The 288,358-nt window shown below is 43.3% G+C and overlaps 2 protein-coding genes and 1 pseudogene across 4 annotated transcripts; 2 read left to right on the top strand and 1 right to left on the bottom strand.

Annotated features, from left to right (window-relative positions):
* Positions 1-6,511: 6,511 nt before the first annotated feature.
* Positions 6,512-185,641, top strand: PTPN14 (protein tyrosine phosphatase non-receptor type 14). Of its 3 annotated transcripts, none has more exons than XM_072733279.1 (19): positions 6,512-6,768; positions 76,088-76,415; positions 90,220-90,389; positions 129,377-129,474; positions 132,320-132,387; positions 138,683-138,753; positions 139,634-139,721; positions 143,401-143,489; positions 146,328-146,415; positions 147,184-147,266; positions 149,917-149,974; positions 153,668-153,746; positions 155,784-157,261; positions 161,712-161,855; positions 162,852-163,070; positions 166,134-166,262; positions 168,296-168,530; positions 172,400-172,563; positions 177,840-185,641. In XM_072733279.1, exons 2-19 carry the CDS (start codon positions 76,242-76,244, stop codon positions 177,966-177,968), a joined length of 3,564 nt encoding a protein of 1,187 aa, XP_072589380.1. In that variant the 5' UTR covers positions 6,512-6,768; positions 76,088-76,241; the 3' UTR covers positions 177,969-185,641. The 3 variants fall into 3 exon arrangements, with proteins under 3 accessions (XP_072589380.1, XP_025856899.2, XP_072589379.1); XM_026001114.2 differs by lacking the exon at positions 6,512-6,768 and adding an exon at positions 35,194-35,679; XM_072733278.1 differs by lacking the exon at positions 6,512-6,768 and adding an exon at positions 67,083-67,228.
* Positions 185,642-189,645: 4,004 nt separating this feature from the next.
* Positions 189,646-238,687, bottom strand: SMYD2 (SET and MYND domain containing 2). The gene is made up of 12 exons (XM_026001113.2): positions 238,359-238,687; positions 217,592-217,655; positions 208,736-208,846; positions 206,109-206,169; positions 205,278-205,402; positions 201,444-201,511; positions 198,774-198,876; positions 196,091-196,201; positions 195,312-195,432; positions 194,140-194,314; positions 192,077-192,185; positions 189,646-190,065 (listed from the first exon to the last, which is right to left on the bottom strand). Exons 1-12 carry the CDS (start codon positions 238,529-238,531, stop codon positions 189,985-189,987), a joined length of 1,302 nt encoding a protein of 433 aa, XP_025856898.1. The 5' UTR covers positions 238,532-238,687; the 3' UTR covers positions 189,646-189,984.
* Positions 231,294-232,388, top strand: LOC140595001 (glyceraldehyde-3-phosphate dehydrogenase pseudogene; annotated as a pseudogene).
* Positions 238,688-288,358: the final 49,671 nt, after the last annotated feature.

Consider the following 288,358-nt stretch of genomic DNA (forward strand, 5'->3'; position numbering starts at 1 on the left):
CACAGCAGTCTGTTCCTTCTCCAAGACTCTTGGTTGACAACTCAAGCCACGTTCTTTCTCTTAAGCATTTCGATTTGAGATTTAATCCCTGCTGAAGGGGAGAAAACCAGTCTGCAGAGCTGGAATGGGGTTGATGATGATAATATTGATAGGTAATATACTAAGAGCTCTGTGTGTATCAGGTACTGTTCTAATTTAATCATTACTACAACTCTACAAAGTAGACATGTTCATTATTTCCCCCTTTCTTTTTTACATCATTCTCCTTTTTTGAGGAAATTCAGGTGAGAGTTATTCGCCCAGGGCTACATAGTTTTTAAGCCTGGATACCTGCAAAGGTGGAGGATAGTATCAGACAGGGGAGAGTAGCAGAGTACCCTCATGGTTCTTTGGTCCCACCCTTCTTTCTCAGGATTCCAAGACATGTTTCAGTATCCTGCCAATATATTCCTTTTTGGCTTGGACAATCTGAAGTGGGTTTTTGTTCTTACACTGAAGGAACTTATACTGAGGTAGTTGACCTTGCCTACCAGGTCTGTTAGATTCAACATGAGAGTAACATGAGAGTTTTACCACATGTAAATGACTATGGAAAATGTAAAAACATTTTTAAATGACTCTATTCTTTCATAAAGTTTAAAATTGTTTAAATCAAAATGAAGAAGCTCTCCTAGATTACAAGAGCAGTAAGATCCTCCTTTTCCAGATAACATGATTTTAGGCAATAAGGATTGGGTCAGCTCATTAGCAGTGCGCCGAGCAGAGAATGCAGAGATTTGATGCGTGTGTACATATTCCCAGTGTGTAGGGAGATAAGCTGTGTGGTTCCCATCAGGCCTGGAAAAGCTAGAAGGCAGTATTAGGGTTGGGGGAAGTGGGGAAAGTCAGCAAGCTGAGCCATGTGGATATGAACAGGAAGCTGTGCCATTAAAATATGATTCAAAGAGTGTTTGCAACCCAAGGTGAAATTTAGTAGAGAAGTGAATACACTGAAATTGGTAAGATCCTGAATAGTGCCTAGGTTTTCTTTTAAATCTTTCTGAAAGTACAAATTATGCATGTGAATTACTCTTTCTAGAATGTACTTGATAATATATACGGCTGCTGTATAGACTTTTTAAAGAGTAACTAACTGACTGAATCTTGTGCGTTTTCATTGGAAAAACTATTGATCTGCCTAGAGTGAATGTCCAGAGAGCTAACTGATATCATGGCCCATGTGGTCAACTGTAGTTGCCAGAGGAGCTGGTAAAGCATCTCAGGAGGATATAGTCATCTTTCTCCTCCCAGCCTGAATAAAATACAACATAAAAATGTTTGACATTCTTTCCAGAAGGAAGTAACAAGGAAATAATTCACTTGTGGCTTAGGTTGACAGGCATGGAAATCGGGGCCCTTTCTCCGTTGGCTCAGGTCAGGGAGTAGTCAGTCCCTTTGGGAGGCAGAGAGCCTTCTGCTGAGAAGTGGGTAGAGGAAAGAGAAATAAAATGGAGAGGAAATGACCACAAGGCTCAGTGACCAGAGAGGAGGGCACAACTAGAATGAGAGCGTGAGATATTAGAACAGATGAACCAGAGATGGTATGTGACATACACACTATGGAGAGCCTCCAAAAGAGCCTGGAGAGCAAATCCAAGCAAACGTCCTGCACGTTCATCTATTTTTTTTTTTTTAGATTTTACTTATTTATTCGAGAGACAGAGAGAGAGAGAGAGAGAGAGAAAGAGAAAGAGGCAGAGACACAGGCAGAGGGAGAAGCAGGCTCCATGCAAGGAGCCCGATGTAGGACTCGATCCCAGGTCTCCAGGATCCTGCCCTGGGCCGAAGGCGGTGCTATACCACTGAGCTGCTCCAAACGTTCATCTAATCTATGCCTCCACAAAAGTCTCTCATTATTTTACCAATATTTGAGCAGAATGTGACTTACTGGCTTAGTCAACGTGGGGAGAGGCTGCGATGGGGTCCCTTCTCCCTGCCAAATGAAAAGCCTCAAAGATGCAAGAGGAGGGAAGTCAGAAATGATTCTTCCAAAGCAGGTACCATGAAACTATTTCTAAAGGGAGAACTCCTAATACCACGGTCACCACATTGTACAACTCCAGAGGATGCCATTCACACTCCAGATGATTTTAGCACATGGAGTGGCATTGTGTACTTGTATGTGGCCATACACAATAGCTCTGCAGAATCATGTAGCTTGAAAAAAATCACTAGATAACAAGAAGTTCCTATAGTGGTCAATTTACTTATTTGTTTTTCATCATAAGGAGCTCTGAATGCGTACTACCATAAAAACACTCTTAAACGCGGATCTTCCAAAGTGTTCTCTTCCTTTCCTTCTCTGCTTACTATATTTTTGTGGTTACTAATGATCTAGGCTTATTTTATTACATTTTTGCTGTTAAGTCAGTGGTTCTGAATTGGAGGGAGTCAGTATAACAAAATTATTTGGGAAATGTTTTCAAAATATACCTGCCCAGTACATCAACAGAAGAATGGAGAGCAAAATCTGATATGTACGCACACACACACACACACACTCTGTAATTCCATTTATATGAAGTTTGAGAATTAGCAAAACTACACCATGGTGGAGAGCTGATATGGACTTAAAAGTCACAGGAAGGAAATTTTTATGCTGATGGACATTTTCTGTATTTTAAACTGGGTGGTGGTCATATGGATGCGTGTATATGAAAAAAAATCAAGTTCTGTGTACATTTAAGACTGTGCTTTTGATTAATGTGAATTATGTGTCGATAAAATACTGTCTAAAAACATGACAGATAGATGCATAGATACACCAACCCAAGCCTCCACCCTAGACTGAGGGAATAAGATAAATAAGATAGAGAGCAGGGGATACAGAGACCATGTGTATTTTTAAAAAGCTGCACATTATTCTTTCCCATGATTACTGTAAGCTTCCAAATATTCCTTTGGGAATTGGAATTAGACTCAGGATAAAAACAAATACATAATATATATGACTTTAACATTTGGAGAAGGTCCCTTGAGATCATCAGTTTTCCTAAAAGTCTCTTTCCAGTTTGCTTTGATTGGGGATCTTGTTTTTGTTTTCCTTTCAAGTGACTTCTGAAGGTATAATATTAATAAATTAATGTGAGGAATATATTGAAGGTGGGAGGAATTCATGAAGGCCCATGAGATCCTGTCTGTATTTATAGTTTGAATCAGGCTTAGAACAGGTTGAAATATTTTGGGAGATATCTAATACTGACAAGTTCCTAAAACTGCAAAGTTTTAAAGTGAATCTGTAGTGACATATGTGTTTGGGACCTGGGTCATCAACCTCCTGTTGTTCACTCTGATGCATATTAAGGAGACTTGAGTGTGATGTAGACTTAGGGCTTTTTTTTTTTTTTTTTGAAAGTAGCTTGTGACTACTAGCTTTTACGTATTTATTTAGAGAATGAAAGGCTTTTTTCACTTCACATCCAACGTCTTATTTAAAAAATACTTGTAGCATGACTTTTTTGTGGTATCTTCTAAGAAAGAGAAATGTATCTGGTCAGATGTACTTTATGGGCTTTTAAACTGATAACGTGTGTGGTTTTTTAAAAGTTAGAAGTAGAATTATTTAAATTAAAACGAGGCCACAGACTTAGTGCTAAGTCTTGGGGTGTGTGTTTTGTTTGGGCCATGGACTGCTCAGCAACATTCCCAACATTCATTTTGATTCCAAAGGCAGCGTGAAAACAGTCCTCACCCCAAGACATCCTGGCCTTATCACTTAGCTTCCTTCACAGGCAGGCCATCTGCCTGGAGGAGTATACACATTCATTCAAGTTCAGACCCGGGAAAGACCTCAGAGATGAAGTAACTCAACCAAACTCTGACCTCCATGTCACACTCCACTTAAAAAATAAACTTAGGCCTAGGGGTGAAGTGGCTTGTTCAGGGTCACATGGCTGGTCAGAGGCAGAACCAGAATTGTATGTCTACGTGCAACCTTTGCTCTTCTATACCACAACTGTCACGGCATGCTGTGCTCACAGTTTGGCATCACAGAGCGACAATACACAAATGCCTGCATCTTTTCCTCCAAGACCCCATGCGGCCCCCTCATCTGTATTCCTTTGAAAGCCGGCAGGTATTTCCTTCTTTATAATTTTAATCCTACTTTGGTCAAATTTTGATGAATGTAAGAGCCTGAGTTCTGGGGCCAGACTAGGGTCCATCATCACGTTTTACGAGTTGTGGGGACCCTTGGTGAGACAGGTGAATTTTTCACTCCTCACTTTTCTCACCTAGGAAATGGGGGAATAATGCAGGTGCACATAAAAAAAAAAAGTGCTTTTTGTGCTTCCTGGAGCCAGTAAAGCATTCGGAAACTTTCTTTGGAAATCCAGCAAGTTCATAGTGAAGCTATCCAGCTATGTCCCTGAAAGTTTGAGAATCGAATTTTCAATTCTCTGCAGTCTTTTCCTTCCATCCCTGTGGGGGCCTTCTCGACTTCTTTATTGTTCTGGAGGTTTGCAAATGCTCCGAGAAGTCAAGAGTCACACAAATTGGTCCACGAAGGGCACAACAGGTTTTGCTTTTTGGTGTTTCCAGTTCTCTTCCCCAAGAAATCCGGGTTTTTTTTTTTTTTTTCTTTTCTTTTTTTAAATGAGTTGTGGGGCACTGACAACTTGGGATATCTTCTGTGACAACGACTTCAAGGATCTTTTTCAGGCTAAGAAAGGTTGAAAGAACTGGGTTGCGAGTCTTCGTTAAGATGACAGATCCCCAAGACCTGATTTTGGCAACGCAAAGGACCACGGAGAAATGGAAACTACTCGGGAAATGATTTTACAGCTGCAGAAGGCAAGGCTTCCAGGAGCTGGGATACCCCCTCGGTCACCCCTTGGGTCACAGGCACGGCGGGTCCTAAACCCAGGTTCCCTCTCCGGGGCCGCGTGCTTTCTCTGGCAAGCAGCTGTGTCGCCCCAAAACCCAGCTCTGAAAGTGCTAAGGAAGCCCCCCCCCCCCCCCCCCCCGGCGCCCACCCAGGCAGGGGAGACGACCTCTTCCAGGTCCCAGCTCTAAGAAACTGCTCCTGCGATCGCGGGCGCTGCGGGGGCGGGGGGAGGGGGGCTCGAGGCACCGGATCCAGGACGCAGAGACTCCTGGTGTCCTGGACGGAGAGCCTGGGAATCCCTGCTCCGTGTCCCGGTCTGCCCCCCCCCAGCCCCCTGCAGCGGCGGCCCGGGGACGTCCAGCTCGGAGGGTTCCCCCCAATGGGACGCACTGTCCTTGCTCACGGTCGGAGCGCGCAAGCCGCGGCCTCTGCCCCGCCCCTGCGGTTCTGGATGGTCTAAGGGGGATTTTTTTTTTTTTTTTCCTTCCCTTCCCTTCCCGCCCCCGTCCCGGTCCGGGTCCCGGTCCCCGCCCCCGCCCCCGCCCCCGCCGGGAGCGGCGCTAGGCAGTGCCGGCCGCGGGCGCTTCTCCTCCTCCGCTCCCGCGTCCCGGGCTCCCGGGCGTGTCCCGTCCTCCCTCCCCAGCCGTCACCTTTCAACAGTTTCCCCAAAGCCACCGCACCGCCGGCGCGCGGCTGCTCCCGGGCCTGCTCGGGGAGCTCCTGCCGCCCGGCATTCCTCGGATTCCAGCGCCGTGACGTCCCCGCGGCCGCCGCGCCTGCAGCCGGGAGCCGGGCTCCGAGTTTCGGCGCTGCCCCGCGCCCCCCGCCCCGCGCCCCGCCGCGCGCGCCTCCCGGGCGCATTCCTGCCCGCGCGCCCCCCCGCGCCCCCGCCCCCGCCCCCGCCCCGCCTGCGCCGCCCGGCCCGGCCCGGCCCGGCCCCGGGTGGGGGGAGCCGCGGCCGCCGGCGCCTGCTCCGTCCCCTCCCACCGCACGGCCCCTTCCTCCCTCCCCTCCCGGCCGCTCGCATTTCCTGCCGCCCGGGCTCCCGCGGCCCCGGAAAGTTCTGCCCAACTTTCTCTCCCCCGGACCAGCGCGCGCCGCGGGGCGCGGGCCGGGCCAGGTTGTCGCGCTCGCCCTCGCTCGGCCCGGCGGGGTCCCCGGGGAGCCGCCGAGTCCCGGGCGGCGGCGAGCGGCCCTCCCCGCCCACCTCACCCCTCCTCCCGGCCCCCCCCCCGCCCACCTCACCCCTCCTCCCAACCCCCCCGGCCCACCTCACCCCTCCTCCCGGCTCCCCCCCGCCCACCTCACCCCTCCTCCCGCCCACCTCACCCCTCCTCCCAACCCCCCCGGCCCACCTCACCCCCCCCCGGCCCACCTCACCCCTCCTCCCGCCCACCTCACCCCTCCTCCCGGCCCCCCCGCCCACTTCACCCCTCCTCCCAACCCCCCCGGCCCACCTCACCCCTCCTCCCGCCCACCTCACCCCTCCTCCCAACCCCCCCGGCCCACCTCACCCCCCCCCCGGCCCACCTCACCCCTCCTCCCGGCCCACCTCACCCCTCCTCCCGGCCCCCCCGCCCACCTCACCCCTCCTCCCACCCCCCCCACCTCACCCCTCCTCCCGGCCCCCCCCGCCCACCTCCCCCCTCCTCCCGGCCCCCGCCCCCTCCGCCGGGACAACCCGGGCTAGGGCTCTCCTCTCCGGGTCGGTGCGCCGGGATCGCGGCGGAAACCTCCCTCCCCTTTCGCCTGCTCCGGCCCCGGCCCCGGCCCCGGCCCGGCTCCTTCCCCCCGCCCCTCCTCCGCGGCCGCAGGAATCAGTTCCTTAGGGAGTCGGGGCGCCGCCGCCGCGGGGACAGGCTTTCCGCGCGGGACCCCGGGTCGCGACGGGGCCATGTGAGCAGGTAGGCGCCGTCTGCGGCGGGGGAGCCTCCTCGAGCCCGGGCGCCTGGCCGAGGACCGGGGCCAGCCTGCGACCGGCGGCCCGGGAGGCTGGCGGGGCAGCGGGGGCGCGGGGCGGCCGGGCCGCGGGGCCCGGGGTCGCGGCGGGGGCGGCCCGACGCGCGGCGCTCGCCGGGTCGGGGGTGGGGGCGGCGGGGGGCGCTGCGGGCGGCGTTGCCCGGCCCCCTCCTCCCGGCCCCCTCCTGCTCTTTGGGAAGCGAGCGCGGGCCTGGAAAGGGCAGCGGGACGGAGCCGGGCGGCGAGGGCAGGAGGCAGGGAGGAGGACGAGGTCGCTGCGGCTCCCGCGGGACCGGGACGCGGCTCCCCGAGGCCCCATTCCCACCGCCTCCTGGGGGGGTCTCATGCGCTCCCACTAGGCCCCAGCCGCGCCCCCGGACTCCTGGGCTCCTTGGGTGGTCGGGCTGGCTGCGGGGAAAGCCTGTGGCCGCATCACTTCGCAGCGGATCCGCGCCTCAAACTTTTCAAAGTTCTGAGTATTCCCCAGTTCCGAGGGGCTGTTGGTGCGCCCGCCTCTCTTTTCTCCCTGGCGTGATCCCTAAACCTGAGTGTTTGAGTACTTCAGTGGATTTTACACCTTGGGGAGGGAGTAGTCTCAGGTACTGGTGCCATCTCCTTAGCATCCCCTTCCGCTTCCTTTGGTTCCTGCCACCCCCCCACCCCACCCCAACCCCAACCCCAACCCCAACCCCAACCCCACCTACAAATCAAGGAGATTGTGGGGTTTGCGCTTCAGCCCGTGCTGGGACTGGGTGTTGCAGGCTCTTTGTGAAGATGTGCGGAATCTCTCGACTGCAGGCGGAACACAGGGTCGCAGGGGGTCCACCGACCTGTTAATTTCTTAAACTGGATTAGTTCACCCATTCACCCAGCAAACCTGGTGTTGCGCCTCTACTCTGCTGGGAAAACAGGATGCTGAGACACTTAGACAAGCTGTAACTGCAGCCTCCCGGAGGAAACCCACAGGCTGATGAAGAATTGCAGTAGTGAGCGAGCGAGAGGTGCTGGAAGAGGCCAGGGGAGGCTCGGTTTTGGAGACGAGGGGTACGGTGTGCCCTGGGTTTATAGGGTTAAGGGAGTGTTTACCTTGCAGGAGTGATCCGGAGAGAGTGCATTCCAGGTGGAAGAAACAGCTTGTGCAAAATGAAGAGTCACCCAAGAAAAATGAGTTCAAAAAGCTCGCTATGTGACCCAGCTATTTGGGATACGATAGATATCAGAAATGAAACTAGAAGCGTTTTATCCCCTTACGGGAACCAAGTAGTTTCCAGAGGCGCCTGAGTCTCTCTCTTCGGACACACCTCCTTGTCTGATGCTGTTTCCCTACAAACAGCAGTTGTGTGACCATCTAAATTTTAATTGGCACTAATTGGCCCATGCCTGTTTTCATTAGAATGGCACTTGATTCCCTTTTAAAGAGCCACTTGACAGCAGTGGGTGATAATACTGCAGCATCACAGAACCTTGCATTAAAGTTGCTTATCTTTTGGGGTTGGGGTTAAAAGCTCGTGTGGTGGAAATGAGTGGGAGCTGCGCAGCATGACGCTGTTTTTGCCTGATCTGAATGGGTGGCCACAGATGCGCAGAATGAGCCCATGGACGGGTGTCCCTGTGTTTGTCATGGTTTTCTCTACATGTAAATGTCATCAAATGTTGCTTTAGCACACTTGTAAGGTAACTTTTCCTTCCTCTGAAACTTTATAAGATCGAATTCTGTTCCATCGGGTTTTGTAGCCTGATGGTCCAGGATTGGGCAGATCTTGCCTAGGAAGGTTCCTTATAGGACGGAAGCACAACGTGGGTTGCCCTTCAGGGGTGCCTCTTCACTGGGCTGAAGTGGAGTCCTAGTAGTATTCACCGTGGCTGAGGTCCAGCCAGTACATCGGAGGAGCAGAAAAAGAACAACTTGGGGGTGTTTGGCTAGGCCCCTCCACAAACACTTTCTCTTATCTCAAGAACAGCCCCTTGACAGGAGTTTTATTGGAGGTATAGGGCCTGCGTGAGAGACATGGCTGAAGGGAAGCTCTTTCTCGCTAATCCCGGTGCTCGCCCGGCTTCCATCATTGGCTTAGACACAGTTATTATTCACACTTTAGTTATTCAGCTTTGTGCACATGTGTGGGCCGGACAGCTGTAATGGAAAGAGAACAGTTAGACTATTTTAATATGGAAGAACCTAAAGAATTTCAGAAAAAAATCAGAATTTTTTAGGAGAATTGCTATTTGTCCTGAATGACTGGGCCAGGGGTCAAAAACTATGAGTTTTTTTTGTTTCCTAATGCCCTCCCTCCTTATTAAGGGTTTATGTTTTTTTTTGCTCCAGGGAAGCAAACATAAACCCTTTGATTGCACAGTGAACCCCACCTGGATTCCATATTCTTATTCTTTTTCACCTGCTATGCTGCATTTGAACTTCTAGACTTCGTCACCAATGGTCGTGTAGAATCTGAACTCATTCTGAGCCTCAGAGCTATGCTGTGCACTTCGTTAAAGAGAGAAGGCAAGGGAAAGAGATAAGATGAAATAGTTCATTAGCCAATTAAATCATTACTTGCTTGAGCTGATTAAAAAAGAACGAGAGAAACCAAGTTTTGGTACAGAGGGGATTAAAAATAATGTTAGAAATAAGACTTTGGGATCTCCCCTCACTGATTTAATTTACCTTCCCCTGTCAGAGCCCCATGGAGTGGTTCCTGAGCAGTCCAAGGGGTGTGTAGCAAGTTCTGCAGCTTTCCAGTTACTGTGCTGGAGCAGGGGATCCAGCTTTGGAAGTTTGAAATGTAGTTATGTTTGAATCCCAGCTGCACCACTTTTTAATTTTTATTTTATTCATTTATTCATAAGAGACACAGAAAAGCAAGGACACAGGCAGAGGGAGAAGCAGGCTCCATGCAGGGGGCCCAACATGGGACTCGATCCTGGGACTCCAGGATCACGCCCTGGGCGGAAGGCGGGTGCCAAATCACTGAGCCACCTAGGGATCCCCTCAGCTCCACCGCTTCTTAGCTGTGTAATGTTGGATGCACTCTTCAGTCCTTTGGAATCTCAATTCTTTCATCTATAATGTGGGGTCGGTAGTATGTAACTTGCCAGGATATTTGTGGAGAATTCAGTGTAATGCTGTATGTCACCCTCCTCATATTGTGCCTCGTACAGAGTAGGTGTTGGATCAAGGCTATTTATATGTTTGAGGAGTTATACGTGGCCATGAATGTGCTCTTTATGTGGGTCATTTTTTCCCCCAGCAGTATGAATTCACGTGCATGCCAACATACACATAAAGCTTTGTCTTTGACCTTTTTTTTTTTTTTTTTGGTCTTTTGGCTCAAAGCAAATGTGTTGGCTGGCAGTTTTCATGTGGCCCCTCTATAGGAGGAGGTTGAGAATTACATGATCAGACAGTGGGGAAGCTTGGGGGAGGAAAGGCCACTTAAGAGAAGGGGAGAGAAAAGGATCCTTTTCCCTGGACACCACTTACTGTCACAAGGGTCCGGTGCTAATGGAAGGATCCTTGTATTTCTAATGTTGGGATCCAGTTAATTAGAGAATGTGAAGAATGAATCTGCCTGCTTTTAGCAAGAATGCAGGAGCTGGCCAGTCTTCACAAAGGAGTGTCTTTGCAGCCTTGATTTCTTTCCTTCTTTGAAGCCCAAATATAGTGTGTACTGCAACACCTCTAGTGTAATGCCAGCTCAGGTCTCTTGAACTTTACTGTTACCTTTCATCTGAGAAGCCTAAAGTATTTGACAAACATTAACTCATTGATCTTCATATCAGCCTCTCAACAGGAGGGATTGTTAGAAGAAGGGAAAACGTCAGTAGAGCAGGTTTGTAGTATGTAATACGTATTCTTGAAGCAGAATGGGTTGTTACAGCCAAGAATTTCCAGTGTGGATTGCATGCAGGCCAGGAGGTCATGAGAGTGAGTACCCCTTCGAGAGGTTGGGGGGAGAAAGCCTAGGAAAGTTGAAGATCTGGCTGCAGTTTTTGCCCTGGGAGGAGGAGAGGAAGTCCATGTTCCCCAGACCGGCTATGCCTTTGCCATATATTCTTTGCACACTGATTATGAAAATAGTCTCTGAATTATTTATAATTCTGAATGAAAGGATATGAGGCAATGCTTGGAGACGAGGACTTAGAGTAGCTGGGGATAAAAGGTAATAATAATGACTCCTTGTGGGGTGGTTATACGTCTAAGTTGGATTATAAATGGCAATTAACATTGTTTTAATTTTCTTTATCGTTTTCTTGTTGGTTCTGTAGTTCTTGGCTTGGTTTTGTATTTCTTTCCTTCAAGCTTTTGTTTGACTTCTTTCATGGTTCTTGCTACCGGAAAAAAACTTGTGGACATTCTTAGATCAATCTCGTGTGTAAAGTTTGATACTAGATTTAGCTTCGTTCCTTAGGGACTGTATTAGGCCCAGCTCGAGGGTTGCATCCTGAGCCTGGTCAATTAGCTTGACCCAGAGGCCTATCGCGTATCCTGAGATCCTGTAACCCTAGGTGGCCATGCCCATAAATGCTTGATGTTGGGAGGTGTCTGATGAGAAAATGAGAAAGAGATTGGCCGGCGGTATGGCATCCTCTGACGTGCGGAATATCTTCTTCACATTTGTGATGTTTGAAATCTTAGCACTGAACCGTATTCCTAAATTAGGAAGCTCTACTGCATGGGCCACTGACTCGATCTAATTTGCCTTACAGATTTTTAGCTCACAGGGAGAACTCCCTCATGTTAAAATTAGTAACAGGTCCCAATGCTTTTTCCTTTACCTACCCTCTACTTTCTTAATTTCCTCAGGTCTTTGGAAATCCATCTCCTGGGAATTCTTTTTTTCTCATACTTCTTTGCGTTCAAGTAATGGAGGCAGTGGCTAAGGCAGGGGCTTTGAGACTCTAGTGGGCGTCAGAATCACCTGGAGGGCTTGTTAAAACACAGAGTGCTGTTCTCCGTGCTCACTCCAGCCTCTGAGTCAGTAGGTCTGGGGTTGGATTCGAGAATTTGAGTTTCTGAGGACCTTCGAGATGATGCTAATAGTCTGGTCCTTGACCAACTGCATTTTGAGAGTCACAGAGCTAAGGAGTCTGTCCATCTCTGTCCTCAGGCTCTTATGGTAGTCTCTGAAGGTTTTTGCTACACTGGCTTGAATGACCCTGTTCCTGGTAGTTGTAGAGCCCTGGAGAGGCCGGGAGTCACTTAGCCCTCATCAGGCCCATGAGTGCATGACTTGTTTCCATTTCAGTGGATCTGCTTGGTTAGCATCACCAATCCAGACTTCTCCACCTGGTTCCAAACAGTTTGGTTTATCTGGTATTTCTGTCCGCCTGGGTATCCAAATTCCACCTGTCTCAAACCGAACTCACTAATTTCTTGCCACAAAATGTGCTGTCTCTGTATTTCCTGTCTTAGGCAGTGACCTGTTGAGTTAGCTGTTGAAACCAGGCACTTGGAGTTCCCGTCAGCATGTCACTCTTAGCAGCCCCCAACTTCTACCTGCCAGTAACAAACCCTATCAGTCTTTAGACGGCCTAAAATATCTTTAGTTTGCCCCTTGTCTGCATCCCCCCTGCCCCTTGGGATTGTTCGAGAGTTTCTGGGGCTGCCTGTCATATATTCTTCATCCACTCTTTCCTCTCTCAAAGAGTTTTTACTTTAAAACAGTTTTTAATACTATTTAAATTCTTTTGATTCTTATTATGTGTATGACAAAGCTTCTTACCCCTGACTCTCTTGGGGTCATCTGCTGTTCTTTCTCTCTCTGCTAGTGCCCTAACATCTGGTGACGGTTAATTTCCCTCTTTCTTATACTCCCACCCAGAGGGACCTCTCCCCTTTGCTACCTGCCTAGCTCCTATGCATTCAACTAAAGCTTCACCTTCCCTGACGTTCCTTCTCACCACCAGTTAGGCTTCCCTTTCGTCATGGTCCCAAAGCACTTTGCACTTACTTGTGTTGGTGAGTTGTGTCTCCTTTTGTCACATATATTTCTCTCTTTGTCTCCTCTACTAAGTTATAAGCCTCCCCACCAGTAATTACATTTGCTTGGAATTAGAATTTGGAATTAGAATTTCTACCTGATACAGATATTGGATAGCAGTAGCCACGGCTTATAGGTACCGCTGCTGACTCTATAATTCCAGTGTTCATAGCACTCAGAATGATTTTATTAAATTTTTCAATGACACTTTGAAGTAGGTACAATTACTATTTCTATTTTTCAAAGAATAGAATGGAGTTCTTATTATTTATTCTCTAATAGGTTCAGTGCTCTGGGAAAATTACATCATATTAAGGACTCTATGACTTTTGTAATTACACAGGTACCAGTGCTGTTTCTTATACACATTTCATTTGTTCACTTAAGGAGATGAGTCATATCCCTAAGCAGTTTTCTGAAGTTACTGATGCTCTGGTTCTTAGTGTTATTTTGCTTTACTTGGAAACTTTTAAAAAATGTGCTCATTTTTTTTCCCTCATTTTTCAAACCTAGGGAACCTTGCAGATCAAGGGAGTGTACATATCTCAGAGGGATTAATAAGCAGGAACATTTGGAGGACAAGGCATCAAACAAAATTGTTTTTGTAGGTTTAGGTACATTGATTAGAATATGCTTGACTTCCTGTCCATACATTTTGCACCCTTATATTAAAGAGCAAGAGACAGAATTTCTCATTATTCAAACTGAGTCACTAGTTTTTAAACTGAGAGAGACCCTCTGTGACACTGTCCCAGCCGCTTTCCCAGTCTGCCCTTAACCAAGACTGCCTGTTCTGCATCTAGGACTATGATAAGCAGCAGTAGTATCACTGGCATTATCCCCCAAATCACAAGATTGGCTGTTGCCATTATTTTAGTTCCCAAGTAAAAGGGATTAAGGCAGATTTCATGGTCACGAAAGCGAATTTATTATGAATTCCATATACACACTGTATACACTTCATCTTGATAGTTCAGCCTCTCTGCAAATAACCCCCCAAATGGCCCTCTGCTTTCTTCAGATTTATGTTCCCCACGGTTCTGCCAAGGTGCAGCTGTTTCCCGAATGGGCCCAATAATTTTTTCCACCTCTCCCCAGGAATCCTCCCGCTCAGCATTGCTTGTCAAAACTGTCCCTTGAGGGGTACCTGGGTGGCCTGCGGTGTGATCCCGGGGTCCTGGGATCGGGTCCCACATCGGGCTCCCTGCAAGGAGCCTGCTTCTCCCTCTGCCTGTGTCTCTGCCTCTCTCTCTGTGTCTCTCATGAATAAATAGATAGAATCTTAAAAACAGACAACTGTCCCTCGAGACCCCCCCTCCGTAAGTCCCAACTCTCTGGGCAGCCTTCCCGGGTCATGCCCTGGTCAGGTTGTCCTGCCCATTTGTTCCTGGTGTTTACCAGGTTGTACTTTTGTGTCCTGGCTCATCAGCCTGGATCCTCTCATCAGTGTTAGCCGGGGCCTGCCACCTGTCCCACTTCTGTCCACATCCTGCCTCGGGGCTCACTACAAACTGTCCCTTCTCTTTTGCTGCCTGTGCACCTGTGATGGGACCTTCAGCTCCACCTCCTCCTTGGCCCAGGAATGCCCTCCGCCGCTGAGGCTGCCCCTTCTCTCTCCATCATGACGGTCCTTCACTGATGACAGCTCCCTTGACAGCTCTTTCTCACCTGCCCCACTGCCCCTAGTGTGGAGGCCAGTCTCTCCTCTGTACTACAGAGTCTTGTTTTCTTTTCTTTTTTAAGATTTTATTTATTTATGAAACACACAGAGAGGCAGAAACTTAGGCAGAGGGAGAAGCAGGCTTCCCACAGGGAGCCCCATGAGGGACTCGATAGGATCCCAGGATCATGACCCGAGCCAAAGGCAGATAGATGCTCAACCACTGAGCCACCCAGGAGTCCCCAGAATCTTGTTTTCAACACATCTGATATTTTCTCTCTCCTGCTTGCAATCTGTCCTGCTGCCTTACTTATATTATTTGGAAATGCCTGTGTCTGTAGTAAAAGCGTAAGGAAATGCCAGAAGGATAAACACCAAATACAGGGGATGGATGAGAGGAGGTAATGGTGAGGGCTGAGATGTGACGTGGTATTGCTTTTTCCCCCAGGCTGAGTGGTGGGAACATGTATATTTACTACATTCTCCTGTAAAATACCTAATTTAGGGGCTCCTGGGTGGCTCAGTTGGTTAAGCATCTGCCTTTGGCTCAGGTCCATGCTCCCAGAGTCCTGGGATCGAGGCCCACATCAGGCTGCCTGCTCAGCAGAGAGAGAAGCAGGCTCCCTGTGGGGAGCCCGATGTGGGACTCGATCCCAGGACCCTGGGATCACGACCTGAGCCACCCAGGTGCCCCAATAAATAAAATCTTCAAAAAATAAAATACCTAATTTAAAAAACACCCGCAATCGCCCACGTTTAAACGCAGATTCCCTAGCAGAGCATTCAGGAGTCGCCTGCCCTTGTTCCTACCTAACCTGATCCGGAGCTCCTACGTCTCTTGGCTCCCCATCACCCTTCTGCAAACATTTCTCGCAGTTGAAATCTTGTGGCTTTGACTCCTGCTGTTACTTTTCCCTTAAATTCTTTTTCACACCTGGTCACATAATCATCTCCACCTCTGTTTTTTAATGTCTAGTATGATTTTGATGTCTTTGTAGATGTTTTGTCTGACGTTTCCTTGTTATCATTAGGAGAGTTCATTGTCACTTGATCTGCCTTCCGGTCGTATTTCACCCATTCTTTACTGATAAGCCTCATATTGTATCTATGCACTTGTTTCTCTACCTCCCCAAAGTTGAGAACTTTGAGGGTGTGTTTTGTGATTTATTTATCTTTGGCCTCTTGGCACCTGCTACAAAGTAACAGGTTGGGGGAATTGTTGAATAGTACAGGTATGTTTTTAATTGAAGTCATGTTTTCTTTCTTTCTTTCTTTCTTTCTTTCTTTCTTTTTTTCTTTTCTTTTCTTTTCTTTTCTTTTCTTTTCTTTTCTTTTCTTTTCTTTTCTTTCTTTTCCTTTCCTTTCCTTTCCTTTCCTTTCCTTTCCTTTTCTTTTCTTTTCTTTTTTCTTTTCTTTTCTTTTCTTTTCTTTCTTTTCTTTTCTTTCCTTTCCTTTCCTTTCCTTTCCTTTCCTTTCCTTTCCTTTCCTTTCCTTTTCCTTTTCCTTTCCTTTCCTTTCTTTTCTTTTCTTTTCTTTTCTTTTCTTTTCTTTCTTTTCTTTCTTTTTTCTTTCTTTCTTTCTTTCTTTCTTTCTTTCTTTCTTTCTTTCTTTCTTTCTTTCTTTTCTTCTTCTTCTTTCTTTTTGATTTCAAAACAAAGCCCCCCAAAAAACTTCAAAGCAAATTAAAGGGACTATCTGTTGGGCTCAATATCTGAAACGTGGGCTGTACATTTGAATGGCTTTACACATGGATTTCCTAAATCAAACCCAGTTGTAGAAAGTTTCTTCTGCTTTTCCCATTTGCCTTCTGGTGGTGGGTGATGCTTGGCTTCTTTGGGTTTGTTTCCATGTTTCAGCCCTTGGCCCCCTCCCCCTCCACCATGGAGCACGTTGGTGGTTTCTGTAATGGTGTCGCAGGGTGAGTGTGTGAGTCTGGGTTTGGAAGTAGATCTGGGCTGTGAAGTGGTACCACTTGTTGGAAGGTGACTACTGCCGTCAACACTTACTTGCTCTGGGATGGAGAAGTGACACGTCCATTTAGAGAAGAGGCAGCGGAGTTTATTTTTGTGGCAGACGTGTCCCACTGCAGAGCTATAATAACCGTAATGAAGGAGGATTATGCTGTATTAGGTTTATGAAGGGTGTACTAGTCTGTTACCAGGGTCAGTGGTGACAGCTCAAGCCAGCAATTAGGTTTCATTAAAGACTCCAGCCGGCAATTAGCATTCACTTCTGCCCATGAAATCCTCTGATCTATTAAGCATATTCTTCTTCATGATACATTTTGCAAAACGTGCTTTAGATGATAAAGGTACATATTTTTTTAGACATGCACAAGTCTCCAAATGATCATTTGAAAAATGGGGCTGACTTTTGGACTCCCTATGCTTACATCCGTGAGTTACCCTGACATTCTGGGTAGACTGTACTGTTTTTAGAATCTGTACATTTTTAAAAGATCATATAAATACTTTTCTTCAAAGGCAAGGAATTTGTTATGGACTGTGATATCATTATGTGATTTAGGAGGGAAAAATGTGTGACTGATAGGAAACGAATTAAAACGGGAAAATAATGAGATGACACCTACAGATCTTAATGATATTCTTTAGAAAATTATTGTTTTGCTTAAGAGGCATCTAAAAATAAAGCCTGGGAAGGATGAATTGTGCTGTGCTTCTGCTGAGCAGCTGTTTGGTTGTTTTGAAAATGAGGCTTATTTTTCCAAGCGCTAGGTTAGGTACAAGCATGTATTTCATGTCTCTTTATCCTGATGAAAGCGTTTAGGCATTTTAGCTTCGCGGCGAATATGAAGTGATGTTTACACTAAGCTATTCAAAGAAATTTCTCCCCTCCTTCCTCCTCTGCTCCTTTCTCTTCCCTTCTTTCTCCCTCCCTTTATAATAAATTGTTTTCCTTTGGAGGCTTCTGATGGCTTAATTACTATATATATGTATTCAAGATTGATACTTATCAGAGATCATAAAAGGAAGAAATGCACAGCGCACAGCACATCAGGCCAGTGCAAAGATCTGTGAAGAATGCCTATTGCCCTGGTATAATTAAACTCTGTCATTTGATTCTCAATTCATATTATTATTTTTCTCATTCATAGACTGGTAAAATGGTGATAATGGCTAAACATAGCAGTTTGAAATCTGTGTACATGAGTGTATTTTAAAGACTCCAAGAAGTCTTGCAGTAAACAAAAGTGTGTCATAGCTGAATTCATTTTAGTAGGACCTTTATTTTTTATTTTTTATTTATTTTAAAGATGTTATTTATTTATTCATGAGAGACACACAGAGAGAGAGGCAGAGACACAGGCAGAGGGAGAAGCAGGCTCCTCACAGGGAGCCCGATGTGGGACTCGATCCCGGGACTCCAGGATCACACCCTGGGCTGAAGGCAGAGCATAGCTGCTGAGCCACCCAGGCATTCCCCCCGTCCCCCTCGCTTTTTTTTTTTTTAGATTTGATTTCATGGGACGTGTGTAATCTCAAGGGACACTGATACTCTGTGAAATACTTTCTAGAAAAAGTTTGGTTTAGGAGGTCTTTGGAATAGAGAGATGTCATGTTTATTGTCTTTAAGAAAGTCAACATAAATTAGAGAGTATAGTGACTTGGATTATTAAGATGGGTAAATATTTAAAATCTCTATTTGTAGACCAGACTCACTTTTTAAAAAAATTAATTGGATTTTTCTTGGAGGGGTGGGGAGCACATAAGAAGAGGAAGTTTAAGGGGCGCCTGGGTGACTCGGTTAAGAACCTGCCTTCTGCTCAGGTCATGATCTCAGGTCCTGGGATCTAGGCCTGCATTGAGCTCCCTGCTCAGCAGGGGAGTCGGCTTCTCCCTCTCCCTCTGCCCCTTCCCCTGCTTATGCTCCATCTCCCACTGGCTTGCTCCCTCTCTCAAAACATAAATAAAATCTTAAAAAAAGAAAATATTTAAAAAAAGCAAGTTTAAAACAAAATATCAGGAATCTTCACAAAACCTTCAGGGAATGTTTTAGGGACAGTAAACAGTTCATCTAACTTTATGTATTTATATAGTAAAGAGTAATATTTCAGATTACATTTGTGGCACTGCAGAAACCTCATTGTTGAAAGAGATTTAGGCATAGTGAGGAGCCCCATCTTATCGAGGCCAGAAGCTGTGGTTAAGGCACTACTGAAAAATCGTGGTTCTCCGGATTCTGGCAATCGGCCCTCCCCCCTCCTCCCCTTTGCCCACGATACTGCCAAGAGGAAAGCAGGCAGGCTAACGAGGTAGAAAACCATTGAGGGCTTTAGAAAGGTCATTGCAATTATTTTATTAATAGCTGCCACTGTTTAACTTCTTTTGTGTAACCGGGCATTTTTAACAAAGGCATTGTGACTATAACACGAACGGTTTTCTCTCCACCATGGCCCCTTTATTACCTCAAGCTAATTTGCCCCGTATCCCCTTCATCAGTTTTTCCTACCCCCCATTTCTGACCTTTCACAAAGCAGAGCTTTATATATGGGAACGGCTTTCCCCTCTACAACCTTTAAACTCCTAACAATCTTATGAAAGAGATGTTATTTTTATCCATAGCTTATCCCCCAGAAATGAGAGAGTTGAAGAGGTTATTGGTGAAAGTCTTGCAGCGAGTCAGTGGAGGAAGTGGGGTTTGAACCTGTTCTCTCCAACCCCACAGCTCAATTAGTCTTAATGCGACAGACACATCTGTGTCTGTGCTGGTCCAGAACATCTCCTCTCCTCTTCCTTCCTTCCTTTCTTTTCTTTTCTTTTCTTTTCTTTTCTTTCTTTCTTTCTTTCAAGATTTTATCTTTGCAGTCATCAAACTGGTTTCAGGGACAAAACAAATCCTTGTGAGATACAGCTTGGCAAAACAACTTAGAGAAAACCTTGCTCTTTTTAGCAGCACATTCTCCCATAGAAAGGGACTCACTTTGTTGAAAAGATGCTGGCCTGCCTTCCTAGGCATTAGGATCACTTGAGGTCTTCGACTAAGAGATTCAGAAGAAAGCTACATTTCTTTCTTTCTTTTTTTTAATTTAAAGATTTTATTTATTTATTCATGAGAGATACAGAGAGAGAGGTAGAGACACAGGCAGAGGGAGAAGCAGGCTCCATGCAGGGAGCCCTATGCGGGACTCGATGCCAGGACCCCCGGATCACGACCTGAGCCAAAGGCAGACGCCCAACCACTGACGCCCACCAGGCGTCCCTCCTTCTTTCTTTCCTTTTGTCCATCCATCAGTTTCTTTTAAAATGGCTTTTGATGTTTTTGAAGAAGGGGATGTCTTTCTGCGGTCATAATCTTTAAAATAACAAGCAACTAATAATGTAGCTACTGGCCACATGACCATTTGGCATCTGAAATGTGCCTCATTTGAGTTCACACGTGCTGTCGGTATCAAATACATATCAGACTTTGCAGACTTGGTATAAAAAAGAATGTAATATTTTTAAAATTGATTACATGTTGAAATGATATTTTGGATATGTTGAGTTGAATAAAATCTATTATTAAAATCAGTTTCTTCAGTTTTGCTTTTTAATGTGACCAGGAGAAAATTAAAAATTACCTGCATGGCTTGCATTGTGGTCCACGTTGCATTTCTGTTGGAGCAGCACTGTTACAGATGGTTATCAGACTATTCCTGGGAGCCCTGGTTCAGAATGATGCCTCAGGATTGGGGACCAGTGGATAGAGACAGAAAACAGCAATAGTTAGTGATGGTAAGAGGTAAGCTTGATGACACCTTAGATGACCACCAGACAGAGACTAATATTAGCTGGCATTTATTTACTACTTAGGGTGTGCAAGTACTTTGTCGAGCACTTTAAGTGGATTATCATTTTGATCCTTACAACAGCTCTGAAGTAAGTACTCTCACAGACTTATTTTGTAGATGAGAAAACCAGGGCTTAGAAAGGCTAAGGCACAAGATCCTGCAACTAGTAAATACTAGTTTACTGTGTAACACCATTGGCATGCAAATACTAGTAAATGATGGAGCTCAGTGTCAAATCTGGGCACGAATCCAGAATGTGTACTTGTAACCACTCTGCATCACTGCCTCCCAAAGGCAAAAGAGAAAACATTACCTAGAATGATCCATAGCAGTGCTTTATTTATTGAGTGTCTATGGGTGGGGGGCAGGCACACAGTCTCCTCCTCGGTACTGGCAGACAGCATCTCTGTGAGGGAATATAGTACAAAGGTGATGTTCCTGAGAATGACCTTAAGTTAGCAAGAAATGATGAAATTATGCTTGATATATGTCATTTACTAGTCCAAGGTTGCCTTAACTAGGAAGATTTTTTTAAATCAGAAATTGATTTTAGCAACTTCAGGAATGTCTGGGTGGCTCAGTCCGTGAAGTGTCTGACTCCTGATTTCTGCTCAGGTCATGATCTCAGGGTCCTGAGATCGAACCCTGTGTCAAGCTCTGCGCTGAGTGTGGAGCCTGCTCGAGATTCTCTCTGTGGGCACCCCCGCCCCACTCAGGCTCATGTCCTCACTCAAAAAAAAAAATTAAGCTCATTTAAAATTGCAAGCTTTTTAACTGAGAGGCAAGGATATTTTGCAAATATAAGCATTAAATCTCTCCCCCTTCAGAATAACAACTTGAAAAAACATGGCAAAAGTCTACCCACAGGTCTATTTCCAGCTAGTTAAAAATTTTTTTCACATTATTCTTATCTTTGTTCCTAAATAGATGTATTTTTATAGTATTATGTACTCCTTCATATATATACATGCTTTTCATACTTATTGGTTAATAATATTTAGCATATCTACATAGTATTGATATATTGTAATTAGCTTTATCATTTTTTATTACAGAAAATACATACACTTAATGTTTCTTGCTATCCCATAAAAGATGATAGTGAGGATCTTCACATTCATAGCTTATTTTTGTTGAATTTATTTTAGGATAAATGTCTGTGAGATTATCATGGACATTTTTTGTGATACCTGAATCATACAAACAGAATTTCAAGCATAGCTCATGAAGACTAATTGAAAGGTGACACAACTTTATTTTCAGATGCTGATACTCTTTTAGATCTTGCTTTTTTTGTACAATGTTTGATGCCTAGGAAGTGGATTATCCCAACAAATAAGTCTTGCCTTTGTCTGTGTGGTTTTTCTTATCGTTCCCTTTGTTATAGTTTGACAAAAGGATTTAACGAGCCCTAAATCGATACATTCAAAGGCTGAATAATAACCCTTACACTAGATTCACTTTTGGCATAAGTGCTCACTAATCCTTACATCATTTAATGCCGAAAAAAATATGTTGGAATTATTGTTGGATATGATATGTATACTATACATATATATGGATATGGTATGTTTAGAATTATTGAAAATATGTTTACATAAGAGATAGCATTTAAAAGGGAATTAAAGATATATATGTATACATGCTTCATTGATAGAAATAATTATAAACTATTACATTATTCTAAATTAATTTCTGGTGCCTGTTGGCCTGCCTTATTTTATCTAGATGTCATCAGTATCTGCTTCTTATTCTTGTCTTTTACTTTTTACCAAGCTTTTTTCAAATATGTTTTCCTATAATTTGCCATATTTTGATGACTATTGTATTTTCATAGTTCTTGCTATGGTAACAATAGGGTTCCAACAACTTAGTGGCTTTAAAAAGCAAGTGTTTGTTGCTTGTCCATGTTATGTGAGTGCTGTGGATGTGCCACGGCTCTTAGTGGCTTGACTGGGTGTGGTGGTGCTCCATTGTCTTCTCACTCAGAAACCCAGGCCAACGGACAGCCCCCATCTGGGACATGCTGTGCTCATGGCTAAGCGCAGGAATATAGTGAGAAGCATGCAGTCCCATTTAAAGCAGCTGCATGAGAGGTGGCAAATATGTTGTCTCCTCATGTCCAATTTGCCAAAGTATATTATCACATGGCCAAGCCAAAAACCCAATGATTTAGGGACCTACACTCACCCCACAGGATTCCCAGGCGAGTCCCTGGGATGTGAAGGGGTACATTACAAGAAGGGAGCAAAGGGTTGGCATCAGTAATCCCATCTTTTATTCCATCATTGATTTAACCATTTCCTTATGGTATTTGGATTGTTTTTTTGGATTTGGATTGTTTCCAGTTGTAACAATGGTAAATAGCATTGTTCTAAAACACTATTGAATAAATTACCTTTATTTATTTGGAGATTATTTTCTTGGGATGTAGTTTCCAAAGTAGGTTATCTGAGTCAGGGAGCATGAATTGCTTGTAGATATTGTTACATGCAGCCAGATTGCTCTCTAGAAAGCCTATCAGTTTATCATGCCATCATTAATATTTAAGTATTTCCTTATATTCTGCTAGTGCTGGGTTTTGAAATTTTCATTTTGTTGGTGTTCTCGACTAAAGGTGGTATTTTAAAACAAAAACTTTTAGAACAGATTTTGTTATTCATCTAGTTAGCTGAGTAAAACAATAAAACAATCTATAATTTTCTTTCCCAGTTTCTGAAAGACATTGTAAAAAAAAAAGTGCTCATTTTCATGCCTTCTGTTTCCTTGGACTCATATTTTTCTGAGTAGACTGTGTCTTAAATACATCTTATGTTAAAACAGTGATTGAAAAGAATACACATTTGATTTGAGGTTTTATCACTGTTATTTTTGAATCAAATCATAGTAATAGCTACTATGGAACTGGGTAAATGGCTGAACCTACTTATATTGCTGAATTTTGTTGCATATTATAAAGTCTTAGGAGAGAGGATTTATTATTATCCTGTTGCCTAACATTGGATAGGTTTAATTCCATGGTTTTCAGATGCCCCTATTACTGTATGGTTTATATAGCAGAAAATACCAGTTGAAACCTAAGAACCAGCCCTTCCTGTAGTTTCCCCCCTCAAACTGTAAAATAAAACTTTTTATTACCAACTGTATCCTCTCACTTGGTTTACTTTACAAGTGCCATGTTGCCTGCTGGGTATGCTTGTCCTTGGCTTCTGCTTGGAAATAGCGGTATCTAGGCCTACCCATAAATATCCTTGGTTATATTTCTTCGTGAAAAGCTCTGAGATCTCACAGCAAAAGCAAGAAGACTTACAGGGCAGATAAGAGAAATCCTTAGGCCACTCAACCCAGAGTCTATAGACAGAATAGACGGAGACAGAGACAGTGTTGGGATGGGAAGTGGTGCTGGGATTTGGGGATGATAGCCGGATTTTGCAACTACTACTGGAGTGCAAATGCCTCCCACCCCATTTAGCAGAGGAATGTCAAAAATCCCCTGAACTGAGAAACCCATTCTCTGTGTTTTGAGGCACAGCCTGGTAAAGCTTGTAAGAAATATTACAGCTCAGTGGGAAACAAGCCCGAGTGTGGGAGAAGCAAGATATGTGAAGCAGACATCCGTGTGTGAAGTAGAGTTTATTTGAACAGTAGTAGTTGCTGACTGCAGAATGTTAAAAGTATTTAGGATGTTAATAGTGTGAATTAAGACTCAGATTAGTTGTTGAAGACATAGGAATTTGAATAGATTAGTCTTTGAGTTTCTGTTCCTGAAATGATTTCTTATTTCAATTTAAGTTCTTTGTGTAAGTCTTCTGGGAATTCTTGGCAAATTTTTTTGGAAGACGAGGACTCATTGGCTTACGAAGTTTTGATTTTGTAATAAGCAATACGCTTGGGAAAACTGGATTCTGAGGCTCAAAGTAAGTGAGAATCAGGGTGTTTTATGTTAATACAAAAGAAGCCAAGTAATTACAGAGACTTTTAAAAATCAATGCAGTAGGGGCACCTGGGTAGCTCAGTGGTTGAGTGTCTGCCTTTGGCTCAAATTGTGATCCCGGGGTCCTGGGATCAAGTCCTGCACCATGCTCCCCACAGGGAGCCTGCTTCTCCCTCTGCCTCTCTCTGTGTCTCTCATGAATAAATAAAATCTTCAAAAAAAAAAAATCAGTGCAGTGAAACAGGATGCTGGTTTGTACGGAATCATTACATACCTAGGTTGAATTGATAAAAAGGTTACTACTGAGCTCTTCCTGAAGGTTGTCATGCTCATGGTAAATGTTTTCTTAAGCTGCTTAGAATTTTGAAGAGAAAAGGAGTGCTTGCACCTGCTGTGTGTTCTGCTTCACTCAATTTTGTGTTTGGGAGAATTGAGGCTAAGGGTGTAAAATGCATTATACGTGTATATGGCTTTTAAGTCTGGTTTGATGGTCCCACCTCTGGGGCCCATATCAGTTAGAGTTACTCTGTTCCACCCCCTAGTACTTTTTTCCTCCTCTTCCATTTTACTTCCCTCCAAGCCTGAAGGTTGGCCTACCAGTGGGATCCACTTAACTTGGTGCTGGGATCTGCTCCCACACCCCCAATTCGTATGTGGCTTTGGGGAGGTGATTAGGTCATGAGCGTGGGGCTCTCATGAATGAGATTAGTGCACTTATAAGAGAGACTTCAGAGAGTTCCGTGGTCCCTTCTGCCATTTGAGGATACAGCAAGAAGTTTGTGATCTGGAAAAGGGCCCCCACCAGACCATGCTGCTATCCTAATCTCAGACTTCTAGCTACCAGATCTGTGAGCGATAAATTTCTGTTGTTTATAAACTACCCAGTCTGTGGTATTTGCGTTGTATCAGCTGAATGGACTGACAATGTGGCTTAACCTGATGAGTTAGGGTCAGGCAAAAGGTTGTGGTTATTTACCGAGGGAGGCCGATGACTGCAGACTGTATTAACATACCTGCGTCCATCTGACTTTGTCTTTAACCAACACTGAATGTTCAGTGCAGCCCACAACTTTTGTGGACATAGGCCAAATTTGTGGTTCTTCTAATCTGTTATTTATCACATAGTAATTAGTGAATGTTTGCTGATGTCCACGAGTTATTTGAGGTTGTTTGTAAGGAGGGAAGTGGCAAAACCCAAGTTCATTTCCCTCATGTCTCCTTGCTGCAGATCCCCCAAGGAAAGTGTAGGCCTTATACACTGACTTGCTTGTGCGCTCACTTGTCAAATACGAGTGCATTTTTTTGCGTAGCCATCTCGTGAGTGACCCATCATTGTCCCCTCTTCTTTGCTCTCTTGAGAACTTTGGTCTCATAACTTCATACTTTGCTTGTGATGAGATATCCATGACATAAGGATTAGTACCCATAATTCTTGACTTTAACGTGTGTGGATATCACACTGAAGCCCATTTTTTAAAACAACCATGCTTTGGTTTTTGAAATGTCTCAATAAACTTGGCACTAATGATCCTACCACTTAAGCATAGCCACTGTATTATATATTCTTTTTAAACTTTCTGCTAACTATATAACTATAATCATGTTCTATGTATAGAAGAATATTCAAATAGAATAATGTGTTGAGAGAATACTTTTTTCTCTTCTTTTCCCCCACGTATATTTATACTTTTCTTGTTTCTATACAGTCCTCATGTATATATAAATTTAACAGCTGTATGATTAATTCACTGAGTTAATATATTAGCAATTTCTATTTCTTGATTATTTGAGTTGTTTCCGGAGTTTTTGGTTATTATAAGTAAAATGCTATTAACATTTTTGTCATGTAGTGTCCTTCATCTTTTGGAGTATTCTTTTAGGTTGAATTCCCAGGAGAAACAGTAGTGCATCACAGGAAATAATGCACACGTTTTTATGTTTTTTGTTGGCAAAACCACCTTTCCAAGATTTGCCCAATCTGCTACCATATTTTATGATTTATGAAGTTCATATTTAGTCATTGTTTTGTTTTATGGATTAATACTAAGTATCACTAGCATATTATTGACTTGATGTCAGAGTCTTTTATTCCATGATTGGTCCTCAGAAGTTGCTCAGTAAATTAAGTTCTTGAGCTTTAGGAAGAAGTGCTTATCAGTGTTAGCATTTCCAGTATATAACCATTCCTCTTTGTATGCACTTTATTTATTTTTATATATATTTTTACAGGGCTTTTTTGGGGGGGGGAAGCTATGAAGAGAAAAAAAAATTAAAAACCACTAGATTGCATTTGGCCCAAAGATTGCAATCGCTGCTTAACTGCTTTTCCCATCTACCTATTAGATTTTTCTGCTTGATTGTGATTGGTTAGGTGTATCTCGGCATGCTTTTCTGTGTTGCTGTAAAATCCAGTCCATTTTTAAAGTACATGACTATTCAGAATCATGGACATAACTGCTAGAAGGAAATATGATTGTGCTGATAGGAGTGTGTAGCAGTGAACGCTAAAGAGGAGGAATTTAATGTGTAATTTCTGTTTAATGGACACCCTGAACAGGCAACAGAAGTGTCAATTGTGAATAGGCTAGCCTTGTCCTATTACAATAGGTAGAGTGATTTAATTCCCTTTATTCAGAATTTTTGAGTATTAAACTCATTTGCCCAGACATTGGACCTTTTGGGTTGAGAATGAGCTGAGTCCCCTTGACAGTTAGGCTTCTCAGTATAATTTCTCAATTGGTATTGGTTGCTCCTGATTGAACTCCTGAAATCAAGTTCCTCGATGGGCAGAAAAGTAAAAGACCAGACCTGATATGTAGACAGAAGCCGCTGTTTGCACCCAGACAGAAATCTCCAGATGTCCTGAAAACCTATTCTGATTCTCGTGTCTTGACTGAAGCTTTCCTCCCCTGATGACAGGGCCTTTCCTGCTGTCCTCTTGGATAAAGTGCACCATTTTGCCTTCCCCGTTTACATCCCCTGCTCTCTGCTACTTCATTAACTTTCTTTTCTTCTGATGTTCTACTCCCCCATCATTTCTTCCACATATCCTAGGAATAAAATAAATAAAATAAAATAAAATAAAATAAAATAAAATAAAATAAAATAAAATAAAATAAAATAAAATAAAATAAAATAATAAAATAAAATAAAATAAAATAAAATAAAATAAATAAAATAAAATAAAATAAATAGAATAAATAAAATAAATAAAATAAAAAATAAAATTCCCCTGGATTTTCTAACTTTCTGTCAGTCACAGTTCCACTTCTTCTCTGCTGTGTCTGACTCAGTCAGTGGTGAGGCATAGTCTTGGGTCCTCTCATTGCTGTATTTTGTTTCTGGGAGCAGTGCTCAAAGAACTCTACTAAAGCTAGCTGTCTCTATTTCTTTCTTTTAGTATTTGGGGACCTGACATCCTTAACTAAACAGATTCTTTGTTTTTTAATTTAAATTCAATTAGTTAACATATATTACTAGTTTCAGAGGTAGAGGTCAGCGATTCAACAGTCTTATGTAACACCCAGTGCTCATTACATCACATGACCCCCCCCTTAACATCCATCACCCAGGGACCCCATTTCCCCACTCCCCTCCCCTCCAATGACCCTCAGTTTGTTTCCTATGATTAAGAGTCTTAACGGTTGGTCTCCCTAATTTTGTCTTGTTTTACTTTTTCCTTTCTGAATAGATTTTAAAGGTAGTCTCCTTATCGTGGCCTATTTTTTTTTTTTTAAAGATTTTAAATTTATTTATTCATGGAAGACACAGAGAGAGAGAGAGGCAGAGACCCAGGCAGAGGGAGAAGCAGGCTCCACACAGGGAGCCCGACATGGGATTCGATCCCGGGCCTCTAGGATCATACCCTGGGCTGAAGGCGGTGCTAAACTGGTGAGCCACCAGGGCTGCCCTATCGTGGCTTTTTTTTTTTTTACTGGTAATGGATTCATTAAATAAATTTTACTGGCAAATGGATCCATTAAAATATCCACCGTATGGATATTTTTTCCGTAAATTACGATTTGACCTAGAAAGCCAAACAGTGACTTCTTTGAATGGTATTTGGATTATTGTTGGTATGTGTACACTTGAATTCCAACTTGATTTTAATCACTTTGATCACACATAGGTCTAAAAAAAAGAAAAAGCCATTATGCATTAAAAAAAGGCAGCACCATTATGAAGTGACTCTAGCTTGTTACATGAGAGTCCCCTTAGGCCATGTAAGATGAAACCACTCTGGGCAGATGTGTAATGGGCCACGTCCATTTTGAATTTTTGCAAGCTCTCCAGCCATCCCCCATGACCCCCCACGTGGTACAGTGGAAAGGGCACAACTGTGGAATTTCAGAAACCTGAGTCCCTCCTTCTGCTACTAATTAGCTATTTTGGTGTTAGGCAAGTTACTTAGCCGCTCATGACTCAGTTTCCTTGTCTTCTTCATGAGTTAGTTGGTCTAATAGACTCTGATTCCTTAGGTTCCTAAACGCCACACTTCTCTGAAAATTCAGGAGTTCTAGAAAACTTTTTGTTTCAGCCCTGCGGTTGAATTTGTGGTCAGAGCAAAGAAGGAAGCCTCTGTGCTGTTTCTCTTCTCAGAAGAAACTGCTGGTTGTCTGATGCATTTTTGTACAGGAATAGACTCAAGGCGCCTATTTAAATCTTAGATTTAACATACTTTTTTTTTGGTAGTGATAGTTCATTTCCATGTTTCTGTGGCATTTACCTCTGAGCGTCCCTGTGAAAAATGGGGTTGTAATGTATGTAATATACTTGTTATAACATTCATTTAAATTAATGCTGATCTTGTTGGGATGTATTTTCAGAGCTTCACTGGGGTGGTGGAGGTAACTTTAGGGCGTATCAGGTGTTGCCCTGTCAGAGAGGCAAGGACTGGGGTGAGGTGACTTGGGTAAACAGCAGAAGTCTCCATCCTGTGGAAAAGGATACGTATCCTTCTGTCCATCCATTGCCCTCTGCAAAACATTACATTCATGACTGTGTGGCATGACTTTCAGATCTCTTGGCAGAGACTTAATGATATTGCTGTTTACTGTGTTCATCTTGAAAGAGTTCGTAGGTTGTTGTATGTCACATATGTGCCTCTTTGGCTTCTGCTGAGCTGTGATTTGCATCCTTTTGAGAATTGTAACATCATCTCCAGGGTTTTGGGTTTCTTGACACCGTACACTGCAGATTTCTTTATAGCAAATGCTTATTACATTGATTTGTTTTGAGAATTTCATAACTTATTTTGAAATACTTTGAGACACTCAGGGGTGTTTCAGATTCTAGGCTGGAAATCTCCAGTCTAGAAAGCTGTGCATGATGGACGAGAGAGAAAACAAGATTGAGAGATGGGTCCTTGATATCCAAATAGGGAGAATGTTCTTATATACAGGTTGCCGGATGGGAGCATACAGTAGTCCTCCTTTATCTGAAGTCACAGTCATCCACGGTCTGGAAGCAGATGATCCTCCTTCTGACTCATCCTCAGAAGGTTAGTAGTAGGCTAACCCTACATCACAAAGGCCATGTCGTTCACCTGACTTCATCTCAGACATTTTGTCATCTCGTATCACAAGAAGAAGAAGGGTAAGCATGATCTAAAAGGATATTTGGAGAGACAGACCACATTCACATAACTTTTATTGCAGTGTATTATAATTGCTCTGTTTTATTATTATTGTGTTAATCTCTTACTGTTTCTAATTTATAAATTAAACTTTATCACAGGTATGTATGTATAGGAAAAAAACATGGTATATATAGAGTTCAGTGCTATCTGGAGGTTTCAGACATCCCCTGAAGATCTTGGAAGGTATCCCCCACAGTGAGGGAAGGACTCCTGTTTTCTGGAAAAAAAAAAAAAAAAGATTTTTGTAGTATATTTGGTATCTTTCCTTCGATCCTATTATATTTTGAATCCTTTTGTATTTTTATTTAAAGATGTTATTTATTTATTTATTTGAGATGGGGAGGGGGAAAGGCAGAAGCAATTTCCCCTGCTGATCAGAGAGACTGACTTAGGGTTTGATTCCAGAATGTTGGGATCATGACCTGAGCCAAAGGCAGATGCTTAACTGAGCCCCTGAGACACCCCTCCTTTCATATTTTTAAAAGCATACCTTGCCTACTCTCCACTTTAACTGGATTTTAATTTAACCAAAAATCTGTATTTTTTTTTGTTCTAGACACACAGATGAAAACAGACACACAGCGCAGTTTGTTTTTATTGATGCAAATTGCTCTTTTTTGCTTTTACTGCCTTGAAACACACATACTGTTTCCACTTCTAGTCTCCTTTTATCCAGGAATGGTACAGAAGTTTGTGAGTCAATTCTCCTGGAACCAGAAATTGATTTTCCTATAGAAACCATGCCTAAGTTCTCAGCTAGCTGGTGAAAGCCCATTTCCCTTAGGTAGCATACTATGGAATAAAGCTACTCTTTTTAAATAGTATTTCAGTGCAAAAAGAGATCCCCAGCTCTATGCCTAGTGACCAGAGTTTGAGGCAAGAGACTCAGCAAGAGGAAGGGCTCCAGGCTTTATCGTGGTGGCCAGTGTTCCTGGGGCCAGCTGCTTAGGAAATGCCACTGGACACCTGGGCTCCCATCCCGCTGGAGGCCTCTCGGAAACTGCCCACAGGGTCCTTAGCTGTCAAATCCACGGATTCAGTTACAGTGATTGCCCTTGGGTTCATTCTTGTTTAGGAAAGACTACCAATAAGATATGCGTGAGGAAAATGGGAATTTAGGGGAGGCGGAGTAGGGAAACAGATGTGTTCCTATGAAAGATTATGTTGACCTTTGGATGCGAGGTCCAAGGTCCCTGCCTCTATAAAAATGGATCATACCAGTCCCTGTAGATCCTATATTGTGCAAATGCCAGAATCACCCAAGGATTATAGTTTATTAGTCTTCTATATGCTTAGAGGCCTCATACATATGATTGAATCTTAAAAAGCAGAATTAATTTTCATTACTTTGGAACATAGTTGCCTCCTGATCACCATTGCAATTAAAAAAAAAACTTAGGTTGGTGTTTCCCTGCTTTTTTTTTTTTTTTTTAAGATTTTTTAAAGAGAGAATGTGTGTGAGGGAGTACATGCGGGCTTGGGGGAGGGGTAAAGGCAGAGAGAGAGAGAACTTAAGCGACTCTGTGCTGAGGCAGAGTGTGACCCAGGGCTTGATCTCCTTACCCTGAGATCATGACCTGAGCTGAAACCTGGAGTCAGACGCTTACCCGACTTTGCCATCCAGGTGCCCCTCCCTGCTTCTTATTGGACCTACTGGCTGCTTCCTTTTCCCTCTTGGCCTTGTCTTGGCAGCATTTAAAATGTAATTGATATCACCTGCAGTTTTATTAAGTGTTAAACCTAAAGTTGCACAGTGAATCACTAAAAGCGCCGTGACGTTTATTTTCACAATTGGTGATCTTTTGTTTACAAGTAAAGTTTTTGCAGCTTTCTCATCATTCCTCCTCCCCCTTCCTCTTCTTTTTTCCTTTTTGGTCGTCTTCGTATACACTTTCCATGTTCTTTATTTAAAACAGCCTAGAATCCAGTATCCGCACTTAGCACTATTTGGTACAGGATTCAGGAATCTTAACTATTTTTTTTTTTATGCTGTTCTAAGACAAATGTAATTAGGAAAGCAAATTTGTTTCAGAACCTGATATAAAGCATGTGTTATATATGTATTCTTTAGTTACATTCTACTGGTCTAGATGTTTGTATTCTCAACATAGTTATTTGAGGGGCACCTGAGTGGCTCAGCATTTGAGCATCTGCCTTTGGCTCAGGTTGTGATCCTGGCGTCCTGGGATCGAGTTCCACATCGGACTCCTCGCAGGAAGCCTGCTTCTCCCTCTGCCTATGTCTCTGCCTCTCTCTCTGTGTCTCTCATGAATAAATAGATAAAATCTAAAATAATAATTATTATTCGAGTCTGTTGATTTAGCTGTTGATCGATCATTTTGCAAGTTACCCTTTTTGAAAAGGAGACACTTGTTTAATCTAAAGCTTGCCTTAGTAATGATCGTACCAACCCCCAAATCGGTATTTCATAAAAGCTAGTTTTGAATCTTAGTTGCTATATTACTGATATGAAATCTCTCAAACTTGTGAAAAAAAAAATCCTCTAAGCTCTCAATTTATTTATGTTTTTTTTTTGCAAATTAAATATAAAGAAGACAAATCTTACGAAACATGGTCTTTAGGTGCCTCTGAGAAATCGGGGGAACACATGCTAGATCACTGTTGCCCATACTTCTGTTTATTTTACCACCTTTAAAAGATTTTCCTCCTGGGATGCCTGGGTGGCTGAGTGGTTGAGTGCCTGCCTTCCGCCTAGGGCGTGATCCTGGAGTCCTGGGATTGAGTTCCACATCCGTCTCCCTGCAGGGAGCCCACTTCTCTCTCTTGCTGTGTTTCTCATGAGTGAGTAAATAAAACCTTAAAAAAAAAAAAAATGAAAAAAAAAAAAGATTTTCATACTGAACTTTTCTTATTCTCTTTTGTTCCTATTTATTTAACCGTCATGTAGTTATTAGTATTTATACATGCTTTTTTTTTTTAAAAGATTTACTTATTTATTTATTTATGATAGAGAGAGAGGCAGAGACACAGGAGGAGGGAGAAGCAGGCTCCATGCCAGGAGCCTGACGTGGGACTTGATCCCGGGACTCCAGGATTGTGCCCTGGGCCAAAGGCAGGTGCTAAACCGCTGAGCCACCCAGGGATCCCTATATATATGCTTTTTATAGAAGTTAGGGATCTGCTCTTTTAGTTGTACTTGTCTCTTCAAAAAGTTCTTTCCTGTGGCAGAGCTAAATTAGGGGACTAAGAAGTCCTTTTTTTGCTGCTAATTAAGGGATTATTAAATAGTTTATGAAAGCAGCTTACATACATACAATCTATTGACACTATTAACAAGCCATGTATACCATGAACTTTGCACTGATTGATGCCTTTAATGCCTTTTTTTTTTTTTTTTTTTTTTGAGAGAGACAGAGACAGAGAACATGAGCAGGGGAAGGGCAGTCAGAGGTGAGAGAGAATTTTAACCAGGCTCCATGCTTAGCACAGAGCCAGACAGCAGGTTCGATCTCATGACCTGAGATCATGAGCTGAGCTGAAATCAAGAGCCAGACACTTAACTTACTGAGCCACCCAGGCACCCTTGATTAATGCCTTTTCAGCAAAACTATGTTTTAAATTGCACCTAGCTACATTTTTTTCTCTTTTTTTCAACTGCCACTTTCAAAGATAAACTTCACTCTCAAGTTAGGAAAACAGATGACTCTTTTTCCCCCCTAAAATTCCTCTCTGAAATGACATGTGGACCTGGTAGCCGTTGTGAATCTGCTTTATTTTCCCCGCTGTGTTATAAAAAGCAAGGCAGGCATTTTAGTGCCCTTTCAAGAGATGCTAGCCTGGGGTAAATAACAATTTAGTTCAGGTGGGTAGAAAAGAATGCTGATGACATTCTTTTCATCAGCTCCATGTGTAACCTCCAAGCAGGAGGTCAGGCAGTAAAACATTTGAGTGAACTGGTGAAATGTTTTGTATTTATTTACAGGCCTCTGAATCACAAGACCGATCCCAATAAACTCAACAAGTCAGAGTGATGGAGGAAAGTCTATGAGGCATGCAGAACAGTAAAAGTGGGCAGTGGAAGGGACCTGTAGAGTACATTTAGCCTGCTCTTCTGTTCCCGCCGTGGAAGGATGACCATGAGGATCTCTGGTGCGGTGGACGTGGGTGGATGTGATGAGGAATGGGATTGTACTCCTGTTCTTCCCACTGGCTGCTGAACTGCCTGCCATTTTGCTTTCAGATTCCCGCCATCCTGAAGTCTTAGAATTCTGTTTTGCTGAAAATTCTCAATTCTTTTTCTTGAACCTTTCCTACCCAAACCTTCTCTTGCATCATTCTTAAGGCATTCTGTATCTTCTCTTGTACTAGACTTGATGACTTGATGTCATTGCCTACCACAGTTGGGTTTAAAGTCGGGGGCATTCTGAAACCTTAGTGTTGCCATTTTTAGTGTTACCGTACTTAAAGAATGATTGAGGTGTAGCTTGTAGAGAATTTTTTAAAAGGGAAGAGAACAGGGCCTTTGGGTAGGAAGTCCATAATATTTTCTGACACATGGTGAGCCTTGGGGTCCATAGACACTCATTTCCTCATCTCCTTCCCTGAAGCCTTGCTGTTCACCTTCCCGTCGCATGTCCACCAAACTGTGGGCCGACCTCTAATTCCTACCTGACTGCTCTGCCTTTTTATATCTCAAATAAAAGATTTCATGGGGTAGGAGGGTTAAACTCTTTGTGTGAATATTAATAACCCAAGTTAATTTGGAAGAGCTTTTGTTTTATATACTACTAGAAAAATTGTTTTTATAAGCAATTATCTCTGTGACCTAGCAGAAGTCAAGGCAGAGTAGATTCAGTGAGTAAGAATAATTTAGTGTTAGCCTATTGTACAAATAAGAATGCTTTAGAATCTAAAATAAGATTTTCTTAAAAAAAAAAAGAAGATTTTCTTATTACTTGAATGTCTCTCTTTTTCAGACTGTTGCTGGACCTTATTAAAATATGTTAGGAAGTTACTTCTCGTTATTACAGACCAGCAATCATTATTGAGAATTTACTCTGCTGCTAGGTGAAGTGGAAGTGGTAGGTTAGGAGTTATGAAAAGATACCAAAGCATGGTTCCTTCTTTAAAGGAATTGTATTATAAATTCTTTATATGTTAAGTCCCCTTTTTAGAAGACTTTATTATTATAAACTTTATATTTTTAAGCCTTTTCTTTCCTGCCCTCCTCTTCCTGCTTCCAACCCCCCCCCACCCCCTTTCATCTCAAGAGCAAGATATGTTTTGCTTTGCTCCTGTGTTCTTGCCTCTTTTCATTTATGGCTCCTGGTGAGTGCTGTGATAAGATTTTTGGGTGTGGGTGGCTAAGTGATATTTCTTTCTTTAGCTATTTCAGCTGTGTTATCCTCATTAAATTTGGTGAGTTGACCCAGCAGCAGGATCTTCAAGCTGCTTCTTTAGATGCGATGGATGGACTGACTTTGTCTTCGACTAGTCTTAACCTCGACAGGCCGTGTTTCGATGGGCTATCCTTTGAGGGAGGGCTCGCCCTCCATTTAGGTTCCTTAAAGTTTTGGCACAATAATGGTTTCAGAGAGGAAGAAACATTGTGCATTTTGTAATGCATACATAAAGTCTGCTTTTTTTGGGAAAAGCATTTTAGTGCACCTACCGGGCTTTCACAGAATGGAGAAGGCAGTGCTACTGAGGCAGAGGGAAGTATATATGTAGGGTTGATGACTGCTCTATAAATGATTTTGAATAAAATATTGCAAAGGCAGGACTTACTGCATTTGCCTGGATGGTATGAAGCGTGTTAGCAGAAGAGGAAGTATCTGAGTCTGGAAGGATGAACAGGACCTCCAGGAAGAAAGAATGTCTCCAGAAGGAGAGAGGTATCATGGGCTTTGAGAGTGGTGGATATGCAGGGCATACTGAGGAGGCTAGGAGTCCAGTATGCCTTGTGCTTGGGGTCTGCGGGGGTGGTGGGAGGTGGGCAGAGGTGGTGGTAAAGAATGAGAATTCCTTTTAAGCCGGGATATGATGGTAACAAAGGAATGTGTGTGACTTTCCTATTTGGAAAGATTAGAATTTTTCTAGATGGGATCCTTAGTATCTGCCTGTCTCACTGAGGTTTTTTTTTTTTTTTTTCCTTGTATCAAAGTTAATCCAGTGTTTTCAAACCTACATGGCTTTTCTGTTTCCATTTGACTCTGTCCTCAAAGAAAATACATATTTATAGGACTGGTAGCAATATGGATTACCTGGGTAAGCATTTAGGGACACAGGTAACTTTAAACACTCTTTACCAAGCCATATTCTGTCTTTGTTTTGCTCTGGTGCTGATATGGCAAAAATGGTGTCCAGCAGGAAAGTCAACATATCTTAATAAGCCATTTGTTGTACAGGAATGCTGGGGTTTTGGCAAATGTAGTATCTGCCTGGCATACATTTTGCAGTGATGACTCTTTTAAACTTGTTCCAACGGGGGCAGCAGCCTATTTCATTGGTCACTGTCAGTCTTGCAAGTAAGGGAGAGTCTGACAGGCTTTGAATTACTTTTCACTTTGTATACATACCTCAGCCTCTTAGACTGTCACCATGAAAAACAAAACAAAACAAACATCATACAGAAATCATTTCTACCTATTTAGTACTATGCCTTTAACTGTCAGAAGTGGGTGGGAAGAGTGAAAAAACTGAAGAGGCAATTCATCTGTTCTTATTTTGTGACTGGGCTTAACACCACATGCATGTGCCAATACAGGGAGAGTTTTCTTGAGAACCTGGAGGTGGGAAGTGGAGTGGGTGGGGGAAGCCTAACTCCTCTGGGGAGAGGTAGAGGTGTACTTTCTGTTTTTATTGTTTGGCAGGAGGGGTTCAGGAGAATTATACCCAGATAATAAGAGCTTCTTTGGAAGTTGGGCACAGCCCTCTTTATCACCTATAGGACAAGGCCTACATGAGAAAATTGGCCCAATGTCATTTTGGCCAAGAAAGTTGTCTTTTCCCAAATGTTACTTTTCCCAGGGCAATGATACAGCAGGACATTTCTGAGAGAAGGAAATAAAATGTGTTTTATGGGATTAAAATTGCAATGAAGATGCTGAACTGAGTTTTAAAAAAACTCAGTCACATAACAGGTAAATTCTTCATTGTCTTTTATTCTGAGACAAGTCTTTCTGTGCTTATGGAAGGATCTTTCTGTGCAGTTTTTGATATCTGACTGGCCAAAAGGCGTTGATTGAAAAAATGCCATTCCCTGGATCATGTGTCTATTTTATTAAGTTTGAAGATACACTGGGAGGAGGGATTTCTTTTTTTGCAGTGTGTTCTGCTCCTTGGTCATGGCCATGGATGGGGCAGGAGGCAGATGCTTGATTATTATTGACCATAGAGCAAGGGCACTGCCAGGACTCTGAACATTAGGCCCAAGAGGGTTTCTGCTGAGCATGTGACTTTACACTGTTGCCTCGAGTGCCTGTTCCGGTGCTCACATCCTCCGTTATATGAGGGTCCCGAGGGCACACAGCACATCTCTTTTGGAGACACAAGTGTGTGGTATTCACACAGTGGGGTAGCACCGTGCAGCAGTTGGTTGGAGCTGGGGTGAGGGAGACAAGGCTGGGTATGAGGTTGGAGGTGTGGGGACACTTAGGCATCTTGGCCAGCCCTAGCTCCGCCTTCCAGGGAGCTCAGGAAAGGTGGGGTTCCTGCAAGGGACTCCACACAAGGTGAATCACACTCTCTAGTGGTGGAGCCTTGGAGTCTGCATTTTAACACATTCCCTGAGTAGCTTTTCAGTTGGAAGACCACTGGTTCATGCTTTGCTCCTGCAGATGACTGCTCTCAGCCCATTTTGCAATATTGAAAAACCTTTCCTCAGATGGTCTGGCTGTGGGCTGGTGGGTGAGGAGCCTGGAGCATTTCTCATGCACTAGCAGGGGCTCTAGTGTGTAGCACGCCTTAAAATCATGATATCTCAGCAGAGAGCTTGAGAGTCTATAACAAGTATGAGGTTTGTTGTTTTTTTAAAAAATGGGTTGTTTTCTTCTGTTCAGAGACAAGCTCAGATTATTAATTTTGCTCTCTGGGGTTATATGCTGAATATGCTTGCTGCTCTGGAAATTGTGGTTGGGGGAACGTCCAGATGGTAAAAGACTACCTGGAGTTCCTAAGTCAACTCTTCAAATTATTCTAGATGGGGGGAAAAAAAAGAACACAAAAGGAAAACTGTTGAGGGCCAGGAGTGAAGGAGGGAATCTTTCACAATTGGGTAAGTCCTGGAATTCCTTCCATATTTGTTTTTCTTGCAGTAATAATGATGATGATGATGGTGAAAATGAAAGTGAAAATATGGCAACAAATAAAAAGAATAGCAAAGATTTTATGAGGACTTGCTCTATGCCTTTGCATACATCGCCTCATTTAATTTTTGTCACAACCCTATGAAATAGGTGCTGTTATTTTTTGTTAAGATTTATTTTTTATTTATGATAGACATAGAGAGAGAGAGGCAGAGACACAGGAGGAGGGAGAAGCAGGCTCCATGCCAGGAGCCTGAAGTGGGACTCAATCTCGGGACTCCAGGATTACGCCGTGGGCCAAAGGCAGGCGCTAAACCGCTGAGCCACCCAGGGATCCCAATAGGTGCCATTATTGTCACCCCATCTTACAGATGAGGAAATGGAGGTAGGCAGTTTCACACAAGTCAAATAGCTAATAGTGGCAGATGTGGAATTCAAACTTTGAACCTGAGCACAAAATCCAGTGCAGATTCAAGATTCAAATGCCCCTCCAGCTACGCAGGAAGAATACATGAATGAAGCAGGCCTGTAGTCACACCAGAGTGGTTCATTGTCAGTGGGTACTCACTTCAATCCCAGCTTCTTGTTGCTAGGCTAAAATTCAGGCCAGTGCAATCAGATCTTATTTTTTTTTTTAAGAGCAAATGGAAATCTATATTTATGCGAAACATTTCAATTTTTTTAATAGTGGCAACACATTCAGATTTTAAAACTATCTGGGCCGAGCAAACCATGAGAACGTAAGCAAGGCTTTTAATCTGCTTACTGCTATATGCCCAGCACCCAGAACAGCGCCTGGCCTATGGCTGGTGCTCAGGGGATGCTTGTTGAACAGATGAACGAATGAATGGCTGTGGGCCGCATTATTGCACTCGGAGGCTGTCAGTTTCTCACCTCTGTTCTGTGGGTTTCCCCAACTACCTTTTAGGTTTTTTTGCTGCTTCCGGTCCCAGACCAAGTCATTTTTTAGCTAAATATATCAATCAGCTGTACTTCAAAGGTTAAAATCCCTTTAGTTTGAGTTGGTGTCCAGACGACCAGCATTCCTTGTGTTTTTCTTAGTTTTTGTTTTTAAAAATTTCTTTTTGGGGCGCCTGGGTAGCTCGGTCAGTTGAGCATTTGACTCTTGGTTTTGGCTCAGGTCATAATCTTGGGGTCATGAGATGGACCCTGGCACTGTGCTCAGTGCTCAGTGCTCAGTGTGGAGTCTGCTGGAGTTTCTTCCCCCCGCCCCCTCTCTCTCTGCTTCTCCCCCTCTATTCCGCTCCTACCCCTCACATTTTCAAATAAATAAATAAATAAATAAATAAATAAATAAATAAATAAATAAAATCTTTAAAAAGAATAAAAACTGTAGGGCGCCTGGGTGGCTCATTTGGTTAAGCATCTGCCTTGGGCTCAGGTCATGGTCCTGCGATGGAGCCCCACTCAGCGGGGAGCCTGCTTCTCCTTCTTCCTCTGCAACTCTCTCGCTCACTTGCTTGGTCTCTCTCTTTCAAATAAATAAAAATCTTATAAATAAATAATTCTTTTTAAAAAAAATTCTGGTAAAAAAAAACTTCATAAGAGATCATGGTTACCATTTTAACCATCTTTGCAGTATATAATTCAGTAGTGTCAGGGTACACACACTATTGTCTAACAGATATCCAGAGCTTTTTCATTTTGCAAAACTAAAAGCTCTGTACCCACCAGGACAGCTCTTCCTCCTCTAGCCCCTGGTAGCCACTGTTCCATTTCTACAAATTTGACTACTTTAGGTACCTTACATAAGTGGAATCATACAGTATTTGTCTTTTTGTGACCGGCTTGTTTTCACTTAGCATAATGTCCTCAAAGTTCACCTGTGTTGTAGCATTATTAGAAGTTCCTTGTCTTCTAAGGCTGCATTGCATTCCGTTGTGAGTATAGACCACATTTTGTTTCTCCATTCATCTGTCAGTGCATACTGGGGTTGCTTTTTCTCTTGGCTATTGTGAACAGTGCTGCTATCAACGTGGGTGCACAAATACCTGAGATTCTGCTTTCAATTCTTTTGGATATTAACCCAGAAGGGGGATTACCGAATCATATGGCAGTTCTATTTTTAATTTTGGGGGGAACCCCATACTCTTTTCTATAGTGACTCTACCATTTTACATTCCTATCAACAGTGCATGAAAGTTCTGATTTCTTCCCATCCTTGTCAACTCTTGTTATTTTCTAGGGTTTTTGTTATTATTTGTTTGTTTGTTTTTGTTTTGTTTTTGGATTGCAGCTATCCTGATGGAGAGGAGGTCATATCTCATTGTGGTTTTTGGCTTTCATTTTTCCAGTGACTGGTGATGTTGCACATCTTTTCATGTGCTTGCTGATCATCGTTTTGTATTTCACTTTTTATTAGCTATTTTTTTTAAAGGGTTTATTTATTCAGGAGAGACACACACAGAGAGACAGCACACAGGCAGAGGGAGAGGCAGGCTCCCTGCAGGGAGCCCAATGCAGCCACTCTATCCCCAGACCTGGGATCTCACCCTGAACCAAAGGCAGATTCTCAACTGCTGAACCACTCAGGCACTCCTCTTTGGTAGCTTTCAATCTATGAGCTTTCAAGGGCTGTAAAAGTATATTTCCTATTATTGGCGTGGTGTAACATAGAAGAGTCTTTTCAGTATGATTGTGTTCTCTTCTGCACAAAGATGCAAAAGTTCATCCAACCAGCCTAGCTTGAGGAACCATTCAAGGATCAGAAACTAAAGTCAGGAACCCTGGCGTCTGGCTCTAACTGCTTAGGACCATAATACTTATTTCCAGAAGACCTACTATGTTCTGTTAGGTTTAACCAGAAAAAGTACAAACTGAGCAATCTTTAGTCTATCAAAAAGGGGGCCACCTTTCATCCTGAGAACACTGTTCTGTGGAATATGATTAAAACTTTTGGAGTCGAGGTGGTGAAGGGTAGGGGAGATGAGGGTTGAAGTGACTCACTCCTTTTTCAGACAGTGAACCATCTCCTAGTGACAAGCTTAGTGTACTTAGAAAGGATTGACAAACGAGAGTGGCCATATAAGACAAGTAACTAAATGATCTTTCCCCCCACTGTATCATTAGTTGGTGCTGATTAGAACAAAAGAAAATTGGTTGTAATCAATCTGGTGAAAATAATGCTAGGGTCAAAACCCCCTAAATCCCAGAGAAGAGGAAATTTCACTCTGTGACAGCTAACTTGTAGTTTTAGGGTTAAAACGTGTTATATACACCTCTTAAAATTTAAAATTAAAAAATTTTAAATTTAAAATTCTAGAACTCACTATGCTAGAGTGGACCCCTTGTGACTCAGGATTAATCGAAAAAAGGTACACATGTCGAGGTCTTGACTTCTGAGATGTCCTTTACTGATAGGGCATTGATGTGGGATTGAACATAATCTGCAGCCTTCCAAACAGGAGGCATTCCTGACTTTTCATTGTGTGGTTTGCGGACCTGGAGGGCTGGGAAGAATTGTGGGGGCTATTGTTAGCCGGTAGGTTAATGGTTAACTCCTGCAACAGGCCAGAGGGAACACCTAATAATCTCTGATGAGACCCACTGCTCAGAATGAGTAATAGTTAACCATTCCTTACCTTTGACTAAGACCATATACCTTCCATAGTTTATTCTCCTGAGTGTGTGAGACTGCAAGGGTTTTGTTTTTTTTTTAATTTTCCTCTTGCAAATAAAATGTACATGGCACAGAAGTTTTATGACTCATTCCTTGCAAAGAAAGCAGGTGGTATCCATGAATAGTTTGCCCTTTTCAGGGACAAGTGGAATGATTGTTACCGAATCTTCACTTAACTCAATTGCAGTTGTGTAGAGACCCATATAAAATGGTCTTGTCAAAAAAAAAAAAAAAAAAAAAAAAAAATGGTCTTGTCTTCAGTGTTACAACAACAGCATTACCCTTAGCAAATGTGCCCTTTTAGTCTGCTGTGCTGCATGTGACAGTGAGATTTTCTCATTTGTGGGGACCAGTCATCTACGGTTGGAAAAGATAAAAGAGTTTTCAAAAAGGGGGAGCAAAGAAAAACAGGAGGTCCCCCTCTCTTCACCTGGGCTGCTTCATGCTTCAGGCTGGTTGCATGCCAGGCTCTGAGGAGTCAGATGCCTCATTCCTGGTTAATGCGTGGTAGTCATCTGGTAAAATGCCACCACCATGAAGGTGTAGTTTCAGATGTTCCATTTATTATGTCCAACTGAAGCTTTTGGTGCTCATGCCCACTTAAGAACATCCTAGAAACATTAGAAATAGCCTTTATATTAAAAAAACACAACACTTTGGCTGAGAATTTTGTGCCTGATATGTTCATGGTTCTAAGCTCATTATCAGGGTCCTAGTGTTTTCTCTTAAAAACCTCTCCAGTGTTGTTTCCTTTCTTCCTCGTAGTCTATCTGCTATCTCTAATTTGAGGATGCATGGCTGACATGGCCAGTGTCTCTCTGGCTTCGGTTTACCTTTGAGAATTCATTGTAAATCTATTCTGAACCAAGAGTTTGGTCTGTGTTGGAGTATTTCCTGCTTATTATAAACTCTTTATTTGAAAAAAAATTTTTTAAGGAATTCATTTATTTATTTGACAGAAAGCAGGTGGAGCAGCAGGCAGAGGCAGAGGGAGAGGGAGAAACAGGGAGCCGAATGCAGGACTCGATCCCAGGACCCTGGAATCATGACCTGAGCCAAAGATAGACACTTAAACCCACTGAGCCACCCAGGTACCCCATAAACTCCTTACATTAAACAAAGAAACAAAAAAAGACTGGTCTCTTTGCTTGGTAGCTAAGGCATTTGAGGGAGTTTCTGAGGGTTGACTGCATCTCATGTTCGGGCTTGGGCTCCATGTTCTTGGCTGATGGCACCATCTCTCCCTGGATACTGCATTTGCCAAGGGGCCAGACATCTCATAATGATGTAATTCTCAGCCTCTATCGTGTTTGACTTTCCTTTGAAATTCAACATTGAACACAGCCTCCTCTTTGAAGCATTACCTTCTTGGGTCTCCTTGATGTTCCTTCTCCTACCCTGGGTATTCTTTGTCACTGTCCTTTGAAGATTCTCCTCCACTGATTCACCTGTTGAATGTATGTGTGGTCTGGCATCTATTTTCACAGGCATATCCAAGACTTCTACTCTAAGCTCCTCTGTAACTCATATCCCTCTCTCTTTGGGGCCCCCACATTCCAGCTGCCTACTAGATTACCCATGGAGATTGACTGCAGAGATCTTAAACTCAGAACGGCACAAACAGAATTCATTGGCTTCCTCCTCAAACTTGTTCCTTTCTTCTATGTTTCTTACTTTGGAGATGGTGTAAGAGTTAAACCAAGCACTTGAGTCAACCTAAGAGCCTCATTCTCCTTCACCCTCTATCTGCCATAATTGCCAAAACCTCTTCCTGACTCTACTGTAGCTACTTTTTTCCTAATCCTAGGTAATCCTAATTTCCTAATCCTAGTCCTTCCGATTCAGTACGTACCTTACCTTCTACAGGAAGATTCCCCGAATTGCAGACCTGACCCTCCTCCTGGGGTATGCTTTACCTGTTTCCCTTGGGCGTCTGTCTGTGATTGAGTTTGGCCTCGGCAGGGACCATGCCTCCTCCACCATAGTTTCCTACTCACCAAGGTGGAATGGTACTTTGGAAATCTGTCATTTAGTGGAAGTGTCTGAGTACTATTCCCTGGCTGATGGGTTTCTACCCTTTACATTAACAGATGGGGCTGGGACTTCAATCTGTGGACTTTCTGGTCCTAAAGGTCCTATTTCTGTGGTGCCTGTTCCCTGTTTGCTTGCTTCAAGCTGGATATGACCTCTATGGGAAGGTGATGGAGGGCAGGAGGCAGTTTGGGTGCATTGAGAAGAACAGACTTGCAGCACTTTGCTCTAAGGACTAGGGAAGAAGCTCCTGATGAGTAGCTAGTTCTCAGTAATGGGATGTTTGGGGCAGCAACCCATTGCTAGGGGCTGGGCTGGATGCTTGCATGCAGCAGTGATAAGGTTCCCTGTTTGGCTAAATAGTGATTGGCTGAGGTCACCTCTTCACTGTTTTATGGCTCCTGGGGTGCAGTGTGAAGGTCTTCTCAGGGCTGGGGATCAGAGGGAGGCAGAAGCAATTACTTTACATTTGTAATCTACTTTGGAAGACTTTTCTTTAGTCTTGGGTTGGCTTTCCCACGTCCCATAACATGTGGGGAGGAACTGGGACATGGCGACATCACTGGCCGTATCTTGCCAGTCTCCTGATCCGGCAGTTTGGGGAAGGTACCAGGTTCCCAGCTACATCTCACACCTGTCAATAACAAGAAAGCTCTGAGATCAAAATGATTACAGGCCGAGGAAACATGTCCTTACTATGAAAGCTCAGAGACTCACACCCGTGAGCTAAAGTAAATGCGTAAAAAGACAGGAGGCAAACATTGGAGGAGGGGAAGTCAGGTATGTTTGCTGCTGAACAGATGGAAATGTTTTATATGCAAATAAAAGACAACGACTCCCAATAATTGTTGACATTAGGCTGTGCTCTTCCGGCAGCTGAACACGTTGTGTGATTTTTCCCTCCTTGCCCTGCCTGGTTGCTCACAGGCGACCACTGCAAAAGTGGGATGACAAGATTGCATATTGGGCACCTGGGTGGCTCAGTGGTTGAGCGTCTTGCCTTTGGCTCAGGGTATGATCCCAGGGGCCTGGGATCGAGTCCTGCATCAGGCTCCCCGAAGGGAGCCTGCTTCTCCCTCTGCCTGTGTCTCTGCCTCTCTCTGTGTGTCTCTCATGAATAAACAAATAAAATCTTAAAAAAAACATTTTAAAAAACCAAGACTGCTTATGAATGTGCTGCTCTTCACTTTTCAGAGATGGGACAGTCCTGAACTGAGAGATGTGAAGTGACATTGGAGTGCTGGTTTTGATTTTTCTGTTTCTTACACTCTTTTTTGTTTGTTTGCTTGTTTAAAGTTGATCTTGTCCTGCAAATACACACCTGCCTACTGGAGATAAGAATGGAAGAGGCAGCTGCCGATCAGCTTATGTCTATGTGTGAATAAGGTGCAGGCCTGCCGATTACTGAGCTGTGTCCAAGACCAGATCCGGAATGTCTTTCCTCACCCCAACCACACGCGTTTAGCCAAACACACGTTTCTATTATGTCACTGGAGATTATTTTGAAGATTGAACAAGTTAGGTCTTAATAGAGTACTTGAGATAGTGCCTGTCACAGTAAACACCGTATAGGGCTTGCCATTTTATTGGTGTCATTACTTGCTTTTAACGAAGTTGTGCTTCAGTTTTACTCTCAGTGACATGTGTCTCCAAATATAAATTAACAGTGTGATTTTCACAGTTTGAATTTAAAGCTCAGAATCCCTCCCTTACTTGGATTTTGTCCTTTTGGTTGGAATTTTCTTTTGAGATATTTCGTCTGCTTTTGTTGGGGTAGGCTGCTGCTGTTGATGCTCAATAATCTACTCCGATTAGCTTTTAAAATTGCAAATTTTGACAACTTCCCATGTTTCTGTCCTGTTAAAAAACTTTGAAGGAAATCTGGTTATACCCTATACAAATAGCTGCTGTGAGAACAATGGCGTGGTTTCATTTGTATTTTCCACATGGATAGTTTCTGTGATATTGTTATTTCTGACATTACCATGCTATGTTTTATTAGGGAACTATTTTGCATGATCAAATCACTCTGCCTTTTTTTTTTTTTTTTTTTTGATAATTTCTTTTCAGTTCCTTGACAGATGCTATGTTTGCCCCAATGCTTAAATAACAATGTCTGTTATTTTAACTTAGCTTTTAAATTATAGAAAGGTTGGAACGTCTGGATGGCTTAGTGGTTGAGTGTCTGCCTTTGGCTGAGGTCCTGATCCTGGGATCCAGGATCAAGTCCCACATCAGTCTCCTTGTGGGGAACCTGCTTCTCCCTCTGCCTGTGTCTCTGCCTCTCTCTCTGTGTCTTTCATGAATAAATAAATAAAATCTTAAAAAAAATACATTATAGAAATGTTTAATATTACATATACTTTTCAGGGATTATGATGTGTTGGGCACTATTTGCATCTGTTTTTCGTGGTTGAACCTTGCCACCGAGTGAGCTGGATTTCAGGAAAATGAGATGTGTTTTGCACCTGGGAAAACAGGCCTGAAAAAAATGCACATCACACACACACACAAATGCACATCACTTGCTAGGCTAGTAAGGGGCAGAACTGGATTGAACCCACATCTCTCTCTCTCTAAAGTCCAAGCTCTTCACTACCACCATAAAAAATTTTCACAATCACTCTTGGAATCATGTGTATGGCATGAAAAAATGGATTTCAGTTAGTTTTCCTCTATATCCACCTGGTGGTCCCAATTCATTGCCTTAGCAGCTATTTATTGGACTCTTGCTATGTTCCTGGTACAGTGCTGGGTAGCAGTTCAACCAACAGGCATAGGGTCACCTCTTAAAGAGTTGATAGCTGCTCGTGCATAGGATTCTTACTATGTTTTCATTGATGAAGTTTTCTGTGTTTTGCCAGCTCTCATATGGCTTCTGGAACTATAATGTTATTATAATCACAATGTAATATTACTAAAGTATTAATAGAGGAGCTTAGCATTTTTGCCTCATTCTGCCTTTTGCATTTCACTATTTGCCATATTTTCCCTTGAATTTTGGTATTGACTTGAACCTGCACAACATATCAATCAGAATATATTTTCGTCTTTATTTAGTTACCTCAAACTTTTTTTTTTTTGTTTAGTTTTATTCATTCATGAGAGACACAGAGAGAGAGGCAGAGACACAGGCAGAGGGAGAAGCAGGCTCCCTGCAAGGAGTCCAATGCGAGACTCGATCCCAGGACCCTGGGGTCACACCCTGAGCCAAAGGCAGACGCTCAACCGCTCAGCCACCCAGGCATCCCGAGTTACCTCAGACTTACTCTGGAGCATGGTGAGTGTGTTTTAACAGTGATGAATGATTACCACCTCCCAGGCGTCTTTTTTAATCTTTGCTGTAGTGTTGCACAACCATCCTCCAGAATGGGTCTGTGTTTTCTTCCTGTTATTGATTCAGGGACCTGAGACACCACAGGCTCCGCAGACATAATTCCGGAGTAGGTCTCTGCTGGCTTCAAGTTTCTTTTAGTCTTTCTCATGAATACCATACACAGGCTGTAACAAATTATCCCCTTATCCCCTTCTGGGTTAGCTAAGGTTCACGTAGTCATTGAAATCTGGTGAGACTCGATGATTGAACATTTCTTTCTGTCTGCTTCTCATTGATTCTGACACCTTAGAACGTTGTTGTTCTCCAGATTTCCGCACCTTATCCAGTTAATCCGGTGGTCTTAGAACCTCTTGTATCAGGAACCAAAAAAGAGTTGTTGTGTACTGATTCCCAGGGGAGGGTATTGGTGACTTCCTTGTGTTGCTCAAAGGGTGGCACTGATTTATAAGAAGCCTCTCATGTAGACAGCACTCAGGAAAGGTGAAGCCACGTCCTGTGGAGGAGTCTGGGAAGTTGGGGGAAGGGGTTTAAACAACATTTAAATTGACTTGGGGTTGTCACAGAGATTGAAGACTTGGCTAGGAACAGGAAGACTTGGGCAGGAACAGGGTATGGCTCCTTCTAATTAGGAATCTGGGACCCGAGTCCATCTCTTGTCCCAGGCTGCTAAGAGCACTTTTCAGGTATCTTTCCTAATTGCCACAGATAGGTCAACAACATGAACACGTGTGGGTTTGTGTTACTTGTCTGGGAGAATGTTCTGCTGAGAACGCTTGGTCTTGAGCACATCCTCATTATGTGTTAGAATGAAGTATAAAGCCAAAGTGCCATAAACTGGAATTTTAGTTCATGGCTTAGAATGAGAGAGTATCACACACGAGTTGCTGGCAGAAACACAGGTAGTACTGTGTGCCCTTTCCCCTCCTCAAGAGCCTGGTCCAGAAGTGTCACCAGGAGCAAGAGTTCCTGTAGGAAATGTAATGGCGTTTGAAGTTGAGTTTCCTGTAACATGAAGAGTGTTTCTGTGTTCAGAGACATCAAACAAAATGGAGTATTACTTTCTTTTTCGGAATGGTCTCATAGGCACGTTTAGAAAAATTTAAACTTCAGTTGGAAATAATATAACAACGTTACAGAGAGTTTGAGAGATCAGCCCTTTAAAAAGTTGCAGTTACTTGGATTTTGGCAGACTTTCTGAGTTCACATAAAGGGCTAATTTTGCTGTATAAGGTATTGGCGTTGAAGTTTTCCTAGAGGAAAGAGATAAATGCATTATATTTAAACTCTAAGTTATATTTATTTTTGTTCGAATGGGTGAAAAAAATAAGGCAAAATCTTAAAAATATAAAAGGTGATGCAGTAATAAGTCTTTATTCCGCTCTGTTTCCTGGTCTCAGTTCCCCTCCTAGAGGTCATAGTTTTTAATATGTTTATATGTTTATATGTTATAATAATATATTTCCTGGTCCCAGTTCCCCTCCTAGAGGTCATAGTTTTTAATATGGTTTTCCAGAGGTATGTTGTATACATATAAACATACATACATCTCCCTGTCCCCCTTTTCCCACACCGCTAGCACACTGCCCTGCTCCTGTTGTGTACCACGAATTGTCTCTCATCCTGGAAGCCATTCATTTCAGTGTTTGAAGGACCCCTTGATTCATTTTTCCCTTATTTGGACACACCATAATTTAGGCTGTCTTCTGTGATGGACTTTTTAGGTTGTTTCCAGATTTTGCAATTTCAAAGAATTTTTCACACATGTATGAGTCTTAGGATAAATTTCTAGAAGTGGAATTGCTGAGTCAAAGTCATTTGTAATTTAAATAGATAATTGCCAAATTGTTTGCCATGGGAGTTATACCACCAGCCATATAAAGGAGTACCTTGTGGAGTATGGACTTTGAAATATTGAGTTTGAGAATCTGAAGATATGCGTATTTATTTTCTAAAAATATATATATTTATTTGACAGAGAGCACACAGCAGCAGAGGGAGAGAAGCAGGCTCCCAGCTGTTTTTAAAGATTTATTAATTTGAGAGAGAAAGCAAAAGGAAGGGCAGAGGGGAAGGGAGAGAGAGAGAATCTTAAGCAGACTTTGTACCTACAGAGCGCAGAGCCCAATGTTGGGCTCTATCCCGTGACCCTGACATTGACCTGAGTGAAAACCAAGAAGTCAGTGGCTTAACTGACTGAGCCACCCAGGCGCCCCTGATGTGATTATATATTTTCCCTTTTCTTTTTTTTTTTTAAATTTTTTTTATTTGTTTATGATAGAGAGAGAGGGAGAGGCAGAGACACAGGCAGAGGGAGAAGCAGGCTCCATGCACCGGGAGCCCGACGTGGGACTCCATCCCATCCCGGGTCTCCAGGATCGCGCCCTGGACCAAAGGCAGGTGCCAAACCGCTGCACCACCCAGGGATCCCCATATTTTCCTTTTTCACCCCTGCAGCTCCTGTTTAGGATATACCCTTCCAGAACTTTTCCTTTGCACATACACAGGTAATTTGAAATGTAAAGAAAGTTTTTGAAAACAAATTAAAGGCAAAACTATACCATGCATGATGCTGAACTTGCTTTTGCTGTTCAGACATACATAGTCAGGCCCTTCTTATGTACCAGTCCTAAGTCTCCTAAGCATTTGCACCATGTTCCATACAACATTCTAATGTATTCAGTTTTCCCTATTATAAATAATGCTGAGATGAATGTTTTTGTAAATTTTTTTAAAAGATTTTATTTATTTAATAAAGAGAGCACATGCCGTAGAGCACAAGCAGGGGGAACGGGAGAAGCAGGCTTCCCACTGAGCAGGGAGCCCAATGACGTGGGGCTCTATCCCAGGACCCTGGGATCATTACCTGAGCCAAAGGCAGATGCTTAACCAACTGAGCCACCCAGACGCCCTGAACATTTTTTCTTTCAATAGATGCATGTAGAATCTTGTGGGCAGATTCCTAGAAGTGAGAATACTGGTGAAAGGTCATACACACTTAAGTTTTTACAGGTAATGCCAGATTTCCCTTTAAAAAGTCTTACCGGGATCCCTGGGTGGCGCAGTGGTTTGGTGCCTGCCTTTGGCCCAGGGCGCGATCCTGGAGACCCGGGATGGGATCAAGTCCCACGTCGGGCTCCCGGTGCATGGAGCCTGCTTCTCCCTCTGCCTATGTCTCTGCCTCTCTCTCTCTCTCTCTGTGTGACTATCATAAATAAATTAAAAAATTTATAAAAAAAAAAGTCTTACCATGTATATTCCAATAAATAATACTTCTGTATTGTCAGCACTGAACATGATCAGTCTCTAATTTTTGGTGTTTTTTTGCAGCTTGAGAAATTTTTTTAAGTGACCTCTTCTGCATGTTTAATTTACTTTTTCCTGATAGTGAGATCGAATGTCTTCATATGCTTCTTAGCTCTGTTGCTTTCAGCTATAAATGGTCAGTTTTTCTAGTTTCTTACTGGTTATTAGCATTCCTTTGACACTAATTTTTGTGTGTTACATATGTTGCAAGATTTTTCTCCCAGGTAGTTATCTTGTCACCTGCTGTACATCATCTTTAGCCAGACAGCACTTTTAAATTATGTAACAAAATCTGATATGGCTTCCGAGTTTGAGATCCTAGGAAAGACTTCCATAGTTTCACATTTATGTATTTACTTGTGGCACTTTTATAATTTTGTTTTCTTGCATTTAGACTCAGCTAGGTTGACTGAATGGGTGAAGTCTGTTCCTTTCCCTCTGCAGTTTAATCATGGAAATTGGCATATTTTTGAATAGGATTTTTATGACTGAACAGAGCAATTCTGTCCCAATAATAAATCAAGTTAAAATTGAATGATGGAAAAAAAAAATTGAATGATGGAAACTTAAATTTTCCAGGTAATTTTTTTTTCTTGAGGATTTACAAATCTTTCTCCAGCTCTCATTTAGGTTTTTTTTTTTTTTTTTCCAAATAGTATTTCCTGGTCCCAGGACTTGGGATTGGGGTCGGGGGTGTCACAGAGGATGTACAGGTGTCAGCAGGCCAGTTCTGGTTTTATCTGTAATGTTTGCTTAAAAAAAAAAAAAAAAGGAAAGAAACAGAAAACTAATGCTTTGCTAATCTATTTGAAGTTTGGGGAGCTGGGTGAGTAATAGTAACTCATTTTCCCTGAGGGGCTCCAGCCTGTTGGTGTTGGTCATGCGTGCGGTTAGTGTGCCTGGAGAAGAATTCCTTGCAGTGAGGGGCTGGGCTGGCCTGAGCCTCCTGTGTTTCCAGCCCTATCCTGTTACAGTTATAAAGTATGTTCCGTGGTTTGACCTTCTGCTCTAGAACACTTTGCCCGCTATTATTCCACATTTCCTCTTGGATACCTTTCTCATCTGTACACCGGGGATCTCGTTATGCAGGAGCAATAAATACTTCAGAGCGTAAATATTTTTGTTAAGAACTGAAGTACTTTTCTCAATCTGTGAGCACAAAAGTAAAATGGAAAGTTACTGAGTACAGTATAAGCTCAGGACCAAGAATGCCAGGAGCGTTTTATTTTTGTGTTTAGAAAAGAAACATGAAGTGTTGCTTATCTGTGGGTGTGAAAAATATATTAAAATAGCAAATGGTGACTATTTCAAAAGGGTTTTTTTTTTCTCTGCCCCATCTCAATTTGCCAACTGCAGCTTTGTCCAGATGCATTTTTTTTTTTTCTTGGAGTGGATTAATGGCACATTATTTCTTATTTGGACTCCCTGGAGGTACTGCAGATTCTTTTGACCATTCAATTCTTATTCCTCACCTCTAGTTTGTTTTTCAGAAGGTATCAGATTAATTTTAGCTCGTTGTATACCCTTTCAAATCTTTTTATTTCTTGAGGTTTTTTTCTTTCTTTTAGCACCTTTCTTCTAATTGTAATAGCTATAATAATAAATAACTTATTAGGTATTTCGTTGTGGCCAGATACTCTGGTAACTGCTTTACATGCATGACCTCATTTAATCCTACCCATAACCCTGTGATGTGTAGTGACTATTACAGTTGACCCCCGGGCCATGTGGTTGACCTCCTCCCCCGACACACAGTTGAAAATACACATCTGACTTCTGACTGCCCCTAAACTTAACTATTCATAGCCTACTGTTGACCAGAAGCCTTTGTGATAACATAAGCAGCCTATTAACACATAGTTTGCATGTTATGTGTATTCGATACAGCATTCTCATAGTGAGATTCTAGAGAAAAGAAAAGGTTGGGTCACCCGGGTAGCTCAGTGGTTGAGCACCTGCTTTTGGCTCAAGTCATGATCCCTGGGTACCGGGATCGAGTCCCACATTGGGCTCCTTGCAGGGAGCCTGCTTCTCCCTTTGCCTATGTCTCTGCCTCTCTCTGTGTGTCTCTCATGAATAAATTAGTAAACTCTTAAAAAAGAAAAAAGAAAAAAGGTTAAGGAAATCCTAAGGAAGAGGAAATACATCGACAGTATTGTATTATAAGAACTCCACATGGAGATGGACCTGTGCAGTTCAAACCCATATCATTCAAGGGCTTTTCTTATTTTCATCTTACAGGTGAAGAAACTGAGGCTCAGAGAAGCTAAATAGTTTGCCCAAGATTTTACAGTTAGCTGAAACTCAAGCCTAGTATTCCAAGTTTACAACACTCACTTCAGACCTCAAGCTCTTAACTATTATGATGTCTTCAGACATCACCTTAGAGCATAAGTGGATGTGTCCCCATCTCCTTCCAGGATGAGGCTAAGAAGAGAATACACCTCAGCACAGTGGCTGGTCCCAAGTCTCAGATGGTTGCTGCTTGATCCAAGGAGAATGACAAAGTCATCTCCAAGACTTGTTTAGTTTCATGAGTCAAACAAGAGGAATCCCACATCTTGCAGGCATCTCTGCCTTAAGTTCACTTGCAGTGAAGATGACTTGTGGTCAGCGTTGCTACTTAGACTTTCCTCCCTCTTTTACTTGAATCTTGTCCAGGAGCAGAACCCCCTCCCTCATTCCCGCTCTTCCATTCAGTAACACAGGGGTGACTCTTGGCATCGGAAATGTCATGGGGGGGCCACACTTCCTTTGACTCCTGAGTAGTTTGTTAGCTTTGGTTCTCTCTGCTTCGCTCATGGAAGAACTTCTGCTGTATGGGCAGTTTCTTAGCATCTTTTCTTTCCACTTTCAGAAGAAAAAAAAAAAAAGAGCAGCTCTAACTTGTTACGGTTAGCTAACAATGACACACAACAGAGCATGCACTTTAAGTCACTTAACTCAGCGGGTAAAGAGAAGTGTATCCAGGGCTTGCTCCTGTTTTGGCCAGAAAGCATTAAAGCGTATGTCTGTATAGCAGGAATCTCCAACCTCCGTGATGTTGGGGGGTGCTAGGCTATTAGGAGGGCTGACAGGACCACTGACATCATGTGTAAGGGAAGGAAGGAGAGACACTAGGGATGGGGGGAGCAGACACCAGTGGGCTGTCCCAACAATTTACCTCATTGTCTCTATGGAAATTAAGTACCACTCAAGTTGAGAAATTGTTGTTTCCTCCAATAGATGCCAACAGGACTACGTTCTGTAAAAGATCCTCCTGGTGTAATCATTCTGCCCCTATTTCAGATTTGAGGAGCTTTTGGTCCTGTATAGGTGACCCCATATGAATATAAAGTGTGTCTGGTGTGGGCCAGCATATGAGCTTGTATCATCTTCATTGATTCCACTGTGCCTCTGAATAGATTAAAATTATGTAGAAAAGGTCAAGTTCTGGTTTAATATTCTGAGTTTTTAGACTAGGTGCTAGTGTAGTAAATTATTCTTTTTTAGAGGGCGAGACATAAAAGAAAAATGAAACATGAAAGGGAAAAGGATGTTTGCTGTGGTCAGTTACACAGATGAGCTTAACTCTGGGGGAAATCCTTGTGCCCTCCACTTCAATCTATAGCCCCTTTCCAAAACCAACTTTATGGGAATCCCTGGGTGGCTCAGTGGTTTGGGGTCTGCCTTTGGCCCAGGGTGTGATCCTAGGGAATCCCGGATCGAGTCCCATGTCAGGATTCCTGCATGGAGCCTGCTTCTCCCTCTGCCTGTGTCTCTGCCTCTCTCTGTGTGTGTGAATAATGAAATAAATAAATAAAATATTTCATGAATAAATAAAATATTTTAAAAAATTAAAAAAAAAAAACTTTATGACTTCCAAAGTTTTCATTATAAGCCTGGAGGGGGGGCACAGTTGTGCTTTTATCAAGACTGTTGAATAAAAATTGGGATATTCCAGCAGCATTGGCAGCTCTTACGTTGTAGTTTTATCTATGAAATAATATGACATTGCAACACCATGAAAGCATGTCAGGTGAGGCTTGATTTTAGAGTTTTTCTGGACCATTCTTAGTTCTACATAATTATTACAATGAGATCTTTAGATTTTAAAAACCTGTTAAAGAAAATGTAATTTTTTAAAGAAAATGTAATTTTAAAAACAAATCATGCCTAAGCCACTGAATATGGAATAAAACCATTTGAAGTAAATTGTATTTTTCAAAGTAGCATAAATAGAACTATGAATTCTGACATTTTTCATGGTGCTGTCATGTATATATACAAAATGCGAAACACTTCTGTTATCTAATTTATGACCAGGGATATTTTGATGAATATGGCATAAAATGACTAGGGTTTTAAATCATGACGTCGTGATGCACGTGATACTATTACTAATAGTGCTTTGTCAAAGGCAAATGTTATACAAGCAATTCTATTATTCTGAGCTAGGTTATCAGTTACCACGGAAATGTTTAGGAGGGAAGGTTAAATTCAAGGTTAAATTCAAGGTTTTCCTTTAAAAAAAAAAGATTTTATTTATTTATTCATGAGAGACACAGAGAAAGAGAGAGGCAGAGACACAGGCAGAGGGCAAAGCAGGCTTCATGCAGGAAGCCTGACATGGGGTGGGACTCGATCCCGGGTCTCCAGAATCAGGCCCCAGGCTGAAGGCGGCACTAAACCGCTAAGCCACCCGGGCTGCCCCAAGGTTTTCCATTTTTATGGAAAAACCTAAATGACTCATTTTTAAAAAGATTTTATTACTTGTGAGAGAAAAGGATGAGCAGGGGGAGGGACAGAGGAACAAAGAGTCTTTGCCCTGAGCTGGGAACCCGACGCAGGGCCCAGTCCCAGGACACTGAGACCATGATCTGAGTTGAAACCAAGAGCTGGCCGCCCAACCAACTGAGCCATCCAGGTGCCCCAACCTAAATGATCTTTAAATGTTTAGGTATGGAAGGGACGTGGATTGGGTGTGGAAATGAACTTTCTACCTCCCAGCCACATCATGAGAAGAGTGACTTTATATCTGTTCACAGCCTTGAGGTTGGAGGGGAGAGTAAAGCAGACCATTGGGGGTAAAGTTCTTTGTTATTAGAGGGCTGGGTTTTTACTGTACTTTACTACTAATAGCTAACATTTATTGAGCACGTACTGTGTGCCACTTACTGAGCTAAGTTGCTAAATCAAAACCCTGAGGACAGCCTCTTGTGCTAGGTGCTCCTTGACAGCCTTCATTTTATGGATGAGACACTGAGGCTTAGAAAGGTAAGTAAATTGGTCAAATTGGTGAGAAATGGAGTCAAGACTTGAACTCAGGTATTTTTTTAAATTTTTTTTTTAATTTATTTATGATAGTCACACAGAGAGAGAGAGAGAGAGAGAGAGAGGCAGAGACACAGGCAGAGGGAGAAGCAGAGGGAGAAGCAGGCTCCATGCACCGGGAACCCGACGTGGGATTCGATCCCGGGTCTCCAGGATCGCGCCCTGGGCCAAAGGCAGGCGCTAAACCACTGCGCCACCCAGGGATCCCCGTTTTAGAGACCATCCTGGAATGAGCCCCTTAGTCTCAATTCACTTTCCTCCTTCATTTGTTCCACCAACCAACACAGTTCTTTTGATGCCCGCTATGCGTCTCACTGGGCTGTGGAGCTGCAGAGCTGGACGTGAAATGGCCCGTGGCCTTGAGCAGCTCATGTCTGAGTGACGCAGTGGGAGAGCGCTGTGAGGGAGGGGGTCCATACCCAGGGTGGAGCCCATCCAGACAGGAGGCATCAGACTTAAAGAGGGGCACCAAGAGAGGTTTCCTGGAAAGGTGACTCCAAGTGAGTTCTGAAAGACAAGCAGGAGACAACTGGATGCAGACTGGAAAGTAGGGTCTCCCAGAGAGAATAGTACTGAAAGGCAAGGAGAGTAGAAATGCCACCACTGCAGGTATTTGGTGCACGTGAGGCAAGGGTGGCTGAGGGAGGCCATGGTATGATGGGTAAGTGGTTGGGCTTGGCTTTGCCACGTCCTGGCTTTGTGTTCCTGAGCCAGATCTCTTCAGTCCTCTGTTTCCTAATCTGTACAATGGTGATAAATAAATGCGGGTCTTGTAGGGCTGTTAAAATCACACTGCTTGATGCATACTAAATGCTCAGTACATTGAAGATACAGTTATTGGGGCACCTGGGTGGCTCAGTGGTTGAGCGTCTGCCTTGGGCTCAGGTCGTGATCCAGGGGTCCTGGGATCGAGTCCCAAATCAGCCTCCCTGCCTCTCCCTCTGCCTATTTCTCTGTGTCTCTTGTGAATAAATAAATAAAATCTTTTTAAAAAGATACAGTTATTAATCACCATTGTCATTGTCAGCATCCTTTTCCTCCTCATTATTTAGGTAGGCCAGGAACAGATCTAATAGGATCTTCCTCATACTATTGTATTTAATCTCTAGGAGCTGCCTTAGCCACAGCATAAAATAGGGAAAATTCTGATGTCTTTGAGTGCCGCAGTGGAAGGGTAGAGCGAATTTCATGTTTTGAGAAGTGGCAGCAAGCTCATTTCAATGAAATGCATTTCAACACAGCAGAGAGGTCAAGAGCCCATTCTGACATTTCATGGTTGTTATATGGACATTTGTAAGGCGAAAGAGGCAATAATACTACTTTGTGTCAGTTTTGCAAAAAATTTTAAAAAGTTAAAAAAAACTTTTTAAACACAGCTGTCAAACTTCTTTCCGGAGTATGCCATTTGCCCTCTAATTCTTAAGAATTCATCCTCATTAGTTCGTGAACCTCTGAAGACAAGAACCATATTGTATCTGCAGTGTCTGACACTTGGTAATTGCTCAGAAGAAACGAGTTGAATGAGTGCAAGTTGGTGGTTTTCCTCAATGTTCTGGTGTTTGATAGTTTAAGGAAGGCACATATCGTTCAGAAAGAAGAGAAGACTTGTGCCAGTGTGTTACTCGGTGATTTTTTTTTTTTTTTAATATGCTCAGCAATAAGACCGCCCTGCTTAGACTTCAGTGCCTTGCTGCGCCTGTGCACACAGTTGTTTTAGAGACACTTAAGGTATCTTATGGTGTGAGGACAGCACAGCTGGGTTTCTCTTAAATAGTTTTATCCCTACTGCCTAGCCTGGTGCCTGGCACAGATAAATATCCGCCGCAATGAATTTCCTTTAAAAAAGTGCATTAGGCCATTGTCCTGAAATACAATCTTAATCTAACAAGGGCAAACCAATTTGACTTTAGCTTACTTTTCTTGGCCCATAAGTAGGATTGCTTGCGGTCAGCACAAAATTCTAGATTCTAGTTTGGGTGGAAAGGCTCTTCTGCTTAGAAGGCTGGCGTGTGTACCGGCTGGTGTACCTAGAGCTGTTGGTTCCTCCGCCTGTGTCCTTGGTTAGCGTCAGATGGAAAGGGCCAGGCCTTTGCGCTGGGTGGGTACAGCGGCGTGTTAGGGCATGGACATTAGGTCCCAGGTCCGTGCCATGTCCATGCGGCCCGGTTACCGTGACGGGGCTGTGGGAGCTGTGCCGTGGGAGGGCAGGAAGCCTTGCCATCACGCTTTGCCCCCTCCCTCAGATGCATCCAGCTCTGCGGCCTAGAGACCCTATTGCCAGCATCTGCCTCCTCTTTCCCAGCCTGTTAGAGACGGCCTCCCTCCAGCCCGCTGCCTTCTCTTGAAGTCGCTGTGAGCTTGTTACCTTGCCACAAGATGATTTCAGACTCTCTCTCTCTCTCTCTCTCTTTTTTTTTTTTTTTAAATATTTTATTTATTTATTCGTGAGAGAGGCAGAGACACAGGCCGAGGGAGAAGCAGGCTCCACGCAGGGAGCCCGATGTGGGACTCGATCCCAGGACTCCAGGATCACGCCCTGGGCCGAAGGCAGGCGCTCAACCGCCACCGAGCCACCCAGGCTTCCCGCTTTCAGACTCTTTCACACATTATTTGCAAAGCACAGGTTGGTTAAGCTCTTTTCCCTTGTTGCTCTTACAATGGGTTGAATAATCTCGGATTCACTCTCCTAATTCCAGCCTGGCTGGTTTCTGAGGCCGTCAGGAAGTTGTTCCCTGCCTCCCCTCCTTCCTTTCCTTTCTCTAGTCCTACGTGCGTGAACTGTCCACGAATGGGTGACTTGACCTGAATTCGTTTTCATACTGGAACTGGCTTGTGAGGAGCATGTGCCACATGGTTTGTGGTCGCATCTGCACTTACCCATGAAAGGAGAAAAGCATATCAGGGTGTTATTTTTTTTTCTGGTATTTATTCTATTAATTTTTAAACATTTTTCAGCTTTTTTGGAGTAGAGGTGCATATAAAATTGTAAGATAGGGGATCCCTGGGTGGCTCAGTGGTTTAGCGCCTGCCTTTGGCCCAGGGAGTGATCCTGGAGTCCCCGGATGGAGTCCCATATCTGGCTCCTTGCATGGAGCCTGCTTCTCCCTCTGCCTGTGTCTCTGCACCTCTCTCTCTTTCTTTCTGTGTCTCTCATGAATAAATAAATAAAATCTTTTTAAAAAAAATAAAATAAAATTGTAAGATATGTAAAGTGAATGTCATGATATGAAATACATATCTATTGTGAAAAAAGTCACCCCCCCAATCTAGTTAATCCACACATTTATTGCCTCACACGTTTATCTGGTATTTATTATTCTGTTGGTAGAATGAAAAGATGCTTTGGAGAATTTGACCAGAGTGTACAAATTAATACGAATAGGTAAACGCTTGGTGCCTCTGGGTGACAGTGGGTCAGCTTTTCCAGATTTCCTGAGAAGTGCCATAGTTAAAGCTTGGGATATGCCGGTTTGTCATGTAAATATCTGAGACCTTTCCCACATTCCAGTTTATTTTATTTTATTTTCTAGCACTACAGTATCAACATTGGCCTTTGTTCACTTTGGGGAGGAATGAGGATCTATGGGATGTTGTTTTTGTTTTTGACACAGAAGAGGAGTAATAGGGTAAATGCCAGACCTGTATTTAGAGTAAATACCAGGCACATGTTGGGTGAAGACTGGGACACCTCCCTTTCCACTCCGTCTAATCTCAATTCTTGCTTTTTCTTCTGACCCAGGGGTCATTTAGCAACTTCATGCCCATTGTCCTAACCCTAGGCACTGGAGTATTTTTTTTCGAACACAGTAAACTAGTTGTACACAACACTATCAGTAGGTCACAAGCTCTAAGTTAGATTTCCATTGGCAGAGATTGACTTCCCTGTAACCCTCCAGACTCTGTAGGGAAGTCATAACAAATCCTCCTTTAAGATGTTAGGGAAGATGGGAGACTATATAACCTAACTGAGACTATGAATTCCATCACTAGCTGGTATGTCATCTTAGGTGAGGTAAACTCTGTAAGCTACAGTAGTTGACTCATCTGTAAAATGGGTATAATGTCTTCCGTAGGGTTGATGGTGTGAATACTAGAAATAATATATGTACAGAGTTTAGTACGGAGGAAATGCTCCAGAAATGCTAACTATAATTTCTGGTAAAATTAGGGCATGGCTTTGGTCACGAACACATAGTGACCATAACATTGACACACTCTCAGTAATATCATTCTTAATAGTGCCAGCGTCTATGGATGTCTGCGCTCAGGGCATCACCATGTACATTTAAAAAAAAAAAAGAAAGAAAGAAAGAAAGAAAGAAAGAAAGAAAGAAAGAAAGAAAGAAAGAAAGAAAGAAAGAAAAAGAAAGAAAGAAAGAAAAAAGGAAAAAAAGAAAGAAAGAAAGTCTTCAACCCTAGCTCTTCACAGGTTTAGGCTCAGTACAAAGCTGTCTGTGCTTGCATTGAGATGGACCGTCTGTATGATTTCGGTGGTGGGGGTGGGGAGGTCTAGGTCAGGTATTTTAGATTTCTCTTCAGGTCCACTCACCCCAGCTCAGTGTCCACTGGCTCTTCCTTATTCATCTATTCTTGTCTAATGAGGACTTACTTCTGGCAGTTACCATAGACTTCCTGAAGTTGGGCGGGATGCTTCCCTTCTCTTGCTGAAGGAATTCCAAAGGCTGACAGCAGGGCATTCAAAGGGGGCTTTCCTTGCTAGAGAAATCTCCCTCTTTCCTCAATCTGAGGCTTCATGATGTCTTTTGTTTTGTGGTAAGACTCCCTGGGAGAGACACAAGGCCCGCTTACAAATGCTCAGTAGGACAAATATAAAAGATGGTGAGTCCTCTGTAATGTTAGCCAGGAGGATGGTGGTGGCAGTGGCAGCAGCAGGGAAGGACTTTAGCTCATTTTATACATCATCTTCCTTGCCACCATTACTCCAGAATCGTTGCACTGATATTCTGGTTAGATTCAGTTTAGTCCTTTCTGTTCAGCATAAATAGGCAAGTCAATGTTTACAGCTTAGCCAAGTGTGGTGTTTAGATTGGGTTTTCTTTCTTGAACATATTTTGTTTTTTTCTTGAGTTTGTTGTAAATGCTTCACCTTTGCATTTGCTTGGTTTTCTTTCAACATCTGACTAAGCCATCCCACACACCTCCAACTGCTTTAAGGAACTCCTCTTACACAACTTTCCATGTGAGCCGGTCTTGTCAGAGTATTTCACCCCACCCCCTGCTTTCTTTCCTCCTGGAGCCCTCTGACTTCCTGTGCCATCTGGACTGGGAGGAGTAACACGTCCTTATAAAGACATTAAACAATCCCCCTACTTTCAAATCCTTCCCTACTGACAACCTACACAGTTCACAAAAACAAAACGATGTACCCACCTCACAAAACAAAAACCGACAACTGGTACCTTGTGCCTCTCAAAGTTAGGCTTCCAGACAGCCTGTCTAGCTTACTCTCCCAGGCTTTCCCTTTCTGTATTTGTATTTCTTTAGTGTGGGGTTTCTGAAATCTCCCTTGTTTCATCAAACATGAAGCTTGTAGCATGTGTGCCGTGTTCCCCTTCACGATTTGAAGTGATTTTTCAACTGAGGAAACATTTTTGTTTTGTCACTTAAACCTGGTTATCTCCCAACTTCCAGCTCTAACTTTCTAATTATCGACTGGATGCAAGTAACCAGACAGAGCAAGGGGTTAAGCCTAGATATTCCAGACCCACTTGGTACTTTCTTTTTTCTTTGTCACATTCTTCATTATCTGACACAAATGAGAGCATGGTTAGATTTTCTTTTGGCGTCTTCTTCAGTGAGAGATCTTTTTGTTTAAGTGACAATTTCATGGGCAAATCCAACATATGTGTTCTTTGTTTTCTGTTGCATAGTAAGGCCATCTCCATGAATTAGGTTGTAAAGATAACTTGCCTCATTTTAGTTCTGCAACGAAGAGAAAACGAGAAGGCTTAAGAGTAAATGAGGAACCACAGAGATGATTACAGGGCAATGAACTCGTACCTCAAAAGAGAAGGCAAGCAAGGTAGGAATATTTATGTTGGAGAATCTGAGGTGGTAAGTGTTGTATTAAGAGTGTTAAATATATGAAAACATGATATGGAAATGTTGGTTCCCAGTTGCCCTTTTCAGGGTGAAAGACTTCAAGGAGGAAATAGATAAAATTATCAGTGGAGATTTCTGTATAATTTACAAAGAAGAAATTTCACTATGGTTGAAGGATTGTTACTAGAATGAGCCGTCTTGAATAATTTTGCTTTGCTGTGTTTCTTTTTTTTTAATAGATTTTATTTATTTATTAGAGCATGTATGAGCAAGGGGAAAGGCAGAGACCGAGAATCTCAAACAGATTCTGTGCTGAGCATTGGGCCCAACATGGAGGTTGATCTCATCACCCTGAGATCATGACCTGGGCCAAAACCAAGAGTTGGACGCTCAACTGACTGAGCCACCTGAGTGCCCCTCTTTGATGTGTTTCTAAAAGTTCTAACTTTTAGTAGAGAAGTGAGTCCCTGCCATTACTTTTTATTTTTCCAAATTACTTCAGTCTTCTTTGAGAAGGTCCAAGCACAGGTAGTAGAATGAAATCTTCAGTCTTCTCTACTTGCCTGTTCTAATTGCTAGATCAGAATCTTCGTTTACCAGTCTGACTTACATGCTCCGAGCTCTTGAGGACCATTGACTATGGCTCCAGTGTTGGTTCAATGGAACAGTTAAAAAAAAAAACACACACACACACGTACTAGTAAGATGAATAGAATATTTTAATTTTTATTCTTGCCTTGTGCTGAATTTGCTCGGGCTCCCCATTGCTTTGGCTTCAAATACTGTACTTATATAGAATAAAATGAGCTTCGACATAATCTTCAGTAAAAATCTGTCCACACTGGATGCTCTTCTTTTTATTTCTTGAGCCATTTGCCTTTGCCATCTGCTCTTCTGCCTTTTATAGATTATCCTGAACCAGAGGGCAGCCTCTGGGTGGTTGGTGTGCATTTTCACCCACTCCTTGTTTCTTGCTCATCCTCGCCTATGTCTAGGCTCATCTCTTCCCAGCTGCCCAGCCTATGTGCTGTTCTGTTTTTATCCTTACCTAGCATTTCCTACTACTTGGTAGGCAGAGAGGGTGTCTTTACTTGTTCTTTGGGATTTCCCACAATCAGTAGTCTGTGCTGAGTGAATAATAGTTTTTGAGGAAATGATATATACATATAAGGAAGTACAGTCATTTGATGTGCAGGCCAAGTGATTTCCATAGTTACCACTTGATGGAGGACACTACATTGTGTTTCTCAAAAGCTGTCATCAGAGCTGCTGCTTCTGAAGTTATGATGCTGTGACCTAGCTCTGTAGCTAATGAGAGAAGGGATCCCCTATTTATTGCAGGCTGGCTTTGGAGACACAGTCTGTTGCCCAGACCTACTCTCACATTAGGACTTTGATATATCCTCTTTGGGTTGAAATTTTCCTTTCCTAAAGCCTTGGTGAGGAGCCATGCTTAAGGTAACCCAAAAAGAAAACACTATTATTGAGAAACCAATTGAGAAAACACTATTATTTCAATCATCTTACAGGTAAAGAAATGGAAATCATAGCAATTTATCTGCATTTGACAGTCCTTTGGGAATCAGTTGAGGAATATGCAATAAGAAACTTCTAAAAACATACAGCATTTGATTTAACTCTCTTCCTTAAGAATCTGCCCTAAATGGGCACCTGGCTGGCTCACCTGGTTAAGAGGCTACCTTCTGCTCAAGTCATGATCTCCTCCAGGATTGGGATCTAGTCCTGCTTCAAACTTCCCTGCTCTGCCGGGAGTCTGGTTCTCTGTCTGCCCCTCTCCCTGCTCATTCTCTCTCTTTCTCCTCTCTCTCTCTCTCTAACAAACAAATAAATAAATAAAATCTTAAAACAATCTACCCTAGAGAAAGAATCAGAGGTATAGGCAAATTGTTTTGAGCAATAGCAAAATATCAAAACCGATGTAACATTTCAACAAATAAATGTTGATCTGCACTGTAGAATATTATGCAACAGTTTAAACTTGCTTTTGAAAAGTCAGTTTTACTTACTGAACTTATGTTCAGTAAGTTTTTCAAAAACAGTAATATAGGAAAATAGATAGTAATCAGAAAGAATGAAAGGTATCAGACGATGAAGTACGATCCCAACTATGTCAACAAATTTAAGATATACTTTTTTACAAGAATGGGATAAAGTATGCAAAATTTAGAAATTGATCCTCTTTGAGTGGTGACATTGGGGCGATTTTTGTTTTTCTCTCACAGTTTTCTATAATATTCAATTTTTTATAGTGAATTGATCATCAGGAAGGATTAAAGATGATTACAATTTTTAGTTAAAGTAGAAAAGGAAAGGCCTGCCTAGGCCCAAGAGAATGAAAACTCATTGAAATCCCAGGATTTAAGTGGTTTTAATGCCAATTGTGAAAAGGAATGCTTGAGCCCAAGTGATTTTTTTCAGTTTTGCTTTTGCTCCTAAGTAGTCAAGGTATGGTTTATATGGTGCTAAAAGCCATGTAGTTAATGAGATTGTGTTCCAAGTATTGTTATGTGTGAAAGGGGCATATATGGTCAATGTGCATCTTACTGCACGTGTAATCGATAGTAAATAGTCTTTCAATAGTAAAGACTGAGCTTTGGAGCCAGTCTCTGCCACCTGCTAGCTTTGGAATTTTGGCCAGGTTATGTAGTCTCAGTTTCCTTATCTGTAAGCTGGGATTGTGAGGGTCAGATGATACAGTCAGTGCATGTGAAAGACTAGCTCAATTCTGATACATGGTAATCACTCAGATGATATTATAGCTGACATGGTAAATGGTGGCTGATAGAATAATACTCCTGAAGGAAGACTTCTCCCCATTTTTTTTTTTTATAGTATTTCGGAGAGACAGTATTTATTTATTTATTTTTAAAGATTTTCTTTACTTGAGAGAGCAAAAGAGCATGAGCAGAGAGAGGGACAGAGGGAGAAGAAGCAGCTGACTCCCCAACTGAGCAGGGAGCCCAATGAGGGCTCAATCCCAGGACCCTGAGATCAGGACTTGAGCCAAAGGCAGACATTTAATCGACTGAGCCATCCATGTACCCCGGAAGAGGCAATATTTAAAATATTGGGTTTTTTTTGTTGTTTAACACATTAATACTCCAAAGATTATAAAGACAAAGTAGATGTTCTGTTTCCCCTTTTATCCCTCTGAGGATGGACATGTCCCACCCCTTACTCCAACCTTGTGTAAGCATAAACACAAGATGACTAGCTTTGCTGTTTCTGCCTTATGTATTACCCTGTAACTTTTCCAACAAGCCAGTGGTTATAGAATTTTCGATGGGTGTTGCTCTGAGTTTGTAGATGCAGATTTAACTAATTTTTAATAACTGCATAACACCCTAAATAAGGTGGCTATGCCAGAGTTTGTACATAACTCTATTATAGATATTCAGGTTGTATTTAGTCTCCCACCATCTACTACAGATGACGTTTACTGCACCATCCTTGTACATAATCCTTAAGATCCATTGCTTTTATTTCCCCAAAGTGGCATTGCTGAGTTAGAGTATGTGCTAATTATAGTGCAGAGGGATTTGAGGTTCTAAAAGCTGTAGAAAGCGTTGTTGGTTCCTGGCCTCGCACAATCTAGTTGAAGGATAGATTTGCCTTTCTTTTCCCAGGAAATTTTTGCTGATATACAAAGATTTCAGTAGACAGGGTTTATTTCCAGGGAGAGTTGAAATCCTTAACATTCTGAAACATACATATAAATCAGTAGAGCAAAGGGAGTCTCTTCTTTTTTTTTTTTTAAATTAAGATTTTATTTATGAGAGACAGAGAGAGAGAGGAAGAGACACAGGCAGAGGGAGAAGCAGGCCCCATGCAGGAAGCCTGATGTGTGGGACTCGATCCCGGGTCTCCAGGATCGCCCTGGGCCAAAGGCAGGCGCTAAACCGCTGAGCCATCCAGGTGTCCCAAGGGAGCCTCTTGAATTAGGTTTACTCTATAGTATTTAAGGTATTTATCAGATCTGAATTTGTTAGAAATTGTACATATTTAAGTTTCTCAGTCTTTAAGAGCTAAGAGTCCAACCTGAGAACTGAAGCCCTAGACAGTTGCCCTCCTGTCCCCCACCCAGGGGGAGAGCCATCCCTGCAGATAGCATCTTGTCTCCAGAGGCACAGGCTTCCTCAGCACTGATGCAGTCAGCAAAGTCCATTTTCAGTTTTGAGGTCACCAGTGGTAACAGGAATGTCAGTGTGCTAACGACTTGTTTTTGTAACAGCAAAGTTACTGTGCTCGAAACAGGTGCCTTTTCTTTGCAATGTTGCTGAGAGCTGCTTAGTACAACGTTAATGTTTTTCCAAGTACTCACTTAGGTCGTGTGTGTGTGTGTGTCTAATAGGGGACAGAGAGCAGAAAGGACGGTTAGGATGGGCTTTCTGTGCGTGTGTGTGCATGTGTGCATGTCGTCTACCTATTATGTAGATGCCAACCTGTAGCATGACCATCTCTGTTTAGAAGCTTTGTTTTCTCCCATTCGTAATTAACGTTGGGTTACATCAGTTGGGATTATGCAACTCTGCTACAGCTGACACTAGTTCATACCTGTTTCCATTCTTTTCTCCCCTCTGATTCAACTTCTTGGCTCTGGAGAAGTGATTGCATTGTAACATTTTAGAACCCTCTTGGTTGTATTCCTTCTCACTGAAGTGGTCACTCTATTCTGGAACCCACTGGGCAGCATCCTGTCATGGTTCCCAGTCAGGGGGACCTGCAGTTGCTGGTTTTGCATTCACGGTTTGTCTCCTTGTGATAAATAGCCTTACCTCTAAAACTTCGATAACCATTGGCTTGTTGGAAAGCAGTTCTTACTCTTGTGACACTTGGCAGTCTGTGTTTCCTTGGGTTTCCTGCGGTATTCAATGACAGGAACAGTAAGGACAGTGACTGTGGACAGATGACTAGCGCTCACCGTGTGCCAGGCACTGGGCCAGGACTTGATGTATTGCTAACGGGTGCAGTCCAGCAGCTCTGCGGGGTGGGCACTGTTACCACCCCATAGTACAGTCGCAGAAAGTGAGGTTATACGGCCTGAGGGTGGCCCGTGCAGGGAAATCACTCCACATCTGGACAAGGTTCACCGGTGGGGCTGGAGCAACCAAGGAACGTGGCGATGCAGCCAGGGCAGCTGGGCGCTGGGTGCACACCGACCCACTTGGAGAGAGAGTTGGCAGAGAGGCGTGGCCGCCGCATATGTTTGGATAGGAAGTGACATGGGTGAGTCCTCCCATCCGAAAGCCCTGGACATGTGAAGGGAGTTGAGGGAACTCAGGCACAGGCAGGAAGGAAACGGGAGAGGGAGGTGTGGAAAACTTTGCTAAGGGAGGTCACTTGCCATAGCCTCTGGCGAAGAGCCCCTGTCTCGATCAGCTCCGTCCCTTCGGGGTGCACATCCCAGAGGAGGGTGAAGCAAGTTGGAGGTATGTTTACCTTCAGCGAGTTTCTTTTGTTTTGATGAGTGAGTCATACGAACAGGCTGGAAAAATCTCTTCGTTTGCTCCTGTGATTGTGTTTTTCAAAGTGGTTTTTGAAGAGGTGGTATGGGATGGGCTAGGATTATCCCTCTCTGCAGTGCAGACTGCAACTGTAGAAGCCAAGTTGTCTAGGTAAGAGGCACTGGGTTTGGAAGGTGGGGGAGGAGGAGTGGGAGGCAGTGACAGAGCCAGGACCCCGATCCTGCTGCCATGCCCTCTGGATAGGCCATCCTAGGACTCAGGACCATTTCCACCATATTGGAATAGAGTCCACTCTGGGTGAGCATAGATGGACTGCAGATGGCATGTGGAAGCCTTCCTTATAAAATGTTGGCTATTGTCATGATGATTTTTATATCACCAGGTCGTTTCCTGTCTCCTTTCTGGGCCTTTTTAGCATGGTTCATTGAGTAAGAGCCCAGGGTCAGCTAGTGGCATTAGTAACTGTGTGATCTTGGGCAGGGTCATAACCTCTCCAGCCTTGGTGCCCTAGTCTCAGAAAGGGGGTGTCAGGAATAGCCATCTCATAGGGCCATTGGAGATAATGCTTAGCAGAATGCCTCCATCATCGTATCTGCTTTAAGAATTACTGTCTTCGGGATCCCTGGGTGGCACAGCGGTTTGGCGCCTGCCTTTGGCCCAGGGCGCGATCCTGGAGACTCCGGATCGAATCCCGCATCGGGCTCCCGGTGCATGGAGCCTGTTTCTCCCTCTGCCTGTGTCTCTGCCTCTCTCTCTCTCTGTGACTATCATAAATAAATAATAATAAAAAAAAAAATTAAAAAAAAAAAAAAAAAAGAATTACTGTCTTCTTAGTGTTCTGACACTCGCAGGACCCTCCCCTGTTTTGCTTCCTCGCTGTGATTAGCTGTGACATTCCAGGACGCACATCACCATGGGTGTAGACACTGACGGCAAAAAGAACTGGATTTGGAGAGCTGCAGATTCTACAGTCTCTCAAAGAAGGGTGGAGTCTCGTAGACAAAGCATTCCTGGCGTGAATAGACAGAGAAAGCTCCTCAGAGAAGTAAGCCAGCGTCAGGTGTTCTGATACAGTTGATGAAGCAAGTTGCACGGGGCAAAATCCCTTATCCTCCGCCTGATTGTTCTTTGCATTTTATTCAGCTTGTCAACTTTAACTTGCAAAAAAGAATTTTTCTTGCCCTCTTTTAAAAATGGAATGAAAAATCATTACTGTCAGTTTCATCTGGTAAAAGGCAAGTTTCGTTTTGGAAGGGCAAGAGGGGTTTGCATGGCAGGAGACTTCTGACCCCTTTTTCCTGTAGCAAACCCCCACGAAGTGGGCACTGTTTTCTATTTTACCAGATTACTTTATAAAGTGCCATTTAGGGGCACCTGGTTGGCTCAGCGGTTGAGCGTCTGCCTTTGGCTCAGGGCGTGATCCTGGGGTCCCGGGATTGAGTCCCGCATCGGGCTCCCCGCAGGGAGTCTGCATCTCCCTCTGCCTGTGTCTCTGCCTCTCTGGGAATAAGTAAAATCTTTATTTTAAAAAATGGCACCTTTTTTTTTAAAAGAAGATTTTATTTATTTATTCATGAGAGACACAGAGAGAGAGGCAGACACAGGCAGAGGGAAGCAGGCTCCCTGCGGAGAGCCCGATGTGGGACTCGATCCCAGGACCCCAGGATCATGCCCTGAGCCAAAGGCAGACGCTCAACCGCTGAGCCACCCAGGTGCCCCAAGAGCTATTTTTTTGGGTTGTTTTTAACCACCATGCATGGGACTGTTTACAAGTATACTTATTTACTGCCATCTTAACCAAAGTATGCTGGATGTTACCCATTCATCCCTATTTACTACAGGGTGCTTTCAACACCGTCTTCCATGCTGTGGAATGCTTATTTTTATAGTTTACCTCCCTCATTGCCATTTTATTCCCTGCCCACAGACTTTTCTTTATCTATTTTAAATCTGCTAAGGGCTAAGAAGCAAAGTATGTAAAGGTATATAAAGTTGGAGTAAATGAACTGTGAGGGTGGTTTTTTTTTTTTGTTTGTTTCTGGAGCAAAGCGTATGTTGTTGAAATTAAGGACTTTGTGATATTCGATGGTTTAAAGGATGTTTTGGTTCCATTTCCTGGTTTTCAGCAATATTCTACATGTATGTAGTTGCCCACATAGCCACCTTTCGTGGAGGTGAGGTGCTACTCTAATGGTGCTAGGGCAGGAATCTTTTTTCTAACTTCAGCTCCACATTTGGACAAATTTCTCTCCCTCCCATCACTGGATGTTTAAAAGTGAGTTAGCTGGAAGGAGAGAAAGGAATTGAAAAATGTGACCATTCTGTTTTTGTTGTTCTAATTATTTAGCAACCAACAGTTATTTGGCTTGTGTTTTAAACCTTGCACCAAATTTTACTCAGCTTCAAAAAATTCAATATATGGCTGTAACCTGGGCACTCTGTAGCACTAAAACTTACAGACAGTGTGATTTTCACCGAACACAACTACGTTCCTCTCTGCTCTTCTGTAAGTGGGAACCAAAGAAGGATTTTCCATAGTCCTTTTTGCCCCGTACCCTCCTACCCCTTTTTAAAACTCTACCTAGAAAAATGACATAGTACTTTTCAAAACTGAGCTGTGCCTTATGCAGGTTTATACACAGGATGGACTAATTGCATCATTTTTTCCTTTCTCACACCCAGACTAGGGTTACATAGTTCTGTGAGGTGTGCTTGGGAGTTGTAATAATGTGGAATGCTGGAAAAGTTCCAGAGACTGTTAGTAAATACAGAATGCAGCTGAACAGCAGTTACCTTCTGTTCGTGATTTCAGAACTTACCCTTAGGAAAAAACAACAACAAGGCAAGTCTGTATAACATGGCATGGGAAATAAAAGGATGACCGTGTTAAAAATTTGGATTTTAGTTTTTCCCTTTCCCTTAAAGACTGTATGGGTAATTCGAGAAAGAGGAGTAAGATGTATTTGGTTGATATCATGAAAAGTCTCTCCACATCTTACCTATCATATTTAAAATTTTTTAGATCAGCCAACTAGTGCTCGCTTCGGCAGCACATATACTAAAATTTAGATCAGCCAAGTGACTTTTTTTATATGAGAAACCTGGCTTTGCTTTGTGTTTTTATCATGGCAGGTGTTTTGTTGTTATGTTTAGAGGGGAGAAAAGAAAATAGAAGGTGCTAGAAAATCGAAGGTGCTAGAAAATCTGCAGCTGATCGTTAAAAAGATGAAAACTTACATATTAGGTCTTTTTTAGGAGACTGGTCAGGAATGAGTTTTAGAAGTGACTTTGAAGCTTTTCTGTATGTTCTCTCCTACTGTATGTAGCCTATTCTATTGAAGGCCTTTAGTGTAGTGTTTACAGAGCAAATATCCCTACAAATTGCTTTCAGCAATCACGGGCACACTGGAATTCTTTATCACATCAGTAATTCCATTGTAGTTTCTGCAAAGAACCTCCATGGGATGTGGCATCTCTCTGGTCTTTGAGACCACCCCCAGTCTAAGACACATCAAGGGCTGGAAAAGGCAACCTTGGGTGGTAGGAATGTTATTTTGGAAATCTGGGTTCAATTTTTTTTTTCTTCCAAAGAGCACCAGTGAGCCGAATTAACTTCTCATCCCTCTTCTCCACCGTTTAGCCTCTCTTAAGCCCCTACAAGTCAGACCTCTCCCATGCTCCAGATTCTTCAGGTGGCACTTGAGGTCACTTGAAGGCCCCTGCCCTAGCTTAGCCTCAAAAACTCGACTATTTCAGGATTCATTCTTTGATTCATCATAATGACAAATATTTATTTAGCTTTCTGCTATGTCCAAAGGAAGACTACAAATCTGAATCTGACACAGATCTTTCCCTTTGAAATTCTATTTAGGGAGCTAAAACGCATCCAGGGGTTTCTCTGGGGTGAGGGAGACTGTGATGTGCCATCAGCTATAGAGACACACCATATGGATTATAAGACCAATGACCATAAATTGCAATCAACTTCCATTGGGGGGAAAAAAACAGTTGTTTAACACAACACACTATATACCTTTTGTTGACGAAGATAAGAAAAAGGCCATGGCCTTCCTACCCATGTAGGATGGACTGTTTATGGGAGCATTTCTTCTAATGGTTGGCTCCTTTTTGCTCCAGCATTTGGGGGATTACAAAGTAGAGTGCTGAGAGAATACGTGGGTCAAGTTTTATACTTGGTCAGTTTCCCCAGGACTTGTCATACCTTCTTGTTCAACTCCATGTTGTTTGCTTTGCCTTTTTTTTTTTTTTAAGACTGTAGGTGATAAGATACCCAAGTCCTTCTTTTCATAGCTGCTCTACTATCTTTTGAGCAAACGGGGCTTCCTGTCCTGGGGGGCATGGGAAAGGGACATGTTTCTACCTGTTGAGTTCTTCACAGAAGCATTTTCTCACTGACTTCTCACAAACAGGTGGGGAGGGTATTATTTTCACAGATGAGTAAACTGAGGCTGGGACAGGTTACGTCACTTGGCATTCACCCAGGCCAGTTCTTGCAGGAAAGTTTGCACATGTTCCCTTTGTTTCCAGAGTAAAACTCTGGTCCTTAGAGAGGACCTCCCTGCTCCACTGTACTTCACGCCTTCTGCATGTGGGTGTCCTTCCTCCAGGCAGCCTTCCAAACACGCTTCCCAGTTGCTTCAAGGAATGGACCCCAGAGCCTGAGAGGTCAGAGAGTTGGTGGCACTTTCCCTGTGATTTTTTTTTTTTTTTCACATTTGCTTCTTATCCCCGTGATTCTAGTCACTTGAAGGGTTAGGGTCTAATTCTCTTATCCGATGCTATCTTTCTCACTCTGGTATATCTTTGAAAAAGAGGATCAACAGATGATGTTTTGAAGTTAGAGTATGTTACTGTTTGTCCTGAGAAAAAATCATGGTCAGCACTGTTGGTTTCACTATTTATACTAACAACAACAACAAAAAGTCCCTTCCATTAAAGTTCCATGAATGGGTCTCAGCAACATTTGCAGCCTGGTTTTATTTACTGGGTATGTTCTTATAGATAAATAAGACTCTAGACTTTTATTTGTAAAGAAAAAAATGACTTTATTTGTAAAGGAAAAAAATGTAAATTTTTTCCATTAAAAAAAATCTTATGGTAAACAGAATTGACGACCCCCTAATTAACCTCTTTTGAAAAGCCAATTTCATCAGAAAATCTAAAGAGTCATAAACATGTGACCTTTTTATGAGAATATGGCACTTAGTTCTAGGTTTTATAATGTTGTTCATGTGCTAAAGTAAATATGATGGGGCCCCTGAGAACCACTCGAGGAAAGTCATGAGAGTGCCAGGAGCCAGACTAATTAACGGAGAGGACTTGCTTGTAATGGATCTCACAGGCAAGTCTACTGTCTGTGGCGTATCTTCGTCCCTGCTCCCTCTGGTCGTCAAGGACAAAGCAGAAGAATTAGGCTTAAAATACAGAGGGTGCTGGGTTACGTATAACGTCGAACTCTGTGCCTATAAATGGTTAAAAGATGGACTCGTGATACATGTGCTATGGATTCCTTGAGAGCTAGACATGGCGGATAATTCATGGGCTATTAAAACGTTCAAACTGAAAGGGACTAAGAGGTCATCTTTTCTAATCCTATCGTTACAGATGAGTGTCACATAGATTGTTTACTTGAAATCATTTAGGTGGAACCCATCCTAGAGGTGAGGGGTGGCTTCAATGAGCATCTGAAAGCTCTTTCTTCCAGAAGGACGGCTCTACGGCCACACAGGTTCTGGGTGTGAAGGCCATGAACTTTTAATTTAGGTGAAAGATCTGGGTGTGAAAGAGAGAAAAAACATGTCTCTAGCTCCAGAGGCGTTTAGAGTCAAATGTGCTAATACTTTAAACACAAGTTTGATGAGTATGTTAAAGTAAGCAGAAATGATGTGGGAGTTCAGACAAAGAAAGAAGACTTTGATGGGAGGGATCAGAGAAAACTATTGAAAGAGGCAGCTACGTTTCAACTGAGCGATAAGGACTATGTTTAGTACTGGCATTGAGGGTTGCCTTTTTTTTTTTTCTTAATCTTTTGACTATGAACATTTTTAGGTAGACAGAAAAGCTGAAAGAACAGTAGAGTTAATATCTCTACACTCACCATCTAGATTCAACAGCTGTTAATGTTTTGTCATATTTCTTCAACTCTTGATTTGTCTAGGTATATATTGCTTTTTAAAGCCATTTTTGAATAAATTACAGGTATTATGGCATCTTTACTGTTAGATGTATCCACTGGCATCTCTTGAAGCATTCTGTTAGACAAGCACAATTCCACTGTCAAAAACAGAAGAAAATTATCAGCAATACATTAATATCATCTAACGTCGAGGGTCTATTTCAAATTTCCCTTGTTGCCGCATGTCTTTTATAGCTATTTTTTAAAACCTGGATTTGATTAAAGTTCACACATTGCATTTTGTTTTTATAGGTCCTAAATCTATTTCACTCTAGAGCCCCCGCCTCTCCGCTCGCTCGCCTGCCTCATTCAGTTTTTGTTTTTGTTTTTTTTCCACAACATTGACTTTTCAGACCAGTTTTCTTATAACTTTTTTCTTGATACCTTACCTGGCAAGTTTCTTGCAAACTGAATATTTTAAAAATCTTTAAAATCGTCAGGCATTTTTTAGGAGATATATTGCCAGATTTGTCAGTTGTTGCTTCTGATATACCATTTTTGGTAGCTAATGTATTTTAAGCTAATCTGTATTTGCAAAAATAATATAAGGCGACTATAAAATGTTACGACAGTTCAGAGATGTATAAAATAGACTTCTATATAAAACCACCTCTGTGTAGCCCTATTAATCCTTTTAGTGAACGTACATTCTTTCCCATTACATTGTGTTTTTTTGTTTAGTATAAAAATTGCAATCATCTCTATATTTTGTGTATGTTTACTCTTTATTTCACTAACTGTGCATTATGGATGGCATTCTGTAAAACATACAGCACAGATTGTTTTTAATAGTGGCTGGGATGAACGTGTACCTAGCCAGCCACATTCTTTCATAGGTGTTTAAGGTGAGACACACCCAAATGTAAAGTGCCTGGCCCAGGATTAGAAATGTGGCCTATGCCCACAGAGCAAATATTTTTCTCTGTGTGAAGCTCCCTGGTTTATATATGAGTTAAATCTTAGTGTCTGCTCTCCTGTGCTTCAACAAGTGAAGGAATGTGTGAGTAGTCAACTCTTAAGGGCTCTGTATTTGAATTCCGGCTCTCTCTTTTTTGCTTTTTTGGGTGGATCCCTACATAGTCTTTTCTACAGATATCAGATCACCGGGTTGGCCTACCTTAGAGGTAAACAGGACACTGTGCCAACACAAAGTGATTTAGAAACGTTAATAGATTTCACCAAGCCACAGTCTCTAGAATGTGTATTTTAAGCCATCATAAAACATATACCTGTCATGCTAAGGAATGTGCTGGAGGGCAGGCACATCAAAGACTGGCCGAGGGAGTCTGGGAAGTATGTTTTGCTGTGTTGTAGGGTTGTGCCCTGACAACCTCAGTGAGGCCTGGGGTACTGACAGGGAGTGGTTTCTAAATAGTAAAGCCATTTTATTTATTAATTCAGGAATTGCTGTTAGTAGTTATTTTCATTTGCCCATCTAAGTGTCCGGGAGCTCATAGGTAATTCTGTGGATGAAGGGTGTGAAGACAGACCGAATCTGCTTGAGTTAGGGAATCAACAGAACAGTCATAGGAGCAAGTGATGGTCTTTTGAGCTTAACGGAGAAGGAAGAGTTGAGCAGAGAGGCTGCCTGGGCATTTCTGGCTTCTTTGGAAGATACGCTTAATGAGCTCCCAGTGGGAGTGTTGGTTGGCTCAGGGTGGAACAGTAAGGCCACTTTTATTGTTGTTGTTTTATTCTGTGTTCTCCATGACAACACATCATCACTTGACTTTCATGGGACATCAGGATGTCCATATATCCCATTACTAGTAAGTTAAATTATCTATAATTTGGTGACAGGGCTTTTGCATCAAGCATTTTGTAAAAGAACAAAATGACGGGCGACTCCCCCACATCTAACTGTTCAACTCTTTGGTAAAGAAAAACGCAGAGAATCATGATCTTAAATCCACAAAAGGATTCATATATTTAAAACTTTTTCAAACGTACGATGTTATTGACTGTAAAATGTGTATTCCTTCCATTTTCTGTCATCCATTCTAAGTGTAGAAGTAAGAAAGTAAAGTAAATAAAATAAGTATTAAAATTAAAGACAAATGTTAATGAAAAAGAGAGAGGCAGTGTTGCAAAGAGGAACAAGGAACGAGAGAAGAGTCTATGTTGGGGATCAACGAGTCACTTAGATCATTAAAGCTCCCTTCTTCTGTTGAAGGGGATCCTAAAATCTACACCATCTGGTGGGGTTAATGAGATCGAAATGAGATAATCTATTTAGAAGGTAAGCAGGGCTCAGATTCCACTCCTGCTGCTTTCTTGAGTGGATAGGATGATGCACGAAAGAAAAGCGCGTGAACTTCAGTTGCACAGCCGTGGGTTTGAATTCTGGCTCTGCCCTTCACTCTGTGCATCCTTGGATGAGTTCCTTTCATCTCTCCAACCCTCCGTGTCCTCAGCTGTCCAGTAGATTTGATCAGATCTGCCCCCTCGTAAGATAAGTAAAGAGCCTGGGCTCCGCCAAGACCTCAGAAGCCGCAGAGCTTGCAGGATCTCGAGTGGGGATGTTCAGCCGTCGGGGGCCGTGGGCTCACGTGCACGGAATGTGGGAATGTGCCGCAGCGTCCAAAGCTCCCTCGGGGCTCATGACCTTGCTGCTTTTCCCTTTGCAGCGCCCCTGGGGAGTGCCGCACCGGGCATGGCCACCTTTCCCGGCATCTGGAGGAGCACGTGTGCGAGTGTCCTCACCCAGTCACGAAGCTGCTGAGGCCGTCGCAGGGCCGTGGGCGCCAGGAGAGGAAGGCGGCGTCCGAGGGCCGCATAGCCATGCCTTTCGGCCTGAAGCTCCGCCGGACGCGGCGCTACAACGTCCTGAGCAAGAACTGCTTTGTCACGCGGATCCGCCTGCTGGACAGCAATGTCATCGAGTGCACGCTGTCGGTGGAGAGCACGGGGCAGGAGTGCCTGGAGGCCGTGGCCCAGAGGCTGGAGTTGCGGGAGGTAAGAGCGGGTGTGCGGGAAGGTGTCCGAGCCAGAACTCGCCCGGGGACCGGCCACCTGCCCCAGCCTCGCGTCTGGAAGGATCCTGCTGTCCTTGGCCCGGGCTCGACCTTGCAGCCTCCGTGCATCAGGAGGCCTGCTCCGGGGCCGTGCGGAGCAAGGACCCGGCCCGGAGCCTTGCACGGGGTGGTGGCTTCCCCTTTGTCCCCGCCGGTGAGGAGGTTGGGGGGCAGCATCTAAAGTCATCGTCTGTCTCTAAAACCGTTGAGTGGGTGGCCGGGGTCTCGGCAGCCAGCTGCACATCTGGGAGGAGACGCCCACTTAGGGGCTGGATGCAGCTGCTTTTTGTGTTTGTTTGTTTGTTTCTATATTTTCCTCTTCAAAGAGGGGGGAGAAAATGGAAAAAGTGTTTAAAACAAGCCAGACCACTGAGGCTCTTTATGGGCGCTTGTAGAACGGGCGTTTTGTTCCCTTCAAGATTCCTCACGACCCTGCTTTTCTTCGGGCCGCCCGTGAGGCTCCTCTGGGTTTTAGGCAGAGCCGGGGTTGGCCGTGAAGGCTGCCCCGCTATCCCCGTCCCCAGTGAGACTGCCAGGCGCTGTGGCCCGGTGACGGCAGGCGAGCCCTGCTCTTCCCAGTCTTCAGACGTTCGGGCTCCGGGGAGAAGCCCACACACGCCCGCGTGTCCTCTGCCCAGGGCAGCCAGGCCAGGGCGAAGGTTGGTGTGGTCGAATGGGTGCCAGTGCTGGGGTGACTCCACCCCTGAGATCTGAGGACCAGGAAGAGCTCCGTGGTGGGCCCCCTAGGCCCTGGGAGCGCGTTGCCCCCACCTCAGGGCGGGGTGCAGGAGGGGATGGTGCTGCTGGAAGCGATGGAGGTTGCTGTCTCTCCCCACACCCTCGTTCATGATCCACCTTCTCACCACATACACAAAGGAATTGGGGTCAGGGAACGTCTTCTGCCCCCTTGGCGTCCTCCACAGGCCGACTGCCGTCCCCGGGGGGACTGTTTCACCTGAGCACTGCTGTCTCCTGCCAGTCTTCGTGTTTGTACTTGGGTTTCTGTGATCAGGGCTTCCTCTGACGTGTATTTTCCTGTAACGGAGACTCTCCTGTCCAACAGCTACATGGAGCTTGAGAGCTGGTCCCTTTTTGCTTCTTGGTAGCACCTTTGGGTGTGCATATGTAAATATATGCGTGGGCATAAAGGAAAAACCTTAATAGTGAAGATTGGTCGGTTAGACGACTGGTCTAAAAGCTTTAAAAGATCGTTTAAAAAGATATGCAGTTAGTTCCACTTTTGAGTAATCTCGGTAACTCACGTTAAAGTAACTATCCTTTGCATGCATCAGGGGGCACTATCGCATGTGCTTATTAAGTAGTCACAGGCTCAGTCTTCTGTGTCTGGGAATTGGGTTTAAATTATCATTCTGTCACTTAGTAGGTGTGCTTGGAAAAGTCACTGCCCTTCTCCGGGCATCAGTTTTCTCACGTGTAAAATGGGAATAATGGTACTCACCTTACTTGTCTTATGGAGCTGTTGTAAATAGTGTGGAAAATGCCTAGTGCTGCATCGAATAATTTGTAATTGTCCCAGTTTTAGTGTCTTAAAAGATTTTTGATTGAAGAAAATCTTGGGCGACCGCAGCGTGCCAGGGTACTATGTTAGGACTTGATGAATGAAGATAAATAGGGTATAATTTTGTCTTCAAGAGATGCACAGGTGAGTAAGGGAATCCGGCATTTAAATAAGCAGTTCAGATTGAATGCTATCCATGCTAACCTGCAGTGCAGGGGCAGGCCTGAATCAAGGCAACAGCTCTTCTTAGAGTTGTGCAGTACACAGTCTGCACCGCCAACCACTGCGGCCCTGGGAAGGGGAGAGGGTGTTCGGTGAAAGATGAACAGAGCCTTCACTCTCTGCATGGGGACTTGAAGGATGCATAGGACTTCAGCAGGTGGAAAAGAAAGCAAGGCCATCCAGGGCATGGGGAATTGGATTTTTGAAAATCCAAGGACTCAAAAGGGCAGGCGCCCTTTTGGGGGTGGAGAAGGCATCTCTGTGAATCCCCAGGTAGAGCTAGAGTCTAAGGTGCAAGCGGAGGCGGTTTGGAGAAGTATAGGGCAATAATTACTCTCTGCAGACTATTGTTTCTCTCAGGAAGAGGGCAAAGGTCAAACCCGGATTAGCTCACAACTGTGTTGTCACAAAGGATAAAGCAGTGAAGTCCAGATTCTACTGTCAAGTGTGTGTTGCAGGGTGATTGATCTTCTAATGCTAAGGTGGGGTTGACATTTAACGCTGGCTTTATTTTGACATGCTCTAAATGGGCGCATCCACATTAGAGCCAGTCACTTTCTTTTTTTAATTGTATGCTTTTGTTCTGTGACAGATGACATTGAAGGTACGGCCTTTTGTGAAACAATACTATAGCTACTTTCAAACTAAAGGAGGAGATCAAGCAATCTTCTCCTCTGTTCTTCACTTGCACATTCACACCTCAAGGAGGAATGCATTCTCCCAGAAGCAGGAGGAGGAGGGGATCTACATGGGTCTGCTCTACTCACTTGACTTTCTTTGTATTCAGGTCATTTTCCAAATAGAGCTGATGGAGCTTGAGAAAGGAAAGTGAAAATCCGTCTAAACTATAGCAAAATGTTTAGTCTGTCTTAAAGCTTGGAAACCAGATAATTGTGGATATCTGGCTTCGCCATGAGAGGTGTTCTGGAGGCTAGATTTATCTTAGACTCTAGAAGAGCTTTATATTAGGAAAGGAAAATTAATTTTGATTTAATTTTTGATCTACATTAATTATCATTTGTGTTTTGCCACTTCGTTTGATCATTTTAGACTTTGGTTTTCTTTCTTTTCTTTTCTTTTCTTTTCTTTTTTTTTTTTTTTTTTTAAAGATTTTACTTATTTGTTCATGAGAGACACACAGAGAGAGAGGCTGAGACACAGGCAGAGGGAGAAGCAGGCTCCATGCTGGGAGCCCAACGTGGAACTCAAACTCGATCCTGGGTCTCCAGGATCATGCCCTGGGCTGAAGGCAGGAGCTCAACTGCTGAGCCACCCAGGCGTCCCTTTGGTTTTATTTCTTAAAGCAGTTTTAGCTTTATAGCACAACTGAATGGAAAGCAGAGAGTTACACACACCTCCTGCTCCCCACTCCCACGTCCTCCCCTACACCAGCGCAGAACATTTGTTACAATTGATGAACCCGCATTAACACATCATTATCACCCAGATCCATAGTTTACGTTAAGGTTCACTCTTGGTGTTGTACATTCTGTGGGTTCTGACAAATGTGTAATGACATGTATCCATATGGTAGACTTTTTGGGAGTCACGTTTGGTTTTGTTGCTGTTGTTGTTGTTTTAAGATTTTATTTATTTATTCATGTGAGACACAGAAAGAGAGGCAGAGACACAGGCAGAAGGAGAAGGAGGCTCCCTGCAGGGAGCCCGATGCGGGACTCGATCCTGGGACCCCAGGACCACGACCTGAGCCAAAGGCAGACGCTCAACCGCTGACCCACCCAGGCGCCCCTCACGTTTGGTTTTGAACGTCCTGATGTACTGACATTTTGAATGGCATCTAGAGAACCCAGGCCCTGGCTCATAGGGTCAGCAAATACAGTCGTCCCTGAGGGAAGCTGAATAGGAGAGGGTCCCTGCTCCCAGAGACTCTGGAATTTAGAGAATAGGACAAACAAGAAACAAAGCAAAGGGAATAGCCCATGCTGAGGTAAAGAAACAGGACAGCCCATGGAATTTTCAGGGATGGGCAGAGTTCATTTTGCACTGATCTTGTTGTGTGTGTGTGTGTGTGTATGTGTGTGTGTGTATATGTGGAGGGGTCATGGCAGGGAGGGTAGGAGTGTAGAAAGGCAGGCGGGAGTCTGCTTTTGAAGGGTTTGATGTCTCTGGCTAGGGAGTTTCAACTGGATTCTGTTTCTAAACTGTGTCACAAAAATAATTAAAATAACCCCTACCTTTTAATGCACCACGTATTGTGCTGAGCACCCTCCCTTTATCAATTCATCTAATTCTCTTAGCTCTGTGAGATGGCTCCTCTAGCTGTCTCCATGCTACAGACGGGGATACCACAGCACAGGGTGACCTGCTGGCCGTGACTGGGCTGGCTCCCACCTAGGCAGCCTGACTCTACTGTTCGAATTCCCAGGGGTGCATGTGTAGTGGCAGAAAAGGAGCTGTGGTAAAATGCTTTGGGAAACACCCTCATAAATGCTACTTTTTAAAAAGGTGTTGAACTCCGTGTTTCACAATTATTTTAGCCTTCTGTTAAATCCTCTTTGAATTGCCTGGAGAATAAAATGCTGCCATGAGATGGGAATACATCTAAGGGTTTCAAGGTGGAGCGTGACCATGAACACCTTGCATTTTAGGAAAAGTACCAAATTGCAGAAAGAGAATGAGGATTGGGGTAACAGGAGGGACAGAGGTGCTAGCCGGCTGGACCTAGCAATAGTGCTGGCAAGAAGAAATCAAATGGACTCCTTAGGGAAAACAAATTTTTAAAAATTGTTTTAAGTTCAGAAAAACAAAGTAGGCATGAATTTCTGGCTAGGAACTCTTTTTTCTTTTTTAGATTTTATTTATTTATTTATTTATTTATTTATTTATTTATTTATTTATTTATTTATTTATTTATGAGAGCACAAGCCAGGGGAGAGGGAGAAGCCAGACTCCCCAATGAGCAGGGAGCCCAGTGCAGGGCTTGATCCCAGGACCCTGGAATTATGACCTGAGCTGAAGGCAGACGCTTAACTGACTGAGCTACCCAGGTGCCCCAGGAATTCTTATTGAGGAAGACACTTAAAATGTAGAGGCTCAGAAAATTAGAATTCTGATAATATTTCTTCCTCACTGCTGCCTGTGGAGTTGGCAGCCATCTGTTACTAGGCATCATGGCCTCCCTCAGACCTCTGGTGGACCCCAAGATCATTAAAGAGGACCAAGAAGTTCATCTGGCACCAGTCAGAATGATGTGTCAAAATTAAGCGCAACTGGCAGAAACCCAGAGACATTGACAGTAGGGTGCACAGAAGATTCAAGGGCCAGATCTTGATGCTCAACATGGGTTAGGGGAGCAACAAGAAAACAGAGCACATGGTGCCCAGGGGCTTCTGGAAGTTCCTCATTCACAATGTCAAGGAGCTTGAAGTGCTGCTGATGTGCAATGAATCTGACTGTGCAGAGAGGGCTCACAATGTATCCTCCAAGAACCCAAAGCCGCTGTGGAAAGAGCAGCCCAGCTGGCCATCAGAGTCACCAATCCCATGTCAGGCTGCTCAGGGAAGAAAATGAATAGACAGCTTATGTGCGTGTCGTATTTGTCTTAATAAAATCATAAAACTACAAAAAAAAAAAGAATTCTGGTAATAGTTAAAACATGTTTGGATTAATGGATGTCACCCTTCTCTTCAAATGAGATCCTAGGTGGAACTTCAATCTATAAAATGGAGCTATTGTGTTTGCAGAGGGGTTGGATGTCTGGAACCCCATCTCCTTGTACCCTTCCTATCTTCCAATACAGTTTGAGAATCACTGACCTAAGTTAAGAGAGAAATAGTTAAAACAGCGTGTCTTGTGACTAATTCTCATATGTAAAAAACAAATGCCTGGAGAAGCACCAGGGTTTATGGCTATGAATGTGAGCCCAGACCAAGCTGCTTGAATTGGAGTCCTGCCTCTGCCACTTATTACCTATGTAATCTTGGATAGTTACTTAAATGCTCTGTGCCTCAGTGTCCTCATCTATAAATAAATGGAAATGGTAATAGTAACCTTCAGGACTTACTGGGAGGATTAAAAGAGTTAGTTTTTGCAAAGTTGCCACTGTTACATAGAACTTGGCACATAGGAAGCACTCAATATGGCAGTCCCCTTGGTGAGGCACCATGTGCTCTAGATCCTGCCGCATACTTCCAAAAAGTGGGCTCTTACCACTTTATAAGTTTGCCTGTTTCATTTTTAGATGGCTTGAATTGTTAGAAACTGTGATCATGCATTGAGCCAAAATCTTTCAGTTCCTTAAAGAGTTAAGATTGTATTCTCCAATACGATAGCCACTGGCCACATGTGGCCACAAAACACTTGAAATGTGGCTACTTTGAACTGAGAACTAACTTTGCAGTTAGTATAAACACATATCAGATTTCAAAGATGTAGTATGAAAAAAGTTAAAATATCTCATGAGTCACTTTTGTATTAGTTACATGTTGAAACCATGCGATTTCGAATATATTTTATTTGTTTGTTTGTTTATTTATTTATTTAAAGGTTTTATTTATTTATTCATGAAAGACACAGAGAGAGACAGAGAGAGGCAGAGACACAGGCAGAGGGAGAAGCAGGCTCCATGCAAGGAGCCCGATGTGGGACTTGATCCCAGGACCCCAGGATCACGCCCTGTGCCGAAGGCAGGCGCTAAACCGCTGAGCCACTCCGGGATTCCCCTTGAATGTTATTTTTAATAAAATTTATTAAAATTAATTTCACTTTCCTGTACTTTTTTAATGTACCTGTTAGAAAATTTAAAATTAAATATGTGACTTACATTATATTTCTAGTAACAGTACTCTTCTTAGAAAGGTAAGAAGGCCATGTTAATAGTAATAAGGAATGTTAAGAACTTTATTGGAATATGAAGAATTCCAGTAAAATGTAGAAATAGGCTAGATTATTTCCTTTAGGGATACTCCTGACTCTACTTTTAATTAAAAGATAATAAATGGAGGAGGGATAAAAAATTTCCACAAAGGTACCTTCGTGGCTAAACTTTATTCAAGACAGAGAACCATTGCTTTATTAGAAAATTGGACATCCACATGCAGAAGAATGAAACCAGACCACTCTCTTGCACCATACACAAAGATAAACTCAAAATGGATGAAAGATCTAAATGTGAGACAAGATTCCATCAAAATCCTAGAGGAGAACACAGGCAACACCCTTTTTGAACTCGGCCACAGTAACTTCTTGCAAGATACATCCACGAAGGCAAAAGAAACAAAAGCAAAAATGAACTATTGGGACTTCATCAAGATAAGAAGCTTTTGCACAGCAAAGGATACAGTCAACAAAACTAAGAGACAACCTACAGGATGGGAGAGGATATTTGCAAATGACATATCAGATAAAGGGCTAGTTTCCAAAATCTATAAAGAACTTATTAAACTCAACACCAAAGAAACAAACAATCCAATCATGAAATGGGCAAAAGACATGAACAGAAATCTCACAGAGGAAGACATAGACATGGCCAACACGCACATGAGAAAATGCTCAGCATCACTTGCCATCAGGGAAATACAAATCAAAACCACAATGAGATACCACCTCTCACCAGTGAGAATGGGGAACATTAACAAGGCAGGAAACCACAAATGTTGGAGAGGATGCGGAGAAAAGGGAACCCTCTTACACTGTTGGTGGGAATGTGAACTGGTGCAGCCACTCTGGAAAACTGTGTGGAGGTTCCTCAAAGAGTTAAAAATAGACCTGCCCTACGACCCAGCAATTGCACTGCTGGGGATTTACCCCAAAGATACAGATGCAGTGAAACGCCGGGACACCTGCACCCCAATGTTTCTATCAGCAATGGCCACAGTAGCCAAACTGTGGAAGGAGCCTCAGTGTCCATCGAAAGATGAATGGATAAAGAAGATCTGGTTTATGTATACAATGGAATATTACTCAGCCATTAGAAATGACAAATACCCACCATTTGCTTCAACGTGGATGGAACTGGAGGGTATTATGCTGAGTGAAGTAAGTCACTCGGAGAAGGACAAACATTATATGGTCTCGTTCATTTAAGATCAAATAGTGAAAGGGAATAGAAGGGAAGGGAGAAGAAATGGGTAGGAAATATCAGAAAGGGAGACAGAACATGAAGACTCCTAACTCTGGGAAATGAACTAGGGGTGGTGGAAGGGGAAGAGGGCGGGGGGTGGGGGTGAATGGGTGACGGGCACTGAGGGGGGCACTTGACGGGATGAGCCCTGGGTGTTATTCTGTATTTGGCATATTGAACACCCATAAAAAATAAATTTATTATTAAAAAAAAGAAGAAGAAAATCTACTCTTGGGAATGGTGAATTTGATAATTCTCAGACCTCTCCTAAGTCTAGGCTAAAAGAGCCCTGGTTTCTAAAGGAGGCTTAAAAAAAAATCCCTAACCATTCCAGAGGGTGGGTGATGATCCTCAGATTTATCCCCTTTTTCTTTTGCAAATTTGTATTTTTGTTTTAACTGAAAGGTGATTTATCACAGGCTATGGGCTACAGTAGAAATGTCCTGCATTTTGCTGTTTTCATAATGGCTAGAGTTTATAAAGGTACCGAATCTTAACTAGCTTAAGCTAACTTACATTAAAGATATTTCTGTGGTTTGATTTTATGCTAATCTTCTGGGCATTGGTAACATACCATGCTATTAGGAGAGGAATTAGACAGGGAAACTACTCCTATGGAAATGCCATAGGTTAACTCATAGGTTAGATGGAATACCTTGTTTCCTGGCCTGTCTGATAATAGTGGAATTTGCTGTATTTGAGAGCAAGAGCCTCACCATATCCATCTGTGTTTGTATCTGCACAGGACTAAAATCACCACTAAGAATCAGCTGAAGAGTAGACTGCTGGGAGATCTCTGGTCTTTGAATGTTCTATTGCTTTTTTGTCTTTGTAAAGATTATGACTTGAGACCTTGTTAGCATAATGTCAGTTCTGTGAGGCAAACTGGCACCAGTGTCTGTTTTCTACATAGATTGTAGGTGAAATAATTTCCCCTACAGTCTTCATCTTTCTGGATATTTTGAGTGAGCTGTATAACCTCAGAAGAGCGAGCCCCCCCAACCCCCCCGTCTATGAGGTTTGCTTCTTGGGTCTGTGTTACTCTACAATTTCTTTTCCGATACTTTTATGAAAGATAGGCTAGGGAAATGAAGATGGGGCAGTTGTTAATTATAGACGTGTCAGTTATGGAAATCCCAGAACTGCCCAGAGTAGAGGTGGATCGCACACAAGTTGTTCATTACGATCGTCCAACTCATGTAGAGTGGTTTATTTTCCAAAGCCATTGGAATGAAATGGCATGAAGTGCTGTTTCAGAGTCTGCTTATAGTCATCTTTTGAAGCATTTTCCATGCCTCAGTGAAAGTTTTAATGCTTGCATGTAATTCCCGTCTATTTTATGTGGAGGCATACCAACTCTCTGTTCCTTAATTTACAACCTAAGCACTGGCTATGACAGGCAACCTATTACAACATAATGCAAGATATTTTAAACTTTTGCTTCTGGATGATTAACTCTTCAAAATGCTTGAGATAAGATCGTGGCTTTAATCCCTGGTAATTGCCAAGGCTGCATCTGTAACCCTTGCGAATAGCATTAAAGCTGTGCCAGTGGTCGCAAAACTGGAAAAACAAAATCCTCAAAAAAATCTTTCCCCATTAATAATAGCTCATGTGGGGGATACCACCAACTTTACAGGTAAATGAACAAACAAACCACAACTCAAACTATCTTTAAAGGCCCTTTTCACTAGAATCTTTTTCTAAGGTCCCTCAAGAGGGACCTTATTTTGGCACTAAAGTATTCACACACCAATCTGCCGCTGAAGAAACTAGCATATTTTTGAGTGCATGCATACATTTCTGCTTCCTCCGTTAAAATGAAAAACTCCAATTAGACCGGGAAACTACTCCTATGGAAATGTCATGTTAGGGTGTCTCTCCTTACACTGTTTCTCACTAGTGCATTTTTTGTCACTGATTCAGAGATGTGGTTCCTTTCCCTGGGAACTGGTTCTTCTGTCTTCTTTTTTCATTGCAGTGAGCTCATTGCAGAACTCAAAGCACCAGACCTGCCTGTTTTCTAGAGAAAACTAGAGAAATGAAGTGGGATTTATAGCTCACTCATAGGTATTATGAGGATTAGCTGGACCTGGCTTATGTTTAGAGCTGCAGGGAGAAATAAAAAGTGCCTGGAGTATTTACCTGGGCAGTACGATGGGATCTTTTTGGTTAGGGAGGAGACAGCTTCTATTTGGAATCACCCTACCACATTCTCCTGAACCATGTGGCAATGGTTAACAGGGGAGCTCAGCTTTCAGGATTCAGCAGGAGTTTAAATTGGCAAGTCAATTATGAACCAGCCTTGTGTGGTCTCTGCTGGGCCTGATGGCATTAGTGGTCCCGTGGCTAATACAGAGGAAGTTGATTGGTGCACATGTTAGCTTAAGTGAGGGGTTAGTTGCTGATGCCATTTCTTGGGAGCCACGGTGGAGACCTGGCAAGATAAACTCATGCTGCATCAGAAACTTGAAGGATGGGGTCTTTCTCCTCTGTTGAATACTCCAGGGTAGGGATATAGCTAGCCAGCAGAAGAATGGTGGGAGTTGTAGGGTGGAAAAGGAGGAAGTTAACTTTGGGCGTAGCTTCACAATGTGGTGTGGGCGTGGGCATCTCATAAGTGGATTTTATTTCCCACTAGGTAACCGAATTCGGCATCTCTAATATTAGGTTATTCTGGCCATATAGGTAGGAACTGGGTCTTCCAGGTTATCTGCCTCTCAATTCTGCCTCGTGCTGGACACCCCATTTCTTGAGGAGGAGTGTAATTATTGCATTGTTTTTATTTTATTTTTTTTTAAGATTTATTTATTCATGAGAGACACACACACACACACACAGAGAGAGAGAGAGAGAGAGAGAGAGAGGCAGAGACACAGGCAGAGGGAGAAGCAGGCTCCATTCAGGAAGCCTGATGTGGGACTCAATTCCAGGTCTCCAGGACCATGCCCCGCGCTGAAGGCAGGCGCTAAACCACTGAACCACCCAGGGATCCCTACTGCATTATTTTTAAATGCATAGTGGGTCACTAGGATATTGTGTCTTCTGGAAAATGCCGTATAGTAGCAACAAAAACATCTTACGCCATGCATTAGGTTTTTGCAGTAGAAGAGGTTTATGTGGTTGTTCCCAGCTCTGTACTATTGATTATGGTTCAAGACGATTTTTTTTTTTAAGATTTCATTTATTTATTCATGAGAGACACAGAGGCAGAGACACAGGCAGAGGAAGAAGCAGGCTCCCCACGGGGAACCTGATGTAGGACTCCATCCCAGGACCCCAGGATCATGACCTGAACCAAGGCAGACACTCAACCACTCAGGCATTCCTTGGCTCAAGACTATTACCTTGATTTCTCTTGTATCTCTTTCTCCTGTTCACTATACACATGCTTGTATCTGTGTACCCCATAGAACATTCCTTCTCAGGGTGTTTTTTTGGGGGAAGATCAGGTCTGATTTAATGATCGGGTAGGTGGGAATGAGAGGAGGAAATTTAAAATACTAGCCTTCAAAGCACAGGCTAGTAAAATTTTAAAAACCCTTTTTGGGGGGCAGAGTTGATCGTAGAATGGTGATGCAGTTAAGGTGGACCCGTTCTACGAGTGTTGCTGAATCAAGTGAATGTTGTAATTTGAATGAAGTATGGATCATAAAGTTATACCCCCAAATGTCAGGACTGCTTTTAGTGAAAGGTAATAAATCATGGTTGGCCTGTTTAAGCAGCTGCAAAGCTTCTCCTCCCTTTCTCCACCCAGGCTTTTTATAAAAGGGCGCTTTTCCAATGAAAATAAGTATTACATAGCATGTTACTGTTTACATATATTACCTCATTTATTCTATGCAAACTCACTCCCAGCTACCCAAAATGCTGTGCTCCATACAGGAATTCAGTAGAATGCAGAGCTGCCTTGTACCCTTTTCAGACAGTTAATTAAGTCCCAAATTACCTCATTTTAAGGTTAGCTTAAGCCTGCCTCATAGATCCCTTAGGACACGATCGGGGTGATGTTCCAATGTCCCATAAATACCAGTAAGCCTCTAAAGAAAATCTTAGGGGAGGCACTGTTTTGTAAATTTTTTTTCCTTAAACCTTTTAGGTTTTTATATTATTTCTAGGCCTCCCAGCTTCCACTTTTGCCTGCTTTTTCTCATTTATTTCCAGATAACCTCTGTTTTCTAATTCTATGGTTCATAGATATGCCAGGAGTGCTGGCGAAAACGATTCTTGCCTGCTTTCATTTACTGATGACGATGGTAATGACGGTGATGATGATGATGATGATGATGACAGTAGCAGCGACAGAAAGTACCATGACTGAAGTAGTTACTTAACATGCGTCGTGTGCACGGTTCGAGACATGATCTCATTTATGCCCCTTGCAGCCTGTGGGCGATGGCCGTAAGCATCACCCCATCTTACAGATGAGAAAGCTCTGACACTCTGGAGGCTCAGCAACTTGTCTGGAGTTATTAAGGCAGTGAGTGCAAGCACTGGGAGATGCACAGACTTTCGCAGCCTATTTTCTTTCTCTTCAGCCACGTCTCATTTCCCCTACATCATCCATCACATTGGAACAACTAACAGACTCACCGCAGCTGGAAAGTGAACCATAGGGTCAGAATTCACTCAAGCAGTTCGTCCAAGTTGATGGAAATAGAACCTTGGCTCTGTTTGTTGGCATTTTGCTGCTCAAGAAATGCCTAGGTTCCTCCCGTGAACTTGCCCCTTAGAACATCATGGAGCAAAGCTGACAAAGACATTGTTGTCATCTGAAAGCACATGCACTTGAAAATACCCTGCAGAGTATGTGGGTCGGTAGCTTTAAGTCGGCAAGGCTATGTCTGGTTTCCTAGTGAAGTCAGAGTCAAAACTTTTATAATAGCTTTTGGTAGAGTTGTGGCAGGGATTGATGTGCGGTATCGTTGAGGAGACAGCCAGCTGGAGTGCCAACACGGACACAAGAATGCCTTTGGAAATTAAACATTGTAATGAAAACATTCTTTTGAAGGCAGGTTTCCAGGTGTGCTGTAAACCGTTCTAAGCTATAATTGAAATATAAAAGAATATTTCAAAAGCAGTGATTTATTTTTTGGCGATTGTTGTGCTAATCCTGAAATCCTAGCACGAATTAATATAAAGACAGGATTGGATGCATAAAAGTACCTGTTTTAATCATTTAGCACGTTGTTCAAAACTAAACTGGTTGAGGCTTCAAGTCTAAGGGTGAAAATCTCACTTTCATCTATCAAATCCCACCATAATCTGCCAAGAACAGCCACCAGGGGCTCCTGTGGCAGCTGTGAAGACATCCTTCCATTCTCAGAGCTTGATGTGGGGGAGAGATTTGCTGCAGTTCATGTATAATGAAGTGGTGGAGGCCGATGTTTTTGAAAGTACTTCATTAAAACTCAAAAAGAGTGAATCAGTTTTCTGTTGAAATCTGGTACTGTATGGAAATATTCTACAATGTGGAGGCTTTCAGCTGGCAGAAGGTTTTGTCTTAGGAGTTGAGTCATAACTTACTTTGCAGCAGGTGCAAGAACTGTGTTTGCCGCTGCCAGCATGTTCCACGTGAGATGGTGAGGCATTCAGAAGGCACGGGAAAGCCAGCCTTGGGAGCCTAGGAAAACAGACAACATTGTCCCCACCTTGCACCCACCCCCTTGCCAAACATAGGTGCGTCGGTACCCACATGTACCCAGTAACCATGGGTATGAATACCGCGTCGGACACTCAGTGTAGATTGTGTGCATGTGGTTTCCTTTAGCTTGTCCCAAAGTTAGAAAGCAAAAGCTGGATCATCGTGTATGAGCTGGGAAACCAAAAATGACATAAGGTGCTGGAGTCTTGTATTCCCTTGCAGTCTTGTGGGTACCCCTTACAAAGCATACACTGATGTTACTTTACCCTTTTATCTAGACGCACTACTTTGGCCTTTGGTTTCTCAGCAAGAGCCAGCAAGCACGATGGGTGGAGCTGGAGAAACCTCTGAAGAAACATCTGGACAAATTTGCTAATGAGCCTCTGCTTTTCTTCGGAGTCATGTTCTATGTGCCAAATGTGTCATGGCTTCAGCAAGAGGCCACAAGGTAAGTGCATTTTTTTCCTGTGTTCCGTATAAGGGTGTGGATTAACTGTGAGGCTTCAGATGAAGTAGATGAGCAGGTTGATTTAGGGATGTGTATGTGTAGGTGTGTGTAGTGGGGGAGAGGGTGGAGTAGCTGCGGATTGTTTACCAGGTGCTTTTGTAGCTTTAAAATTGAAGTTTGAATGCATGGTGCTAATAACTCCAGTGGTTCCCTATGATGCTAGTAAGGTAGCAGTGATCCTGAGGCAGTAAAATATGGTGTCTAGCAGCATGGAAGTATAAGTTGGAGACCCTGGGTAAATAGATGTGCTAGAATTTAATAAAGAATTAACCACCTAATACTTGTTTGGCCTACTTTTCCCCTTAAAAAGCTCCCAAGCGAAATGTAGCATCAGAATTTGGATTTTGAGGATTGAGAAGGTAGCTAAAGATGGGAGCAGAATTGAGGAGGACATTGAGAAGGGAGAGTATTGCTCATCCTCAGTTACATAAGAAAAGACAGGAAGAGAGGAGACCTGGGATTGACCCTACCCTCTTGCTCATTGGCTGTATGCTTGGAAGAAAGCACCTACCGTCTTTGAAATGATGCTTTTCCCTTATCTGTAAAGTTAGGGGTTTGCAAATGTTTCTAAAGTTCTGCAGTTCCGTGAATGAAAAAGTTGGTGTTGGTTGGTATTATTACTGGTAAGAGTTTTCCATTAAAATATGAATTTTCCATCCACATCAAATGGTTCTTTATGGTAATAAAGGGAATTATATTAACCCTCTGTTTTTTTAGCTTTTACTTGAATGATGGCATTCAAAGTACTTGGGAAGCAATGCTAGTGACACACTGAGAAAGGGGAGCAGTATTGTACTTGATTATTGCACGCCTAGTTTCTTAGATTTAAAATGTTTAAAGTAAGAATGCACTTAAACATTTTTGTATGCATTTGAAGGTGATGGTGTCCATCTTCTTTTTTTAAAAATCAAAAATTATTGTGAAATAGGTGGTATTTCTCTCAGCAGAGGCCATGAAATAGCTCACAGCCTGACCCAGAAAATTTCAGGTGTCGCTCATTTGAAGCACTTGGGTGGATGTTATACACCATTTTCAAGTCTTTTCACTTAATGTAGGTTCCTTTCTGGGTAAGAAGTTATTAACTCCTCAAAATGGAACAGTTTTCACTGGCTCCTGAGATCTCCTTGAGTATTTTACACAGTGTCAGGAACTCAGCGTTAGATTAATAAGTACTTGCTGATTTGTGGTTCTCAGACTATGAAATGCAAGGCAGTGGGTAACGAGGATGAAACATGGACTATAAATTAATGCATACTGGGCAAAGTTCAGTCTGTAAGAAAAAACGAAGTGGTGTTAACTCTGGACAGACTTCTTCTGTAAGGTCTATTGTTGAGGAAGAGCAGTTGAAGTAAATGGTGAGGGCTCAGAAATTGTGCTTTATGAAGTTAAAAAAGATTGGTTAAGCTTAGAAAAATGAAGACTTGCAAGAGTGCAGTAGCTGCCTCTGGATAGTTGAAGACTCTTGCGGGGAGGGAATTCTGTGTTAGCTCTGGAGCACAGAATTTGGGCCAGTAATAAAAGAAGTGCAAGGAGTTGAAAGACTTTGGTTATTTGATTCAACACAGGAACACTGTTTCTAATAATTAAAGCCATAAAAAGGTAGAACAGCAGACTTATAAAAGGGTGAGTGCTCTGGTTTATGGAAGTGCTGTGGCACTGAGTGGATAGTCAGGGTGGTATTTGGGAGAGGAGACCGCAATATTGGGTAGGATGTTGAACTAGATCAATAGTTCTCAAAGAGACCAGGGCTTGCTATATCATAATTATGTGGAGCGTTTACTGTAAATGTGATTCCAGGGCTGCAACAAAAGTCTGAATTGGAATGTCTGGGGCTGGGAATCAGGAGAATATATTGTTTAAAATAAACAGTATTCTTCAGGCGGTTCTGATATTATCCAGGCTGGGTAATTAGCAAATTAATTAACCTCTAACGCTCTTTACAGTTTTAGATTTGCCAGGTAAGTAAACTTCATGCCAGATTATTCACTGTCGATATTTGCATTCATAAGCTGAAATGGAAAGTGTTGAAATCTCAAAAATGGAGTTATAGAGTAAGAATTATGATGGTAGGGGTTATTGAGACTGGAGATCAGGAAGGACTTCTTTCCTTTTTCTTTAGAATTTCTTTTTTGCAGGACGCCTGGGTGGCTCAGTGGTTGGGTGTCTGCCTTTGGCTCAGGGCGTGGTCCCTGGGTCCTGGGATCGAGTCCCATTTTGGGCTTCCCTCGAGGAGCCTGTTTCTCCCTCTGCCCGTGTCTCTACCTGTCTCTCTCCCTCTCAGGAATAAATAAATAAAATCTTTAAAAAGAAAAAAGAAGAATTTCTCTTTTACTCAGTTAGCTTGGTTCATTTCAGATGAGTTTTGATAAGGAGTGAATGAAATCTTTTCCAACCCAGGATTTTGAAACAAACTCTGTTACTGTCATTTGATCAGAAAAACTAACAAAGAAATGAAAACTTGAAGGATATTTTTACACTTAAACATGGAACCAAACTGTATAGATGTAAGGTACAGCCCTCTCTTTGTGGCAAAGGATATTTAAAGGTAGGAGCTATGTTAGGGTGAGGAATTGTGAGTTTTTATTTTTTATTTTTCCCCCCAGTGTTGCAGAAGTTTTTGTTGCTTGCTCCAGAAGGGCCCTAAAAGTGGAATGTGCCAAAGGATGTCAGAGCAAGTGAATGAGGGGAGATGAGAAAATAAGAGAAAAGTATTGTAAAAGTACAGAAAGGAAAATTGATGGAGAACGAAGAGAGAATGGCATATACTTGGGAAGTGACCCAGGTGTGTGATTCACGAGATGTACCACAGGTTATGGGCGAATGGACTAGATAGGGTACAAAGGAGATCTGGTTTGGATGGAATACCGTTGTAAAATGCGCAGGGTTTGGTGTTAGAGACCAGTAAATGAGCTGCACTCAAGGTGAAGAATGCTACTGATGGTCATCAGGAGCCTTTGAGAATCTGAGCCTTCTCGGGAGGTTTCAGAAGCTTTGGGGTCCGAACCGAACACTGAAACTGTCTTCCAGGCAGAGCAGCCAAAGAAGAAGCAGTGGTGGTAGGGCAGGATTCCAGAGGAATGTTTCACAGAAGGCCCCAGCAGCATTCATTAGGAGCGGGTCAGTGACTAACTCCTCAGCCATTCGCTGTTATCCAAGTTACCAGGCATCTCAGGTGGAGATGTGCTTTGGCATCTCCGAGAGCACCTGGGATCTGCACCTCTGACACAAAACAGTTAGTCTTTGTGATGCCCTGCAGAGTGAGATATTTGCATAGATTAGAAATAGGAATCTGTCTTTCATTGTGGGCAGCCCTTTGGAGGAGGCAACCATTCAACCATCTGTGCTTAAAAAATAAGCCTTTGTCTAGAGCCAACCAAACTTGTTTTCACCCAACACATGTTTGTAATGGTTCGGCTACTTCTGTTTGGGAATAAAACAGGTTCTATAACATGAGCAGGGCCCAGCCATTTCTTCTTTCTGAGTAAGGACAAAGAGTTTAGAATTAGTGGTCTGGTTGTTTTGAGGGTGTATGTGAACCCACATATATCAAGACACATAGCAGTGGGAAGGAGGATATATTTAAAAGTTGTGTATTTCCTTTTTTGTCCTCAGTGCCATTCTTGAAAACTTGCAGTTTAATAGAATACTGGGAACAACACAACAAAAATTTGAGGATGATGTTGATTGTCAACTATCTCAGAAAAGTGATTGACTTTATTAAAATTATCAGCTCCAGATTTTTTTAATTAGAAAACTGAGCAGCTCTGTTCTTTTTTGACATTAATTTTGACATGCTGTGTCTCATCTCATCTCCTGGATATGATTTTTTTGAAGAACAAACCTCTTTGTAAGAGAAGGATGTCTGCCAAAATACTCTGATTGCATTGGAGGAGAAATGGACAATTCAGGCCCTACCTTTAAGTGATAATTGAACAAGAAGACAAAAGATACCAAAAGGAGGACACTCACAGGAGAACACAAACATGGGGGGGGAAAATCTCTGGATATTCTTACAGAAGTGCGAAAAAGCTGATACAAAGAACACACTAGTAGACAGATGGAAGATGAGTCATGAAACCATAGGAATTAAAGAGATTAAGACCAGGGTTGGTTAACCCCACTCCAAAATGTAAGATACATTACCTTGGGGCTTTAAAAATGTTAGTTTTCCCACTTTGGTTAAAATGACTCAGGGGATGGGACCACCATAATTTTTTCCACTTTGTTTTGCTTCTCCTGTTCTTTTGGGCCAGCTCCTCTGTTCAGCAAAGGGACTCTTGCTAGCGATTCCTCTTTTCCCGTTATGTTCTCCTCCTGACTCAAAGGAAAGATTTTTGTAATGTGTTTTAATGATTTGCGTAGCAACAGGCTCAGTATAAACACAGGGTTTTCAGATTTGTCTGGACACAGAAGGAAAAAAGATGGTTTGTGAGAAGTGGAGAAATTCTTCGTCAAACAGAAGGATACTTAATAATAGCAAGGGGAAGCCAGAAAACTGCTGGCCAAGGTTCCTGCTTTTAGTTGAGGTCTGGGGTTTTTTCCAAGTCTTTCTCCAGTATGGAAGTGCCTCTTTAGGTTTTTTTTTTTTTTTCAATATGAATGAGAAAACTTTTAAAAAAGCAATTTGTTTTTTCAGGGTGAATTTTGGTTTCAGAGTATAAGTCACCGACCAATGCCCTGGTTTCTAAAATGTTTAATTCTCATTTTCTTGTTAACCAGAATATGTTTGTCTTTGCATTACTCCCTGCTGAGTGGGATGTTTGCCCCATGCAGAGGAGCTTTTGATTGTCCCCATGAAGTCAGATCACCTTTCAGAGTCTCTTCCTGGACAGGTCCAGAGCCTGCCAGTTGAGGTGGGGCTATCTGCCCTCCTATGGTGAGTGCTGTGGAGAGGCAAAGCCACTACTGCCACCAGCACGAGGTGCTTACCTTGACCAGGACAGTCTTAGCACATCTGGTACATCTGGTGGCCACTCCAGAGCTGTGGGACCTGTTACAAGCTCCCTCCATCAAGTGGGTGCTTCCTCTGTGTTTGCTGCACCTCTCGGCCTCCATGGGTATCCCCACTTTTCAGGCTCACAGTTCTTCTATATATTTCCCACTGTGTCTTAGGCACCTGATAATGAGACTGAATTCTAGCCTATTAGGTACACCCACCAGGAATTAACAAAAAGACTTAAAAAGTACTTAATCTTTGCTTGGGCCCATAGAGGGCATTCTTCTGTGTGTGTGTGTGTGTGTGTGTGTGTGTGTGTGTGTGTGTGTGTGTTTAAGAGAGAGAGAGAGATAGATTGGGAGAGCAGAGGGGGAGGAGAAGCAGACTTCCCACTGAGCAAGGAGCCTGATGCAGGACTTGAGCCCAAGACCCCAAGATCATGACCTGAGTCAAAGGCAAATGCTTAACCATCTGAGCCACCCAGGTGCCCCACATTCTTCTATGTTAAATGAAGTTCTTTATCTGGGAAGAACTTACTGGGCAAGGGTGTCATTCCACTCTCTGGGAATAAATGCCCAAATTGAAAAGCACACGGTTCAGGTATCCTAGAGAGGGTCAGGGCATTTTTTTTTGTGACTGTGCGTGACAAAGAGGTTAGGTGATTCCATGTGTAGACTCTGATGGGGCTCGTTCCCTCCAGTTATGGATTTGGGTCTGTGGCATAGTGATGGCAAAGCCAGATCAGATGACTCCTTACATCCCCATCAAGGTCCAAATGGTATTTGGATTTTTGGTTCGGTTTGGTTTGGTTTTGAAACTAGGTTTCAGGAAGTATTTCCAGTGACCTTACAAAAGCTTTCTTCACCTTTCCTGTCCTTAAATACCCATGCTTTCCCGGGGGAGCCTCTCTCTCTCTCTCTCTCTCTCTCTCTCTCTCTCTCTCTCTGAGTGCCCTGAGTGCTATTGTAAACAAGTCAGCCCTTAACCAATGTTTAAAGTGTCTCTTTTAAACGCTCTAATTATGGTAATGTTTCCATTTCCTTTTACAACACCATTTATTTTGTTCCTCCGGTTCTTTGAGTTCTTTTATTATTTTGAAATGTCATTTTTAATGGCTAAAGTTTACCCATGGGCTGGGAAATAGGGACTCCCTTCAAGTCAGACTTAAGATCCAGCAGGAAAAAAAAAAAAAAAAAAAAAAAAAAAGATCCAGCAGGAGTCCCCCATAGATAATATAATTGCTGAGAATGGCAGATCTTCCTCCCGGCCAGCTCCAGCTGGTGAATGGGAACTTGTTTCCCTCTCTCTCTCCACCCCCCCCTCCTCTCTCCTCTTCCTCCTCCCCACCCTTCATCCCCCCTTCCTTTCCCCCCTCCCTTCCTCTCTGTGTGTGTTGATGGTTGAGAACGGAGCTGTTTCTGCCAGATATTTTAGATATTTTAAGATGCTGTTGTTACTAGGATTTAACCTTAAACATTATTCTCTGTGGGTCATGTATCATTTGATGAGAGGAGAAAACTAGAGAGGACGACAAACTGACAAACCGTGAGAGACTCTCCACTCTGGGAAGCAAACAAAGGGTTGTGGAAGGGGAGGAGGGTGGGGGGATGGGGTGATAGGGTGACAGGCACTAAGGAGGGCGCTTGATAGGATGAGCACTGTTATACTATATGTTGGCAAATTGAATTTAAATAAAGATGATTTTTAAATTACTATATAGCATTAACTCTTAATGCAAGAAGAGCATTTCTGGAAATTAAGACAAATAAAAGATGATGTGACCTGGCCAAAGGAAAAAAAAATGACTGTCTCTAAGGAGCATCCTCGAAGCTCTTTGAAAGGAAGAGCTGCTTCCCAAAAGAAGATTAATTGATGACAATGTCAGTTGCTATTTGCATTATTTTACATTTCAGCCATATTAAGGACCTATGCTGTGTCAGGGTTTTACTAGTCAGAGACTGGAAGAAGGAACAGATCGTCACAATCCTTTTCTGCAAAGAACTAGGGTCTCCAGGCACTTTTTATTTCATTTCCATGTATTTTATCTATTGGGTCTATCCTTAAAGCTTACGCTGCTGACCCTACTGGCTTTCTGGAGAAGACTTTCTCACTGTTTTGGTGAAACCCAGAGAGCCTGGCATGTGTCTCCCACTGGCCAGCTTCATGGGCCTGTGACCTGTGCAGTACGTTGCACAGTCCTGAGCTCAGAAAGGCCCTGCACTTGGTTTAATGCTCTGCTGTAGCCCCTGTTGAAATTTATAATAATTTTTGAAACACCAACTCTACATTTTTTATTTTTCACTGGACTCTGAATTATGTTGCCTGGGAGAGCCTATTTCCATCTCTGTTCATTTTCTTCTTCTTGTTTTGATGTTACCTTATGATTTGTTCTCAGTTATGGGTGGATCTGAGTCTACTCTGATGACCGTGATCAAAGAGAAAAAGTAAGAAAACAAAAAACAAAAAACCCTGCCATGGAACAAAAATAACATTTTCACTATCTATGCAAATATGAAAATAGAAACGTGGCCCTGGTAACCATTCCTCCTCCTGGACCTGACCACTGGAAAATCCTGCAGAGTCTGGGAGACTGTTATAATATCAATTTAATTTCCTTTATGGAAGGTGTTTGATTAGTGTATCTCATCCCTCAACTAGGATTTCTTCATGTTTTGCTGGGAAGGTGTCTCTGCAAAGTTTCTATGTTTCTTGATTAAATCAAGGGTGCACCTTAGTCCCTGCTTAACTGTTCATGTCTGCCAAATGCATAGGGCTGGTTCTTGCCCAACTTCTAACTCTCCTGCTCCTACTGTTTGTAAGACATGCAAGGAGGTTGGTAGCTATATTAGCAACCTACTGCCATTAGAACAACAAAGTATAGACAAAGTGAAGTTAACCCTTAAACATAATTAGTATGGGTTTTTTTTTTTTTAAATATTCTTTGCCTTTAGGGGAGAGAAGACAAATAGTAATACAACTTCAGCATATTTTAATAATATCACTTAACATTATTATTCATTGTAAGTGTCCTATAATGCATGGAAAATGAGAATTTCTTTTTTTTAAGATTTTATTTGAGAAAGAGAGTAGGAGAGAGGTGGGGGGAGGGGCAGAAGGAGAGGGAGACTGGCTCTGGGCTCAACCCCAGGATCCCTGGATCATGACCTCAGCTGAAGGCAGATGCTTAACCCACTGAGCCACCCAGTGCCCCCCAAAACGAGAATTTAGCATCATTTATATTTCAAAAGAAGCTCTGACATTTGCATTTTACCCTTTGTAAAGTGAGGTATACTTACATATGTCTTAATCATGAGTAAAGCAAAGTTTCCTCAAAATAGGTGAAGTAGTATACCTCAAAAAGCCTTTGCTTTTAAAGTGTTAAAATTACCTTATTTGTAATCCTATGGTTGACGTATGTTTACCAGTAGTTGATGATCTAGCCTGAACTTTTCAAAAGCAAACAAATATCATTTCTAGTAAGCCATTTTGAAAATAACTTAATTTCTGAAGCAAGGGTTATATTTCCAGTCTTCATGTATTTCTTGATTTCCAAAGATAGATTTATTCATTTGTCCATTCGCTCAGTCATTGATTCCAAATAGTTCTTTATCAGAATTACATTGCAGAAGACTGAGAAAGATTCCACATTTGACCCAGGGAATAACACAGATTTGTAATAGAGTGTGGACTAAAATTTTAGCATATTCTATTTTTTCAAAAGCTGAGTAGAACATGATGATCCCGCACAGCACTGTTTACCTTCAGCTGAGGGGTGGAGAGAGGGGAAAACAAACAAAAGCTATGTATGGGAAGAGGTGTTTGGTCATGTCAAAGCATGCCAGCTATGCTTTATGAATTTTTTAAAGACATCCACTTCCTTATGAAGAATTCTTAGGATTTGTAGGGGTATCATTATAATGGGTGGGATTGCCAATAGTGTGTTAGTTTCAAAATGGGTTTTTGAGAATCTTAGGAGGAGAGGGAAGCACAGAGAGTAAACACTTTTGAGTCCTCTGCTCTACCTTTTTCCTGGAATCTCAGGGCTGGGATCTTAGGTTGGGGTTGAAGGGGTGCAGAAAGAGGAGAGAAGTGACAGATGCAGTATTCTCATACATCACAGAGACCCACGGTGCCTGAGCAGCAGCAGGATCTGGAAAGCTCAGAATCCTTCACTGTGCTTTATGGTATAGCTGCTGTCTGCCCCAATACCAGACTTCCAAATCTCCTCTGTGGAGTTCTGTGCAAGAAAGTAGTTTACATTCCATCACCTGATATAATTTAATAATAGTAATAATGACAGTGGCTAGCATTTATGTTCAAGGCGCTATGCTAAATATCTTCAGTGATCATCTTTTTCAGTCCTCACCAGAACCTACGAATGGGCATTCTTTACTATCCTCTGAAAAAGATTGTTTTTCTAACAGAAGTTTTATTACCCACAAGTAGAGATTTCATCCATCAAATAAACTGAATCTTTTAGGTTCCATTGCCAGAGAAATACATATGTCCATATGTCCCCCTACTTCCCAGCTTTACCAGAGTAACAGGGAGGTTTAATTTCTACTGAAGTGTCAACAAAGAAATCCAGACAGCTAACATTCCTGTGAGGTCAAAGGTGGTAAACTGGTACCATGAGGGTGGATTCTGGTTGCCCGGTAGGTTTTGTTGCACCTGGACCATTTTTTTTAAAAAACTGAATTTGGATGCCTTATGTATAGGCATATGCCAAGCAATCTGTGCCACTTCCTGCCCTGCCCACGGTGTTACAACATTTACTCCTGTCTGTAACCTGTTGGTCCTGTAGGCATTTAGACAGCCCTTGATTCGTGTACTGTCCATACAACCTGAAGTCCTTCTGGGTACTTGGGTCAACCAATACCTTTGCATTGGCCCACTTGGTTTTATGCCACTCAGCATCTAACTGTCTTAATACTGTGGCCACCTATCAGAGAGACTGTAGCTGGATCTGGGAATATCATTTCCCTCGAGCCCGCATTTGAGAACTGTTTCTGGGGACGCCTGGGTGGCTCAGTGGTTGAGTGTCTGCCTTCGTCTCAGGTCGTGATTCCAGATGGAGTCCCACATCAGGCTCTCTACATGGAGCCTGCTTCTCCCTCTGCCGCTGTCTCAGTGTCTCTCATGAATAAATAAATAAAAAATCTTAAAAAACAAACAAACAAACAAACAAACAAGAAAACTATGTTTCTGTGTCAAATTACTCTGGGGTGCTAGATTCCATGGTCCTCTGCAGATATAGCTCAGGTCTTTCAGATTTCCTCTTCTTATTGCTTTTTAGTATCTGCATCATTCTGATTACCCATCAACGGTTGTTCCATCCAGAAGACAGGCACTAAATGTTCTGTAGGCAATAAAAAAAAAAAAAAAAGTCACTAAAATCTTAAGCAAACATAGTCTATTTGAGAAAGTATAGTTTGCCTTCTATCAAGACAGATCAAGCTTTACTAGAACCACAGTCACATCTAAATACAGCACATCACACATGCCGATGGAGAAACGGAACCAAGGACATTAAAGGGACTTCGCCCATTGTCACTCTCTGTCCCTTGACAGACGCCCGACTCTTGGCGAGGTGCTGAGCCGATTTTAGGTGAACCGAGCAGGCAGGCATGGCATAGCCCACGGATAAGATTCATGTAAACTTCCAGAAAGCCCCTGCCCGTCTCCCCCTCCCTGGCCCTGCTGCAGCGAAGACACTGCCACTGGCAGAGATGAGTTCTGTCAAAGGGAAGGAAGTAGTCCAGACAGAAGAAACAAAGTGTAGAGGAAAACAGACACTTCTTTGAATGGAGTCATTTAAATAGTGCGCTTTATGTAGAGCTTGGAACTAAGATGGGTTTTATTTAATGTTTTTATCAGTCATCTGCAGCCCTGGGCACCGAGGGAAAGTGCCAAGCTTTCAGATGACACTCAGCCCTTTGGAAGAGTGGAAAATTGAGACTTTGGAAATAAACAGCAGAAAGGTGTCAGCGAGTGTCGAGTTACCAGGTGCGACCATGAAATAACGAGCCTGCTTTCAGGTGCAGTTTGGGAGCGCCAAGCAGAGGAGGCGTAATCTGGAGGGACGTGTTGCAACATGTTTCATTTTACCCCATCCGAACTCTCTGTCAAGGTCAGCCCTTCAATCTTAGCCTGCAGCTGGGGAGAGAGCATCGATGGGCCTGCCAGGGGAAAAATGTTTCCTGCCAGCGTAAAAATGTGTTACTGTTATTCAGACCAAAGCCCAGCACATTTTACGTAAGTTGACCTAAAAGCAAGTCAGACACATGATACTTTAATAGAAACTCGCCGAGATAAAGCAATGTGAGAAACACATGTTTTTGACCGGGACAGATGTTTTGAAGGGGGTAGTCAAGACATTGATGGTGGTGACTAAAGAAAGAAACCTGTAGATCTGAGGAAAACTGGAAGAGTTCAGATGATTTGGATCCTCCAAATAAATGACCAACTGCGGATCCTGATGGAAAAATTTGAAGGCCAGTTATGGATCTGCCAGACTGTGTTGTATATTTAGAATGATTGACGGAATCAGCAAAGAACTGGTATTTGGCCTAATCTTAAAAAAAGAAAGCTGAGAATAAAATGTCGTGCAAAACCAAAACTACCTCCGTGTAGCAGCTCAGACCTGAAGTCAGAGGACCTAACTCCCGGGTATTTGTTTCTAGGCTGGTCCTGTAAATTCCCCTAAACTCACCTTCTGTGTTTATAGTCAATCAGGAAATGATATTTAGCACAGCTTCAGAAAGCACCTATCAGTATGTTCAGTACGTAGTAGGTATCCAAATCCTGTTTGTTTTTTAAATAAAAAAGATCTGTTAGAAGATAGTGACAAGGAGCACCTGGGTGGCTCAGTGATTGAGCATCTGCCTTTGGCTCCGGTCATGATCCGGGAGTCCTGGGATCAAGTCCTGCATCAGGCTCCCTGCATGGAGCCAGCTTCTGCCTCTGCCTATGTCTCTACCTCTCTCTTTCTATCTCTCATGAATAAATAAAATCTTTATTAAAAAAAAAAAAAAAGAAAGAAAGAAGGTAGTGACAAATTGCTGCATCCCCCAGGAATCCCTGGAATAAAGAGTCCTGCCCCATACTACCTGGAAGCGCACAGGGAGATGCATTCTGGGAAATGTAGTTCAGCCTAGCCAAGTTGAAACATTACAGTGCCACTGAGGGACGGAGTACATAATTGATGATTAGCAGGGTCCAGATCGCTGTTAAAGGCTATTAAATCCAAAGTTGGTACTGACTCATGAGTTCCAGAAAACAAAATTATTCTCAAAAGGTAAAAGTTTTAATGTAGTTGAAGAGAATTTAAAATCTGTACCTTAGTCTCTTGGACACTTCCCAAGGATGGAGTTGCAAAAACTCATTTAAACAAAAACTATATTGTTATCATAAATACAGCTTTCCCAAGGAGGTTCTCCATCCTCACCCCACTCCCATCCAAGGGGACAGATCTAATCCAGAGGGCCCAGGCTGGTCCTGCTCACTCTGCTGAGGTTATCAGATGAGCATGAGGAAAGAGGATAAGGCAGGCCTGGCCTTGAAGCTTCACAGATGGTCAGAGCAGCTGTTCAGGGTCTTGAAGCCAGGTTGGCTGCAGCAGGAGGGACCAGGCTGACCTGATGCTAATCTCGCAGTACTTGTAACTTGAAGAGGGTGTAGTCTGAAGAAGATAAACAGATTACAATTAAAGATTAGTTAAAGAGATGATAGACTCTTGGTAAGTGATGATTATTTTAAAAAAACAAAACAAAACAAAACAAAGCAAAACAGAAATTGGGAACCTGTTGACTCTTTAAATGTGGTCCTTAGCAGAATTTCCCTGTGGCATTTTTTAAAAATGCAGACTTCTGACCACTCCTGACTTCCTGAGTCGGAATCTGTTTTTATTTAGTGCTATAGATTATTTTTACACTTAAGGTTTGGTTAAATGGAATGCAACTATATACCTTAATATTCTTTCCGCAATAGCTGGTGTTTTATGTTAGTATATGGATGTTAGAAACACTCTGGGTGGATTTCAAGGAACTGGGAAAGAGAGAAAGAGTTGCAAAGTCTGGAATATCTGGTTTAGGCTGAAGAGTTTTTACAGGATGGATGGCATGGGCTTATTTGTAGAATAACTGTGGGCATCTTCATGGCTCTTGGAATAAACAACATGAGAACCTAAGATTCTACAGAAATTTTAGTCAGTTTGTATTTCCTCTACTTCAAAATGTAATATTTTAACCTTTTAATTAAACTTTGATAATGCATAATAGATTATACATAGTATAATGTATGATGTACATTATAGGGGGAATACCATGTAAGGATTCAGTGTTCTGTGCATCTGTAATAAAAGCTGTAATAACCACTTGCCGGAATTATACTACATTAGTACTCTAAAACCTTAAATGAGACCTTTTCCACTATTTCCCCAGATTTTGAAATTGTAGACTTAATTTAAGAATGAGAATTTTTCAAAATTGAGAATTCTGTTCATGGATTTCAGTAATTCTCTTGCCATTCTCTGCTTTTTTTTATTTCTACTGTATTTAGGTAAATAAAAGATGAAACAATAGGTAGATTGTGGTAAATTGGGAAAATTTCAGATAAAAGTCTAAAGTTGTGAAAACGTTAAAATATCTTTTCATGATCCGCTTCTAAAAATATATATATTTTTTTCTAGACTGGTTATTGAGTCCTTGATTCCAGTTATCAATGAGAAACACAATATATTTAAGTAAAAAAAATTTTTTTAATAGAAAGGCTCTGTTCCAGATAGCATTTATCTTAATTTTCCAAACTTTTGTGACCACCTCCTTACTATACATGGAGAGATTTGTGTTGCTTATATGCGCACTACCCCCCACCCCATGATTTTGTGATGCGTTCCCTCTTGTTATGAGTAGTGAACGAGATAGCTAATATTCTGACAGTCTTTCACAAAAAAATTACATGTTTATTTTTAAAAAAGAGGCTTGGAAATATTTTATCCACAGGAAGTTGGAAAATACCAGAGATAGGGAAACTGTATTCTTTCTACCTGGTTCATGTTCAAAAGGGTGTCACAAATTATTTAACCATTATTCCCAAAGTAGGCATTTTTCCTTTCTCATTTGTTGTGATTATTTGCTAATTTGTAACTAATTATAACTACAATGCAATTAGAATGCATTTAGAGTTTTGAACATCTGTAGGAGAAGAATATTGAATTGAATTGCAGAGATTCTTATCTGTTGCTTTTTGATACTTGCATTTTACCTGAAATCACATACACAAAACAAATCTCAAACATTTGACCCCTCTTTAGCCTTTACTCAATCTATAAGTAATTACATTAGAGAGCAATCAAATAAAAGAGAGAATCAATCTAGCTTTTTGGCCATGGGGAGCGAAATATATCTATTTAATTGTCTAGAGTAGTGTTCGCAGAAAAGATGCAGGAGGCTCATTTGGGCATTGTACAGATTCTCTTCTTATGATTTTCATTTAAGAAACACAATCTTGTAATGGTAAAGGACATTACAGATCATCAGATCTGACTCCTTAGGAAACCAACCTGATCAGAGCCTGCCCAAGCATTTGCTTCCAGAATGGTGTGCCGTGCCTGTGTCCTGTGCTTGACACTGTCCAGCCACTGATGAACCCCTTCCAGCCCCACCCCTTCCAAGGATGGAGTTTCAGCTCTTAGCAAGAAAGTCAGTCCTTCTGCCTTTTTCCTTGATTCTCAGTGCTTTGCCCAGGCTCACTCCCATTTCCAATAATTTTCAAATATTTTAAGTATCTGCTTCTCATAGATTCCTTACCTTCTGTTTCAACCATTTTTTTTTCTCAATCGCAAAAATTAACCACAAAATATTTACACTTGTATATAGTTATATGCCCTTATATGTCTTAATTCTTAGAGAATATCTCTCTTACCTTTGGATGTCTGGTTTTTTGCTTGTTTTCTGTGTATTGACCTGCTGCCACTATCATTTTGTGCTTATCTGTTCCTTTTGAGTCCTTGAAAAATTATGTTTGTTATCAGTTTTGCTCACATTGGCACATTCGCCTCTTGAAGATTCTCAGAGGACACCCCCACTTCTGAAGCAGTGGCCTTTTCTTGCTCCTGTTCTCTTCCCTAATGGATGACACTAGACATGGGAACCCACTCCTTGAAATTCTCCTCCTCCTTGGTTCCTGGTGCGTTTTACCTCATCCAGTCTCGAGCCTACTGCTTTTCATCTTCTGATCTCCAGTTTGCCAAAACTCTGCCCTTCTAAGGGTTTTTATATATGCTCTGGAGTAGACTTTAGTTATCTTCAGCCTTTAGACGTAGTTCCTGACAGCTGTGTCTTCATTTTGTACCAGCTACCTCTTACTGATTTCCTGCTGACAGGACAGTCTTTCAATCATTCATTCATTTACTCATTCATTCATTCATATATTGAATATCTACTGTGTGCAAGTCACCAGAAGTATACTTAAAATACAACCCTTTTCTCCAGGAGCATGCATTCACGTCAGCCCCTCTGCTCTGTGTTGCATTCTTGCTTCACACTCTTTGGGTGATGATGACCACTACCATTTATCCATCATCTCTACACAGGATACTTTGCTCATTCTACCTCAACCAGTCCTCCTAGGAACTAGAAAGATTGATACCAATGAACTGTTTTCCTCCTGTTACTTACTCTTGACCTTAAATTGTTCCCCAAATACCTCATTTTTCTCTAAATGACTCTGATACTTTTGCTATCACAAACTGGAGATTAGAGTCACCTGGGTGCTCCTTCCTTCCTTCTATTATTTGTTATACTGGGCCTGACCATTCATTCAAGCTCTGGTAGACATTTCTCTTGGAGTCATGTTGTCCCCTTCTATTATTAGCAAGTCATTTCTTTAGGTAAACTGTTGAGGTTGAACAGACAGCTGAGTACAGATATCAAAGTATACAGCTCAATGAATCTATGCAAAGCAAATACATCTCTGTAACCAGTCCCTAGTTCAAGAATTGAAACATCAACATCACCTCAGAATCCTTCTTTGTATTCCCTCTCAACCTCTGTCCCCCAAGAGTAACCACTATCCTGACTTCTAACAACATAAATTGGTTTTGCTTTGATTGTTTTTGGGTGGGATAAGATAGCATGTGCTCTTTGGTGTTTTACATCTTTGATCAACATTTTTTGAGAGTCATCTGTATTGTCGAGTTTGGTTAGAGATTGGTTATTCCCAATGCTGCCTAATATTCCAGCACAGGAATATACTATATTTTTAAAAATTGACGTGTTGCTTATGTACAATATTCTGTTTCAGGTGTACATCATAGTGATTTCAATATTTTTATAGATTATGAAATGCTCCCCATGATAACTTTAGTTACTGTCTGTCACTGTACAAAGTTATTACTGTATTATTGACTGTGTTCCCTATGCTGTATGTTACATTCCCATGACTTTTTAATTTTATAACTAGAAATTTGTATTCCACATTTTACTCATCTTACTGTTGAAGGGCATTGGATTGTTTCCTGTTTGGACCTTTTGTGAACTGTGCTGCTGTTTACATCTCTAGTATGTGTGTATTAAGGGCATCCAAGTGCACATCCTATGGACATTCTTACATGTAGCATGTACTTATTTATGCTGAGTATGTATGTGCAAGTTTTACCCAATAGTTCTCCAAAATTTTTATTACTACCAGCAAAATAAAAAGCACAAAATAAAAAGCAAAATAAAAAGCATATATTTTTTTAAATAAAAATTTTTATTACTACCAGCAAAATAAAAAGCCTTACTTTTTACAAAATAAAAAGTAAGGCTGAAAAATTTTAGATACTTGACCTCGCTTCCCTTTTAAACTCTATATTGAATTCATCATTAATTAAATATTTATTGAGTTTCTACTATGTTTGAGGCCCTTAGTCTACACCAGTAAACATAAAAACAAGTACTCTGGCACTTAGTTGCAGATCAATAGGATTAGTGATCTTTCTTAACAGTAACATTAATGATGACCACTAATGTGTATTGAGTATGTACTTTGTAGCAGGGCACAATTCTCAACTCTATATGCGTGTAGTCATTTAGTTCTTACAACAACTTTTAGAGTTAGCACTATTATTATTCTAATTTTACAGAATAGGAAACCAAGGCACAGAGAGGTTGTATAACTTACCAGCATCACAATATGTGTGACAGAGTTGTGATCTGAACCTACACTGCGTAGCCCCCAGAATCCACATTTCCCACTATTACACACATACCTCATTTAAATCCATTCCAGTCTACTTAGCCCCTACCTTATGTTTTCTTACTTCTGGCCTGAAATAGAAAGAAATAAGGAAAAGCACAGGCGTTTGTTTGTTTGTTTGTTTGTTTGTTTGTTTTAAAGCACAGGCTTTTGAATCAAAGAGGCTTGGATTTGAATCCTGGCTCAGTTGCTTACTCTTTGTGTGCCCTTGCGTGAGTGATTGGTCCTTTCTGAGATTCAGTTTCTTCATGAACAGAAGGATCCTGCAAGGATTGAACTGGTTATAGTAAGTGGAAAAGCACACTCTATAGTGCTTGACCACCATTCCCATTATTATTTGGCCCTTTGTGCCAAATGCAGTGTACACACCAGGGGCACTTGGGTGGCCCAGTCGATTAAACATCCGACTCTTGTTTTTGGCTCAGGTCATGATCTCAGGATCGTAGGACAGGGTCCACACTCTGAGGAGCCTGGTTTTGAGGATTCTCTCCCCTTCTCCCTCTGCCCCTCCTCTTTCTCTCTTTTTCTTTCTTTAAAATAAATAAATAAAACTTAAAAAATATGATGTGCACACCAACTCTGTGCATACTCCTTAAAGTCTGTTGTTTTCATCATTTCCTTCTCTTATCAAAATTACTTCATGACTTACCATTGCTTGGCAGATAAAGACAAACATACAAAGGCTTTGGAAGCTTTGCAAGACTACATCCTTCTTATTGCCCTCTATTTCCTTCCACAAACTCTTCTTACTTGTCTGACTGGTCTATTCAGTATTTGACACCCTGGGCTTCTCAGTCCTTCCTTGGGTCTTTGCCAGTCACTGAGGTATGGGAAGTGGAGGCCTGGGAAGCCTCCTCTGTCTTCTGGACTCATCTCTGGGCATTCATGTATACATGAGTAGAATGTATAAAGTATACTAAGTATGAGTATGCATTCTAAGTGTAAAGCACTCTGTAAAATGCAAAGTGGCACAGGATATCACTCCTGTCCTGAATGGGTTTTCCAGTCTATGAGGGAAGATTAGATGGTCACATAAAAATACCTACTCTTACAGGGTGTACTATATGATATGTACCAACTGGGGGGATCCTTCATGGGTGGAGTGATAAGGGGAAACTTTGGCAAAGTATCTTAGGGTTTTCTAGAGAAGCAGACCCAACAGGAAAACTATATCTATATATACACAGAGATTGATTTATTTTAAGAAATTGACTCACATGATTATGGAAACTGGCAATTCCAAAATCCACGATGTAGTTTTGCATCCTAGAGACCCAGAGACCCCAGGTTGAGTCAAAGGGTAGCCTGCTAGCAGAATTCCTTCTTCTTTGGGGGATGTCACTCTTTTTCTTAATGCTGTCAACTAATTAGATGGGGCCCACCCACATTATGGAGGGTCATCTGCTTTACTCAGTCTACTGATTTAAATGTTTATCTTATCTAAAAATTACCTTCACAGACACATCTAGAATAATCTTTGACCAAACATCTGGGTAATATGGCATAATCAAGATGATACAAAAAATTAACCATCATAGGAAGTATCTGTTGAACTGGGCTTTGAAGAAGACATTGGATTTTGATAAGTGAATCAAGACTATTGGAAGGGAAGACAAGTCAGGCCAGGGTCCATAAGCCTGTTTTCTCCCTAGCATACCCAAAGGGTAAGACGGATGGGTGAAGGTGGGAGGTGTGAAAGAAGAACATTCTGAGGAGAGGAAAATTGAAATGTAAACACCTCATGGGTGTTGTAGAATGTGGTGGGAAGGAGCCAAATGTAGCAGACAGAGCCCTGAATTTATATTTTGGCTTCATTCCTTCACTCCTTGCATAACTGTACAAACTGACTACCGTCCATGAGCCTATTTTCATATCTATAAAATAGAGATGGTTAGGTTTATTCCTTCCTTCTGCCAACACAGGCATATCCATTTGTCCAATTACTTTCAATCAGTGTGGTTGCAGCCAGAAATAGAGAAGACCAGGGGCCAGCAATTTTGCATTGCTTTTGGTGCCCCCTGTTAACTTTCTGTGTGACCTTGGGGAAACCAGCTAGCTTCTCTGTTATCTCCTTAGTCTGGTAAATATCTTCTTTACCACAGCAGAATTTGGAAATTTCCATCTTATAGAAATAATTAAATCACTTTGCATAAGGTTTTGATTTTGTGGAAGAGTTTTTTGAAGGACATGATTTTCCTGTTATTATTGGGTCACATATTCCTGGTATGAAGTCGTGTTCTGTGTCTTGGAACTAAATTATGTAATTTCTTCTTTAGAGTTTTAAATTGGTGATTCATTAAGGAAAAATACTACCTTCCACGTCTAGAGTACCCAATATTTCATTATAAAGGGACCGCTCTTCTTCTTTTTACTTTTTCTTCTCGTTATAAAACCCTGTTTTGAGATTATTTATTTGTTTTAGAGAAAGAGAGAGTGAGCAGGGGGAGGGGCAGAGGGAGAGGGCAAATCCAGAAGCAGACTCCCTGCTGAGTGCCAAGCCAGACTTGGGGCTCCATCTAAGGACTCTGAGATCATGACCTGAGCCGAAACCAAGAGTCAACCACATAACCAACTGAGCCACCCAGGTGCCCCCAAGCCCTATGTTTTGAAAAACTTTTCTACCATTAGTACTTTCTATCAATATTTTATTATTAAATATTACATATTTATCCTTAACATGAAATAATTAATATAATTTACTATGATTTTGCATTATCAATATTTTAGTTAACTTGGTGTATATACATTCAATAAGTATTCATTGAGCGTCTGTTGTGTGTTAGAAATCTTCCAGGTACTGGAGATACGGCAGTGAACAAAATAGACAAAATCTCTGCCCTCATGAAGATCACATTTTTGAAATGTTTATAGTAGCTGATGAATGGCTCCTTCCATTTTCATAAAATTCTGGTTGGGAATTATAAGAACATATGGTACTCTAGTTACTTGAATGATCAAAATTAGATACTGAACTATATTCTCTAAAAAAGAGTGTGAAACAATGTTGTTCTGTTCCCAGAGAATGGTTTATGTTCATGTGCTAATTATTACAGATCCCCTCCATAGAGAAGGTGATCAACATAAAGAAGAGTTTATACAAACACATATAAATGATAAACTATAGAAGAGTCCACTACAAGATGTTTTCCTTTGTCTATGCTTTTTTTTAAAAGATTTATTTATTTATTTATTTATTTATTTATTTATTTATTTATTTATTTTTGAGAAAGAGCGTGAGCGAGGGGAGGAGCAGAGAGAGAGGGACAAACAGATTCTGTACTGAGCGCAGTTCTGATGAAGGGCTTATTCCCATGACCCTGAGATCATGACCTGATCAAAAATCAAGAGTCGGACCCTTAACCGACTGAGCCCTCCCCCAATCACTCCTTCCAGTGTAAAGGTGATAGTGGCTGTAAATGAGTTTTCATAAAAATAATAAAATTCTAAATAACAAAATGTATGGGCTTCTAACTATTAATTACACAAACTTGTTTCTCTTCTCTAATTTTTTTAGGGCATGTTTTGTGGTTAAGTTGTACTGCAAAGACCATTTTTAGTGTTATTATTCTTAATTTGATGAATGATACTGGTTGTGTTGTTTTTTTTTTTTTTTAAGTATGACAGTTTTATAATGAGGATCAAGTAGGAAGTGGCTGTGATTTGACCTTTCCAGAGAGTTTTGCCAAAGATGGAGTGAAAGTAATGCTTCATTTCCCATTTTGTACCACTTAACCTTTGCCCATTTCACACTTACTACACATCTCCTTATCGTTCTTGGTCTGCATGGAAAATTCATGTCATAGAAAACAAGTAGAAATATCTGAGTTTCATTCTGTAAAATTATTTCTTTTTTTTTTTTTTTAAGATTTTATTTATTTATCTGGCAGAGAGAGACCACAAGCAGGGAGAGGGGCAAAGGGAGAAGGAGAAGCTGACTCCTCACAGAGCAAGGATTCTGATGCAGGGCTGGATCCTAGGACCCCAGGATCATGACCTGGGCCAAAGGCGGACGCTTCACCAACTGAGCCACCCAGGTGTCCTGTAAAGCTATTTCTCATACAGAAATATGAAGCAGAGGATTTAAGGAACAAGGAAGAGAAAAAGAATGATTAAAAAAAAAAAAGAGGAAATCAATTGCTATATCAAAAAGAGTCCCCCCCCTCCCTCCACAACTTAAAAAAAATATGAAATCAAATGTTTGAATGAAGTGGTTTGATGAACTTATAAGTTTTAGTGAAAGATAATCTGGGTACAATTTTTTTAAAGCAATAGTTAAGTCTATTTTCCCCACATTTAAGAAGCAGTCTGTCAGTTCTCCAAAAAGGAGGAGGAGTCTTCATCTAAAATTTTTATTTTCGAGGTACCCAGGTGGCTCAGTGGTTGAGCGTCTGCCTTTGGCTCAGGTTGTGATCCCAGAGTCCTGGGATCGAGTCCCTCATCAGGCTCCTCCCAGGGAGCCTGCTTCTCCCTCTGCCTGTGTCTCTGCCTCTCTCTCTCTGTGTCTCATGAATAAATGAATGAAATCTTAAAAAAAAAAAAAAAAAAGTATTTTCATGCCTCCAGCCAGAACTCTTGCAAGCACCCAGCCCACATCTAACCTTCAGAACATGCCCAGAGTCTGACCACCTCCTCACATATCTGCTGCTACTTTTCCAGCTCGTCCACTGTCCCTTCTCCTGACTTCCATCCTGATTTCCACCCTTGCCCCTCATAGACCAATGTCTATGCAACAACCACTGCCTTTCTTTTCAGTGTGCTAGGTTATATGGCTTCTTTCCTTCTCCTGCTTTGCCATCTTACACAGAATAGTCCAGAACCTTCCATCACAGTTTGCCTCTGTGACGCTTCCCCCTTCCTTCCCTACCATTTGTCCTCTTGCTCACTTCTCGCTTCAAGGTCTTCCTTGCTGTTTTTGAACACATGACTACACCAGTTCCTATAAGCCCTTGTATCTGCTGAACCAGAACATCCTTCCCTCAAATACTGATAAGGCTAGCTATTCATTTCTTTCAGATTGCTGCTCATAGTTCACCTTATCAGGGAGACCTTTCTTGACCACCTCCCACTTTACTACTCTCCATAACTTTTATCTGATTTTATCTTTGTCAACTTATTTATTTCCTTAATTGTTGCTTGTTGTCCTCATTGGTAAGTTCCTTGAAGGAGAGCAGAGACTGAGATTTTTCATTTGCTGCCATATCCTTGGTGCTGAGGACGATTCCTGGCATGCAGTGTGTGCTCATTGAGTTTTGTCAGATGGATGAATAAATAATTGAACATATTTACTAGTACATTTCTAATATTTTGCCAGTAGATTGGGTCTAATTTGGTGTCATTTTTAAATAAAAGTGTGCAAGAGGCTAAGAAATCATGATAGTTATGGGATTTGACAGCTTTTAAATGATTTGTAACCAATAGATTTCAGGCTGGTTTCATGGGCACATTTAAATATAGGAGACCAGGGATCCCTGGGTGGCACAGCGGTTTGGCGCCTGCCTTTGGCCCAGGGCGCGGTCCTGGAGACCCGGGATCGAATCCCACGTCGGGCTCCCGATGCATGGAGCCTGCTTCTCCCTCTGCCTGTGTCTCTTCCTCTCTCTCTCTCTCTCTCTCTGTGACTATCATAAATAAATAAAAAAAATAAAAATAAATAAATAAAAAAAAATAAATATAGGAGACCATATATTTTCTGCAGGCTTAATTTTTAGGAGAAGCCTACTGAGCTTTGTGTTAAGGGGGAATTTGAATACCTACTTAGTACTTCTGTAGGACTCCTGTCCTCTAAACCTGGAGTTATATACCCACCGTGGGTGCCCAGTTTAGCCACTGGATGTCCAGAACTGGCACCCTTTCTTAGATTTATGCCCCAGTGAATTCTTGGTTCCTAAAAAGACTTTTGATGTGCTGCTATACCGAGTTAGTTTTAAATTCTTAAACTTAGAATGAAAAGGCGGAGTGTATTTATAGCACCCTTCTCCATGAAATGGAAGAAACAAATTTTCTCTGATGTGCCAATTACAGTTCTTGGCTAGACAATCCCCCGTCTTTGTCCTCATACCTAAACAAAGGGCTTCTTTCCACCTGTATGTAGTCTGTTGTCTCTGTAGATCATCATTTTCTTTTCTAGGAAATGACATTTTCTACCTTTAAGTTTACAATGTGTTTGGGGAGTAGGGTGTTAAAGATTGCCTTTAAAAGGGACTGGGGCAGTTAGAAAACCATACTCTAAAAGAAGAAAGGGCATCCAGAAGTATTTCTTAAATTGCATCCAACAAAAGGAGTATCTCTATCTAGTCCTTTAATCCTAGAGCCCTAGATGAGGGTTGAAAGGAAGAATTGTAGACAGACATTTCCATGCCTGAAAATGTCAAGCACAATTTTGGCAGACATAACAGCATAGGAAGATGCTAGATTCTTGGGCAGTGAGATGTTTGCTGGTTTGGTATTTTATCTTTGGCAGTTGCTGCTACATTTGATACCCTCAGCTGCTTTTGAAGATTCTGCAGAAGAAGAGCATTCATTTCCAGCTGCAAAAATTCAGTAAATGGTCCCTGGTCCCTGGATTCATGTTGTCTTGTGTTTACAACTTTCTGTAGTTTTTTTTTTTCATCCTTCCAATGTTTCCTTTCACATTCATACTCCAGATCTACAGAAATGACAGACCATGCCAGTTGACTACACAGGCACAGCATTGTAATAAAAGGGCACTTGCCTATAAAATTAGAAGACCTGGCAAGTCACCTTGCCTCTCTGAGCTTGCATTTCCTCATGGGTAAATGCAAAACATGTGACCATCTTTGAGAGTTTCTGTGAATATGAAATGACATGAACTACTGCACCTAAGAACACTTGGAAAACAGTGTTGTGAATCTAAGCCACCATTATAATGAAGGATCATTTGAATCTTCTGATTTAACATCTAGAGAAATTGATTATGATTTCAGTTGTGGAGAGTTCAAGGCTCTAAAGCTTTTAATAGACATGTGGGATATTTTTATTTTTATTATTTCTTTCAGAGTATAACCTAGCAACAATGTAGAGTTTCTTTCAGCCATTCTGTAATTAGTTGGCTTTGAAGGAAGGCCACGTCACATATAGGTGTCCTCCTGTCTTGCTCCGATGTAAACGTACAGTGAAGACCTACTGTATGCTAGATGTTGAGGGCAAATACAAAGAGAAACAAAACAAGCTTTTAAAATAGCCAAGGAAAGTAGATATTCATAATTAAACAAATTGCCTAATCAAACTATGTTAGTTACAAAATCCAGTGGGAACAAAGAAGATAGAATGAAATATTCTAGTTCAGTGGCTGGGGAAAAGCTTTATATTGTGCAATACCTGGAGTTTAGGTGATTTGGGGTTTTTGTTTTGCTGCTGAGTCCAATATTGTTTTATGCCAACTATGTGGGTGGCTCGCTTCCAAAGAAGCATTCTTTTTACCCATTGCGCTTCTCTGAGTCAGTAAATGATCGTAATGCTTTTTGCACAGGTTCCTGAGTCTCAAATCATCTACTGTATCTGTGAATTATTAAACAAAGAGGGGTGGTTACTGACTTCAGGGTTACTTATGGGCTCAGTGGAGAGGGGTGAGCCTGTCATCATTAGCAATATATAAAATCTGGGACACTGAAGAGCTGTGGTTCATGAGAGGTTGAACATGAATCTTATTGGCCAGATTCAAAGTGGGATGGGCTGGGCAGTTGTCTCAGAGTAGGGTACATAATGTGGAAATAAATGTCATCCAGTAGGATCTCAAGGGATCTCCTGTATTTCTGACTTCTTGGTAGAAGTAGCTCTTTTGCTATTTCTGATGAATTTCCCATCTAGCTTGTATATGTATGTGTGTTTCTCTGTCAGTGTTTTTAAATATACTTTAATATGGGTCACTCTTTTAGTACTCAGACGTTTTTAAGCCATGACTATGAGAAAATGTGCATGAAGTGACTAAGAGAGCCCATGGGTACCTGCAGAGTTGAAGTACAGAAACCTAAAAGCCCAATGATTAGATGCATTTAAAATTTCAGTTAGGGGCAGCCCAGGTGGCTCAGTGGTTTAGTGCTGCCTTCAGCCTAGGGTGTGGTCCTGGAGACCAGGGATCAAGTCCCACATCAGGCTCCTTGCATGGAGCCTGCTTCTCCCTCTGCCTGTGTCTCTGCCTCTCTCTCTCTCTCTCTCTCTGTGTGTCTCTCATGAATAAATAAATAAAATCTTAAAAAAAATAAAATTTAAATTGGCCAATAAGTAGAAACAGTAACCAGAGTATAAAATTAGACTTGGCTAGCTCATAGGGACAAAACCTGTGTGGGGCCATGGTTTTGATGACAGGGATGCTGGTGGGAGGGATGTGTAGGAGGTGATGTTTGCAGAGTACTGAGAGGTCAGAGCCCAGACTGGGCTAACTCTAGACAGAAATGAAGGCAGGCAGGAAAAATACCATGATCAATGACAGATCATTTCCTTCTAACACTTACCTTAGATGAGAGAGTCCCCACAGCTGCAAGGTGTTCCCTTGGCCTGACTTATCACTTGCCTTTTGGATAATATAGAATCTGAGGTGGTTTCTGGAGTCCACCAGGTATGTGAGTTGGGTCGACTGGCACATTCCTTTTTTTAAAAATTTTATTTAAATTCAGTTAATTAACACATAATGTATTACTGGTTTCAGAGGTAGAATTTACTGATTCCGTAATACCCTCTAGTTCCTTCCACATCCTTGCAAATGGCAAGATTTCATTTTTTTTTGATGGCTAATTATTATTCCATTATATTAATTCCATTTCTAGGGACGCCTGTGTGACTCAGCAGTTGAGCCTCTGCCTTTGGCTCAAGGCATGATCCTGAGGTCCCGGATCCAGTCCCACATCAGGCTTCTTGCAGGGAGCCTGCTTCTCCCTCTGCCTGTGTCTCTGCTTCTCTCTGTGTGTCTCTCATGAATAAATAAATAAAATCTTTGAAAAAAAATAATTCCATTTCTAAGAGCAAAGGACAGCCTCCACTTTGTGCTGACCTGCTGTGATGGTAGGAAATTGGGTTGAAGAAGATAGAATGCTAGTACCCGATGGTCTTCCCATTCATCTGTATCCATCCTGAGCTTCCTGGTCAACAGTAATGATCAGAGATACTCTGTGTGTCTAGCTATAGGCTGGGAACTTCTATTTCTCTCTTCTATTTCTCTAGATCCCTAGAGATCTATGATCTCTAATTAATTACAGAAAGTAATTAATTACTTTCATTCCATCATTCATTCACCAAATATTTATTAAGCCCATACATAGTATCTCCTGCTCACTTCTGGGACATTGCTGCATTGAGGGAAGAATTAGCTTCTTTGGCAGTTGTCACTTTTGAGAATGTTGGCGCTATCTTTAACGAGGGACTATAAGGAAGAGCTCATGACCATCCACAGAGATGATCCTCTCGCCTCATGTTCATTGATTGTCATTTATTTTCTCCTTCAGAACAGGCAGAGAGCTAACAACAGCCCTACTCTTCCGTCTGCTAGCTCACCAAATTTTTAAGGATTCATGTCAACTTCTTAGCCACAATCCTGGCTCTTTACCAGGAAGACAGATTTTTGGAAAGTTGACTCACCCAACTTACAGCTGTAATTTAAGCTCCCTTTTCCCACAGTGGAGTTATAGGTAATATTATGAACATATGATTTTCGAGGCAGGCAGGTATATAGTTTGAACTGATGAGTCAAGACATACTTATTCCTAGTATCAGAGGGATAAGGCTCCATATTTTACAGTGGCAATGTAGAGGAGTGGTTTTGTCATGCTAGTCTGCAGGGACCCTTGTTGTTTTTGCCCACCATGAGGGTTACTTTCTTTTTTTTTTTCTTTTTTTTAAATTCTTGATTTGAATTCAATTTTGTGGGATGCCTGGGTGGCTCAGTGGTTGAGCATCTGCTTTTAGCCCAGGGCGTGATCCTGGAGTCTTGGGATCGGGTCCCACATCAGGCTCCCTGCATGGAGCCTGCTTCCCCCTCTGCCTGTGTCTCTGCCTCTCTGTGTCTCTCATGAATAAATAGTAGACTCTTAAAAAATAAATAAAATAAATAATAAATTCAATCTCACGAACATATACTGTATTATTCGTTTGGGGGGTAAAATTTGATGGTTCATCATTTGCATGTAACACCCAGTTCTCATGACATCACATGCCCTCCTTAACGCCTGTCACCCAGTTACCCCATCCCCCACCCACCTCCCCTCAAGCAACCCTCAGTTTGTTTCCTAGAGTTAAGAGTCTCTTCTGGTTTGCCTCCATGAGAGTTTATTTCTTGCTGTTGTTGGTCCTTGACTGTGATTCAGGCCTGAGTTCCTTCTTTGCTACTTGGTAGCTCAGAAAGCAGTGTAAATCATCAACACGTAAACAAATGGTCCACACTGAATAAGTTGTGTGTGCGTGTTGTTGTTGTTGTTTGGTAAGATTCTTTTTTAGAGCAGGTTTAGATTTACAACAAAATTGAGAGGAAGATACAGAGATTTCCCGTATACCCCCCTGCCCTCATACATGCTTAGTCTCCACCAATATCAGCATCACTCATCAGTATCTTTACCGAGAATGATACATCATCATCACCCAGAGGCCATAGTTGACCGTAGGGGGTTCACTCTTTGTGTTGTGTATCCTATGGATTTGGACAAATGTATAATGACATGTATCCATCATTATAGTATCATATAGAGTATTTTTACTACCCTGTGAGTCTGGGCTCTCTGCCTATTTATCTTCCCTTCCGCAACCACTGTTCTTTTTAGTGTCTTCATAGGTTTGCCTTTCCTAGAATGTCATGTAGTTGGAGTCAGACAGCGTGTAGACTTTTTATATTTGTTTCACTTAGCAATAGACATTTAAGGTTCCTCCATGTCTTTTCGTGGCTTGATAGCCCATTTCTTTTTGGTGCCAAATAATATTCTATTGTCTGGATGTGCCACCGTGTGTTTATCCAGTCACCTACTGAAGGACTTCTTGATTGCTCTCAAGTCTTGGAAATTATGGATAAAGCTTCTGGGAACATCTCTGTGCAGGTTTTTATATGGACAGAAGTTTTCAACTCCTCTGAGTGAATACCAAGGAGCATGATTGCTGGATCATATGGTAAGCGTATGTTTAGTTTAAGAAACCACCAAACTGTCTTCTGAAGTGGCTGTACCATTTTGCATTCCCACAGCCGTGAATGAGAGTTCTTATTGCTCCACATCCTTGCCAGCATTTGGTTTTCAGTGTTCTGGATTTTAGCCATTCTAACAGTTGTGTAGTGGTATCTCGTTGTCTTAATTTGCCTTTCCCTCATGACATGATGTGGAGTATCTTTTCATGTATTCCTTTGCTATCTACTTATTTTCTTTGATGAAGTGTCCACTAAGATCTTTGGCCCATTTTTTAATTGGGTTGAGTTTTAAGAGCTCTTCGTATATTTTGGATCAGTCCTTTATCAGATGTATCTTTCGTAAATGGTTTCTCCCAGGCTGTAGCTGGTCTTCTTATTCTCTTTGACGTTGCTTTTTGCAGAACAGAGTTTTACATTTTAACAAAGCCAGTAATTTCTTTCATTAATTGTGTCTTTGGTGTTGTATCTGAAATGTCATTGCCATATCCATAGTCATCAGATTTTCTCCCATTATCTTCTAGGATTCTTATGCTTTTACATTTTGCATTTAGGTCTGTCATTCGTTTTGAATTAATTTTTGTGAAGGGTGCAAGGTCATTTCAATTTTTTGTTGTTGTTGTTTAGGGTTTTTTTGGGTTTTTTTAAATTTGTTTTGGTATGTGATCCACAATTATGCCAACACCATTTGATAAAGAGGTTGATTATCTTTGTTCCATTGTATTGCCTTTGCCCCTTTGTGAAAGATCAGCTGACTCTATAAAGGTTTATATCCAGACTCCCTCTTCTGTTGGTCTATTTGTTTATTTTTTCCCTGATACTACATTTTCTTGTCTGTGTCTTTATCATGTCTTGAAATTGGGTAGTGTCATTTTTCCAGATTTGCTCTCCTTCAATATTGTGTTGGCTTTCCTGGATCTTTGAAGGAATTTTCCCCCCTTTGTCTAAAAGCAGAAGTTCAAGGCTTTCTGCTTAGTGCATGATGGCATGATGGGTTACATGTTTGAAACTTCTCGTTGCCTCTTTTGTACTATAGAAAGAACATCTCATAATCTTACTATGAGGTGATCAATCTCCCTCCCTCTGTATGAGTTCTCCTGTTAGCATTTCATCTACTCAGAAATGTTTATTGAGTATGTACTTAGTGCCAGGTACTGACATCAAATTATAGGATCCCGTCTCCAGTCTGGGAGGAGGTTATGGTGGACTGGGGGAGGTACAGATGACATTGCAGGAGAGTCCTGGGTGAAGTGCTGCAGGGGCTGGGGAAGGCTCCATTTACTGGCTGAGGTTTGGGAAGCTGATGAAAACAGATCGATTTCAACTGAGCTTTAAAGGATGAATAGGTGATTGTACAAATGGAGGAGGATGGGCAAGGACTGTCAGCAGAAACAGGAAGGAGGCGGAAAGGAACATGGTGGGGAAGCATAGTACACCGATTACAGTTCAGGTGTGTGGCATGTAGGGAGATGTGAAGTCAGAAAGGAAGGAGTCCTAAGTGGATCATGAGGAGCCTCTATACCATATCAGAAGTGTGAACTTTTTCCCAACTAAGGCAGTTGGAGGTTTTATTTGGTTGAGATAAAATTCACTTCACATACCATGTAATATTTTAACTATTTTACAGTATACCATTAAGTGGTTCTTCGTATAATCACAACATTGTGCAACCATTGGCAGGATCTAATTTCAGAACACTTTCTTGCCCCCGCCTCTCTTCTCTTAGCCTCTGACGACCACTAATCTACTTTCTGTCTATGGATTTGCCTATCCTGGACATTTCGTATAAATGGAAGCATCCAACATATGACCTTTTTGTGTGTCATCTTTCACTTAATGTTTTCATAATCCATTCACGTGGTAGCAGTATCAGTACCTCAATCCTTTCTGTGACTAAATCCTATGCCATCGTATGGACAGATGGACAGATGGCATTTTGTCTATCCATTCATAAGTTGATGGACATTTGGGTTGTTTCCTCTTTTGGACCATTATAAATAATGCTGCTATTTGTGTACGAGTTTCTGTGTGAACATGCATTCTCAGTTCTCTTGGGGATCCACCTAGGAGTGGAATTGCTGGGTCATATGATAACTCCATAATTAACTTTTTGAGGAACTGCCAAACTGTTTTCCAAGCCATTGGAGATTTTTAAGACAGAGCAAAACAGACTCAGATTCTATTTTAACATCACATGCTCTAGGACTGTATTTTCTTTCAAGACTAGGTATTTCTACTTCTGTTATGTTTTCCTAGTTCAGGGCATCACAGCCCACAGCAGTAAAACCTATCTAGCTCTTTTAAATCCTATCATTGGGATTGTCATGAAGGAATCTGTACCTACTAGTATAGAGTGTGGCAGAAAGTAGTGTCAGGATAGTCTCTCTCCCTCTATGATGATGTATTGTAGAGAAGGAGTTTTTCTTTTTTAAAGAGAACCCTTGATTACATTATAGTCTATTATTAGGGAGTTTATTGTACTTATAAACTGTACTTGGATTCCCTGTAATTTGTTATAATTAATGCAGGAGTTCAAGAGCAGAAAGCAAGGATCAGGTTGTGGCATGCTTTTCTCTTTTGCAACACCTTGCTATCATTGGCCTTTTTTTCACTCGTAGTTAAGGCCTGTGTGTGTTTGTGTGCATTTCAACAAACATTATCCTTTTTAGGAAAGAATTGCAATCCTTTGACTCATGAGACTCCTAAGGAGTCTCGATAAGAAGTTAGGCGTCAGTGGCAAAACAGGGTATCGATCCATGAACGTTGAAAACTTCTGGAATTGAATCTTTCCCAAGACAGTCTTGTCTGAGTGTGTTTGAGTATATGCACGTGTTTGTATTTTCATGCATGCACATGTATTGGCTTGTGGTGTGAAAAGGCTAGGACAAAAACTTTCCCTTTTAAGGTTATCTTTGTCAAGTTATAGTGTTAGCCATGCCTCCCCCATTGGGTTTTTTCAATTTTGCACAGTTGCAGGAGTGTTGGCTTTGTAGTAGGCTTGACAATGCAGAGTTTTAATTGACTGTCAACTTGAACGTTCATTAAGTATAAAAACTTTCAGATAGTGCATGGGTCAGGTCTCAAACACATTATTATACTTGAATAATCATAAACTGAAATCTTCTAAGGGTTTTTGAGGATAGAGGGACAGAGGGAGGGAGGCATTCAGGTTTATCTGGGCGCATTCCTGTGTCCGTCCTGTTTATCTGGTCCTAGCAGACAGAGAACAGGGTGGGCCACCCTGCCCATTATCTGGATTTACAGTTGTGAACACCCTTTGGAATGGATGGAATGTGCTCTTTCTCTCTTGTTGGTATCTCTGTCAATCTCAGTGTTAAAATTACGTTCCTTTGCTGTTCTGTACCCCAGAATTCTAGGACAGCTTGTCCTCAGTCCCCTCTTTTTTTTTTTTTTGTCTTTTATAGTAGAGAAACTTGGACATTTATTTCCTACTTGCCCAATGTAATGTCAACCAGAAAGCAATGCTTGTGCTTTGGTACATACTGCACTGTCCTGGGAGAGCTGGGTTCCAGTACATTCTAGCAAGATTAGTCTGATGTGGATGATTGCAAAGGAAGTTTTCTAGTGAGGAAACACTTGCCTTCATAATAACAATAACAAACAACCCATCTTTCTCTCTGTTGCACTCCTGCTCCAGTAGTTGATGGAAAACCTTCACGGATTGAAGAACGTAAGGATGGCATTAATATGCTCCCCTCTGCTCTAAGTTGTCACATCTCCACTGACTACACACATGGGAAAAGATAAGCTGGTTTGACTAACCTTGACCTGTAGAGAAGGGAGAGGCAGACGGGAGCTGTCTGGTAATAACAGTGGTACTACAGGTCGATAGTTACAGCTTACAGAATGCTTTCACTAACCTATTTTTAACTATGAGAAAGCATTTTCTTTCTCTCTCAGATCTCCTTGGGCAGTGGGGGTGAAAAAAGAGTAATGCATGGGTGATATGTGCCAATCATACAACTCATCAGGTGTTATTAAGTAAGCTAGCAACAGAATGAAGTCTAGATAACTTTCTTATGATCCATAGTATAGAAGTACCTTGTCTCAGTGCAAGAGTCAGTAAAGAGTGTGTGTGACACTGAGGATGAACTATAGTTTGCTTTAAAAAAAAATCTGCCATTGGAAATACACAGCCCTAAGGTCCATCTAGGCCCACTTCTGGCTAGAGCCTAGCCTCTCCTAGGTAGGGACCCTGCTCTCTGGGTTTTACTTTGTCTCTCTGTGGGTCTTATAATGTTGTTAACGAGCCATTAGAATGCACAGCTCCATCTTCTTTGCCTCCATCTATCTCTGGAGGAGGAAAGTGAAATTTCCCAGAGACTACTGCTGGGACAAAAAACCAGATCTGAATCCACTTAGGACTGTCCTATAATACGTTTTTACAGAAAAGCTCCTCATGTCAGTGTCTGTCTCATGCTGTGACACATACAACCTGATGGGGAGGAAGGGTGCTTGGTTATGAAAGCCTTTCCTTAGAGACCTCTGGATCATAAATATCACCAGGTAGCATATGTTTTTATTTTTGGACTTCAATGGGAACGATGACTTGCCTGCAGTGGCTGAGAATCAGATCCCACTCTTACTACTTGTGTGGTTGCTGTGCGGAAGGAGAGCTCCAAGCTCTGGTCTGTCTGGCCCTGACCACAAGGACAGTGCTACCTTGGGCCAGTCATTCTTCTTCCTCCACACAGTTTCCTTCTATAAAAACAAAAGGGTAGGACTTGGATTTTTGAAATCTTTCCTTTGTCAAGTAGCTTAGGCTTAATCATGCCGTGACAGTGCATGACCCATGGATCTCTTTGGCCTTCAGAAACAAAGGCTTGTGTCTTGCCTGACTTACGTGTCTACTGTGTCCACTGCCTTTTTTCCCTGGAGCTCAGGCCAACTGAGCGGCAGTCCTCATTGGACACAGCAGGTCTCAGGGCAAAGAGAAAACAGATGACTTGGAAGCCTTCTACTCAGGGGAGGCACGTGTCACCTCCACCCCCATTCCATTGACCCCAAAGCCTAGTTACAGAGTTGATGAGGTAGGTGGGCGGAGGGGAGGCTTCATGGAGAGCAGACATTTGGAGCAGTAATAATGGCCACCCCCTCTCCTGTCTCACCATCCTGTGATTTATGCTGAGAATGTTGAGCCCTTGAGTAGAAGCATAGCATGATCAAGATCAGCTCTTAAGGCTTTTATTCTTTCGCAGCTCTTCTCTGTTGGAGGCACTTCTGCTGAACTGGGCTTGGAATGAATATTTCACTTGTGGGAGGGGTGGGGAATACTTCAAAAGCAACACGTACTCGTCCTCTATGTTCGTCCTGTCGTATTTGTGGTTCTGTGGTAGTACAGTCCATACTTTTCAGGACACCACATGGAATGTCTCCATCTGAGAAGCAGTCACAGACCTGCAAATAGAGCAGAGTTGCATAAGTGCTTAAAGTCCCCATATATAAATCAAAAAGAGAGATTGAAGATCTTAGCAGTACATCTATAAATGTTGAGGATAATGTTACAGGGTATAATTTTGAAAGAGTTCTTTGATAAACTGTCAGAAGTACTGAATACTCCATTGATTTGACCCGGTCTGGCATTTTTTAAAACTTCCTTTTCAGAATTCTTGAGGGAGGAAAGAACATGGAGAAGTCACTTGTTTTCTCAAGATTGAAGGGGAACTATCCCAGATAGATGAGACATCCAACAACTGGCTCATATTATCTATCAGTTTCCAGTTAATAATATTTAATAGCACTGACTATCAGGAAGCTTTTCTGTTTTCTCTAGAGAAACCTGAATTTTAATCTCTATGGATTAAAAACAAAACAGAACACTTTGAGAATAGACATTTTACCTTTATTCAACAAGCATAATTATATTTACCAGTTCTTGGAGAGTAGAATCCTAACCTAAAACTATTCATTGGACCCCAGCAGTCAGATGGACTATTTCCAGGGTCTTTGAATATGAAAAATGTTAAAAAGTTTTCCTTGTGAGCTTGGGTTTTCAAAGAGGATCCCTTTGGAAAGTTGGCAAATACTTACTTTCCTGGCATGAAGATTGGTGTGCTTTTTTTTTTTCCTCCTCCACCCAGAGCTATGACAGGGTGGAGTGTACTTCCGTGAAATTGCATGTTTCCAAAATAGGATTCACTGTTATATTTTACTGCCGTTAGAATTGAATCTCTAATCAAAAATAAGCAAAACCCAAACATTCTAGAAATAGAATTTCAGCTCATATTCTCTAATTTAGTCTTCATATAGGATAGAATTATTATACTTTACAAAAATGGCTTTTGAGCCAAAATGTACCAATTTCCAAAGCGGTCCAGATTTCGTTCTCATTTCTGCAATCTCACATCGTAATCTCCACAATCTCACGTGGGAATAGCAGTGTATCATTAATGCTGTTCAGATTCTCTCGTAGTCTGGGTGGCTTCCGGGAAAGAGTTATGCATTCAACAGCTCCTCAGTCTTGTGTCCCGTAGGAGCCTATGTCTAACCTGATGACCAGGAACAATCCTGGTGTTCTTTGCTAGTGGGCTGGGACACACTGTTGCCTAGAATGGAGTGGATCTGTTCTAGAACTGCCCCGTATGTTATAAAAGTGTTAGCTATACATGAAATTGGGACCAGCAGGATAAGAAAACTACCACTATTGTTTTGCTGGATCCTGCGGATTATATTCCCAGAAGTGTCAGCCCATCAAAGGCTCTAGCTATGGCAGATAATGCTAGGGTAACACCTTTTAAAATGCTTTACTCTTTGGTTCTTGGAAATCAAGCCCTTCATAGCACATTAGAGAGAACCATGACATCAGTGGTTCAAGAGAAGATGAGCATCCCTGCAAGGCAGAGACAGTCGTAAACCTCTCCAGGGTGTCCCTCCGCATCTATCCAACATCTGCATACAGGAGTACTTAATAAATGTGGATATCCATGTTTCTCCTGGGCTTGGAGAGCAGAAAATAAGTCAAAACTGCTCAGGATGGGGTGGTGTCTGGGTGGTGCAGTCATTTAAGCAGCCAACTCTTGATTTTAGCTCAGGTCATGATCTTGGGGTCCTGGGATTGATGGGTTCCCTGCTCAGTTGGGAGTCTGCCTGAGGATTGTCTCTCTCCTTCTCCCTCTCCTTCTGCCCCTTCCCCCTTATCTAAATTAAATTTAAAAAAAAACCACTCAAGATTGTAAGGAGTGGATGGCATATAGAAGAGATTTGGTATTGTAGATTAGGAGGGGTAGGTGACCTTTACCACTTTTTCCTACCTTGAAATTGTGTGTTCTGGTTTGTTCTGTTTTTCTTTTTTGAGAATCCCATTGCACATTTCTTCAGTAAACTTAAGATTCTTTCCTATACCGAAATTGTGGGGGGCGGGGGGTGGCATTTGTTTTTGTTGTTTGGTTGTTTTGTTTGTTTGGTTTTAATATCCTTTACCTTTTCTGAGGAAAGTCACAGCAGGATCATCTGGCAATAAGATGAGGTAACACTTCCTCATCCTTCTTTTCTTCTTCTCCCACTTTCAGAAGTATGGTCTTCAGATTCTAGGTGGCTCCTCTTCAAAGTTCACAGTGAACTCTTGTCACTCGAGAGGATCTTTTGCTGACCTACGACCCCCTGGCCTGCCTCGATGTCCACAAGGAGGTGATCTCCTGCCTAAGAACTGGCTAGGTTAGAAGCATGAAAGAGCTTCTGAAAAAGGCTCACGGGCAGGTCCCAGCCTCTTGAAGGGAAAATGACCTTACACGAATGAGTGGAGCTTTTCCTGTTTCCTTGAGAATTGGCCCAGAGGAACAAGACAGATGCTGGAGGAAAACGGAGAGTCAGGCTGGGGAACAGGGAAGAACTTGGCAGACGGTGCTGAGGAGGAACCCTGAGGGAAGGGAACAGACAGGAAACGTGCTGTGCCCCATGAAAAAGCTTCTGAAGCCCAGGTTTTCCATCCTGGTTCAGGTTTTACTGAGCTTTCTCCCAGAATGAACTAAGAGGGTGCATCAGATTATACTGTTAGATGTGAATCTGTTATTTAAGGCTGTAAAACCCGAGCTTTGCTCCCAGTTGGCCGGGTGCATATTCCTTGAAGCAAAGGCACTAACGTAAACCATTTCTGTTGGGACCTGGGATTCTCAACACTGACCCTGTGCACAGCTTGGAATGGGAGAGAAGCAGACAGACAAACAGCAGGCGCTTGTATCGTAGGAGTGTGCAGGACCGCGCTTCTGTAGTGTTGACTCACCTGGGGCGAAACATTTGAAAATAAAGTTGAATGTACCTGAGCTTGGGGACTTGAGTGGACAGGTGAAGAAAGAGAATCAGAAGATAACATGTGGCATTTTTTAACCACAGCAAACCAGATTTCTTAGCCTTTGCTCTTTTGGTTTACTCTTGGTATTTCTTTAATTACTGCTTCAACATGTGTTCCTTTACTCTGATTCTCTGCTATGCATAACAAATAGACAGGTTATGACTTTTGCTTTAACTTTCATGGCAGATGATTGCCCAAAACTACCCCCCCACCCCCCCCACAGGCAGTGCCTTCCATTTCACAAGGTCCTTAAAAGTATCCTACTAGGGAATCCCTGGGTGGCTCAGTGGTTTAGCACCTGCCTTTGGCCCAGGGCATGATCCTGGAGTCCCAGGATCGAGTCCCATGTCAGGCTCCCTGCATGGAGCCTGCCTGTGTCTCTGCACCCCCCGCCCCCGCCCTTGTCTCTGTCTGTCTCTCATGAATAAATAAATAAAATTAAAAAAAAAAAGTATCCTACCTAGTATTTCCTCATTACTGTTTGTGCACTTTCAGAAACAGCAGCACTGCTACTTTATTTAACCAGCAAAGGACTTTTAACCATATGTTCTTATATATAAGGACTTAGAATCCATGACGCCCCGAACCAGCTAAGGATATAATAACTAGGTGAAATGGAGCCGTGTCTGCTAGTCTCAGAGCAGGAGTGGGCACAGAGCTTTTCTACACATACCAAGGACTTGTCTCTGAAAATCAACGTAGATACTTATTGTATATATCACTTGATTTAATCAGTAGTGGAGCTCGGGTTTTACAGCCATAAATAACAGATTCACATCTAACAGTATAATCTGATGTACCCTTAGTTCATCCTGGGAGAAAGCTCAGTAAAACCTGAACCAGGATGGAAGTACAATGACTGATCCAGTAGTGGAGCCTATAAAATGATTATGAATAATTTTAGGGGACAGGTAGGATGGTAGTAGGAAGAACATGTTGTTTTTCTATTACCTACTAGGTTTTACTAAAAAGGATTTTCAAATAACTCAATGTTGGTCCTTGTGACTTGAGAATAGGTTTTTCCCACCAGAGACTGACATGGTTGTCTGTACCCCATCCAGTAGACCCAAGAGGAGACAGGAAACAGAGACTCTTTGGAAGGAGGCAGAAAACCCGAGACCTTCCCTCAAATAGGCATCGGATTGCTATGTAATGATATTCATGATGCCAAGGTAGAGACAACAATAATTAGCTCTCAGTGCTGGTTGCCTCTCTTTAAAAGAGTTGAGCTTTGGATCACTCTTGAGCTCCCTGGATTGACATGTCCAAATTTAGAAAAAGTAGAGTGTTACGGTTACCCAGAGCAGAAAGGTTGTTAGCATTTGCTAAGAATTAAGGCTAGGAAAAGTCTGTTATAGAGGGGACTGTGTTTTTCAGAGTATGGTCAAGGGAAGGGGAGAGTCCTAGGAAGAAATGTTTGGGGATGAGGAGATTTCTAAATGTTTAGGTAATTCTTTTTTTTTTTTTTAAGATTTTATTTATTTATTCATGAGAGACACAGAGAGAGGGAAAGAGACAGAGACACAGGCAGAGGGAGAAGCAGGCTCCATGCAGGGAGCCCGATGTGGGACTCAATCCCGGGTCTCCGGGATCACGCTCTGGGCTGAAGGCAGCGCTAAACCGCTGAGCCACTTGGGCTGCCCATAAATGTTTAGGTAATTCTAAGTACAGTTTTGTTGGCAAGGAAACAATGCACTGTATTGGCTTTTGAGGACAGTGGTCCACTCTGATGTTTGATGTTGCACATGGGCACACTCTATTTACCTGTACTTGGCTGGTTTGGGAATGTTCTTCAGGTTGGGTTTTTGTGAGGCACAGACCTGTCAGGTGAGCCTGGCTCTGAAAAACTTTATCCTATCCACTAGCAGAATGCCAAACTATGTGGCCTGTTTGTGATCCACCCCACCAAACTGTTGAGCTTAAAAAATGGCATGTTTCCATATTTTTTTTTAGGAATGCACCACTGTTGGATGTAGGTTTGGCAGCTATGCTGCCGTGGGTGTCCAGGTGTGCAAGAGCATTTTCCTTCCCGGTCTCTGTTATGAAGAACTGGTCCTTATCAAGTAATTCATCCTGCTGACCTACAATGAGATGATTTGATGAATGCTCTCAAACTGAGAATGCACAGGATGTGGCACCTGCCACATCACACAGAGATAAACACAGGCAGAGGGCACATTCCATCTTTTAGAGGACTGACCTTTCTCAGCATCGCCTGCATGTCCTGCTGTGTATACAGAGTTTTACATCTAGAAACATTGATCCTGTGGGAACATATTTCAAGTGTGTGTTTTTAAGGTTATTTGTTCCTCTGCTCCCATGAACAGATATCAGTATTACCTGCAAGTCAAAAAAGACGTGCTTGAAGGCCGGTTGCGGTGTACGTTGGAACAGGTGATCCGGCTGGCCGGCTTGGCTGTGCAAGGTAAGGAGCGTGATGGCCAGCATGTGAAATCCCATTTTTCTCTTCGACTGCAGTGTTGCTGGCCTCTCACAGGGAAAAACTGAATTTACTTAAATGATCTCTTAGTAACTCTCACTTTCCATTTCAAGATATGTTAAAAGTACAGAAATAGAAAAAACAACAGAAATAGTGATTTCTGGTGGCAGGCTGGTGGATTTCTCAAAGCTGTTTGCAAATCATTCATGCTTGTATCATTTTAGTTTTATTTGAAGAAATAGCAGCTTTCATCCTGCCTTTAATTAAAGCTACATGCAGGGTTTGTGGAACATTTTCTCAGAATGATTCCACTGCCCATGGTGGTCATATTTTGTGGCTTCATGTTATGACTCTTTGACTTTCCCATCAGTTTCAAGTGTGATAGCTTTAAACATTGTAGAATAATTTATTCTCACACAGTTAAAGGGAGATTTAAAGTGCACAATTGGGGATCCCTGGGTGGCGCAGCGGTTTGGCGCCCGCCTTTGGCCCAGGGCGCGATCATGGAGATCCGGGATCGAATCCCACGTCGGGCTCCCGGTGCATGGAGCCTGCTTCTCCCTCTGCCTGTGTCTCTGCCTCTCTCTCTCACTGTGTTCCTATCATAAATAAATAAAAATTAAAAAAAAAATAAAGTGTACAATTGTAGGGGGCGCTGGGGTGGCTCAGTTGCTTAAGAGCCTGACTCTTGCTATCAGCTCAGGTCTTGATCTGAGTCATGAGTTCGAGCCCTGGGTTGAGCCCCATGCTGGGCATGGAGCCTACTTACAAAAATAAATAAAACAAAATGCACGATTATAATATAAAGCAACACACACATAGTGGAGTGCATTTACCTTTCAACCTGTCCTACCTAGACTTATCGGACAGTTATTTTTTTTCTTTCTAAATTGTTACATATACTTTTACATATTTTTATGTAACATATATTACATGATTCTTACACAGATTTATACATTACTCTTTAGTGAGTGGTGGCTTAATTGCCTTTAGTCACAGTGAAAAGATCAAAATGTAATTTTTTTTTAAAGATTTATTTATTTATTCATTCAGAGAGGGTGAAGAGAGAGGCAGAGACACAGGCCGAGGGAGAAGCAGGCTCCCCGCAGGAAGCCCTATGTGGGACTCGATCCCGGGTCTCCAGGATCACACCCTGGGCTGCAGGCAGCGCTAAACCGCTGTGCCACCGGGGCTGCCCAAAATGTAATTTTTAAAAAGAAACTCGTGTCCTTTGCAGTCCTTTTTCCTTAAAGTCAGTTCCCATCCAAATGGAATCCCAGCCACCGAGTCCTTACTGTGTGGACTGTTGTTGGAGAAGCTGTGAGCTGAACTTCCCATCCCCGACTCTGAACTGATGTTGAACCCTTTTTGGGCTCTGTAATATCTAAAGAGGCAGCATTCCCTTGATCTTTTTCATCCTGGGATATTAGCAGTTGAACAATTTTTGCTGGACACACGATTCCCAGTAGTTAGCTGCTGTTGTTACCTTCTGGATGAAAATACACAAAATATGTTGTATCCCACCTGTCCACTTAAAGACTAAAAGGGGAAAGAACAGTGCCCAGAATGATACAGAACAATTAGTATTTATAACAGAATGATCCTCAAAAACACGGAAGAAGACACCTTTAATAAAGAGAAGATCCACTATGTCCCCCATCTGCCAATCACATCTTTCTCCTTTCAAAAAGCTTTCTCTCCTGTTCACTTTATTACCCTCTTTTTTATCCCTCTCACTCTTCAACCAGCAGGTTTATTACAGAAATCCTGGATATTGGAAGACCCTGGTGATAGCTTTCAGGCTAAAGGAAGTTGGTGAATTAACCCTGGCTTCCCTTTTCACTGGGTCCTTAAAGCTAGCCATTTGGAGTGAGGGAAACTCCTCCAGCTATAATATTTGTAAGATAATTTTCCCAAGAACCCTTCTGGGGCAGTTAGCAAGACACAGCCACAGAGCTATAAGTTGTGAGAAAATACGATAACTGATGAGTAAACTTGCAAGTAGGCCGAGCACCTGACCTTTGCTGTCTTGAACGCCTCCCCTAATCAATCATTCATTATGTGATGAGTTAGTAGGTACATCCTTGTGTTCTCAGCAGTGTCTGTTCGCTGGCCTTCTGTCTGGACTCTTGTGTTCCATGTCTCCCATTAGATGCCAGATCTTTTACATGAAATTAAATTTGTATGCTGTTATGATTCTTTTCTTCTTGAGAGCGAGCAGGATGAGAAGCAAGACATTTATAGATTGACGATATGGACTCATGGTATTCTTTTTTGCATGTGCTCAGACATACCATTGTGAGATGAAAACAGGACAAAACAGAGTTGCTGGCATCTTGCAATATGGGAACTTGTTTGGGAGGTGTAAAAATTTGCAAGGTTGCTTGCCAAGGGTGATTTACAGGGGGAATTTCCAGCTGCAAATATATGAAAAGATGCAGATGGGTTTGGCTCTTCAGTTCTCTTAATTAACCTTGAGTTAAAAAGTCCCCTTGGCAGATATTCTTAAGATATGTGTTGATGCGTATTTAACAAAAACATAAGTATAGGTTTGTTTTAAATTTTTAAAATAGCTTAGGGATCACTTTCAAATTTCCCTGTTTTTTTTTTTTTTTCCTGGAAAATTGTATAACAGTGCTCACATGCTGATATTTACAGTATTGCTAAGTGAAAGTGGTAACAATATCAAACACATCGTGGCACTGTTTTCACTTAATAGTGCAGAAATAGAATGAAGTAGGAATAATAAATGTGGCAATTTTACTCTTATTTTATTCCATCTTCAATTTCATATAATGAACACTACCACTCCCCCCTCGTTTCTTCTCAGCTGATTTTGGAGACTACAATCAGTTTGATTCTCAAGATTTCCTCAGAGAGTATGTGCTATTTCCTATGGTAAGTGTAATTTCCTTCTTAATTAATTTTCTACCTTCTTTGGATGTTTAATTCTTTTCTTTGAAAATCTCAGAGGATTTTGCAGACACGTATTCCCTGGGGAGGCAAGTCCATGTCCATGCATTTATGAAGTAGGGACATATTTTGGAAAAACAGTGAAAAAGTAAACATGCCTCTTCCCCCCTCATTAAGACACTTCCCTGTCCCCTGACATCCCCTCTGCAACCCTCAGTTCTACTACTCTCCAGAGCCCTGGTGCTGTTCCTTCCTTCCTTCCTTCCTTTATTTATTATTATTTTTAAGATTTTATTTATTTATTCATGAGAGACACAGAGAAAGAAGCAGAGACACAGGCAGAGGGAGAAGCAGGCTTCATGCAGGGAGTCTGATGCGGGACTCGATCCCAGGACCCCAGGATCACGCCCTGAGCTGATGGCAGATGCTCAAACACTGAGCCACCCAGGTGCCCCCTCTTCCTTCCTTTCTGAACACATCAAGCTTAACTCTTACCCCAGAGCCTTCGTCCTTGGGTTTCCTCTGCCTTCAGTACTCTGCTCCAGATCTTTCTATGGCTTGACATTGAGGTCTTGATTCAAATGTCATGTCCTCAAAGAGGCCTTCCTTTTCTTTAAGCGCCTGTATGATACACTCCAGCCATCAACTATTTCCTGCTAAATCACCGTTTATGTGCATATACTTCAGAGCTCTTTCAGTATCTAAATGTGTTCAGTACTGATTGATTGTCAGCTAGGACGTCAGCTGTGTGGTCCGTAAACGAGGACCCTCTCTGTCTTGTCACTATTGTCTGGCATATAGTCCACCCTCATAAAAATTCACTGAATGAGTCAGTGAGGTCAGATATCCAATCTTGGGTTAAATTAGGAATGAGGCTAGATTTTAATCCCTGGAGAATGTGTGTTTGTTTTTTGGTAGCTTTGGGGTAAATGAGAAGAGTTGTAATGAGGAGGGATTAAAACGTTTGAAAAGCTATACCCGCTCCAACATCCTGGCTCAGATTTTAGAAATCCTGATCATTCACCACTTATTTTTTTTTTTTTATCAACGGTTTTGCCCAAAGCACTGACCTGGGTAATAATTCCCAGGGGATGAAGTTATATAAGAAATGGTGCTTGTTCTCAGGGAGGTGGCACAGTAGTTGAGTAAATAGGAAGTTTGCAAAATCAGAATGCAAAGCCAAGTGTCATAAAGTGCACTCAGGATTTTATGTGGGGAGAACTTACATCTGCGTGGGGGGTTAGGGAAGATTTAAAGACTCACGGAGTGTGAGTTGCATCTCAAAGGATGGGCAGGATGGCAGCAGGCAGCCAGGGAGCAAGGAATGATCTAGATAGGGAGAGAAAGAGCAGGGGCAGGGTGGCACGAGTCAATGGTGAGTGTGGCTGTCACTCAGGAGTGGCAGCAGATAAAATGAAACATCTCAGGGCTGAGAACACATGGGCTCTGTCTGCGTTTGCAGATGCCACACTTCGAGAACCGCTGGATTAAAGCAACGTGATCATTTGTGAAAGCAGGTCGGATGAGAATCTGCATGGTGCTCTTGGCCAAGAGAAAATTTAGGTGTTAATGAGTGGCAATAAAAACAAGAAAGCAGTGCAAGAGATATTTTGGAAGTAAAATGGGCATCCAGTTGGGTGTGGCATATGGGAAAGGGTAGAGTGGTGACAAAAGTTCAAGTTTTGAAAGACTAGGATAAGTAAGGCTACAGCTGTTATCCCTATCACTGTGTGATGAACTCAAATTGTCACAAATTTACCTCATTCCTGTAGGTTAGGATCTCTCTGTTTTGCATGAATAACTCTATCTTTGTTCTTCCCTCCAAGAAAACAGCAGTGTTATCTGATGGGGCTCTTGTTTTTCATGCCTCGCTAATTTTACCCAGCAAATCAACCTGCATTCAAAGCATATTATTTAGCAGAGAAGTTCTTCCTAGGATTTGGTGTCAACTGGCTTGAATCAATGTCTCCACAGCCTCACAGGCTCACCTCAAAAATCAGGAAGTTTCCCATTATACTTGGTGGGAGGGAAGCAAAGCTCATACCTTAGAATTTTAGACAGTGTGCATTTTTGTGTCAATGGAGACGATGAATTGGCATGATAATCTTCCACATTTTTCCCCCTTTCTCTCCTTAAAGGTCTTAATCACATAGACTTCAGACAGAGACCAGGCTTGAGCGCTATTTAGAGTTTTTATGAGTTTGTAGATATTAAAATGCTCTGGCAGGTCCAAGTGCTATCTGTCAAGGCCAGAAGGGAGTTATTTTGTGTATCATGCCTTTTTCAGAATAAGACTGTGTCTCCACTGGGCTCTGAGCAAATCAGATACTTGAATGACATAGACCTCATGAAATCTCACCATGGGCAGACAAATAGGGATGTGTTATTCTTGGATCTAAAAGTTCCCTCTTCAGGGAGTTGCCTGGGTGGCTCACTTGGTTGGAAAGCCAACTCTTGGTTTCGGCTCAGGTCATGATCTCGGGGTCCTGGGATCAAGCCCCAATTTAGGCTCCCCACTCAGTGGGGAGTCTGAGATTTCTTCCCCCTTCTCCCTCTTCTTCTGCCCCTCTCCCTGCTCTCTCTCTCACTCAAATCTTTAAAAAATAAATAAAAACAAACTTCCCTCTTTGGCATAGTAGCTCCTTATGTGGACAGGTGACTACTTACATTCAGATTTAAGTTAACTAGAGTTAAAATTAAAAATTCAGTCCCATAGTTGCATTAGCTACATTTAAAAAAATGTTCAGGGGCCCCTGGGTGGCTCAGCAGTTGAGGACCTGCCTTTGGCTCAGGGTCTGATCCCAGAATCTAGGAATCAAGTCCTAGATTTGGGCTCCTTGTGGGGAGCCTGCTTCTTGCTCTGCCTGTGTCTCTGCCTCTCTCTCTCTCTCTCTGTGTCTCTCGTGAATAAATAAATAAAATCGTTAAAATAAATAAATAATTAAAAAATAAATAAAAATTTTTAAAAACGTTCAGAAACCACACGTGGCTAGTGACTACTGTACTGGAAAGCCCAGATACAGAACGTTTTCATCACTGCAGCAAGTCCTGTTGGACAGCCCTGAGGAGGCTGTGGTACAAGCTGATGTCAGCATGTGTACTGGAGTCGTGCACATTCCCTGGCTTTTGCCGTGTCATTCCATCCCATGTCATACCCTGGACACACTGTGGCCTGTGGTCAGGTGGTTCAGGCTACAGGAGCCAAGTATTCTGTGCTCATGTCCTGGCAGTGCCCCTTATCAGCAGTGTGAACTTGGACCATTATTCGGCCTCATTTATGTTTGAAATTACTTATTTATTTAACCAAAGTGTCCCATTTTTTTTCATCTAAAAATGGGCGTAGCAAGCTCATTCCAGTCATGAGGACAAAAGGAGAGGATGCATGTGAAGTAACGTACCATATGGTAAATTCTCAGCGAGTGTTTAGTCAGTTGTCCTGGTCCTGGCCATCGTTGTCCTCTTATCAACACGACTGTCCCACCTCTGTTACGCAAGCACAAGGGTGCGCAAGACTGTGCTTTTCAGGCAGCCGTACTCCGTGCATTTTGTAACGTAAGCAGAGGACAGCCAGAGGGTACAAACGATGCTTAACCGGCTCTGCGTGATTAGAGACCCCCCCCCCCCCCCGATCATGTGACACTCATACGTTGCTTTACGGAGTTGAGGTCAGTGGCATTTGCGGATCACTTCCTGTGTCTGGAGAGCTTAGAAGCTGGCGTGGTGTTAAGAGCCCTGTCGTAGGCCCAGAAGGGATGTGGAGAAGAGCTGCCACCCTTAGGCACCTATAATTTAGTAGAGGGAGGCTGACGTGGGTACGGGGTTAGATGAGCATCCAGATAACTGTGTAAGAGGGACCATAGGCAGACTGTGGTGAGGGCTGCTCGAGCCACACTCAGCGCAGAAGAAGCAAAGGCTTACCTCCTGCGTGCGGTGGTGGGGGGGGGGGGGGTATGGAAGCCGCTGGAACGGCAGCTGAGATGGGACCTGAAGAACAGGGTGGCATTTCACTTGCCGTGATGGGCCCCGGGTGACTACCAGGAGGGGTCAGCATGAGTGTGTCAGGCGGCACACACGCGTTCTGCTAGGAGAGACGAATCTGCCAGATGCCTTCAACCCTTGAGAGGGGCGGTCTGGCAGGCAAGGCGGGGTCACGCCGAAGGCTGGTCTGAATGCCAGGCCCAGGTGTTGACCTAATTGAGCAGGCCGTGGGGAGCCACGGAAGGTTGTAAACTTTCTGCTTGGTTCCACTAGAGCTTTCAAAGGGAAGAATGCATTCCTTTGGTGGGGGAGGGAAGATGGGATGAATGGCCTCGTTTGATCCTATAAAGCAACCGAATTTGTCAAATGGCATTTGTGCAGCAGAGAAAAGAACAAAGTTAAGTACACAGGGCACTCCACAGGTGTGCAGCTGTGTACAGGCCTGCACTCTGCCAGTTGCCATTCACGCGGGGCGGCTCGCGGCCTGGGCGGCGGGCGCATACCTCCGGGAGGCCCAGACGCAGGCGGCCGCGCTGGAATCGGGAACAATAGCAGAGGGGCACCTCTGGACTTTTTCTTCTTTCAAAGTCGGAAGCCGGGGTTTAATGGAGCACTTTTTGATCTTCACTTACCTGTTCTTTATTTTATTCCATTGGCCACACGCCTTTCATTAGCTTTTCAAAATTAGTACCGGGTGATTAGCGCCGCGCGGTACCCAGGGGCGCGTTCCCCGACGACTAGGACTGAGCGGCTCCTCCCGAGGACTCGAGTCACTGCAGTAGGATGGCTAAACGCATCATCGGTGGATGCGTGAAAAATAAGGGCTGCCAGGAATTCCCTCCACCTTCTCTGAGGTTTCTCGTGACCATCTGCAGAGCTAGAGAATTTCCAGCGTGTAGTTCACGCCCTGAGTCTTCATCTTTCAGAGATAACTGATTTTTCAGGTTTTTGTGCCTCCAGATGGGATGTTTCTTGCAGTTTGGAGGTGCACCTTTTTGGGGGTTAGTGCTTCATCCAGGGAAAAACTGTTAAATTGGAGACCATCTTTATCTAAATGGTGTTTTGGAATCAAGGCAATGCAGTGTTTGGGATGTTCTCTGCCAAATTTCAGCCCCCAGGCCCCCCACCCCCAGTGTCTACGATGAGCTGCAGAGGGCCCCACCGGGGCACACAGCTCAGAGCCCCTTCTGACCACCCCCCTCTGGAGCTCAGAAGGAAATGGTGCGCATCTGCATCCTCTTCAGTATTTACCGCCTGGGGCAGGGGCCGTGGAAGCTGCTACCTGGCAAGGTCCGAGGCAGCTGGCCCTTGGCTTGAGCCTCCCCAGGCTACCACCAGGGATGCAGGGAACTCTGGAATCACCGTGTCTGTCAGGGTCTCAGAAACTGGTTGCTCTGGTCCTCCCTGTCTTGAAGTCTCCTTCAGACCATCTTTCCATCCCGGACAGTGCTGTGCTGGTAAATGTTTAACAATCCCTGATAGACCCCCACGGTCATTGAAGGGGTATTGGGAAGAAGTGTGTGCAGTTAGCTCGCATCCAGTGGGACCCAGCACACCAGTGGTCCCAGGGACCTGGGATTCAGGTAGTTGAGACACCAGCTGGTCAGCTCCACACTTGTGACCTTATAGAACTCCCTAGTTTTAGCCAATGTGGCCCCTTCTGCTTCCAAGGCTCTGTCAAGTAACATTGGAATGAGCCTCTCTGCCTTCAGGTAGAAGAGTATTGGGCCTCAGGTAGCAGAGTACTAGGGCACCTGGGTGGCTCAGTTAATTGAGTGTCCGACTCTTGATTTCAGTTCAGGTCATGATCTCGGGGTCCTGGGATCAAGCCCCACGTCGGGCTCCGCACTCAGCAGGGAGTCTGCTTAAGATTCTCTCTCTCCCTCTCCCTCTGCCACTCTGCCCTGTTCTCTGTCTCAAAATAAATAAATCTTTTAAAAGAACCACGTAAGTACTGACAAAGCAATTTCAATTAAAGTGAATCTGAGAGTCAGACAGGGAATAAGAGGGTAAATGAAAAAAGGAGACATTCCCCGGGCCCTGAAGAATTTAAGCAGTGACCCAAACTATGCCTTGAAATAGGCATGTTAGTTAGAAGCGGAGAGCCTAAGTTACACTGGAGAGCCATGTTATGGAAGTCACAGTGGACCCTCAGTCCTACCATGGACAGCCTTGATTTGAAGGAGTATGGGGGACGGGGGGAGGCGATGAAGTGAGGCTCCTCGGGAACACTTCTGGAGAAGAGAGCTCTTAAGGTTTATAAGCAAAATGGTGATGGCCTTCACTGCTTCTGTGTTGATAGGATTTGGCCCTGGAGGAGGCCGTTCTGGAAGAGCTGACACAGAAGGTAGCCCAAGAACACAAAGCCCACAGGTAAGGCCGGCTGAGGCGCTGGCCCCCAGCCCTAGCCCCTGGCTCGAGTTGCCCCCGCTGTGTTTCTTTCAACACTGGGTGGATTTGAAAACTCTGCTGCCTGCCCTCCCTCCCCTTTCTCTGGTTCTCTTTTTTTTCTTCCTCTCTCTCCCTTTTTTTTCTTTTCTTTTTTTTTAACACCAGCAAGCCCACACAGACATGGAGCTGCTAGCCAGGGGAATTCGTGTCTCCGACCTTCCTCAAGCTCTGTTGCCAGAGCTGGGGAGCCTGGGGCCGCTTGAGCTGAGTGAGAAGACCTGAAGAGCAGCTTTGGGCGGGGGGGAGTCAAGATCAAGAGGGAAAGAGGATCGAGACTCCAGGAGGCACTGAGAGGGTGCTCTGAGGGATACGCAGAGTTATGGGACCAATGGAAAACAAACAGCCTTCCTTCAGACCTCAGAGGGCCTTTGTGGTTATCCCAAGGTCTCTCATCTCAGCTACTTAGCTCCCCAAATGGCATCCTCATAAACTTTTTCCTTTTTTCACCTTTTTTCTTAACAGGGGAGATTTTTTTTCTCCCAGGTAGGAGGGAAAAAAATTTTTTTTTAAAGCAGGCAGCGCTATTCACCAGGATGTCTGGAATAATTAATGTTTATAGGGCTGTGGCTCTTAATTAAACACTTTACCTTCCTCTGATTATTCCCCGTTGAGTAAAAGCCGGTGGGGAATATGTTAATGAATTACTTAGTAATGCACCATGTCCTCACAGTTGGGTGATGATTGCGCTTCCCAGAACTAGAACTAAAACCACAGCTCTGGAATTTGCCATCAGGAGGGTAGGACCCTGTACTGCCTTCATTGCCCATAACCATTTCCTTCTTTGATGCTGTTGTGATTGCAGTGGGATCCTGCCAGCAGAAGCTGAGCTCATGTACATCAATGAAGTGGAACGTTTGGATGGATTTGGACAGGAGATCTTCTCTGTGAAGGTAGCCAGCCCTGGCCTATCCTTTCTTCAGCTTTCTCAGAATGGCTCAGGCAGTCAGATCGCTAGCGATGACAGGCAGCAGGCCAGAACGACCTGGCTTCCTTATGCCTACGTGGCATCGGTTGGCAAGTCCAGTGGACGTGAGGTAAAGCAAACACTTTTTCTTAACGAAGAGGTTTTGGAGTTGGCCACAGTGTCGGGGAAAATATCCTGTTGGTAAGACAGGCATCTGAGTGTGTCCCAAACACCAGCCCAGCCCGCACTGTGCAGGTAATCCAGTCGGCAGGACGAGCAGCTAATGCCATGGGTGCATTAATATAAAGCCCCTGATGGGTGGTTTTTACCTGCTTCTTCTCTTTTCTCTCCTTTGAGCTGATCTGGGAATAATTGTGAGGCAGTGAAACATTTCCCGTATGCAGTCACACTTTATTTCTCAAGCTCTGTAGAGCCTGCATTGTGGGCGTCCAGCCCCTTTGGTGTGTTCTGGAAACGGTGCCTAGGAAAGTGCTACAGCACATCACATCTTTTGCAACACATCCAGCTCCTGAAGTGGGTGTGGTTGGGGGGGTCAGGGTCATGGTGCATGGTCACATGTGGAGCGGAGCCCAGAACCCAAACTCATTTTCTTCTCTCTACTGACCAGCTTTACAAAAGACGGGGTTTTATCAGAAACCTAAAGCAACTGGCACATTTCAGCAATTTGGGAGATACTGCAATTTTAGCACAAACATTTCACTCTAAACTGGCTTCGCTGGCTGTTTTATAAGTGTTCTGTTCCCCCTCTGCTGCACGTTTGCAATTTGCCTTAATGAGAACTGCCCATGTGCATCAAGTAGAACGAGCAGGGTGGCCGCAGCTTGCGAAAAGGGCTAAATGGCTCTTTTTTAGATTTGTTTAATTTTCTTTTGCTTCTCTCATGGCTGCCCTTCGTAGGGTTGTAATCCATTTTCCTTGCAATAATGCCTTATGAAGCCATCTGCATCCCACTTACATTTCAGCAGCCCATATATAGTCATGATATTTTGGGTCACTGAAAAATCAGGGTAAACTTTTCTTCACTTCCAGAAAACCCACTTCTCAGCCCCAGGAAGTTGGGGGTTGAGTTGTTGTGGCTCATTTATTTGTGCTGTTTTTAGGAGTTCTGGGCTGTGGGAAATAGGGGCAGTGGAAATAGTGTTGAAATCCACTGTGCTTGTTTCTGATGGCCTTTCTGGTATGTTCTTTGGAGCGAAGAGCGCGAGGGGCATATACCGTACCTTGGTCTGAGTGGGCAGATGAGCACTGCTGACTCACTGCCAGGGAGTGTGACTGAGCTGGGCGTCACACGTACCGGTTCATGACTCAGGTGACCCCCGACAGACCACATGACTTCCAGAGAGCTGAGGATGGTGGGAGGGACAGCAGTACCAGTCGGGGCGGTGCTGTGGTCAGCTCTGAGATACGTGCAGAGGCAGACGGGAGACTGCTGTAGTGATGGAGTCCCTTTGGCTTAGTACAGGTCCTTCCTGACCGAGTGAAGTAAACAAGCTTGTTACGGATGTACTGTAGGGAAGAACATTTCCACATAGTGTGGGCTTCTCTATGAGTGGTTCTTCAAAATTTTTTAAGGTGGGAGGAGTACCAGGCCACTCCCCGACAGGTCGGGCCCTCCGCCTCCACACACCAGGAGCCACATTAGAGATGGAGCCTTACGTTCTGACAGACGCAGCACCCAGGCATCCGTCCTGTGTGTGTCCCATTGCCAGGCCCTGGTGAACTGCTCCTCCCACGGCCCCATCCCCACCGGACCCCTGCACCCATCCGTCTAATGGCACGGTGCCCCGGGAAGGATTACCACAGATTTTTCTTTCCCCTTCCCACCTCCACTTAGCCTATCTTCTTACCCCCCATATTTTTTTCTCCAGTGTGATTTACCTTCTCACTTCTGACTACCAAGGCATTTCTTTTCCTTCCCGCTTCTTTCACTCCCAGCCCTCTTCTCTGCTCAGTCCCCAGCAGTGGTCTGGCCCTCTCTGTGTCCCCGTTAGCGGGGCCCTGTTCCGATGTGCGCTTTGGTGGTGGGTCGAGAAGAAGTCCCTGAGAAGGGACACTGTTGTCTTTGTGTCTTACATGGAATCGAGTGTTCTAAGGAATATAGAGAGCCTTCTTTTCCATCTTATGCCTGGATGATACATGCCCCTCTGTTCACTCCACAACGGCAGTGTCATCAGTAAAAATCAGGGGGTTGGGTGATAGCTTACGCCCTGGCTGGTGAGCCTTGTTCTCCCTCTACTCTCGGGCACACTGGCAGCAGGTTATACTCTCCCAGGCAGGAGGCTGGAAGCACCTGACTGGACCAGGAGACCAGATTGAAGATAAGTCATCCGGGCTCCCCCAGCACAGTGCCTGGCAGACTGCCCCGCAGCTCTGCTGTCTTCACACCCCTCCTGAACTCATGAAGCTCCTGGCCACTGCTTAGCATCCCACTCTGGAGCGTGACTAGATGGCCAAGGATCACCCTACAGGCTGCCCTCGCAGGAATGACAGAGACCAAGGCAAAGGGACCAAAGCAGCCTGGAAGATGCAGAGACTGCAGGGTGAAGAACCCTCTGCCTAAAATACCATCCTATGAGTCTCTGAGATAAAAACATAACAATATATTCCCTCCTTAAAGGAATAGGTTCCTTTTAAAAGGGACCATTCAAAAAAGAAGAAAAAGGAGAACTCTCAGAAGTTAAAAATAAGGATCCCTGAGTGGCTCAGTGGTTGACCGTCTACCTTTGGCCCAGGGCATGATCCCAGGATCCCAGATCGAGTCCCACATCGGGCTCCTTGCATGGAGCCTGCTTCTCCCTCTGCCTGTGTCTCTGCCTCTCTCTCTCTCTCTCATGAATAAATTAAATCTTAAAAAAAAAGTTAAAAATATATCAGAAATGGAAAAGGTAATAGCTTACAAGATAAAATTAAGAAAATCTCACCAAAAAATGAAGTTATGGAATATGGAAGGTGGGAGATAAAATTAGAAGGCCAGCCCAGGATGTCCAACATCTGAATAGTGGGAGTTCCAGGAGGTAAACAGAGCAAATTGAAGAAAGTATCCCAGGACCGAGGACCATGAGGTTATAAATCGAAAGACCAAGCACAGTGGATGCAAATAAACACTCATAAGGGTGTTAAGTAGTGGAAGTTGGTGGCTCTGGGGAGAGGAAATGGCAGGGCTGGGTCTGCTGTTGACCTCTTTAAAACAGGCTCCAAAGGATATGCTCAATCCTGCAAACAGTGGCCACATATAAACGCACACATATGACATGCATACCTAATCCAACTACATACGTGTAAAATTTTGATTTAAAAAACCCAAAGTGGCAAAGATATTAATAGAGGTTCATGAAAGAGAAACTCTTAACACTGCCAACAAATCTGAGAAAATCCTAAAATTCTCACTTGGACAGGAAATGTGTTGTGACAAATTGAGATAAAAGAAAAAATATATGTATGTATATAGTCCACTGGGATGTGCAGGGGAGGTGAGTCCCTTCAGGGCCGCATTGCCTGTTGCCCCAATGCTGCCTGTGATCCATTTGTCCACGGGCCAGAAACAGGGTATGGCCTGCATGGGTGGGCTCCAGCCTGGGCTCTCGGCTTTGCTGGACTGCTGGCGATCTGTTTGGTCACACCATTCTTCTGTTGATCTCATGCAGGACAATCATGGAAACAGTGTGCACCTGGGCATTTTCTTTATGGGGATTTTCGTGAGAAACAGAATTGGAAGACAAGCGGTAATATACAGGTAGTCCTCTTTGTCTCTTTCTCTTTTTTCTCCCTTGAAGGATTCTAGAAAAGCCCACTGAGTCTGACAGTTAATCTCAGTGAGTTAAGAGCCAGGCTGTGATCAGAGTTGAGCTTTTCTCAACTCAGATAAGAGGGGCCCACTGTGAGATTTGAGCAGTTGTGGAGAGATGCATCTTCTTTCCCTGGAGGTCTGGTTGGGGGGTGGGGGTCAGAGGAAGCTCCTTCTTTCCACTTGACTCCAGGAAAGGTGCTCTTGACCCCTGCAGAGCCCAAAGAGTGGTGCTAAACTCTGTGAGTCTGGTTAGAAGCAGGCCGTCCAGCCAGTCCTGCTGTTTCCCTCTGTCCACATTATTCATGACCAGTCATTAAATCCAGGCTGACTTCTTCCCATTTTCCATCACCCTCTGCCTGACCACAGGTGCTAGAAGACTGTGGACTAATTTTTATGTTAAACATATCATTTATATTTGAGAAAGTGCATTTTGAAAAGCAGTGAATTTGCTATTATGAACTAAAGGATTTGGGTACTTTTAAAAATTATTATTATTTTGCATTTTAAACCCTCTTCGTTTAACACGAGAGAACCAATTTCAGGATTTGGCAAAGCGTTTCCCCCATTGCATGTCAATGAGCTGGCTGGGGTTGGTGCCCATAGTTGTCTCCATTGCATCAACGATCTCGAAGACTGCATGCTTGCTTTCATTTACAAGGGTGATATGGCCACTTATTTATTCGAAGAACAGCTTTTCTGCACGTGCAGTCCATGGGCAGAGCTGTGCACCTATGGTAGATCATCCAAGACAGCTCTTAGAGGCAAAGCAAAGTCCACCTTCTGGAAGTGGATCTTGTCCAGCTGTGTACTCCCAGGATCAGTAGTCGATGCAGGCCATTTTGCAAATGGTCTTCCACCAAAAGCTTCCTAATCAGCCCTTTCACCCTCTAGGTCCCTACCCTGCCATTATTTTTGTCCATTGATTTTTCTTCTGCTCTTTGAATGGAGACATTATTGGAGCAGGAGAGGGGAGAGAGAGATCTTTGTGACTGCAGAATAAACTTTTTTACTTCTGGACATAGTCAACTCCATATACCTATAGCAAATTATAAATTAGTCAACTACAGTCTGTACATTTTAAGAGTTGTAACTACAAATTTGTATGTCCACTTAAAGCTGTCCAGGCATTATTTTGTCCCACAGAGTTCTCCATAGCTAAATCAATGCTTCATATTCTCCTTGAACCTAGAGAAGTAGACAAGTCTTACATCTCCAGCTATGGAGGTTAAATAGAAGGAAATAGCCATTTGAAACTCTGCTGATGATAAGCCACTCATGGTTTGGTTCAGTTCCTTAGGAGCTGTTTCCACACCTCTTCAGCACTTACCTTGACAGCCCTATAGGATGGGAATTGACTGCTACCATAATGTCATGGTAAGGATCCCCCTAAGTGAAGTCGCATTGTTGAGTGAGGAAAGGATCCAGAGTTGTGGTAGTTGATTTGAAGGAATGGAGCACGAGGAAACCAAATATCTCTTATCTCTAGAGACCTTCACTGAGGAACATGTAGCTACCAGTCTGTGTAGATGTAATCTGATGGAATTATAAGTCAGCAGACAGCTGTGCTGAGCTCCAGTAGAGAGTATGGCTCCAGCAGATGTCTGTAAACACAGTTGGTGTTGGGAGTAATGGAAAGGTGACTGGAGGAAAGCCTGGAAGCCCCAGGTGTAGAACTCCAGCTTCTCTGATGAGCAGAGTGATCGTGGCTATGTCCTGTTCTCATTTGTGCCTAAACGGTCTCAGCTCTAAAGTAGGAACAAAAATAGCATCTTAGAGAGGTAGTAAAGAAACTGTACTCTATACAGATGGAAGGCAATATTATTATTTTTAATTCTTTCAGCAAACATTTATTGCATGCTGCATGCCAGGTACTTGGCTCAAGTGTGTGGAGTACAGAGGTGAAGAAAGCAGAATCTCTAGGCATGAGGCCTATGGTCTCTTTTGCCTTAGTTGGGGATCGAGTCACAGAAGTAAACAATTATAATGCCATGTGGTGCTCAACAGAGGACTATACCAGATTCTTTCCTGCCATGTGAGTGGTTAGGGACGGGGAAGAGAGAGAAGGTGACTTCTGAGCTGGGTCTTAAAGAAATCATCTAGGTGGAGGATAGGGAAGTATAATGTTGGCATGAAGAGGCAGTGGGCAGGGCATTATAGACTGGGCACAGAATGAAGGTAGGCAGTAGTAAGAGATGGTTAAAAATTGACAAGTAGAATGGGACACAGTAGCTTACCTTCCCTTGTCTGGTGGTTATTTCGTATGTCTCATTTCAGCTGTGGTCTTTATGAAGAAAGAGAAGGAAATTTGTGTGTGTAGATCACAAAACTGTGGGCACATTAAGCATCCTCTGGGCACTTGTTCTTGGTGGCATAATCCATCTGTAGTGTACACCGCAACACAGAATCTATGTGGATACGTTGGCCTAGATTCCTGGAAGCACATGACTTTAAAATACTTTCCATCATTAAAAGCAGGGATCATGGGAAATGCTTTGCAGTTTGGAAATGTGAAAAACAAGACAAAAGATCCTTGAACATTTTTCCCCCTAACTAGTCATAAAGGCAACAGTGCCTTATGAACAGCAATATCTAGATGTAGGTTATACAGCATTTTTAGGTATTTAAGTCCATGCAAGTTGTGTTTTACTTTTTTGCTTGGAAAGAAGGAATATTTGGCTTTTAAAACTATAGTTAAATCATACATTGTCAAATGAGACTCACCAGTAGCAGATGACCCTCCTACGGAACTTCGTTGGCAAACCCAGTTGCCTCTCTTTTGACCAGGTGGAATGATATCGGGAATATCACTCACAACAAGTCTACTATTCTAGTGGAGCTCATCAACAAAGAAGAGACTGCCCTCTTTCACACGGTAAGCAAAATAGAAAGACAGGGGCAGGGTCCGACAGGCAGCTGGCTTTTTGATTTCTCAATACACGATATCCTTTCCTTGCACTCCACACGGCGAGAGAATAAATGTTCTCTTGAACTGATAAGTGTCCAACACTCGCCCGGTGCTGTCATTACTCATTTCTGGGTAATGGTTCAAAATGCCAGGTTTCCAAGTTGAGTTCGGACTCTGGGATTTGGGTTCCTCCACCTGCTGTGTTTGTGGTGGATCACATGTCTGGCATGCCACGTTCCTCAGCGCTTAAGTTACAGCCTGCGCATCCAGTAACACCCCCCCCCCCCCCATGATATTGCCCAGCACTTTCTTTTGCCTGCTGACCTGAATTTCCTTCCCCATCATAGCCCAAACCTAACCCGAAGTAAACTGAGTGATCACCCTTCTGTCGAGCGCCCCCTTGAGAGCCAAGGCTGTTGCTTCACCGCCCTGCCTCTCAGTGGTCATCCCATGCTCTGTCTTCATTCATTTCTTTATTTTTAAAGCAGTTGGTTTGGAATTGTGTAAAGACACGCCAGCTCATCAGTGTAAGCCCAGTGCCTTATTCTTTAACTGATGGATTGTCTGCATCCGTGGTGGGGGGCTTCCTAGCCATGCTCGCCATAGATTTCAGCACATCGGTTTGCTGCTCGGCCTGACAGGAGGGAGGGATGTGGGCCCATTCAGAAGAATCCTAGGTAGATGCATATAGAGTCAAACCAATGTTTATTTTTTCCCCATCTCTTCTTTTCCAAGGATGATATTGAAAATGCCAAGTACATCTCTCGGTTGTTTGCTACGCGACACAAATTTTACAAACAAAACAAAATCTGCACTGAGTAAGTAAATATTTCGTGCACTCCTTGCTCCGTGGCTTGAGGGATGTGCCTCAGGGGTGTCCTAGATTGCTCTTTCCACTTGCTCTATTTCCCCTCCTTCCTCTCGGAAGTTAAAGGAGTAAGCTGCATCCAGGCAGGAGTGAAAGAACTTTAATGATGAAGACTGTCTGGTGCAGTGCATATGCCTGGAGAGAAAATAATTCACAAATTGACTGAGTGCTTGACTACCTGGACGGGTTGGCCCATATTAGTGCCTTTCCATCCTCTGCTATGAGTTTGGAGGAGCCGAGCCGTTCCCAATTTGCCAGGGTGCCCCTTCGTGTCAGATGCGGAGTCGGTTCAGAAGTGTGTAACAGAGTGGCAAGCCAACTTGAAAGAAAAGAAGCTTCTGTCATCCTCAGCCCTGTTTCTCTTACACAGTTGGCTAACCCTGCGTGTGCTTCTGGGTCATGTCATCTGCCTGTAAATGAGAGGCCGGGGTAATTACAGGAAGACTTGGAAGACGCTAATAGATGTCACAAGTCCATGTGTGTTTTTTAAATTTAATTTGGAAATAAAGATGATAAAGGGAGTCTGATACAGGAACTTAAATGTGACCTGACCTTGGATGTAGAGTAGCTGGGCCTCACGCTATCAGTGCCTTTATTTTGGTTGCCTTCAAAAGACGTCCCTCAGCAAAGTGCATTCGGCAGGTGGGGCGCCCAAGGTGCTTAATTGTGTTTCAAAGAATTCGGGGATAGACATGCAAGCGAGGAACTGCTTTTCCGTTCCCCCAGTGGACACATCCAAGAGTGTGAGAGTATTGTCCCAGAGCAGTTCCTGCTGAAAACTGCGGCTGCTTTAGAACTGGAGCTTCAGCTCCTGACACACTTTCTTCTCTACACGATGGAGGCTCTTTCAAGCCAGTCATTGCGATTGGTCACTGTTGGAGTCTAAAAAGATAGGCGATAGTATCCGGTCTGCCCGCAAAGTTTGCAAATGTAAATTTAGAAGGGCAGTGATGAGGGAGTGGCAAATCAAACAGCCATAACTGTACAGATGTGCGTGCGCACGTGCACGCACACACACACACACACACACACACACACACATGCCGTTCTTTTGAACAGATTCCCTATAGATCACTTCTGTGCGGGTCTGTCCTGCTGTTGCCTTTGATTCGTGGGGGTGTCTTTGACATGAACAGGGAGTCTATGGTTGACTTCTGGAGGGCGAATTAAAACAAAACTGTTCCAACACATGGATTTTACTGTGGTCTTCTGGTTTGACCATTTCTCAGCAAGTGGATTTGTCATAAAATTTTCCACGTGTTTTTATTTTGAGGTCTTCTAATATTAGTGAACATCCTATATTAAATGGAAAGCTAAGGAAATTGTGTTTTCTATTTCTGCAGTAATCATTCTTCTCCTGTTCTTAACCAGGTATGGGAGATTCCCAACCTCTTATCTGATAAGAACCTGGACTCTCTAAGATGTACACACACGTACTCCATATACACAACAAATTCAGAATCTCAGTGCAGGCTGCATTAAGGCCTGGGATAACCCTCTGGAGTTTTATGAATCTAGCATCATCTTCACAGCATCCTTCTCTAGAGGTCTCCTCACCCTGACCTTAAAAGACTGTCACTGATTTTTATTTTTATTTTTTGCACACAGAGCTGTTGCTTGTCATCTTCCCATATAGCTCCAGGGAATGGTTCCCATATTTCTTGAGAGAAGAAAAATCGCAGGTCTTACAATATTATTATAAAACCTGTAACTAGGTCTTATAATGTATTTGGCCAGTTATTTAAAAAACATCCAACATTACTACACTGTTTCCATCACTTCATAAAAGATGTCCTATCACTAAAAAAGGTAGGAAAGATGAACTCTCAGATTAAGGAAAGTGCTTTGAATTGGAGAATTCTAGCTTGGTGGAGAACTCAACATGTCCTGGATTTTTTGTTTGTTTTTGTCTTTTTGTGATCTCACTGAGGACTAGGGAAAATGTTGCTCTGGAATTCGGGACCCATTTCTCAAAGGCACCTTTGATTTCAGTCCTCCAGAGTTTGATAAAACCCACTCCCAGTCCCCACACATGTTTATCTCTCTGTTAGAAAAAAAAAAAAAAATCACATTCATTCTCAGTCTGGAAAGGATCCGATTAGATAAATATTTGTAATCGGTGTTGCCTTAATTCAAAAAGACCTTTATATGCTCTTACTTAGACATACTTAATCCACTCTGGATTTCATTTGACTGGCAACATTTTAAAGAGTATTTTTTTCTACTTGCCGTTTTTCATTATGAAAGATATTACACACACAAAAAGATACAAAGGGTATGATTCTTAAAAACCCGTGTAATAACTGTGATATTTTTCAGTCTTGCTTTCTTCCTCTCATAATCTTTCTTTTCATCCTGCTATAAAACTTATTTTCTAAGGACCATATGCTCCAAACATTTTGGAAATAAGGAAGAGAATAAAAAAGGCAATCAAAACTTTTCATAGCCTCATCATTCAGAAATAAATGTTTATGTTCTGCTATAAATTACTTACCTATCTTGTCTCTTTCCCCTCCTCTTATTCCCCTCTCTTGTCCGTCTGGTTGTTTTACGTCTGATAAATATAATGACCATTTTCATTTTTTTCACTTCTCACGTAGACAATCAAATTCTCCACCCCCCATCAGACGCCAGCCCACCTGGAGCCGGTCCTCTCTGGTATGTATAAAGCCTTCAGTAATCAAGTGGTCTGACTGTTGGGGATGGAGTATCCTTTTGTTGCTCATTTGAGAGGAGACATCCTTAGGCATCATGACCAGTTAAAGGTCTGATGAGAACACAGAAGAGCATCAGTCTGCCAAGCAAGTGTGATTGAACATCCACGTCCTGTCCATGTCCCGTCGTGTGGGACATCCTTGTGCCCATCCATGGCCATCACTTCTCAATGTGTGGCTCAGGGTTCATCCCTTAAAGAGTAAGTCTTAGGGCCAATGAGACCATGTTTCTTCAGCATGCAACCTAATGTGTGTGTTTTCATCCACTTGCTCATCTTGGTTTTATTACTCACTGTTCCTGGTTGTTACATACAGACATGTCTAAAGTTACAAGCTCCACAAATTCTTTTGTATTCACTGCCCATAGATAGAGCTTAATAAACTAATCAGAAAATGCTTTTTAGGGGAGCTTGTGTGGCACAGTCACTTAAGTGTCCGACTCTTTTTTTTTTAATATTTTATTTATTTATTCATGAGAGACACAGAGAGAGAGAGAGAGAGAGAGAGAGAGAGAGAGAGGCAGAGACATAGGCAGAGGGAGAAGCAGGCTCCATGCTGGGAGCTGGAAATGGGACTCTATCTATCCGGGGTCTCCAGGATTACCCCCTGGGCTGAAGGCGGCGCTAAACTGCTGAGCCACCCAGGCTGTCCAACTCTTGATTTGGCTCAGGTCATGATCTCAGGGTTGTGAGATCCAGCACCACATCAGGCTCTGTGCTGGGTGTGGAACCTATTTAAGATTCTCTTTCTCCCTTTGCCCCTCCCCTCACCCTTCTCCTTTCCCCTCTCTTAAAAGAAAAAAAAAGGAAAGAAAGAAAAAAGAATGTAAGTGCTTTTTAAATGAACCAGAATTGAATGAGTTTAATTGACAGTTTCAGGTAGGGTATTCAGTGGGGAAGATTAATTGCACATCTTCTAATCTTAAGGTCAAGAAAATTGACCTAGTGAATCAATCTACTTTTCTATCTAACATTAGTTTAAAAAAAAAAATCTGTTCCTTTTCTGAATAAGGAAACACAACTCTAATTTCTATACATATGTTCTGTCTTAAGCTGTGTTTTATTTTGAGGATTACTTAAGAATGATATCATAGAAAGATGCAGGAGAATTGGTTTCCTTTAAATTATCTACTTGTTTTAAATCATAATTCTTCTATTTGAGGTTCTGATGTGTGACACAAAACCAAAATAAACACGTGACCTTTAAAATTTTCTAGGTGAGCATTTCCTTCCAGTTGATAGAATAAAATTGAATTTTTCCTCATGTACAATGTGTGCCCTATAGCATATCTTTAACTCGTCTCTTAAAAGGAAGGTCTTGAGGATTTTTCTTTTTTCTGGAAAATACATAGATAATGAACTCTTCGAATTCTTGAGTTGCACCATTAGGTCATCACATTCCTGAGTACCTCTATGCATATTATTAATCTCGGTATCATGCAAAATATTTCACAAGTAGCCCTTGCCTTGGAGATCTAGAGGGTCACTTTGGTCTTTACTTGAGGCATTAATAGATCTGTTCATAGCGCTGGTCTCTTTATACTTCTCCTTTGTGAGTATTATTTTTTTTTCTTTAGAGTCTACATGTCTTCATTAGGGAGATAATTTTTCACTTATGTCCATGAAACAACAGCACAAGGGCAAAGTATTTAAGGCTGTCTTGTGATTGGATCTCATCCTACTCATCTAGAGAAGATAAAGAGGCTTTCCTATTCTATCTGGATGAAGACAATCTGCAGGAAGCCAAAGTCAGGGTGTCCCTCTTTCCTGTACCCTTTAGGGTTAAACCATTTCACCACGAGTTCCCTGGAATGAGTGATGGGGTCTTGTTCTGCCTTCCTTACTGATAACCGGTCCTGCAGTTTTCTCTTGCCCTTCTGCTGCCTGTGTTTTGGCATCACACTCGTTTCTATATTAGCAGTTCTGGAAAGAAATAGAATGATATGCATTATATAAATGGAGTATATACATATATATATATACATCTATGGAATAAGTTATATCCTGAAATGGTATTTGGAGGGTTTGTTGTTTTGTCCTTTGCTGTATACTTACGCCAATTCATAAACAGGCACTTCCTGGATGTTTTTTTTTTTTTTTTAAATAAGGGCAAGAGAAGGCAGAGACTCAACTTCGCCTTACCATGTATTTCTGTTACCTCCTATGAATCCCGCCCCACTGTGTGTGTGTGTCTATGTATGTGTCTGTCTGTTTTTTTCAAGCCTCAAGCCAGCTGTCCCCACTCTGGAAAAATTGAGTTGAGTTATGTATTACCAAGAAGAGGAAAAATATTTTAAAATTGTAATTCAAAAACCAGCCAAAGGGAGATTTTGGGAATATTTATAAAAGCTGATAATAGCACCTTTTCCTTGGTACCAAGAACTACTTTCTCAGATTAATTTCAGTTCTTTATTTCTTCTCTCTTGACTCTTTTTAATTTTTGGATCCCTTGTCTTCATTACCTTCTTTATATGCCCTTTTGATGTGTAAGCATTATTTGTGGCTGAGAACATGGTAGATGAGTTATTTACCCAGCTTCAAATTCTGGAGAGACCTCTTCTTGTACTGGGGGATACAAGAAAGTGTGACCCCTGCTGGCTTTGAGTTTTTAGGCTTGATCTCAACTTCTTTCCTAAAGTAACATTTAAACCAATATCTATAAGGCTAATTTCGAAATAATCAAATAGAAATATAAGACAGCCTGTTTCGTGGTTTACAAGGTTAAAGTTTTTAAAAGACTTTTTTAGTGTCAAAGCTTTTTCCTCAAACAGGCTCTCAGCTGGAGCCCGAATATATAAATAAATTGGATATTGTTTGTGATTTGACAAGAAGCTGAGACCTACTAAGGTTCAGTGTCTCGCCCTAGACCACATTAGCAACTAATCATATTTCCTTTGATGGCTCATAAATACTGAACCTATGTACGCATTTTTCCCCCTCTGAAAGTTTACCCTTGCCTACAGTAGGAAGTTAATCAGATTGAGGCTAAATGCCATCTTTAAGAATCTCTTGGAAAAGATTCTTCACTGAAGAGGGGGGCAGGAGAGTAGATGATTGAACCAGATTGCCAGCAAGGCCTTTCCATATTGTCTTCTACAAGTAATTGCTCTTGAGAACAGCACACTTGTTGTTATGGCTCACTTTTCAGATTTTTATATAAATTTGCAAGTGGACCGAGCTTCACACTACCCTTATCCCTATTGGAAGTCGATGGTGGTGCTGTGAACAAGGGTCATAGGTACAGCCAGTTTTGAATAGAATGAAAGAGTTCCCCCTCCATGTTGTCATTATTTCTTAGGAAGAACATAATAATATCCATGTTCTGAGTTATTCCTTTAAATAAGGCATTGGGAGTTTTGCAAGTGTATCAGGAAATAGATGATGTGTTCGTTGTAGCCTCTTTATCTTTCTCGCCTTGAACCAGCCTCCGCACCCCTCCCTTCCTGTTTCTCCAGGCCTAAACTTACGAGGGGATGGGGGTACAGGTGAGTCAAAGAGGGAGGGATCAAGGGCAGACGGGCAGAGCAGCCACACAGCGCCTCCCTGTAGATGTGGGTGAGTGGTGGGCTGGTTCCCTGCAAGAGACCCCGGCCACTCGTGTCACGGCCTTCCCACCTTTGTCATGTTCTCTGTTTCAGCCCCGACAGCAGCCGTACATCTTGCCTCCCATGCACGTCCAGTGTGGTGAGCACTACTCGGAAACGCACACTTCACAAGGTAACCACGGCTTGCCTTTTTCCCTTCCTTCCTAAGATGAAAAACTGAGCACCCTATAAGCAGTAAAGGTGATTTTTTTTTTTTAGACAACAGTGATAACTTTTGTCTTGATTTTGTCATTGTCTGAATGACAGCAGGCAGCAGCTTCAATTTATGCAAGGCACAGAATGTTATTTGCCCCTAAGAGAAAAATTTTTCCAGGATTGGCTGCCAGGGGAGTTGGGAGAAAGCAGTGAGCAAGTTCCTTTTCTCCTGCCTCTGGTAAGTGGGCTTGGAGAAGGGAGAGGGGCAGTCAGCCCAATGGAATACTCTTCACCCTCACTGCTGGTGTCAGAAAGCTTGTAGCAGTTGGGCTCTCAGGGTGACAGGGGATACAGGCATCCAGAATACTAACAGAAGGGCACAGGTCATCTCTACTCCTCTTTTTTATCTGTTGCTTGCCAGTTGTTAGTGCCCTTGTTCTTGCCTCCCAGTAAACGAAATCTCATTACTCTTTTTCTCGCCAAACACTCCCATGCAAAACGTGGGAGAAAAATCCATTCCAATAATAATGATTACAGTGATAACAATGAACATTTATAGAGCAACTCCTCTCCCTGAACACAGTGCTGAGCACTTGCCACGTATTGTTTCATTTAATCCTCAAAATAAACCCATGCGATAGGTACTGTTGTTCCATTTCACAGATACAGAAAGAATCCAGAGGATCCAGGATAGTGGAGGAGCTTAGAGGTGAAAATTGGTATCATGATGCCTGAGCCAGTGCATCGTTACATTAACTGCATCTCCAGAAAGGAATGATATTAAACTTAGATGTTGACAATATGTTAGGTGGATAATTAGTTTCCGCGTTACCATATGCTGGCTATCTTGAATCTGTCTGTACTGTCAGAGTGTGGGTATGGAAACGAAGATAATCAAGACTGTCTAATAAGACACTACTTTTTTTACAAGCAGACAGGCAAAATTGCCCAGCTTCTGTGGGAAAGCACCAGACCCCACTAGAGGTGGATGAGTGGGCACCTTCGTCTCTGTGTTTTGCCAGTTTCTCTTATCTAGCTCAGCTCGTCTGGCCTGTGCCAAACTCCTCTTCAGGCAGCCAAGTGTTTTCATTCACCTTTTCTGGTTGGTGGGGGTGTTTTGTTTTGTTTGCCTTTCTGCTATGTCCTCTTCTACTTTGTCCGTGCTTGAATCTGAGTATGAAAATGAATGTACTTTGCCCACCAAAAGCAGTGTTTTGGCAAGAGATTGCCTTCCTAGGGCTGCGTATGCGTGCACGTGCGCATGCGTGCGTGGATGAGCATTAGTGTTAAAGGAACCCTGGACACCCAGGATGGGCCTGACGTCAGAAATCTACTTTATATCTCTGTAGGTACCTCCTTAAACTACCATTAATTTTAATGTGAATTGACCTCAGTGATGAAACCGATTCTAGGGGCGAGTTTTAGGCAGTGGCTAAAAGAACTCCTGATTCTGGGTTTGCCCTCCTCTGGTTGCTGCTCAGAACAAGCTAGCCATGCATGCTGCCATCCTGACTGCATCACTTGTGTCTTTATGAATGCTCAGCGGTCCCTCGGGTAAGGGGACCTTTCCCCACTGCAGTCAGGAACAGAAGCTGCAGGTACTCCGTAACTTCAAATCTGCTGCCCTGGTAAAGTTCTTGGCCTCCTGGCCCAAATGTTCCAGTCCTGTTGCTGGACAAGGCGACAGGTTTACCTACCACGAGGGCCATCGATGGTGCCTAATTTCAAAGCTCATGGCAAAGTCAAGAACTGTCCCAGGTGATAACTATTCCGAAGGTGTACATAGCGTTCTTTGATTAGATTCCCTTTTTTCTTTTTAGTATGCTTTAAAGTGTTCCTTCTGTATGTTGGCCTCTCACCCAAGAGTTACTAGTTTTTTCATGGAATATGTGGGTGGAGACCACAGAATTTCACCTTTAATGACTTCTAAAAATCATGCGCATGAGTGTGAGGATGAACTTAATTGAAGCAGGATGATGTGGAGGCTCACGTGCCTTTGTTTGACTTCTTATAGACAGCATTTTCCACGGGAATGAAGAAGCCTTGTATTACAACTCTCACAACAGTCTGGACTTAAATTATTTAAATGGCACCGTCACCAATGGCAGCGTGTGTAGTGTTCACAGCGTCAACTCCCTCAGCTGCTCCCAGAGTTTCATCCAGGCTTCTCCTGTGTCCTCCAATCTCAGTATCCCAGGGAGTGACATCATGCGGGCTGACTACATCCCTAGCCACCGGCACAGCGCCATCATCGTGCCATCTTACCGGCCCACCCCCGATTATGAGACAGTCATGCGGCAGATGAAGAGGGGGGTCCTGCATGCCGACAGCCAGAGCCAGTCTCTGCGAAACCTCAACATCATCAATACGCATGCCTACAACCAGCCGGAGGATCTGGTGTACAGCCAGCCCGAGATGCGGGAGAGGCACCCCTACACTGTCCCTTATGGGCCACAGGGAGGCTATGGTCACAAACTTGTCAGTCCATCTGACCAAATAAACCCAAAGAATAGCTCGGTGCCGAGCAAGCCGGGGGCGAGTGCCATCTCCCACACGGTGAGCACGCCAGAGTTGGCCAACATGCAGCTCCAAGGCACCCAGAACTACAGCACGGCTCATATGCTCAAAAACTATCTCTTCAGGCCGCCACCCCCTTACCCACGGCCGCGCCCTGCCACCAGCACCCCAGACCTCGCCAGCCACCGCCACAAGTACGTCAGCGGCAGTAGCCCCGACCTGGTGACCCGCAAAGTGCAGCTGTCCGTGAAGACCTTCCAGGAGGACAGCTCCCCGGTGGTGCACCAGTCTCTCCAGGAGGTGAGCGAGCCCCTCACGGCCACCAAGCACCACGGCGCAGTGAATAAGCGCCACAGCCTGGAGGTGATGAGCAGCATGGTGCGGGGCATGGAAGCCATGACCTTGAAGTCACTCAATATCCCCATGGCCCGGCGAAACACGCTCCGGGAGCAGGGGCCACCCGAGGAGGTGCCAGGGAGCCACGAGGCCCACCAGCTTCCCCATTACCACCACAAGAAGACTTTCTCCGACGCCACCATGCTGATCCACAGCAGTGAGAGCGAGGAGGAGGAGGAGGAGGTCCCGGGATCGGTGCCCCAGATCCCTGTGCTCCGGGAGAAGATGGGGTACAGTGCCCAGCTGCAGGCGGCCTTGGCCCGAATCCCAAACAAACCCCCACCCGAGTACCCTGGCCCAAGGAAAAGCGTTAGCAATGGGGCGCTGCGGCAAGACCAGGTCAGCCTGCCTCCTGCCATGGCCAGGGCCAGGGTCCTGAGACACGGGCCAGCCAAGGCCATCAGCGTCTCCCGCGCTGACCAGCTGGCAGTGGCTGGGCCTTCCCTGGGCCCGTCCATCTCTGAACCCGACCTGACAAGCGTAAAGGAGCGGGTCAAAAAAGAGCCTGTGAAGGAGAGACCCGTGTCTGAGATGTTCTCCCTGGAAGACAGCATCGTAGAGAGAGAGATGGCCCTCAGGGTAAGTGTCCTCTGCTCCGGGGCAGTGTCGGCATCCCCATGACACAGGGTGCAAAAGCACCAGGACCGAAGGCAGTGCGAGGCTGATCCAGGGAATGTGTTAGGGAATTAGAGTATCAGTTGGCATTTCAATGGGCAGTACTTTATTTCACAAAACTTTCGTTTTTCCCCTTTCAGTCAAATCTTCCATTTTCATTTGGGCCTTCTAATTGCTGTGCTTGGTGCAAGGCGCCACAGTAGAGTCAGGATGCTGCAGGTTGTTTGGGCCAGCATTGTGCTCTTTATTCAGGGTCAGACGTCCTGTTGTGTGAGCTGCTGGGAGCTCTCCTTCCTACATTTCTTGTTGGTTCTTTTAGGGAGAAGCATTTTTTCCCCCAGTTAGGTAGTAAAAGAGCAACATCCCTTCAGAGCGCAGCTCTGTGTAGAGAGCTCTGTGTCAGAGATGGCTCACCAGTAATGACTGGACCATGACGTGTTCGGCTTTATTTTCAGATTTTCTTTCAGTAGATGCGTAACACAAACCATAAACATTACCGTAAACTCACAAGTTCATCACTGAGCTTCAGTTCCCCGTAAGCTCATTCTCTCAGTATTCACACACATGCATGTGAACATACGCGTGCATAGACACACACGTAAAGCATTTGGAGATGCCTGATATTAGACATAAATAACTCTTACTGAGGATACGTACCAGCTGGAGAACCAGGTATATTGTCACAACAAGAGTGTATAGGTAACAGGTGCACACACAGAGCAACTAAGTGCATTATCTCCTAGTAATGAGAAAATTGCTAGATTGTAGTTGCTACTTTAAGATTTCATTTATTCATTTTATTTTAGAGAGAGAGAAAAAGTATGAGCGAGCAAGGGGAGGGCCAAAGGGAGAGGGAGAGAATCTCAAGCAGACTCTGAACTGAGCACAAAGCCTGACTCGGGGCTCAATCCCATGACCCTGAGATCATGACCTGAGCTGAAACCAAGAGTCAGATGACTAAGCCACACAGGCACCCCTGTAGTTACTACTTTAAAAAATATTTCAGATCACCATTACTCCTTGTTTTAGAAATTTCCTTAAAAAGGTAAAAGAATCGGGCAGCCCCGGTGGCACAGCGGTTTAGCGCTGCCTACAGCCCGGGGTGTGATCCTGGAGACCCGGGATCGAGTCCCATGTCGCGCTGCCTGCATGGAGACTGCTTCTCCCTCTGCCTGTGTCTCTGCCTCTCTCTCTCTCTCAATAAATAAATAAATCTTAAAAAAAAAAAAAAAAGTAAAAGCATCATTTCACTACAAGTCATCAAACCCATATTGACTTCTCCTCTGCAGGTACCACATTTCTACCATAGGGTGGCTGGCACTTATTTTAGGAACTCCAGAACAGTTGCAAGCTAAAATTTCCTTTGATGGAGTTCTTAGGCTCCCTTCCTCTAGAAGTCTCCCTGCACCCCAGTGGTTATCAAACTAAGGAGAACAGTTAAGGACCAAAGTTTTATGAAAGCCACGTTTTTGGGTTCAGGAATCTAATCCGTAGGAACATTACTACTTTCGACAAATTTTCAGAACATTCCCAGCAGCACAGTTTTGGCCACGAGTTAGAGTAGTGCTAAGAATTCGGTACAGGCATAACTTTTTCCACTTTTTGCAAACCTAGAGGGAAATTGTGAAAGATATGCCTGTGCCCCTGGCCAGTAAAACCATTTGGCTGGGGGATGGAATGAAACACGGGGGTGGCGCCCTGGGGGAGAGCTTTCCCAGCCTGGAAAAAGTAATGAATGCATTGGTAGAAATGGATTTTCAGCACATCCTGGCCCAGGCTCCTTTACCACAACTCGAGAACCTGTGAGTCCAAGCGTTCTGCTTTGCTGTTTCCCCTGCTGATCTGATGTTTATTGATGCCTGCATGGTCCCGTAGCCTCACATTGGTCATCTTCATCCTCTCCTGTTGTTAACCTAAACTCAACAAAACCCTGTATCCAAACCCATGGCACCGACTCCCTACATAGAGCTTCATGCACCATCACCGAGATGCAAGGGAGTTTCCACTGTGTGCTCCCCGCCCCCCCCCCCCCCCCCCCGCTTTCATATGAACAATAATGAATAACTGGTTTCATTTCTTAATTGTAGCTCAGGAACATCATTACCCATTCCTACTTCGTTTTCCCATTGTTTTGTTCTGTTTTTCCAAATTAAATATACTCAGGAGCTCAGGGACTACTCCCCTTAGCTGGTGTCTTGACCCTAGAGAAGGACTAGGAGGTTCTTCAGTGAGCCACTGTGTGAGCAAGATGGTGACACTGCCAGTGACTCTGAAGGTTGGGATGGTTCTTCATCCTTTTTTTTTTTTTTTAATGAGGAAACTTACTCCCATGCCCTTCCCACATCTCAGATGTTCTTCTGCCCTCCCCACTGTGGGCAGCTTTTGCCTGGCTTGTTAGGAATGAGTAAGAATGGAGAAGGCTGTCCAGGCTTCTCTAGGCTAAAAAAAACAGTGAGAAAATTTAACCGAATGGGAATCGGAGGGGCACAGGGATGGTGAGAATGTCCCCTGCAGGCAGCTCTCCATAATTTTGGAGCCACTCGTCTGTTTGATGGACAATTCCGGCCTGCTGTTGTGTTAGCCCCTCCTTCTGGCTCCTACTGCTGCCTTGAGGCCATTTCACTGTTTGTGGCCCTGGAGCCCAAAATCGGGTGCCAGGAAGATAAAAGTCCAAATCAGGTTTTTGAGTTACTTATTTTTTATCTCTGGTAACAAGCTGATGGGATAAGTGAGAAGGAACTAAGAGAAATTGTTTATCCCTGGGATTTCAGTATTCAGCAGGTAACTAGTAATCCTTCCAGGGAAGACAAGTTAGTTACTTTTTGCCTTAGGCCTACTTCGATCCAGATGGGAAGGAAGCAGATGGACTATTTGGAGGACCTTAGGGACATTTCTTGCAAAATGATTGCTTTTCTCAGAATGTCACAGAGGAAGTGAAATGTTCCCAATTAAAAGAGGTAACTAATAATTTTTCCCCTGGTTACCTAGTTTGTCTGATGGGTTGGCCTTGTCACTGAATAAAGCATCACTCAGAAAGGCCAAAGCTCCGTTCTGACAGTAAGAGGTTTTGAGAGGCTGACCTCATGTAAGGTGGAAATGCCAGCCCGTCCCCCCACAGTTAGAATAATCCACTAACTCTTTGTCATCTGCCAGTACCATGGCTCCATCATCACACCTCACTAGGGACTAAATTTATACATGACAGACTAAGAAGAAAAAAAAAAAAACACCCTAAAGCCTTGAAAAGAAACCAGGGATAAGATGACCCCTTCCTCTGGGGCAGCCAAAGGAATCTACAAAGTGGTTTTACTTTTGTTAGACTCAAAATCTTAAATGCTGTCTAACTCCTCAGCTTGTATGCTTTCGGAAGTCCTGCTATTCTTCTGTCTTCCAAGACAAAACTATTTTTGGGAAATGCTCTTATTGGCTTGCCTGGGCAAAAGGAGATTTCTTTTATACCTCAGTCCATTTGGGGAGGCATAAGGAATTACAGTAGTAGACTTAACACCGAGAGCCTTGACTGATCAACTTCAGAATGTTGGTGCAGGTGAGGATGGAGAGGAAGTCAAAATACCACACACAAGGACCATGTGCTGACCTCCGACCCTTTCCCTATTGACTGGCCTGCTCAGCCCCCAAATCTGTATTCTCCCATAGTTGTATCATATTCAGTAATTTCCCACCATGGTCATTGGGAGCCCTGGTGCCTACTCCTTGGGGCCTTCTGATGTGGCATGAAGGATAATGCCTCATGGATCATGTTAGACGACCACAGACTTTGGTGTTGGCAAGGCTGCTAAACCACATCAGCCCTCGTACTGGGGATGCTATCCCAGGGACCAGAGCGTCAGCATAGGATTGACATCCTCCATCTCAGCCTCTCAGAATGGAAACTTGGGAAGACTTTTCTGTATGGGTTATGAGTCTGGATTTCTTGACAGTGCTACAAGTGGTATCTATAAGGTGTTTTTTTTTAATCATTTAATCTGTATAAAAGGTCCATCACTGTGATTGGATTGAATTGTTCATGAAAACTGTTTCTCTTTCCCTTGCCCTGTCTTCATTCAGCCCTTACCTTCCTGAAATGTCTTGCTTGTACACTGTTTTACTTCCCCCAGCCCCCTTTTTGAGTGAGCTCCATGGCAGGGGGATATTTGTAGGTAGTCTTTGCTCTTACTTGTTTGTTTGTTGTTCATTCATGCATCCATTTTTAGATAAAAGCTCAGGAGTCCTGTAGGACCTGGCTACCTCAGGCACAGTGGGAATAATAGGAAGGCTGTGTTTGAATTTGCCCTCCTAATGGTGATTGTCTGCATTCCTTGGCTGGGCAGTTACAGATTTGGGGAGATTAAAACACATTCCAGCATTCTACTCGTATTATAAACAATGAGAACATGCCTTTTCTTGCCACAAGAATCTAGAGAAGCAGAAGATGGCAAGCCTGGAGGCACAGAAGCGGCCGCTCATGTTGGCAGCGTTGAATGGACTCTCAGTTGCCCGGGTCTCGGGGCGGGAAGAGAATCGAGCTGATGCCACCCGAGTTCCCATGGACGAGAGGGTAAGCGCTGGGTTTGTCAAACACGTGATTCATTCTCTGTGGTCTTGGGATTCCAGAGCTTGATCCTTGCCCAAACATGCTGGCACTAAGGTTTATTTGATGAATTAATTCTCCAATTTGAGATTAGCAAGACCTAGTGTGCATTGTATTAAATCGATTCTTTCCAGCATCTCAAGTTTCTTTGTCAAGTTGGTGTAGTGAAGCCTGCCTAACGGGACCAGCCTGAAACAAGCTGCATTGCCTTGGTCAAGTCACTTCATTTCTTTGGGCCTGTTTCTCTTTTTTGCAAGATGAGGAAGTTAAGCCATTACTGTAGTTTCTGAACTTCTATGAAATTTGCAAACCATTACCCTTTATTAGGGAGTGAATATCTTACCTAAACATTCATAGAATTCTTTTAATATACTGTCCCCTTGGTTGACTATAAAATGCGGCTGTCCCCTTGGTTGACTATAAAATGTGGCTGATTTATAATTTTTAGGATAATGCATCGTGAGAATGTTGGTTTTGAAAAGCAGGAAGAAGCTGCATGGTGGTGTTTTGGAAGTGAAGAAAGGTGTGCTCCGTTAGTTCCTAAAATTACTGTCCAGTGAAACACATGTAAATTTAATGGAGTGCTAGTAATATTCCTGTTTGAGATTTCTGCCAGTATATATGAAGTATTAGAAAGGTTTAAAGGCAGAAGGGACTTTAGAGGAATCATTTAAGGAATCACTAGGACTTTAAGCAGAGGTGTTAATACCGAAAATACTGATTTTTGAATTTCAGCTCTTGCCTGGCTGGTTCTGTTTAAAGCATAAATGAGAAGGAACTTGGTTATTGGGCCAGAGAAACTAGCAGTGTGGTTAATAATGAGACCAAATAATCAAGCATTCGTTCGTTGTACCTCCTGAAACTCCTTATTAACACGATCACTATGAATGTTTAAAGGAATCTGACTTGTTGGAGTTTTTGGATAAGATAATCCAGAGAGCTGAAGATTAATTTCTGTTGCAGTTCAGAACCCTGAAGAAAAAGCTAGAAGAGGGAATGGTGTTCACAGAATATGAGCAAATTCCAAAGAAGAAGGCGAATGGCATTTTCAGCACAGCGGCTCTGCCAGAAAATGCCGAACGAAGCCGCATCCGTGAAGTTGTCCCCTATGAGGAGAACAGAGTAGAGCTGATCCCGACCAAAGAGAATAACACAGGTTACATTAATGCCTCCCATATCAAGGTAAGAAGGGAAGCGTGTTGGGGAGGCTTGTGGAAGATTGCTGGGTTAGAGGTGGAAAATGCAGAAAGGAAAAAATTGCACGGCTCCGACCGAGCATCTTGGCCTGTCCCCAGCCCCTGAGGGAGTGTTTTTGAACTCCCCTGATTCTTAGTCAACTGGAAGGGCATGCCTGTCACTGCAGAGAAGGAAGCCCAGCAGCCTCAAGGAAAACCTCAGGTCAGCTATTTCTGAAGCCTGCTCACCACAGAGGATTTCACTCTATCTGTGTGAGTTGTAACTCTCCCTAACGCTCACAGGAAAAGCTGAGGATTGTCCCCTTCGGTTTATAATTAGCACATGATAGAGACTTTGGAAGTCACGGGCATTGTATTTCTCCTGTCATTGAAGTTTTTATGATGCTCAAGAGCAACAAAAACTTACCAGTTCCCCCCTGCACTACTACAGGTTACGTGTTGTCCAAATTTACACGTTATTTAGAAGAGTGGGCTCATTTCAACACAAGCCCTGGAGGTGTGGTTGATGATGAATCTTGCAAGATTTGCCACATCGTTCAGGGCATGAATACCATTCCATTTTTGTTAGTATTCCAGAGACTTCAAATTTTCATGTCTCAGGATTTCATCAACTTTAAAATTAGCTTAGGTCAAGCCCAGCTAGAGCTTAGAGTTATAGATACGTGCATGTATGGTTAGCCGTTTCCTAAATGGCGTACCTTCCTCAGTCTTTAGAATGCCACTGTTTGTTCTAAAAGTGGGAGAATCTATTCATATACTAATATTAAAGCAGTTGTTACAGGATGTTTTTAAATAATACACAGTTCACGTTAATAGTCTTTTATGATCATAACCTTAGAAATCTGTTTCTGGCCTTGTTTGGAGTTACTCCCTTTCTTCATTGGACTTTCCAACTGGAGCTGAATTTTTGGTAGATTCCTTTGAGCTTCTAAAATATAGCCAGATGTCTGGTGCATGTTTCCGTTGTAACAGTTGCAGGACAGAATATGAAAAGAACACTGTGGTTGGATGCAGGGTTTTTGTGCGCAGAACCTAGATAGCTATATGTATATTGTTAACTACCAGAGAGTACGGTCAAAAAATGTGAAGGAATAACTATCATGGGTCATGCTGGGTATTTTAATTTAACTTTGAGAGTGAGAACTAAAGCTATAAAAAATGAACCTCAGGAAACTCTCAAGTAAACTATGGTCCGTTTCCTGGGCTTAATTTAGATGATGAAATAATAACCAAAATAATGAATCAAACAAAGATACAAATCACACAGCTGCTCCTTGATAGGATGTCTTTGGCATCTTATATAGTTATATCGTACTATCTTCTTCTTTTGGCCAAATATCCTTCATCATTTTCCATCTGCTCTCTGGAAAAGCTGTCACTCTGCATCAAGTGTGCCCATTGGGTATTGTTAACAGAAGCATTCCCTTCCTCTGTATTCTCCGAGGCTTACATTTCATCTTGTGGATCAGGGTTAGACATGGGTGCATTTAATAGACCCATCGAGCTTGCAAGAACTTGTCCTTGTGTTTTTTGGAATAGAGTTGTATATCTTGCCAATGTTTTCTCCCTGGGTTCCAAGCAGCTATTAACATAGAGCAGAGATTGATTTGCTCCAGAGGTAGAATCATCACATCTGTGAAATCTACCTCAGTAGCATTGGTTGTTGTGTTTTTAATGCAGTTTTTAATGCCCTCCTGTCAATACTTGGAATTTGTCGAAAGGCCCCAGGCAGCCGCATACTCTGGAAGTATTTATGGTTCCTATATGTTGGGTGCCAGAGAGGCTAATGTTTAAAATCACAATTCCACAGATAAACGAAACTCCTAGCCAGCCAGCCAATATATGAATGTTATCTCCCACCAGTACTTGGAAAATGGATTTTGCTTGCCAGCTTTGACCTAAACATGTCTTCTGTAATGAGACAATAACTGACATTGTTTTTGTTGGAATCCAGTTAGTATATAGTTTTATAAAATAAATGAGGGAAAAAAAAATTCAAACAATGATCACTTCATGCTCCGAGAACTATCTAGAGATTTGCGCTGGTGGGTGTCTAAGGAGGCTTGACTTTGTAATAATGCCAAGGGGCACAGGAATGGAAAGGAACACAGGAAGAATGCCCCCCAAAGGGCACTACTTCACCCTGACGGTATGACCTTCAACACTTTGGGCACAACTTACTCGTGATTCTCTGCCACTGATATTTATAGCTGCAGAAGTAGCCTTCCAAGATCACCCGGAGCCGCATAGGGTAATAATTTTATTATCCAAAATCATCTCATGGCTCCATAGTTTGTTTGGATACTGTGGTACCACACAAGGGAAAGTTAATAATCAAATATCACGTATTGTTGATGTAAGTGCACTCCGCACACCTCTACCGTATGTGGCACCACAGAGTGGCAGAAACAGCGGAGGTTAATGACACAGTTCCTAGCAGGTCACTGGTACAAAGACATCGCTTCCAAAGGGATGTTATTCCATGATACACTTTGTTTTAGTTGTTTAAAGGGATACCAGAGAGTACTATGCCTCAAACTGTGGATCACAATATAATAGTGGGGTGTGAAGTCAATTTAGTGATCAGGACCAGTTTGAGTTTGTGTGTGTGTGTGTGTGTGTGTGTGTGATTAAGAAAATAGACTAGGAGAAAAGAATAGAAATTATCAGAGTACATTGCACATGGTAAGCATAAGTGTTGCTTCTGTAACAAGTTCTGTTGGGTTATACACACCCATATGGTCATGTAATGTGTGTGTGTGTGTGTTTGTTTAACATGCACTGGTTTGTATATAATTACTGTAAATTACAGAAAAGAAAGATTAGGTATATTTTAATAGGCTTGAGTGGCAAAAAGTATTATTATTTTTTTTGCAAAAAGTATTTTTGTGTAAGAATGTGCCAGGGGCTTTTGAATAATGGCACTTAACCCATTTGGCCTGAAAAATATTATCCAGGTTTTGCAGGTAGATACAAACAGACCCATGCTCAGCAGGTAATGCTGTCCTGGATTCGGGGTTCATTTACCGAAGCTTTCCTTGGTTTCCAGGTGGTGGTTGGTGGGGCGGAATGGCACTACATAGCCACTCAGGGGCCCCTGCCGCACACATGTCACGACTTCTGGCAGATGGTGTGGGAGCAGGGAGCGAACGTGATTGCCATGGTCACTGCCGAAGAGGTAAGGGCACTGGCCATACAGCCATCTGTTCCCAGGGGAGGGAGGGGTGGCCAGAAGATAGGCTTTGCATCTGGTGACCTTGCTGCTCTGTCCTGCTTCCTAAGCACCATTTCTCTGCAAATCCTTTTCTCTCTGGCATGCATTTCTTTTCTCTCCTCCCACATAGATTTATTTCCCAAAGATAATTTATTATCGTATCCCATTTTCATCCAGCTTTTTAACTCTTTTCCTTAGATTGCCATAAACTAAAGTCAATCAAACAAACAAACAAATAAGAACTGAACTTCAGTTCAGCCAACTCACTTTTGTGTGCCAAACAAAGCAATAATCTTTCCCCTGGAATTTGAGTGAGAACTTTGGGCTGCTGTGGGTAAATCAGCACATATTACCAACCTCGGGCATGGCCAACCCCACACGCCCTCATGCTTATCAGCTGAAAAGAGACCAGAAACTGTTGTTCCTGTAGAGGTCTCTATTCTTTGGAGAGAGGGGGGAAAGAAAGCTTTTTTCTCTCTTTGCCAAGTAAAACATAGTTTTTCTGTCCTAACTAGAGAACTCTACATGGTGTTATTAAAAACTGGCACACACCACTGGTCAACCTAGCAGTTTGCGCGGAGCTTGCTATCTTTAAGGAAAGAAGTTTTGTATTTCTTCTCTTGTCACATTCTCAGTTTTCTATTTTAACCACTTCCTTTGCTTCCTTTCATGAAATGTTAGCTTATGTGTTGAAGTCATTTAAGGGACTAGCCTCATCTGTCTTTCACCAATATCTGCGGTAAGGCATACATACCCCCTTCCTACACATTTTTAAAGGGTGAGGAGCGGACAGTGAACTCGGGGGGGGGGGGGGGGGGGGGGTCATGTTTCCTTCATTGACACTCCCCCCCCCCCATTCTGAGCAGTTGCTTTCCAGAACAGCCCCTTAGAAGATAGTGGTGAAGGGCAATTCAAGCTACAGCCAGTGGTACTTCTGTCAACTGACCCATTTGACTTTCCCATGATGAGTAAATTCTCCATAAAATCTCTAGAATTGTTTTATCCTCTGATCAGATCCCATTACCGTTAAGGGATTCATTCAACTCAAGGCAGTGTGTCATCTGTGCTGACCTCAGGGGCAGGTGGTGACCAACCAGACAGGCATGATCCCTGTCCCCAGGGAGCTTCCATCCTCCTGGGAGGAGGGCTAACATAAAATAAATAAAGGAAGCTCAGTGGGGTGACCAGCTTGAAGGAGATGGAGCAGGGATGGGACAGAGAGTGGATCTACCTTAAAGTAGATGTGCAGCCGAGGGCCCTCTGAGGAAGTTGTAAGTGAGCTGAAACCTGAGTGACCAGACGTGCCAGCCTTACAGACACGAGGTCTAGTGATCCATGTGGCAGCTGGAGGCTTACAGTCTCTTGGAATTTGTAATCAACTTAGACACTCACCAGTAATATAAATTAAAGCCTCAGGTAAGCCTGCTTTCACAAGATTGGTCATTAACGAGGCAGGTGTGCTTCAGACTTAAGAGAGTTCAAGCAGATGAATCAGGGCAGGAGTGTTTGTACTCTCCCCACTCGCCCACCCCCTCCCCAACGCCCCAGGATGTGTTGCTCCGGGAGCAGGGAACCATCAGGGCTCCTACTCGCCTCCCCAGAGCAGCCCCCAGTGCTCACATGCACTCCCACCACTGTGTCCCTTCAGCACTCCTCTGTCTCCACCTCCTTCCTGTTCTGGGTTTCCTTCTAAGCCACCATCTGATCCCCCCGCCCCCTCCAGTGATTGAACTGTGCAAACCTTAAAAATAGACCCCATCACGTTCAGCTGCAGCTCAATTGTGAATCTTCTGAATATTTCATGGCTGTCACTACCGTGGCAAATCTTGTTAGGCCTTAGCCACGATGCGTGGGATCTCCTCTGTGATAGGGACCGCACAATGCATGAGTTGGCAACCCAGAAGCCATTCACATTTCCTCTGCCCTCAGATTTTCAGATTAGGTGGACGAGACCTTCCCCTGACTTATTTCTGATTTTGCTTTTGTGTCTGATTCAGGAAGGCGGAAGAACCAAGAGCCACCGATACTGGCCCAAACTGGGTTCCAAGCACAGCTCGGCCACCTATGGCAAGTTCAAGGTCACCACAAAGTTCCGAACGGATTCTGGTTGCTATGCAACCACAGGCTTGAAGGTCAAGCACCTTTTGTCTGGGCAGGAAAGGACGGTGTGGCATTTGCAGTACACCGACTGGCCGGATCACGGCTGCCCAGAAGATGTTCAAGGATTTTTATGTAAGTTTTTTTTCTTCCCATTTAGAATTTTACCAGTGCATCAGTGGTCTCATCAGTTGGGAGTGAAAGGGAAAGAGAGGATGCATTCTCATAAGTGGCAAAAGTATGAAATCATTGCAGTATATATCCCTGCATATGGTATGAACGGAGCAGAATAATACATGTCATTCATCATAGTCTCCTCAGCTTTTACTCAAAAAGCTGAAACTGTGGTAAATTAGCTCATTCTATCTTAATGTAGACCTTTAGGTACTCATTAATAATAGAGCTCCTCTGATAGATGTCACATGTCTGAACCCTGAAAACCTTATGCTGAGTAGAAGAAACTGGACACAAGAGGACCAACATTGTATGATTCCAATTTAATGTGGTACCCGGAATAGGAAACGTCACAGAGGTAGAAAGGGTAGTAGAGGTTACCAGGGGCCAGAGGAAGAGGGGAATAGGGAATAGCAAGTTACCCTTTGATGGGTACAAGGTTTCTGTTCTGGGCAATGAAAAAGTTCTAGAAATGGATGCCAGTGATAGTTACACAACACTGTGAAAAACACTTATTTAATTTTTCATGGGGGTTTGCATCTCATAAGCCCCGCATTTCCCTAGAGCCGAAATCTCAATGCATTCTTCCTCGTTGCCCCTGTTTAAGATACTGGGAATCACTGAAACCAACTTGGTGTTCTTGAAACTATCATTTTTGAATTTGTCAATTTATATATATTTCTCAGAGAGTATGGTTTTCTTAGCAGCTCATTGACCTAGAATATGTAGGCAGTACTTTATTTGAAAAGCCCAAACTTGAGTGTGTGCCCACTGCATTCCAGGCTGTGGGTCAGGCTCTCAGAGTGCAGGAAAGAGTCTGTTTTGAAGGCGCTCACAGCCTCCTGAGAGAGGCAGGCCGCTGAGGACAGTCTGGAGGTGAGATCTGACACTGCTGTCTGCCTTCTGGTGACGGCAACAGTCCCCAGCACTCCCCCTTCCTTTTGCACAGTCTCGCTTAATTGTCCTGCACTTGCAGGGACATCCCATTCCTTCCTCACCCGGCAGATTGATCACCTGCTGTGTTGTCAACTCTCCAGCTGACAGAAGACAATGATGGGAACATCATCTGGATATTGGATAATGTCAAACCCTTGAATTTATTTTGATATTCCCTTAGAATTGGCATATGCAGAGAGGAGAAGAGAGAGAAAACAGGTTTTTGAGAACCCAGAAGTACCATTTCCGAAGTTCCAACAGGAAGCTTCTGATGCATACCTGTTCACTGATGCAAATACTTCATTTCCCACTAGGCCAGTGATGATGGTACTTGGGCGGTCACTGACGAGAACAGAAGGCTGATGGGAATCAGAGGACCTAGAGCAAGATCTAGAGAGGCCTTAGTGTCTTGCCTGAGGTCAGACAGGTATCTGTAGCTCAAAATATTCATAAGGAAGGCAGGGACCTTTGTAGAACTTTCCTTCCTCATAACAGTGCTCTTGTTATTTTTTTTTCTGGTAATCTTTTGCTAATTGATTTACTAAAATTATCTCCAAGATGCAGAAAATGGAAACGATAAAAGTAGATCAGTTTGGTGATTGGCAAACAGCTCTGGGTTAGAAGATTGAGTTTATAAGGTGATTAAAATTGGGTGCCTGGGTGGCACAGTGGTTGAGCATGAAACTACTCTTCTGGTCATGATCCCGGAGTCCTGGGATGGAGTCCCACATCAGGCTCCCCCTGCAGGGAGCCTGCTTCTTCCTCTGCCTATGTCTCTGCCTCTCTCTGTGTGTCTCTCATGAATGAATAAATAAAATTTTTTAAAAATAAGGTGATTAAAATTATAGTTAGATCTTTTCAATCAGAACCAGTTTAAGGAAGTAAGGAAGGCCCGTAATCTAAATTACTGAAGATCATAGAGAATTTTTTTTAAAGAATTATTTGTTATTTTAGAGAGAGATAAGAGTTGGGGGAGGGGGGCAATGGGAGAGGGAGAGAGAGAATCTCCAGTAGACTCTCTGCTGAGTGCAGAGCATGATGCAGGGCACGATCTCATGACCCTGAGATCATGACCTGAGCCGAATCCAAAAGTCAGATGCCTAACCAACTGAGCCACCCAGGCACTGCCATAGAGAATATTTTTAAACAATGTAAATTTATTTACACTTCTAAGAAACTCAATGTGCTGAGGTGGGGTGGGGGTGGGGGCTTCTAATTGTTGGCTCTTCCAGATTTTTAGGAATTTAAAAAGATTTTTTGCTGGCCTTTAAATTAGATTCCCTGGAGGCAGGGGACTTAGGACACATGGCCTCCCAGCCTGGGGAAGTCTTCACCGAGTCACAGCTTAAAAAACTTTATTAACATGATTGCTAGAGAGAGCATCCGTTGTGATCCAGTTTCTCTGTGTTTTATGAAATTCCATGTGGTGGAAGCATCTGCTTTATGGATCAGTATTGCTTTCAGTTCTCTCCTTGAATTTAGCACAAGGAAAAAAACCTCCCTTTTGTGTGTGAACATCGCCTTTTTTGTCAGAAGAGAGTCCACGGTCACCTAATTTCTTTCCCCTGTTAGAGGAAAATTGTGAAGATTCCACACACAGACCTTAGCTCCCGTTGGTCCCGGACAGTAACTACTCTTTCTGGTCATCTCAGGTTGCCTTCCCACTTTTTTGTTTCATCCCAGATCATTTTACATCACTGGCGGTCATGGTGCTGGTGGCGGAGGTGGTGGTGGAGGGTTGGTATTAATAGTCTATTTTGGTAAACTACTTCAGATGCCTTTGTAATTGCGGGAGGTTATAAAGGCAAATAGGAGTTCATATTAATTGTAGGTAAACAGATGCTTCTGAATGACCAGACTGGTTTGAACACACATTTTTTTTTACACTTTTTTTTCTCTCTCTTCAACAATCTGAGCGCTTCCCCTAGTCTTATTTTACGATGCTGCACTGGGATGAGATTTTCTGTGTATCAGGAACCTTTAAATCGGTGTCTCCCCTGAACTAGTTACTGTCAAGCCTCTGTTACTAACTGACTGTTTCCGGTTCTTGGACCGTTTGAGGCTTATATTTTATATACTTTTCCTTTTTTTTTCCTGACCACGAAAGGAAAAAGTCATTAAGGCTTGTGCTGCTATAATTTTTCATTCGCGCCCAATTGGAGTAGCGAACAGCCCCCCACGCGGCCCTGCTGAGCTAGGCAGATGTCAGAAGGGACGAGGGAGGTGGCTCGACCCCTCCACTCCGCACACATGTTGCCTCCAGAAAGGGGAGGGCTCCTCGTGAGCATCTTACATAAACCACATGGAATCGAAGCTGAGAAGCAGGACCCCCATAGCCTATTTTTAAATCTAAAACTGAAGTCAAGCCTCAGTTGACATTCACTCATTCAGTGAGGGGAAGGAAACAGGGGCAGATGGATGCTCTTCCCACCAGAAATTGGCTCTGACAGGCGGGCGTTTCAAGGGGACCTAGCTGGTGTTCTGATCCCGGTCTGTTAATAGTAGAAATTGCTGTAAGTAATGTCGAGAATCATCTGCTTGGGGGACTTTGGGATTTGCAGAGGGGAAAACAGAATTTAATTTTTAAAAAAGAACTATTTAATTTAAAGAACAAATTCTCCCATGGACTAATTGACTCCCAGCTGGTCCTCTCTGGATCCAGGACTTGTACAGTGGGTACCAGCCAAATAATTAGTGTCTTGTAAGAACTGTAAATTATTGTCACTTTACAAAAAAAAAAAAAAAAAAAAAAAGAAAGAAAGAAAGAAAAGAAAAGAAAGAAAAAGAATCACCATTAGATTTTGGGTTTGTTTTTTTTTTTTTTCCTCTTCCCCCTCTTGTATGCCAAGCTGTGTAGGACTTTGGTGAGCGGATTTGCATTTTTTGTCTTGCAGCCTACTTGGAGGAGATCCAGTCGGTCCGTCGCCATACCAACAGCATGCTGGAAGGCCCCCGGAACCTGCATCCTCCCATCATCGTCCACTGCAGCGCCGGGGTGGGGCGGACCGGCGTGGTCATTCTTTCTGAGCTGATGATCTACTGCCTGGAGCATAATGAAGTGAGTCATTCTAGGCTTTCCTGAATACTCCACCTTGGGGACACATCTACACCACAGCCAAGCCTTCCCCTGTACCCTTTTACTTTTCCAGGGCTTAATTTCCTGTCTCCTGACAAGAGTTTTCCAGATCCCTGTTTCCTAGTAGGCCTCTGCCATTTACAGCCTTTCTTATCTTTCACCTCCCTCTGCTCAGTGTAGACACCCAGATAACCCACAGAAGAAAGAGATGAGTGGGAGATAGGAAACTCTGAGAAAGTCTGATCTGCATGGCGTCTGCTTCCAGAAGTCTGTGGTGTTTTGTAGATGGTCCAGTTTTGTTGCGGGGGTCGTATTCCATGGCGGGTTAGCCGGTCACAGGTCATCTAGATGCTACTTGCATTTCTGGGATGTGTTTTGGCCTAAATCCCATGTGAAAATGTGTATTCTTGATCTGTGTTTTTCATTCTTTGGAGGGAGGTTCTATCTAAAGAGGGTTCTTTAGACTGGCAGTAGGCTGGCACTGCAGGCTGGATAACCAGAGGGTGTAGACATGGCCTGCCTTTGCCAACACTGGTTACCTAGCTCTTCTCCCCATGGAAGTGGGCTGCGGCTGCGCCCATGGTGTCCCCCTGCTGCTGAAGGCCAAGGTCTTCATAACAGGCATGTAGAGGGCTTGGGCACATGTCAGTCCCTCCGTTTTACAGATGAGGAAATGGAGGCTCAGAAATAATTTAGTGACTTGTCTAGGGCCACATGGCTCTAAGCAGTGGTGCTAAGGTGAGACGTGAGGTCTTCTACCCCCCGGTCCCGAGTTCGTCTTTCCTGTCCTCACTCTTGTCTCCAGATGCCAGGTGTCATCAGTTCTTATTCCATTTCCAAATTATACAGCTTGGAGCATCCAAGGAGACTTTGAAGTGGTTCATTAGTTTTTAAGTTAGGGGATGTTATAATGCACAACCTGTGAAAAAAATTCATATATGTATTTACTCAGTAGCATCAGTGGTTTGAAAATCAGATTAAATATGGCCCCACAAAGTTTGTTTTACTGAAACTTCCAGAAAAACAATAAATACCAAGATTGGACATGTTCAAGGGATTTTTAAACCCTCTGCATATGTGAAGTTAACTTTGGAAATTTTGAATCCATATATATCAGTGTGTTGCTAAAAAGTAGAACTGGGGGGCTCTGGGGGCGCTCAGGCGTTTAAGCATCAGATTCTTGGCTTCAGCTCAGGTTATAATCGTGAGGCCATAGGATCCGGCACACAGTGAGGAGTCTGTTTCTCTCTCCCTCTCCCTGTGCCCCATGCTGGCCTCCCCGGCACCCCCAGCTCTCTCTCTCTCTCTCTCTCTCTCAAGTCAATAAATAAATCTTAAAAAAAAATAGATTCTGGGTTATAGCAAAAATGGCTATTTTTAAAAACAAACAGACACACTATTGATGAACAAATGCCCATCGTAGAAACAGCTGAGGCTAGCTAACAGGAATTTCGTTATCTTCTGTGAGTTTTTATTCTTCCGTCTCACATGGTGAGATTTCTTGATTGTTTGCTCTCCTGTCACTACTAGAAGTCTCTAGAAAGGTCTAGTAGATTGAATAGCTTGCCATTGAGTCCCAAATCAACTCCGTGCCGTGGGGGTGGGGGTGGGGGTGTGGAATCAGGGTATATATATGGCCTGAGTATATTCCGGGGTCCGCCGGAGATACCACTGGGCTCCAGAGGAAGAGGAAAGGCCTCATTGTTATCCCCTCCCCACCTAGCTGTCTTACTGCCCCAATATCTCTCTTTCTTCCCCACAGTCCCCTTCTGTTCTCCATTCCCTGTGAACTCTTCCTCTGCCCGCCACCCCCCTCTCCTTCTGTCCATCTTGTCTGACATGAAAGATGGTTCTGTTCTGAGCTCTTTGGAGACCCATCAAAAGCTGAGCCTCAGTAATGTGATGACATGAGGGCTCATTGGCCACCAGATGTTATTGGCTTGATAGAACATAAACAGCACATGTCGGAGCCAGTGTGGTGCTGAGTGAGGGATTCGGCCATTAGGGCCTCGCATGGACTTGGTGCGGGCTCAGGGTGATTAAATTCTCTACAGTGTGTCCAAACATAGTGGATTTCCTCAATGCCCAGTTGCACGCCAGAACATTCTTTGCTGGACCATGGTCAATCCAAAAAGGACTTCTGTTCCCATTGATATTCAAAGATAGCAAGATGACTCATATTGTTCACTTCCCTTCCCCTAGCACAAATATAGCCAGCCTTATCTGTCCCGTTTCCCATCGTTGCTATTGGTAGATGGTTAGGGGAGGAAAAAAGTTCCCGACTTTGTTCTGCTTCAAACCTGGCTGCTAAGATTCAAAACCCTTATTTCGGGCGTGGAAACATGTTTAGCTTTTTTGTTTTTTAAGCAAAGAGTTTGACAAGCAAATATGAAATGGTGTGTCCTGTTTTTCTGTCTAGACTTTCCTGCCTTCTTTCCATGGCTTCTGGATTTAGCATGCTTTATATTTTAGTCTGTAATCCATACAGTTTTAATTTTGTCAGTGAAATACCTTTTTTCCCCCTCTGGGAAAAAAAGATTCCTACAGTAAGGTCGGGTAGCTGTGAGGTGGGAATGGGAGGGCGGTCTCCCAGGCTGCTCTGACAAGCCTCTTCATGGCCCACTGCTTTTGACCACTGAATGTTAGCTTGACATTTTAATGCTTTTACTTTTTTTTTTTTTTTTTAGAAAGCACTAGTTTTATGGTTTGCGATACTCTCTTGCCACCCTGTATTTAGCTCTCTGTCCTAGATTAGCTCATTATAAAAGGTTAGGTTCTCACCAGCCAACTAATGAGATGTCTTGTCTTGCTGCTTTTCTGAATAAGTTATCCCTTCTCCTTGGAGTTGAGAGGCAAAAACACCTTCTAGACAAAACTGAGCAAACTGCGTATGATTCCTTGGGGTTGGGGACAGTGGACAGCAGATACTATGAGAGTGAATCCTCAAGGCAACTAAACTAGGATTCTCATTGATTCCCAGGGGAACTTTCTTTATCTTGTCTCCAAACTGCCCCTTACCAGATGTCTTTAGGGCTGCATTTTATAGGCTATTGAGATGGTAATGCTCATGATGGTGGTAGGTGGAGGTGGAGGTGGTGGAGGTCACGTGGTGGAGATTGCGTGGTGGAGCTGGAGGTGACAGAGGTAGAGGAAGATGTGGTGATCCTGGAGGAGATGATGGTGGTGGAGGTGATGGAAGGGAGATAGGTGTGATAGTAGAGGAGATGATGGTGCTAATGGTGGTAGAGGTGGTGGTAGAAGTGCTGCTGACACAGAAGACAGTGGTGGTGGAGGTGGAAGGGGTGGTGATGACAGTGACAACAGTGACAGTATTACAGCAACAGCCAACCTGTATTGAAGGTTTACCATGTGCCAACACCCTTCTGGGAACCTTACAATTCAAGTAGCCTTCACAATAACCCCATGAGAGAGGTCCTATTAATGCCCTTGTGTGACCAGGAGAATCTGAGGCACAAGTAATGAAGGGAAGTGTGCACATCCCACAGCCAGGAAGTGTGAAGGCTGTGGTTCAGCAGATGAAGCCTGACCTGGGCCTGTGCTCTTAACTTCCATGTGACACTGCTTCCCTGTCAAAACCTTGATGGGAACAGGGAGAAGCAGCTTTAATCTCTCCTGTACCTTCAGCGCCCAGCTCAGTCATGCTCATCAAGCACTGTGTTCTTACTTAAGTTCATCATTAGGTGCCTCTAGGTTGTACATCATGGTATCAGTTATTTTGGAGTATCGTGTAGGCAAGGACCCATCAGTCAGCAGCTATGGCGTAGGGTGTACATTTTGGCAAACAGCTTAAGGATCCACATGGCTTTTTCTCTTTCTTTATTACTGGGGACTTGGTCCCCTTTAAATCTGTGGTTTGCATTATTGAACTGTTTTTGGAGAAGAGCAACTAATAAGGCTGGCATCTGTTGTATCATAGTACACAGTTTGGAAATAGCTGAAATGACTTGTAAAGGTAAGATGAGAAAAGACATACAGCTGGATAAAGAAGAGGTCTGTGTACACACACACAACACACACACACACATTGGAGTACTACTCAGCCATCAAAAAATTGAAATCTTGCCATTTGCAATGACATGGATAAAACTAAAGAATATTGTGCTGAGTGAAATAAGTCAATCAGAGAAGGACAGTTATCATGATCTCAGTCATATGTAGAATTTAAGAAACAGGATCATAGGGGAAGAAGGGAAAAAAATAAAACAAGATGAAGTCAGAGAGGAGACAAACCACAAGAGACTATAAATCATAGGAAACAAACTGAGGGTTGCAGGAGGTGAGGTGGGGAAGGGGATGGGGTAACTGGGTGATGGGGATTAAGGGGGGCATGTGATGTAATGAGCACTAGGTGTTATATAAGACTGATGTATCACTGATGTCTACCTCTGAAACTAATAATACATTATATGCTAATTGAATTTAACTAAAATTTTAAATTTTAAAAAGGTAAAAAAAAAAAAAAAAGCCATACAGCTGAGTTTGTATTGTTTTACCTCCAGTGGTTGCTCAGCCCTTGATAACTTCATGGGGGTGGTATTTCCCAGGTGAAGAGCTCCCAGAGTGGGGGCAGTGAGCTGAGGCCACAATGGCTTTCCTGACTCCATGATACTTCTGGCCTGGCTGGTCCAGGAAGATGGACATTACTCAACTGAGCCCCTGGTCTGCTCTAACACTGATGACCCACCACATTAATTCCCTTCGTTGAAGCTGGTTCTATATTCTCAAAGAATTGACACATAGACAATTTCATTTAATATTCAAAATATTTTTTAGTGAAAGGTTTTCCCTCTAACTATGACTATTATGATGAACACTGGGTGTGGTACCGAGGTGTTGAATCTCTACATTGTACTCCTGAAACTAACATTACATTGTATGCTAATTAACTGGAATTTAAATAAAAACTTTAAAAAAGCAAAGGAAAGCTGAGAAGCAGCCTAGTATCCCAGAGAGGACTCCAAACACTTAAGAATAGGTAGTATTTCTGAAAATGGGTGGGTTTTCCTAACAGACTGGTGTGGATTTAAGATATCCCACCAGTGCCAGTGACACATGACAGCCAGGTTGTCCCGGGGCTAGTATAATAAGGTCTTTGGGAAGACCCAGAGGGGCCAAGCCCTTTGCTTTCTCTTATACCTACAGATGCGTGGCGAGCAGAAGCTTCCTGGGCAGGGAAGTGAGGAACAACCCCAGGGTGGCTTTCTCATCTTAAGATCTTGTGCTTTTTTTTCTTGCAGAAAGTGGAAGTACCCATGATGCTGAGACTCCTCAGGGAGCAAAGGATGTTCATGATCCAGACCATCACTCAGTACAAGTTTGTCTACCAAGTCCTCATCCAGTTCCTTCAAAACTCCAGACTCATTTAACCCCCCCGCCCCGCCCCAGCTACTGGGAGAGGGCCCCAGCTCCATCTGCAGATGGGGAGGCACCTCCAGACAACATCTGCTCCCCCAGCAGGGCGCGGATGGCCAGAGCAGGCAGGTCATCGGCTCCTTGACGACAGGAGCCAAGATTATTCACAAACATCATATATTATTTTATATGAGATAATTTATTTTTTTCCCCTTTTGGATAACTTTTGTGAATCATTGTAATGCAGTTTTCACCATTAATATAGTACTTTTCATTTGAACCTTTTTTTTTTTTTTGACTGATCTGCATTGTAAATATGTCAGGGAAGGTTGCCTGGTGGATTGTTTGGGGGACAGAGGCATAAAGGGAACACATCTCTAGTGAAGTTGCAGCCAGATGAGTAGCCAAGCCTGAAATTCAGCGGCCTGATTGCTCATGTCCAAATCAAAGATGGCAAGAAAATGAATTCGTTCTAAAATAAGGGCCAAGGCCCTTCCCTGAAGGAAAACAACAACAACAACAAAAAACACTATTTTCTTGTATTTGGGGGTTCCTGAGCCTTGATGGACACTGGCGTCCTTTCTTCCTTTCTGCCCTCGTCCTCAGCAGCTTGAGTTAAAAACAGGAGCAGCTAGAGGAAACGCAGCCTTTATGATGCAGTAATGGCCATCGCCCGGCTGAACGAGGAGCTCTGGGTTGTACCTTTCTCAACACCCCTTCTTCTGGACTCTGGGGCCCCGTGTTCCCTGCCAGGGACTGCACCCTCAATATTTCGCTACTACTCCCTGTTTACTCAGTGAGCCCCAGTCTGGTGGTCTTTGAGGCTCTGGGCCAGGCCATCTGTGCAGCTAGGCCTCTTGCCCGATTGAGAGAAGATAATGGGCCGGAGTGGGAAGAAAAAGGAGACGGGCAGGCCCTTGATGGTGTTTCTTATTTAAATAGGATGTGTGTGCTGGACGGGGGCCTGCAGGTCGAGGTGCTGGGTACATTCTGTCTTTCCATCAGTCACCAAGTCACTGGAAAGGTTATAAAGGGAACAGTTGGGAACGCTGATTTATGGGGGCTGTTTGGCACTCAGGTGGCAGGGCCCTGGCCAGGAACCGCAGCGAGAGTGAGCCCCCTCCCAGCTGCGCTGCTGTCCCCCCAGGCTCTGGCCTGCAAGAGCAGAACTAAGCCCACTCAGAACGCTGTAATCCAAATTTTGGCCACTGGATGAAAGATGCTGGGACCTGTCTCGCACAAAGCCCCTCACTGCTTTCCTGTTCTCCAGGCACCCCACCCTCCAGTCACCTTGCAGCTTGGTTCCGTTTGTCTCTTCCTGAGCCTACTCTGGTCATTGTCCTGAATTTCTTTCTTTTTTTTTTTTTTTAAAGATTTTATTTATTTATTCATGAGAGACAGAGAGAGGCAGAGACACAGGCAGAGGGAGAAGCAGGCTCCATGCAGGGAGCCCAATGTGGGACTCGATCCCGGGTCCCCAGGATCACACCCTGAGCCAAAGGCAGGCGCTAAACCATTGAGCCACCCAGGGATCCCCTGTCCTGAATTTCTTGGGTCAGTACACAGTAAATCATATTCCACACATTTTCCCGCTAGCTGGATTTTAGGCACGTTGCCTCTCTGCTGTCCAGTTCTTCTTGAATGCAACTTTTAAACTGTGGTTTTGTTCTTAGAATTGACATTTGTGGGTGTTCCATTATGCCCTCCCCCGCCACTGCCTTTGTTTTGTTTTGTTTTGTTTTGTTTTTCCTGAGCTGAAAATATTAAGAAAGAATGGCATCAGATCAACCAGAAAGAGCGAGCCTGTGTGACATCCGGTTACCACACAGCAGCAGAGGGGTGTGGAAGCGGATTCCCGATGAACTCCTTTGGACTGGGCATCCACTCGGTTTCACGTCTGGCCAGGTGTTGTGGTGGTGGGTCTCTCACTTAGACTCAGAGTATCTGGTGATGGAGGGGCTCCTCTCTTCTACTCCAGAGACTGAAGAATCGGTCCAGGAGGGTAACTTCAGTTACACTCTAGAGATGCTGGAATTTGGGTGTATGTGCTGGAAAAGAAAACCATGAGTTGGACTTAATGTTTTCAATGGAACAGAGCTCAGCACCCTCACTGGGAGATGCTCAGAACTCTGCTCATCGACAGGCAAAGAGGCGGGTTTCCTTTCCTTAGACACTCTTCCATCCTTGCCATGGTCTGCTGTGAGGAGTGTTTTCAGAGTTGGTCTGCGGTTACTGGCTTATCTGATGCACGACACAAACATTTCTCTTTTCATCTCTCAGGCCCCAACGTGGGCACTGTTAACATCGAGTCTCACGTGGGCAACGTGTAGATCTGCTGTCTCTTTGAGCCCATCACACATGCTCTTCTTTTCAACCCGTCCGCTGTTGTCACTTGGTGCTGTGGGAATAGTTGTTAATGCACAAAACGCAGGGAAGAAGTGGGTCTGCTGTCCAATTTCCTAGCCAAAGTTTATATCGAAACCCAAAGGAAACCACTTAAAAGTTACTCCACATATTTCATTTTTAAAAACAAATGTTTTTGGTTCCGTAGCGCATTTTGCATTCCTTTTCCCATCTCCAGCGAATGCCAGCACAGTTCCTGTGAAATTAGCAGCAGGCATTGAAAGTCCTTCTAGTGGCATCTGCATAATAATTGCCCAGAGATGCTTTATATCTGGGAAGCAAGCCAAGGAATAAACCTTGAAGCAAAGTGTATTAAATTAGTTATCTAGTTAGAGCTTTTGGAATGAGTTCCTGATGATGTATCAAGTCTGAAGCTGGAGCGGTCGGGGTCTATTTTTTTTTTTTTCTGTTTGGATTTGAAGAGAGAAAATTAAAAATAGAGGGGGAAAAAAAGAGATAACCATCTCGCAGCAAAGCCATTCAACTCTTTGGGGCCTCTGGTTTTGAAGTTTTCCAGTTGAAATGTGTTATTTCTTTGATCCGTACTCATTTGGGCACGCGGAGCCAGCGTTTGTCCTTGGTTAACTGTTGTCCCTGGATGGCAGGGCTGAGTGTGACGTCTTCATCCTTGAACTGCGCTGGGCCTGCTGGGCTTATTGGTTCCCTTGGGCTCCAAGGAGACCCCACCTTCCGTAGCACTGACATTTACACACACCTCTTTCCTTGGATGGGAAGTAAGGGAGGATTTGGCTGCATTAGAGAGGGATGCCAAACATTGATTTTTTTTTACAGGAGAGGAAAGAGGAATGAGCTGTTCTCAGTGAGGGGGAACAGTAAGATCAGGAAGGGTGAAAACCTCTCCACATGGAATATTTTGAGCAATATGCTTCCAAGGAGCTTAAATAGAGAGAACTTTACTTTTACAATCTTCGTGATCATGGATTACAAAGAGGAACTAGTCTTTTATCTATTATTTATCTCCCATTGCTTGCCTAAGACTCACTTGGCCATCTCTGGCCCCTTCTTCCATCAGCCTGGTCGGAGGGGCATTGCGGGCCCTGTTGAGAGGGTTCTTGTGGGACCCAACCACTGGCTTTCCCAATACTCACTTAACCTCTATCTTGCCTACTCTGTGCTTTTGAGGTTCAGTTTTAAACTCCAGGGGGGCTCAAGAGGTCAGCATTTTTATCCAGCTGCCTACTTCTCTCATCTTTTCAGCTTAATTACAGGTTGACCATGTGAAAATGACAATAGCTGGATCATTTTTTGTTACAGTGACAGAAAATTTACATGAGTCAACCTAATACATACAGTATTTTTCTTCCCCCTGATAGAGTAGGGGTCCCAACACACCATATATTATTTCTCCTCACAAGGGCTAAGAAACACAAAAGCGTGTGAAGTGGATGAGTTGGCTTTGCCATAATGAGCTTTGCACTCAGTGAATGGGTCACCTCCTGGGGCTGGGAAGTCACTCTGTCTGCAGAGATGTTAGTACACCCAGATGTTAGCATGCTCTCATAGGCAGTGTTGGCCATCAGGCACATCACTATGGGTTGGTGGCCACCTTTTTTTGATGTACAACTTGTGTTAACTTAGCAGACCTTAGCACGGTGCTTATGGCACACAGTGTGTGGACCTGAAGCTGTCCCCAGCCAGAAAGCAGAATGTGCTTTTTTGAATCTCATTCTTCCACTTCTAGTGACAGGTTTGATGGTGAAAGCAGGTATAGCTGTTGACTTTCTTTTTCGGGAAATATGTCCATCCCTTTGTGGTAGAGGAGTCTAAGATATGTGCAAGAGGGCTGAGACACAAGGGATGGGATTGGGTCAGACCTACGTTACTGATAATCTGTCCCTCATTCCCCCTCCATTTTGGCAATAACTGTTGGGGTCCTAGAAGAGATTTCAAGAAGTACCAAGTAATCACTGTTGGGATCTTTAGGCAGCCCTATTTGGGCAATTCAGCTTCCTCACATTTGACCAAAGACTCTTCTGCTGCTGTTTAATTTTATTTCTATGTACCAGATGCCCATCAGGCTCTTATTTTGTGATTTCTTTGCATGAACAAAGTAACAATTCATCCAGTGCTACTTCCAGATGGAGAAATTTGGGTTTTCCATGGATACTGCACAAATTTTCCAGTGGCCTACAGCCTTATGGATGACAAATTAGTTGGCCCTATAGGGTGGAAATCTCTAAAATGTTAAATTATGTTTGAAGCTTCCCTTGGATGCTGTGCAAGAAAATAGAATGGTTCTTGTCTTTGCCTCGGCTTCTGAGACATTTGGGGGCAGAAGACCTAAGGGCTACATCTTTGGAAAATAACAAGAGAGATATGAGGGTTTATCCAATCATATCTGCCCATCCAAATATGTTGCCCCTAAAGTCACTGTTGTTCGTGGAATTCTGTAAAACCCAACAGCCAGCTTACCTAATATGCAACCTTTATTGTGCTGACTACCTTTAGCTCCAGCTTAATATAACTGCATCTTCTGCAAGGTCAAACTAAAATGTTCCCTACTAAAACGTCCAAGAGCCTGGCATATTGAGTATCTGGCATCAATCGATTGCATGAGACCGGATAGTTTATTGTTGTTTGGTGCAGTGAAGTGGGAGGATGTGCATCAGTTCCTATTGTTCAGAGCTTCGGTCAGCCCTTCTATTTTAAAAATAAATTCAAGGACATTTTGTTACAAGGCAGGAGGGCGAGAGCTGATGCGCAGCCTGGCTATGACGAGCATCTGCATAGAAAGTCACTGTGTCTTCTGCGGTGCTTTGGGCCATCAGGGTCTTTCGTTTCCCCAAGATGCCATAGGCTTGCTTAGAGAAGTCATAAACGAGGCCAGAGGGGTGGTGTGCCGCAGCACCCCTCGGAGGGCCCGGCTGCAGGGTGCCGATCGGTTTCACCCTTGCTCGTGCTTTTAAACGGCCCTCAGGGCCCTGGGAGAGCTGGGGAAGCTCCAGGATTCGGGTGTGAGCCCGGGGTGCCCGCTCACTGGCCTTCCTGGCAGAGGGCCCTGCCCACCGCCTCGCCCCCCGAGACGGCATCTCGGCTCCCTGCGAGCCTGGGGCACACACTCACGCTCCAGGGTCCCCATCCCCCCGACTGCACTTGTTCCTCGTCTCCCTGGGCGGGACTGTCCTGGGAAGGCACCGTCCCGGGGCCACCGTCTGCTGCCCCCGCCGCGGTCGGTCCGCTCTCCCCTCTGCCTTCCCTCCCCTTCCCGCGCGAGCCTACAGAACAGCGCAGCCTCGGCAGAAGCGCTCTCCTAGGCGGCCTAAATTACACGGTTAGGAAACCGAATTTTAATTCTAAAAAGCTCATAGAGTTTGAAGGATCAAGATCTGGCAAATGGAAAGGGCCAGAAAGAATGGAAAACAGCTGGAAAGTTGCCAGCAACCACGCAGCTGCCCTTTGCCCCTCTCTCCCCGCCTTGGTCGGGGTCGTGGCCGCTCCTCGCTCCTGGGGACGTGAGAGCAGGTGGAGTCGATGAGCAGCCCCGGCAGAAGCAGCACGGGTAGCAGAGGTAACTTTGTTTCCTTCCAGGGGGACCTGCACGCAGTCCCAGCGGCTGCGGTGGCCGGTGACCCCTGTGGTCAGGTGCGCGCAGCACCTACCTCCTCCTGACCAGCTCCCTTGGTGCAGCCTCTCCCCTCGGACTGGGCCTGGCCTCTCCCGTCAGACTGGGCCTGGCCTCTCCCCTCGGACTGGGCCTCAGCCTCTCCTCATGGACTGGGCCTGGCCTCTGCCCTGGGACTGGGCCTGCCCGGCGCTGTGGGTGGGATGGGTGGCAGGTGTCCAGGGAGGGGCAGGACACGCTCATCACGTGCACCTGATCCTGCCGTTTCTCCCCCAGCCGCCCTCAGGGAGACGCGGACACCTGCTCCCCTGACCGCAGGGTCCCAGGGGGCTCCCAGGAGCGAGCGGGAAGGTCGGGTCGGGTCTTGGGTCGGGTCTTCTTGTCCTTGGGGTGGAGCTGTTTTCGCCCCCATCTCAGGAATGCTGCCTGGAGTGAGTCAGGGTAGCTCTCAGCAGGGGCGTCTGCGCGTTGCCCAGGGCCTCCCACCTCCCCCAACTGCAGTGTTAGCTAAGAACTACCTTCCCCAGGGAACCCAAAGATGTAATTCAGAGCCTTTGTGTTTTTTGTTTTGTTTTGTTTTTCAACGTGAACATCGTAGAATGTTACTGCCATTTCCTTTGGCTAAACTCTCTTGCCAGTCTGGGGTCTAAAAAATCTATTAACCATTTTAAAAGCAAGGTTACTCTTCATCGGAGATGATTTCCTGTGTGTGTCCTTCGTTCCTTCCATAGCCAACTGACTTGAGGATTCTCAAATGGGAAAACGAGAACAGTTTACATATGCAGATGACTATTTAAACATATAACCTTGTGTGATTCTCCTTACATCAAATAACAGGCCAATGTGGTTTGTTTCACTGGACTTCTTGTCGGGTTACTTAACTCAGTATTTTGATGCTTTCCTTGTCTGTGTTTTACAAGATGTTGTGAATCGCGGTCTCATTCGAAACAATTGGCATTTCGTAGATTTCCTATTGAAACAATGTCGGGACAAGTCCCCAGCTTAGACACCAGGCTGTTCTTAAGGCCCTTGGGTCAGCCCACGGAAGCCTTTGGACTCGGACAGAGCTGAAACGCAGGGTGGGCAGCCCAGTGTGGTTGGCTGTCGTGAGCTGACCTGGAAATGCAACCGCCTCGGGTGGTGTTGCCGTGAGACATGCGTTCCAGGTCGGGACTGGGGATCCTGACAACCCTTGTCCCCCCCATGGGTAGCCACTTGCTACCCTGCAAGGTGCAAGTCCGTTCTCTTTGCTACAAACAGTGGTTGTCAGGCGAGAGAGGGAGTGAGAGGTCTATAGGACATTCCCTACGTCAGGGGGTGATTAATATTCATGGCAACTTTAATTTGGTATAGCCTCCCTCTCAATTTAATAATATTAAAAGCCTTAAGTAAAACTATGCATGCTATTCTATGTGCTTTTTTATATCAGTAAATAAGCTTATGCTTGCCAGTTTTATACACAGTTATGAGGTGTGTAAAACTGACTTTTGACAGTATTTTTTGCACTGTTTCTTCTGTTTTTATAAAGTCTTTAGATAACGGTCCTAGTTGCGTATTGTTTATGTTTTCACCACCCTTGTCATTGCTGTAAAATGTTTCATATGTGCCTTTACAAATGTGAGATCTTTATTCTAACTTTTTTTGTAAAAGATATCTATTGACTTCTATATACAATAAACCTTTTTTTTTTTTCAGAGAAAACAGTTGAATCTTCTCTCTTCTGTGTCCTGCATGTTTGCATTAGATGAAAGGACCCACATCCTTTACTTATTAGGATTATTTTCATAGGCAAAAGGGCCTGGTAAAATCTGCTTTTTTACCATTCTAAAGCCCGTTTATTTCTACCCACTTCCATTCCTGTATAACTCGATCGTACGAAGAATTTGTTTGAAACTTCCAAAGTTATCGTGGTTATAAAAGAACAAAACAAAACAAAACACCTGACGAGGGTGATCACTAGGCAAGTGGAGTGAAGAATACATAGAAAGGGATCTTTCCTACAGATGCTGTGATAACCCTTAGCAAGCGTCAGGTCCCTTCCCCCAGCTGTCACTGCCTCAGACCCCAGACTGTCCGCTTGGCAATGGCAGGCCCCGGGCTGCTCTGGGACACATTCTTGGTGTGTCCTTTAACAGCTCCTGTCTAGGTCTTAAGAAAGCTGCCCTGCCCATACTTCCAGCCCATCAACTGCCATAGACACACAGTGAACCCCTGGTGATGAGGGTGGACACTTTCTTCATGTATCTTTGATGAGTAACAGGGCAACACATTCACTTCTGTGTTAACCCATTTATGCCTGGTCACACTACAAGGAGTTCACCCACTGAGGTCCCAGCTTATTTCACACCATGTAAATGAGAATACCGTGAGCCACTGTGGGCGGAAAGGGGATGGCAAGCATTACATTGAAATAATTTAATATATTATTAAATATAGAAATTATTAAATATAGAAATAGTTCTATAGAAATAATTATATAAATATAATTATTAAATAGGAATTAAATATAGGAATTATTAAATATAGAAATAATTATACAAATAAGTCTGGGTGTATGTTCAATGGGGCAACAAAACAATTATAGTTCTTGAAAGAAAAAACTGATGTTAAAAAAAAAAGTGCCAGTGGAAGTGGAGAGAAGCGGAATGGAAAGAAAAGAGGTACATACGCTAATTTGTTTTCTCCTCCATGGACTGAGTAAACAGACATTTATTTTCTTTGGATAACAAACAGGAAAAAAGTAGTCTTATCGTATAATTTTGAGATAAAACAGTAATCACCAGTAGACCTGTTTATCTCCAGACTGTTAGCAGAGCTGAGGAAGGAAATTTAAGAAAACCCGGAGAGCAAAAGATAAATATAAGGAAAACATACACAAACACACAATGAATCAAATACACCTATTTTGTGATTTTTCCATCTTAATAAAAATAAATGGGGAAAAGTTATCTGACATACCAGTTAAGAAGCATAATGGAAGAAAAGAGCTCATTCATAATAGCTAAGGAAAACAGAAAATCTAGAAACGAAGATCAGTGCGTAGGACCTATATAAACAACCACATAACCTATATAACTCACCACATTCTTGGATAGAAAGACTCACATTATGGTGAAGTCAGCCCTTTATCACTCACTCTAATGCAATTCTAATAAATCCCAAATAGCACGTTTGTGGGGGAAGAGGGAAAGACCAAGAGCGGGCTTGGCCAAATGATGCTCAAGTACTTTGGAGGGTTAAAGGTGAGAGAATGGTCAGAACAATTCAAGGGAACACAAACCACTAGCCCTACTAGATACAAAACATTTTCTGGTGCCACAATAATGAAGAAAACAGAAATAAACCTAAATCTTAAAGGAATGATAATGTGACCATTTCAGACCAGCAGAGGAAAATAAATCAATAAATGATGCTTCCATAAAGGGCTAGCAATTTTGAAAATCACAGATTCAAAGAGTACAGTTGGATCTCTTTCTAGACTATAATTGCAGGTAGAGCAAAGACTTAAAAATTTGATTTATTTCTTCATTTAAAGATGAAAATGGCCCCAGTGTCTCAGTGGTTTAGCGCCGCCTTCAGCCCAGGGCCTGATCCTGGAGACCCGGGATCGAGTCCCACATCGGGCTCCCTGCGTGGAGCCTGCTTCTCCCTCTGCCTGTGTCTCTGCATCTCTCTCTCTCTCTCCCTCTGTGTTTCTCATGAATAAATAAATAAAATCTTTAAAAAAAAAAAGATGAAAATGATCTGCCTTTTTAAAGCAAGCGTCATGAGAAAAAAAGTGAATGGACAAGCAGGGAAAAAAATATTTTCAGGACATGGCAAGGAGTTAACAGCCCAAAATGCATTAAGAATCTGGCTCTTGGTATCAGCTCAGGTCATGATCTCAGGGTTGTGAGATCAAGCCCCGCAATGAGCTCCTCGCTCAGTGGGGAGTCAGCTTGAGATTCTCTCTCTCTCTCCCTCTGCCTCCACCCACTTACTCTCTCCAATCAATGAAATCTTTAAAAAATAAAAATAAAAAATTATTATGAGAGACCTGATTAGCAAGATAGGCAATAGCCGTGAATATCGACTCACAGCAGGAATGCAGGCATTCCAAATTACAGCAGAAAGTGCCCAATCTCATTAACAATTAATAATCTCATCAATGCACAGCAAACAAAATACTTCACACAGTAGACCAGCAAAAAGAATTCAAACAGTACCTTGTTACGGTGGTAGAGGAAAACAAATACTACAAATATCCTATCTTCTTGGTACCCGATGCAGTGTTTTAAAAAGGAACCGTGGCCATACTTATTCCAATTCCAAAAGTTTTCACTACTGGGTCCTGAAATTGAACTTTCTAGGACTCTAGGCCCCAAGATGCTACCACCTGGCCGCTACGGTCTATGTGGAGGACCGCGCCTCTGGCACTGTCCATAATACCAGCAACCTGGAAAAGCCACACGTCCATCAGTAGAATGAGTAAATTATGAGACATTCAGTGCAATGTTCTCTGCAAAGTATGAAGCAAATCTGCAAATGCTGGAACGAAAAGGGGTCCATACTGTGAAGTCCGAGACGGAGATGCGAAATCCTATGTCAGTACCATCCTGCCTTTGTTTTGCTCGTCTATTTACCTACACCCCTTACATGGGCAGATGGGGAGAATCGGGACCACCGAAGCGCAGGGCTTCCAGGGGTCACCTCTGGGGAATGGGGCTGGACAAAAAGAAAGAACGGCTCGCTTTCTTCCAGTATTATTTACATTTATTGAGAAAGTATTACTTCCATAACGTTTATAAAACCTACGGAAATGGGGAGAGGGGTCCTATGCTTATTTTCGGCTTGGCTAGAGTAAATTAGCACCCTAAACTCCCTGCAGCCAGGACCCGGGCCTCACCCAGCCCTCTGCACTTGGAGAGAGATACAGGGTGCTTTGCATACAGGAGGTGTTCAATAAACTTCTTGCACTTCGCTGAACAACAGAATGCATTGTGTCCCCTGCAGCCCACTGTGTGCAGCTGTGTGTGCGGGACACACGTGTCCGTGGGGGACGCGCACGCGGACGGGTGTCCACGAGGCAGGAAGGATGAAGTCAAGCTGCTTGCAGCTCCTGACTGTGAAGGGAAGCTGAGGCGTCCACGCCACGGGGCTTTCATTATTGCAGGTGGGGAAGCGGCCGTGTTTGGACGGCAGGAGCCCCGCGGGGAAGCGGCGCCCACGGGCAGCGCCTGCTCGCAAACAGGCCCCGGGGCTGCCATCCGGCTGCGGGAGATCACGGTTTGCTCAGTAACACAGGGTCGGTAAGGAAAAAAAAATTTTTTTCCCCTTCTCAAGCTTACCCTGGAGTGTTTCCAAGGCAGGAGGGTACTGCATTACAGCAATCAACAGAGTGAGAAATGGAAAGTCGGCTTGCAGGCGGAGGAGGGGAAAAAGAAAAGTCAAGAAAGCGAAGCATGCGTGAGGCCCCTTCAGTGCATTACAGGGATTCCAGCTACCAGACCGAAGACTCCAGACACACTCCCCTGCTGGGGGGGGGGGGGGGGGGGGGGCCTCAGGTCACTCCGCTGCACCTTCTCTCCCCCTCCACGGGCACTGAACCCTGAAAGCCAGCGCAGCCCACACGCCCCCACCTGCACCCCCACCCCCCCACCCCGCTGAACAGGTGTGACTGCGGCTCCCGCCGCCCCTGTGAGATCCTCCCCAGACATAAGACGAACTTCAAACACCATTACCCTTTTTATTCTCTTTCATCATCCAGGTTTGCTCACAACATTGTAAGAGGCATGAAGGGAAAAGTCGCCGTGTTTCTTCAATTCAGTCGGTCCAAAGCACGTGGTAGTATTTAGGGAAATACAAGCATTCAAAAATTATTTTGGTACTAAGTACAGGTGAAGGCCAACCTTCAGGTAAGCCATGGGTAAGGTTTAGGGGCAAGCAGGGTTTTCATTCCAGTGATTTTACAGAAATGCAGGAGTCATGTGTACGCCCGGATATATTCAAATCCTTGCAGGCTTCTGCGCTAGCATTTAAATAAAAATTAGCGTGTTGGCGGAGTTTCAGTGGCTTTCAATTTCCTGTTTGATCTCAGAAATGTACGGATGATCTTTGCCGTGAGCCACTTCCATTATGGCGATGGCCTAGGAGAGACAGAGACAAGTGAAGGCTTGAGAGCCTGGAGGCAGCACCCAGCACCCAGCACCCTGCACCCGGGCCCAGGAGGCGCACTGGCTCTTGGAGCCTGATTGTCCTCCAGGGTCTCGATCTCTTGTTATCTTTTAAATTGCGAAGATTATCTGATAACTGGTTGCCCAGTCGGTACCACTGAGTGAAGCAGCTGAAGATCGGATACAGGAGAGATGGGCTTCCTGACGTCCTAGAAACCGCAGGAAGGCAGGCTCGAGGGACAGAAAGCCCTGGCTGTGGGCTCCCCCGTGAACTTCGCATCAAACCTACTTTGATTTTGGTTACCACTGCTCATCCATAAGACACGACTGAACCGTTCTTCCCTTTGAAAAAGCACATGCTTTCCTTGTAACGCACACTCTTTAAAAAAAAAACAAACTGAAAAGTAGTTGAGGAAGCTGGAGAGAACGTATTTCATAAGGCTTCTTATAGGGCGGCAGTAGGAAGCGGGAGAGTCACCGGTGGCCCAGCATTCCCTAGCTGTGTGACCTTGGGCAACTTACTTAACTACTCTGTGCCTCATTCTCCTCATCTGCAAAACAGGACTGATGCCTACCTCCCAGGGCTCTCCGCACACATGAAAGTCTCTAGAAGAGCATCCAGCACATAGGAGGCGGATCCCAAATGTTATCTGTAAGGATGCATCTTGCTTTTTTTTGTATTCGACTATAGTACGCACAGATAGAAAAACTTAGATTATTCTCCACTCTCCAAACGGGGAATGTCTGATGGCCTGTGCCTGATGGACAATCCTTTCACGGCTACCATTTTCCTCAGAGATCTCAAACCAGCAGGAGGAGGCTTCAGAAATGTCCGGTTTTCAATGCCTCCCCTGCTCCGGCCCTCTGTGCTCAACCCACGACTCACGCTCCCTGCTCACATCTACTGTGTCCTTCGCTGATCTTGTAGCTCACTGCCTACCAGCACCCCCCGCAACTGGGACCCGACTCGGTCGATTTTCCCTCAACTCGCCAAGGAAATAAATCTGCTGTCTTAGGACACAAAGTCTATGGTTGAAAAACAGAAAAGTTTGTACGCTTAGCTCACACTTCTAGCCTGGTTGGGCCCGGACCCTCCCATTTGGGAGGTGGGACCTTATACCATCGTCTCAAGCAGGCTACTGGGAAGATACAGGGAATCTGGCCCCAACTTTGACAGACGTTCTCTTACAGGACTTAGCAGACTGTCTCAAAGATGATACACTTCATCAACTGTTAACTGCCACATAAAGAACAACGAGAATTAATTTTCAGGACGGTGATTCTGAGCTCCTGTCAGGTGCCGGGCACAGGGTGGCTGTGAAACACGGGGAGAGCCCAGGGCTGCCCAGGGCCCAGGATGCCCCAGTGTGGGTCACCACCTGGGTGAGTGGAGCGGATGCTTTCAACTCAGAAAGGCTCCAGTCTGAAGGGAGGCCTCAGCCTGCCTGAATCTCAATTTTTCCATCAGGAAAATCTACCTCATTTTCGTGAGAATTAAAAGAAAAACCACACATGAGGGTCCTGGCATGTAACTGGTACTTGATGCAGTGATGAGGATTCCTAAGTACATTCTAGAAACTGCAAATGCATAGTTATAATACTAAGGAGAACCAAATGGAAGATTCCCTCACCACAGTCTCCGGAGCCACCCCGTGGCCTCTGGTCCACTTCCAGGGCCTCACGCGGGTAAGGGCAGTGCCCCCGTCTCCCCAGTCACAGGCTGTGCATGGCATCGAGGCCAGCCCCTCTTGATGTGTGCACCCCTTCCGTATGGGAGGGCCCGGATGCAGATAAGGCAAAGACTCCATCGCTTACCCCACCCTGACCTGCCCAACCCGCCCCTCCCACTCCTCTGACCACAGGTGGGTCAAGTACAGGGTGTCATCTAGGAGTGACTGGAGTCACTCGGCCCTTTCAGGCGGGAGGGCAGGGGACGAAGGGGCCGTGGAGCACCAGGACCCCCAGCCCCACGCTGCAGACGCACCTTCTTCAGGGCTCTCTCTCCAGCAGCTTTGTCTTCCAGGCCCATGTACAGCCTCCCCAGCTTCAGCCACATGGAGGCCACGTTGAGGGAGTACAGAGGGTAGTGCTTGCTGGAAGAAGAGAGAACATAACAGGCCACGTGTCAAAGGCTCCCGAGCAGCCTGCTCCAAGCCCCGGCAGGTGCTGGATGGACAGCATGGATGGTCTGCCCCTGTCTAAGCACCACAGAGGCACTTCCTTTCACACAGTTGGTGTGTTTCTGAAAAGCTACAGAAAAACTGCAGGAGAAATCCCACAGAAAAACATGTATAAACACAACATTCGATCCCAGTCCCAGATTGTTGTTTTAGGTGCACCCAACGCAGGGCTCTGAGAAAACACCTTTAAAAATGACTCCCCTATCTATGAACACACTAGGCCTATCCCTTCATGTTAAAAAGGCATTACCCCTAAAAATACACACACCCCCTTGTGTCTTCGGACCCCTGCTCTCTGTCACAGTCTATGGTACCAGCTGGTTTAGCAAAGCTATCAGGTCTCTGAAGTCAGGAGAACACCTACTTTACTTCTAGATAAGCTTTCTCTGGTGTCCAGTAGAGGGCTTTCTATACAGTAGGTGTTCTCTCTGGTTTCCATTGAAGGCTAACAGCCTGCCAGGGAAAGAGAGCAGGAGGCAGCTTATGGGTAAGAGGGGATGGCGGGAGAGAAATGCATGTGTAGGTGTTGATTCACAGACGGGTCTGTACCTCTCTACCCTCAAAATCCATCCAAGAGAGACACATCCTGGCTGTCTTCCTGGGCAGACGGCATCATGCTGCTTGGAGGAAGCCCTGGCGCCAGTGGCCCCACAGAGGGCCAGCGCTGGCCTCCAGGAGGGGCTCAAGCTAAGGAAGGGACCAGTAAGGCAAGGCCCTGCTGCCTGGAGAGCGACCACAAAGCTAAGATGATCTCATTCTTTCCCATTCTTTCTCTCTCTCCCATCCCCTCCCTCCAGATCTCACAGAGGGCAGTGTGCCTAAGGCCAGAGGACTTTCTCACCCACCCCAGGAAGAAGATAGGCCTTGAGATCCTCAATGATGCAGCAAATTTTTTCCAAGAGCAGATTTTAGGAGCTGTCTTCCCTCGAACTCCCCCTGATGGCTAATCCAGGCAGCGCAGGGTAAGTGGAAGGCTCTGGAAATCCTGACTGGACACAGACTTTACAGTCCCCAACCTTAGACAGTGAGGGAGTACTTAGGGCTTCTCAAATCCATGAGAGACACTGGGGTGCTTCTGGGGCACAGGGCTCTCAGCTCTAGTGCCCAGAGATTCTGAGCCACTTGGTCTTGGGGAGATCCTGCAAATACACAATGTGAATGTGTTTAACAGGCGCCCCACTGATAAGATCTAGGCCATCCCAGCCCTGAAATGGCTAATCAGAGCCAGAGGACACTGCCACAACCTCCATCTGTCACACTTTAAGGTTTAAAAACCCTCTCGACAGGAAACTTCCCCGGGGCTGGTATTCATTATTACTGTTAAGTTAAAATCCAACTTGCTTTATTCAGAAGCAAGCGGGGGAGGGGGGCTGTTAATGGATAACCAGAGCCAGCTCAATGGTCCTAGCCTGTCCCCGTTTGCAAACTGGGCTGCAATTTTCAAAAAGCACAACGAGAGGATGGCCGGAGTAACGATGGAAGAGCAGGGATGGGAGACCACCACTCAGCAATTAATCAGTGTGTAACTGGGAAGGTGGGCGGTGGGGGGGGGGGAGTCACAAGCTGGTGGCCTTTTAAGACTGATCTGAATTAACTACTTTGGATACAGCACCCTGGACAGGTCCTGGCAGGGCTCTTGCCCCAGCACCCCCTTCCTAACCTCAACAAGCCTCCACAGGTGTGTGTCTTGGCACAGGCCGGGCCCAATGGAGCAGCACCCTGCACCTGTACCTCCAGGTGTGGGTGCAGGAAGAGAAAGCTGTTCTAGGCATGTTCCGACACAGGACGCCCAGAAAACAAAAAACAGCATTCCAGATCACCAAATGCCATCCCCTGCCAAGAGGACGAGAACAGCCATGGCAATCACCTGTAGGGCTTAATGATTTTCTGTCCATATCGCAGGGCTCCTTCCCAGTCCTGCATGTACAAGCAGACACCCATGGCCTGGTACATCATGTGCAACATGTACACGTTGCTGTCCTCAAACACGGAGCCCATCTTCTCCTGGCTGAGCTCACAGATCTCCAGCAGCTCACTAGGGGGTGCTCTGGTGTCAAGGAAAGGACAGGCTCAGGCCTCCGGACTTGGACACGTCCCAAGGCTGGGTTCAAGGAGCTATTTCATCCACTCTGCCCCTCCCCTCCCCTACCCTCACACCCTCTGAAAAAGTACATTACAGAAAGCTAAGCAAAAGTGAAAGGGAAATTTTTTTTTTCTTCAAGAAGCATATTTTTCTTAAACTTCAGGAAAAACTGAAGACCTCAACTATCTTAAACACAATTGAAAAATTCTAGCCACGGGGAACAGACCCCTTGATTAGGCTGTAAACAATGTTTAGGATTACAAATTCAACCTCCTGGTTAAATTTAAACTTTCACCCAAGCTCAGCACTTTAGTTGAAGCATTTCTAAGGAAGGAGTCCCCACGAGGGGACAGTTCTTTTTCTTTTTCTTTTTTTTTTTTTTTTATGGCTGCGAAAAAAATATGTGCCTTTGTACAATTTCCTCCACCGCTTTTAGTTCTTCCCCTAATGTGAATGTGATGTGTTTTCAAGCTAAGAAAGCGCTATCAGGTAGTGGTTAAGAATATGGATCACGGTAGTCAAATCCTAGTGAGCTCTGTCCCTCGGGTAAATTGCTTGCTACCTAAGAGTCTGTTCCCATCTGCGTCCTTGGGTGTCCCCGGGAGGATTAGGTACCATAACGTAAGCAAGCCCTTGGCATCGTGTTTGCCTGGAGGACGACACCCAACTGAGGGCCTTCAAGGAACTCTTCTTCCTAGCTTTAGACCATAAAACTCTTCCACCACCACATCCAGCTCCTGACCACACTAGTGAAACAAGAAGATGAAATCAATACTACACAACTTTGATGCGGCTGACGCCAGGTCATGGGCGGTCATTCTTCCCACCATCTGCCAGGAGACATTCTTCCTTCCGAGTTCAGAATCTTACCCCCACCCTCTCACTCCCTCCTCCCAGCTCTCCAGCAGCTCTTGCAGGTGAGGGACAGTAAACTTCTAGACAGCTGTAAAGGATATATTTGTAGTGCTTGGCCCTCCGGAACTCCTCGATGACATTGCGTGCATATCTGACCATGTCACGAATGGTTTCTGCCTTTGGGGGATCGCTGAGCTTCCGGATTTCCACCTTGGCCTTATCCTGAGGGAAATGTCCAAAAGTGCAAGGCATCAGCTCCCAAAGAAACTACACCCAGCGGGAAACCTCTCAGATAGTATCTTTTTCCACGCAGAGGTGGGGGCTTGCCCATTGCAAAGTCACAAAATAACGCACAGAAATTAGGCAATGGATCTAAGGGAAACCCAGTACCTCGCTACCTTTTTACAACAAACAAACAAAAAGACTAATTTTCTAGACAATCCTTATAAGCGGGACACTTAGGTTATGTTTGCTGTGCGCAGATCTGTGTGTTCACACATCTATGAATCAAGAGGATAGAATGAGGAGGGGTGGCATGGACAAAATAACACAGGCAATGCCAGAGAAAATTTTCCATATTCTGGCGAACAAAAGCTGGGAAAAGCCTGAAAATTGGTCTCATGTGCTTTTCCCCTTCCCTCCCCTTCTAAGCTTCCATTTCTTTTTGCGATACAGCAGTGCGGCAAATCCTTCTCTCATTTGCACGGTATAATGGACATGTGGTTCATCAGCTGTGAGGGTCAGGTTTGAACAGGGACCTGGTGTAACCAGATTCCCTCTAGCTGTCTTAGTAAGATGGGTTTAAAGGGTCAAAAATACCGTGGAGGAGTACTGGCCCAGAGGTCCTGAGGCACCGGGTATGGTCCTCTCGGGAACCTACCTTGTCTTTGGTGGTGCATTCCTGGCACTGGCAGGTGAAGAAGTACGAATCTCTCAACCGGTCGTTCCTATCTTCTGTTGGGTATAGGAGGTCAATGTAGCTGGTAAAAACCTAAGGGGGCCCAAAGAGTGGACAATGCAGTCTGCTACAGGCACACGTGTTCTTTATCCTTCCTGTGGCTCTGCAAGTACTCCGGGGATAGGCCCTGAGAAGGACCACAGCATGTGATATGCTCTTTCCCTTAAAACACCGAGTTCTTCATATTTTTTTTTAAAAGATTTAATTTATTTATTCATGGGAGACAGAAAGAGAGAGGCACAGACCTAGGCAGAAGCAGGCTCCATGCAGGGAGCCCCATGTGGGACTCAATCCTGGGACTCCAGGATCACGCCCTGAGCCAAAGGCAGATGCCCAACCATGGAGACGCTAAGTTCTTTAGTCAGCAGTTACCTAGTTTTGTCCACCTCCTTGTGATGGAGAGAAAGGACCTCTCCTCTCACCTTCTAGAGAATCAAGGAGTCCCCCAAGCAGTAAACTGGGAGGGTTGACAGCATCCCCATTCCCTTCCTCCCCAGAGAGGGCCAGCTGTGGATCTGTCCCAGGGACACGGCCTTGTCCCAGGTGTAGACCAGAGACCCTACCCCTCCTTGAGCCGGGCCCTGCTCTGTCCGCCTGGCCTTCAGTCAGCCCCTTTGCTGTCCCGGCTTGGGCCGGCTCAGACACGTTGCTGGGGACGGGAAGCGTGCACACAGCCCTCCGGATTGGCTTCCCTTTCTCCTTCCATCAGCTGGCAAGGGAGCAAGCAGCTTGGCCCGGCAGGCTGGGACAAGTGGGCAGAGGGAGGACACAGCTTCTAGGACACCAGCATGCTGCTGCCTTACCCAGCTGGGCCAGAGAACTTGGAAAAGTCTTGCCTTTGGGCTCATCGGGTTCTCCCGTCCTTGCTTTTTCCTAACGGGGTCTGTAGCTGGGACTTGGAGCATATGGAGGAGACCGGCATTTAACTGCCCATTATCTACTCACTGGGACGGCACTTGCTGCTCATCCCACACCATCAGGCACATGTCTGACTGAACAGATGGATGTCACAAAGCCGTCAGCGTGCCAGTAACCCCGGGCCCTGGCAGGCAGGCAGGGGGCACTTGCACAGGGCTGGGTGCTTGCAGGCGCTGCCAGGCCAAGCTCTCCCCGACCCAAAGGGCAGCAATGGAGGCCTCGCGGCTCATCGACACCCTCTTTGAAGGGCAAGTGTCCCCCAAGCAGTGGCTTCCCCAGCGCGGGGTTACCGCGGGGTACTGCTGAGCGTGGGCCAAACCAGCAGGAGCCAGGCCTGCACGCAGGAGAGCTGCCTCCTTCCTTTGACGTGACTGATGGGACACGCAGCGCAACAAACACAAGGGCCCAGAAGATGGCGACAAAGGCCGCTCAGTGTCGCTACTCCAGCCCAGCCAGAGCCCGGGTGGGTGACCAGCCGCTGAGCCTCCACCCGGAGCCCGGAGCCTGCTGACTTACACTGGGACCCACTGGGGTGGGTGCACGACAGAGGCCTCAGTGCAGTCGCATGACACATGAAAACCAAGAGGCCCCAACCGAAAACAGGACACCCTCGTCATGATGAATGAAGCAAAGGCCACAAAGTCTCATCTGTGCCCTGGACTTCTGGTCCCTGTTCAGCTGCGGCTCGGTCCACGGCTTCTGGAGAAGCCAAGGTCTTGCCTACTCGGCACACTGATCCTTGTATTTAAGGCTTAAAATATCTAGACATGTTCCTTAAAATAGCACTGAAGACCATTAAACTGAAATGGGCTCTAAAGTGTGTGATTAAGTTCCCTATAAATTCATGTGTCCTTGAAAGGGATTTTATTATCTACCTAAGAACACAGAGCAATCCTCTAGCAATTTGCCAAGCAGCCTTTCTGAGCCTTCTGGAGGTGAGGAGCCTCCTACGGTGGTCACAGAGGCAGCGCGTGGGAAAGGAGGGGGAATCACGGCGCAGGGGACCGAACACCTGGCTTTCTCGGCGTCCCTAAGTTGAGGAGGCTATGTCTTGGCCACGACTGCCTCTACTGGCCCTGCCCAGTGTCCGTGTGTACAGCCCACCACCCGCACCGCATTCCTAAAAATATGATCTCTCTGGAGTTCAGATGTGGAACTGACGGGATGTGCGATGCTGATGTGTCCATGTGCAACTTTTACTCGTTAGCTACTGCTGGGTTGCTTTTCTCTCTTTTAGATGACAATGGCATTAACCTTCTGGGGGAGAGGGGAGAAAAAGAGGCCGAAATCCCCTAAGTAAGAAAAGCTCAAACTCAATTGTTTGGTGGTAGAAATACGGGGACTCTCAAGAGGTTCCAAAATTTCATTTTGCTCATTTTGGCAGTGCCCTTTCTCTGGAAATCTCTACCGGTCTTTGTAAGGAATTGAGCTCGAATTTATTCTTTCCTGCTCTTTTCCTTGGCCACAGACAGAAACAGGGAGCATCGAACGGAAGGCAAAAGCGGGATTCGAAGCCACGAGTCAGGACTCTGCTGACTGACCTGCCGGGCCTGACGATGGAAACGGAGTAGCTGCTGGCATCACTCGCAGCCCGTCCTACCCAGCGATGCTGTGCTGACGCTCCCACGCCGCCCTTTGGAGCAGCGGTCGGAAGCGCAGGGCCACGGCCCAGTGGCCACACACTCACCTCCTCTCCTGGGCTGATCTCCTGTACGGCGCGTACTTCGGCCAGGGTCCCCTTGTAGGTGACGATGACATTGGGGCAGCAACTATGGTTCATCAAGGCGACACTGTCAATCAGAAGAGAAAACCCAGTTTTCTTAAGAAGGTAGACAGACTGTTCAGGCCCTCCTTGGCCGTTCACTTCTGAAGTTGCAGGAGCAGGATCTTAGTAGGGCGTTTAAAAAGAAAAAATCTACTAGTTGGCCATCACAGCCTCAGAGGTTGTCCTGCCTGTATTTATGAGCGTTTCTAACATCTCTAACAATACTGAAAAGCGAAATTCACAATTCAAAATGGTGACATCTAGGCCAAAAATAAAAAAAAACACACACACACAACAATAAAAATAGCAGCGATGATGAAGCCACGAATATTCCTTCCTGTGAGATGAAGGACTCAAAGCCCAGCAGCGGCTGCAACAAACCGCTCCTCCACTGGACGTTGCACAGGACAAACAGGTGCCATTTCCAGGCAGCTTTTTCTATTTGTGGATTCTTTCTAACGTGTTTTCTTCAGCGGTCGAGAAACCGCCACGGTGGGAGAGGCCAGCTTCCTTGGGCAGGGCTTGGGGTGCCCCGAGAGGCCCCGAGGAGCCCATCTGCCTCTCTCTGCACCTTGATTTCCTCATCTGGAAAATTGGGACATTACTGCTCCTGCTGCTCACTGTCTGCTTTTCAGGGATGGAGAGGACAGAGAGATTCGCCTATGCGAGGGGCTTTGAGCTTTCTGATTATATCAAGGTCAAAGTTCTGAGAACAGAAATTTCTAAACTACAGGGAAAAAGTGCTTGATCTCTGAAAATGCTGCCTTTGAAATCACAATGCCGATATGATTTCTGCCCAAAGGGATTTTTCCCCCCAATTAAAACTGTCTGGAAACTGGGGCTCAGATGGACACTCACATCCATATGCATCGTGGCTCTGGTGGCCAGAGTCACTTGCCTGAACCGTCAGCAACCAAAAGCCCTCTCGTGTTTGCCCCAGTGCGAAAGAGCAGAGAGCTGTGGAGGCCGGTAAGGACGCGCTGCCCCGGGTTTGCCATGCACAAGAGGGAGTGGTCCCCTTCCACCTCCTAGTTGCTACAGGCCTGCGTGAGTGAGGCATGTGGCTGGCCTCGAGCCTGGGAGGACGTGTGGCGACTTCCCTGTCTTATCCTTAGGAAAGGTCACCTCTCCCATGCATCACAGGCCATTGGCTTACTGACAGGCAATCAGGTCCTAGGGATCTCACAAACAAATACACAGAAGTGGTTATTAAAGGAAAAGCAGCTTTCTAGAATGTTTTGTAGAGGAACTATTCATTCATTTCAAGACAGACTCCTGGACATCTTTTTAATGAAGGTGGAAGGAGTTCACCAAGGCGAAGAACCTGAAACAGTTCAGGCTCTTGGTATCAGCATTCTCCTGCAATCACCGGGCAGGGTAAAACCTCAAACAAGACCACTCTGAACCCTGCCCTTAAGTCTCGAAAATAATACTAAGAGCAGACAGTCTTTCAGGCCTGAAGCTGTCGGTAAGAGCCTTCTAAAAGAGGGTCTGATGGTCTTTCCCTGTTTCTCCTTCCTTTCCCCAAGGGCAAAAGCCTAATAGAGCTCCTCCCCAAGACTCTTCTTTCCTCGCTATCAGAATTCAAACTAGAGATGACACTATTTTTGGCCACGGGGACATTACCACGTGAAAAAACTTTTTGTTTCGCTGGCCCGGAAAGCCTATGATTGCTCAGGAGACATGGGCCTGTACGGATGCTTCTCTATCTTTCAGACCCGTGTGACATGCAGACCCTGGCGGCTACAGACACACACACTGGGGGCTCACGCATCATCCACGGCCAGCGCGTGGGTGTTCCCTTTAATTGCTTCAAAACAAAGCTAGAGCTCCCCGTGGTATATATTAAGCAACATCATCAGTCTACAATGTGGATTCACTCGCACAGAGGATGCAGGGAGGCCTCCTTCCCTCCATCTGCGAAGTGAGGACTGGATTTCAGGGAACTGAAGCATTCTGAGAATACCCATTCCATCAGACACCACGGCAGAGCCGTTTTTTGGCAAACTCATGACAGAGCTATAAAGATCTCTGTTTGTCAACTGGCCAGCCTTTCTTGAATTACTTAAGTGCTCCTGAAGTCAAGAAAAATCCTGTGTCGTTCTTTGAAATTTTCCTGGTTCCCTACTTTAGCAGAGTCTCCCTCCCAAACTGTGCTGTTCCTACACTAGTATTTTTCGAGGAAAACAAACAGCCGCAGAAGCAGCTCATACAGTCTCTGCATTAACCTACAGCCAACTCTTGGTTGACAATCAGTGTCTCACTTTGAATGTAAGAAACCCAAAGATTTCCAGAACCAAAGACAGGCGAAAAGCAAATTTCCCAGCAGGGCATGGGCTGTTCTAAAATATTCTTTAATAAGAGCTCCATACCTAGCAGGACCTAACAAGCAACTGTTCTCTTAACTACTACCTTTGGATCCTTAAACGTATGGGAAATATTTTGAGATCTGGCGGTATTAAAAAGGTGTCTTAATTCACTTGGAGTTTCACGTCTGCCACATGCAGTTAGGTAGGTTATTTAAAAAAAAAAAAAATCTAATTAGTGTTAAGTAAGTAGAAAAGAAAAGAAGCGAAGTCAAACTCAGCCTACTCGGGAAATATTGCTGATCCCAAATGAGAAAGCTCTTCATCTTCAATTGTGAAGCCATTACAGTTAACCTGCAGGGAGAAAGGGTGAAAAAGAAAGAAACAGGTGAGCTGAGGCTTCTCTCTGGATAGAAACCATTTCTTTAATTTTGACCCTTGACAAATTAACTAGGAGGATGTTCCAGTTTAGTGATGTAAAAACCTTTCTTTCGGCCAAGGCATCCTGGGTTCAAACACAAGTGACCCACCAATCTCATGTGTAAACAAACAAAAGCAGATTTGTTAGGAATGAAGCACCTTTGGTGTAGCCGGCCTGCCCCTGCCACACATGGGGGTCCAAGACCACTGTAACCCCTAAGGCTCTAGGGACTGAAGTCTGGCATTAGCGTACCTGGAGTCCAATCGCAATTATGCCACAGATCAGCTGTGTGATCCTGAGCCAACCACAGAATCCCTCAGTCCTTGACTTTCTCCCATTAAAAAAGAAGCCATGACCCATGATGGATGTAATACAGAGAATCTAACTCTAAGAGGGTAGGAGACCCACTCCTTTGTCTCTTAATCTCTTCCTCTGCATGGAGCTTAACTGGATCAGTCTTTGACTCCAAAATCCTTCAGGCTGGAATGTTCTACGACCACTGGTCGCTTGATACCCTCCACCTCCTCCTCTCGCTGCAGAAGAGCGAGCGTGTTTCTTCATGAGCAAAGGCTCCTGTAAGCACAGTGTCATCACTGCTCCTTCCTGGGAGGTGGTGATGGGGTGTAAGCCAAACTGCATAGCAATTTCTCTGCCAGTTTTCCCTCCCTGCTGAAATATCCCTAGAGAAGAAAAGTGAACTTGCATGTTAAGAAAGATGCATGGGCCATAGTCCTTTTTTTCAAGTCAAATCAGGCGTAAGTGCCTCGCTAAAGCTATTCTCATAATTAGCGTTTAGACTAGATGTAGGCTGCACACCAAAAATACATTTCCCAACCATGCATATGTTCCCAGTGATTAAAATGCACCTCAATACTGTCGGAGGAGTGCAGTCACCTTCTGCTGCCAGCTGCTGCTGGGCCGCAAGTGAACCCATAACACCCTCCCTCGAAGCAGGGAGAGGAGAGGGCTCTGAGGCTGGAAGAGCGGACACACAGCTTGGGGTTGGGGGGCAGGACCAGAGGGTGGCCCGGGGCTGGAACGGCACTTTTCACTTTTGTTTTAGACTTCTCTCTGGGGATGCCAAATGTCCCTTCTCAAATTCATATATAAAAATATGTGTGTGTGTGTGTGTGTGTGTGTGCACGCATTGTCCACACACACACACAATCTGAGAATGAATATTATGATTTGATAAAGTCTCTAAAGGAATTACTTATCTCAGTTATATATGTGTGTGTGAGTGCATACACCTATCTATATCTCCTGGATTTTCTGAGTCAGTCCAAATGTCAAAGATTCTGAGTCATTTTCACCACAAACACACTTCTCCTTGTGAGAACAAGTGCTTTGATTTCTGGTTATGACAATAGGGTCCCATATCTCCTACACCAGCACTGAGAAGTCCTATCAGCATTCATTACTGTGATGGGAGAAAAGTCATCTTTTTTCACACCTAGAAGGGAAGATACCCTATATTTATTTCCTCTCTCCGGAGTTCTCATACAACCATGTCCCTTCTGGTCCAGAAAAGTCATATATCTCATTTATTTCTTAAATGGCAGATTAGTCAATTCCTCAACTTCCCACCGTCACCCAAATCCACTATCTTAGGACACTTAGGAAAATGTGTTATAAATCCAGGATAATAGGAAAATCTACTTTAACAATCATAACTGGAATCCATATTTTTTTCCAAGAATGGCATTTTTTACTGAAATAGAAATATATTCACAAAATAGAAATATATCTATATAACACAACGCCCATCAAGGAATTCATCCAACTAGTAGCAGTGATGCTCACAGGAGTTGAAGGCTTACTTCATCCTCTGTATGTGTAATTTTTCAAAGTGGAAGGATTATGGGTGCCTTTTAATCTTTTTCTTCTTTTTAATCTCTTTCTTTTTCGTATTTTTTTAAAAAATATTTTATTTATTTGAGAGAGAGAGAAAGCACATGCACTGGGTGGGAGGATGGGCAGAGGAGAGGGAGAAGCAGACTTCCCAATTAGCAGGGAGCCTGAGGTGGGGCTTGATCATGGGGAATTACGGCCTAAGCCAAGGATAGATGCTTAACCAACTAAGCCACGCAGGCACCCCCTTTTTAGTGTTTTCTTAAGTTATACATAGTCATTGTAGAAAATTCAGAAAATTACTCAACTAAAAAAAGCAAAAATTGGGCAGCTCAGCAGTTTAGTGCCACCTTCAGCCCAGGGTATGATCCTGGAGACCTGGGATCGAGTCCCACATTGGGCTCCCTGCATGGAGCCTGCTTCTCCCTCTGCTTGTGTCTCTGCATCTCTGTCTGTGTCTCTCATGAATAAATAAATAAAATCTTAAAAAAAAAAAAAAAGCAAAAATTTTCTACAACTGAGGAGATAACCACCTGTGAACTTCCACTGGATCTTTTTTAATATGTGTATTTTCATATTATAACACATTTTTCATCCTGATTTTACACTTACAGCTGTATCAACATTTTGCACATCCCTAGACATTTGTTGAAACCAAAGTTATAAAGGCTATATAAGCTTCCATCATGACGCTATGCCATAATTTATTTTCTAAACTCCTATACTGCTGGCCATTTATATTTCCTTTTTTGCTTTTGTTTTGTTTTGTTTTGTTTTTCAGTTTTAAAAAGAACTTTGCAACAGACAATCCGTGTGTCAATTACTATCCATAATCTCTGATTACTTTCTTAGGACAGATTCCTAGAAATGGAACTACTGGGTCAACCGGTACATAGGTGATGCTGATTCTGTTCTACGATGAAGATGGGTAAGCATCCACCCAAGGTCTTCTGTGGAGCTAGAGACTAAAATTCCAGCAGGGGAATGTAGCTGTGTCTGGAAGGTCACCTTCAACTACACATTTGGCTTGTAGGGAAAGCTGCAGGGTATGTAAGGGAGAGAAATCTGACCCAGCAAGTCATGCCCGGAAGAACCACCCTTGCCATAAGAGGAACATCTATGCAGCCAGACTATGTGCTGCCGAAGGATGATCCCTACACTTTCTTCATTTGTTCCAACCATGCCTATGTCTCAGTCTTTCCACATGGCAGATTTCCAGTGCCTCAATCACTTCTAAGTTGCTCTTATCTAGAAGTCTCTGTAATGTTTTAATTAGATCTGAGCTTGGTAAACCAAGACTTCTCTAAAGATTTCTTAGCAACCGTCAGTAAACACTTCCTGTGCCTAGACCCACTCGGGCTCCTCTCTGTGGAGACTGTCCTTCCTAGGGCCACCCGAGAGGGCCTCCCTCTTGGGAACATCTGGATTTGCCTGTGCTCTGTCAATATCGTGTTGGTAGGAGTAAAAACATTACTGTCAGAATGGAAGGTTTAAGAGAAGAAAGGTAAAATGTAATGTGGGCACCTCAAATGATCTTTTCCTTTCAAAGAGATTCCAGGAGGCCACAGTATTGGGACACTGGCAACCCCTCTGTTTTCAGAAACTCTTTCTGTGGTAAAAGGCAGAAGTAAGGTGAATTTCCTATGCACCACCCATCAAGGAGGGCCGGCTCAAGGTCTGCTCAAGGTCACCTAGCAGGGCTATGCAAAACAGGGTCTAAGAGGTCAACAGCCTTGTCGTCACAGAAGCCATCAGTCTATTTCGTTCATCTTTACCAGGTCTGTGTTGGGGAGAGGGAGTTGGGCAGGGAAAGGCTAGAGTAGCATCACCTGCTGCTAGCGTTCTTACCTGTGCAAAGAGTACCACCAAGCTCTCACTGTCAGGGAATTCAAGGTGCTTGGAGTAAAAGTGATGAAGAGCAGCAATGTCACTCTGAATCAAGTCTTTCTTCTCATTGTCTAATTTATCCAGATCTGTGGAGAAGCAAACCATTATTCGCCAGGTAGAAATCTCTGGCTTTCTAGCTACTTCCCTGTCTTACTGTAAATAGCATGGGGGGGTGGGGGGAATATGTGGAGCCCCCAGAAAATATTCTTCTCCCATTACTTGGTCTAACTGATAAATTCTAGGGTAAGAAAAGCATGCTGTTTCTTTCTTCTCTTCCTCTGACAACTGGAAGTCACTCGGGATGTGAAATTTCAACTGACCATTAGCAGGGAGGTCAGGAATGAGTGGCCAGCGCTGATAAGCAGCCTCGGGCTAGTCCAGTCCGCTCTCCCCACATTGGCCCTGGAATCCGTGTCATGGTCAAGAAACTGGACAGCCCTGATTTAATGTCTTTCAGTAGGGACATCAGCTGTTTACAGGACTGCAATTCAGCAAAGATACCAAAATATTCAGCATGCCAGGAGAGCCAGGAAGAGATAGCTCAGGATGCAGTAATTCATCCTGCAAGTTCTTACTTCCCTTAATTATTTCCTAGTAATCAGGTCAACTCAGGGAAAAAAAAAAAAAAAAAAGTTAGTCGTTTTTCAAAACAGGCACACAAATCAAAGTAAAAACTAGTAATTAAAATACCCAGCACCACAAGGAACACACCCTGCACCTTTCTCCAACCCGGCCTCGTCCATAGTAATGGGTCGCCAAAATAACTCCTCTGCCAGTCACAAAAAGACTTACGTGATTCAAACTCCTTCACAGCTAACAATTTCTCGGAAGGTGTTCTCTCTGGGTGGATCTTCTAGGAATTGGGAAGAAATCACACAGATGGGAGATTTTAACCACCAGGGCAAAATGTAGTGCTTTCGCTTTCACACCGACATAAAGAAAGAACAACGATTCCCAATGAAGCCCAGAAAACTCTCCAAGGAGTACTGCCAATGGGTGCTGACAATGTCTGCCCAACACCGAAATCAGAAGGACTATTTTGGAAAACTTTTTAAATTGTCTGCCATGTTCCTAACACCCTGATAGGGCCATCTGCACACAGTAGGCTCAAAGATGCCTATTATGGAAAAGAAGAGTGGTGAGAAATCAACTTTTTAGGGCCCTGACTTAAAAGGACTCTGAGTCTACAGAGGAACCATCCTATTTATTATTTCTCCTTCTAAAAAGGAACAAAATCAAACCCCCCATCCGTTTTACACTTTCTTTAAGCATAGGCTAAAATGATCTCAAATTCTGTGTTTCAAAAAGAACACTTTTGGTGGTATCTGTGAGCCCAGATTCACTTTAAACGTGTTGCTGGCTTTGTTCTAGACACCCCAAGAGGAGCTAACAATAGTAAACCTGCTAGGCTTTGAGAACATGAATAAACTTGGTGTTGACAAGAGTTCAAAAGCAGAGCTCAAGAGCTGGCCTGAGGCCGTGTCTTTGTAATCTGGCTATTCAATTTGGGGATACAGGTGGTCTAGCAGGGCGCTCTCACCTCCCTAGTTAACATGTTAAGCTTCCCCTTGGTAGTTGGGTAGCCGGTCTCCCCTAATCCTTTGCAAGCTACTAGAATACAAATGGTCTGGTTTTTCTAATCATCAGGTCCTACTGAGATGAAAAGATGGCCAGGTAACTTTTCATTTAATAGACTATCAGTAGTAATAGTAATTATAATAAAAGTTGAATGGAACTGGTATAAACTCATCAGAGCATTCAGACCACCCTCCTGGTGCCAAAACATTCCAATTGTTCTTTTTTTGGAGCAGAAATCTTCCATTCACAGGATACATTTCTGTAAGATTAGTTAAGTCATCTTGCCTGGGAAAGCTGTTCATTCAGGAAAGTACACCAGCTTCTTCTGAATTCTTAACCACAGCACCGTAAATGCCATCAGAGTGTGAGGTGGGGGAGGGGAGAACAAGCAGACTGGCCACCCCACCCTCCCCCAAATGCTTCCAGATCCAACCATGATGGCCTGTTCACCCTGACACCTCACCGGGTCACACACTCCTCCTACCCTACCCTTTCCTTCTGACCAAAACTTGCATATATTTAAAAATAACTGGTAGTAAGGACTCAAAGTTAACATCCTCTGGGGGCAAACAATGTGGATTTTTTTTTCTTTTTTTTTTTTTGGCCTCACCCTGCAGGCAACCCTTGAATCCTCCCGTTACCCAGAGTGGATGAAGTGGCACTTCAGCAAGCACCTGACCCACACCGCACAGAATGGAACAGTGACCTCAGAGTTTGGAAATGTTCTACTTCTGTTTATGTGGCCCACGATCCTAACTTGGGTTGGGGACAGATATGTGCCAATCACTACGACCACATTTGGCATAGATAGATAGATAGATAGATAGATAGATAGATAGATGAAAGAAAGAAAAGAAAGAAAGAAAGAAAGAAAGAAAGAAAGAAAGAAAGAAAGAAAGAAAGAAAGAAGATTTTAAAGGGAGGCAGGGTGGCAGGTATAAAAGAAGAGGTAGATGAAATTTCAGCTCTAAAAAATGTATAGGACAGAGGCCTTGCCACCAACTTCTTACTAGCAAGCACCTCCTTAATATGAGCAAGCACCTCCGTGGACCTATGCCTTCTAAGCTCCACACAACCTATTCCATTGTGTCACAAGGACACGTTTGATGGTGTTTCTCCCTCTTTTTTTAGTTTGCTCCTTTGGAGATCCGGCACCTCATTAGCCACCATCAGTAAGGACTGACCAAAAAACAAGGATACCGGTCCTGGCAACATCTTTAGAGGAACTGTTCGTGGCCATCATCTGTTCCCACTGGGGGCATCTCTTTCTTTACTACTTCTTTTACCCTCTTCCTCTCTCACCTTGCCTCCATTTCTACTTTTTTCCATTCCTTCTCCTTCTCTTCTCCTTTGCATCTGCCAAGCGGCTGTTCCATCCCATTCCTTGCCTGCCTAGGCAAGAGCAAGCAAGGAGACGGGGAGAAATAGGACACTGCTGGGAGGAGAGGCAGGGAGCACTGGGAGGCATCAGAAAGAAAGGCGAAACATCGCAAAGCTTCTCAGGCCACTCTGGTTCCCTGGAACACTCTAGTTATTGTCACTCGGGTCTTCATGTTTCGAAAGACCGTAGTTTTCTGTGTAAACCTGTCTCGTGAAGAGTTCAGAATGTAACAGCTGTGGCTGTGTTCCTGACCTGGGGTAAGTGACATCCTAGTCGCACGGGCAAACAACACACCGGCTTGTGCCTGCAGTGTTATTCCCACGCCCGTCCATAGGGATGTGACAGGAAATAGAGTCCAAGAATATTTAACAAGAGATGATCACCACAGGCCACTCATCTTTCTGACCTTTAAGAAAAAAAAGGAAAAAAACTGCACTTGAACATTATCCCACATCCTCACCTGTTTGGCCAGAATCCTTGCAGTTAGCCTGACAGTCTCTGAGGGATTCCAGTTTTCCCCAAAAACAACCATGGGAGAACATTCCAGCTTGTGCATGGGCCAATCTTCTTTCTGGGAAGGTCAAAAAAAAAAAAAAAAAAAAGATTAAACACACACACACACACACACACACACACACACACAGGAATAAAGTTCGAGAAGAGAGGATGATGCAGTAAGTCCTTCTAGTTAAGGTCAAGTGAAATGTGTTTCCTTTTGGAAAACACGATGATGCTCACAAAAGCTAGAGATAAAAACATCCTTTAAGATAGAGATGGTCATTCCTAACTCTGGGAAATGAACACGGAAGGGGAGGGGGGCGGGGGGACGGGGGGACTGGATGATGGGCACTGAGGGGGGCACTTGACGGGATGAGCACTGGGTGTTATGCTATATGTTGGCAAATAGAACTCCAATAAAAAAAATACCAAAATAATAATAATAATAATAAGATAGAGATGGTCGTATGACCTTGACTTGGGCCTGGCCAAGGCTGTTGGGAAGAGAAAATCTGCTTTGTGTTTTTCCATCAAGCATCTGGTGTCTTTCTGCAACCTCCCTCATTCTTCCAACCAACGCATACGGCTTGCCCTTATCTGTGGGAGTTGTCAGACTGCAGCGCTGAGTGATCTGGGGTATCAGCCATGGATCTGGCCCTGCTCCCTCACAGTCCTGTTCTGGTTCTGTTCTCACATCAGGGCAAATAACTGAGATCCGTACCCAGCAACTAGTCCCCTTTCATAGGTGATAGAAACAAAACACAAATGAAGGCTTTGTCAAGGGCCCTCAAAGAGCCTGCCAGAGACGACTACTGAGCATATTTGGGAATACAGACTCCCTGAAGACTCGTGTGATAACAGAGGAACAGTGACTGTGTTCCTTTTAGTCCTGTCTTGATGCCCTTATGCCCTGGGTTGGGGCACAAAGGGTATGTCCTCACTACTGGCTGGGTAGCGACACTGTGAGTGTGGCAGGGCGAGGCTGAGGAGGAAGGACACCGTGGTGCCGTGTGGCCATGGAGGGAAGAAGTCTGAGGAGCAGGGAGGACCCGGTGATGCCGTCGCTGGTGGCAGGGGTGCTGGGATACTGAGAACTGACTGCACATCATGGAGGCCATTGCTCATTGACATAAACCAGTGGTGTCGGCGTGATGGGGCCAGGAGCACTTAGGGGGCATATCCAGGGAGAGCCGAAGGGGTGGGGGGTGGGGGGCAGAAGGGTGGGGGGTGGATGACTTTTGAGGTGGGAAATGCCACAGCACTTGGTATCCTGAGGGGAGTCTACAGACACGCTCCCCCTCACAGGATGTAGGTACGGCCTTTGTCCCCTCAGCCTTCCCCACCTCAGGATACAGCTGGGCTGTTCTTTCAGATGATCAGGCTGGAACCCGGGGCCATCCTGGCTGCCTGTCTCCCCACTACACTCTACATTCACCCCTAAGCATACCCCCTTTCCCTGGCTTCAGGACAGATCTAGGACATAATCACCCCTCAACGCCCCACTACCTACCCTGCTGCAGCCCGGACACCTCCCCTCACCTACGCCTCCTACCCAGATGCCTGCTTCTGCCCCTGCCCCTGTAGACTAGGCTCAACAGAGCAGCCAGGGTGGTCGATCCTACTACACAGAACTCGTCTCATGCCAGTTCTCAGCTCAGAACGTTCTGATGGCTTCTCATCCCAGAGCAAAAGGCAGAGTCTTGAAGATGACTGATAAGCCACTCATGATGGAAGCCCCCTCCTCCGTTCCTCTGACCTCATCATCTCCTACCACGCTGTCTCTTGCCTCACTCCACGTCAGCCACATAGCCCCCCGCTGCTGCTCTTTACAGAGACCATGCAGACTCCTGTCTTCAGACCTTCCGCACTTGCTGTACTCCTGACTGATGCCGTCTTTTCCTAGACATCTATTTTGCTCCCTAACTCTTCTACATCTCTGGCTCAAATGTCACCTTGTCAAGATGACTGCCATGAACACCCTACAAAAAATGGCATATGCCCAGCACTGTCCACTTCCTTGCTCTATATTTCTTAGGTGCTTCTCACATTTGATATTACATATTTATCAGTCTTTTGGTCAGTATCTGTCTCCCCCCATTAAAATAAAGGAACTCAGTCTGGTGTGGGTTTTTTCCCACATCTATAACTCCAGAAGCTAGAACAGGGCCTGGCACTTACTATGTCCTCAATAAAGTTGCTGAGTGAATGAAGAGGTCCCCCAACCCTCTTCCCTCCACAAGAAGGAAAGACACGAGAAAGAAGGGCATGATGTCACATTTAACGTGCTACATGGTGCAGGCCATTGGCTCAAGTCCGGTACCAAGATGCTCCGCACAGTGAAATAACTCCATGCCGAACATAACTAAGAGCAGAGAGAGAAAGAAATGACAAGATATGCCCAAGGGAGAAGGGGATCGGTTTCTAGCCAAAGCCTGAAATGAGAGCATGGCAATGAGGCAAAGAGGGAAAGATCAAGAGGCCTTCAGGCCTTGGGATATCTGAGAGGGACGGGGACTGCCAGCCAGGGACAGCCAGATAATTACACGTGTGAGCACATGTCCAGTGGGAAACCAGGAATTCTAAGAGAAGGCCTTTGCAGGGCCTTTGACGTGCCGATTTCTGAACGGTAGGTCCTGTCACTGGTGTTCGACAACAATGACTCCTGGGAGAAGGAAGTTTAATACCTTTTCTTACCATGATGTATCTATCATTTATTAATGGAATTAATTCATTAACAAAATTAATATAAAATCAATGTGAATATAAATTAACACCCAACAATGACATTCACTGATGTGAAAGTCCTCAAAGGGAAGGGAACCTCACTATAAAGAACACTCTGGAAGGAGAGTGGAGTTTTGTCAAGTAAGAGGACACTGGCCTGGGGCTCAGGAAACCTGCATTCTTTTCCCTGCTCCGCAGCTATGTGACACTAGGCAGATCTCTTAATCCCTCTGCATCTGTACCCTTGGCTGTAAATAACATAATCCCTGAGTTACTTAGCAGGTCCAGAATTCTGAGGCTATGATTTTACACCTTCCAATGGGGATAATCAGATACGAAGCCTGAAGACCAAGCCGTGGAGGACCTGCATAGAGGGATAATCAGGCATTCGTGCAACCACGAAGGGTCCTCGTGGGGATCCAATCAGCTCATCCACGAGAAGCACTCAGAGCAGCACCCAGTGCATACGACACTCTCAAACACGTGGTAAACTGTTCATTCACGGATTCGTTCATCCATCCAATAAGCCTGCAACTGACCCTAGAGGGAGGGAGGGGAGATGAAGCCTTTGACTTTAAGTGGTTTGTGACTGTGTCAGAAGACATATATAAGAGCACCTATAATGTGAAACGGTCCCACACACAGCAGTGAAATCAGAGAAATTTATTTGATAAATTCATTGATAAATTCAAAGAAGTGTGGAATCATGTAAGTTTCATCAAGGGAAATTTCCCAAAATAAGTTTTCAGTTCCTGCTGGAAGATGGCGAGAGATGTGGCGTCAAGGGAGGAATGACACAGATGTATCTCCATGGCACACACACAAAAGAAGGGTGGGACGGAGAATAGCATCTGGCAGAAACGTCAGTTAGGTTTTGAGCATATCCTGACATGCCTTCTTCTATCATGGTCCACATACCATAGAGAACCTGATGGTGGCAACTTGGCCCAGTTTTGACTAAAAAAAATTGTACATAATCAGGTTGGACAAAACTGGAAAAAAAAATTAAGCTATCCTGGTGAACAGGAATAAATATTAACATTAAAAGTTTTTGTTTGTTTTGTTGTTTTTTAGTACTCGGTGGTTTCTTCATACACAGAGTAGTTTTGCAACCACTTATGCTTTTTAAAACATTTTTGTCAGTTTTTCTAAAATTTTTTTGAGTATTTTTCTTCAAAAGGCAAGCTATTTCTCCTGCCCTGATTGCATTCTTTTGATAATTTTATGTAAATCTGGATCCTACCACGCAGAAAAATAACACGCAAATAAACGGGCAGGAAGGACTCAGAAAGACATGTAGCAAAGTGCTAGTTGTGATTTTTCTCTGGAAGGACAAGATTATGGATACTCTTTCTGTCCTCGTTTCCGACTATACTTTCTGGTTTTTCTAAAATGAGCACAGATTATTTGTGCAATAAAATGAAATAATTAAGTCTACGTTAAGAGTAAGATGCAGAAATTTCTGTAACCCTTTTAAACTTCTATGCCATTTTCAGCCAACATAATAACTGCTCTGCATGATTTTCCTGTTTGTGCGTGGACAGAAATGCTGCAAGACGCATAAAGAGTTGTAAAATTGTCTCATGGTGCACCAGCATTTCCAACCCTAGAAGAAATGACTGGCTGTTATTTCATCCAGTTTTCTGCTGAGCGAATGATAATGCTGTCTTCCTGGTGAAGGAGATTGAGTTTTTATTGTGAAGTCCCCTTTTCTAACTCTTGCACCTGGTGTTTCTCATGCTCTAATGGAGCTTTCAAAACAGATGTACTCTACTTGGACAAATGCATGAAACTTCCTGAAATGTGGAATGTAAGAAAACATCATGGGATTTCTGCTGCCACCACCATTATCATCAAGAGGAAGAATGCAAAAGGAATCAGGTGCACACTGACCATCTCATACAAAGGTGGCCGGGGCTGCTGAACCCCCATCACAAAGACATGTGCTTTGTTCTATGTTCCCATGCAAGAGCCAGAGGATGTGCTCATTCCTTCAACCACACCTTTTCCTACTGGTGATATGAAAACATTCAGAGAAAAGAGTAATCAAGTTCAAGATGCTTCCTAGGTTTGGGTTAAGAGACCAACGTGAATTTAACCAGGATTGAACCTATGACTCTGGACCCACTCACTAAATCACCCATAACAACAAGAGGGTCAGATGAGCATTTCTTAGGCATTTTCTACACTTCAGTTACTTTCTCATCAATGACGAAAGTCACAAATTTTCACATATCCTTAGTCACTTGCTTCTCACACATTGCTTTTTGTGTGAGATAAAAACACACATCCCCATCAGGGCACGCCCCTTCTTACTTACGAAAGCACACTTGTAACCCCATCACCTCCACTTATGAATCACAGTTTCTATTTTTCAGTGTTCAGAAATAATACCCTGGAGAGTTCTACTCTACAATGATTCCTCTATAAAATAACTTTGTAAAACTCTTCTCTTGAACATGTCATGGTGCAATTTAATGAAGAAGTCTAAGAGAGGGAATAATATACTTAGCTTTCCAGGCATATTTATAAAAATAAATAGAGTTCATTAAAACACACAGGTTACAAAATAAGCCTAACTAAAAAGGAATTTCTATTTCTTTTATGTTTCCTCCCATTATCCTTTCATGCATCATCAATTAAAATCTTTCCTCTGGCAGGATCACACTGAGTCAAGTGAATGAAGAGAAAAGTAAATGGGACAAGATACCACCAAATTGTATAAAATAAAGCAAAATCCTACAGCACTGCAGTTAGAGAAGAGGGCCTGGGGAGAGTGTACGTGGTGGCTAGACTCTCCTAAGATGCCGTACTCCCCTGGAAAGAGGAAACCCTCAGGGAGGAGTGTGTGCCTTAGCACCCTTGGGAGAGATTTTCGGCAAGATGACACCAGAAGGGGCTCTCCCCTCCCACATCCACTGAAGGCCACTTCTCTGTCTTTGACATGTTCCCATAGTGTCCCATCTCCCAGAGGACCCTCAGAACCCCCAGCCACAGTGTTGGAACAGGGTGATGGCCCTCCGTCAGCAGCATGTGCAATCTAGTCTCCAGTTCTGCCACTGTGACCTTGAGTGGGTCACCCAACATCTTGTGGCTACTGTTTTCTTATCTACTGACGTGATGGACCTGGTAACCTTCACTCTGACCCTCCCGCACCCTGCTGTCTGGTGCCCAGACCTACACTCCAGGTGGGAGGGGTCTATGTCTGAAAAAGGCCCAGGTCATGAGAAGCACCCGAGGGCCCTGTTCTCTTAGGCGGAGAATCACTCCGTTACCAGCCTCTTACCATCCATCACTGCCCTGGTTTTGTGCAGCACAGTTTCCCCTCTGAACCCACCCAAGCACCTCCTTAGGAGGAACTTGAATATGTTTTTATCTGAACCAATCTCCAGATTCCTCCCTAATCATTTTATGTATGAAGCTCCTGAACTGCCATTTATTTCTAGGCATTTACTTTTATTAAATCCTAGGACCATTCTTTGTCATTACAACCCACCGCCCTGCACTCACTTAGTTGTCCAGCACTAAAGCATGGCAAACGTTGATGGCCGTTAACCTCTCCCTATAACAAAAGGGAACGGATGAAACAAGAGTGAAAAAATGGGTGAGTAGCAGGGAAGATTCTCCATCATGAGGCTGGACCAGCAAGCTGTCCTGACCTAGGGCCTCTGGACATGACTTAGCATCACAGAGCAGTACCCTCCACTCGAGGCTTCGCTGCCACCCAAGGAATCTCATTATGACTTGGCCACCTGTACAATGTGTCCATGGGAGGAGAATGTACAGATCGTCAAACTGCTTGTTATTAAGTGATACGCAGGCATCCTGGTACACATTGGCCAGGGTATTAGGTTAGTGGGAGCCCTCCTAGAGAGAGTGCCCTTCGCTGTGTGCTCACAGATGAGCTTTCTGAGTCTAAAGCTTTGGGAAACTCCTGAAGGGAAGGGGAGCCACAACGGCTACCCTGAAAACCCCACTGGACCACAATGGTTCATCAAAATAATGCCACCTACTAAGGCCTTATGGAAGATGAGTTAACAGCATGCTCAGAAGACTCAGAGATAACTCGGCATCTAATGCATTCTGGTATTTTATATTGATGCAGTGATGAACTGATTACAGCTTCATCAGAGAAGTTAAGATCCATTTTGGAATAAGCGTGACTCACAAAATGTACACCACCAGTGTTCTCAAGTTCTTGGAATCCATCCATTCTCTGGAGTGGAAAAAAAAAAAAGTCCCTCAATTCTAAAGTGTGCTGTATACTTTAATCTTTGCACAGAGTTACACTTTGGTCCAGCCTAAATTACTGTCATATTATTTTCTATATGCCCTCATACCTGTCCACAGTGTCAGGGTTTATAGGGAGCTTTCATAGCTCTCATATCACGAGGTCCCTAACATTTGTCAGGATGGGCACTACTGTCTTCATTTGTGTTTGAAGAAAATGAGCTCAGAGATGTCCTGTGGCTTGTCAAGTTCATAGTGCTGTAGGTTGCAGAGCTAGGCCCATCCCCTTCTACTATACCATGCACACTGGGTAAGCTCTATGTGATTTTACGATCTTGCTTCTCTAAAAAGCCAGAATGTAATGAGTTAATTGTTCTAGAAGTATTTAACTTAAATATAGAAAGAGCTAACTTATTGTGCCTGGAATCAAATCATGGAATTCCCAGGGCTCACTGATCTCCTAAGACTGAAGCAGTCCAACCACAGAATATTCTATTCACAACTGATAGGAGCAAAGTAGGATCTCTCCTCTTCAAAAGAAGGCACACTCCCTGAAAACTCAACTACAAGCCATTTATATTGTTGCTGTCACATAGGCTGACAACCTCGGGAAGCCTATCTTGGGGGACACAAGGGAGTGGGCTGTACACAGAGCCTGCAGAGCCAAGGGAGATGTTCCCAGGCCCCTGGCTCAGCCTGTACCTCATTCCAGCAAGGGGCCATTGTGACTGGAGCTCTGTGGTCAAATGGGAATGCTCTTTGAATATTTTCAGAAGCCAACTGCACAGGGAGAAGAGAAAGAAAGCAATGAAATAGTAAGTAATCAGAAGTAGATCAGGGAAGGGTGGTGGAGTATGGGAGGTAAATGACACCACATCTGGCCAGAGCAATGACAAAAAAAAAAAAAAAAGGTAAAGATTATGGAGAAAATCCTCCCTGTCACTTAAAGCCACTGTTTCATAATATTAGCATTTCCCAGGGTATATGAATAGATTTCCATTTAAAAAAAATAGACTAAGGAGGGTATACAGATGTCAAAGATCATATTCTCCCTAAATTCAAAGTGATAAACATGGAAAGCATTTTCCATGGAATACCTATGAACATTCAGTCGAACTAGACTATAGTAGACAAGTATGGAAAACAACACTCCTAGGGCCTCAAAGAGCTACCAAGGGTTCCTTCAAATTTCTCCTTAAGCTTCCCATTCCCATGTTATAGGATTCCCTAGAGACTTACCCACCAAACCAGATGGCCCATGTTCTACGTGCAACCAGCCTCCTGAGCCTGCCCAACCCTGGCTGCTTCCCTGCTTCCAAGGCACCAGCCCCAAGGACAGATTCGGAGGAGCCACCCTCTGGCTGTATAAGGGCTGTGCCAGGGGCTCACCTACGTCTAGCTGAACTCAGACTGGGTTTGAACAGACCAAGGACAACGTGTGGCCTGCTTATGGGGATTTATAATAATACAGACCTGTGACAGTAAAAATTAAAGTATTTTAAAGATACCATTTTCACATCTTTCATTTGTCACCTCTGCAGTGTTCCATCTGTTGCTGGTGGCCTTGGGGAGCAAACTGTCAACCTTGGCAATATACCTGCCTGCACCCAACATGCTCTCCTCATGTCTTTCCCCCTTCTCCGGCACCTGCATGTGGCCCCAAAGTGTTGCTATCTCTCACCGGCTGCCTGTCAGTCCTGGGCCAGCCCTCAGGGGTATCCAGGAACATCCTAGACCCAAACTAAGCTTCCCAGCTCTGGCTGCAAAAGTGTGCTGGGGATGCTGTGACAAGGAAAGGAAGGAGAGTAGGGTCCCAATCTTCTTAGGAAACAAGGCCCTCCCTACCAGTTGGCCCAGAACCTACCTGACACTCCACATTGCAGTAAAATGCCTGCTTGCATCTTCCACATTTGGACAATCCTTCTTTCCTTAAAAACAGAAAGGGCACTGTAGTGGCGAGAGGCACAGAAATGTGAAGCTGCATATTTTATCATGCAATAATGAAAGCCATCTGGTCGGAAAGCAGAGCCAGGATTCACCTTACCTTACTCTCCCACTGCTAAAGTGGCATTTTTCCCAAAGGAGAATTTTGACCAGATTCAGCCCTTGAGTAGGAGTAAGTTAGTCAAACAGTACATGCACCAACGTTTACCGCCCCTGACAGTGTGAAGGGCACCTTCTAAACTGCTGAGCGGTGTGCTCTTTGGCTCATGAGCCTGGCCTGGGACACCAGGGCTTCCACATCACCTGTGCTAGTACTCAGTAGTTTGGGGCAAGTCAAAGGCTTTTAGGTCCTGATTTTTTTCTCATCTGCTAAAGAAGGTCAGAAATAAATAAAACCATCTTGGAGGTTTGAACTCATACAGAGGATTGGAGGGCACCCGCACGGGGTGGGGGGGTGGGATGCAGTGTGAATGACAACCTGTACCACTTAAAGATGCAAGTACGGCAGAAGATGGAACGGCGTCTGTCAGTAATTCCAATGCTGCCCAGAAAGTGAAGTTTAAAAATAATGCAACCTGGGGGGTACCATCTGATTCTTGGTTTCATCTCAGGGTGGGGAGATCGAGCCAGGCGTTGGGCTCTGCACTTAGCGTGGAGTCTCCTTGAGATTTTCTCTCATCCTCTCCCTCTGCCCCTCCCTCCATTCAAAAAAAAAATATATATATATATATTTATGATATATAGTGCAACCCAGTAAGGAGTGACATAATCTTGGATAAAATATTACTGGATGCGACCAGTGTCTACACCACCTTGTTGATGTACTGTACTGAGTGATCCTTCTGCCTCTTTTTTTTTTTTTTTTAAGATTTTATTTATTTGCTCATGGGGGGGAGAGAGAGAGAGAGAGAGAGAGAGAGAGAGGCGGAGGGAGGAGCAGGCTCCACACAGGGAGCCTGACATGGGACTCGATCCCAGGTCTCCAGGACCAAGCCCCAGGGCTGAAGGCGCTAAACTGCTAAGCCACCCTGCTGAGCCCCCCCCCACTCCCCCCCCCCCCCCCCGGCTGCCCCCTTCTGCCTCTTTGTAATGACTTCAATACCCCCTTCCATTGCCATATTACTTCCCTGCTTCCCATAGAGGTCAGGGATTTTGTTGTTTCCCAACCATCAGGAGCTAGTGTGTTGTGTTAGATAAGCCAAAGCTCTTTTAAAAATTGTGAAGCCACTGAATTAAACCCCACAAGACAGAACCCTTTAAAAATGTGTTTGAGGCGGGGGAATAGCCCCAAGGTTAAATCAGAGCTCTATCTTAGGCCCCTAGCCACTGAAGCTGGCCTTCCACCTGCGGCAATGCCTACGGCTCGCCACGAGGGGCGCTCTGCTGCTGCCAGGGCGCTGCACTGCGCTGGAGGCCCCCCCACCCTCCCACCCACTGCGATGCACCCCTGGGAGCTGATATTCCAGAATATACATATAATCACGCTGCAGAGTCCTCCTCTGCTCCTTGTCGGCGAGCGGCAGTCACCACACTACTCCCACGGAATTGAGACTGTTCCAGAAATGCTCCTGTTGGAGCTAAACAGACTGCCTTGCAGCTTTCATGACAGCGCTCGGATTCCAAGAAGCAGACTGGAGAATGTGGGGGAGAAAAACACATCTTGCGGCTGAGGCATAAATAAAAATCCCAGAGTTTGCACATCTCAATAGTTTAAAAAGGAGCTCACTGATTTAGCGGAGTGTATTCTCTGGCCTAAAGTAACCCCCTTCCATTCCCGCCCCAAGGTCTGCCTGAAGGGATCCTGACTCTGACTTTGCATTTTGCAATAAAAGAGAAATGAGATGGATGGTCCCGGCCCTGCTGCATTTTACACTGAGGGAGAAAGGACGGAAGAGGTTGCTCAGGAAACAACTGTGAAGTGACTTGTAAGCAAGTGCTAAGTGATGTGGACCCTGAAGGCATGCCCAGGGGATGGAAAGTAAAGATGGGCAAAGCCAGAGAGGGGACTTTGAAGGTTCTTTCCAAAAACAGGTGCGTTTGGAAATAGATAATGGGCAGGTAGAGGCTGCCTCATGAAAATGTCCACCTGAAGCAGCCCTTCATTGAGGTTTGTTTTTGCAGGGGGAGAGGTCACAGAAGCTCTTTGAGATTTGATTGAAGCTATTAATTCTCCCAACAACCCACCTTCTCCCCAACCACCCAAAGCAACAGAAAATTTTGTGCAATTTCAAGGGCTCTGAGCCACTTAGAGCCCATCCTCGGATACCGAATGGCCTCTGAAACTAGAGTGAAGACCCCCAATACAAAAGATGAGAAAACTATCACAAAAATATCTTTATTAGCTCTAGACCATACCAAAAAGCAAGCCTTAGGTGGCCCATCCTGCACAGAGGCAAGCAGTAAAGTTAATACGAAACCACGGCTTATTTTTAGCCTCATGGTAACATCCCAAGGGAGAGAAAAAGCAAAATTGGGCTCTCGAGAGCTGAGGAACAACTCCAGTGGGATTTCATGAGAGGCCTCATTCACCCTACAGTTACCAAGTCCACAAGCCACAAACAAGAGACAGAAAGAAGAGGCTACCTTTTAGGTGTTGGCAATTTGTTGTGTAATTTCTAAAGTCTCTCCCCGTGGTTCTCAAATTGTGGTCTGTAGACTTCTGGGATCCCAGGGACTCTTTCAGGCGGTCAGTGGGGTCAAAGCTATTTCCAAAATAACACCACTATCTTGACATTCGCACTGCAGCAGGTGTAAGGTGTAAGGAAGCCTGGAGGGTAAAACTTCTAGAGCCTTGATAGAAATCGAGGTACGTGTCCCTGTGTTCATGACTTCCACAGGCTCTGAGCAAATGGGGGAAAGGCCAGTTTTACTTGAGAATGTCCCTGATGAAGCAGTAACAAATAGTAATTGTGTTAACTCGTGACCCTTGGGTACGTCTCTCTTGACACGCTGTGATGAAGTGGGAAGAGTGCATCAAGTGTTTCTTCTGCATCCTGAGGCATGATGGTCTCTCAGGGAAAAGAGAGGGCCATCATGTGTGTGCTCTCTTGAGCTTAACAATTTCTCAGCTGATGAGATTGGCGGGGATATTAACAATTGTGGGGCTTATTTTTATACGGCTTGATGAAATACAGCAACTTGGACAATTTCTAGATAATCCAGTAAACCAATGTTTTTCAAATGACACGCGTATATTTTAAAAATCACGCACGGCTAAGAAAGTCATTCAAAGTGCAAGACAGACCAAGGCACTTCAACGTAACAGAGTCCTTTATAAGCTCACTGATAGGGCTTCAGACTGCACATTGTCTACTCTTCAAGACAAATTCACTTTAACCAAGTTTTAGTGCTAAATCAAAATATATTCACAATGAACTGAGAAGGCCACTAAAATATGCCTCTCTTTCTGATTACCGATCTACTTGAGGCTGGATTTTCTCCACATATTTCAACCAAAACTACATAACACCACAGACGGAATTCAGAAGCGTACTTGAGAATCCAGCTGTGCTCTGGAAATCCAAACATTAAAGAGATTTGTAAAACTGTGGAACATCACAACTATTCTCACTAATTCTTTTTTTTTTTTTTCTGTAAAATAGTTCTCATACAAATACATTATGCTGGCAGCGATAGCTGTTGCCATTTTAAATTAAGTACTTTATAATTTTAATTTCAAATATGGTAAATATTGATAAACATAGCCCATATGAACAAAAGCTCTTTGGAGTTCTCAATTTTTAAGACTATAGAGGAATCCTTAAGACCAAAAATATATGCTTGGGGATCCTTGGGTGGCTCAGGGGGTTAGCGCCTGTCTTCGGCCCAGGGCATGATCCTCGAGTCCTGGGATCGAGTCCCACATCGGGCTCTGGGCATGGAGCCTGCTTCTCCCTCTGCCTGTGTCTCTGCCTCTCTATCTCTCTCTGTGTCTCTCATGACTAAATAAATAAAATCTTTAAAAAAAAAAAAAGACCAAAAATATAAAAACTGATCTTAGTAGGTCTATGAAAAAAGACATTACGGGCAGCCTGGGTGGCTCAGCGGTTTAGTGCCACCTTCAGCCCAGGGCATGATCCTGGAAACCTGGGATCGAGTCCCACATTGGGCTCCCTGCATGGAGCCTGCTTCTCCCTCTGCCTGGGTCTCTGCCTCTCTCTCTCTCTGTGTCTTTCATGAATAAATAAATAAAATCTTAAAACAAAAAAAAAAAAAAAGAAAATAGACATTATTCCTATTTTTCAAGATAATGAGGGTCCAAAGGTGAAATAGCTAACCCAACGTGGGCATTCAGCAAGTAGGTAGCAGAATCACAATTCACATGTCGTGATGTACAAATTTCATCTTTATCATACAAGAACGTCCTTCCTTGTGTTATTGTGACAGTTATTCAGGAGGATATACCACATAGAGCAGAAATCATCTACGTGTTTGGATAATCTAATAGTAATAATAAAACATAAGTAAAGGTGCTCTTGACTCTGGTCTGTTGATACAGTTCCAAGGACAGCCCATTTATGCCACTTTGTTCCAAAGAAATACTGGGGAGAACCCAGCACCATTCTTCAAAACGAGGTTTTGGGAGGGAGCGCCCCCACAAAGAGGGTTTCTCAACCAACTGTGTGACAAAGTAATTGGTTTCACTTAAAATGCACGATAATGAAATAAGGAGTGTGTACTTGGTCGGTGCAAAGAAAGGTCTTCCCTGTCATCCGGCATAATACATCTACGTGCTCCTCAGGCAGATACTGGGCGAGTGCAAGCTGGATCATGTCCACTGGGAACTGGGTGATAGAATATTATAGCTCTCACAAACTACCTAAAAGCTCTGCCTGGCTCTGGGGCATATTTTCCTGAGTGTATGCTCATTTGGGCAACTGCCTGGTCATATGTGTTCTTAACATACATCTTCCTGAGCCAGGCTGCCTTCAGAGCAGAGAGGGAGAAAAGCTAAACCAGGTACTGGTAGTGCCATACCAGGTACTGGTATGAGCAACGTTAGACGAGGTGGGGCAGTGGCAGGAGAGGAGCTGTTTCCACTATCCAGACACCTGCCTCAGTTTCTGCCATAGCTAGAGAGAGATGTAAACTCTCTGTAAGCCTAATGGTTGCAACTCAAACTAAAATTTGCTGAGCTGGTACGTACAATGTGTGTGTGTGAGTGGGGGGGGGGGTGCGCTTGGGTGAGTAAGGAGGACACAGAGAGAGATTTTCTGAGTGTTTGACTATTGCTGACTGAGACATTCAGCCAGAGAGAAACTTCATATGGGATATCTATTTTCACCGTAGGAACATACAAGGTGTTTGGAATAATCTCTGTTCCTACAGAAGACACAGCCATAATAAACCTTTCATTTGCAATGCAATCCGATCTGAATTGTCCAGGAGGTTTGGGGAAAAGACTGCAAAAAGAAGAAAACAAAACTCCTCTCAGAGAAAGACTAATGAAGGTCACTGGAAGCAATAAACTGAAATAACCCAAAAGGAATGGAACTCAGACAGTGAAGGGTGAATTGCTCCTAACCTCTCACAGGGTCTCCACCTCAGCAGCTCATGCCCATCTGGGCCTGGGGAAGGACCCAGCAGCTCCCATTCAATTGGTCTGTGCTGGGATTTTTCGAAGACTCCCCAGGAGAGTCTAAGGAGCTTGCAGAAGGCAGAACCACCAGCCTCGGCCTATGGCAATCCTTTCGGGGGGAGTGTCGTTTGGGGTGCAGAATTTGCTGACTACTGTTGAAAAACTCTGCAATGCAGATTGCTTGCAAGGTAACTCATCTTAAGAATGAATGGCACATTCTGGATGTATGAGGTTATCGAGCTATCTTGATGATGAATGTTAAGGAGAGAATAAAGTGGCTGACACTGTATTTTCTAACAATGACAAGAAAGCGTTTCAGGAGCCAGGTACAAGTTTTGACAAAGAAGAAAGCTGAGGCTTTTTATTTTTCCCACCTCCTCCTGATTCCTGCTTCCCAATCTAGGGTGAATATGAGGAGTTACTTCCCCGCCTCTCTAGCTCAAATCCTTGCCTCCTCCTGGTGCCTGCAGTGCTGTGATCCTAGGCAAACGCATTAAGCCTTTTCCTCCACCGTAAAGACACGATTCCTACCTCATAGGTTCGTTACGAAAATTAAATGAGAAAATACAAGCCAAGTGTGCTCCTGTCAGGCTTTTCATTAGCCTCCACTCTTGTTTTTGTTTTCTTTGTTTTCTTTCTTTTGTTTTCTTTCTTTCTTTTCTTTCTTTTCTTTCTTTCTTTTTTTTTTTTTTTAAAGTGGTATCAACTCCTGAACTAACCACTGTATGAGTCCCATCGCATTCAGGCTCCTATTTGCAGATTTACGCTGCTAAAGTCTTTGTTTTATGGGCAAATATCTACCCTGCTGTGAATGGAAGGGCTCTTTGAACTTAAGGAACAATTCCAGCCACAAAGGGAGGAGAGAGATGCTACAGAAAGGTGCAACTATTTGATTATCAGCGACTGGAGCAGCAAGCAGAAGACACGCTCCCGTCATTTTCTACCGGAGGAGACACACGCAGGGATTAATTTTCTTGCTCTTCAAATTCGGAGGCCGTGAAGATCAACAAGTCGGACATGTAATTAACAACTCCGGCTAGTTAATGCCTTGCCGCAGGTGCTGTGGGTCTGGATGAAAAGCATTTGATCCTATAAGCTCCCCCACTTTCTGCTACTGAAATGAATGCTTAGTGGGTTTCACCATGAAAGAAAGGGATACTGGCAATGGAGGGGGTTTGCAATAACAATTACTTTTAACTAACGGTGACAGAAGAAGTGACAAGTAGGCTCTGTTGAACAGAGGCAGCCCCAGCCAAATGAAAAAGAGAAAAGGAAAAAAGCCCAGCGGCGCAATGTAACTTCACCGTGGGTTGAAATAAGACAATCAGAAACAAAGTTAGCCTCCCACCCAGAGAGAGTGGTTACACTAGCAAATTTTTGTTTGAGAGAAATAAAAATTGGAGGAACTGTAGCAGAACCCTATTATAACCCTGGTCAGGGGACAAGGATAATACTAAGGCTATGGGGTTTTTTGTGTGTAATAGTGAAAAATGCTCCGCACATCACTTTAATCCACAATGTAACCGTGAAACGGACCCACGTGCAGCGGGGGGCTTCTTCCCAGAGCCCTGCTGAACCTTCCCCTTCGCACCGGGCTTTGTTCTGAGGCTTGTTAAAAGTTAGAGCCTGGGGCCTCTTGGGGAAACGGGAGATATTTAGGGCAGTAAGGTGGCAACTAATAGGTTTTCCCAACTGTTGGAATAGGAGCCACGATTTACAAGGAGGGCACGGGGCTTGGTGGTCAGGCCAATAAATGGTTGGCCCTGCTATAAAATGTCACAGGGCATGAGGGGGTGATGTAGGTCAAAGGGCAGAAATGTTCAGCTCTAAGTTCTGGGGCTCTCCAGTCACTGTCTCATAGTACGGTACCGTGTACTTGAACCTTGCCGCGAGCAGATCTCAAGCATTCTCACCACACACACAAGTAAGTAGGGGAGGTGATGGGTTAATTATCCTGACCTTAGGAATCACTCCACAAGGTATATCAGATGGTCATGTTGTATACTTTAAATATATACAACTGTACTTGTCAATGATTCCTCAATAAAGCTAACAAAACCTTGTAAACATGACTCCACGCATCCCTGATTCACTAAAAGTCAGCCCAGGCAATGAAAAAAAAAAAAAAAAAAAGACACTGATTTAGGATCTGTTGTTAATGCAGGCTCTGGTGGAGATGAAATCTGCCTTTGTCTTATAAATTAAATTCTTTAAAGATTTATTTATTTATTTATTTATTTATTTAATTTATTTATTTGAGACACGGGGAGAGAGAGAGAGAGAGGCAGAGACAGAGGCAGAGGGAGAAGCAGGCCCCATGCAGGGAGCCCAACCTGGGACTCGATCCTGGGTCTCCAGGATCAGGCCCTGGGCTGAAGGCAGCGCTAAACCGCTGAGCCACCCGGGGTGCCCTGCCTTTGTCTTAGAAAGAAAAAAAAATTATGAAGCTTATGGACAGAGGAGAGAAATATTCAGCCAAAGGAACAGTGAACATGAAATTGCACTCTGCAGCCACTGGATGATGCCTCCGTGCCAACCTCACCTTGCAGGCCCTGTAAAATCCCCAACAGTTAAACCTGCTCCAAGAAGGCATGTACGTACTTTCAAAACTCAACACTTTCATTTGGAAACGTTTTCTATCTTAGCTTCCGTGTGAGATCCGAATGACACTTCCTTGCTACTTCATACTTGTACTTCTCTGACGCCCACTGACTGGGAAATCAAAAGGAAGGAAAGGACTAACGTCTTTCTTTTTCATTTGCTCTCTCATAAAGGAACTGACAATAAATAACATCCACCGTTTCCTCCAGTGGTTCAATAAATGACAGATGCTATTGTTAGTTCTTTATAATGAATTCCAGTAATATTGGATTCCCTGATGACCTAACTTCTGCAACACCCAGGTGAGGAAATATCAAGGAAAGGGACAAAACCCAAGCCATAGAGATGTAGCTATTTAAAAACTTAAGCTGTGCCTAACAATACTGCTCACGTCAACACTCGGGCCACAGAGTAAGAAAGAAACATGTACAAATACCTTCAGAACCTATTGCTAAATGTCAGTTCCAGAACAGAGGTCAGGCCCTCTGCAGCCAAACAGGAGAAAGAACACCTTGTCCAACAAACAGGTGACCTGCTCTGAATCCTGCTTATGAGAAAATGCGCCTTTTAAAACTGCTTACAGAAGAATTTTAACAGGTGACCTTCTCTCATGCCTTTGGTTTTATCTTCCTATAGACAATAAAAAAATTGAAATGCCAGTTTGTTGAGGTGAATGACTCCATTGTGGACTATACCTTGAGAACTCATTATCAGCTACTGTTTCAACAGATTTAAGACATTTTTCTAAAAAAAAAAAAAAGATATTTTTCTTTCAATCCTTATTGTTCCATTTGTATTTTTGAATTACAAAGACCAATTTTTTTTTTTTTTTTATGATAGGCACACAGTGAGAGAGAGAGGCAGAGACACAGGCAGAGGGAGAAGCAGGCTCCATGCACCGGGAGCCCGACATGGGATTCGATCCCGGGTCTCCAGGATCGCGCCCTGGGCCAAAGGCAGGCACCAAACCGCTGCGCCACCCAGGGATCCCAAAGACCATTTTTTGTACAATAAAACTTTATACATGAAGCAGGAAAGAAATATGTTAATCTACCTTAGCCAAGTAAGTTATATTCAAAAAGTATTATTTTTCTTTGTATAAAATATGATACCAGGCTCTGGAGGAATTATATTTTTATAAAAGTTGAGCTATTTGGGGACATGAGCCCTTACCTTCATGCAAACGGTGATAAACATAAATATTAGGGAAAGATTCAGCATCCAAATGGCCTAAATGACACAGAATTGAGAGCAGGGAGCTACTCCTAGGACTGAACTCTTTAGGGACACAGAAGTTTGGACAACTTACAGAGAAAGCTGTCTTACTCATCTTTGAATCCCCAGGGTTAGAACACAGTGCCTGGAATAGCAAGAGTGCTCAAAAAATGTAAACAGTAAACTAACTGTAAAATAAATATAAAATAGTAATGAAATAAAATGAAGAGATTTGTGGGCTGAAGTATATAAGAGGAGCTTCATTAAAAAAAGTTGCAGTTTGAGCTGGATCTCCCTGGAGAATGGACAGACGTAGGGAGGCACAAGAGAGGGAAGGGAATAATGCAGAGAAAAGCACTCGCGATTACAAATGGGCAAAAGGATGAATGAAGACTGACCCAGCACCTTCATGGGATACTGGAAAGACCACCCAGGTTGTGTTTAGGGTGTAAGTGAGAGAGCAGGGTGGGATGATGCTGGTTAGTGTGGGAAGGGCACTTGGTATGGAGGACTGGAACACTCAAGATTTTGTCCTGAAGAAAACACAGCTCAGTGAAGGGTTCTGTGAGTATTTATATGGATTCATTTCTAAGAATGGGCAGAGTATGCAGATAGGGGAAGGGACCTGTCCAAAGAACCACTAGTAAAATAAGCTGCAGAAATGAGACTATTCATTTAATGATTATTCACTAAGGTAACCGAGAGATAGGTCTCAGGCTAAGAGCTGGGGTGACACAGATGAATGAGATTCCTGTATTCTGGACCAAGTGCGCCCAAGGAAGTATTTTTACATGGTGCTACGGGAGCAAAGACAAAGGAGCTCCTCCAGCCTGCAGAAACCAGGACAGGACAGACCTCTACCCGGAGAGTTAGCCAGGCAAAGAGGGACAGCAGGGGAGACTCAGCATGACACGTGTGTTTGCATGTGCCCGTGTGTGTGTGTGTGTGTGTGTGTGTGTGTGTGATTGCAGGAGTGAAACTAACCCTGCAGAGCAAGCAGGCCTCAAACATCACTCCTGGTGCCTAGCCCTGGGGGCTCCCCAGCAGGCAGCCTTGACTCTACAGTGGAGTTCCATCAGGGCCATTCTCTGAAGATACATAGAGAAGGTGGAGGTGAGCTTCTTGTCCTGCTCGGAGTCTAGAAAATACTTAGTAATTGGGTGTTTTGAAAGGCCTGAATGTGTGTGGAAATGAATTAAATATTGAGGGAAATAAGGAGATTGTTTCTAAATTCTACATCTGAGAACCTGCAAGTTTTTAAGGTAAAAAAAAAAAAACCTTAAAGTTTTCCTTCAAGTGATATTTAGAAATATTTACTCAGGTGTTGTAAGTAGACTACCTTTCATTAACTTCCAAAAACGGGCACCTGGGTGGCTGAGTGGCTGAGTGGCTGAGCGGCTGCCTTCGGCTCAGGTCATGATCCTGGGGTCCTGGGATCCAGTCCTGCACCAGGCTCCCCACAGAGAGCCTGCTTCTTCCTCTGCCTATGTCTGCCTCTCTCTGTCTCTCATGAATAAATAAATAAAATCTTAAAAAAAAAAAAAAAAAAAAGCCTACCCAAAGCTCTTGAAACACAATGTGAGGCTGTTACAATTTCATTAGACCTCAGGATTTGATCAAAGCTCGCCCTTGGTCTGCAGAAGTCAGGCACTAGGGTGCGTGGTTAGCTGAACTGTCTTTGTGACATACATGGATTATCAGGTTCCAACTAAATAAAAGAAAGAAGAAAATACTCAACCCCCAGACCTTACTGCCCTCAACAACAACAACAAAAATATCTGCCGAAACCTCACAAAGTTCAAGGCACCGTGGCTAAAAAAAAGATGAAAAAACCCTGCCTAGAATATAAGCTCCGCGGTGGTAGGGACTTTTGTTCCTTTTTCTTCACAGTTGTTCCCCAGGGACTTAGAACCCAGCGAGTGCTCTGTAGATATAAATATTTGTTGAATACATTAAAAATAGAATCCCTGATCTCAAGGAGTTTACCATCTGCTCATAATTAAATGTCTCTTACTGTTGAGGTTTGAAGGCCATGGGAGGCTATCGCTGTGAACAGATTTGTGCAACCGAGGGATGAGAGCTTTTTCAGGTGGGGCGCACAGGCAAGCGTTTCCTATATAAACATCACCGCGGCGAGGGAAGTCAACAAAGTGTGAGCCCAGGACCTGCATCCCTGAAGAGTCTTTCCTGGTACTCAGAGATTAGAGAGAAAGGGCTCCTTCTGTCCAAGGTCTTTTTCTTTTGCTACAAATTGCAATATAATTCCTTTCGAGTGCCAGGATATAAAATCCTTGAGATTTGTATTTGGCTTCCCTGAAAACCTGTATCATGATGGTCAGCCAGATTTTCTCTCTACCTCCCTCTCCCAGGATACGCCTATGCCCTGGTGTGAAATTCGCTTCTCTGCTGAGTTGCCTTGATTTCCCCACTTCTCTGCGGGGGGGGGGGGGGGGGGGGCACTCACCTGGGCGCTGACACCCCTGGGGAATCACAGTGCACTTGCTGATGCGCGCCAGTGTCCGCTATCATAGCAAGCACTCGTTTGGGATTCCAGGGACCATCACCTCGCCAAAGGTAAGCGTGTCCAAATTCTAGACCCCCTTCCCATGAAAGTGAATCGAATCTGTTTTAATAACGGGCACGCGATGTTTCTACCAAGTCATCTGAAACCCTCCGCTTAGTGAACAAGAGTCCCCAGATTTTATGTTAATGAACTGGCACAACGAGCTCTGTGCTATTTTTAGACTTTTGACTGAAGAAGACTCTGAGACACAGCTGGATTTTGCAGCGAACGCGGGGACTAGAAAGAGAAGTTGTTTCCTGAACCCTCAAGACTCTTTGGTATTATTTTCCCACTAAATTGCATAATTCTGACCTTCAGAGAAGTCTGGAAGAGATCGGATTTCCTTCTGTTCTATTGTGCTGGTGTGAACGCCTTTGCAATTGAAAAGGAGGCCTCTGAGGGTGGTAGGAAGAGAGTCAGCAGAAGTTACACAGAGTGAGGTGCGTGGCTCCGGGACTGGTGAGAGCGCCCGTGCTAATGAGGCCAAGGTCACGGGTTCAATCCCTGAAAAGGCAGTGACTTCAGTCAATTCGCTCGCTGCCAGAGCACTGCACCCCTAAACTACCACAGATGTGCTAGGAATCCCAAGATGCGAGGTGGGGGATGTGGGTGGGAAAGGGGCGGCTGACAGTGAGGCTGACAATGTAAGTCCCCTGGAAGGGGATAGAAACCTCTAAGTCCCAGAACTGGACACTCTCTGGAGGGAAGGGGCCAGCACGGGGGGGGGGGCCTCGCCCCGGGGACAGCTACAGAAAACCAAGGAGCTGCCAGGCTGACCAGAAGAGGGCTCAAAGTCTGAATCCGGTCAAGAAGGACCATGGTGCCCTGTCGTAGGTCTAGTTCCCTGGTGATGATGGTGACACACATATTCAGAGACTTGGAGATACACCCAGAGAGGGGCTGTCTGTGAGAGGAGCAGGAAATGGGAATGGGGAGTCAATCACAGAGGGGAAACTCTCCTAAATCGAACTGGCCTGACATGGAGCAGACGAAGCATGCCTGAAAGTGAGAAATAGGGTTACTCACTCTACATCTGAGGGCCCCCCCCCCAAAAAAAGTGTGGATGTGGGTGTGGGGATAGGGAGTGACCTTAGTTATTAATGACTCCAACAATATACAGGACATTTATAATTATTGATTGCCTTCTCGGGAAACAAAGTGGCATAAAATTGTAATTATTTCCTATTTTCCTTGTACTGACAAGAAAAAGAAAAGCGATATTAAGGCAAAAGAGGTAAGTCAAAAGCACCAAAACAAAGTAGATGAGGCACATGGCTGGCTCAGGTGGTAGAAGGTGTGACTCTTGATCTCAGAGCTGTGGGTTCCAGCCCCATGCTGGCTGTAGAGCTTACTTAAAAATAAAATCTTAAACACACACACACACCCCAAAATAAAGGAGAAACCTTCTTTGCCATGTAAGTTAAAACAGGCAACTCTTCTGCCTGAGTTCTCACCAACTTGGAGTTCTCCTGAACACCAGCTGCTGCCAAACTATAGCTTTGAGACCTGGATTTTTCCAAAGAAATTTAAGATATGTCTTAGTACTTCTTAGAGAACCTTCTGACTGATAGTGAGTGACCTGCTTGTCCTACAGGAATACCACCCAGGGCTCTCTGCTCCTCCCCGTTCGACAGACAGCTGCATCTTCTGGTGCAGGGCCAGCCGCGTCCCCAAGACACGATGGTGAAGGTTGGAGTGAACGGATTTGGCCATATTGGGCGCCTGGTCACCAGGGCTGCTTTTAACTCTGGCAAAGCTGATATTGTCGCCATCAATGACCCCTTCATTGACCTCAGCTACACGGTGTACATGTTCCAGTATGATTCTACCCACGGCAAATTCCACGGCACGGTCAAGGCTGAGAACAGGAAACTTGTCATCAATGGGAAGTCCGTCTCCAACTTCCAGGAGTGAGATCCCACCAACATCAAATGGGTTGATGCTGGTGCTGAGTATGTTGTGGAGTCCACTGGGGTCTTCACCACCATGGAGAAGGGTGGGGCTCACTTGAAGGGCAGAGCCAAGAGGGTCATCATCTTGGCTCCTTCTGCTGATGCCCCTGTGTTTGTGATGGGCGTGAACCACGAGAAGTATGACAACTCCCTCAAGATTGTCAGCAATGCCTCCTGCACCACCAACTGCTTGGCTCCTCTGGCCAAAGTCATCCATGACCACTTTGGCATCGTGGAGGGCCTCATGACCACAGTCCATGCCATCGCTGCCACCCAGAAGACCGTGGACGGCCCCTCTGGGAAGCTGTGGTGTGACGGCCGAAGGGCTGCCCAGAACATCATCCCTGCTCCACTGGCGCCGCCAAGGCTGTGGGCAAGGTCATCCCTGAGCTGAATGGGAAGCTCACTGGCATGGCCTTCCGTGTCCCCACCCCCAGCGTGTCAGTTGTGGATCTGACCTGCCGCCTGGATAAAGCTGCCAAATATGACGACATCAAGAAGGTGGTGAAGCAGGCATCAGAGGGCCCCCTCAAGGGCATCCTGGGCTACACTGAGGACCAGGTTATCTCCTGTGACTTCAATAGTGACACCCACTCTTCCATCTTCAACACCAAGGCTGGCATTGCCCTCAATGACCACTTCGTCAAGCTCATTTCCTGGTATGACAATGAATTCGGCTACAGCAACGGGGCGGTGGACCTCATGGTCCCCATGGCCTCCAAGGAGTAAGAGTCTCCTGGACCACCAGCCCCAGCAAGAACAAGAGGAAGAGAGAGGCCCTCAGCTGCTGGGGAGTCCCTGCTGCAACTTAATCCTCCAACACACTGAGAATCTTTTGACCTCCAATTAACATCCCAGACCCCGAGGAAGGGGAGGGGCTTGGAGAGCCCTACTTTGTCATGTACCATCAATAAAGTATACTGTACCCCCCCCAAAAAAGAAATACCATCCAGGAGCCTCCTATTATAGCTGTACCACAAATTTTACTTCCAAACCTGGCCAACTGAACTTTGCACAAAGTTCTGAAGAACAACTACGTTGAAGAAAAAGCAGAGGTTCTACTCTGATGCTGTCCTAGCAGAGGGCAGAGAAACAAACTCTTTACACGTAGGTAAAAGGACTTGGGTAAAAATCTCATCTTGGTTCTAGCACAATATTTTTAAATATTCCAAACCCACAAAAGGACCAAAACCTTGTGTTCTTTGTACATTTTATTATGTAATACTTGGGGCAGCCCGGGTGGCTCAGCAGTTTAGTGCCGCCTTCAGCCCAGGGCCTGATCCTGGAGACTTGGGATCGAGTCCCACTTTGGGCTCTCTGCATGGAGCCTGCTTCCTCCTCTGCCTGTGTCTCTGTCCCTCTCTCTCTCTCTCTCTCTGTATCTCATGAATAAATAAATAAAATCTTAAAAAAAATTATATAATAATTGGAATATACAAAAAATATACATAGCTCTTGAGCAAATTCCAAGGCACTGTAATGAAGACATCTCTGAACTCCTTCCTAGTAGCCTAAGATACAGATCGAAAATAGCTCAATCCATGTATTTGTTCAACTTTTAGAAATAGTAGTTTGTTGTGTTAACGACCAGGGGAAGAGGATGCAAAAGAAAAGAGGTAACAAAAATAGCATTCACTCCAGGAGAAATCAGAGTTCAGTGAAATGAGTCCCAGTGTCCAGGGGTGAACAACACAGTAGCTTCAGGCCAAAAGGGGTAGGGGAAGGTAGGGGAACCCACACTCAGGAATAGAAAGACATGGCTCAGGCCGTGAAGGGCACAGAGACTGGCCCTTTAGCACACACAATAAACATCTGACCAAAAACATGTGAGATTCAAGGAAACCACTTCATCTCTCCGACAGTTTTTTCCTACGTGCAATGGGGTAAAGTTCCCTCTACACGAGCCATCCTCAGGAGGATCAAAAGAAGAATGTATCTGGAAATGCTTTATGAGCTGCAAAGAGCAACATGATTTTAAGGAATGTCATTTTATGGGATCTTCAGATATTTCTGATGGAGAGGATTTTGTGCAATTGCTTTTGGGAAGGAAAAGTATTAGATGGTGGTTTTAACTCACCAGGGTTTGAATTTCACTTCAGCATATCCTGCTGCTGTTCTGTCTCTTTCATGTCAAATCATTTCCAACCATACAGCTTGGTCCCAGAGCCCCTATAAGCTGTAACAAGAGTTATGTTCCCTGCATATGAAAAATACGTGTGTCATGGCGCTTGCCACATCTAAAGTATTAAAAGACTGTTCTTGGCCACATCTGAATCATGCAAAAATTAAAGAGCAGACAGGAGCAGTGACAGGCTTGCTGTGCACAAAATTCTGTTTGCCTCCATTTCTTTTCTCAAATATTTGCTTAGTTTCCAGGCAAAAGACTATTAATGCTTCTAAGCATTTGGGAGCCAGAAAAGCTTTAAAAAAAAAAAAAAGTTTACTTATGTAGGTTCATTATATCATATCCATTAGGTTTTTAAAAAACAGTGAAATCCGTCAATATTCTGGGGGACCTGGGGACTGAGAACTGCTGCTTTTAGCTCTGGGTAAATGTGCCATCTGAAGGATGACTCTACTGATCAACAATTTCCAGTATTTCCTTCCTAGTACCTACCCCCCAACCCCACCATGATAAAAATGTCCCTGACACTGCAATATTTTATCACCTTCTGTAACATTTAGTACAAGCCAGACTGCCAGGCGGACTGTGACAGCTTACTCTATGTTTAGGGCCTTACTAAGTACTTGACTTCTAATGCCTTGTAATTCAAAGCTCTGGAGGCAGGTATTCATGTGAACAATGTAAACATAAAGGAACCCAGTTGTTCAAAGACATTAAGTAATTTTGCTTAAAGACAAAACATCAGGAAGGAAGGAAGCCAGAACTCAAACCAAGTCAATCTGGCAGCAGAGTCTCTGCTTTGCCCTCTCTGAATAAATGAAAACTTGAAATATTCTAATATTGAAAGTGACAATATAATCTCATTACCTGATATACTGACGGCTGAATTTTGTTTTATTTAATATCACTTTTTAGAGAAAATCTGTTGTCTGTACATCGTAATCTTACTGCCCATTTTTAAGAAAAAATACTTGTGAAAAGGAGCGCTATTAGAGCATGTGTCTAATTTTTCATTCAGGAAGCAAGATAATTTGAGAACGTCTGAAGTCATTCCTCCCCTTAGAGACTCAACAATTCTCAAAGAATGTTCTGGGAATAAACAGAAATCACACCAGCCCTTGGGGATGACTCCCCTGCTCTGAGGGGCAGTATCAGGTGGTCAGCCCGAGGGTTCTTTCGGAGAACCTTAAGGCTTCTTGAGAAAACAGTTCATGACTCTTAGGAGCCAAGAGTTCATGGCTCTTAATATTAATTAAAATCAACTAAATATTACTTTGACAGTCTGGTAAAACAATGGGTTAGACAGGATGAATAGTACTACAGAGTAAATCTGTGAGACATCTTTACAACTGCTGAAACAGGACATCTCGACCATACTGTTTTGCTCATGCAAGCATTTTAATTTTTAAAACCACTCTGAGCCAGGCATGACATAAATTTCCTGAAATTGGGTTCTAACAGCTCTTTTGCAAGGAGGCTAAGTGGGCCTTCGTACTTTTCCCCCATACTCGGAATGAACAAGCAAAAAAGGCAATATTCTGGCCCTTAAATGACCCACGACCAAGAAAATAAAACATCAAGAGGAGACATCTTCCCAACTGAGGAACTGCACACAGAATGAATATTCAGATGGAACGCTGGGTTACAGCAGATTTTTCCTTTTTTGAGACCAAAAACAAAGTGTTAAAATATGTTGAGTACTAAGTATGAAATATAACATAAAAGTATCTGCCACAGAAAGGTAGCTAATGGCCAAAAAGTAAGTGTGTGTGTTTGTCTGTGTGCATGTGTGTATGTGTGTGTGTACACAAAATGTATCTAAGAGGTGTGACAGGGACAGCTCCCAATTGGAAAGCATTTATATTTTTAGGAGTTGCCTCCTAGAAGCTGAGGCAACATAAATATCCTCCCAAGGATATTGGGAGATATCCAAACTGAGAAAATGTGTACAAATTTAAAATCCCCAGAAACAAACTTTTGTCTGAATTGTGTCAACGATAAGAATTCCCATTCCACTGTGACCTGAGAAACTTCGCTTTTTCAATTTATAGAATAAACTTATTACTGCAGAAATCACCTATTTCCCCTCAAAATAAGTTAAACCCAGATTACAATTACTATGACAATGAGACCCTCCAGTGGCTCACTTATCTTAAGCAATATTGTTTATGATAAACTTCAAGCACAAGAAAGGATAAGAAATAGTTTGGGGTTTTTTTCCCCCCTGTGGGAGAAGGGCAGGGGGGTAGGGAAGTAGCAGATTTTACCCTCTATGCTTTAATATTTGAGAATTCTCCTCCTACTCCCTTGAAGGTCCAGGAGACATATATGTGTTCTAATGCAGCTGGACAGACTGGTTTGTTCTTAGACATAATCAAATAGTTGACAGAGAAAATGGTGCTACATCTATGAGAACAACCTAACCGCGAAGCCTAAACTAATCGAATTTAACAGAAATCATAGAGTGGTGTACAAGGATATTTCCAGTTTCATAGGTTATCATGGTGTCATTATTTCTGGTGTGTTATTTTAGCTGATTTCAAATGACTCCTTGGGGAGAGAGAAGAAATGAACCGTGGGTCTTAAGAGAAGTTCACCCAAGCCAAACAGAGAAAAGTGGCGTGGATGGGGACAGATGCAGTGGTACCGCCCCAATGCACGTGGCAGCCCTGGTGACGGGTCTAAGACAACAGTCAGCTACAATAACAAATGTTATTGAGAAAAAGGAAAAACAAAGCACACCCTGTCCCATAGGGCAGGGTGATTTGTGGAGCGGCATCTGACCGCACACTAAAGTTGTAAGGTTGGGGGCGTGTAGAGTAGATACAGTCAGGACGCTCACTGCTAAAGGGAAGCATCTCTCAGCTCCGCTTCTCCCCTCTGAACCCAGAGGGATTTGATCTCTAATTCGCTGGAGGAGCGCACTGGTAACTGCCATCTGAGTACCTACTATGTGCCTGGCGCTGTGATCTTCTCCCACGGGATGGACTCCAGGAATCACCAGGACTCCCGATGGAGGGGAGCACCTTCCGTGCTGGGTGACCCCGCTTTGCTCCTGCCACTCCAGACACCCACACTGCTTCAGACTCCGAGCCACAGCGAGGCTCAGAAGATCAAGGGACCAGTCACAGCAGCCTTTTTAACTTTGGGAAAACCCAATGCTCACTTCACTCAAACGTTGCAAAGTGGTGCCATGACCCTTTAGCTCTTGACTCACCAATTCAAAGAGCCACATCACATACAGCCCTTAAGCTGCCCACGGCATGATTCTGCGTCTAGTGCCTTTCCAGGTCCCCCCAAGCGGAAGACAGTTCTGGCAGGGAGTCTGGGCAAGATTACTATAATATTTAGCCTTTGTCCCTTCTTTCGCTATGTCTTATCATAGAATAAGGCACACGTGTCTGGGAAACTGGGTCCTTTGGTGTATGGTGGACTTGAGACCTGTCCTCAAAGGGTCCCTGTGGGACCTCAGGTCAGTGTAATCTGACCCAAGAAGCTCCATTTCCAAGATGAAGAAACTGAGATTCAAAGAAAGTAAAGCACGGTCCACTCTTCAGAGGGTGGCGGTAGGTTGGGTACAAACCTAATTCAACGCCATGCTTCGGGTCTCTGGAAGTTTCCTGGGCACCCAAACCAGCAGGACATGGGCAGAGCTGGAGAGAACAGACTCCATTCCCTTAACCATTGGTGTGAGGATACAGGTACCCAACCACACTGCCCAGCCGGGCCCGTAAAATGGAGAGAAGTGTGTCGGGACTCGGGATCTCGAATGTGCCTTTGGGGTCTGAAACCATCATGCAGCTTGCGGATACAATTATGTGTGGGTGCCTATGAATAGAGACCTATGTGAGTATACGTAGGTATATTTTTATACACGACACGCTACTATTAAATACCATTTCCGACCACACATTTTGCCTAATTGCCCCGGAGGCCACGTTTTCAAAAGAAGCATCCCCAAGCGAGGTCAGGTGCGTCCCCCCATCACCGCAGCCCTTCAGCATCCCGGGGTGCGCGGTCAGTAGCCCTCCGGCTTCTCTCCAAACAGCAGCGCAGAGTGAGGAGGAAGAGGAGGAGCCGAGTACTTTACACGAAATGTTAACAGTCATGAAGTTCCCAGAAGGAGGTGGCCGGGCCGGGCCGGGCCGGGCTGGGGCTGGGGGTGGGGCTGGGGGGTGGGCTGAGCTGGGGGTGGGCTTGGGTGAGCTCGGGGTGAGCCTGGGGGTGGGCTGGGGTGGGCCGGGCTGCGGTGGGGGGGTAGGGGGTGCAGGACGGAGCACGCGGCAGGAAGCCCAGGTGGAGGGTGCAGGCTGCGGCTGCTCCAACCTGGGGCCGGGCCGCCCATGCACCAAGCGGGCAGCCGGGACGCGCCTGGCTCGGCGCCCCCGTCTGCGGCCAGGACCCTGCGCTCCCGGGTGAGCCCATCCGGCGCAAGCAAGTGGGAGAGCGCAGGCCGCGCGGCGGGCCCTCGGCCGCTCTGTCCCCACGCACGTGGCGCGGCCCGCGCGGGGCACAGCGCGCCTCCCGCCCGCCCGGGGGCGGCCTCGGCCCGGGCGGCCGGCGCTAGGACCCCGCGCGCCGCGCACCTCCCCCGCCGCGGCGCCCGCCCGCCCGCCCGCCCCGCCCCCGCCGCCCCCGCCGCCCCCGCCCTACCTGGCGAAGCAGAACTCGCAGTGGTTGCCCCGCTCGTTGACCGTGAGCACGTAGGCGTAGGCCGGGCAGGAGAAGAGCAGGTCCCCCACGTGGAAGGGCTGCAGGGCCCGCAGCCCCCGGCCCTTGCCCGGGCTGCAGAAGCGCTCCAGGCCGCCGTCGCCCGCCGCCCTCATGCCGGCAGCGGGGCGGGACCGGCGGGACCGGAGCCCCGAGCGGAGGCGCCCCGCGAGCTGTTATTGGAGAAGCGTCACCCAGAGCCGCGGGGAGGGAGGCCGCCGCTCCCCGGAAGGGACGCCGGCCCCGCCCGGCCCTCGCGCGCCCCCGGGGGCGGAGGGGGAGGGGAGGGAGGAAGGGGGAGGGCAGGGGGAGGGGAACCCGCCCGGCGCCCCGCCCCCCGCCCCTCGGCCGCCCGCCCCGGGCGCTTGGGGCGTCCCCGCGGGAGGGCGGACGCGGCCCCTGGTCCGTGGGCGGGCGGCGGGGATGCAGGGCCTGGGGGGGGAGGGGGCAGACGGGCCGCCTGGGCCCCGTGTCTGCACCTTGTGTGCCCTGCCCTCGTCCGAGGCCCTACGCGGGGTCCCCCCGGGGCGGCCGAGGCCCTAGACGGGGTCACCCTGGAGCACCCGAGACCCTACACGGGGGCCCCCCCGGGGCGGCCGAGGCCCTACACGGGGTCACCCTGGAGCACCCGAGACCCTACACAGGGCTGCCCGGGAAAGGCCGAGGCCCTAGACGGGGTCCCCCCGGGGCGCCCGGGAGAGGCCGAGGCCCTACATGGGGTCCCCCCGGGGCGCCCAGGAGAGGCCTCACAGTGTGGGATGCGCTGAGGGTTCAAGGGCGCCTTCCCAAGGTCAAAGGCTTGGAAGCCTCCTGAGGCTGCAGACCTTCCAGGGGTCTCCGGAGTGTTCAGATGGGAACCTTTGTCCCTCTCGTGGAAATTAATTACATGGACAGGAGAGGAAAAGGCAGGTCAGCCTGGAGCACTGAGTCTCTGCTCTCAAGAGACTTCCTCTTCGCAGAGAAAACGGGAGAGGATCTGGCCTTCAAAGAACTTAAACCCGTCCAGGGTTCCAAGTGCCATCGTGCGGCCAGAACCCTGGGCTGGAATTTGCAGTGGTCTTGATCCCTTGGACCCCTCCCTGTCATCTCAGGAAAGCTCATTTGGTTGCAAGTCACCCAGGATTTGGAAGGAACATGTGTAGCTCCTAGAATACGTAAGCCCAGAAGCCCATACACATGCATGCTGTTGGTGTCACTCCTCTGAGAAAGTAGGGTGTGATATCTGTGTTGCTACAAAGGATGGCAGTTAAGGACTGGAGCTGACATGTGTGCAGGAGAAACTCTTAAAAATGTGAGGGGAGACTTTAGCAGACAACACTTAATAACTAAAAACCCAAGTTTGATCTCAAATTAGGTTACAGGTGTAAGTTCAGGACTAGTTTAGCAAAGGGAAAGATGAATACAATTTGGAGGATGTGTCGTAAGAAGAGTAGAATTTTTTGACGCCTCGATACAATCCCTAAAATGAAAAAGCCTGTAGCCTATTCCTGTCAAGAAAAATATAGCATGGATACTATTTCATTTATGGTTTTGAAGAAGCAGTCACTGATTCCAGTCGCTGGGATAAGAAGACGGGACAAAATGTAGGCCAGAGTCTTTGCATTTGACGCATTCACAAGCCAATGATAATTACCGTCGGTTAGTACAATGGGCCAATTGTGCAAAGCACACCAAACAGTGTCTCATGTATTCTGTGACTGCAGCAGCTCAGTGAGTTAGGCATTAAGTCCCCCCTTTTCCAAAATTCAGAAACTAAGACTCAGAAACCCTTACAAGGCCTCAGTAAGTTGCAGAATTTGGTTTCAAATTCAAGTCCATCTGAGTGGGATATCCACGATCTTAACCCAGATGTCCCTCTGCATATGAACCCAGCTCCCTGAGGAGTGCCCATACTCCTTGAGAGGTGGCTTGTGCAAAGTATTCCGAGAATACAGGCAATGAGTGACAAACTCAGCCTGAAGAATGGCCAGGGCCTGGGCCACATTCAAGGAACATTTGAGCCTAAAAGGATGGGCGAAACTTGCCCAGGAAAGGAGTGGAGAAGAGTTTCCTGGGCAGAGAGAACTGCACACAAAGAGGGACTTAAAAGAACTGAGTGTGTGGGGATGCCCTATGTGTGATTCGGAGCAGAGCAGAGTTCTCAAGAAAGTAGGAGGTGAGGCAGGAACACGGGAAGGATATGGTCTGGAGAGGTGAGCTTTGTCGCAAATGTGGTATGGCAACTACTGGAAAACGTTGAAGCAGCGGGGTGCCGTGATCAGTCCAGCGTTTAGACTGAGTTCTACTGGCAGCTTTGCAGATAAACTGTGAGAGGAGAGGCCTGAACACAGGCCCACCCCTTAAGAGAGCATCTGCAGTATTTTTTTTATTTTTTATTCATGGGAGACACACAGAGAGGCAGAGACACAGGCAGAGAGAGAAGGAGGCTCCATGCAGGGAGCCCGATGCTCGACTTCGATCCTGAAACTCAGAGATCATGCCCTAAACCAAAGGTAGATGCTCAACCGCTGAGCCACCCAGATGTCCCACGTCTGTAGTATTTTAAATGAAGGAGGAGAAGAGTCAGAATCAAGGCAGTAGCATTAAGGAGAGGGGCAAAGGTGTGGGGGGGAATGCCAGTGTCTAGCTTGGTATATGGCAAATGGCAAGCAGACAACAGAAGGTGTTGGCTTTCTGGCTCTGGCCTGATCAATCTTGATCCTGATCAAGATAGGAACCATAAATATCCTAGAATTTGGGGAATGAGAGAGGCATCTTCTCACTAATGAGGAAGATGAGGCCCTGTGAAATTAAATAGCGTAGGCAGAGCTAGCATGAGGTTCCACAACATATTCATTCAACATTTAAATATTTATTGCATGGTTACTGTGTTCCAGCGGCAGTGAGAAGGACTGGTGACATAATGATACCAGAAACTGGCTTGTTCTGTGCCCTCAGAGTTTTGTACCATCTGGTGGAAGAAGATGATGTTAATCAGGTAATGAAACAAATATAGTCAGTGATGTTAAGTGCTAAGCCACTGCCGAGGGGTTTTGACCTAATCTGGAAAAGCGTTTCAGAGAGAGTACTGCTTGAGCTACAGTCCAAAGGATGAATAGAACTTAATCAAGAGGAGAGGGGAAGGGACAGGCATTCTCAGCAGAGGGAACAGCATGTGCAAAGTTCCATTGGTAGGAGGAAATCTGACCTAGGAAAGACAGAGTGACTGGGGCAGAGCTAGAGGGAGAGTGTTATTTGAGATGACTTTAGGAGGTAAGTTGGTCTTGTTGGCCAGTCTACGCTGATCAATAAAAGCTCTGGAAGCTTCCAGACTATTGTGTTAAATGAGCTTTATGCCAGTCACATGATTTAAATCAATTCTGACAGTTATGTTTTATTACAGGTGGGCGTTCTATGTAAATAAAAGAACGTTTTTTCAAACTTTGGATGTTTCTGCCTATGCCTATGTAGGCAAAATCTTGGATACGTTTTTGGGCAATACAGTTGGGTTTTTTTTGGTTTTTGTTGTTTTGTTTTTTTGTTTTTAACATGCTGATTCTGTGGGGATCTAACCAGCACAAAGATGAAAGACTGGCATAAAAGTAAGTAAATATGTATACTACAGTAAACAATTCACTGTTTTAAGGATTAACTGTGCGAAGTAACCTCCTCGTTTACTTCTTTTATTACAAATGATTTTTTTTCCCTCTCTCATTGGGAAAGATTTCCAGTGGCTGGGAAGAAAACAATAGCCTGGCTACTGAGCTGTCTCTCCAGGTGAGCAGTGGCTGGAACAGGACTTATTCTTGTGGGCGAAGGTGGCTGTGATTTAAGAACACTGGAAAAGAAACAGCCTCATTTCAGAAAAATGTCTGTGCTGAACTCAAGTGACTCGAGATGGGGAAATGGTAAGTTAAGCAATAGTCATGAATTTAGGAGCTTAAATTACGAAGAAAACTGTGTTTAAAATAAACACCTAAGCAATGGCAACAAACCAGGCAGGCAAACTGATGACAGCACTCTTAATGCAGCTCATACTTGTCCGTCTGCCACTCTACATTCTCAAATTCCGTGAAAGTCGCCTTCCAACTGCCAGGGCCCCTTCACCTCTTATCCTCTCTTTGGCCCTTTAGCTTGACAGGGACTGGGTTTGAACGGAGTTTTTTGGTGACTTTGCTTCGCTCTGTCTCAGAGGAATTGATACAAGGACAAATTGCTTTTTTTATTTGCTTAATTTCTCTAACCTAGAAGTTGATCCAATTCAGGAGTAAATTATCTCTCCAACCACAGATTAGCACATGAAAGAAATAGCTCTGGCCTGGTGAAATAAAGCCTTAGCAGAAGAAAGAATACCAAAGAACATGGAGAACAGATGTTGACCTTTTTTTTTTTTTTTAAGATTTTATTTATTTATTCATAGAGACAGAGACAGAGAGGCAGAGACACAGGCAGAGGGAGAAGCAGGCACCATACAGAGAGCCTGATGTGGGACTCGATCCAGGGTCTCCAGGATCACGCCCCGGGCTGCAGAAACCGCTGTGCCACCACGGCTGCCCAGATGTTGACCTTAAACCACTGTACCTATAAATATATTTTGTTTACTGATTATATATTATGTGCCTACACTTTGATAGGCCCTGGTCTTACAAGGAGGAGAACACGGACATTCGCATAGTTGCTGTAATAGCTGAATAATAGCATCTAAAATTATTATATCCTCCTCCCTAGAACCTGTAAATGTTAGATAGGTTAAAAATGTGTGGCAGATGTGTAAAATTGAGGATCTTGAGATGACAAGATTAAGCTTGACAAGATTCAGGGGGGCCCTCTATGCAATCATGGGTGGCTTACAAGACAGACGCAGAGATTTGACACAGGCAGGAGGAAGCAGCAGTGTTATCATGGAGGCAAAGGGGATGGTGATGTGACCACAATCCCAGCAAGGCCACCAGTAGCTAGAGGAAGCAAAGAACAGCTTTTCCCTTTGAGCTTTCGGAGAGAGTGTGGTCCTGTGAACACCTTAACCGCAGCCTAGTGATACGGATTTCAGAACACTATCCTCCGGAACCATGAAAGCATACTTTTCTCTTGTTTTAAGCTGTCTAGTTTGTGGTCATTTGTCACAGCAGCCATACGAAATTAATACAAGTTACAATATGGGGCACCTGCATGGCTCAGGCAGTTAAACATCCTGTGATTTCTGCTCAGGTCATGATCTCATGGGTCATGGACTCAAACCCGGCATCCAGTTCTGTGCTCAGTGGGGAGTCTACTTGAGATTCTCTCTCTCCTTCTTCCCCTTCCCCTACCCCGTGCTCAATTGCACTCATTCTCTCTCTCTCTCCCTCTCAAATAAATAAATAAATCTTAAAAAAAAAGGTTATAATAAACAAAAGTTTTAATAGAGGGAGGAACAAAATACAGTAGAAAGGCTTTATAGAAGACCTGACATTTTAGTTCCTTCTAGAATAAAGACTAAAGATTGACCAAAAGAAAGAGGCTCCCAAATGGATTTTAGGAACCTGAAGGTATACATTAACTGGAGTAGGAGAGACTTGACCATCTAGGCAAGTCTTTTTCTTTTCTTTTCTTTCCTTTTTTTTTTTCTTTTTTTTAAAGATTTTATTTATTTTTAGGCAGCTGGCATACATCATGGTGGCCAGACGCCTCTTCAGGGCTACACAGACCTGGGCCAGCTGGCGGTCCCAGAAGCTCCCGGTCCCTGCCAAGCCTGGAAGACACCTCATACAGGATTAAAATCCTGCCACACACTCAAAAAAAAAAAAAAAAAAAAAAAGATTTTATTTTTTTAAAGTAATCTCTACACCTAATATGGGGCCTGAATTTACAACCCAGAGATTAAGAGTCACAGGCTCCACTGACTGAGCCAGCCAGGTACCCCAAGAATTTTTCTTTTATTTAACAAATACTTCTATAGTTCTTACTATGTACCAGGTACACTTTTAAAATCTATTTAAATCATTTTAATGACATAATTAAATAACATCCTAATGACAATTTATAGATGAGAACACTGAATCACTATAGTTAAATGACTTGTCCAAGGGAACAATGAGGTTCATGTGGCGGTGAGTCCATGGCCTGAACCAGTTCAATAAGCTACCTAACCATCTGGCCTGGGCTACAGCCCTAGGTAGGGGGGTCTCAGGTGAAGCTGGGCCAGCAAGGTAAGCCTCATGATGTAGGGTTCTGTGAGGCTGTGTGCATAGGAGTTCCATGCACTGTATGAGGGCTGCAGAGCAGGAGAAATTTGGCTGGCGTGATCTGATTGTTGATTTAGAAAGATCTTCTTCATGACTGAATGTAGGATGCATTACAAGGGGCTGAGGTCTGAGAGAGAGAGAGAAAGTCTGATGCAGTAGATAGTCCAGAGGAGCAAGATTGCTGGCATGAACAAGGGCAGTGACAGTGGTGGCGGAGAAGAGGGATATGGATTTGAAGAATTTTTGCTTCTCCCTCTACCTATGTCTCTGCCTCTCTATCCCTGTGTCTCTCATGAATAAATAAATAAAATCTTGAAAAGGGAAGGGGCATCTGGGTGGCTTAGTGGTTGAGCACCTGCCTTTGGCTCAGGTCATGATCCCAGGGTCCTGGGATTGAGTCCCGCATCAGCCCTCGCTGCACGGAACCTGCCTCTCCCTCTGCTTATGTCTCTCTATGCTTCTCTCTCTCTCTCTCTGTGTCTCATGAATAAATAAAATATTTTTTTAAAAGGGAAGAAGAACTTTTAATTTAATTACCAGGACCTCATGATTAGGGTGTGTGAAGGCAAAGGAGAAGGGGGAATATAAGCCATGGGGAATTATGGCCAACAATGGCCGACATCACCTCCATCCAGTCCCTCAAGTGTATTTCCTCCTACCTTCTGTCCTGTGCATATTCGACAAACAAGATTTCGTTATTTCTTCCCTCACTGTATTTCTTGTTCAGTGTCCCTTTGTTTCTATTTTTATGCCATTCTGTCCTTATGGCTTCATGCCTGGATTACTGCAATAGCAGTAATATTTTGAGATTGCCAGAGATCATATAGCCAGCTCTGCATTTCCTTTCGTACCCTCACCATTTCTCCCATTCAGTCAGTGGCCCTGACTCAGAGAAGAGATGATATTACAGAGGAGTAGAGAAGGGGCTCCTGGGCTTCAGGAGCTGAGGGTCTCAGGAGACTCAGGCTCCAATCTTCACAAATTCATGTTGATGTAGAGCAAGGACTCCCTCCGCCCAGAAGACCAAGCAAGAGGGAAGTCAGGGTGCTTATTTGAGAAAGGGGCCTGCACCTTCGTTTCCTTCCAGGCAACACTGGAGGAGTAGGGTAACATAACAAAAACCCCTTAATTGTCAGGAGATTCAGAATGGAGATGACCTATGGGCTAGACTCGTGTAGACCCCAGAACTCCCTGTGTACTAGAAATGGGTGTGTGAGAGACTCTCTGAGGTCTCCCACGGGAAGCAGGAGAGTGGGTTCCCATGTCCCCAAGGGGGGCTCTCAAGTGGACAAGTGAGCTATCCAAGGGAAGCACTGTGGATGAGAACAAGGGACAACCCAGCAGAGACCTGTGTGGACTGACGACCAAAGATCATCAAGGACTTGGTGCCTCAGCACCATGGTACCACCCAAACACAAGAGGCAACCCCAGGAAACAGAATAGGGTCTCTTCCAGTTCTGTGTGCCCTAGTTATAGCCATCAAACACACTGACTTAAAATAATTGCTTTCATAATGAGACTTTCTGTCAAAGAACTTCCCTTTGCTCTTGGTCATACATGTCACCAAGGTCAAGCTCTTCTTTCTGGCTTTAAAAATTCAACCACTTGTCCATCGAAAGATGAATGGATAAAGAAGATGTGGTTTATGTATACAATGGAATATTACTCAGCAATTAGAAACGACAAATACCCACCATTTGCTTCAACGTGGATGGAACTGGAGGGTATTATGCTGAGTGAAATAAGTCAATCGGAGAAGGACAAACAGTGTATGTTCTCATTCATTTGGGGAATATAAATAATAGTGAAAGGGAATATAAAGGAAGGAAAAAGAAATGTTGGGAAATATCAGGAAGGGGGACAGAACATAAAGACTCCTAACTCGGGGAAACGAACCAAGGGTGGTGGAAGGGGAGGAGGGTGGGTGTTGGAGGGGAATGGGTGACGGGCACTGAGGTGGACACTTGACGGGATGAGCACTGGGTGTTTTTCTGTATGTTGGTAAATTGAACACCAATAAAAATTAATTTAAAAAAATAAATTCCAGTTAATTAGCAAAAAATAAAAAATAAAAAAAATAAAAAAATAAAAATTCAACCACTACCTGCAAATCCAACCATTACCTGTCTTGCTCAGCTTGAGTTCTATCTATTCTGAGAAGCCACCTCCAAATGTTTTTGCCCATAATAATTTCTATTCCCTAAGGTAAGTCTCAGCTATCTGTACTTTCTTGACATGTAATCAGCAATGTTACACATACCCCATGTAAGTTAAAAGGTCTTTAAAGGGAGATGCTATATATTATATTTGCTGGTTTTCTCCGTGGAGACCTCCATACTTGTTATGTGTTAAATTCTCAAATATTTTCCCAGTGACTGAAGTGTTGAAAAGGCTGATAAGGTTTTGATGAGTGATGATACTTTGATTTTAGGAGGATGTTATGCTGGTTATGTTTTTGACCTAATTCCTAGATTCTATTACAACCATATTCCAAGAATGAATCAACAATTCTAGGTAGTCAATCTATGGAGAGTTTCAAGATCAGAGTCTTTATTCTGAAATAGTTAAAAACAATTTTAAAAGGGCTGAGAGTTTGTTGTTGTTGTTATTTAGAGGGGAGTATACTGTTAAAAGGGCTGAGAGTTTGTTGTTGTTGTTATTTTCCTGATCAAGGACTCGTAGGGTTGGCGTAGAATCCAGGTGTCCAAAGACACTCACCTGCAACAGTGGTAACTGTGCTCTGTTGTCTTTCTGGCAAGCAAAAGTGTGGACTCAGAAATAAACCCCTGCTTCCAGGCTGAAGTGCAGCAAGAGCGTTCCTGATGCATAATTTATAGCCCTAACACCAGCATCTCAGCTACACTGCAGCATTTTACTAGAGGCAGAGTTACCCTAGAAGAAGAAACTATTTCTATCAGTGGGAGGAGTAACTAAGTCAGAGAAAGCACATAAATAACTATATCAGGGTGAGATTGACCAATTCTTAAACTACCAGCCATATTCTCTTGTATTTGGAAGGAGAAAGAAAGAAAAAGAGCTTAAGCTGGCTTTGTCCTTATGATTTAGGAAATATAATAGTTTTAACTAGATACTTAAAATTGAATTAAAAGCCAATAAAGGCCCAAGGAAAGGTCCCATTATTAACATATTTGGTTCTCAGCTAGATTCATAAGATCTTTTCTTTACCTCTGGAAAGTCTCACCACTTTTTTCCCCCATAAAAAATTTGTAAAAAGGACTAAATGTAACAAAGTTTAGAAGTCTTATATATTTCTATCTTTTTTTTTAAAGAATTTTATTTTAAATACTTTATTTATTCATAAGAGAGAGAGAGAGAGAGAGAGAGAGAGCAGAAGCAGGCTCCATGCAGGGAGCCTGATGTGGGACTCAATCCCTGGACTCCAGGATCATGCCCTGGGCCAAAGGCAGGTTCTAACCTGCTGAGCCATCCAAGGATCCCTATATATTTCTATCTTATTGAGACTTGTTAACAACTTTCTTAATTTGGAGGAGGCAGTGTCATCTAGTGGCCGGAGGAAGGGGCTGGGTACAGAATTTGTAACCAATGGCTGGCGACCTTGAGCAACTCACCCACAGATTTTATATGAGGACAGAGGAGTTCCATTAAAAGAAGAGATGAGGTGTGATATTTAAAGCCTTAAAGCCTTAGTCTACCTGTATTATAAGCTTAATTTTTACACAGAATTTGAATATATTTCTTTGAAAAGAGGGGAGAAAAATACAAGAGGAAAAAGTCATGTGAATTGAAGAATCCAAGCAAAAGCTAAAAATAGTCAACTGTCAACATCTTAACTTTGAGTTATCCCAGCACTTAAAAAGAAATCTTTGGGGGCACCTGGGTGGTTCAGTCGATTAAGCATCTGCTTTGGGCTCAGGTCATGGTCCCAGGGTCCTGAGATGGAACCCCATGTAGGGTTCCCTGCTCAGTGGGGAGTCTGAGCAGGGGAGTATCTGAGAGGGAGTATCTCCCTCTCCTTCTGCCCCTCCCCCTTGCTCGCATTCTCTCTCTCAAATAAATAAATAAAATCTTTAAAAATGTTTGGTTTAATTTTCTTTCCTAATAAGGATTAAACATTAGCAGCATCAGATGTTTGTTATTTGGGAGATCATGAAAATTTAAGGTAAATACAATATATTTTCTTAAGCTGGAAAAAGAGGATTTGTTACTTCGCCTGATAACAAATGAATTTCCACAACAGTATCTTTAAATACAGCTAATTTAAAGAGCCAAATAACATATGAACTATTTTGAAAAGTACACACAGGGCAAACAAATATTTTATCTGTATATATTCTAATGGCTACTTTTTTTTCCTAATAGCTACTTTTAAAGAAATTTTAGACATCCTGGCATTTATTTCACTGACTTATATTTTTGAAATTTACCACTTTGCAAGCAGCCTATGAGATTTTCATTTTTTGCTTGGATTGCTTGCTTGTTTTCCTTCATCACAAGCTACATCTTTGTCTTTTCCCATCTTTGGAATTTTGTAGACTGAAATCAAAGAAACCAAAAACTGGAGAGAAAAAATAGATGAAGTAAAATAAAGCAAAGTGACTAAATGTAGTTCTTGGGGTCAAAGGACAGATAGACTGAAGGGTTTGTGCATCCTTTCATTGTTCAGTCATGCAAAACACTCTTTTTTTTTTTATTTTTTTTTTATTACTTATTTATGATAGTCATAGAGAGAGAGAGAGAGGCAGAGACATAGGCAGAGGGAGAAGCAGGCTCCACGCACTGGGAGCCCGACATGGGATTTGATCCCGGGTCTCCAGGATCACGCCCTGGGCCAAAGGCAGGCGCCAAACCGCTGCGCCACCCAGGGATCCCAAAACACTCTTTTGGGTACCATGGAGGAGCCAAAGTTATATTAGACCTACTTCTTGAACTTCACAAGTTTAGAATCTCAAAGAGGAAACATAACATATATTTTGGAAGCTATAATAATCTACTAGAATGGAAACCTCATAAGGGCAAGGTGTTTTGTCTGTTTTGCTCATTGCTGTAACCTCAGGCAGGTGCTTACTCAATAAATATTTGTTGGATAAATGGATAATACAAGGCAGAGTGTTGAGCCATTTAAGAATTATTTTTTTAAAAAAGTGAAAATGGTAGTAGGAGAGGCAGGTAACTTCCATCATCTTTGAAACATCTTTGAAATTATATATGTAACTTGTAGATAATTACGTTGCCAGGCCATGAACAGAATCTCCGTGCACTGCTACTGTGGTTCGCATCCACCAACTTCTCTATCAAACTCTTCAAGTAAGACCATGGCACGGACATGTTACTTAACGTGCTGGGCCACAGCCAAGTGAGGAAGTCAAGCTAGACCAGGGTTTGTGGGACAAATATGCAAGATCCTTTTGGGGGGCAGAATGGTTAAGTGTGTACATGAACCAATCAAACCTCTGATTTCATAAATGTGATTGCCCAGTGGAGGAGACCTAAAGGGAAAATATTAAGGACATAATAGTAGAGGTGCTCTGTAAATACGATGAAAATTGTGAAGACAAGACTTGAATGATTAAATTTTGGGCAACAGTAGAAGGGAGATGATTAGGGTCATTTTAGTGGCCCTAATAACAAAACAGTATTTAAATTAACTTCAACCAAAAAAAAAAAAAAAAATGCCTTCTCCTAACCTAAACATCACTAAGCATAGTTTACTTTCATAAATCCTCTGTTTCTCAACATCTTTCTGGATAGTTGACTACATATACATAGTACCTGTTTTGTTTGGGTGCATTTTTTACAGGGAGCTCTCTACTGAGGGCTGGGACTCTTACAAAGCAGTGCTTGTACCTGCCAAAGCTTTTGCCAGTCTGCAGCAAAGTAAGACAAATAGGAATAATGCAATATCTACTTATAAAGCTAAGCTGACTCAGTTTAAAGGACTTTTCTAAAAAAAATCTGAGATTTGAACCATTTTATGGTTAGAATATCTTATCTTCATTTATGATGGAAGCTGAAAATGGTATTCCTTTGAATGGTCTAGAGAAAATAAAAATCGTCAATCCTCTGTGGATTCCACAACCTTCTAAATAAATTATGCTATTTTCTGAAATGTAAAGGCAGGGATGTTAAGAATGGCATTACAATGTCATTACAGAGGCTTCTTGGGATTGGTCCTTAAGATTTTTGTGGCTTCAAATAACCTTATGAGAAGTATTCAGGATCATGACACCTTGATTTCCTTTAGTTCTTGGTCATAGACACTGGTGCTTGTCAACATTTAATACAAGGATCAAGAAACAGAAGGCTATATGCAATTGAAGCTATCATGTCTTTAAAGACATTTAAAAAATTCATTTCTGTTCTTACCACAATTTCATCACTTTTGGAAAAGAGATTAGGCATCTTCGATGGCAGTGTTATGAACATTACCATTTTAAGCAAGCATTTACTGATGTAGTTTTATTGAATCCCATTTTTCCTTTGACCATAAATGATTTATTTATGCTACCTAGAGTGCTAAGGAAACAAACTGTGGAAAAAAATGATAAGACCACTGATTTTATTGCTCTGTAAGCAATGTATATTAACTTTATGAAGCTTAGAAAACACATACAAAACCCAGTGATTACCAGCGTAAAGTTTTTGTTGTAGATCCTTCTCCACCTTTCTTTATGAACATAGAAATATTTTACAATAAAAATGGGATTATATTGTACATGCTCTTTTATAACCTGCTTTTTCATCTTAAAAATATGTTGTAAATCTATTTCCATAACATTAAATATTTTTCTCCATCATTTTAATGACTTCATACTGTGATATTTTATAATGCTCTGTCATCTTGTAATGCACCGTCATCTATTTAACAAGTTCCTTGTTGTAAAATACTGTCCTTTTTTTCCCTACTGTTGAAATGAGCATCTTTGCTAAGTTAAATATTTTTTTACATTCTTGAATAATGCACTAGAATAGATCCTAATTTAGAATTGCCGAGTCAAGTATCTGCAAATTTATAAGACTTTTTGATACATAGCACAGAACTGATATACAAATGTGTTTATTTGCTTATTTATTTATTAAAATGTTTGCAGTCCGTGGAGAAGATAGAATCTAATCCATTGCATGACACCCCTTGCACTTCATTTAATTTCCAAAAAACTCATTACATCTTAAAGTGAGACATCTCAGATGAGGTCATCAGACTTTGACCAAAGGGATCCTGCATATCATCTAATTCAAAAGCTTTGTTATAGAGCTGAGGAAACTGAGTCTGAAGCTAACAAGGAGCAGAGCTGATCCAGGACTGGCCCCAAGTGCTCTCCTCTTCCAACTCCAACAAGAGAAGATCAAGTCGTTCTTTAGATATTCAACACAGAACTGACCTATCTCACAATCTATAATAGCTACAAGGTCTTTTATTGTACCATAGTTTGTTCAATCAACCCCTAGTTGATGGATATGAGGATTGTCTGGAGTTATTAACTAAACATTATGGCAATAGACAATCTTTTAAATATGAGCTGTTTAAATGTCTCTAATAAATAAATTGCTTTTCTTTTGGGAAATGTTACATGTGTTATTTCCTGGAGATTCACAATGCATATTCACATATTAAGCAGATATGTAATGAACACCTACCGACTGTGCTAGGTGTTGGAGTTAACATGTTAAAGACTCTGAAAATTTTTACAGCGACAGAATCTTTTAAATTTTTAAAAATAAAAATTTCCCAACCTTTTCTTTTCTTTTGGATCATGGCACACCCTCTCCCCCTTTAAAAAAAACTGAACATCTACTAGTATTGCTCTAGTCTTATCTGGAGCTGAATTTGGAAAATGATAACCTGGTATCAATCTTATTGAAAACTACTAATTAAGTGTCTGTACCTAATTGTTACTTTTCTAGGAACTCTGAAAAATCTCGAGAATTATTTAGAGGAAAGATGTTCTAGGCATTTCAGAAGACTACATCTTTGATCTATACTGCCAGATTAACTTCCAGGATAAGTAGTATTTGGATATGAATATTTTGTTTTGTTTTGTTTTTGATATGAACATATTAGTGGGACAGCTTTATTTTATTTTTGAAATAGTATTCATATCCTCAGAACAAAGGATTAGTTGGGGTGCCTGAGCGGCTCAGTGGGTTGGGCATCTGAGTCTTGACTTTGGCTAAGGTTATGATCCCTAGGTAGTGGGATGGAGCCCCTCGTTGGGCTCTGTGCTCAGCCTAGGGTCTGCTTGTTCCTCTCCCTCTACTCCTCCCCAGCTCTCTCTCTCTCTTTCATAAATAAATAAATAAATGAATGAATGAATGAATGAATGAATAAATAAATAAATAAATAAATAAATAGAATCTTTAAAAAAAAAAAGAACAAAAGGAATACTTGAACATAAAAGGAGAATGTGGGATATAAAGTAGATTTTGGCTCAGCATTGGATTTGTTGGGGAGAAGGGAGAATTTGCAAGGGGAAAAGAACAGACAGAGAAAGAATGAGAGAGAGATGAAATTATTAAAGGGAATCAAGGATGGAGGTTTCAAAGATTCTATAGCAACGTGTGAAAAACAATTAAAATATTTGGTAGAAAAAGGAGGATACAAAGCCCTGCTCGTAATATGTAAAAACCGATTAGGAAAAGAAAACTGGGGCGGGAGTGAGAATCCAATGAAATAATAGTATTTGGGTTGGGGTGCCTTTTTCCCTCATCTCTAATTGTCGTTTTCATTTTTATTTTTAAAATATATAAAAAATTGAAAAGGAAAGAAATACTACAGGATCAGACAAAATTAGAAGAGAGGCTTATGGAGGAGGAGGAAGGTAGTGGTTGAGTCGAACAAAGGCAACAAATAGATTAAAGTGAGTTAGGGTAGAAGAGAGAACGTTCAATTTGTCCTGGAGGAGATCATTAATGACTCAAGTGCTGTGAAGTGGACAAAAGCCAGTCTGTAGTGGGGTCAGATGAGAGAACCAGACAAGAATAATTTTTTTTTGGGCCTAGGATCATAATAATTCACTTAGAGGTTCCCCCCTATCCACTATTACTTTAGTTCTGGTTTTATCATGTTGGGATTTTGCCTATAACAGTTTTTTTTTTTTTTTCCAGGAGCTGATAAATGAAAACCTTAAAAAAAGAAATCCTATGAGTAAGTTTCTTTGCCCTTATATTTGAACTGAATAATAAAGAAATGGTAAATTCTCTTTCTGAGCTGTGTTAGAAATGCTACCATATAGAAGTCTTAATAATATACTCTGTGCGTGCCATTTAAAAAACAGAAGAACTTGGTCGCCCAAGGTCATTTCAGATGCCTTTTTTCCTAAGTGATTTGTGTACATTTTATCCATAAAAGACAAATTATTATGAAAGGATATGAAATATAGGTTTAAGAAACTCAAAGAACAAAGTGCATTCTTTGCTCTTTGAATTTCTTAAAATTAAGTTCTTAAGATTCCTGCTGCTTACCTTCAAACAAGCAACCTTGAAACTACTCCATGAAACCTGGTTAAAGGACGAACCAAAGAGTTTTCACTTACATATATAAAAAAATAGCACATGGGAGAGAGAACGCTCAAGTCTTCCAGTATCCATACTTATTAACTAAATTGAATGCCTGTGGCGGGTCTCTTGGGAGCACACAGTAGCAGCCTCTTTATATTACAACTCAGCCAGAAGCATTTATTTCCTTGTAATTAAGGTCAAGGGTGCAACGAGTGATGCGAATGGGAGCAATTATGTGGATTATTCAGCTCCCTCAACTTTTCTCAAGAGTTTGCATGTTTGTGGCTTTATGTTTGTCTAAAGTCCTTGTATAGCCCCCTGGGTAGTCCGTGGTTCTATCCAACCTCAGATAGGAACAGTAGCTAATACTTATACAGCACTTGTTTGCCAGACACTGTTTTAGGTGCTTTTGATATATTATGTTCGTCCATCCTTTCAAAACTCTAGGGGGGGTAAATGTGAAGTCCTAGTTCTCCAGAAGCAGGCCCTGAGATGAGGTTCAAATGCAAGGGAGTCATCCCTCAGGTGGTCCTGGGAGAGACCAGTACGGAGTGATGGAAGGAGGACAGGAAAAGGTTGGTGAGCTAAGCGAGGAGGCATCTCAAGCCAAGGTCCTCAGGGGCAGCTCCAGTTGGTCCCGCAGGGAAACTCTATAGGCTCGGAAGGGAAGCTTGGCTCCCATCCCACACCACAGGGGTGGCAAGGAACGTATGTGTGAGTGGTGGGTGGAATCTAGGAAAGAACAGCATCAGGGACTTACTGAAGGGGGTGGGCCAGGAACACCACTGACCAGTGTCTGCTCCAGGTAGGGACTATTATCTCTAGTATATCTTGCCCAAGATCTCAAATCTTGTAAGTGGAACATCTGTTATTTGAAAGCGTGAAGTTTGATTCTAAAAGTCATGTGCATAAACCATGGTGCTACATGGGAAAGATTGTATCTTGACAGTGTGCTACTGTATTATCAATACGGTTTCTAAAGTTTTCACAATGGACCGTGTAGCGTAAATTTATTATATTTGGCTTCTAAAAATGCTGGAAGCATGTCCCAGAAGGAATCCATTCATAATCTGTTGAACTAAGTTTCGGATACCTTAAGCCCCTAAGCCTAAGGTAAGCTCAGAGAACAGACTAAAAAAATCAGACAGTTGGTGTGCCTCAAAGAATGCACTGCTCCCAAAACACCTCCGCAACGAGAAGATAGAAAAGGTGATTCCACAAGTCTTTCTTATAAAGGTGTATTCATGCTGATTTTACATTCAGATAATGTCAGTTTATATTACTGACCTGATATTTTATATACTCATCATCCTCTTAACTTTTTTTTTTTTATTTTTAAAAAATATTTTCTTTTTTAAATTTTGTTTTATTCTTTTAAGGTTTTATTTTATTTATGAGAGGCAGAGAGAGAGCATGAGTAGGGGAAGGGGCAGAGGTAGAGGGATAAGCAGTCTCCCCACTGAGTGGGGAGGGGATCCCAGGACCCTGAGATCACAACCTGAGCCAAAGGCAGACGCTTAACTGACTGAACCATGTAGGCACCCCTAAAATTTTTTATTTTTTAAACAAAGCTTATCTTCCTCTCCAAGTCACTAATTTTTGCTTGTTTGTTTTAGTGGAACACCTTTCTGAAACGTTTTTTAAAACATTTTTTCAAGATTTATTTATTTTGAGAGGAGGAGGAGCAGAGAGAGACAGAGAATCTCAAGCAGACTCCCCGAGGAGCCCAAGGCAGCACTTCATCCCCCTACTCCAAGATCAAGACCTAAGCCAAAATCAAGAGTCGGATGCTCAACTGACTGAGCCATTTTTCTTAACTTTATTTTTTTTCATTTTTCTTAACTTTATTTTTTAAAAATTTTTTAAATTCATTTATTCATGAGAGACAGAGAGAGAGGCAGAGACATAGGCAAAGGAAGAAGCAGGCTCCACACAGGGAGCCCGATGCAGGACTCGATCCCGGGTCTCCAGGATCACTCCCTGGGCTGAGCCACCCAGGGATCCCTCATTTTTCTTAACTTTAAAGGAATTCTCTTTATTTTGTTTTGAAAGGGAGAGTATGAATAATATGTGTCTATCTCTTTACACTTGGTAAAAAGAGAAAAAACTTATGCATAGTACATAGTAGTGGGTGACCAATTAAGTAGCATCAAGAGCTTGAGAATGGCTCTGCTAGAGCTGGTGAGAGAAAAAAGTGGTACCCAAACTCTGTGGAGAGAAGCAGCTAGAAACTTGCTGGTCCAGAGTAGACAGCAAAAAGATAGACAAGGGTACTTTATGGGGAAGGCTTGAGAATGGCTGACCAATGGGTGACCAATTAAGTAGCATCAAGAGCTTGAGAATGGCTCTGCTAGAGCTGGTGGCTGAGAGAAAAAGTGGTAACCCAAACTCTGTGGAGAGACACAGCTAGAAACTTGCTGGTCCAGAGAAGACAGCAAAAAGGTAGACAAGGGTACTTTATGGAGAAGGCTTAGGGAATGCAGAATTTCTACAGTTTTCTTTGTGTGTTTTGGGTGAAGGGGAAAATTCTCCTTTTTAGCAGATACCTTTGGAGGGTCATGCTTTGTGGATGCATTGAACCCAAGTCTCTGCTGTGCCACCATATTATCCAGGAGGGAGAATGAAGGAGGCAAAGGCTTGAATGCTTGCCAAAAGGTTCTGAGATCTTAGATAATAAAAGCTAACAGTTCTATGGTACTTCTTAAATGCAAGGGACTGTTTGAAGAGTTCTATATGTAGTAACTCTTGAAAGTCTCCTAATGACCCTACAAGGCTACTAGTAAGTAGGATCTCTCTTTTATAGAGGAGGAAACTGAGGCACAGCGAGATTAAATAGTCAAGATCACACAGCTTGTTTAAGTTGTGGGGCTGGAATTCGAGTCTGGGTTATCTGCTTTCAGATTCTATGTTCCTACCCATCACCCTGTACAGACCACCTAAAATGTCCAGAATATGCTAATGAGGTCACTCATAATTTATTTGTAGTTGAATCTATTTACGAACACTGCAATTTTTAAAGAAACCCCTATTTCACACTTGGTAATAGCTATAGGAGAAAATTTGAGTTTGGATAGAAACATTTACCAAGAGGTCTTAAAGTTGCTATCAAGTAGTAAGCCCCTAGACGTGTTTGGAAACTGTAAAGAAGTGGCAGCCGGGCAGATGAGCACGGAGGAGCCGGTATTCCCTGCCCACGGGGAGTTGGCACTGGCAGCAATTATATCACAAAGTCATTCTCAACACTCAGCTGCTTGCTAAGAATTAATTGCTGGAACCAGATCTAGTGAGCTTCATGTTACCACGCTTTGGATGAGGCACGCACATTAGTGTGATATATTTAGTTTTCAGAAACAGCTAAAATTAAGAATAGCTTTCAAACCAAAAAGATAATGTAAATCAGTATAACATGTGGTTATTTGCTTCCTCTCCTCACATAAACAACCGCACACCTATTTATTTTGTAAGAGTAAAGCCCACCTCTTACCCCAGGACAGGAATGACTCACCAAGGGTTCACTTGCAAAGAAGCCTGCACCTGCCAGGGCCTCTGCTGCCCTCCAGAGGCGAGTCAGATCAGGGCCGCTCACCTCGGAAACTTGCCTATGTCTGAATTGCAGGGAGACACCTCCTTACTCTCCCTTTTGAGTGTTGCATAAATGCCATTCGTCAAAAGGTGATGAGGTGAAAACACTCCAAAGACAAAGAGCTATTAAATATTGCTCACAGTGCATGAGTGGTAGAGCTGAATTTGAACCCAAGTGTGCCTGGCTGCATGGACTAAGCTTGTAACCACTCTATTAAGGAGCACATCAAAAGTTTAATTTTAAGGTACAGGTTTTGTTTTGCTACAAATCTTTAACCTGAATCTAGTAATGAGGGAATGATTGGCCTGGACACTTTAAAAATGTCAATGATATGGCAGACAGAAAAGGAGGAAGAGAAGAAGAAGGAGGAGGGTAAGAGGGAGGAGGAAATATTCTAGAGATGTGACAAATAATTATAATGCATAGCCTGTGATATATATATATATATATATATGTATATATATATATCCACATATAAAAACCCACATATAAAAAACAAAACTATAAATAATATTATTGGGAAAATTGAGAAATTTTGAATATGGACTATACTGGATAATAGTACTATAGTGTTAAATTTCTTAAGTATAATGCTTTTACTGTGGTGATATAGGAGGTATGTCCTGTTAAGTGATGCTTGATGAAGTATTTAGGGGTGAAATGTCATGATATCAGCAAATTACTCTTGCACATTTAAGGGGAAAAAATAAAAACACATGGAAGGGAGAAAGAGAAAGCACATGTGGCAAAATGTTCAAAATTGGTACCCCTAGTTAAAGGGGAGTATGATGGTCACTTACTATTTTTAAAAATGTTTTGTAGGTTTGGAATTTTTAGATGAAAAATTAGAGGAGAAATGCACTTCATCTCAAAATAAGAGCCAGTGAAGGGTATCACCAATGTATTTGCCTGGACAGATAAGTGAGAACAGTGTGTGGGGGTTGAAATCCATAGGCAAGCTTAGCAATCCGTAGACATGTGTTATGTGTGGGTGTATGAGATGTTAAAGCTTTTCTATTAGTGTTTTTCCATTAGTATTAGGTATTACGTACACCAGTTTGTATTTTCAAGAAATATTCACATTTCCATCCAATGGAAATGGATAGAGGGAATTATAAAGCTCTTTATAAAATTAAAAATCATCTAATTTCAGTCTTAGAATTATTGCATTTTTGTTGTCGACAAATAAGGCATATATAGAAGTCTGCCTTTCCTTTTTTTTGTTCAGGAAATATGTATTGAAATGTTCGCTGTGTTCCAGGCACTGGTCAAGATGTTTGTTTGGTTAACAAACCAAGACCCCTGAATTGTGCCTGTCTTGTATTGGGAGAGAGACAAAGTAAACATAACGAAGTAAAGTGCAGGGAATATCAGAAAGCTACCATTGACAAGGGAAAGCACAAAAATAGAGCAACATGGCAGGAAATTTGGCAGGTCGTTGTGGAGAAAATGGTTTGTGATTTTAGATAGGATCCCCAGGGTAAGTTTCATTCAAATATGACCTTGTGACAGTCTGGAAGGAAAATAGAAGAACACGATGAAGAAAGATCCCAAGGTGAGAGCATGCCCAGGGTGGCTGGAGCTGAGTGGTCAAGAAGGAAAGAGTAAAAGGATATGCAGTCAGGGAGTAAATAGAGTAACTTCATACAAGTCATTATGAAGGCATTGGTTTTCATGCTAAGTAAAAATAGGAGGCCACTGGATGAGTTTGAGTAGAGCAGTGACATGATGTAACTTAGTATTTGAAAAATCAGTATTTGAGGGAGACCAAGATGGAAGCAGGGTCCCCAATTAGGAGGCTATTGTAATAATCCAGACAAAAGACCATGATGACTTGGCATAGGCTAGCAGAATTGGTGGAGGAGAGATGTGATCAGATTCTGGATGTTTTGATGATGGAGCCAACATAGGAAGGATTTACCGATAAATTGGATGTGGTGTTTGAAAGAAAGATAGGTCAAGGGTCACTTGATCTTTTGTCCTGGGAAAATGAAGTTGTCTTCTACTGAGACAGGGAAGATTAGGTAAAACAGATTTTTGAGAGAAAGAGTTGAATTTTGGACATGCTGAGTTTGAACTATTAGACATTCAAATGGAGATGCCATTTGACATAAAGGTAGTAGGATATGGAAGTCGAGATTGGAGAGAGGTCAGGACAGGAGATTGAAAACTGATCATAACTGGTTGTACAGAAGGTAGTGAGTTTGAATAGAGAAGAATCGTAAGGACTAGGCCTCTGGAATTATTCTGTTTTGTGTGTTTATTGAACTTGTTATGTTTCTCATTTTCTTTAGAAAATTACAAAACAAAAGAGAAAATTGACAATTATCTTAATTACTGAAGATAGTCTATTAAATAATTAGATTTTCAAAGTATATTAATTTTCCTCAATTATCTGGTTTGATTTTCTGCAAATGTGTGCATTATTCAGACACTAAAGCAGCTACAATTTTAGCTGCTTTATCCTAGTGTAATTTAATCAATAATATATTCATCTTTAAAACAGTCAAGTTCAACAATGCTTTCACGTAATTCTGTAGGTGGAGTCGTCGTGTATTATTTTCTGAATTTAAATTAAATGTTCTGTTGCTATATGATTATTCTTTCCTCTTTGTCTAATGCTTACGACTTCACAGTTCTCATTTTAGTGATATAGTAAGTGGATTTTAAAAGTCATGCCCAAGCAAAAAAATATAAAAAATAATAATAATAATAAATAAATAAATAAAATAAAAGTTATGCCCAAGCAGAACTACTGCTAATCAAGGAAAGAAAGAAAAGAGGAAATGCTGTCTTGAGGGAAAGATATGTAAATATTTCTTGTGTATAATAAAGACAATTGGTATGATAAGGAGTTCATTCAATTGCAAATAAGCCTATCTCATAAATGCATTTTATCAATAAGATTTAAATTTTATTTCTTTTTTTTGAGATTTTATTTATTTATTCATGAGAGACACACAGAGAGAGGGTAAGACATTGGCAGAGGGAGAAACAGGCTCCCTGCAGGGAGCCCGACGACGACGTGGGACTCCATCCGAGGTCTCTAGGATCACGCCCTGGGCTGAAGGTGGCACTAAATCGCTGAGACACCGGAGCTACCCAAGATTTAATTTTTTTTAAAAAAGATTTATTTATTTATTTATGATAGACAGAGAGAGAGAGAGGGGCAGAGACACAGGCAGAGGGAGAAGCAGGCTCCATGCTGGGAGCCCAACACGGGACTCGATCCCGGGACTCCAGGATCGTGCCCTGGGCCAAAGGCAGGAGTCAAACCACTGACCCACCCAGGGATCCCCCAAGATTTAAATTTTAATGTCAGAGCCACTTGAACCTTCTTTTAAAGTTAATTAAATATGGGCAAGCTCAGGAGAATTTTTTTCATAATGAACTAAATGATGGTGGTAGGTAATCTAGATAATATAGGCAAGTCATGAGATTTATTGGTAAAGAAAAACCCAATTTAGCCCAACTTTATTGAGGCATATAGCAGAAAATACCGAGGTGGTCAGGCTTCTGGGTTTGTTTATCAAGTATCTTGTGTCAGTTTTTTTGACTGCCTCTCTGCTCTGCCATCCAATGTCTTGTCTTCAATCCCAAGCTGACTTTCTTTGCATATCTAGAGAGGCTGCCAAAAGTAGCTGGACTATTTGCTTTCTTGAAAATGCTCAAGGAGAAGGAATGCCTTCTTCATTTATTAGGCAAGTGATCTGAGCTGGGTGCCAATCCTTGTGGCCAGTAGAATGCCATGTGCTGAAAGTCTTAAGGCCTCAGTCACTTGATTCCTGTGACAAAGGGCATGGGATTCTCTTGACTTGCTTTATATTTTTGGAGGTATCAGTGGGGTCAGTGCTCTTTGGAGTACATGCTTGGTACATAGCAGGGGTGGAGTAACATGCTGTTGGGTAGACAGTCATCGGGGGGAACCATGGACTGAATCATCCGGATGATTCAAACTCAGTTGACACTCCAGTTTGATTTATTGTTGAGACTTGCTTCCTAACCTTGGCTATATTTCTGTCTCTCATGGCCTTTCTCTATTTGGTAGTGATGGAAAACCATCTTTATCTAGCTGTGAAAAAAATTTAGCTAAAATTCAAAAGTCATGGACAAGAAGAAAAACTTTTACTTTTTCTTTAGCTACTACCCAATATAAAGAGTTTATGCCTTGTTGGATCTATACAGAATGTTTGCTTCTTTGTTACCAGAGCAGAGAAGAAAACCATGAAGTGAAAGCTAACCCCAGAAAAATAAGAGAAGTCATTGTATCTATGAAACAAGAACATTATGCTACTGAAAAAGAATATTCAGAGACTTATAAAAGAATGCTTAAAATGAAAAAATATGAATGCAAAAGTTTAAAAAGAAAGGAGAAAGATAAAATAGTGGAAACTTCCAATAAAGTAGAACAATTTAATGAAAATAGGACATAGAAAAGATTTTAACAATTTGAATAGTCTAGGAATCGCCATAATAGGGATTCCAGAAAGAGGAAATAAATGAATGGGAGAGCAATTAACCAGAGAAACAATTCAAGAAAGTTTCCCATTACTAATTAAGTGAACCCAACAAAAGCCTAGCATAATGGATGAAAACAAATCTACATTTTGTGAGATCAGCATAAAATTTTAGTACAGTGGAGATAAAAAGGAGATCTTCTAGATAAAGTGGAGGTTAGGAACTAGATAGAATGCAGGATGGGGACCATGTCACATTCATAGAATGTCACAATGGCATTTGAATTAGCAATAACCACACTGGAAGTTAGAAGAGAATGGAATAACATAAAAAAGTTCTGAGGGCAAATGATTTCCGATCTGGAATTCCACATACTGCCAAACTATCATTCAGAGTAAAGATATTTTCTGACACGCAAGGTCTCAAAAAATATGACCTCTATGAATACTTTCTTCAGAACTAATTAGGGAATGTGGTATACCAAAACAAGGAGATAAATCAAGGGGAATGATATGGTATCTAGAACACATACACAAGGAGAAATAAATTTCTGAGGAAGCTAGTGAAGGAAGATTGTGGGATATTAGCTGTGCAATAGCTCTATGGAGTACTCAGTTCAGAATGGAACTACTGGGAATATTCCTGATCTTGCCTTATTCAGAGATTTATACTTCTAGAGATCAACTTGTGAATGAATTTGTGATAAGCATTTAGGAAACAACACAAATGAAAAAACACAAATAACTCTAAAAAACAAAATGTTCAAGAAGGAAATATATTTTATTCCATATTTTGTTGATTTTAAGATACTATCACTCATCAGGTGTACCAATATTTTGTGTACCATGAAGAAAAAAACCTGTAATTAAATGGTGACACAATGGCTTAATGTTAGTTCTGTGTGATATACAAATCAAGTCACAGCAGTCTCTTGCTACGTTAAAATTGCTTTCTTCCGAACTGAGGATTTTGTTATATTTTTGTCTTTAGTTGCATTGCAGGACTCCTTTCCATATTCTCATTAACTAATATAACAGTTTCATCAACTCATGGGTATCTCTTTTCTTAGATCTCACAAAGCCCTTGGTTATGCTTTGCAAGAAAATACCGAATTGCTGTCATTCTTCCAATAGCAAATATTTGCTTGACTACTAATAAATTTATGCTCCACTGCTCTGAGTTGTTTTGCCTTGTTTTGTTTTTGCCTTTCTATGTACACAGGAACTTTTTGTTTTAATCCCAATTCACATTGTAGTCTTTTTGAAGACATTTTGCACCCTCTCAACATGTGTAATGTGTACCACTCATGAACTCAACCAAAGCAATGATGTTATGAATAGCTTTCACCAAACTCATGTGTAAGCAGTAACAGATATTATCACAGCTGTCTGGATAACTACCACTGAGAGATACTTCCAGGGTTCAGAGATATTAAAATGTGAGAAAAAAAAGAATTATTTAATAAAGTAGCTTATCGATGACAAGATGAACATATGAATAATACTATAAACACTGAAAATGAGCTACTCAAAAGTTAAGATGTAACTATTTTGGAGAACTAGAAGGAGGGAATGTGTGTATCTGTCAGTCTATGATGTGGATGGGAGCAGCAGTGTTGAAGAAAAATGAAATTCTCAGTTTTTACGGTGAGAAGGAAATTACTAATTCCTAATCTTGAAAACTCATGATGTACAAGTAAACATATTGAAAGATAATAATATATATTAAATAGCTAAAAAGATTGAAAGAGGTTACCTCTGAACAGTAGTTCCAAAGACAGGGGACTCTTTTTTTTTATTATTAAGCAAGGCTTCGAATTATTTGAAATTTTAGGTTACACATATGTAACTTTAATACATATAAAACTTACTTTTGAAATAAAGCAGTGCCCACACAAGGATTGCTAACATAAATTTCCATTCTTAGTAAACTGTATTGAAGTTTGCAAGTCTTATTTGATCTTTAAAAAAATATCTGGGCTCATTTTCTAGTGACAGACAAAAGGCATCAGATATGATATCAAGTATACCATAGGCTTATTACACTTATAGTGAACTAAGAAAGAGACTTGTGTTGTTATTGAAAGCGAATTTTTGTATTTTGGTTTAGATATAAATCTCACCCAAAATATACAGAAATGAAAACCTTCTCTCTTTAAATATTTTATTAATGAAGACATTTATAGCTAGAGTTATTTCCACCATTCAACACATCTGTATGTTTCTGATCATGACCAGCTAGTCTTTTAACCATTTCCAACATTTTCTCCTTTATGTTGTTTGCAGGTCAACCTCTGTGCTTTGTGATTTATTACCTTTTTGTGGATACTCCTCCCTCTGTTTACATCTTAGGTTGGTAGATCAAATTTCTTGGTCAAGACCCACTATCTCCCATTTCATAATTAACCTGAACCCTGTTAATCAATAACTATCAGGGCAGCATAATTTAATAAGAAAGGCACTGAAACAGGAGCCAGAAGACTTAATTTTTATTCAAGCTGGTCCATCTGAGCATCTTGCCTTTCGTATCCTAGTTTTTTTCATTTGTTAATGGAAAGGTTTAGAACAGAAGTTTTCTAAGGCATCTTACAGTTATAACATTGTGTGATTCTGGCCATATGCACTTATTTAAATGCTTTATTACCAGGCTAAAACATAACGTGAACTAATTGTGACTGGTAAAGCTCTGAATACAAATGTGTGCAATGGGTTGACAAGGACTTTAACAAAGAGTTAGATAGACCTCAGTTACTGAGCAAAGAAAATATCTGTGTAAAGAGTACACACAACTCTGTAGAGGAAGAAACAATATTAACATTGCATTTTATGCTTGTAATATATGAATAGCATGATAGTGTAGGGATAAATGTGTCTTAATTAGTTGCCACACATTTGTGAGTGAATTGGGCATATATTCTATATTTCTAAATATTGCTTCTAAGCAAATTAACTATTTTAAATATTTGTCCACTGGATGTTACCCTGTGACAACTATCATTGCTTGCTTTACGCATGTGTGCTGTTGCCAGCCAAGGAGAAGCTTACTTTGCAAAATCAGTTGAATAACTACTTTGAGGACATAAGTCACCTATACTCTGTTAATTAAAGAATTAGAGACGATCTTAAAAACTCAGACTAAAAAAAAACAAACCTCAGACTAGAATATAAAAATGCTCAGAGTATATACATCATGCACCATCTAAGAAAAATACCCTAAGTTCAGTTTACTGTATTTAATGAAACCAGTAGTAAACATGGCCTTATTGGTCACAAGAATTATGCCAGAGCCAGAAGGCCTTCAAAGACAAAGTGGGCAACCTTGTGATGGTTTTGTGGGTCAGTCCAGGCCGTGTGATGTTTGTGCTACTAGGAAGGAGCTGACTCACAGTTAGAAGACAACTAGTTTTTCCTTTCCCAAGGCTACCAACTCTAGCAAAGACCATTCCACAAAGAAGTCCCAGGTGAAAACATAGATTCATTCCCATTAAAAAGCAAAGTAATGTGGAATGTCAATGCTGTGTTCAAGCAATCACACAGTATTTTATCGTTTAAAGTCCTTAAATCGTACACGGGCCAAGTCCCTTTCTCAATGGTTTTTAACTTTTGATCTACCTTAGAAATACCTGAGGATTTTGTTTTTTCAAATTCATGTACCTACACCTCATCCCTCAATATTTTGCTCAATCTGTCTACCATCTATATTTTTTGCAAGCTACACTAAAGCTGGTTCTAATATCAACCAAAGATTGCAAAATACTGTCAATAGGACAATTAAGCCCACTAATGAAACATTTCTGACACAACTGATATTTTTCTTAAAATTGACTTGAATTCTAGATCATTACTTTATGGTCTTTGGGAGGGACATGTTAGTGACACATGTCCTGTTAGCTTACCATGCCATGGGTCTACTTCTTTTGACAATATTTCAGTGTTTCAAGGAAAATACCTAGTTTCAGCCTACTTACATCATCTTCATTCTTTTTCCTGTTTGGGATTTTACCAAATTATTTATTTTATATTCCTCAAAGTATGGGGAGCAGGGAAATCTGTAAGTCTTAGCACATGACATATAAAAAAATAGGTAGTAAATTATGTTGCTACCACTTTTCATGATCTCATTTCCCCTCATTTGTACATAGGATCAATACCCATGATATGTAGTCATCCTCCAAAGATAATGTACAATTTCAGAACCTCACACTTTTGGTCGATTTATACTTTTCTAACTCCCCTCAAGTCATTTGCTTCCTGGTTCTTATTCTAGTAGACTATGTTAAAGAGTCAGAAGGAAATACAAGTTTCAAGTAGATTTCTTCTCCTTTTCCTCCCTTCTGATTTTGTTTTCTGTTATTCAGGACAAAAGGTAATCGGGGCATGAGTGATGGGAGTGGGAGCAAGGGGGCAAAGATAGGAAAGTTTTGACGTACCTTGTTCAGTAGGCAATTTTCTTAAGAAAACCTCCCCCAGTGGGTCTTGGTGGAGTCGAATGTTTTTTTGACATGGATGGAAGGCTACAAAATAAAGCTAATTCCACATGCAGTGAGGAACTGCAAAGTGACTTTAGAACATGGCCAGGCTGACTTGGAACATGCTGCCTTCATGGTGGAGCTACTCAGGAGGGCCCTCCATGGCCTTCTGCTTATCGACCTGAATGTCCTCTTTCTGTGCTCACTTCTGGGCATAGACAGAGCCTTAGACTCCCAGTCCCCAAACCACCTTCACAGACTTTAGCAACCAAAGTCTTTCTTGGGCTAGATTTTATCCCACCTTTTCCTAGATATATTCTTTAATTCACACACACATGCACATACTTTACTTTCCAATGAACATGATGAAGGGGAGAGAAAGAAAGGTGAAGAATCCAAGAGAACAGACAGATCCTGTCTTTTATCTCAAGTCTCTTTGCTTCTATGGTTCATGGGACTTTGGTTTTGGAGTCTCAGCCCAATTTTAACGTTCAAGCTGCCTATTACTGGTAGAAAAGGGGGGGAAAAAAGAGCCGCTTCCCTGTCTCTTTGCCTTAATCTGCTGTTCACGTGGAAGTGTGTGCGGCTGACCCAAACCTCGCTGACATGTCAGCGTGCAGCCGCAGGACGAGGGGTGTTTGATTTATAAATGGAATGTATAATAGGCACGATGCCTTCTGAGCTGAACGTTCATGGAAAATCACATGCCGCTCACATGAGGGACCAAGATCTTTTTTTATTATTTTAATGAATTGAGTTTTTTCAGTGCACCAGGGAGATAAGAAGATACCTGCCAATAACCCTCTGATTGTGTCCTCGGCCAATTGGTGGGCTTGAACACGGGTACTCCTCTCGTCAATTGAGTTTGTGTGTTAAGTCAAGGTTTAGCTTTGGATTTGAAGCTCTCGCTCAAACAAAGCCACAGACGCTCCGACGGTGGAAACCATCACATAATTCTCCTCTTTGTTTCTTTAAAGAGCACGGGGTTGGTAAAAAAATCCATTTTGGGAAGACTCGGTCTGAAGATAATGATAGTGAAGATGAGAAAAGACAGCAGGTTGTAAGTTCTGGCCTAAGTTCGGAAAGAGGAAAAAAAAAGGTACAAAAGGTAATAAACTACAGCAAGGCCAACAGATCAACCAACATGAGAAAAACCAACAGGTAACAAGGGGCCTCTGGAGCTTCTGAAGAATAGAGATCAGTAGGAAAGCATTTTGAATGAGAAATAAAATGCTCCTTCCTGTCAGGGAGGAAGGGATGTGTATGGTGCTTGAGACATGGGAAAAAAATGCAATTAAAAACCCGATATGAATAAAGATCAGGTGAGGGAGGATGTCACCCTGTGGCCTTTGGAACTGTGTTTCTGCTGCTTCCAAAAATTATTTTTTTTCCTGGAACAAAGGAACAGTGTTGTGGAGAAGTGGGTGCCAGAGACTTTAGAAAAATGAGACACAGCGAAGCGGATAGAGGAGACAAAGACAATTGTGGTCGTATGCAGTAAACCAAGGCAGCTGAGGCCTGAGACAAAAGGTGAAAGTCTGGAGCCAGCAAGATGACTGAACCATGGGAAGGAAGGAGGGAAAGATGATTCACAATAACATTTGAAAGACATTGGCTCGCATATTTATTAGATATTGCATACTGCTTGGCCTTGGGGAACGGCCTTTGTTCAGCGGGCCATTTCCCAGTCGTAAGGCAATAAACAGGAAACAAGCTTGAAAGATGGCCACAGACACTTGGTATGGAGTGTTTGAGAGTGAACCTGAGATAAGGCCATGGCTCCTAGACAGTGATGGGATGGAGGCATTGTCGCCCAGGAGGATCATCTCTTTCCACAGTTAGACTCTGAGAAGAGAGGCATGATTAACATGCCATGAAAAGGATTTCTTGTCCTGAGATGAAAGTTTCCACCACACCCTCGGATGGGCTGATTTTCTTAATATTTCACTTATCCTGGATACAGGCAAGAATAAAAGAATGAGTAAGGTCAACTGTAGGATGACTGAATCTTATGAATCCCTAAGTGATTCTCCTTTGGGGGAACCTCAAGTCGCTATCTGTATCTAAAGATGCAGATATGTATTTCTTGTAAAGACAAGCACATCAGGGGTGATTTTAAGTGAGATTCGTGCTCCATCCATCTCAGGATTTTTTCCAGAAAAAAAGGATAATTTGTAGAAGAGGATCATCATCCTTTGGGACACTGTTCTTAAAATGTTAGTGGTATATCCCAAAAATGTGATATCCCTCATGTTCCCTCATTGGGCATGGTAGCTCTGCCAGCATGGCATTTTTCTTCTATCATTTGTTCTTAATAAAATGAGTTTTTTCCTGAGCTAGCCAAGGCCCTACTTCTATAACTAGTTGGTCAATGTTTATTCCAGCAATGAAAAATCACTTGTAACTATGGAGTTGTGATGTAAACATTTATTAGTACAATTCTGCTCCAAGTAAGAAACAAGGGATTTTAAATATAAATATAAATGAAAAAAAATCCAAAAGTTCATTTCCTATGGAGCTGAGACCCCTGTGCCAAATGGCACAAGAAAGGACATAGAAGAGCGAGAAGTAAACTTGGAGAACAGAATTTTCTGAGACATCGTGAGCCCCTGAGGCGGCTCACACTGTTAGTGTGCAGGTGGTAGAAAATAAATGTCCTCCCTAATCTTCTGGAGCATTGCATCAGGGACTACATGCACTTACGCTAGCCAAGGGAATGGTAAAGGCACTCCAGTGCTGTCCACTTCAATACTCAAAGCAGCACAGTGTCCACCAGGGAGGCTGGGACACCAGCAGATGTAAGGGTTAGCAGAAACAGGGTGGCAGGGACCCCAACACCAAGTCAGCCCTCAGCAAAAGCATTGACTTGGTCTTGGAAAGGAAATGCATGTTCAAGATCCCAACACATGCAAAAGTTGTTGTTACCTTATGTCTTCTGCAGAAGGGCCCCAGAATAGCTCCAGAGAAGTTGAAGCCCACAGTCTATTCATTTGCCCGCCTCCATACTGCTGAGTAAGTATGTTTACAAAGGTCAACTGAGATAGGACCGAGGTGGTTTCTGGATGGTTAGTTCAGCTGATATACAGAGGTTATTTCTCAATCTTCCCAAATTGGTGATATGGAATTCTTGAGTTGCTCCATCACACGTGAAAACAGAAAACAATGATTTCCTGAAAAGAAAAAGCGTAGGGGTAGTTGCTTTACACAGAATTCCAAGATCCAAGTGCAGAGAAACCATAATTATACATTATATCTCCATAGCATTCATAGTTTGCAAATATCTTTAACATGTGTAACTCATTTCATAATTAGAGGATGATTATTTGCTTTGACTAGGTAAAATGATTGAGGGCAAAGTCCTCATCTTGTTTGTCTTCATGCTATCATTGCCTAATAGGGAGCAGGGCACACGATAGGCATGCGATTAATGTTGTTGAAAAATGAAAGCTATTTACTTTGTTTCAAAAGAGATTCAAATGTTTCATCAATTCATTTAGTCTCTCTGTTTCTTGTGTTAAAAGTAAGGTGTTTGGACTAGATTTGTTCACATTTGCTGCGTAACAAAACAATTTTGGGGCTTTTTAAAATGAACACATTCGCAGGTTCCTACCCAGTCTACATAATCAGAATCTCTAGTTGTGGGTTTGGCAAAAGCAGGTCTGAGAACCAATGCACTAGATGAGCTCCAAAGTCCCTTCCATCTTCAAGATTCTCTAAAATAAAAAAACTCCTTTAGAGCTTTTAAGTGTTAGTGTATCAACTCTGGCAAATAGCTGAGTGAGGGGAGGGGTTTTCAAGACTGTCTATTGAAAAGGGAGATGAGGCATCTCTGAAGTGATAGTGTAAAGCAATAAATAAATAAAAGTGTACTTGATTTACAATACTATTTTATACACGTTCCAGAAGAACCTATACTGTTGTTATAATTCCTTATATTTGTGATTTGTAGTGTGTTGTCAATGACCTCATCTCATTATGTTGTGTGTTTTATCACAATGATTCCCCACACCCCCATCATGTCTGTCTTCTGAGACCTACACAGATGGGTCAGAGAGGAGAGAATTAAGGGAGGAAAAGCACAGAGAGCAAAGAACAATAGGAGGTAGCATTTCTGACCCTTCTGGTCATTATGGGATTTTTGCATTGTTAGTCAGCTAGCTAATTGCAATTTAGAAAGCTGTAGTTGTCTGTCTTACCTGGATGAGCAACATTTGCCCAGCTGCTTTCTTGCCATGGTGGATAATTAGATGGTGACTTCTGTCCTTCTTGAATAGGCAAATTTGGAATCACATTAGATTGTTTTCACTACAGGGACTCCTCTGGGCCTTCTGGGCAGTTGTGACAGCTATAGGGCAAGATTCAAGACAGGACCTGATAAAGCCACATGGGATGGAAACAACTACTAATGAAGATTTTTGAAAATATACAATCTAAAATGGAAATAGTGCTCTGCTAGTTTCTCTCTCACTCTTTTTAAAAAAATCAATATAGTGTGGACCATTTTGGATTTAAGACTGCATTAAATAAAAAATAAAGAAGAGAAAGAAGTCATAGCCAAGAATAGAGGAAAAATAGTTTTTATGCCACTAATGGCAAAGTCAGCTAAGTACATTTCTGAGGGGAAATGAAGATTTGGGGGGATGCTCCCAGAGACAGGCAGTTGGGCCTTGTCTTAGACAATGGTGGTGCATGAGTGTGCTTTGGGGACAGGAGATGGATTGAGGAGAGGCTATAATTAGTTTTTCTTAAAACCCACAGAGCTTGAAGGGAGGAAGAAAGGGCTACAAAATCATTTTGGCTAAATTTCCCCACCAAAAATTCTCAGTCAGGCAGCCCTGAGGCAACTGAAGTAAGCTCTTTTCTCTTCATTCTCAGTAGATGTGGTTTGAATTGAGCAGCCTTCTGGAAGGCACAGGCTGTGGGAAGGTAGACATGAACCTCCTGCAGGTCTGGAGGAGATAGCCATGGGGCCGAGTGGTTGGAGAGGGAGCCACAGATGGGTGAGAGAAATGAATGGCCTCCTGGAGCCCACTCGGAACATTTGTGGAGAAGAAACTCAGATTCATGAAAAAATTGTGGGTTGTATTACCACACACTCAATTACCACTCCATGAAAATATCAGTATCTACACTAGCCTCCCAAAAAGAGGGATTTAGCATGTTAAGCAAATTTTCTTTTTGGGCAGGGGGGTAGGGGGGATTTAAAAATTGAAATTCTTTTTAAAAAGAGCATTAGCAACCAATGTATCAGGGAGCTAACTCATTCAGCAAATATTGATTGGGAACCTATTCTGTACCAGTCATTCTTCTAGTCTCTAGCAGTGGAAAAGATCTGTGGGTTCTCTGTATCTGGACTGTAACACTAGCTTCTTCTCCCAGGTGGGTCCTCAGCCTCGACCGCAGAGAGTCTTGAGGCACACACTGCCACCAAACTGAGGCTCACAGAACTGTGCACAGCCTACTTTTTGCAGTGTTCCTCACAGGGTATAAGAATTGGGTCTGAGCGAATTAAAGACATACCAACAAGTTGTTTTTATAGATCCATCTTTATTTTCAGACTGGCTTTGGAAAAAAGTCATCCTTTCCAATGCAAATTAGCTTATTTACCTTCAGGAAATAAAAATAGTCATAAGCCTCCCCCTTAGACATCACTTTGAATTACTAATGAGCTTCCATGCCCTGGCATTAATGCTTTAGTTTCCCTCATGCAGTGCGATCACGCTGGGAAGTGTATTTCTCCTCCCATAACATCAGGGACAGAGATCATGCTAAATACAAAGTCGCATGGGATCCAAACTGAAGGGACTCTGAAGAGTTTATTATCTGCACCAGTCTACACACACACACACACACACACACACACACACACATTTTCCTTGACACAAACATAAGACTTTAGTGCCTGGGATAAAGATTTTGATTCCCTATGTAAATTTTACAGATTTGGAAAACCCAGAGTGTGGCAAACATTAAGACAAAGCATGACATTAAAAAAAAAATATGCTAGGGCTACATCTGCAATAGTTCTCCCCATGTTTAAACCATCCGTGTCAAATTCAGGTGGAGGGGTTAATTATAGTGTACATTCCTAGACCTGTTCCAGACCTGAGGCATCAATAGCTGGTGGTGGGGGAGTGGGGTGTTCCAAGCAATCTTCAATTTCAACAAACAGGTGGAAAATTCTGATGCACACTACACTTTGTGATCTAACTTTTTAGGGCGTTGGACAACACGCTCTGATACTTGTGTTTCCATTTGAAAGGCTGGTATCATCAGCCAGGAGGCAGTGTACCTTCTGGTGCTGCTTTTGAGGCTGGCCCTTGACCTCAAAGATGCTGTTTGTTGGAAGACCGCAGCTAACTTGGTTTGCAGGGTGGCAATTGGGGGATGCTTAGTACTTTCCCAAGATCTAGGGATTTTACATATTTGTGAGGTGAATAAGAATTTAGACTACTGCTATCCTAGGGTAAGCCTGCATGAGCAGTTGCTCTTCAGAGCTGCAGGCTTTAAGCTGGGAGGGTCATTGCTTGATTGGCTCTGTTGGCCACATAGTCAATTCCTAGCTAAACAGGCTTTTGTCCTTTCTGAGCATCAAACCAAAAGCTCCAAATGTTGTTTCTTACAATTTTATTTATTTTATTTTAAATACTTTATTTATTTATTCATGAGAGAGACAGAGAGGCAGAGAGACATAGGCCGAGGAAGAAGCAGGACCCTGAGATCACACCCTGAGCCAGAGGCAGACGCTCAACCACTGAGCCACCGAGGGGTCCCATGTTTCATACAATTTTAGATCCAAGTTTTATTTGAAGTGATTTTTTTTTATTTGAAGTGATTTAAAAGTCTCTATAGAGCATTATAAGTCTGAAGTAAGATTTCTGAAGGTGTGGTGTTATAATCACTCCACCGAATTCTTATTTTGAATAAACCAGTCAGCACTGGCATTTAGACACCGGAAGACAGCTTGCGAGCTTAACTTTTGTGACCGATGACATCCATTCATCCACCCCTGAGGCTGCTGATCAGCATCCAGGACAGGATCCTTCCCAGGTTCCCTTCCGTACCGTTTCTCTCTTCTTGTTGCCCTTTCTTGGGATTCTCTTGTTCATTCTTGTTCTTTGTACATTCTGATTTGCAAATCCTCTCCTTTTAAATTTTATTTTAAAATTTATTTTCAATTGCAGTATAGTTGACATACAATGTTCTATTCCTTTCAGGTGTTTGACACCCGATTTTCTCTTCCTACCTCTTCCCTAAAGAGAGGAACACAAATGAGAGAAACAGACTAAATGTTACCTTAGAGTAGTCTCCCCAGGGACCACTCTTCCCAGATCATTATATTTGATTGATGAGCATGATGATGATGATGGTGATGATGGTATATGTTTATTATCCCATTGTGCCTGGCTAATAATGTCACAGAATCTTCCCTTTAAATATCATAGATTGGGTTCAGTTTTCTAGCACTGGGACTCCACTAGCCCAAATGACAGCGATAAGTCAGTGTTAATTATTCTTCTCCCAATGTGCAGAACATATTTTATTACAGATGAGGGGGGAGGAAGTGGTACAATGAATGTAAGACAATATAGCCCTTGTTGATTTTAAGCTTATAATAAAATTGGTTAGCAAATATATACTATGTATATATTAATCTATATGTATATTAATATTTAAAATATGTATACTATATATTTGATATATATACTAAAATACTAACTAGTAGATATAGTAATATCTTACCTTTACATCTTTAGACAGCTTGATAGAAAACTGGAAGAAAAATGCACTGAAGAACATTTGTGAGTGAGTGTGTATAAAGGCAATCTCTGTAAATAACAATGGTGTGAAGGAAAAAATCAAAGGAATAGTTTACATCATTTAGATTCAAGGGATTAGCTTAATTAAATAAATTAGCCTATTAATATTATAACATCGTAGAACAAAGTACTCAATAAATATTTGATGACTGACTTACTAAAAAGTTTGTTTTTGTTTTCCCATTAAAATGTGTGAATAAACAAAGCTAAAAATATATTGCTCTCCATGTAGGAAAGCCTTGGGTCACTAAAAATTAATCTGCTTCAAATATTTCCACAAGTTATCAGCTACTCTTTAAGGACTCAAGGGATTGTTGACATTAACCAGGATTTCCAGGAAATCAAGATTTGATTCAAATTGAGAGATGTAAGATTTTATGAACCCAAAGATTTAAAAAGCATTAAAATAAATGTTGACTAATCCCTTAGGGAAATCAGTGTAGGATCAGATTATGTTCCTATGGTAAATCAGAAATTCTCAAGAAAATAAATAAAACATCAGGCACATATTCAAATATGCATTTTGTCTAGAAAATATAAAGAACAATACATTTATGTTGATATTTTGTAATACTTGAAATTCCTGTTGGCAAAATTTATTCTATTTTATTTAAATATGCTATCGTAGAATAATGCCATGAACACATTGAACGCTTTGTTGTTTGTTTAGGGGGGAAATAATGCTTACATCTGAAAATATACGATCACACAATGATACAGTTGCTAGGATCTCTGTAAACTGTGTAGTGAAACCCCTTCCCTTCACACAAGAGCAAACAAGGCTCAGAGGGGGACAGGTCCTATTCTAGGTCGTACCCATGGTTCTCAGCAGAGATGGTCTAAGAGCAAGGTCCATAGTTTATATCTTCTCTAGAATTACCTCTTTGACAGATGGTTCCTCAAATAGGAGAAGCAACCAGCTGAGATGCCTCTTGAAAATCTTCCTGATTATTTTAAGCCACTTTGTGCTAAAAATGAAGAGAAGAGGAAGAATTAATTCCTTGCCATAGAAAGGACCAAATGTTCATTGAAGCCTGAATGGAGTTAAGGGGGAAGAAAATAAGACCACATCAAGGGGTCTGTTTAGCTGCCAACTGACCCCAAAGTAATAGTAATGCTAACTAAGATGTATTGACTGTTTATTATGTGCTAAGGACCATGTGCTAAAAGCATTTTAAATAACTTTTATTTCATTAACTTTTGAGAAACATTATCTCATTCAATACTCCCAATAACATTATAAAATAATTACAAGTTGAGGAAATGGGTTCAGACAGGGTTAGTATAACTTGCTTATAGTTTTACAGCTGGTAAGCCACGGTTTAAAACAAGGCAGTCTGACTCCGGATCCTTAACCAGGCTTTTAAGCTTTATATTATGTCTGACAAAAGAGGTAAATTTGCTATTTGACACCAAGGGCAGTCCTGGGTAGAACTGATGATGATGACAGCTCATATAGACATCTCTTGGATTCAGTAAAAATCTGCATCAAAACTATGTCTAAGACCAATACACCATTTCTATTCAACCCTGAAATGAAGAAGTCCCACCCCACACATTGTAACACCCCCTACCCCTTCTTTTTGGTTTGGTGATACAATATCGAGAAGATTTCCTTTGTTGGATAATTGGTTTTTTACTGAGCTACTTGAAATCTAAAGTTGGAGTACTTTTCAATATGTGGAAAATGGTATAATGTAATGCTGTGATTCTCAATCTCCTGTCAGAGCTGCTTAGCATTCTTAAAAATTATTGAGGACTTGGGACACTTGGGTGACTCAGTGGTTGAGTATCTGCTTTTGTCTCATGTGTGATCCCAGGGTCCTGGGATTGAGTCCCGCATCAGCCCTGCCTGCAGGGAGCCTGCTTCTCCCTCTGTCTATGTCTCTGGCTCTCTCTCTGTGTCTCTCATGAATAAATAAATTTAAAAAAATTTAAAAAATTATTGAAGACTCCAAAGAGCTTTTGTTTATGTGGGTTATTTCTTTTTTTAATTAATTATTTTATTTTTTATTGGAGTTCTATTTGCCAACATATAGTATAACACCCAGTGCTCATCCCAACAAGTGCCTCCCTCAGTGCCCATCACCCAGTAACCCCATCCCCCTGCCCCACTACCCCTTGTTCATTTCTATGTGGGTTGTTTCTATGAATATTTACCATTTTAGAAATTAAAACTGATGAAATTTTAAAGTACAAGAATACACAGTCTATTAGCTGTCAGAGTGCTGCCATCAACACTCGTCATGTAGCTTCTGGAAAACTGGACTGTATACTCATGAGAGAATGAAATTAAGAAAAGTCAAATCTTAATATGAAAATAGTTTTGGCCTCAGAGATGCTCAATGCCCTGATGAGAATGAATCACTGCTATCACAATTCCAGTTGTGGCTCTCCACCGACTAGGAGTTAGTTTCATCTTAAAATGTCTTTAACAGTGCCTTTCTCATAGATTTGGTGTTAGTATTCAGTGAAATAATATCTATAAATACAATCCGGAGTTCCAAGGAAGCACTCAGTAACTGGTAGCCATTATTAATATGGGTTGTGTATCTGACTGATACACAAGTCCTAGGCCAGCAGGGAGCCGCGGTTATCTGTACCCAGAGAGTGTTACATCATCAGTCCTAAAAGGATCCAACTCACCTGTTCTATCCCCATAATTTCCCCCATTTCTGAATAAAGTAATATCATTTTAATTAAAATGATAGTTTTTGAAAATGAATGTGACTGGCAGAGATAGAAGAGAATCACTTTTTAATACTTTTATAATTTCTGAGCATTTTTTAAAAGATTTTATTTATTTATTCATAGAGACACAGAGAGAGAGAGAGAGGCAGAGACACAGGCAGAGGGAGAAGCAGGCTCCATGCAGGGAGCCCGACGTGGGACTCGATCCCAGGCCTCCAGGATCACACCCCAGGCTGCAGGTGGCGCTAAACTGCGCCATAGGGGTTGCCCATTTCTGAGCATTTTGATTAAAGAGAAAGATCAACATATTTTATTCATATCATGAAATTTTCATTAAAAAGAATAAAATCTATTTTTACAGAACACTGTATGCTAGAAAGATGGTACTTGTCCAAAGGAAAAATTCAGCTCAAAACTATTACAACAAGTATGACTTTAGTTTGTATCTGTGGTATCAAAGCAGATTTTCAAGTATAAGCTAATGGCCTATTTATTTTAGGGCCTATTTTATGCACTAACATTCCAATGAAGTAGAGAGCCAGGAATCTGTGAGACCTGATTTTATTTGATAGTTTACGAATAGCAACTGTCTATGATGGAGGGCATATTTTGTAAGAAAATGCCTCGAAAATACAATGGGAAAAGTTGCATAGGTATACATTTCAACTTGGGTCTATGTATAGCTAGAGTAATGCAACATTACCTGAAATTGAGATCTCCAAGAGCTCCTTTTCTCTCATTCTTGCTTGGACAAGGTGAGCGCTTCATTAATTTAGTCACCAAAGAGCTACCTCTCAGACATATTAGGAGTTAAGTGTCCACAGAGATCTGTAACTGAATCGGAGGGAAGAGATTAGAGTCACCAAAGAATAGTTATTTATTATTTATTTATTTATTTATTTATTTATTTATTTTTGAGAAAGAAAACAAGTGACAAATTGAAAGACATCTGAAACTTGTTCACCAAACCCATTTCTGTGGTGTGTCTACTAAGCTTCCTACTTCTATGGAGTTCATCCACTGTCACTAAGAGTTAGTTAGCATCTGCCAGACTCGGGAACACCTGCTCCATGAGCATGGAGAGGTCTCCCTGTTCTCAGAGGGCTTCAGGCTCAAAGGTCACTTGATTCCAGTGATTTAAACATTCATATTCTAACTCGCATGGACAAACCTTGAGGACATGATGCTAAGTGAAATAAGTCAGTCACAGATGGATAAATACAGGATCCCATTTCTGCGAGATATCGAAAATAGTCAAATTCATAAAATCAAAGAGCAAAGTGATGGTTGTCAGAGACTGGAGGGGGATTGAGGGTTGCTAATCAATGGGCATAAAGTTCAGCAAGATGAGTAGGTTCTACAGATCTGCTCTCCCACATTGTACCTGTGGTTAGCAGTAGTGTGTGGTACACTTAAAAGTTTGTTAAGGGAGGGAAGGTGCCTTGACAGCTCAGTCTGTAGAGAGCATGATTCTTGATCTCTGGATAGGAAGTTCTAGCCTCACGTTGGGTGTAGAGATTACTTAAAAATGAAATCCTAAAAAGAATTCTGTTAAGAGAGTAAGCTATGTTTACTAAAATAAAATAAAATAAAATAAAATAAAATAAAATAAAATAAAATAAAATAAAATAAAATAAAAGTAAATTACTCCTTTCTCTGAACATTCTGGGTAAATATGCTGTCACTCAGCCTAGTCAGACCCAAGCGATGCAGTTGCAGGGCTTCCTCTTAGATCTGTGATCAGTTACGAGCAACCCAGAAAGACTCCAACTAGTCTCCCTGCTATGTGTTCCCCAAGTTAAGGGGTGTTTCAAGGAGCCGTTTAAGTAAAAACCCCAACTAGTGGTGGATTATTGCAGTAGGATCTGTGTGTGGGATGTTAGAGGACATCTTGTAAACCTTAAAACCAAACAGCAATGTTTGTTCTTATCCTACTTGTTTTTGGGGAAATCTGCAATAGCAGGAAAGACCAGATTATAGGCCAACAATGAAGAAGAGTCAATAACTGAGCTACTTCAGGCGCGGAGCCCAAATCGCCTCCTGCCAGGTGCTCCAGATGTTTCCTCTCGCCTTGGCTCATCTCTTCCATTTTATCTGTGTTGTGCTCTTGCCAGTTTCTTCTACCTCACCGCACACTTCTCCCACCCCCAACCAATACCCTCTGTGATGTCTTTAAACAAGTCAGTGGCTAGGAATTGAGAAAGGATGTGTTGACAAAAGCACTCACTCTACTCCAAGCAGTGTCGACTTCTCCACAAGTGTCAAAACACATCCTTATCTGTTCTCAACTCACTGAGTGATATTTCCATGCCATCTCCAGGAGGTGTTTGTGTGCCCATGTCAATGATCTTTCTGAAGCCATGGAGTGAAAAAAAAGATTTTTTTCCCAGAGGACAGAAGATTATTTGTGTTGGAGCCAACCAAGTATTTTGCAGGCTCCAGTATTGTTGCTTTATCCCACGATGAGCGGATGTTAGCTTCTTGTGATACATAAGGAAGAAAAGTACAATGTTCTCACCTTCCTGATGTCATCTCCGATTGTTATTTTGGTTGTACTTCTAAATAATAGGATTTCTGGCATAAAGATTTATCTCAGGATTCAGCACAGTTGTGTTCTCAGAGCAAGGGCCCTGATGATGATGGATTTATACAGGTGGTGATTCTCTGACTAATTTGCTCTGAATGAAATGAATACTTGGGAAAACCAGAATGCATGCCCAAGATTTTACAGCCTAACTACAAATACAACAGGAAATATAGTGCAAAAAATAATATTATTTTTCACCTCTGTCACCATGGACTTTTCACGTGTCATCTAAATGAATTGAACTAGATGTTGACAACTCAGTTATACTTTTTTTTTTCTGCTTCACACAGAAATTGCAAGACCTTGTAGTACCTTTTGTTGTTTCCTTCTGCTAATGTGGATGATTTCAAACAGTCTCCATGTCACTGGAAATAGTGACTATTTTTATGGCCTCCCCCTGTGTGCCGCATGAATGTGAATGCTAATTTTTCATTCTCAACATCAAGGCAAGGAGGGAGGTGAGGGCACTGTTGAGGTCTGTCTCAGTCAGCTCAAGTTGTCATAACAAATACTACAGGCTTGGGGTGGGGGGAGGGGGAGTTACACAACAGATACTTATTCCTCACAGTTCTGGAGGCTGGAAGTCTGGTACCCCTCAGGGTTCGTCTTTCCTTGGCTTGTAGATACCCACTTTCTGGCTGTGTTCTCATGGCGTCTCCTCTGTGCCCAGACATCCCTGCTATCTCCTCCTCTTCTTTTAAGAACAATAGTTGACTGGCACCTGGGTGGCTCAGTGGTTGAGTGTCTGCCTTCGGTTCAGGTCATGATCGCCGGGTCTTGGGATCGAGTTCCACATCAGGTTCCTTGCGAGGAGTCTGCTTCTCCCTCTGCCTGTGTCTCCGGCTCTCTCTGGGTCTCTCATGAATAAATAAATAAAATCTTAAAAAAAAAAAAAAAAAAAAGAACAATAGTCAAGTTGGATTACGGCCCCATCATCAGAACCTCATTCAACCTTATTTTCCTCCTTTAAAGGCCAAATATAGTAGACTGGAGGTTAGGGCTTCATCATAGGCATTTTAGGAAGGACACAATTCAGTCTATAATAGGGTCTTTTCCCTCTAGTTTTATTGAGGTATAACTGACATATAACATTGTGCAAGCTTGAGGTATACAATGTAATGATTTGATACATGTATATATTGCAAAATAATTACAGTTAGTCCAGTTAACATCTGTCACCTCACATAGTGACATATTTTTTTTCTCATGATGAGAATTTTTTAATAAAGTTTGAGAGAGAGTGAGTGAGTGAGGGGAAGGGCAGAGGGAAAGAGTCTTCAAGCAGATTCCCCACTAAGTGCAGAGGGGAGTCTTAAATTTTAAAAGTCTAAAATCTTAGGGGCAGCCCAGGTGGCTCAGTGGTTTAATACTGCTTTTGGCCCAGGATCGAGTCCCACATTGGGCTCCCTGTAGGGAGCCTGCTTCCCCCTCTGCCTGTGTCTCTGCCTCTGTGTGTGTGTGTCTCTTGAATAAATAAATAAAATCTTAAAAAAAAATCTAAAATCTTAAAAATTCTCATCACAAGGGGCACCAGAGTGGCTCAATCTCACAACCTTGAGGTCATGACCTGAACTGAGACCAAGAGTTGATGCTTAACCTATTGAGTCACCCAGGCACCCCTTGTGATGAGAATTTTTAAGATTTTCCCCCTTAGCAACTTTGAAATCTGCAACATGGTATTATAGCCTATTGTCAGTTATCATGCTGTACATTACATCCCCTGAAAAAATTAATCTTATAGTTTGTACTTTTTGACCACCTCTGCCAATTTCTTCTACTCTCTACGTCTGGCAATCTTTGGTGTGTTCTCTGTTTTCATGAGTTCAGTTTTTTCAGATTCCACATGTAGGTGAGATCGTAGTTTTTTTCTTTTTCTGTCTGACTTATTTCACTTAACATAATGCAGGGCCTTTGATAGCAATTCATTATTATACAGAAAGAAAAATATGTTTGTAGGGTACTGACATTGGTAGAAGAAGAGGGGAAAATGCTGATTACATGAGGCTGGGAGCAGGTAACTAACTGGAATTTTAGGTATGGAAAATAGGAATTAAGAAACTGCTATTTCCCTTCTGTCAAGACAGGTGGCCTAGAACACCTACCTTTGTAAAATGGGGGCCTCTGGGCCCAGGCAGCAAGGCCAAGTCATTGCAAACCAAGGCCAAAGCAAAAAGTAGCTCTGCCCATCACTTGGGGTGTGAGGACCTGGGTTTGTTGAAATTGATAGTTGCAACTTGGGGCATCTGGTGCACATGGTGATTAGCCACTCTCTGAAGGCTTTGGGGCACCAACTTGACCATATTTGTTAGATGTTATTATTCCTTTCTGACTATCTGCATAAAACTTAAGCTCTGTCAAAGATTTCTTTTAAATAAAAATGCCTTATTTCATAGTTTGTGACCAATTTGATGGGGTGGAAGAGGTTGATGTTTATAAGAAGACTCCCTCTTCCTTTTCGTATTTCTCCTTTACACTCACACCACTATCACACTCACACTTCTGACACCAGATGTGTGGGATTCCCCCCCATTCCAAGAAACAATTCTGAGAGGACAGCTGGGGGTTCTACAATTTTTTTTAAAAAGCTTGCTTAAAATGAAAGCAGTGCAAGGAACATGAACATTGGAATCATATCTCAGCCTGTCATTTGCTGAGTTACCTGGATGACTTGCCTAACCATCCTTGGTGAAAATTTTTTGACAGTTTCTACATCTGCAGGAGTTGTACTAAATGGGAAAAAAATGTAACTCTCAAAAAGGACTTAATAAATGCATATTATCTACTAACACGTGCTAGGTACTAGTAAAAAAAATTGTTTTTCAGTTTTACAATTACATAAACATAACACGAATTGATATGACATTTAAAAAATTGCACTTTAGAGGCACCTGAGTGGTTCTATCAGTTAGGCATCTGACTCTTGGTTTTGGCTCAGGTCATGATCTGAGGGCTGGGAGATCAAGCGCCTGCTCAGACACCAGGTTCCAAGCTCAGAAATGAGTCTGCTTGAGAATTTCTCTCCCTCTGCCCCTCCCCTGCTTTCTCTTTCTCTCTCTCTTTTTTAAAAAATTTATTTATTTATTCGTGAGAGACACACACACACACACACACAGAGGCAGAGACACAGGCAGAGGGAGAAGCAGGCTCCGTGCAGGGAGCCCGACGTGGGACTCCATCCCGGGACTCCAGGATTATGCCCTGGGTCAAAGGCAGGCGCTAAACTGCTGAGCCACCCAGGGATCCCCATAAATAAATCTTTAAAAAAAAATTTCACTTTAAAGTATTCTCAAATTCACACTCTCATTTTATCAATAACGGAGGTGGGAAAAACTCTGATCATTTTTTACAAATGAGAACCTGTACTTGTCATAAAATGTTAGCCCCAACAGGATGTTTAGGGATGTTGTAGTTTGACTCCTCTTGCTTTAAATAAGGAAGCTGAGACCTGGAGAGATCAAGCAAATTGCTCAAGACCGTATAGCAAATTGTGGAATTTGGTTTATCTGTCAACTAGTTTCAGAACTTCTACTGTATGCTGGCATTCTGCTGGTACTGAGCTTTTTCTTGGTGTGGAAGATGAGTCAATCAAGTACAGACTATGATGATGTGCTACTGTGAATGCTGAGATGAAGATGGGGGCAGGGTGCAATGAGAGCATGTAGGAGGCTAGATGGAGATGACTGACAGAGAAGTGATACAGGAAGGCTTCCCAGAGGAGAAGGTATCTGATGTGGATTTTCACACTTGAGTGTGTTAATTAGAAAGAGGGCAAAGGCCATGCTTGGCAATAAATAAATAAACAAATAAATAAATAAATAAATAAAGCACATGCAAAGGTGTGAAGGCTTGACAAGGCATAGTGTGTCTTGGGAACTGTGAATAGTTTAGGATGTTAGGAGCCCTGGATTATTGTGGTGGATGGAGAGAGGCAGGCTGGGGCTAGATCATGCTTTCCTGGACCTTGGGTGCCCAGCTAAAGACTCTGGATTTTAACCAGGAGGTCATAGGGGGAGCAGCTGAAGGATTTTAAGAAGGTATTACAGGAATGCCCCTGGAGGGGAGATAAAATGACTCTTCCACTGAGCTGGACAGAAAAGGAGTAAAAATTAGAAATTGATATGAAACTAAAAATCATGGAAGGATGACCCAGGTTTCCAACACTTTTTCCTCCACCGTATACTGCTTAGGTTCTTAGCACTATCTAAATGTTTTAAAATCTTTGTCCTGAAAAAAAATTTTATATGGGATTACATCCTAGTTCAGATGAATCTAGGCTAATATTTCTCCATAGATTTTTGGATAATGGGGAAGTTATATCTGGAATTTTACCCTGCTACATGAAATAGTCAAGACAAATCTAATTCTTCTTCAAGTTAGAAGAAAAGAACTGGGAGTATTCAGTCCAGGAAAGTCAAGTCCCAGGGAGAGCAGGGAACCAGGACAACTGGGTGGAGCTGCAGCACTACCACAAGTTCCTTCGGTGACTTTGATGCGTGGCACTAAGCACAAACACTTGCCTGGTGGACACCCTACTCCAGGGGCTCTTCTGAACACTGCGTAAATTAACTCCTTTAAACTCTTGTGATAACCTCCTCATATAAAGGCCTTAGTACAACTCTCCTCTGAAAACGATTTAGTCTATTTGGGCTACAACAACAACAACAACAACAACAACAACAACAAAACCATAGACTGAGTGGCTTCAACAACAGACACCTATTTTTCATTGGTCTGGAGGCTAGAAGTACAATATCAAGGCATCAGCAGAAGAGATCATGTGGGCTCCACCCTCATGACCTAAAAACCTCCCTGAAGGCCCCGCCTCCTAATACCATCACTTTGAGAGTTAGGTTTCAACTATGAATTTGGACACAAACATCCAGCCTGTAGCACCTGCCCAGGTTTTTGTGTCTGGAAAAGTCCAGGTGTCAGATTAGTGCCATCCAGGGCTGTGACTCTGAATGGAAGGTTGAACTCAGGTGGCAGCTCTTGTCTCCCCAGGTTTCCTGGAGCTTCTCTGCATGCTTCTATTAAGGAGCCCAGAACCGAACCTACCTCGTTCAGAATAGGTCACAACAGGGACCATTCCAAGAGGAGAACGCGTCCCAGACATGAACAGAGAAGAGAGAGCTGCTATTTCCAGGATGTGGCCTCCTGCCAGCCCCTTTACTTCATCTGGTAATGTCCCCAGTGGGAAAATCGTGATCCTAAACTTTACAGACAAGGCAACTTGGGCTTGCAGTGATTCAGTAATGTGTCTAAATGTACAGAACTCATTAGGGTGGGAGCAGACATGGGAACCCACGTTCCCCTAACTGCAGGGATCATTCATGGCCTTGTGTATTTAATTATAGCTCAAGGAGGAGGCGGTGAGGAGACTCCTAAGCCCAGGGAGTTAATGTTGGTGTGGGCATTTGGGTTAAATAAAATAAAACTGTTTGAAGGCTTTTGATGAGCTTCTGCAAGAAAATTGTTATCTTTTCCTAACTCAGAAAGATTCCAGAGATAGACACCACTTCAGGGGGTTTGCCCTCCACCTACCTTTGCAGAGGTGAAGATCCTATGAAGAGAGATCAAGATGAGGCTCTTCTGTGAGCAGGGGAAAGACAGGGCTGCCAGGTGGCTGCTGACTAAAGCCTCAGGGGTCCTGTGGTAACCCCACCCCTAACCCCTTCCTCCTTTTTCCTTGGAGTCTTCCCATTTTTTCACTGAAGCCAGATTTCCATCTGTGGGTTGGTGCAAAGAGAGAAAAAGATGTGATAACAAGTGGGTCACACACACCATTCAGCATGCCTGAATCACTCAAAGGAAGTAAATATGATTTTTTAAAGAACTCCATTAGATCTGTAGTTGGAAACTACCACTTAGCTATTCGATTCCCTTAAATAACATAGTTTTTGCACGAACAAGTCACACAAACTCTGCAGGCCTCACAGTTACCTAAACTATGAAATGAAGAGGAGTGAATAACATAAAACCTAAGGTTTTCTTTATTTAAATAACGGTCTACAAGATCCAAATTGTGTGAATATTTGTTTGTTTGTTTGTTTGTTTAAGGCAAGAATGTAGAAGCTTCTTGATCATGAAGACCATAAGCTCCTCCAGGGCAGGGACCACCTCTTTAATTTCTTTTGATTCCCCCTAATGCCTGGTGCTTAGCACCAAGCAGGTGTTCAGTAAGCCTTGTTGGCTGTCAAGCCAAGTGCTAAGATGCAGAAGCTTTATTTATCTGCATGAATCTGTGTTGGGGGCCAATCCTGCCAAAATAGGCCAATGAATTAAAGATTCTATAATTAGACATACAGTGTTGTACCAGGCACTCTGTGTCCCTGCTTGTCAGTGTGTCCCCATGATGACGTAGTGACAGTTGCCAGCTCCTTGGGGGCTGTGTTCAGCTGATGGGAATGTTAATTTCACTTTATTTTTATTCTTGACGGAGGAAAAAGAAGGGCTGTCATTTTAGAACTCAAGAAAGGGATTTCCCCCTCCAAAAAACTGCAAGTAATGGGTCAGGGGAAGGGGGTATACATCATAACACTGAAAAACAGTCTAATTTGTTTAATTTGTAAAGTTAAATGTAGAGTGAATATCCTCGAGGGAAACACATATACAGTTTAATCCCATTTACTGAGAATTTACTGTGTCAGGAATTTCACTTTGTTTTCACACAACCCTCATAGCCACGCTAGTATATTATTTGCCCACTTTACAGATGAGAAAAGAGATACTGAGAGAGAGAGAAGAGCTTGCTCAAGTTCACATACAAGGTAGCCGGTGAGTGGGATCATCTCTCCAATCCCCTGAATGTTGTGCTTAATCTTGTCCTCTCTCCCACCACTCTTATCTTTCCTCCCTCTCCCCTCCCCTGTTTTTACAGGGAGGGAGGGAGGGCAGGAGAAGCCATTGGGGGTGCTTTTGCAGTTGCCCTTCTTCTGCTGTCTCCCTGTCTACAGTTTATGCTGAACAGATCAATCAGCAGTTCTCTGAAAAACATGTTATGATTGTTCTCTTTGTAGGCATTTCTCTGTAGGATTCTAGGAACTGTACATATTGCAGAATTTTTTCAAGTGCTGTCCTCTTCCATCCCTATTATTTTAGTCAAAAGAAGAGAAAGAGCTAGGATTGGGAATCACAGCAATTACAAAGACATATCAATTGAGAGTTACTGCTTTACTTAATCCTCATAACAAACCCTCAGAGGCAAGTAGGCCAGTATGACTAATCCCCAGTTCACACCTGGGGAAGGGGAACCCCATGTTTTAAAGGACATGCTCAAGATCATTCCGATGGTAAAGAAAACATTGCATTAAAATCCAGAGCATTGACTCTAAGTTTGGGATTCTTGAAAATATAGTGGAGTGTGATTTCAATGCTCAGTTCCCAGAGCTTTTTGTGGGGTTTGGGGCCAATGGCAACCTGACTTTATCCCACTTCCCCACTAGTCTTGCCTCTAAGCTTAGCTGTCATTCTTGACCCAAGCAGCTGCTGGGCTGGCAGGCGGCTCAGAGCAATTAGGGTTGTAGGTTCCATGGGAATTCCAACAGCTGGGAGAGGTCCCAAGAGCAGACAAGGAAAAATAACACATACAAGGGCACACCTCAGCCAAATAGGTAAAGGTCAATCAGAACAATGAGAATAAAGTAGAGCAGCTAGGAAGATACTTGCCAACTTTAAGAAAATGGGATCACTTAGGGGCGCCTGGGTGACTCAGTTGGTTACACATTTGCCTTCAGCTCAGGTCTTGATCCCAGGGTCCTGGGATTGAGCCCCACATTGGGCTCTCTGCTTGGTGGGGAGCCTGTTTCTCTCTCTCCCTCTGCCCACCCCCCACCCCATGCTCTCTCTCTCTCTCCTCAAATAAATAAACTCTTGAAAAAATAAAACAAAATAAGATATAAACTTAAAAAAAAAAGAAAATGGGACCACTTAAAGGGAATTCAAATATACTTGAAAAAAGACACTAAAAGCTGTGATTTGTGAACTAAAATGCTAAGTGGATAGTTTAAAAGAGAGGATGGGCACTGTAATAGAGAGCTTAATTGAATCCGGTCATGAAGCAATTCAAATGAATGATATGGAAGGCCAAGTGGAAGGAAAAAAAAAATCTTAAGGCAAGAAATAAAAGGCAACCAACCAAAACAAAGAAACAAAAACACAAAAGGAAGAAAATGGTGAGGGAAGAGATTTGGAGAACAGGTCCTAGGTGGCTGACATGTGACTAAGAGGAGTTTAAGAAGGAGAAAAATAGAAGAGATGGAGAAGCATCAGTAATAAAGACTAGGAGATCTGCTGAGTTGAAGCTCCTAGGGAAATAGGGTGATGGGCAGCACCTCTGGCCCATGGGATTCAGATTCTGATCAGTAATGACTGAGAGGTTATTAATTTGACATGTTAATTTGGCATGTTTGTCTTTAACATTCTGTGTATGTATGTAATAAGCTTATAGTCTAAGATATGAAGAAACACATGGGGAAAATACATATATATGTATGTGTGTGCATATGTGTATATATAATTTATTTATAAATAATAATGTAAATAATTTGTGTTACTATATAAACAAATATATGTATTTATTGGTTCACCTGTGTCTGTCTCTTCCTATGAATGTCTCTTCCTACTTTAAAGGGTAAGTTTGAAGGCAAACATCCATAGG

The sequence above is a fragment of the Vulpes vulpes genome, chromosome 13, assembly GCF_048418805.1.
Source record: "Vulpes vulpes isolate BD-2025 chromosome 13, VulVul3, whole genome shotgun sequence".
Taxonomy (NCBI): domain Eukaryota; kingdom Metazoa; phylum Chordata; class Mammalia; order Carnivora; family Canidae; genus Vulpes; species Vulpes vulpes.

Excerpts from the sequence above, each read along its gene's own strand:
- SMYD2 (XM_026001113.2), bottom strand. The coding sequence starts at position 238,531 with ATGAGGGCGGCGGGCGACGGCGGCCTGGAGCGCTTCTGCAGCCCGGGC. Across the intron at positions 194,315-195,311 it reads GAGGGCCAAGCACTACAAAT|CCCCTAGTGAGCTGCTGGAG; the intron begins ATATCCTTTACA and ends ACACCAGAGCAC. Across the intron at positions 190,066-192,076 it reads GAGAGAGAGCCCTGAAGAAG|GCCATCGCCATAATGGAAGT; the intron begins GTGCGTCTGCAG and ends TGTCTCTCCTAG.
- PTPN14 (XM_026001114.2), top strand. The coding sequence starts at position 35,660 with ATGTCTCCAGAAGGAGAGAG. Across the intron at positions 147,267-149,916 it reads CAAAACAAAATCTGCACTGA|ACAATCAAATTCTCCACCCC; the intron begins GTAAGTAAATAT and ends CTTCTCACGTAG. Across the intron at positions 153,747-155,783 it reads GGAAACGCACACTTCACAAG|ACAGCATTTTCCACGGGAAT; the intron begins GTAACCACGGCT and ends GACTTCTTATAG.